The 288358-nt window shown below is 36.3% G+C and overlaps 2 protein-coding genes across 2 annotated transcripts; both read right to left on the minus strand.

Annotated features, from left to right (window-relative positions):
• Positions 1-59963: 59963 nt before the first annotated feature.
• LOC126001640 (apolipoprotein A-IV-like) lies at positions 59964-62522 on the minus strand. The gene is made up of 3 exons (XM_049768917.1): positions 62474-62522; positions 62103-62250; positions 59964-60954 (listed from the first exon to the last, which is right to left on the minus strand). Exons 1-3 carry the CDS (start codon positions 62520-62522, stop codon positions 59964-59966), a joined length of 1188 nt encoding a protein of 395 aa, XP_049624874.1.
• A 33367-nt stretch (positions 62523-95889) lies between these two features.
• LOC126001641 (scaffold attachment factor B2-like) lies at positions 95890-213263 on the minus strand. Its single transcript, XM_049768919.1, is given in 3 exon segments — positions 95890-96329; positions 96332-96421; positions 212957-213263. Coding segments are annotated over 3 exon segments (768 nt in total). The 3' UTR covers positions 95890-95958.
• Positions 213264-288358: the final 75095 nt, after the last annotated feature.

The following is a 288358-nucleotide window of genomic DNA, read 5'->3' on the forward strand; positions in this document are numbered from 1 at the left end:
TGGAAATTATTATGTACTTGTCCTCTTTGCTGTGCGGACTGTCCTTCGGGTAATCAGAATGAGAAAAAGTCTTGGTTATTAAAATTTCTCTTGCTAATAAATGCAGAAGTAATCATGGAAATAGAGTATAACCATTCTGTTCCCCCCTAAGGCAATGATGGATGTAGATAATGATCATGAATGGCTATCGAAACCATTAGTTTTGAAGTGGATGAAAATCTTTATAATGAAAGAATCAAACTGACAACACCTGAACCCACTAATCATTCTTAGCATTTAAAAATGGCTCAGCCTGGAGCAGACATTTTCAAACACCACGTATATTTATTCATTCATTAAAATTAAGATTATGGAAATTTTATGAAACAAAAAACTCTCCCAATGAAATCGAGGGGGAAACAAAATAATTTAAGGAATTTTTGAGTCATATCAATCAATGTCATGCTGGCATTTCTTGAATCTCAATTCAAGAATATAAACTTTGTAAACATATATAATCTATTTTGATGAATTATAAACATTTAGGGTTATTATAGATTCATTGACAGTAATTTTAGGTATCAAAATAATATTGTGGGGCTGGCTAGGTGGCGCTAGAGGTAAGGTGTCTGCCTTGCAAGCGCTTGCCAAGGAAAGATCGCGACCGCAGTTCGATCTCCCGGTGTCCCATATGGTCCTCCCAAGCCAGGGGCGATTTCTGAGCGCTTAGCCAGGTGTAATCCCTGAGCATCAAATGGGTGTGGCCCGAAAAACCAAAAAAAATAAAATAATAATATTGTGATTCTGTTAACAAATAGGGGCATGTTTATCTTTTAAAAGGCAGATTCCTATTTATAGATGAAATGAAATTTTATAGTATCTGAAAAAATGCTTCTAAATAATCTGGGGTAGTAGAGGACAAAATAGGGTATATGAGTAAAATAGAATCCACAATTTGTTGAAATGTACTAAAGTTGGAAAATTGAAATGGAAATTTGGAGGGTTTTTTGCCTACATGTGTCTTTATTACAAATATATACCATTGTATGACATCTTAAAAAAATCCTAAATTGTGACATTCTCTTTGACTAATGTCTGTACTGCAAACCCTTTAAAATTATTTGAATGATGATTAAGTGGACTGGTGATTTATCTTCCTTTGTTATTTAAGTGTTAATATTTTAACAGTTAAGTTTTAACTGTTTTAGTGGCAGTTTATCTATAATGGAAGTCTGTGGATCTACCTATCTATTTGCCTACAAATACATAATTTGTAATGTTATTTAGAATATCTAATTCGAAAAAAAGTCTAATGTCATTAATATTAACCACAATAACTTTAAGATTTTTTTCTCCATTCTGTATTAGACTATCTTTACCTTGTTAGATTTCTACTGTCTTATATGGTGTGAACATGTAAGACTAAGAGAGGATATTTACCATAAGTTTAGGTGTTTTCAGTGTAGATGTTAAAGTCCTTCAGTCAAATAGTAGTTTTAGTAAGTAGCTAAATTTGCTTTTTGCTCTGTAGTTCCCCTGACTGAACCTGAACGTCCACTATCCTGGTCAGCTTCACATCATATGAGACTTCTTGAGTCCCTCTGTGAACTAGGCTTCTGTCCTCAGTATACTAAATTTTATCTGAATTAACCAGAGAGTATCTTTTTAAATGAGACCTACTGGAATAAACTTGTCCAATCACCTATATGCATGCATGTGTGGTTTGTATTTTTACAAGTTGTCTCAGGAAGGGGAATAAGGATTGTTGGATTAAGTGTCTGACAATTTTTAGAGTTATTCCTGGGATATCAAATAGTAGGGTTTTGTACTTTGACATTCTCTCCCTTGTTAGCCACTGATGGCCCTTTATTTCTAAATTGGGTATTGACAAAACTGGGGCTGAAACTGAGAGATCTTTAAGAGTTTGAAATGTAAGTTGGCAACTCATTCCACACTAAGAGATCCAAATCAACACCCACTAGTCCCCAAAAAGAAGTTTTGCTATAAAGTCATAGTTGGGGGATCCATAGACTACAGTACCCTGTTAACGATCTTCCCAATATTCAGTTGTTTATAGTTGCGTACAGTTTCCTTATAGTCTTTTTTTAACCCTTGGTCTACTTTAAACTAAATTCATACAATTTGGGATGGTGACATTTATTTAGCACATTATAATTCAATTGAAGTATTTGAGTATTATGTCTTGCTTGATTATTTAGAGAAGCATCTAGGTTATTTTCTTTGAGATTTTGTACATAGTTCTAAAATAAAATAACAAAAGACATATATTTAGAAAGATGATAAAATGGAACTGATCTGATATTAGATCATCAATAATTTATTTGTGTGAATGAAATATAAACTGTGGGGGAATTTTAACTTGTTTGGATGAATTATAGCATGTGAAGAAAGCATAGCCACAACTGATTCCAATGTGCTGGTAACTGTTATCTTCATTTCCAAGAGGCTTATACTCTTATATTCTTAGCTCAGAAGCCAGACTAATTTTGCTCCCTGTGATTAAAAGATGACATTGGCTTTGTTTCCCCTAGACTTGATTCCAATTTGTCTGGAATATAAACATGAGATAAAGATTTTACTTTACCAATAAACTTATTCCTATCAGAATGACCAATTTACTTAAACATTTTATTATAAGATGGTTATGTTTTTAATTAAAGTTTGATTTGACAGTTCTTTTTGGTAGGTGAGTTCACATGCTGGGGCTTTCACAATAGATACCACTGACTGTGATTTCAACAACAAAAAGTTTTTTTCTCAGGGTGCTGGAGCCTGGAAGTCTAAGGTTGGGCTCTTGGCCGTTTCTGAGATCTCTCTTCTTGGCTTCTGGACAGCCGTCTCTTGAGTCCTCATATGTTTTAGCTTGTGTCTCACACTTGCTTGCTTTTAGCCTCTTAGAATGTTTTCTAACTTTTCTTTTTTTTGGAAAATGAAAATAAATATTGAGGTCCAATTGAAAGTCATCTGTTTCACTTAATTTCTCCTTTATTATTATTTTTTACATTTTAAGGTCACACACATCATTATTCAAGGCTTACTTCTGGATCTGTTGTAGTAATCACTTTTGGTGGTGCATAGGAAACCATAAGTGCTCACTGACATAGAATAGGGACTGCTTGCATGCTAAGATAAGCACATTAATTCTTGTACTGTCTCAGACACCTTAATTGTTTTAAAGACTTTTTTTTTCTTTTTTTTTTTGGTTTTTGGGCCACACCCGTTTGACGCTCAGGGGTTACTCCTGGCTATGTGCTCAGAAATCGCCCCTGGCTTGGGGGGACCATATGGGACGCCGGGGGATCGAACCGCGGTCCATTCCTTGGCTAGCGCTTGTAAGGCAGACACCTTACCTCTAGCGCCACCTTCCCGGCCCCAAGACTTTTTTTTTTCAAGTGAGTTACAGTTTCAGTTTGAAAACTTCAGCATAGGGATTTTAAAGGACTTCAGTTTGTAACAGTTGAAATGCTCACTCACTTTCCAGTTACAGTTCCTAGAACAAATAACTTAGCAATGTTTTGAGATATACTGCATTTCTATTAAAGTTTAGTGAGTAACAGTGTTCTCAGTATTTATCCTCATTTTCCAATAGTAATTAGCCATTCATTTTCTTATCTATTCTTAGTGTATTTGTTTTTCCAAAAGGCTTTTTAATCTTAGATCTATTTTCATGATAAATTCTTTCCTGTTGCACAGTTTTGTTAAGTCCCCATTATTTTAATTACACTTGTTGGACAATACCTATCTAGAATGGATCATGGTTCGATCCCCTGGTGTCCCAGATGGTCTCCCAAGCCAGGAGTAACCCCTGAGCATCACCGAGTGCGGCCCAAAAACCAAAATAAAATAAAAAAAATAAAAAATGGATGGTTAAATGGGATATGTAAATGAGAGTGCTTCATAGAACAGGAAAGATCGGCAGCCACAGGAATGAAAGGAGAGTATATCAGTTAGTGCTGTTTCATTGCATGTAGCCTACATACCCAGGTTCAATATGTGACACCCGAGCTAACCAGAAGTGTGAAGATCAGAGCTAGGAATAAACTCTGAGCACTCTTGTGTGTACCATTTCCCCACAATTCACCTGCAAAAAAATAAGTAAAAAGTTACTTTTTTAATATAATTACTTGATGTAAGTAGCATGGTTACAGAAATGTTCATAGTTGAGTTTCAGTCATAGAATGTACACCATACTTCAATATGCACTTTTTCTGCTACCAATATCCCTCATTTCTCTCACCCCCATATACCCACCGGTATCTGAGGCAGGCATTTTTGCATCTCTCATTTTCCATCTCTCTCACCATTTTTTGACACTGTTATTTGCATTATTGGTAATGAAGGGGTGCCATGTATGTTACTTTATCTCCTTTAAGCAATCAATTCTTGTCCAGAGTGATCAATTTCAGCTATCATCGTCATAGTAAAAGCTTCTCAACTCTAACCACAATTATCACTCTTTGTGGCAATCTTCCTACCATGGACTGGTCCACTTGACTCTCATCTTGATTGTTTCTAAATATTATTACCATAATGTCTTTTATTTTTCGTATATACCATGGAAGAGTGAGATTATTCTATGGCTATCCCTCACACCAACTCATTTCACTTAGCATAATAATCTCAATGTCCTTCCATGTATAAGAATATTACATTTTTCCTAACAGCTTCATAGTATTCCATTGTATAGATGTACCATGGTTTCTTTAGCCACTTATCTATTGTCAGGTATCTGGGTTGTTCCAGATTCTGGCTATTGTATCTAGTGCGACAATAAATTTAGGAGTACAGAGCATAGGAGTACAATTTTTGTATTGTGTTTTTGTGGCCCTAGGGTATATCTCTAGGTTTTGCTGGATCATTATGGTAGTTCAATTTAATTTTTTTCCAGAAAAACTGTACTAGTCAGCATTCCTAGTAGCAGTACATTAGTGTTCCTTTCTCCACACAGCTATGCCCACAGTTTTTGTTCTTGTTCTTTGATGTGTTAGTCCCTGTGGCATGAGATGATATTTCATTGTTGTTTTGATTTTCACCTTGATGATTATTGCTGTAGAGTATTTCTACTTATTTCAAAAATAACATGGATATTCTTTTGTATTAAATCTGTACAATGTTTTGGGAAGTACTCCCATTTTAATGATGTTGATCCTCCCAATCCATCTTTTCATTTTCTTGTGTCCACTTTTATTTCTTTAAAGCAGTGTTTTATAGGTTTTTTTGGTATAGTTTCTTCACCTCTTTAGTTAAGTTGACTCCAAAGTACTTGATTTTCTGTGGTTTAATTGTGATTATGATTGTTTTTTAATGTCTCTTTTTTTCTGTTTTATTATTTTATATAAAAAGCATGGATTGTGCATGTTAGTTTTGTAGTCTCCCACTTTACTATATAGATCCATTGTTTATAGAACGTTTTGCTAAAATCTTTAGAATATTCTAAATATCTGCAAACATTAAAAGCTTGACTTCTTCCTTTTCTTTTTTTCTTTTTTTTTTTTTTTTTGGGTGGGGCACACCCATTTGATGCTCAGGGATTACTCCTGGCTAAGCACTCAGAAATTGCACCTGGCTTGGGGGGACCATATGGGATGCTGGGGGATCAAACCGCGGTCCTTCCTTGGCTAGCGCTTGCAAGGCAGACACCTTACCTCTAGCGCCACCTCACCAGCCCTGACTTCTTCCTTTTCTATGTGAATGTCTTTGATATCTGTTTCTTGCCTGACTGCTATGGCAAGTAGTTTCAGTACTAAATTGAATAGAAATGGTGAGAGGGGCAAACTTGCTTTGTGCCAGATCTTAGAAGAAAGGTTTTCAGTTTTTTACATTGATATTAATAGTGCCATGGGCTTGTAGTAAATGGTCTGACTTATATTGGGAAAAGTCTCTTCCATTCCAATCTTATTGTGAGTCTTTTTATGAACAAGTTTTGGACCATCTTAAATGCTTTCTCTGGATCTATTGATATGATCATATTATTTTTATATTCTCTTTTGTTTATATTATTATAAAATATTTATACTGTATTAATTATATTAATTGAACAATATATATCATTATATTATACTATTATTATAATAATATATATTATAATAAATCATCCAACTATACAATATATGTTATAATATAATAATATAATAGGATAGGATATAATATGACATATGATATTATAGAATACCATATTTAGAATATGATCATAGTATTTTTATAATATGATAAATTATGTAATTATACTTATATTATAATTAATATTATATCATATTAATTATATTAATTAATATGAATTGTATTAAATTAATTGATTTGAATATGTTGAACCTTCTTTGCATCTCTGGAATGAATCCTACTTGGTCATGGTGAAAGACATTCTTGGTCAACTGCTGAATTCTATTTAATAGAATTTTGCTGAGGATTTTTGCATGTGTTCATAAATAATATTGGCCTGTGATTCTCTTTTTTTGGCATCTGTGTGTGTTTGTGGTATTAAAGTGATGTTGGCTGCCTCAAAACTATTTTGAAATGTTTCTGTTTCTTCAATTTTCTGAAAAAACTTGAAAACGATTGGGATAAGTGTCTCTTTAAACTTGCAGGGGTCCTCAAACTTCTTAAACAGGGGCCAGTTCGCTGTCCCTCAGACCATTAGAGGGTCTGACTATAGTAAAAACAAAACTTATGAATGAATTCTTATGCACACTGCATATATCTTATTTTGCAATGAAGAAACAAAACAGATACAAATACAATATGTGGCCCAGGCCATAGTTTGATGACCACTGCTTTAAAGGTTTGAAATAATTCACTAGTGAATTCATCTGGTCCTGGCCTTTTATTTTATCATTTCAACTTCCTTTAAAGTGAGTTCTTTACATATACAACAGATTCTTTTTTCAAACTTGGGGAACTATAGGAGTCCAAGAATTTATCCATTTCTTCTAGGTTTTCTTGCTTTGTGGTATTGTAATATCTGTAGTGACCTCCCTCTTTTCATTTTTAGTTTGGTTTATTAAGTTACTACCTCTCTCTTTCTTTGTGAGTCTTGCTAAGGACTTATTGATCTTGTTTATTTTTTTCAAAATACCTACTATTGCTTTTATTTATCCTATAGAATGTTTATTTGGATTTCCAGTTCACTAATTTCTGCTCTATGCTTTATTATTTTCTTTCATCTGTCTTTTTTTTGTTCGTTTTGTTGATCATTTCCCAAGTTTTAAGCCCTAACATTAAGTTATTTATGTAGGCCCTTTGTTCATTCCTGATGAATGCTTGAAAAGCTATAACGTTTACTCTTAAAAACACTTTTTCTGTGTATTATAAATTCAGATATTTTGTGTCTCCATTCTTATTTGTTTCCAAGAATCTTTTGATTTCCTCTTTGATCCACTGGTTGTTTAGTAGTGAGCTGTTTAATTTCTAGGTGTTAAAACTTTTTATCTGTGTCTGTAATTCACTTCTATTTTCAGTGAATAATGATCTGAGAAGATATTGATACAAATTTTATCCTCTTGATTTATGGAGGTATGACTTATGGCCCAACATCTGGTCTATCTTGGAGAATGTCCATGTACATTGTAGACAGTTGTATATCCAATTTTCTGGGGGTAGAGAGTCATATATATACATATATATACATATGCATATTTTTAATAAGCTAGTCTCCTTCATTTCTTCCTTTAGAGCCAGTATATCCTCTTTAAGTTTTAATGTTGACCTATCAAGGGGTGACTGGATACTGTTGAAGTTTCTCACTCTTATTGTATTGTTATTATTTCCTTCTTCAAATCTATCAATCAGCAATATTTTGGGGAGCCCACACCCAATGATGCTCAGGGGTTACTCCTGGCTATGTGCTCAGAAATTGCTCCTGGCTTGGGGGACCATATGGGACACTGGGGGATCAAACCAAGGTCCTTCCTAGATCAGCCACGTGCAAGGCAAAAGCCCTACTGCTGAGCCATGGCTCTGGCCCCTCTATCAGCAATTTTTTAAGTATTTTTCTGGCTTCCTATTGGGTGTATTTATGTTAGAAGTTGATTTCTTCCTGGTGTTCATATCCCTTGATTATTAAGAAATGTCCATCTCTATCTCATAATATTTTTAAGCCTAATGTCTGTGTAGTCTGATATTAGTATGGCCACCTAACGGTGGTCCGTCCTAGGCTAGCGCCTTACCACTCCTCGCCAACGTTCTGGACCCTGAGTTTTTCTTTTAAGGTTGGGTTTGAGTCTATAAAGTTTCTGAGCTATGTATCCTTCCTTCAACCTTGATTCTAAGTTTGGCCTGGTCAAATACTCTTGGTGATACATTTATTTCTTTGAGATTTTCATTATACCCCAACACTACATTCGGGCCTAGGGGGCTGCTTGTGATAAATTTGCTGTAATTTTAAGGATGTTTCTTTGTATGTAATTTCCCCCTTTCGACCTTATTACTTTCAATATTCTATTCCTAACTGTGTTTTGCATCATTGTGTCTGGATGCACCTGGAGTGCTTTTCTTTGGAACTCTTTTAGCTGGTACTGTAGCATTCAGGATGTGGCTGCATGCATGCTTTAACTCTGGAAACTTCTCAGCAATATTGTAAAGTCATGTTGATTTTTCATGGGAGGTTTTATTCTGATTCTTTGGTACTCCAATGTTTCTTATGTTTTTCTATTGCTTTTATCCCAGAATTTTATTGCTATCTCTTCATTTTCTTTGAGGGCTTTTTCCATTTTTGTTTTCATTAATTTTAAGTCTCTTTTTCAGCCTCTTTTGTTGTATGGACATATTATGCAGCTATTTTCCATCTCACTGATTCTGTCCACAGCAGCTGTTACTCTGCTGAGGAATTTCATTTTACCTACCAAGTTTTTCAGTCCTGTTATTTCAGTTTGAAATTTTCTCATTTCTTTTTTAATATATTGAGTTTAGTTTTCTTTAAAATTGGTTTGTTCCAAGCTTTCTTTCAGTTCTTTGAACATTCTCCACATTTCCTCTGTAAAGTCCTTATCAAAAGGCTCTATAGGTGGCAGAAATAGTTGGATCTTCAGAGTTATCATTTTCATTTTGGTGGGGTGCTGCATTGTTTCTTCATTATAATTTTTGCAATGTGTTTTGTTTTTTTCTGTGTTATGCTAGAGTTCATTGACGAGTGTTCTTCTAGTTATGCCGATCTCTGTCTCAATGCATTCCATTACAGGGCTGAGCCGCACAGATGAGGGGCAAGTTGCACAGATGAACCTGTCCGTGGTGAGGAATAAGCTCAAGGTTCACATGACGGTATGGGTCTCAATGTCACATTTTTATACTTGGTAACATTCCCTAGTCTTGTTACTGGCATGAGATAGGCAACGATCATTAGCAGAGATGTTTCAAGTAGAGAGAAGTAGACTAAAGATTGAATGTATTGATAACAGTCTTGAGAAAATATGCACAAAAACTAAAACTCTCTCGCTATAAATTCTTATGCTCTGGGTTTTTTTTTTTTGATGACGTTATAGTGGAGAAAAAAAGAGAAGTAGAAATAGGACTTGCATCACATAACAAATCAGAATTTAATCTAAGAAAGGACTGGAACTCACCTAGTTCCTAGTTTACATTCTGATATAATAAAATGATGCACAGCTGTAGGGCATTTGCCTTGCACATAGCCTATTCAGGACAGACAGTGGTCCGAATCCCAGCATCCCATGTGGTCCCCCGTGCCTGCCAGGAGCGATTTCTGAGCAGAGAGCCAGGAGTAACCCCTAAGGGCCACTGGTGTGACACAAAAACACAAACAAACAAAAAAGAAAGTGAGAAAGAAATTGGTTAGAAGACATAAAATCGCATAGGACTATATATAAATGGAAACAAAAATGTGGACCATGATAAAATAGAAATGATAAGTTCTTATTCTTGATGTCTGAAGTAAAAGTTAGAAGAGTTTCTGGGAAAACAATTTAAACAAAACCAAACCACATTTTTCAATACACTATATAAACATACATTTATATACAGTGATAATAACTCAGCCGTTAGTCAGAAAAATATGTATAAATTTAAATAATACTTTCAGCCAAAATGATCTTATTTGTTTTTAGAAGTTCTTTGTATAGTGTCTCACTTGTACATAAATATTCATTAAAGTAAAATCAGTGGTATCTTTTGAACAACTGGAATTTATTCTTTTACTATAGATGTGTTTGTTTATTTGTTTGAAAGTTTTTTGAAATACTTCTAAGTCTATCACTTTAAGTAGCAATATACACATAAACAATGATAGACCAGCTGAATAAGAGCAATCAATGTAAGAGGCCACTGGAAAAATTTTCACAATAATTTGAATTAATTATTATGTTGTCAATTATCAACTGGAAAAGAATGTGAAAGAAGCCATTGCTATAAAACTATTTACTCTAAAATAGAAAAAACAATTGTTATGGAAAATATAGTGAATATGTGACATCTTTATATTAAATTTTTTAATGTTTCTAAAATTTATGAAGAACAAAAAGATTGGCTTGAAAGAAACACCATTGGCATAGTCAATTTGTTTCAATATATAAAATAACTAATATTCTCTTTTAGAAATCTTTTAATCTTTATTTCTTTCATTAACCTGTGGAAGAAGACCCATTTTTTTTTACCTTCCCCAACCTCTTTATCACAGGTACACTTTTGTGAAATTTCCTGATAAAAATTCAACAAAAATGTGTTTTATTTATAGAAGTCTCCTAGAAGCCACCACTTGGTATTGAATGCACTATTTAAAATAGATATGTTCAGCATCCCTTCAGAGATAAGTTACTATGTTTCATGTTAATAGGTAATGTCATATGTCTCTTTAACAAGAAGTGAAGACAGATGTGAAGGGTGCTGAAGATAAGAAAGGGTAGTAAGATTTCCTGAAGAAAATCACACATTAGACCCAGATCAAATGTGAGGGCGGGGAAGTAGGTTGTTATTTTTGTCAGATAGTACTTGAAAATATTTGAAACTAAAAGTAATCCATACCTTATAGTGAATACTGAACTCATTATTAGAATTTTATTTTAGAAAAGTGTCTAACAGAATAAAAATTTATATTGGTCTCTCACTGTAGAACATTTCATTGGTAATGCTTTGCTATCTAATGCAATTTGTTGATGTTCTCACATGTTAGAGATCAACACCAACATTTTAAGTTCTGGTTTCTTACTATTTGTGTAATATTCTTATATGATAGTAATTGGTTTCTTGGTATTTTCTATCACCAATATTATATAGGAGCACAATACTTAATTACCTCAATCTTCCTTTGCTCCTACTTAAATTAGGCATAGAATATTCTCAAGCCTTTATATGAAAATATTACTCTACATTGTTTGATTAATTTATTGGACAGAATATTTACTTGGGTTATAAGCTATAATTATTTGTTTTATTAAAACTGTGAATGTTTGGCTTGCAGAGAAAATATCACCAGGATTAAAATATCATCTGGAGAGAGGTTATTGAGTAGACAGCAGGGTCACCAAACTCGGTTTCCTCATCAGTAAAATGACATATATAGTGGACTCAATTTTCTTATGTCTTGTAAGAATCCAATGATTTATTTCACATGGAATAAAAATTGGAATACTACAGTAAACACACAATGAAATTAACTGTTATTGAGAAAAATGAGCAAAATAAAGGCTCTAAGAGTTTACCTGAGCATGAAATCACCAATTGGGAGAACCAAGAGACTTTTTGATTTGAAGCTACAATTGTACCTACATTTCAAAAAAATTAAATTGATTTATGGCATTTTTAAAGTATTGAACAGCCCTTAAAATAGGTGAAAATAAATGGGTCAAATTAATACAAGGGCGAAGGGGCTATTTGGGTTTAAGTAAGATAACTTAGTATTGTTGACACACTAAATTGAGAGCTAAGACCTTAATCTGAGTGGTAAATAGACTTTAAGAGAAAATATGTTTTGTTCTTTAATTGTTTGGATAGAGGCTATAGTAATATTACAGTGGATTCAGTGCTTTTCTTGCATGCAGTCTACCAGGATTACTCACATTCCATATGGTTCCAGAGCCCACCAGGGTGACCTCTGAGCACAAAGCCAAAACTAAGCCCTAAGCACTCCTGCCTGTGGCCCCCAAACAAACAAAATTATTTGGATATTATGGCAGAATGGTAGGATGTTCTCCACTCAACCTGTACCCAACTCATGTAGTCTTACAGGCTTAGAAAGGAATAATAGATACAGAGCTACTTTACCAAGTCCAGAGAACTTCAGGAAGTTATATCTCAAAAATGTTAAGAGCCTGGCTAAAAGCCTAGATTATCCTTGACCATGGGTAATAGTAGAAGAATCCCATCACTGGATTTTGTGGTTCTCACCAAAGGCCATACACTGAAACTCTATCCCTGTACATAAATCAGCAGGACATGTCCACTGTAACCATGCCATCATTTATTCTGACAATTCACAGCATGCATAAGAAGATTAAGACCAAAAGTGGAATAAATGCATTAAAAATAAGGGAATGGAGAAAAGAGGTCTTTGTTGCCTCATGTATTTTCCTCATCATTTTTAGTCTTTCAAATTTAACTCCAGCACATAATAATGCATGCTTATTAAAGGGGTGAAGGAAGGAATAGACAAAAGGGAAGAAGGATTCTTGTGATTCCAATATATTAAGTAGACCTTCATGAATACAAACTATGGACAAGGTTAATAGGATACGCAGAGTTCTGGCCTTCAAAGGTCTTTCAGTTTGTTCTTAATTTGCTCTTGACCTTTATAAATAGAGGTTACCAACTTGCAATAAGCATTATTTCTATGGGGCTCAGCCTGGTGACCTTCCTATTAACCCTGTGAGGAGCTTCTCCTTGAGTTTGCCATTTTGAGTTGCTAGTCATTTTGAGAGTGTACTCTGCCTCCTGATTCACATCTATTTGATGACTTTAGGGGGGCATTTTAAAAATATCAATCTATGACCTTTTTTTCTTTACTCAACTACTGACTTTCAGTAATGAACATCTTATTGAACAGAGGAGCATATTAAAATATTATGAAAGATCACTTTTAGAGAACTCGGATAATGATGGAATTTGAAATATGAAGGTAAGCATTAATGGCTATAGTATATAGTTTGTAACTTGATTGATGAGAGAGCTTTTACATAAGGAAAAGTATTTTTGATATAAAAAGTATTTAGAAGTAAGAAGAGATGATAAGAAAGATTGAACAAGGACACAGCTAATAATCAAATGCAGGGAATAAATTATCTCTTCTCCTATGGTATTTTAGGCATTGTTTAACTATGCATTAACTCAATTTACAGTACTTGTGTGACTAAAGAAATTTCCTAAATATAAAAGCAGACCTTGGTGTTTTTTAAAAAAAAAAGAAGGTAAGTTTTCATTGTTTGCTGATGGCATGATAATATATTTAGAAAACCCTAAAAACTCTACCAAAAAGCTTCTAAAACTATAGATTAATGTAGCAAAATGGCAGGCTACAAAATTAACATAAAAACCAATGGTCTTCTTATACACAAATAATAATTGAGAAGAAATGGACCTTCAAGAAAACTCTCTTCTTAATTTTACAGACCACGAGTCATTAAATATGGTACCCAGTAAAAGTTAGATGTGAAAAGGCAGACAAACAAGTCAGGAAAAAGGCCCATTTCCACGGCTGTAGAAGATTTCCCTGTAGTCCTCCTATTGTTAAGATGCTAATAAGTATGACAAGTCTAAATCATAAGAATATCCATGAGAGGGGACATGACACTCCAAGGCAAAGGTAGGACTTAATATACAACAAACAAAAATTAAGAATTCTGTTTTAAACACTGGAATTTAATACCACTGATAAATTGGCCCTAAAATAAAAACAGCTGGAAACTATTGATATTTGGATTGTTTGGAATTCTTTTGTTTTTAATGTATCCTAAAAATATTTTTGAAAGTCTTCTTAATAATTCCAGAGACTGAAAATGTTTTCTGTGCAGTTCATGAATGTAGGTTATGTGATACACATCTGCAAGCTGCATGATGAAATGTTTTATATATTTGTCCCCATATTTATTATCCTATTGATCTCATGTTTTGAAAACAAGATCTATATATTGGGGTCTTCTGTGTTTACCCATGGTGTTTAGCTTGTTTAAATTATCAGATGTTTTTACTAAATTATAATTATCATCTATTAAAGCCAAAGCACAATTTGGCTTACAGCAAACCTCATCTGGCTGGTGAATCATGAGGACATGATTTTGATTTAACAGATTACAGAGAAGACATTTTTATAGGCATCACAACTAACTGACACTTTTAGTATTTTCTCATAGCACTAATAAATTAAAATTTGTGGCCACTTGGGACTGCAAAATTAGCACAGCAGTAGGGTGTTTGCCTTGTATGTGGACCTGGGATGGACCTTGGTTCGATACCTGGCATCCTATATGGTCCATTGAGCCAGGAACGATTTCTGAGCGCATAACCCGGAGTAATTTCTGAGCATCACTGGGTGTGGCCCACCAAAAAAAATTGTGGCCACAAAATACAGTGGTGATTTTTTAACCAAATGTTATGGTAAGACTTGCTTTAAATTCACCTTATACTTGTTTAAAACTACTGAAAATCTAATATTTCTTAGAGATTTAGGGGAATGAATCTACTCATGCTCTCAACTGACTTAATAGTTCTATAATTAATACGATGGCTATTTGTGTATGGGGGGAGTAGTAGCAACCTTTTGAGTCAGGTTTTGAGAAATATACTAAGAAAAAGATGTGAGATCTCTATGGTCAGTTTAACTAGCAGTTCTGGGAAGAAGGGAGACACAGATTTTAGCCTCTGAATTATTATACAAACATGTACACACAAAAATACTTTTGTTCCCAATATGTAGCTTTTAAGTCATGTGTTTAGTTCATTTGTCTTGAGAACAAACCATGTAGATAAGGTATTGAAGTAGAAATAATAATAAGTATCTGAAGTAGAAAAGGTATAAGGAATTGCCTGTTTACATGAGGTGAGAGGAAATGATTCAGCAGCCAGATAAAGATACTCTTTGAGAGGAAGGGAGGGAATGGAAGCATTGCATTAAGTCAAACTATTTAGCAGTAAGTTTGTTATTTTGCTCATGGGTCTCAATTCCATGACAAGGGCCTGTTATAGCTCAGCATTGAAAAACATTTAGAACACATAGAACATAATCTTGTTTGTTCTATATAAATTTTGGATTCCTCTTTTCTTTTTTTTTTTTTTTTTTTTTTTTTGGTTTTTGGGCCACACCCAGTAACGCTCAGGGGTTACTCCTGGCTATGTGCTCAGAAGTTGCTCCTGGCTTGGGGGACCATATGGGACACCGGGGGATCGAACCGCGGTCCGTCCAAGGTTAGCGCAGGCAAGGCAGGCACCTTACCTTTAGCGCCACCGCCCGGCCCCCGGATTCCTCTTTTCCAGGCTACTCCAGTTCACTCTTCAGTTCTGGGCTCTCTCACAATCATGCTCATGCTATGCAGATGCCAAAGTCCACGATAGTCAATTCTGTGTGGCCTTTGAGGCCTATTGAGTTGCATTCTATTGGGAGTCATTTTGACAGATCTTTTAGAATTTAGCCAAGCTTTTTAAGTGGGTAGCACCATAGAAGAAATATTGTTTCTGCTTCTCATCATTAGCAAGGTGTCCTTATCACAGCTTTTTTTTTTTTTTTTTTTTTTTGGTTTTTGGGCCACACCCGGTAACGCTCAGGGGTTACTCCTGGCTATGCGCTCAGAAGTCGCTCCTGGCTTGGGGGACCATATGGGACGCCGGGGGATCGAACCGCGGTCCGTCTCCTAGGCTAGCGCAGGTAAGGCAGGCACCTTACCTCCAGTGCCACTGCCCGGCCCCCAGCTTTTTAAAAACCTTTGAGCTAGTTCAGAAGTTTAGAGAATCCTGAGGTATTCTTTTCAACTAGAGAAATCTCTGAACTCAAAAACTTGATAAACACAACTTTATGGAAAAGAGGCAGGACACAGGCACTACCATATATTATATGACTCTTCCATTTCTCTGATATTTTCTCCAAATGCAAGGATCATTGATGTAGGCCAGTTTGAAGGTTTTATGATTAAGGTCATTTCTTTTTTTTTAATATAATTTTTATTTTGATCATAGTGGCTTACATATTGTTGTCAATAACATTTTAGGTACATATTTACATAAAATCAGGGGTGATTCCCATCACCAGATTGTCCTCCCTACACCTCTGTATTTGTCCTACCTCCCATTCCCTCTTCCCTCACCCCCAGGCAGGCCATAATATGTGATCCCCTCTGTATCCAACCCTCTACTTAGTAGTCTTGCACCTGTTTGGTCTTGATGCCTCCCGTATCTCCCCCTCTAACTGTAGGCAGGACTATCTAGTTCAAGTTGCGTGGTTTTGCCTGAGAAAGAGAAGATACATAAACTAGGGTAAGAGTCTAATACCCCAAAAATGGGTGGAATCCTTCTAGAGGCTCTCATCATCAATTTGGGAGATGAAGGGGAAAAAGAAGGTGAAACACTCCACCAGTACCAAAAATGGTGTCAAATATCCAGTGAGGACTCCAGCTATATCGATAAGCACCACAAAAAACAGACGAAAAACAAAACAAAACAAACAAAAAACAAACGAACAAAAAACACGCCATGTTCTTGAAATAAGAAACATGGCATAGCACATAGCAAAAGAAAAGAAAGGAAGATTAAAAAAAATAAGTATAATTGGGGACAACACTTTCAATAATCACCCCCAAACAGTGAAATCGATCAAAATAGATAGGTAAATAAAAATAATAATTACAATAATAAATGAAGGTAAAATATATATATAAAAATAACCAAGGTTTTGTGCTTTTTGTATTTTTGTTTTTTCCCTCCTGCCCTGGCACAGTAAATATTGGGGTCATTCGAAAAGGAATTCACTTGGCCTAAGAAATATGGGGTTTCTCCGTCCTTGGAGTATACTGTCATGGGATCAGCTCTAGACTTTGCTCAGGATCATTTACTCTCCAGGTGGGTTTTTTTTTTTTTTTTTTTTTTTTTTGGTGTATGGAAGACTTCTGCTCTTTCCAGGTTGATATAATCAGATCTCTGTGTTTAGAGGTCTCAGTATCTGTACAGATCCTGAGGTGGGACTTATGATGAAGTCAGTCTTTGTGGTTCTGGAGGTTCTGTTACCTCAGTGTCGTTTTAATCCATCTTCTGTGGTTGGTGATCTTGGTCTTTGCACTGAACATAGGTTGGCACCTAGGATAGCGTCTTTCTTTGTGCTTCCAGAAGCCCCATTCCATTACAATTGTCTCTGCCAGACCTTTAGGACTGGGGATCATGATTAAGGTCATTTCTATGGTCAAGGAAGTTTCTCTGAACCCTCACCATCACCTTAAAAGGAGGGACGCTAAACATGTTTTTCCTTCTGATTCTCTAATTCTATTGTACTCAAATTTTCAGAAGGAGAAAAAAATAATTATTTTTGCTGATTTTACACTTCCAGAGAGCTGTCTGTAAGATGTAGTAGTGTTCATTCTTAGATTTGAGCAATCCATACAAGTTTGTCTGCCAGAATTAAGGTGGAGGTGTTAGGGAAATTTGAATGAATGGTGGAAATAATGGACCAACCTATAGAACAATCACCTGATTGTATTATAATGTAATTTTCTTGCTGATCAGGAGTTTAATAGTGCTTTGGTTTCCTAGGGGTGATAGAGTTATACCATTTTCCCAATAATAAAATATTCCTCATTCACTGAGTGACTCAGTTTATAATTCACAAAACTCTGATTCTTTTTCAGGCTGACTGGAAGTATATTATGCTTATGTGGTCAATAATCTGTCGTAGGGGTAGGACATATTCATGTACCCATGAAATTATATGGTCTGGCACTAGTTCTTGTCAGAACAGAATCATATGCTTCTGACTTCCTGTTGACCTGTCATGACCTATCTACCTAGGGCCTGTGAATGATGCTGTAAATATACATACAGCCTATTGAAACATTTATAGAAATTTCTATATTTCTAAGAGAGGGATGGACAAAAGGCCCACTAGGAAGTCATATATTTAATGTGGATGGCTATTCAAATACCCCCAAGGAATTTTCACCAAAAGGCCTGCCGTGGAAGCCTCACCCCTGCATGTAAAGATATTATTAATATTCATGTTATGGTACTGACATTATATTTCCTTCACATATATTTGACCTAAAATTAATTCTCCCTTCTGCTGTGCCTATTTATAGGCCAAAATATAGCCTCTATTAAATTCCTTTTACCTGAATAATTTTCAGTACCAAGTTAAAGACAATCTCTCTCTCTTTCTCTCTCTCTCTCTCTCTCTCTCTCTCTCTCTCTCTCTCTCTCTCTCACTCTCTCTTCAAATTTCCCTTGCAGTTTCTGCTTCTGAGAATCAAGGGTTTGGCCAGGATACAGATTTTTGGGCTATTGACTTTTCCCAGAAATTGAAAATTGCATCTTTCTAGACTTAGCTCTTTCCTTCATTTTGATTTCTGAAATCTCCCCTTGAAGCCAGAATTCCTTCAGATATCCTTATTTTACATCTGAGACTAACTTGCCAGGACTGCTTTGAGATGTTAAACTTAATTCTCTCCTTTGTAACTCAGAACACTTACTGCTTATTCCTCTAGCCTGATGTATTGTTAAGCTTTTATTGTTTTAATTGTTAAGCTGTGCTTTGTAATAGAAAAACCCACCCCTAATTACAGATAGCCTAACATTAAATAATTAAAATATACACATGTGTCTATTCTGTTGTACATGTTTGTTCAATAAGCATGCATTATGGCTTTAGTATCTATTACCCAGTCTTCTTTATCATAGTTATCATCATATAACTTTCAGGGCTGTAGAATTTACTTTGTTATAAAAGTCTAGAAATCTAGGATTATTTTTCATTCAAGTATTCTCATGCCAAGATTTTCATTAAGATCTATCTATCTCTTTATCTTTTATATGTAACAAAAGCTTAAATTCTGTTGTATCTCCCATGAAGAAATCATCCAATTGACACTTCAAAAATCTCTATTTAGAAACTTGATAAAAAAAACCTTCAAATTGTTTTCTTTACTTGATACCTTTGAAGAAAATCAATAAAAGTTTATTTGTGATGTTAAATTACTATATGTTTTTAGCCTTTCTTTTTTTTTTTTGAGGGGGTTACACCTGGCTGTGCTCATGGGTTACTCGTGGCTATCTGCTCAGAAACAGCTCCTGGCAGGCACGGGAGACCATATGGAATGCCGGGATTCGAACCAACCACCTTAGGTCCTGGGTCAGCTGATTGTAAGGCAAACGCTGCTGTGCTATCTCTCTGGTCCCTGTTTTTAGCCTTTCTTAATCTAGTAAAGGCAATTCATTTGCACTGTTAGTGAGTGCTATATGCTAAGTGATGTTGTTAGAAAATTTGTCCTGTTTTTGTTTTTTTGTGTTTATTTGCTGTTATTGTCAAATATGTCAATGTTAGTGTTTATTGGTGTATTCAAAATTTTATTTTAATTTTTAATTTTTATATTTATTTACTTATTTATTTAAGCACCATGATTACAAGTATGTTTGTAGTTGGGTCAGTCGTAAACAGACTATTCCCTGTTCACCAGTGCAAAATTCACACTACCAATGCCCCCCTTCCTCCCCCACCCCTGTCTGTATTCGAGATAGGCATTCTACTTCTCTCATTTTTTAACATTGTCATGATAGTTGTTAGCGTAGTTATTTCCCTAATAGTATTCACTAATCTTTGTGGTGCACTTCAAATTGTGAATCGGTCCTTTCAGCCCTTCTAGCCCTAAACTCTATTCTCGGGGCCTTATTACAATACTGTCTTTAATTTTTCTTAAAACCCATAGATGAGTGAGGCTATTCTGTGTCTATCTCTCTCCCTCTGACTTATTTCACTCAACAGAATAGATTTCATGTACATCCACGTATACGAAAATTTCATGACTTCATCTCTCCTAATGGCTGCATAATATTCCATTGTGTATATGTACCACAGTTTCGTTAGCTATTCACCTGTTGAAGGGCATCTTGGTTGCTTCCAGAGTCTGGTTATTGTAAATCGTGCTGCAATAAATATGTGTGAGGAAGAGATTTTTGAATTGTATTTTTTGTGTGTTCCTAGGGTGTATCTTTAGGAGTGGTATAGCTGGATCAGATGGGTTCTCAATTTCCAGTTTTTTGAGCAATCTCCCTATTACTTTCCATAACAATGTGATTTACAAAGTTCTTCATAATATAATCACGTCAAGTATTTCATGTCCAAACACCAGTTCTATCATCAGTGTGACTGATTTCCCACCCCCCCCCTCTGGAATATTCACAAAGATAATATCCCTGGGAAAATTACAAGTTAGTCTTCTTATCAATGGAAATGAATTTGGGAGAGTAGCCTATGTTGCTATCTTGATTATGTTACCTTAATCTAGGTTCAGTCCATTTGAGTCTTTAGTCAAGGAATGAATTTTCAACAGTCAGTGAAGCAAACAACTAACCCTGGAATGAAGCTGTTGTAATGACATGAATAACTCAAAATCATATGAAGTAGTAGTGTTCAAGCAAAACCATGGCAAATGCCTTTAGCAGGCAAGAAGCAGGATGGCTGTGTGGTGTCAATGGAGCAAGTTTTGTTTACCTGCTTCTGCTTTTGATCATTTTCCAAGCCCACTTTTCTCTTTCATTCATTGATTCTCTTAAAGATGTGCATTCATTCACAGCTTTAAGTTATTCCTATTATTTGAAAATAAAAATCACAAGGCACATAGTTTATTTACCCACTTAATTTTACTTTATAAAACTATATTTGGTTTATTTGATAAATGAGTACTAAATGCCAACCATTAAAAAAAAGACCCAAGGGATCTATACCTGTGGTGTAACCCAAAACAACAACAAAGAACAAACCCAGGGGCAAGAGAGACCTAGTACATCAGTGTTTATTTTCCATGTTGTGATGCTCCCAATTGTGATACGCCCTTTTCTTCTCAGCACCACCAATAGACACATTTATAAGTTCTGACCATAAGCAGATGTGCCACCCAGAAAAAAAAAAAAGTACAGCAACAAATGTTAGGCATTGACCCAGATTCTTTTAATATTTTTACTATTTCCGCATATATTTCAAAGTCAGACTTAACGTGTTTGAAGTCCCAGAAGTACTTTTAAACTCATCTACTCTTGTTAGATTATTTCCGTTTCCACAGCTTTCTGAATCATGTTAATAACGCTTAGTAATAATTTTCCAGATAAATCTTAGCATGAAGTTAAATATCTGATAAGCTTAAGAGTTTTTAAAAAGTGAATTGCATTACTTCATAATTTAAAACAATGAGAGTTGAATCCTGATATCATTATAAATATTGAATCTTCATATTTAAGAGCAAGATTAGTTTTTCTATATTGTATATTAAGAAGGTAAGAATTTATATTTTTTCTGTTAAAATAAGCATTCTTCTCTTGTTCTTTCTATATTTAAAACTGTTTATATCAGCTGAATCATGGCTTCTTAAAATTTATATGTGTTATAATCCATCACTGTCATTCTGTTTGCTGCTCATATATTCTCCCATTTGGTCAGTGAAGCCCCTTTAAGCCAGTGCTTGTGTCCTTTTGACACAATGCCATTAATCTTTGAACACTAGCCCCATTAATCCTTTAGGGTGCATTTCTACTATGGGTGGGAAGTTGAATTATGTATGATTAAATTATAGAGCTGGATAAAATGAAATAGATTTCTTGGCCACCTTACTTTAAATAATAGTAATATAATAATAATGTCTCTCATGATTGTTTTATTCTATTTTATCTTAATAGGTTTAACATATTGTAGGCTTAAAATTACCTGTTAGTAATGTAATTCACTATATATAAAACCTTCCATAAATGATGACAAAGCATCAGAGATTGTTTCTGATTTTAGAACAACCAGTACTATCTGAGGGGTTTCAATGGTAATAAACTGAAAACCGCAAATTAAATTTTACATGGTATAAAGTATTTTTTACAAAAAACATTCCCTAATTACATAGAATTTTATCTAAATGTTGACCCAAACCATATATATATAATTTTGAGTTCATTCTAACTAGTCAAAGTAATACATATCATGATTAAAAAGTGTATTAATATAGGGAGGCTTTTAATGAAAAGAAACTATTCCCTATCCAATTCTCTTCTGCTCTTAGTCCTGTCTCTGGAGAAAACTAAATCTGTTTCTAATAACTGAGAAAGTTACTTCCATTTCTTTAAACATGTGTTTAATGTTGTTTCTTTATCTATTAATGCTGGATATTCTATCTTGGCTTTTGCTTTGATAGAAGGGATCAAGTGGATGTAAAATACTTCCTGTCTTCCTTCCTTTCCTCCATCTGGGGGATAAGTATTTCCAGGTTTTCTAGGGGATGTATCTTAACGTTAACCAACATGGTTCTATTAGTTAACAGACCTGCCAGAACAAAGGTTTTAAGACAACAAACAATTTTTTTCTCAGAGTTCTGAAATTTGAAGGTGTGAATAAAGTTGTTCCAAGTCCAAGTCTCAGTCCTAAGCCTTTCTGACATATAGATGGACACCTTATTTCTCTCTATGTCTTTTTTCTTCATCTTCCATCCATGTATGTCTCTTTTTTTTAGAGCTCCTCATTCGGGGTTAGGACTTGCCCTCTCATGGTCACATTTGTTTATCTCTGTAAAGACATTCCTGCCTCCCAATAAAGACACATTTTGAGGTGCTTGGGGTTAGGGTTGCAATATGGAATGGTGCTATTCGACCCTTAAAAATGTGGGGGGTTGGGGCCAGAGCTGTGGCGCTAGAGGTAAGGCATATGCCCTGCAAGCCTAGGATGGACCGCGGTTTAATCCCCTGGTGTCCTATATGGTCCCCCCAAGCCAGGAGCGATTTCTGAGCACATAGCCAGTAGTAATCCTTGAATGTCAACAGGTGTGGCCCAAAAAAAAACAAAAAAAATTTTTTTTAAAAATTGGGGGGTTATATTTGGTCTACACAGAGATATTCAGGTCTTGTTCCTGGAGGATACTCCGGGATCTCTCCTGGAAGTTCATAGTGAGATATATACAGTGCTAGAGATTGGACCAGAGTCTGTACATGCAAGGCTAGTACTTTAACCACAATTCTATCCTCTAGCACAACAATTCTTATTTTCAGTCTCACGGGGATAAAATATTTCCTAGGATTACTCAATTTTGTAAGATGACACTTTTAACATCCCCACACTATTTTTAAGTTCTCTATCTCTCAGATGTCTGCTAATTTTAATTTGCTAAATTTGAGCAAGTATACATCCCCCAGTATATACATCAGTGAGTCTTTCATGTTTAGCCTATAGAACTTACTGAAAAACAAATTTAGTTACACACATCAAAGAGTATTTTTGCAACTATAATAAAACAAATATTAGTAGCTCTAGAATCAGATAGTATACATGATTTACTTTCTACTTTTTCCTGATTTATCTTTGATTTGGTATTGTCATCCCTTATATTTCTCTTCTGTGTCCTAGAGATCTTTCCTAGAACATTATTTAGAGAATAGAACTATACTATAGTTTGATAGGCATAGAACTACCTACCTGAATTTAAATTCCCAATTTTTTCAGATAGTGGATTTGTGACCTTAGTGTACTTAATATAAATTTATCTTCTAAATTTAATAGTTGGTAAAATGGATAATATTAACTTATCTCATGATAATTGCTTTGAAAAGATTTGTCTATAGATATAAAAATATTGATTGGATGGAAGGTGGTTGTGAAGCAGGATGCTTATAGATTAAAAGTATCATCCTGAGGTATATTTCTTGTATATCAAGTAAGAAACACTTTCCCAATAGACAAATTCAGTGTTGAGTATCTTATGAAATAATCAGATTCAGTATTACCTACATGTGGAAAAATAACTAAAATTTCAAGTTCTTGATTGAATTTTTCTTTTGATTTAATATTTTAATGCTTATTTTAACTTTTTTGATTATTCTAAAATAAGTCTGGAATACAAAGTTTAATTAGTTAGAGCTTATGTCCATGAAAATAAATAGTTTCCAATAATTTTTATTATGCTGTAATAATCCATTTAAATTTTTCTTGTTCTTTTCTCTAAATGACTAGTATTTTAGGAAAATCTGAGTGAGGTAATAATTCACCATACATATTGCATGTAAATGTAGCTTCTTAGCCTAGTGAGTAAAAATGTACTGCAACTCCTGGGATGTGAAGTTTGTTGCTACATAGAATCTGAAATCTGGCATCTCTGGGTTTGTTTTCTCACAGTCTCTGCAAAGCAGGTTCCTTTCCAATCAAGTCATGCATCCCTGTATATCCAAACCATTTCGATCAATATTCCTCCTTTTGCCTTCTGATATTATGGATTTTTTTCTAGCCTCAAATGACTTCTTTCAAGTGCTCATGCTTTAGGTTTCTAGTTTATCTACACATTTATTGTTAAATTTGGTCAGCTTTGCTCCTATAACCATCAACCATATGACATGTGGTGTTGATTAATTTTTCATTAGGCACTTCTATTTACAAAATTGTTAATGATATGGCTTCATGCACCACCAAACCATGCATCAGAGTGACTGCTTCATTCCACCATTGTCACAATGTCATCAATCCCACCTCCCCCATTCCACCTGACACCATTATTTTCCTACACTGGTAAATTCTCAATAGTGAAGGAAGTTTCTGGGTCAGTTGCTATAATGCTGGATAATGCTGAAATGGCTGAGAGCCTCATAATTTCTCATTTGGAAGCCAGAATAAATGAATAGCCTGAATCTGAACATGTTCCTTTTATAGCAGAAAACACAAGAGAAATAATATCAAATTTTATAAGTCTACTTAAAGTGTTGTAAAACCTAACTTTAATGTAGCATTAAAGTTCCTACTAATTGGCCAAGATTCAAGTCAACAGGGCAGGTAAACACACCACCTAGATACATGACCTTTGTGAGTACAGAAATAAAGTATTATGAACTTATTAGCACATCTTGGGAATTAAGGAATAGAAATGATTTCTCAATGGTTCAAGTGTTGGTTAAGTTTCTTAATAACTCTTCACCTGTAGAGAGGAAAATGATATTCATAAAAAATGGAGAAGCTTAAAGAATAAATGTAGGTGAAAATTTATTACCTATTGCAGAGTAAGCAACAGGAGCTATTAATTTGATGATGGCTATTATTGTCATGAATAAATTTTTTTGGAAGTCTTTAAATATTTCTTTGTAAGAGATATTGCCCAAAGGAACATGAATACATTTAATAGTGGAAAACCATACCATTTGAAGCATATATAAAACATAAATGCTTTCCCCCACTTACAAAATATTCCTACTTTTCATCACCACTGGAATTACAGTGGGGAAACACACAAATGATCTGGGGGAATATAGAGATTTATGTCTGTTTTCAGAGCATACAATGATCAGTTAGAATGTTTCAAATTCAGAACCCCTAACACTAGCAATAATTCTGCTTTTCTTGCTTATGGAGAATGAAACTTAAATATTAAACAAAGCTCACAGTTTGGCAGGGAAACAAAGCCTCATTCTGCGTCTGGTTTCTCTGAACAAAGTATGTAAAGGAAAAGGAATGTGATTATTTTTGCTCCATTCTTCTTGGAAAGATAATATCAAGTAAATGTCTGAGAGTTTAGAATGTTTTCCCCCGGCTTGGGGATATATTTGTTTCTTTTATTTTTTTGCTTGTTTTTTTAAGCATAATGTATTTGTTGAATTTTAATTAGTTTACCACTTTTGGAGGCTTTGCTATATTCTCAGATTATATGACTTGGAATGTTATGTCTCGGAAAGGTTTATTTTTTTATTGATGCTGATTATAAAATACAAAGATACAATGTAGGGCAGAAACCCAAACTCTTTAGCTTCTGCTCCAAAGGAGAATTTACATATTAAGAACTTTATTGATATATAATTGGGATGCAATAATTTTTATGTAATATTAGAAATTTTAATAAAAAATTGCTTCAGATTTGCTTGACTCTGATAAGACTTTATGTTCCCTTGGAAAATAATGTTATAGTAGTTGTAAATTTTCTAAAATAATAATTAGTCAAAATATTATTAATTTTTTAAATATGGAGTCTTTAAAAAGAAGGCCAAAATGCACATTTCTATTGCTTTTAAACATCTATTAATTTTTTTTATCAGGTTTAAGGAAAAGGGTTAAATAAACATAGCATCTTCTAGCACAGAGGAGAGAGTATCTGACATATAGAGCATACATCATATTTTAATTTATGAATGTTTAAATACAGGTGTTTAAATACAAATGTTTAAATAATTTTATTTACAGTATCTCTTGGGAAGGTAGCTCTGGGATATTTAATAGCAGAAGCCACTGAAATACACATATCTATTAGGTTAAAAAGATATCTCTGAAAATGATTTAGGGACAGGAGTACATAAGCAGTGAATGACAATAATCTTATAAATGCCAAATAGAAAAGTTACTTCTGGGGAGGACAACCTATTCCTGTATTTATGTTGAACTCCCTTATGAAGGGAATCTCACAATATATACTACAGCACTTCTGTTACAAGTGACCATTGCTGATGTTCTAAATAATTACAATAGTATTTGCAATGGTTTCACATGTTGTGACACAATGTGCCATTGCAAATTGGAGATTTTAATTATAAAAAAATCCCCAAAACAAAAGAACCCATGATTTTCCTACTGAACAGGACTATCTAATACAAGTCATAGCAAACTCTATAGGGATATTTTCAGAATATATTTCCTGATATCAAAGCTGGCTTATGATATTGCTATCATCACATGTTTCGTAGGCACATATCCACTCATTCCCTCAAATGAAAAGGACTAAGTTGAAGTAACTATCATCAGGAAGAAACCACCCTGATCCTCAAATTTTACTTTCCCCCTCAGTTTACTGGGGCAGGAAAAGCACATTTAAGTCAGTTGTTGACATCTGGTAATTTGTAGGGTCTTGAAGCAATCACATTAGCTTTGTAGCAGCATAATTGAATGCAGACAGTGGTCTCTCATTGTATGACTTTGTGTCCCACAGTCAAGTGTGCTCTGCAGAAGGGGATTCTGGCAGCTTCTGCCCAGGATGAAGCTTTTAAGCTACACCTACTTGTCTCAATGTTTTGTTCACTGGAGTGAGAAAGAGAGGGGGTGGGGGAGAGGGAGAGAGAGAGAGACAGAGAATAGTTTTGATGGTGAGAGATATGGACACTAAAAGGAAATTTTAAAGAATATAGAACTCAGTGTGCTTCTCATAATGCAAGAAACGTTTTTAATTTAATTGGTGCCTTTTCTGAGCTACTCAAAAAATAATTCCTTAGCCCACTGCACAAATCACCCAGGTCAGAGAAAGCAACCATGTTCACTCCCAATGCCTAGCACTGCATGCTAGATCTACTTCTCATCATAAATGTTCCTTAAGATCACCTGTTTGCTGGTATGGTCTTTATCTCAGAAAGTTGTAATAAAATAATATTAAAATCAGAAGCATGAGACAAATAGTGAATACAGAAATCTTACTGTATAAAGATTAGAATGATTCTCTGGTGAGATAAAAAAAAAAGTGCATATATAGAAAGAACCAGATAATCTATTTTTTCAGAGTGAGAGTAATAATTGCACAAATGATGAAGGAAACATAAATAGGAATACTTATTTTTCCCTTTCACTTTCCTATGTTGTTTCGACTACAGCATAGAGCATATACTTACTTTGGTTGTGGTGCGTGTCAGGGATTGTAGTACTCAAACATTCAGCCACGGTGCTTGCCAGGATCACAGCTTTAGTTGTGGTGCTCGCACACTATTGGCATTGTACTGGAAATGTCACACTCTGTGGTGGTATACAGGATTCTAGAGCCACTGTATCTATGTTGCATGTATGTGGGTAGTCCCCAAAATCAAACTCATGTTTGCAACGTGTTTTTGTACTATACCATTTCTGGGCTCCCTGAATATGCATTTTGGCATTTTTCCTAAGTTGAGATGCTACATGACTTGCCACTAACATTGAAAGCAATTTTAATGTCCATCACTAAGAAGTGAAAAAATAAAACTTGACTAAATTTATAAAATTAATATGGCTGTCTCTTAAAAACAGAACTCCGAGATAAGTAAAAAACAAAGTAATATGTATGTGAGGCAACGCAAATACAAATTGTATATTTTTAACTTTTAAGGGATGATCTTATTCATTTTTATATTAATATCTTTATTTAAACACCTTGATTACAAATATGATTGTAGTTGGGTTTCAGTCATGTAAACAACATCCCTCTTTACCAGTTAAACATTCCCACCACCAATGTCCTAAATCTCCCTCTTCCCCACCCCATCCCTGCCTGTACTCTACACAGGCTTTCCACTTCCCTCATTCCTTCACATTGTTATACTAGTTCACAGTGTAGTTATTTCTCTAACTGCACTCACCACTCTTTGTGGTGAGTTTCATGTCATGAGCTGAACCTTCCAGCCCTCGTCTCTTTTGTCTCCGAGGACTATTGCAAAAAAGTCTTTTATTTTTCTTAAAACCCATAGATGAGTGAGACTATTCTGTGTCTTTCTCTCTCTGACTTATTTCACTCAATGTAATAGATTCCACTTACATCCATGTATAGGAAAATTTCATGACTTTTGTACACAGGAGTATTTATGGAAAAAATGAAAATGAAGGTATTTATGGAAAAAAATGAAAATGAAGTGCCCTCTGAACTATCTTTTCTGTCTCTACAATGATGTTAAATGTGATGCAATAGAAAATATTCGATTATTTGAAATAGTATAGTCACTTAAAAGATAAAGGAACATTAGTACTTGATAGTTCTGAGACATAATTCTCTGGCTGCTTCTTAGAGAGGCTTTGTGTTTTCTATGTTTCTCTGCTGGTCATATGTATTCATTGTCCATGCCTTCACAGTACTTAAATTTTAAACTGGAAAACACATCTAATATACATAAAACAATAGGAGAACAATAAAGCTCTATATGCTACTTTAGTTTTTCCTAACACAGGAGGATTTCAATAAAGGAAGACCCCAAGAGCCTTCAAAACATTAACCAGGAAGCAAAGACTCAAAATAATTTTCATAATAGCACTAAGATGGCATTTCCATATTTATGCTCATACCCTCACAAGTATTCTGGGTTTAGAAGATATATGATGTAGGATATTAACACAAACTGAATGCAGTATCAGATAAGAGACTCCAGCTGTCTTCTATTAAGTCTGACATTAAAGAGATTTACAAAAATGTAAAACACCACCATCTCAGTAAAATGTTTTTGATTTGCAAAAAACAATATATTTTCATCCAATAAGTTTGTTTACATTTACATCTAATAGATTTCTTATTGTTACTTTACAGAAAAAATAAATACATCTTTTTAAGTCTCATCTTTACTTTCTTATACAAGAAATACAACTTAATATAACTAAGTAAACAGAAGTTCTTCTGAATTTACAATAAATTTTTAGCATGAAAATTAGTTTAAAAACTGACTGACTAAGAAAGCTGTCTGAAAACGATTCTAGAGGCAATTGCACTAAGCTCATCAGAAAAAATACAGAGTGCAAATGGAAGAAAAAACATCAGCAAAGCTTTCAAGGCTGAGGACCCTTGAAATTGGATAAAATTAAGTTAGAAACAGAAGAAAGATAAAACCAATAGGTGGAATTTCTGTCTTAAAAGAATGGTCTAGAATAAGAAATTTTGTTAGTAATTATTCATTGAATCTGGGGTGTGGGGGGCACACTCAGCATTGCTCAAGGTTATTCCTGGCTCTGCACTCAGTAAATAACTGATTAGAAACTAAAAGAAAATTTGTAGTTTTATCAAATTCAAGGTGATCTCTCCAAATTAATTTCTTTAACCTTTCTTTATTAATTTCCCCTTTTACATATTCTACCTCCTTCCCTCCCTCCCTTCCTTCCTTCATTTGTGGGCCACACCTAGGAATGCTCAAGTACTACCTGTATCTATGTGTTTGGGATTACTCCTAGTGGTGCTCTAAAGACCATGTAGTAACAAATATCAAACCTACATCTCCTGCAAGCAAAGCATGTTTTCATCTTGTTGAGTTATCTCTCAAGCCCTCTGCCTTAATCTTTTTTGAGAAAGAAAAGGACAAGAAAATAAAATAAAATTTTCTTCTGTGCTGCTAAGCTACCATTTCAAAAAAAAAATAGGAGAAAGCATAACAATATACCCTGCTTAATTCCAAAAATATTTAAACATGACAGTGATTTTGCTGAAAATATATTTTGTCAAGAATGCATAACAATTTCAAATATATATATATATATATATATATATATATATATATATATATATATATATATATATATGCTTCAGAGTCCAGGTTAGTGTATAGATTTTCTGTGAATTATTATTGTCTTTCACATCTTATAAATTTCCTGTTAATTTGAAGTTACTTACAGTTTGCTTTTACAACTTACTCAAAAGTTTTTTTTCAACTACATAAGTGCTCAACTTTGAGTTGATGAATGAGTAAATGCATAAAATATTCTTCCTATAAAACTTAACAAATGGGTCCAAGTGTAGCAGGAAATTTTTTACCTTAGCAAATTCAGAACTTGGCTTTGGGGACCATATGCCCAGGAGACGAGCCCTTTTCAATAAAGTATGTGTGCAATATTCAAGAGCAATAGCTGATTCAATTTTCGGGTTTATTTCTCTCAGATGACATGCCCAACAAAACAAGCAGCCAATCAACCACTAGTCAACAACAGCAATAACAAAAACAGGCTTTTGACCAGAGGTGCTGTATGAATAATTCCATCAATGAACTCATGAAACAACTTTCCAGTGCTGCCAGTATATGACGATGACCTATTTATTTTCCTAGAGCTAAATTGATCTTTATCAAAGATATTTTAAAAAAGGGATAGAAATAGTGGAAATTGTTAACCTTGGCTTCCTGTGCCTGCTATAGTGTCATCTCCCCCTGCCTCTCCCCCACACAAAGGCTTAGAAATTAGATTGTTTTGGCTATATCTCCCCAGGAGAGCAACAACAGGTGTGGAAGGGACCCACAAAAGGAAAGAATGTAATACATGTCAACTTAGTTCTGTCATGCAAGGAAGGCTCTGGAATTCTCACTTCATTTCTTCTTGTTTTTATTACGTCAGATATTCCTTTTTTTTTCTTTTTCAAATCAAGTTTCTGCCATGAATTATAAATTCCTATGTGGTTGTATTAGGACAGGTTTAGATTTACACTCAATTCTGACCTCACACTTCAGTTCATCCAGCACAATATAAGCCTAGGGAAAGTCTATATTGTCCGAAGCTTTCCAAGCCTATGAATTAATTTCTAAGCAGAAACAGTCAGGAATTCCATTGTTCTGGAATAGCACTGTCATCAATAAGTATTGAAAGATCCAACTAACCTCCTTTAAAGGTGCTCTTTTTGCCTTTTTTTTTCCTGATTCAAGTTCAATAGCATCAAAATCCTAAGACTCTATGGTCTGAAAATATGCTAAGTGAATTAAAGCCTACAGCATTATAGTCGTTAGATATCTGACTAACAACCCTGTGCAAATAGAATATGGTTAGTAAAAGCTCTAATCAATAACAATAAAAAATTGCATTTGGTCACACATTTAAACAAAACTAAGAGGCATAGTATATTCTAGATGTACATGTAAATTAGTCTTTTCTATTATTTAAAAAAGCATGTTTTTACAATCAAAGTACTTAATCAAATTATACAATTACATTATTTTCTTGAGCTAATCATCTTTAAGTTATAACTATGCTCTTACTACTTTTACATTCTTCTCTTTCATTTTCATAGTCAGATCACTTTAAAATCCATCCTCTTCTCTATTTACTTCTGTTGTTTTATGGGTTTTAGAGACTTTTTATTATTTTCTTCCTTTTTCTATTGTGTTTACTGAAAGGATAATACTAGGCCCTCAAGATCCTTAGATCCCTTAGAGGAAAGAAAAACCTTTCAAGGGGAGAGATTTGTTTTTGTACAGACAAATTCCTTATCTTGCTGATGTCTTTGATTTCTAGTTTGTAATTAGACTAATAATAATCTCTTGCTCATGGACTTATGAAGCTAAGTAATTTGTATTAAGAGCTTTTTTCTGGTAACACAGTAAGCACAATGATATTATTCTTGTTGCTAATATTATGTTTGTATTTGTTACTCAATAGATTTTGTATAAAGCATTGAGCTAAGTGCCATTAAGGATATAAAAGATGAATAAGTCATGATTTCTGCTTTCGAAGAAAGTAACTTCCAGTGGTAAAGATGAAACCTGGAGGGAAATCATGGAGCGATTTAATAGAGTGGTTGAATTATGTGCCTGCTACTCGGGTTCAATTCTGAGCTCCATTACTGAGCATGCTCTGGCCATTACATGGAGCCAGGATACTCAGGGTTCTCCTGTCCATGACCTTGCTTTTTAGAGTGGGGGTGACTACAGGCACACCCCCTCCTCCCGAGGGTTTCCCTCCTGCCTTCCCTTCTAGATTGTTTACCTCCTAGAATATTTGGGCTTGAAGTAACATTACAGCTATTTGAAAGAAAGAGAACTCATTTCCAAGGATTTCCTTAATTTCTAATTCTGGTACCTTCTTTCTTGCACACTCCTCTCTCCTAGACAGAGTATTTAGCATTAACCAGAACGTTTCAGAGTCCTCAAGGCCCTCCCTTTAAGCTCCCTCTGAGTTCCTGCAGACAGAGGCTGCTTCTATTTGTTTTTTGCAGTGACCGCAGCTGACAGAAACTGTCCATCCCTATCCTGTGACCACAGCACTGTTTTACAAACGTCTGGCCAGTCCTTATCATTGGACTTGCCAGACAAGACAGCACCAGCATGTCCCAGAAACCTGCTTGTTAGGAGCCTTAAGTACCCTAGCTCTCTGCCCTCAGCTATGCTGTGTCTCCACTGACTCCAAAAGAATATTAGTTTGATGAGGCTTTAAATTTAGGATTTTTTGTTTTGGTGTTTGGGCCAAACCCGTCGACGCTCAGGGATTACTCCTGACTATGCACTCAGAAATGGCTCCTAGCTTGGGGGACCATATAGGACTTTTGGGGTATCCAACCTCCGTCTGTCCTAGGTTAGCACCTGCAAGGCAGACACCCTACCGCTGTGTCATTGCTCCTTCCCATATTTTTATATAAAATGAATTAAGAGTTTGGGAAACACTCTTCACCCGAAGACTCTGGGTGTGACTGACTCTTGCTCAGGTATCAGTTCAAGGAACAGCCAGTTGCTACTGGACCACTAGCCTCTTGCCCATCCACTCCAACTCTTCCTGTCACCTGACCATAACCGGAGTGCAGAGCCTTCAGTTCCAGTATCACAGGAGAAATTGGTCTCAAGACCAAACAATTAAGTCATTTCAAATTTAAACTCTAGACTCACAAAATTACAAGATAATGCTGTGCAACCTTCCCACCACCAATGCCCCACATCTCCTTCCTCCCACATCCCTTGCCTGTATTCAAGACAGCCATTCTATTTCTCACAGTCTCTACCACTGCCATGATAGTTGTAACTGTAGTTATTTCTCTAACTACACTCACCACTCTGCACTAGTGAAGAGGGATATTCTTTTTTATAATTGAAACCCAACTATAAACATGTATTTTAATTCATTAATGTTTAATTAAAATATTAATTTTAATCAATCAATATTTAATTTATTTTATTCAATCATGGTACTTTACTAAAATATTATTAAAAAATAATTCTGTGATGGCAAACAAAATGAAAATGTGTGAAACCTATTTTGATTTCCCTGTTGCACATTAAACCACTTGGGAATGAAAAAAAAAATCAAAAAGCCCAAGTCAAGCTTAGCCAATTTCAAGATGCATCTTTATTTATGAAAAATGTTGTTCTTTAAAAATTGATTGAGGTTCTGTGATTTTATAATTCAGTTAAATAATGTTTTCCCATGCTTGTAATTGCAACATGTTCAGCCATCACCAATGTACCTAATTTCCACCTTAAAGACCCCAATATTTCTCCTATAAGATATATGCTTTAGCTCCTGTTTTATTTCTCAGTCTTCTAAATATTTATCAAAGATTAAACTATGAAATTGAGGAACTGGAGAGATAGTACAGCCCATAAGGAATTTGCCTTACATACAGTTGATCCAGAATTGACCCTAATAGTCTGATCTACAGAGCCCAACACAAGTGATCACTGAGCACGGAGCCAAGAATTAACCCTGAGCACCATCTGATGTCATCCTAAAACAATACACACAAATGCCATCATATAACAAAGTAGTAATAATCTATATTATCTCTATTATTGTTGTTGGTTTAGAAGCAGCACATGGTTGAATTTACATGATCTTCATTTGTATTACTCTGTGTGTATCAACTGGCAGTTCATATTCCTAGTTTGTTAAGAGACTATGTGCATTTTCCTCACTGTTTTGGCAAAGAATTATACATTTTATGTTGAAAGATATAGTTATAATATTTAAAATATTGACCCATCTTGCATTTCTAAGTTTCATTTTATTGCTTTTGTCTCTATTCCTCTTGAATGCTATAGGGTTTTATTTTCTAGTGAGAGAAATGTTTAAATGCTCATGTCAGCATCTACCTCCACTCCCCACAAGCGATAAAAGATAATCAATTATGCAGAAGATTGGAGAGACAATACTGTGGGTGCTTGCTTTGTAGGCAGACAACCAAGTTTCTGAACATCACCAGGAGTGATCTCTGGGCTCCAAGATGGGAGGCAAGCACCCAAGAACCACCTGGTGTGGCTTCCAGGTAAAATAATAAAAAAAAAATACAAAAAAAAAAATAAAGAATAGTCATGTACTCCTGAACTTAAACATGCAGACAGGATTTGAAAATACAGTAGAAACTTGGTTTGCCTCTTCAACTTATGCCTGTTTTGAAGCTCCATGTTGCCCACGTAAATAAACTGCTTGGGTAGGAACCCAGACTCAAGCAACAGCCTGCCATCACCACTGAGCATAGAAGTGACTAATGGTAGATTCTAACCCTATTCTTTAAGTCTGGTTGAATCCTCATGAAGGAGACACCCATTATGATATTGTCTCAATTTCTTTTTTTTTTTTTTTTTTTTTTTTTTTTGGTTTTTGGGTTACACCTGGCAGTGCTCAGGGGTTATTCCTGGCTCCAGGCTCAGAAATTGCTCCTGGCAGGCACAGGGGACCATATGGGGCACCGGGATTCGAACCGATGACCTCCTGCATGAAAGGCAAACGCCTTACCTCCATGCTATCTCTCCGGCCCCGATATTGTCTCAATTTCTGGTTCAGAGATTCTTTGAGTATAAATCAATGTTGTCACAGTTCTGGAGACTCCAAGTCTGAAATCGGATGCCAGCTACCAATGTGGTATGTGTATATTGTTATGGAAAAGACCAGTTGTATCTTCCTGCTTTGCAAGTGATGCCTTTCCCTCATGGCCAACAGAAACAAAGTGGGCCCTGATGGTTCTTTTTTTCCTGTGATTTCTTCTTTTTTTAAAAAAAATATAAATCTTGATTTTAAATATAAACCATGATTACAAGCATGTTTGTAGTTGGGTTCAAGTCAAGGGTCTACACTCATCACCAGACCTAGCCCTAATGACCTTAACTTACACAAATGACATAATGATTGAAAAGCATATTGTATTCAGATATAAAAGTAATTTGGAAGCATTTTAATACAAAGGAATTGAGTAGTTGCATATTAATAAAAATGCCTAAGGAGTCACAGTTTCTTGAGATTGTCTTTACTTGCAGATAAATCATTGCTGGTTTACTGCTTTCTTTTTGTCTAAAAAATGCATTCTGCAATTGTGTCCCTATATCCTCTCTCACCATTATTGTGAGGACTTCATTATTTTGATGTAATTGTCCAGAATTTTAATATTTAATTTAAAATAAGTGAAGAATTATAATTTTGATTAATATGACATGTATTAAAATGCAAAGATGCAAATGATGCCATTTGCATGTTATAGTAATAAAATAGAAAAATCATCTCAAGTAGAATCTGTTTACCTGCATATTATAGTAATAAAATAGAAAAATCATTTCAAGTAGAATGTGTTTACCTTGATGGTGTCCTGGAACAGAGCTATTCCCTGTAGTCTTCTGTTTATTTATAGAACTCATTAATGTTGCCTTTGCTCTTTTTCTACTCAACATTTTTTGAATGAGAATTGTCTAAGAGGTAGACAAGAAAAACATGGCACTCTTATCAGATCTAACTTTTCACCTGAGACCAAGCAGCTGTATAAAATGTTTAGATGGAGGGACCATTTTATCAGACAATGTTGGCCTCCAATGAAATATGAAAGTAGATGTTACTATTCTTGCCATCCTAACTCTACTCTCTAAAATCCCAGATATTAAAAAAAAAATAACAGAACCTGGATTCCTGGAGAACATGAAAGAAGCTAGGTGTTGTCTTGATAGAAAAAACAGAGAGTTCAGAGCAATAGTACAATAGTACAATGGAAATGGTGTTTGCCTTGAAAGTAGCCAACTCTGGTTTGATCCCTGGCATCCCACATAACCCCCAGATCACAGAGCCAGGAATAATCCCTAAATAATCCCTAAAACCCTCTTGGTGTAGTTACCAAAGCATGCAAGCAAACAAACAATAACAAAAAAGAAAGAAAAAGTGAAAAAATTACTTATTTAATATATTGTATGATATATAGCAGTAAGCATTTATTTTTTATTTTTTTTAGCAGTCCTGTTTTACTTCATTTATTTGCATCTGAAAGTTCAATTTACAGAAATATGATTTTTTTTTGCTTGATCACACTTTGGATGTTGATGATAGATAATATGATGTTACCTTAAATCTTTAGATGTTGATGATAGATAATATGATGTTATCTTAAATAAAAAAGTGGTTGTGCCCAAATATCATCATTCTTTTACCATTCCAACACCAATTAACCAAATTAAGAATTGTTATTTAAAGCATGCATATATTTATTGTGTTTGCGTTTTTAACCAAGATAAATGGTGGTATATATTTTCCACAATGCAATTAAACACCTTATTATCTAGATTTATACATGGTCTCTCTCAGGTGTGTATTTGTCCTGCTAAATTTGCTGATAACCTAAATGCTTTGTAATTAATGTTACTATGCCATGGAGAAATAAGTTAAAGATAGAATAGCTATTTGTGTGGTGGGGGTGGGGGGAAGAGGTTACCTGCTGTACACAAAGCTTACTCATAACTCTGTGTTCAGGGACTCATGCAAAGCAAGCGCCTATTCATTGTACTACTACTTGGGCCCCAGTGTTATTATTTTTAAAATGGGCATTATTGTGCTTTGTATTCTGAATATGCCTTTCCAACATTTTGAGGCCATTACATTTTCTTTTCTTTATAAAGTAGTTAAAAATACCTTTTTTCCCTAAATATTTCTTTCCACTGATCATTCCAAATTTTCAACTTTGCTAAAACTTTAAACAAAGACAATCTCCTTAGCCAGGTAGCAATTGCATTATCATCTTTCTCAGTGGTCTTTACATTGCTTTCCTTTCCATCTACACCTGATTCAGATCCTTAGACAACATTCTTATCTCTTGGTACTCTATATTTCTCTTGGGAAGATAAGATTTCTCTTGGTAAAACATTTCTTTTCTTTTTCTGTGTTATCCTCTCTGCAGGAAGCTTAAACATCCTTGGTCTTCTAACTTCAGAAGAGCCCATGTGATTTACTTGGAAGTCTTGTCTGATTATAAGTTTCTTTTGGTTCATTTTTCTCTTTCTTGCTAAAATCTGGCTCATCATTTCTTTTATTTCCCAATAAAGGACTTTTGCCTCAGTAATAAAAGTATATATAATATTTTATTTTTCCTTTTAAAATCTTTAGGTACCTAGGTCTATGATAGAAATCAAACATTTTAATGTAACTTTAATTTAATGCTGCCTATATAAGATTGATTTTCATTCAAATTTGGCATATTTATTGCCTCAGTCAGATAAGTATAATATAAAAATCCTCTAATACACTAGAAGCTAGAGATATAGCATAGCAGGAAGATGCCTATCTTATATGTAGTAGATCTGTCAGCATGTATAATTACCCCATACATAGCTAGGACTGACCCATGAATGCAGAGCCAGGAGTCAACTCTGAGCATAGCCAGGTGTGGCCCAACCATTTTCTGCCCTGCCTCAAATAAGCTGCAAATAGTTAAAATATTATCAAACTTTGAAACATTATATAATTTATGATGAACTAATGATATACAATTTAGCATTGGGGGGGCCACACCTGATGACGCTCAGGGATTACTCCTGGCTGTGTGCTCAGATATCTCTCCTTGCAGGCTCCAGGGGCCATATGGAATGTCAGAAATATAACCCAGATCCTTTCTAGCTCAGCTGCGTGCAAAGCAAACACCCTTACTGTTGTGCTATTGTTCTGGCCCTTTAGCATTATTGGCTATATCTTCCATCTGATGTGACTCTTCAGGAAAAAGTGTTTCAAACTTATGCCTAAGTAAATAGATTAATTAATATTTGGAGGAAATAAAGAAAAGTTCACTTAGTCTAGAAGAAACAGAAATTATATAAGGAAATTGAAGTTAATAGCTCAGCTACTACAAGGTAAGTAGTGGATAATATTTAAAATGAATACATAAAAATAGTCCTATCATTGTATTGAACTTAAGTAGCAAAAATATATAGCTAATACTTTAAGTATTTTCCTAGGTTTAGTGTAATGAGAGAGTCTAGTCCTTTGTGATGAATACATGCACCTTTTACACAGATTTACAAGAATTTCCCCCTCTCAAAAAAAATTTGGAAGAATGCACCTAAGTTACTGGTGATGTGTCATAATAGTGGAACAGACTTATTAGAGACAATGAATTCAATCTGATATGCAAGCTTTCTGTCAACCCTGCATGCCTATGCTGAAGTCCTAATCCCATTAGGACTGTAGTCATAGGCAGGGGCTGTGAGGAAATGATAAAGTCGAAATGAGATTTTAAGAATTGGAGATATCCTGTATCTCGTAGGCCAAGGGAATTTATTTTCTAATTTCCCCAATACTTGATGTGCCTATGCAAAAAAAGACAAAACAAAAAAACTTGTCATTCCATTCTCCTCCCTTTTTTTTTTTGGGGTCACACCCAGCAGGGCTGAAGGGTTACTCCTGGCTCTGCGCTCAGAAATCCCTCCTGGCAGGATTAGGGGACCACATGGGATGCCAGGAATCAAACCCAGATCAGTCCTGGGTCAGCCTTGCACTGTAGCTCTGCCCCCACCCCTGAATTTTTTTTTGAAAAAAAAATGTTCATATTTATAGCTTCTAAACAGGAGTGTCCACCCGCTTTGCTTTTTTTTTTTTTTAAATTAGAACCATAGAACATGAATCATCTTGTTCTGCCTCTTATTTCTATGTCTTCCTACAAACCGAGAAAAAAAAAAGTGGAGGTCCGAGGGGCAAAGCAGTCTCATGAGCATTGAATAGAAATAAAAAATTAGGCCCGGAGAGATAGCACAGCGGGGTTGCCTTGCAAGCAGCCGATCCAGGACCAAAGGTGGTTGGTTCGAATCCCGGTGTCCTATATGGTCCCCCGTGGCTGCCAGGAGCTGTTTCTGAGCAGACAGCCAGGAGTAACCCCTGAGCACCACCGGGTGTGGCCCAAAAACCAAAAAAAAAAAAAAAAGAAATAAATAAATAAAAAATTATCAGACCTAAATACCCAACCCAAAGTTAATTCCAATACAATCGAGAGACACAGCATGGTCTACACAAAAAGGACCTGTTACAGTTAGCAGTACCCTGTTACCTGTTAGCAGTCCAGGAGGTTAAAGGTGGAGATATGGGATGCATGCTAAGAACATTGGCAGAGGGAGGTCAACACTAGTGGTGGGGATGCTCAAATTCACTGTTACTATGTACCTTAAATATAACTGTGAAAGATTTATTAAAAAACAAAACAAACAAACAAACAAACAAAAAGTACCAGGAACCAAACTCCTCTGGGAGAAACTCGGAATGCCGTCCCAGAACCAACTTGCACCAATTTTAACATGACATCATGACGTGAGAAAATGGCAACAACTTGAGCTAAGAGAGGGTTGCCCTATCTCAACACTTAATAGTATGATGCAACCAGGAGACATGTCATCCTTTGCCCTAAGCAAAAACCAAAATTACTATCTACAGAAGACTGACTTTGGCAAATAAATGCTGGACAGAACCTATCAAGGAGCCAATGAGGAAGTTCCTAACCTAGGCCTCGGCCTAGGATTTTTACAAAAACCAAGATCTGTAATTCCAGAGGTCTAACTTTGAAAACTGCAACTGAGCAGAACTTCTGCAACTATGTTGAAAGACTATACCCTAGGCTCTGTTCTAGGTTCTGAACAAAAACCAAGACCACTAATTACAGAAGACTGATTACAACAGAGATGGAACAGAACTCCTAGAAACATAATGAAAAACTCTCTTCTAGCCTTCACTCTATGATCTACACAAATAACAAGATCTCCAGCTACAAAGGTAGGATGCCATCACCTACATCTGACTAGAAATTTTTCTGGCACCATAAAAAGAGCTTGGGGGTGTGCAAGTGAGTGAGCCATGGAGCTGGTAGTTGTTCCCCTGGCAGTATGCTTCAAGGGCAGAGAAATCCTGTATCTCTTAGGCCAAGGTAATTCCCACTGTAATTTTTCCTATATTTAACGTACCTGTGCAAAAAATAAAATAAAATAAATAAATACAACCTTTTCTTTTTTTTAAGAAGTTGTTGGTCTGGTTTTTTGTTTGTTTGTTTGTTTGTTTGTTTTACTCACTTTTTTTTTTCTTTTTCCATAGCTGATGGTTTTGGTTTTTGGCTTATTATGTGTTTATTCTTTTTGCAATCTTGTTGATACTCCCTTATTGGTTTTTGTTTCTGGTTGGTCTTGTTTTACTACTTTTTTCTTCTTTTTTCTCTTTCTTCTTCTAATATTTATAACACTTAAACAGACTCCTTCTAGTTTTTCTCTTTTTTTTTGTTTGTCTTTTTTTTCTTTTATCTTTATTCCCCCAAATGGAACCAAGGCCAGACAATTGAATGTTCAATTGGTGGAAATCAAAACTGATCAGACATGAATACCAAATCTAAAGTCAACAACAACAGAATCGATACCCAATCTACAACAAGCTGTACAAGGGGGAACAGTTGCATTAGCATTATGAGAGTAAAGGAGGGAGATGTGGGATGCATGCTGGGAATAGGGGTAATGGGAGGACAACATTTGTGGTGGAAATATCCCTCACTTATTGTCACTATGTGCCTCAAATATTACTGTGAGAGAATTGTAATTCACTTTGAACACAATAAAATTAAAAAACAACAACAAACAAAAAAAGAAAGAAACTGACCTCTGTAGTGAGAAGGATATAATTGTAGGACAGAGAATAAGATCAGTAAAAAGGGGTTCACTGGGACAAAGTTGGAGGGAGACTAACAAACTGATGGAGGCTGTGTTGTATGAAAGTTTTGTGTGTGAAACATTGCCATTATCAATATTGTACATAAAAATGGTTTAAATTAAATAAATAATTGCCTTCCTCAAAAAAAAAACAAAACCTGAGACATTAATCCAAAGGATTGATGATTTCATATGGAGAGGAAATAATTCTAATGCTTTCTCTACATCAAGTGCAGATAATTTAAGGAAGAGTGAAAGAGTCCATTTCAAGGCAGTGGGAAGAGACCTTTGAGTAGTTCTCCATTCTGAACTTGGCCTAAGAATTCTACTCCCAATACTGAGAAAATGCATTTTTACTTTTTCAGTTACAAGATTATGACATTTTGTTTTGGAAGCCTTAGCTGATTAAGACATGCTTTTTATATTTTATTTTTCTGTAATGACAATATATTATTTTACAGTGGAAATCTATAACTGTAAGAGGAAGAATTGTGATGAAATAATAGTACCTCAATTTTATACAACTTAGAGATACAGTTTTATATCTTAACATTTTGTCATTTATTTTGTTGTCACTGTTCTTTTGGAGTCACACCCAGATGTTCTCAGAGCCTATTCTGCTTCTGAATTCAGGAATTCCTCTGGGGTTGCTCAAAAGAATCATATGGGTTTCAGGGAATTCAGTTACATTGAAATTAAAAAAAAAAAAAAACAACAACCTTACCTACTCTTCTATTTCTCTGATCCCTGTCTTTAAATTTTGTTTTGTTTGTTTTGCTTTAGGTCACACCTGATGGTATTCAAGTTTTACTCCTGGCTCTGCACTCATGTATTATTCCTGGTGGATTCAGGGGCCCATATGGCATGCCATAGATCAAATTGGGTTGGCTTCATGTAAAGCAATTGCCCTACCTCCTATACTATTGCACTCGCCTTAACTTTAAGTTTACATTTAATGTGTCTATAATTATATTAAGAATTTAATTTTATCTAATATTTTGTATCTCATATAACAAGGAAAGTATTACCATTATTAGTAATGTTTTTCACTATGATTTTTTTTTTTTTTTGGTTTTTGGCCACACCCGGTGGTGCTCAGGGGTTACTCCTAGCTATGAGTTCAGAAATCGTGCCTGGCTTTGGGGACCATATGGTATGCCGGGGAATCGAACCTAGGTCCGTCCTAGGCTAGTGCAGGCAAGGCAGGCACCTTACCTCTAGCACCACCATGCCGGCCCCATGATTTTAAACAGTTACACTATATTTGGTTGAGTTGAAATATTTATTATAATTTTTGCTAACCAATTTGTTTATAGATGAGCACTTTTGTTATTTATACTTTTTTGATATTATGAAAAAGTCTTCTAGATATAGCCAAACATATGGCTTTTAAAAGTTGGACTTAACTTTCTTAGGACAGATTCCCAGAAATGAAATTACTAAGTCAAGAAATACAAACATTTTTAATATTCTTGGTATATTTTTCCAGATTGAAAATTTGACAGTATTATCCAATTCACATTTATAAGAGCAATTTATGGGGAAGATTTGGACAGCACTTTAGACAGCACTGTGCCTTATTTAAATTAATTCTTCTTTGATGCATACATTCAGATTTTACCTTTAAAATGGGCACTTTTTGTCTATACTGTTAGTGGTGGAGTTCCTGAAAAGTCAGATTTTTTTTTGTAGTTTTCATTTTGTTCCGTGCAGAGTTATCTCAGGAATCTTTTGGAGTAATCAACTATACAGAATGCATTATAGGGGAGGAGAGACTAGATGGTTAATAACGAATGTGGACTGCTTGATTATGCTTCTAAATTAATTATCTAAATACTTCAAAATAGCTCCGAAGAGCAGGAATATCACTGTTCATTCTGGCATTCCTTTTCTACAAACTCTGGAGAACACTGATTCCAGGCAGAATCAGTTTTCCATATCATTTCCATCCTCACTCTCTGGGGTGGTAGAGCTGGAGCTAATCTAAATTAAAGTTGACTTGTGAAAACTGGCACTCCAAGATATCCTATACAGGAAATAAAACAAAGATGTTGGTCTTTGAAGCCAGAATGATAGTACTGAGCACTTGCCTGAATTTTATTTCAGCACTCCATCTGGTCTCCTGAGCACTTTCAGGAAGATCCTTGAGAGCATAGTCAGAAGTAAGTCCTGAACACTGCTGAAATAGACAAAAAAGAATTAGTGCTCAGGAAATTGGGATTTAGAGGGATTACGCTTTAGAAGGCTTCCACAGAACTCTTCAGCCTGCTGATGTGGATAATATACAGACCTTTTGTTATCCACTTGTCTGCCAGCTACTGCTAGAGGATAATAAAATTTCTTGCTTCTGCATAGAATTTGTACCAATATTTTATGAGTGAGAACTTTTGGGAAGTATTTGGGATTTTACCCTTTGAAATATAGGGGAACTATAAGGGACTGGGAGAGTGAAGAACTGAAAACCTATCAAGTGCAGTTCCCTGGTTCTCTATTTTCTTCTCTATAGCAGAATTCAAGTTCTAGGGTTGGACCTAGTGATGGTGCATAGTCAGGAATGACAGTGAAATGGGTGGTTTATGTATAGCTTGTGTTTAGGGAATTCTTACTTGGTGTCTATTATTTCCCTGTAGAGAGAAGAAGAGAACTTACATTTTTAAGACCAGTCATTTTGAATCTGTGAAAGGACCAAGATAAAGTGTATCTTAAGGGGAAAGGAGAATAAAAAAAGACAAAAGTATCCATTTTGAAAAATGACAAATTTACAACTCTCCAGTCATACCCACAAACTGCCCTATGTCTATGTATTTTTATATGCAACAAAGTATTATTATTGCTTAGAATACTTCATGTATTGGTGCTGTTACTATTTAAGGGATTCTAAGTTAATATCTGTGATTTGAAATTCTCACTCAGTACTCCAAGTGACAAAGTCATAGGGATTTCTCCACCATTATTTCTATGGTAGTAATACTGGGTACTACTGCATGCCAAAAGGATTGAACACCTCAATATCGGTTCTTTAGATTCTACCCTACAAGCCACACTGAGTGAATACAAAGTCACATTCCAACAAAACTTTTCTTTGTAGATGTCTCTGCTTTCAAATATTTTAAGTTCCTCTCAACTAGAAACTTTGAGACTACAGGGTGGCATGTTACAATGTAAATCACCCACAATGTCAAGAAAGTGAGTTGTTATAGAGAACCTTTGCAGATATCAAGTGCCACCAGAAAGTTGTGTCACTGTCAACACCTATTCATGCTATGTGGAAGAGAGTGGCTCTAAAAGTTAGAAATGAAATGACCTAATCCTAAAGTGTCCAGTGCACTTCTAGTATATGTAGATATTTCTTTTTCTTTTTTACTGCAATTCCCTCCTGAAAAGTCAATAACTCTATCCTTGGCAAATTGGGATGTTTGCTAAGTCACATCTTCACATTCACATCCACATTATGGATCCACGTTCTCTGTTTGGGTCTCGTCTCCCTTCCTCATATGTTAAATGAGCCGGTTTAAAAAGCTGATAATGCAGACTCAGTTTCAGCTCCAAGATGCTAAAAATTCTTTCAAGTCTTGCCCCATTCATTAGACATGACAGAGACAAATTCATCACAATCACTTCACACCAGTTTCATATTGGACAGACAGATACTTGGGAAATAAAGTGTGTGTCTCAAAGTAATCAAATTATTTATTTCTCCTATAGCATTGAGATGCCTCCCAGATGCCTCATTCTGACTTCAAATTCTCAGAAACCAAATGATTTTCTGGGGATGGGGATGGGATTGTTGACTTCCAAGAAGTGCTCAAGAGGTCCGAGATGTCTTACCCCCATTCAATTCTTACCAATCAGGCTGGCAGTTTAATTTAAGGATGTGAAGATGCCGGCTGCTTGCGAGCTGCAGTTCTGGGGATAAGTTGTGTCATGCCATGATGTTCATTGGGTGTCTAGGGCCACACTGGATGGTACCCAGAGACTCCAGATTTGTACTCGATTTTGATAATGGGAATATTTTGTGCCAGGGATCAAACTATTATCTTTAGCCCTGCAGTATTTCTCTGGCCTCCAGAACTGTTTTACAGCTGTGTTAAAACCCTCCATTTGTCTTAAATTGCTCAGTCAAACCTTTCTGGGACTTTCTTTTTTGCGTTTACCTTTACTATATAACAATCTTGACTCAATATGTGGGTAAGAGCCACTTAATTCAGTCCTGTACTTGTGCAAAGAATTAATTCTTTCTATTTTCAGGCTTCTCTGTTATTTGGGAAATAGCAGCGAAACCTACATGCTATTTTTTTTTACCATCTCTAAATTCTGAAGTGCAGAAATACTTCTACAAAATTTGATGCTATTTTTTATGATGCTTCATGATGTTCTATATTCTTTGATAAATATTATATACATGTTGCATTACATTTTTGGATTTTATCTTTACTACAGGGATGAAAAGTAAATCTCTCATTCTTAGTTTCACTCATTTGAACTTCATAGGAAACAATATATCTCTGTTTGTTCTTAAACCTTCTATGAATGTATTATTTACAGGATATTTATATTCCCAGATACTTCCTCCACTATTTCTCTGCTTTTTGTCCTTTAACATATGTGCCATAACTAGCTATTTCTACTGCAATGGCATCTGGTGTTGCAAAATTTTTAGCCTTTTATGTGAATATATCTGCCACACATAATCTTTTCTTTCTAAAAGAGAACTTTTATATTAAATATGAACTCACAGGGATTTTGAAGGTCTACTATCAACCACTGTAAACTTAAATTTGTAAGTATTATATATTTCATGATAAATTATATTTTACTTATTATTTGTCACAGTCTTACTAATGAGAGGTGAATTTTATTATTTGTCTTGGGAAATAAAATACTTTTGGAAGTGAATAAAATAATATCTGACTGCTCTAAAACTATTTCTGGAGAGATGAGCTAGTTCTACTTTGGGTTACTTGCATCCATGCCATGGGATACTTAGAGATTCTGTTTTACTATCTCAGGGGTTTATACTTCTGGACTGAAAGATGCTAATTATTACATTTCCAGAAGAGCATCCTTGGAAGGACAGAGGAGATAGCAATGTGACGACCTTTTTCTTCTTTTCTTTTGTTTCCAAAGAAAAACGATTTTCCAGAACCCTCAATCAATATTTTTATTTTTACATTTTTGCCATAATGTGATTCCCTGTCCAAACATAGTCTAAAGGGAAGTTAGCTTAATATTACATGGCTTGGACTATATCTGTTTCCTGACATAGTGAGCATTCCTATCAAGATTAAAGTGGGAAGAGTGGGAACTGATGAAAAACAGCATGACAACTAAATCCCTTTGGTTTTAGCTTTATAACCAGACATTGGTTTTTGTTCTCTAATATCTTTCTATGGCGTAAGCAAATACTGGTGTTTTTTTGTTGGCTATTCTGTGTGACAGAATCAATGCATTTTCTATACAAAAATGGGTTGGAGTTTGAGGATAGAAATTGTGTGTGAAGAAGTTAAGTGTTCCGATGTGAATGCTGTTGCTTACTTCAAAACCATTTCAGTTACCTAAAGTGTTAGTGCCTTTTTTTTTTAAAGTAGAAAAATAGGATTGGGGATTTTTTTGATCACCACACTCAACAGTAGTAAGGGACATAAGAGCTTTGCATTGTCATGTAAATACTAATAGGCTGAGGAATAAAAGAGGGTTTATGTTTCCTACTACTGGCAAATGTGAATTAAAAAGCAGGCGAGGGAATCAATATTTTAGGAGCTCAGTCATGTGTAGTCAGTGCTTCACAAGAATTACTTTCTCCTGCATTCTCCCTCCTCAAGTTGGCATGTCATCCAACTCATTTGCATTTTGAGCCCCATGGCCAGATGGATTTTCAATCCTACTTTCAGAATCATCCCTAGTTTATTGTTTGGGTTTTTTTTTTAAGTTACTCATACATGATCAATAAAAGCAGTAATGGAAAACACAGCAGGCTGTTCTTTTGGCCATCATTCCTTATAATTTCCGAATGAGTGTTCAGGCTCTTCAATTCAGCAAAAACACAACACAGGTAAAATATGATTTCAAAGGGAAGAATTGAGGCCTTTGAGTGTTCCTTAACTTAATAACTCCAAGCATGGACTCTTTAATTTCCCAAGTACCAAATTCACATCGATTTGTTGGAGAAGCAAGGAAAGCTAAATAATTTTCAAAAGGCATCCACTAGGAATTATAACTACATTAAGGATCTTCACTCTAATAGCCCTGCCTCTGGCAAGACATTTCTTCTGGAAATATTCTGCCAATTACTGAGTCTTAATACTGTATTTTCTTATGCAAACTCTTCCTCTTCCTTTATACATATTTATTAACTCCCAAGTCCCCAGAACAAAGGTAAATTAACCACCCATTCTATATCCCTTTGAGATGACATGCTTACTTGACAGCTCGCTCTAATTGGAAGATGGAAGTATTTCAGAATAACACAATAGCTTTTACCTCCAATATCCCTTATTTTCCAAACCTGTGATGTAAATACTCAGGGGATCTAATTCCTGGGTTCTGCCTTCAATATTCTGCTTTAGTAGCACAGAGTAAGTCCTAAAACTCTTGCTTTCCAGCATGTTCTTCAGTGATGTAAACATTAACTGTCTGTTAACTACAGCCTTGAAGTCACCAAATTGACTTTCAATTATGAACCCAAAGAGATATAAAAGAAATGACAGTTCCTTTGGGGTGAGAGAGGAAAAGGGAAATAAAAGCTGTTCCAAGCATGCACGATTCTATTCAGCACTGCATCTGTAACTTACCAACTGTAGGAGGAAAGGTCAGGTAATGTACATATATCTAATTCTCTATGATGCTAGTCAGTTCCCAAGGTGACTCAAACTAGAAATAAATATTGGTTAGGAAATTTAATAAATTGGTAAGTAATAAGCCATTAAGTGCAGAATTAAAGCAGTAGACTTCAGGTGAGTAGTTTGCAATCCAAAATTTGTTTGTTTGTTTCTATATCTATATGCCATCACATACATATGCAGATATGTGATACATATATGACATTTATAAGCATAATTAATAAGCCTCCATATGTCTGTATGTGATTATGCATAATGTAAATACATATGTATTCATAGATAAACCACCTATAATATATACATATGAAGTTGTTTGTACGGACATACACAGGTGTAGATAAAAGCGCACTAATGTGTTGACATATATTTTAGTGTCCACACACACTTTCTTTGGAAGAAGGCCACACTGGCAATGCTCAGGATTTACTTCTGGCTCTGAACTCAGGAATCTCTCCTGGAAGTGCTCAGGGGAATATGTGGGTTGCCCTGGAATTGAACCCAGGTCATTTGCATGTAGGGCAAGCTTCATACCGACTGTACTATCTTTACAGCTCCTATCTACGTACATTTTAATTGGATCCATTTTCTCTTTTGTTTTATACTTTTTTCAATATATTAATGTCATAGAAATTTGATTTTCTCTTTAAATTTACTTTAATATTGATTCTTTCATAATACTTTTTCAAGTATAAAGACTCTGAGGAGTGGGGGCTGGCAGACTCCTTGAAGATATGTTGGTGACTAAGTCCTCTTTGTTAGGACCTTTTACAATGTCAGGAGAACAGACATAATGTCCCTCTACAATAGAGTAAACCAAAAAGAAAAATCTGTTCTCTGAATTTTCAGTTATTGCTCTCTGCTCAAGATTGTAGAAAACATTTTTTCGTTTGGGGCTAGAATGATAGCATAAAGGTAACGCGTTTGCCTTGCACGCAGCTAACCTGGGACAGACCTGGGTTTGATCCCTGGCATCCATATGGTCCCCAGAGCCTGCCAGGAGAGATTTCTGAGCACAGATCCAGGAGTAATTCCTGAGCAATGCTGGGTGTAGACCAAAAATCAATCTCTCAATTATTAAAAAAAAAAAACGGCATTTTTCTTTTAAAGAGTGAATTCTGGTCTAAAATAGAGTGAATACTGATAGGAAAGAGAAGAGATGGACTTCTCTAAATATTCTATTCAAAATAGAATAAAGATCTCTTTATTTGACTGCTGTACAGAATCAGTCCAAGAGATGATTTTCCTGAAGTCCTATGAGAAATGACTGACCTCAACAGGATGATTTCAACACTCTTCTTAGCATGTACAAAGAATCATTTTCTTAGTTCTTGCTGTATGCAGATGACATTTATAGAGTAAAGAGTCCAACAAAGAATTTCAAAATCATTACTGTTTTGTTTCTTTCTTTTTTAAAATAAAATGTCCAATTATGCAAGACAGATAAAACCAAAGATAGGATAGCTTTCTCTCTCTCAATGCTTTGTTACCATTCCCAAAGTAGAGCTGCCTTTTGTGATTGGGTGACGGTTAAATGTCCTTCAGTTAGCTCTATGTTCTTGCTTTGGCTCTCAACTTTCATGAGTGGCAGACCATTAACGACTTAGATCTATTCTCCTTGAAGAATTTGTCAAGCCCTTATTCTCTAAACCTACCTTCTCTCATTGCCCAGGTTAGAGAACTTACTGGAAGAGTATCTTCAGAAGAATATTTTTATCTTGTTTATGATCTACCAAAATATATCATTGTTTAATAATACTGAGAGAATGGGGACTGGTGAGATGACATCTAAGCATCTAAGCATGTGGTTCAATCTCTGAGTTCAATCTCTGGCATTCCATATGACTCCCTACCAGGGGTCTCAAACTCAATATACCTGGGGGCCGCAGGAGGCAAAAGTCAGAGTGATCCTTGAGTGCAAAGTCAGTAGTAAGCCTTGAACATTGGGGGGTGTGACCCAAACAACTAAAACAAAACAAAACAAAAAAAGATTCCTCTAGGGCAGGGCCACAAAATGTTGTATGGAGGGCCGTTTGCGGCCTGCGGGCCTCGAGTTTGAGACCCCTTCATCCTCAGGGGTGATCCCTGACAAAGAGTCAGAAGCAAGGCCTAAGCACTGCTGGGTGTGGTTCAAAACAAAAACTAAAACAAAAACAAAACGCTACCACCACCACCACCAACAACAGCAACAGCAGCAATAACAACGAAACCTAAGTGAGAGCTATCAAGATGCTAGTAAACCTATTTTGCTCTAACAACACTGCATGATTTTACTTTGTGTTGCAATTTGGAGTAGATCTTTAAAAGCAAAATCACAGACACATATCTCAGTGATAGAATCAATATCAATATGAATAGAACCCATGAATCTCTGCACAGAATCAGAATTGTGTGCTTTTATGTGTCAACATTTGATTTAATGGGACTCGAGCTATGGCTTGACTTTCTAAATCCATCATGTGAACTTTGATAAAAACAAATAAATATAGTGTAGTAATGAGTGATATTATAAGGCAAATAGGATACTTTCCTTGATGTGATCAACCATTCATATGGTAATGAACTAGGATTTAATCAATAGCATTTAAAAGTAATATACATTATTAATGTCAAAAACTTTTCAGAGTTTATGCTATGTATATATGGTATCAAATATATTAATATCAATATATAATGTTATATACTATTTATAGCACATATGATATTAACATGTAATATGTTATGTAAATAATATAATATATAATTATAATAAATATATTATCTTATAAAATATATAAGTGTTTATAAAATAGTATATATGTAATGTTATATTAATATAATATCTACATGGTAGCTACGTGTTTAAAACACTTAACCTACTACTATTGAATATAATATGTATAAATGATCATTGTTATTTTGTTTTGAGATGACACCTGGTAGTACTCAGGACTTATTCCTGACTTTGTGTTCAGTAACCAACCTTGATGGTGCTTGGGGACTATAGGAGGTTCCAGGAACCAAACCTTAGTCAGCAAAATGCAAGTAAGTGTCCTACCAGCTGTGCTAATTCTCTAATCCAGCAGTCTCAAACTCGTGGCCCGCTGGACGTTTCGGCCCTCTGTACAACATTTTGTGGCCCTGCCCTAGATAAATCTTTTTTTTTTTGTTTCGTTTTGTTTTTAGTTGTTTGGGTCACACCCCCCCCAATGTTCAAGGCTTACTACTGACTTTGCACTCAAAGATTACCCCGACTTTGCCTCCTGCGGTGCCCAGGAAAATTGAGTTTGAGACTCCTGCAAGTTAACTGTATTTCATGTAAAAGAAAATGGTGGCAATGGATTTGTGTCATTTTTTGCCTTTAAGCAGACTGTTTTGTAAAATTTCACAATAGACTTTGGTTAGCGTGTAGACCAACTAACACTTTGAATCTGAATCAAGTCACAGACAAGATTTCCAAGTGCAGGACATTAAATTCCCACTACTAGTCAAAAAAAGAAAAAAAAAACTTGTCAGAATTATCATCAAAGGGAGATCCATGGACAAGTGTAAAGATGAAGAGGACACATTTCTTCAAGATGTCAAAGAAATATATATCACTTGACTCCTTGAAAACTCTCTGGGTCCTCAATATCTACAAGAAGTAAATGATTTTGAGACGATTATGACAAGAGATAACAATATAAGAACTATGGTGACTCCACTTTAAAAATTCTTGGCAACTTCTGTTTTAAATATGGAGAGATGCAGTTAATTTAAAGTAACCTTCCCAGGTGATTAAGTCCTCAAGGGAGGTAGATAGGTAAGGTAAAGTTGGTTCCCCATTCTAGCTAGAAATGGAAGGAAACAAACATAGTAGCTATATCTGAGGGAAGCTGATCCATAGTACCTGGGCAGGTTCATATTGGGTATATGTGCCCGAAATATAATAATATAAGAATAAAACTGCCTTGGTGTTTTCCCACACAATCATCTCAAATCTTGGTTTTACTACAAGGAAAGCACCAGATAAATTCCACAAGGTGAGTTCTACAAAACACTTGCCCAATACTCCAAACCTTTAATCAAAAATAAAGGCTATAAGATGCTATCACAGATAAGACGAATCTATGAGGCTAAATGTAATATAGTCCCTCGGATTAGATCCAAGGGGCAGAAAAAGAACACAAAATAAAAACTAATGACCGATTTAAACATTAATTATAACACATCACTATATGTTGATATTTGCGGCAAATAAATTGTATAGCGACTCTCTGCACTATCTCAACATTATTTTTCTATAAATCTAAAAATGATATTTTCAGCCATGTTTTTTTTTTCTGAATGACAAAGCTACTTAAAAGTAAAAAAATAATTACAAAAAAGAAAGCCAGGGCAGGAGAATTAAAGCATTTACAGGTAACAATGCCAGTTCAATTCTCAGAACCACATTGATGCTCTGAGCCCCATCAGAAGTGATCATGGTGTACAGAGTCATGAGTAAGCCCTAAGGTCTGCCAGGTGCGGTATTCAATTAAATAAACAAATAAAAAGAACCAAGGTGAAAGTCTTACTATATCCTTTTGGAGAGGACCCCTGATTGAGTTGTTTTGCTGGGAAACAGAAAGACACGCTTGGTGAATGTTCCATACTCAATTTAATGATGATTACCTTCCATAAAACTGAGTGGCCATGCTGTCCCATAATGAACCTGCTGCCTCTAGCATGTACTCACCCTAAATTAGAGGCAGGGTGCCATGGGCATTTGCAATGAGCAGATGGTGTCTGATGTCCAGACTGTGACTTTAGTTCCCTGGAGTGCCCAGCTACCTCTTAATTGTCTTCTTTTCCTGAAGCAGGAGCCAGGAGAGTTTAATTCAGTGTGTTCCGAATGAATTAGCTGGTGACAGATAATAGTGAGCATATTCAATCACATTAATTTTAATGCATTCTACATGTGTGATGTGAAAAGAATCAAACTGACTCCTTAATGTTCCTAATTAATGTTCCTGGTACAGTTTCTTTAACATTTCTTGGAAGAACATTATATTCCCACTATTTAGCAAGTATTACAATTTGTAATTTTGCATATAGGATTGGAAATCAGGACAAGGATGTAGCTATGTGTAATTATCATGTGTGAAATAGTCTACTGAGATAAAACAGAATTATAAAAGTTTTAAGTGACTTTTATGAAGACCTTGAACCACCATTTTTAATGAAAAACACAAACATTTAGATCTGACTTCTCAGTCGTAGTAAGATGTCTGCACAATGGAAATGGAGTTATTCAGGTTTTTAACATCAAATAGTTAAAAAAAACTTTGAATATTAACCAATAATCATAATTCTGAAAACAAGTTAAAGATTGCAATTTGTTGGAGTTATTTTCTAACCGGCATTTAGGAAGCGTGGGTACCCCACTAGTGTTTCTAACCAATTGAACTCATGATGGAATGCAAGAAACAGAGAAGCTTTTACTGCATGATCCCTTTGTGAAGCTGGGAATTATTTGGGTCATTCCAGTGATTGTAGAGGGTTTCAGGGGATGGATTTACCTGGGTATGCTTGAGGGACAATGAAGGGCCAAGTTCAAGCTTATACTGGATATGTGCCCTACTGACTACTGTCACCTGCTCAAAAGATTGCAGTTTTTTGTTTTCAGTTTAGGTTTTTTTGTTTTGTTTTCAGCCACACCTGGTGACACTAAGCAGTTTTTTTAATACTTTTATTGTGACCAATGTGAATTATAAGTCTTTCACAGTTATATTTAAAGTACATAGTGACAGTGAAATAGCGCCATTCCCACTTCTAGTGTTGTCTTCCCTCCACCCCGGTTCCCAGCATGCATCATATACCACCTCCCTTGTCTCCTGGACTGCTAATGTATTAGGTCCCCTCTGTGTATAGCTCGATGTAGATTGGGTTATCTTGATTATGTTGTCATTGACTTTGGGTTTGGTGTTTAGGTATGATCATTTTTTATTTCCACTCAATGTTCATACCAATGTATCATCCACTATTTTCCCCTCAATTTTTGAGGCAGAACAAATGGACTGTCTATTTTTTTGGAGGGGCAAGGCCACTCCTGGTGACACTTAGGGGTTACTCCTGGCTATGCGCTCAGAAATCACTCCTTGCTTGGGGGATCGTATGGGACACTGGGGGATCGAACTCTGGTCCATCCAAGGCTAGCTCGGGGAAGGCAGATCCTTTACCCCTTGCTCCAGTGCACCAGCCCCTAGAGACTTTCAGATCACAGATACTTAATTTCACTTTATTTTCACCCTGACATTTCCCAAAATCTAACAGTAAAACTGTGCTTTGTTTTGGTTTGTTTCTTGAAAAAAAAATTTTTTTTGAGCCACACCACGCGGCATTCCAGGGCCATTCTAGGCTGTGCTCAGGATTTGCTCCACAGGTACTTAGGTAGCCAACAGTATGGGAGATCAGGTCTCTGGCATGCCAAGCAAATCAATGTTCTTAGAGAAAACAGCTTCAGAGACTAGAAAAAGTGAAATGAAAGGCTACAACAAAATTTTCAAAGTTAGGATGCAGCATACCAGTGACAATTAGTAAGCCAATTGGGGGATTGAACCCAGTTGATACAAACCCTTTAGTGAGCCCAAGAAAGCTGGTATTCAACTTGGTACGGGGGTACAGTAAGCTCCTGTTTTGTTGCACTGAATGTGCACAAGGCCCAGGGAGCTGACTAAAGCAATAGTAGAGCAGGCAAGGCACTCGCCTTGCATATGGCCAACCCAAGTTTTGGTCCCTGGCATCCCATATGGTCCCCTGAGCATCAGGAGTAATTCCTCAGAGAAGAGTCAAAAGTAACCCCTGACTCTTGTCAGGTGTGGACCCCTGAGCACAGGGCAGGAATAGTCCCCTAAACATCAATAGGTATGGCCTAAAAACTACCCACAAATATTTCTTTTGTTTTGTTTGGAGGCCACACTAGGTGGTGCTCAGGGTTTACTCTTGCCTCTGCAATCAGGGATCACTGCTGGCAGGAATTGGTAAACCAAATGGGGTGCTGGGAATAGAACTGGATTGGTTTAATGCAATGCAATTAAAAATGGAGGGGCCAGAGCAATAGCACAGTGAGTAGGACATTTGCCTTGCCTGCTGCTAACCCTGATTTTGTGCTCATGAATCACTCATGGCAATAAGCAGGATATCATGTGATGCCAGAGACTAAATTGTGGTTGGCAGTGTGTCAGGCAAGAAAAGTATGCTGTACTACCTTTCCTACCCCAGGATCTGAGTCTTACCAGTATAGTATTTCTCCTGATATGGAATTGCAGAGTCTTACCCCTGTTTGATCTTTTCTGCTCTGGAATCTCACAGCCTTCTATCTATTAGTATCTCTACTACCTCAGGATCTCAGAGTATTTCTTCTGTACAGTCTATTTTGGGGGTGGAGTGGAGGACTATGAATCAGTTCTCAGAAGTCTGGGGACACTCCTGCTTTCCATTTAGGGTCTCCTTGATCCTCCAACTCAGTGCCAGGGTTCAAACAGGGGTCTGGGCCTTCAAGGCAAATACACTCATACCCTGAGCTGAGCCTCTCTCCAGAATTTTGTCTGACACACACAACTGCTGATGTTGGTGTGTGTGTGTAGGGGTCCTGTGTCCTCCTGACTCTCTCTTGTTGCTCCCCATGGAGTCCAGGATGTGTGAGAAAAGTGTAATGACTAAGTGAGCACCCTGGATTTCTTACTGGTCTACTACCCTCTGTCAAAATCAAGGGATAAGAGTGACCTCTGAGGCATGTCTCAGTCTAGGTGCACTGTGACATGGAAAAATATCACTAATAGAAAGACATATTCTGTTCCTCCCCTGGCAGTCTGTTACTGGTTCCTTCACCCATGTTCTCCCTCTCTGAGCCTTCTGCAGTGTCCCCTCCTTTGTGCCTGATTTCATTCTGGCCTGTCCTTCTCAAACATAACTCAGTTTATCTGTCCTCTTCCCACCCCAGAGCCTGAAGGTTGCCCCATGGCTCTATGTCCCACAGGTCAAAAACATTTGCCTGGGGCTAGAGAGATAGCATGGAGGTAAGGCATTTGCCTTTCATGCAGAAGGGCTGTGGTTTGAATCCAGGCATCCCATATGGTCCTCTTTGCCTGCCAGGGCAATTTCTGAGCATAGAGCCAGGAGTAACCCCTGAGCGCTGCCAGGTGCGACCCAAAAAACAAAAAAACAAAAAACAAAAACAGTTGCCTGAGATAGCCCTTATTGGCACAGTCAGTCCCCCTTGGAGTGTTCACAGTCTCCAGATGCATTGGTAATGGAGAATTTGGGTTCTGAGTTCAGCCATGTCAACACCTTTTCTGGTCCCCTAAAAATTGCTTCCCATTTATTGAGCTTCTGGGTCAGTTCAGCTCTCTGATCCATAGTGCATTGGCATCGCTGTTCAGCTGACTGAGATAATCCCACACCAGAGTGGCAACATCATGTCTGCTGAAACCTGACTGCCTGTGGATCATTTCCTTACCACCACCAGGAACACTCAGACCCGCCGGCAGGAGGGGTTGCAGGTGTGTGGCCCAGGCTGGCAGAGAAAGGCCTCACCATCCATCCATCTTTATCCACAACCATCCAGGACTCTTTAATTAATAAGCATATCAATGAGCTGCATCCAATATCTATAACTGCCCCTTTGCAAATGGCCTAGCTTCACCACTCATTAAAGGCTTTCTGTATAGATAGCAATCTGACCAAACTCCAGGTATGCCGGTATTTGGGTTGACATTACCAGGACATTTTTAGAATACCTGTAGGCACCCTCACCTACACTTTGCCTTCTCTGACTTCCAGGAAGCCTGGCAGCCAAAAACACACCCCAGAAAATCCACATTATCAGCAACTATGCTTGTAATTTCTGATCCATAGCCATATTTGCAGCTGTGACAATTCCAATAGTTTAAACTTTATTTACTAATTGATTAATTGGTATTTGGGCCACAGCCAGTGGTGCTCAGGGGTCATTCCTAGCTCTGAACTCAGAAATCCCCCTGGCAGGCTGGGAAACCATATAGGAAGCTGTAATCGAACTGGGTCGCTCCCATGTCGGCAGAATGCAAAGCAAATGCCTTAATGCTGCTGTGCTATGTCTCCGGTCCTACAATTCCAATGTTTTAAATATTGTCTTTCTAGTAGGAATACACCAATTTAGACATTAAGATGTATCTGATCTCACCTAGTTCTGAAACAAAAGATGTCATAGAATGATAACTAGCAATGAGAGCTTACTACATCTTCCTAATAGCCTCATTGTGAGATATAATTTTCACAGATTTTCTAAATACTGTACTCCTTTTTCCATCTTTTTTCTTTCCTTTTTTCCTGTTTTAATAATTCCTCTACCACTTACATGGAAACTAATATATGATACATGGCCTTGAAATAAAATAATTTCTTGCTTAAAAATTAATGGTTTTGGAGAGTAATATTAGCAAAATGAGTCAGAGGGAGAAAAATTGACACAGAATGGCTGTACTCATTTGTAGGTTGTAAAAAAATAATAATAGATAGGATGGTAATAGTATACAGCAAAATAAAGAGGAGTGCCAGACCACCAGTTTATGGCAGGAAGCTTGCCAGAAATAACAAGGGAGTACAGTTAGGCAGAGAAAGGTCCATGATAATAATAGTTGGGAATGATCACTTTGGACAAGAACAAGGTGTTGCCAGGAAATAAAGTGATAGGCATGGTTCCCTTTCAGCAACATTTTTGCAAACCACAATGTCAAAAAAGAGAAAAGGAGAGAGATATAGAGGCAGACAGACAGAGTGGGAGAAGAAAATGTCTGCCCCAGAAGCAGGCAGGTGGTAAGGGGTGAGGGAAACTGGGATATTGGTGATGGAAAATGTGCTCTAGTGCAAGGTGTTGTACATTGTATGACATTTATATGATGTATTACATTGTATGATGAACTAAATAATGTAATCAAAACCCTAATTGTATTATGAACAACCTTGTAACTACAGTGTTTAGATAACTTAAAAACACAACTTAAAGAAACCCTAAAAAATTAAGTAATATATATTTTAAAAAAACTCCAAATAAAATAGCGAACCAGAAAGAGTGCACAGAGGTGAATGTATTTTTCACATCTGATTCTGGACTGGGTCAATCCCCAATACACAAATAGTCCCTAAGCACTGCCAGGAGAGTCCCCTGAGCACAGAGCCAGAAATAGACCCCCAAGTAAACAAAATAAAATAAATAATTGTGATTAGTTTTTAGGTCAAATCCAGTTTGGGAATCTTGGTGTCACAGTGAGATGTCTGGTTTTAGGTTCCTCGCTATGGGGTTCCTGTAAGCAGTGTCAGACAGGGAGTGGCAAGTAACAGAACTCAAGTGAGTGAACCCTGAAATCAGTGATGCACCCAATCATGGCAACCACAGCAACAAGATAAGGAATGGTGGAGCATTGAACATACTCCAAGATGGGCAAAAGTGCTGTTAAAATAGGATCTCAGGGGACAGAGTGACAGTACAGTGGGTAAGACATTGCCTTGCACATGGCTGACCTGGATTTGATCACCAAGCAGGTACTGAAGTGATGGGACAGTGGATAGCTCCTTTGCCTTGCCCACAATGGATCAGGTTCCATCTCCCTTACCCTTTTATATATATATATATATATATATATATATATATATATATATATATATATATATATATATATATACATATATACATATATATGTACATATACACTATCTATACAGTTCCCGTTACTCTTCTCAAAATGATCCCTGTGTACAAAGCCATGAGTAAGCACTAGAATAGCTGGGGGTGGAAAAATAGAGACAGAGACAGAGAAAGAAAAAGAGAAGTGAAAAGACTAAGGATAAAGCTCAGAGTAAATACTTATCTAGCATAATCTACGTTTGGTGCTGGAGTGATAGTACAGCGGGGTGCACATTTGCCTTGCATGTGGGGACCTGAGTTCAATCTCCAGCAACACATATATTCCCTGGGGCCAATAGGAATGATTTCTTAAATACAGAGCCCAGACTAAAACCTGAGTCACAAAACAAAGAAACAAACAAAAACACCAACAAAACACAACCAAAACCACCAACAAAACACAACCACAAAACAAAAGCCTAGGTTTGATCTCTGGTCATCCGAGGAAAGAAATGAATAAAAAGAGGGGTGCAATTAATATTCCAAACTGCTGTCCATAGAGATCTACCCTGGAGATAGCAGCATATTATATATACTTGGAAATTCGGAGGAAAACAAATGTACTAGATTTGAATGTAGAGAAGAGTCCCTCAAGGGAAAATGGGTGGTGCCACAAAACTGGATCAGTGTCCATCCTTCCTGCAATGTCAAGTCCCAGGCCATGCTGATCCCCTGCCTCTACTGCTCAACTTTGCCCAGCAGCAGTCACTTCCCTACTCACTACCCTACCACGACCAAGACATGAGGAGTCTAACTGCATCCAGACTGGCTAAGTTTTCTACTGCTTTGTTTTGGATTGAAAGGTGACATTCCTGTCCACAGGGCAAGTCTCCTCAAGCTAGATAAATGTTTGGGGGGGCAGAGCAAGGAACTAGTTACTAACATGGGAGGAACAGGAAAACCAGGAAAAGCACAGCTTTCTAACGTGTGGAGATTTGGACCAAAAAGTGAGCCAAAGAGATAAAGTTTGGGGGCAAAGGGGCAGATTTATTAAACAAAAAGACTGAGTTCAATAGCAAGGGGGTGGAGCTCTATCCCAAATTTGCAGAATTCTGCTCGAAAGGACAGGGTTCTGTGCTTGTTCCTGGAGGGTGAGGTACATTCCCAGTCTTCATATTCTGAATATCCTCGAGACTGTTGAAGAAGGACTTAATCTTGTCCTTCAGGTCCCTCTCCAGGAAGATCAAGTGATCATCCATGTACCCTGCATGTGGGCTCAGCTTCTGCCCAAATTCTTCTACTTTCTGCCCCATCACTTTGTTGAAGGTTTCAATATAGGGAGACACCTTGCACTGGAATGTCTTCACCTGCTCTTCAACTACTCTATTCAGTTCAGGCAGAAACTTCTGCAGCTCATCCATGTTGACCCTGAGCATGGCCTCAGGCAGGGGATCTAGCAGCTTCCACAATTCATAGACCCTGGCAGAGAAGTTGTTCACCAATTCCAGTGTCTCATTCTTTAATTGAAAGAAGAGGCCCTCCAGCTGGTGGTCAAGTTTCTGAATGTTCTTCACGAAAGGGGCCAAGCTGCAGTTCAGCTCCTTCATGGACTGGCTGATTGTTTTTTTAACGTCCTGCTTGAGTGCTATCAGGATCGCCTGGAATTCCAATAGATTCATGGTAATGTTCTCCTTGATCTTGGAGGGCATGGAAGTCACCAAGGCCTGCATGCTCTCCGCATTGTCACTTTGTCCATTCTCCAATTCCTTCATGTATTTCATTACCTGAGCATTCAAAAACTTCATTCTGTCAACATGGTATTTTAACATGTTGGAGTAGGGTCCCAGGTGCTCCTGCAGCAGGTGTGCATTTTCTCCAATTTTCTGCTTCACTTCTTGGAAATGGGGCTCCATTTCTACCTGCAAGTCTTTCAGCTCCTTCTGGGTCTCACCCTTCTTTCTCTCTGAGTCCTTGGTGAGGCTCTTGTACAGGTCTAGTGCAAAGGGCACCAGCATCTCTTCTATCTCGTCAGGAAACACTTTGTCATGAAATCTTAACCACATATTTTCCTTGAAGATGTTTCTATAGGAGAAGAGCACAGGAGGCTCAAGTTACACTTGAGAATATGCAGCAGAACCTCCTTTTGGGAGGTGGAGGTGCTCATGGGATTTGGGGTACGTTGGATGTTCTCAGGGCTTAGCCCTAGTTCTGTGGGATCACTCATGACAGTGATTAGGGGAGTATATGTGATGCCAAGGACTAAATTTGGTTGGCAGTGTGCCAGGCAAGAATGGTACCCTGTGCTGCCTCTCCTACCCCAGGATTTCAGAATCTTACACCAGTATTATTTTTTCTCTCTGGAATTTGAAAGTCTTACCCACATACTGTATCGCCAGCTCTAGGATTTCAGAGCCATACCTGACACCCTCTTTGGGGGATGAGGTGGAGGATTCTGAATCAATACTCAGAAATCTAAGAACACTGCTGCTTTTCCCCTTTGGGGGGCTCCCTGGGACTCCAGCTCAGTGCCAGGGTTCAAACAGGGGGTTTAAGCATGCAAAGTATATGTTCCCAAATCCTGAGCTGTGCCCCTTTCTCTAGGATCATGTCTCTCACACCCACTGCCAATGTTGGAGTGAGAGCAATGATCTAGTGTCCTCCTGATTGTCTTCTGGTGTTCCTCATGGGGAATAGTATGTGAGAAAGGATGTAACAGACTAAGTGATCTTCTCTGGAACTCTGCCCTCAGTCAAAGTCACAGTGACCCCCTTGATATGACCTTGGGAAGTTTCCTCCCCTGATATGCAAGGGACAAGAGTGGCCTCTGAGGCATGTCCTGGTCTAGGTGCACTGTGACATGGGAGAATGTTACGAACAGAAAGTCATATTCTGTCCCTCCTCCTGACAGTCTTCACTGGCTTCCTCACCCAGGTACCCCCCTCTCTTTAGCCTTCTGCAGTGTCCCCTCCTTTGTGCTCTGATTTCACTCTGACCTGTCCTTCTCCAATACAGCTAATCAGTCCATCTCTCTTCCTCCCCCCACCCTGAAGCCTGAAGGCTTCTGTGGTTCTGTGTCCCAAAAACAGTTGCCTTAGTCAGCCTGTCTCCCTAATGAAATAGTCCATCCTTTTGGAGGGTTCAAAGTTCCCAGATAAGTTTTTGATGGAGCAGTTCAGAGTTCAGCCATGTCAATGCCTTTTCTGGTACCCAGCAAACTGCATATCACTTACTTGAGCTTCTGAATCAGTTCAGCTTTCTGGTCCACAGTGCCATTGGCATCGCTGTTCTGCTGGCTGAGATAGTCCCACACCACGGTGGCAACAATATCAGCACTAACCGATGTGTTGACATTGTCATTAATCATTTCCTGCAGAGCACCTGCCATAGGACAGTGGGTTAGATGGGGTTGGATGGAAGTTCACACAAGACCTGCTTCCTCCCTGATTTTGTGAAACTGTATCTGTCCCTACTACAAGCCTGGCACTGTTCTGTGATTATGGCAGACACAGGGCAGCCCCTACTTCCAGCTTCGGCTAGAGGTATGTTTAGATGCTTCCCCATATTCAGCCAGAGCCGCCCCACCTGAAGGTTCTCTACTCACTGGTGCCAGCCACCAGGGCCAGGGACATGATCACAGCCTTCAGGATCATCCTGGGATGCTCCAGCCAAGTCTCCTGCTGTTATAGCACTTTTAGGGTCCTGTGAAATCCAGACAACACACTTGAGGCAGCTGCAGGCTACTGAGCCTGGGCTCCCACATTTATATACCCATCCGCTACCCTTCCATCTCCTTCCTGGTGACTCCAAGCTGTAACATGCATTACTATTGACCCAAAACCATCATTAACAGAAAGCCATGTTCTGTTCATCCCCACCCCTGCCTGGCAAAGCTTTGTCACCATGTCCCTCTTCTCCAAAACTTCCCAAATGTCCCATCTTCCCTTTCTGGATACCACAGGTCCTGTCCCTCTTGAAGGCAGCAGGGTCCCTGCCACCCACCCTCCTGTGCCCTCAGAGGTGCTATGGGATGCTCAGTCCTGCTCTGAAAAATTGAAGCTGTTTTTTATGACATCATTGGATTATGTCATAAAAGGGGCCATTTCTCGGAATGTGTGATCCAAGACCACATGGTATCTGAGAGCAATTAGAGCCAAGTAAAAAGCTTCTGAGCTTTACTTACAGCACATCAGTGGTATAGCTATGCAGGAAACTAACTCCTCAAGCTCCCACTGACACCCCCACTCTATTCCTGACAAGAGTGGGGCAGTGACAAAGTTCATAGTTCCTGTCTCTGTTCCCCATGGATTCTTACCCTAACACCCACCCACCCAGCCTCACAGGCCATATACTAAATGCAAGACCCACAAATGATATTAGGGGCTGGGAGTTTGAGGTCCAGGGGATCCCAAGAAGGAAGGTAGCAGAGCTCTGGATTGGGAGTCCATGATCACTGACTTTCAAGGTCCTTTTTCACCCACCTCTGACTCAAGGCTCCACTTGAGCCCCACTTGAGCCCATTTCTCCATGAGAAAGCAAGATTCCTGGGATGTACCAAAAGTTAGATGTTTGTCTTTTATTCAGTTGCTCTGAGTTCAATCCCTGACACTCCAGCTGTTCCTCTGAGCAATCCTTGTAGTGATCCTGAAGCACTGAGTCAGGCAGGAAAAAGTAAGCCTGAGAGATGAGAGAGCAACACTAAACTCCAGGTAGGATAGGTTTATTAAATGAGCAGTAGAAAATGGCCATCTCAGGAGGAGAGGGTGGGTCAAGTCTACTGTGTGGAATCCACACCAGCTGCATCCAATATCTATAACTGTCACTTTGCCAATGGCTAGCTTTGCCACTCATCAATGGCTCTCTGCAGAGAAACCAATCTGACCAAACTACAGGTATGCCGGTATTTGGGTTGACATCACCAGGACAGTTTGGAATAAGTATAGGCACCTTCCCCTGCACCTTGCCTTCTCTGTCTTCCAGGAAGCCTGGCAGCCAAAAACATACCCCAGGAAAACCACATTATAAGCAACATTGCTTGTAATTTCTGAACCCATGGCCATATTTGCAGCTGTGTGACAATTCCAGTTTTTTAATATTGTCTTCGTAGTATAAATACACAAATTTAGACACTAACGTGTATCTCAAATCACCTAGTTCTGAAACAAAAGAAGTCACAAAATGATCAACTAGCAGTAAGAGCTTACTACATCTTATTAATGGCTTCATTGTGAGCTACAATAATTTTCACAAATTTTTCTCAATGCTGTACTATCATCTTTTTCTATCATCTTTTTCTTTCTTTTCTTTTTTTCCATTTTTAATAATTCCTCTACCACTTATCTGGAAACTAATGTATTAAGACCAACTTAATACGTGATACATGGTTCTGAAATAAAATAATTTCTTGCATAAAATGAATGGATTTAGGAGGAGAGATAGCATCGAGGTAGATCATTTGCCTTGCATGCAGAAGGATGGTGGTTCAAATCCCGGCATCCCATATGGGCCCCTGAGCCTGCCAGGAGTTATTTCTGAGCATAGAGTCAGGAGTAACCCCTGAGTGCTGCTGGGTGTGACTCAAAAAACAAAAACCAAAAAAGAAAAATAAATAAATGGATTTGTAGAGTATCGTACTTATCAGAATGAATCAGAGGGAGAAGAATTGACAAAGAATGACTGTACTCATTTTTGGATTATTGTCACTCCACCCCCATCTTCTGCATAACCTTACCTGATAGTAAGACCTGCTCATTTCTGGGAGGGGTCCTTGTAGGTTAAGAAAAGGATTGCCTCAGGGCAGTAAAAGGATTGATTCAGAGAGAAGCAGAGAGAGAGCTGGCAGGATGGAGGGAGAAGAAACATGTTAAGATGGCAGGGCAGCTGGAATAAGCTGCTTAAAAGGTTAGCCTAGGTGGCTAGAGCCTTGAATACAGCTTCATGGCTCCTGAAACCTGATAGCTGTGAGTCTTTTCCTCACAGCTACCCTGAACCCTCAGACCCACCAGCTGGAAGGAAGGGATTGGAGGTGCATGGCCCCTGGCTGGAGGAGAAAATCCCCTCCAACCATCTCACCATCATCCAACTCTATCCAGCACTCCATCATTAATCTGTTTTACTACAACAGAGGCCCTAATGTGGCTTTGAACCCTGCACTCAATAGGACAGCGATCACGGTGAGATGATTAGGTTTAAGTAAGCACAAAATATTGGGCCACATGGCACTTGATTCAAAGATAGCCGATTCCCCTTCTGGGGAAAGGGCGAGTGAAGGAGGGAAGGTGAAAGCTTGGATCACCCCCAACTGAGGCCCAGGACCACAATTTTTTTGCAATAAAAGCCTTTTTCCAAGAACCTCGACCTTCTCAGGGATTGATGAAGAGCCCTGATTGAAAAAGGAAGAGAAAAAAGATTTTATTGAGGGTGGACTAATTTCTGATTATTTCTGATTATGACCTTCAACCTGGACATGGATTTCGAATTTGAAACTTCGGACTTTGAACTCAGATGACCCTACTTGCTTTTAGCACCCGGATGCTGGTTGCAGTGACGGAGAGCTGCCCTATCAGCAGCAGCAGGTGGTGGATCATTTTCTCAGGGAAAAGACCAGACTGCTCCCTCCATCCTGAAGCAGGATGCTTTGACTCTGGTCCTACCACCTTTCGGGCAGAAAAGCAAGGGCTGAGATGCACATCTGAGCACCCTGACGAGCTGCAGCTGGGTAGATCCGAATTAGGCAAGTGAATTAGGCAAGTGGAACAGCACTCATGCCTATGGGCCTGGGTTTTATGGAGCTAAAGCCACATGGTGAGGGGCCTGGCAGAAACCCAGCATGTGGACAATTGGTTTTGGTGATGGGAAAAAATGGGGAAGTCCACATTCACGTTTGGACAATTTGGTGGTGGTATAAAAAATTAAAAAAGGAGACAAAAAAACTGCAAAGCCCAACTGAAAAATTTGAATTAAAACCACCTGAATCTAACTTTGCTTCAGATGTATCCCTTGATCTAAGTCTTTTTCTTGCTGATTTAAATGTGCTTCATAGTTTTCCACAGCTAAGATTTCCAATTGCATAATATTTTACTGTGTATTTTAATGTAGGAGCCCGTTTTCAAAATGTACGTTCTGTATAAATGTTCTTGTAATTTTTGTTTCGAGAACAGTTAATAGTAACAAGAAAGTTCCAAAGAAAATTGCTCGGTTAAATAGCATTAAGAAGAATAGGAACAAGGAAGTTCCAGGATTGTGCTTGGTAAATAAGCATTAAGAAAAATTTAAGTTACACTATATTTTGCAGAAAAGTTATATTTATGGAAAAGACTGATAATTTTATTTTATACTTTAAACTTTGTTGCTATGGGAATATTAGGTTCCTGCCTTTGGCTAAAGGCATAAGCCAGAAAAACAAAGGATAATCTATGCTCTTTTGTTTTTTTATTTGTTTTAAGAAAGGGCAGATGTAACCCCCATCCCCAATTCTTCTTGTGTAACCTTACCTGTGTTAAGACCTGCACATTTCTGGGAGGGGTTTTTGGAAGGTAAGAAAAGGATTGCCTTAGGGGACTGATTCAGGGATTCAGTGGGAGATGGAGAAAGAAGCACCAGGAGGAGAGTTGGTAGAAAGAGGTTGAGATGACAGGGCTGACTATGGAACCAGCGTAAAAGGTTTTAAAGCTTAGGAGCCACATGAGGTGGCTAGGGCCTGAATAAAGCTGATGTCTCCTAAAACCTGACTGTCTGTGGATCATTTCCTTGTGGCTATCCTGAATCTTCAGACCTGCAAGCCGGAGGGAGGGAGATGCAGCCGTGTGGTGCAAGCTGGAGAAGAAAGTCCTCACTCTCCATCCATCTCACCATCATCCACCTCCATCCAGCACTCCATAATTAATCTGTTTTACAGATTGTAAAAAATTATAGATAGTATGATAATAGTATCCAGCAAAATAGAGAGGCAGGTCAGGAAGACCAGTCTATGGCAGGAAGCTTGCCAGAAATAGCAGGGCAGTACAGTTAGGCAGAGAAGGGTCCATGATGATAATAGTTGGGAATGATCACTCTGGACAAGAACAGGGTGCTACAAGGAAATAAAGTAATAGACATGGTTCCCTTTCAGCAACATTATTGCAAACTACAATGTCTAAAAAGGAAAAGGGAGAGAGATATAGAGATAGAGACAGAGAGTGAGAGGAGAAAATGTCTGGCCAAGAAGCAGGCAGGTGGTAAGGGGTGAGGGAAACTGGGATATTGGTGATGGAAAATGTGCTCTAGTGAAGGGTGTTGTATGTTGTATGACATTTGTATGATATATGACAAACTAAATCATGAACATCTTTTTATTGTAAACAAAATACTAATTGTAGAATGAACAACTTTGTAGGTACAGTGTTTAAATAAATAATTAAAACAAACAAATTAAAGGAATCATACAAATTTAAGTAATTTATATTAAAAAAACAAAACAAAACAAAAAACACCCTCAGGAGCCAGAGCGATAACACAGCACTAGGGCATTTGCCTTGCACTCAGCCAATCTAGGATGGACCTTGATTCAATCCCAGGCATTTCATATGTCCCTTGAGCCAGGAGCAATTTCTGAGTGAATACTCAGGAATAAACCCTGAGCGTCACGGGTGTGGCCCAAAAACAAAAACAAAAGATTCTCTAAATGAAACTGGGAACCAGAGAGATAGCATAGAGGTGAAGGGACTTTTAATATCTGCATCTGAAATGGGTCAATCCCCAATACCACAAATATTTTCTAAGCACTGATAGGAGAGACCCCTGAGCTCAGAGCCAGAAGTAGACCCCCAACTAAACAAAATAAAATAAATAGTTGTGGTTAGTTTTTAGGCCAAATCTCTGTATTTGCTCTTTAGTCCATGTAGTGTCTTTTAATTTAACTCCTATCATCTGGACATAGAAGAAATCTCTTCATGGCTTATAAACTGCTATTAGGAGCACTATTATAAAGGAAAAAAGGTAAAGTAAGATAAATAATGAAAATCTGTATTAGAAAGAGTCTTCCTCATATTTTAATATGAGTTTTCTTCATTTTCCAGAAACATGAAGAAAAATAGCATTTTACTGTCTCAATATAATCATAGACAGCATGATTTATTAGTTGTTATTTTTAAGGAAATTTCAGAAACTCAATGATTCAGAAAAGTGATTATAATATAGCACCAGGATACAAAAAGCAAGCTGTCTGTGCCCAGAGAAGTCAAAAAGTACAAAGCAAAAATATTTGAGAAATGAAAATTTAACTAGAAGTTACAGAAAATAACATTAAAATTCAAATCTGCCAATGCAGACTCAAAGTAAGAAAAAACAGAGACATAAAAAATCATTAAAACATAAGGGTTTGATATATAAAGAAAACAGCAAGTCTTAAAAACCATGCAGGAAGAGAAAACTGGAGAAAACCTTCCTGAAGTAAATTGATTAAAAAGCAAATAAAAGGTGTATGGGAGAAAAATAATTAATATGGAATCATGAACAAGGAGTTATATACTGAAATTCTAGATTAAAGGACAGAAATATATAAGATGTAGGTTGAAAACAGAACAAATAAGACAGTGTGGGAGGGGAACCATATTTATTGGTAAAAGAAACAATGGTTAATCTTTATAACACAAAGTTATGAGTATTGACAGGGAGAAAGACAAAGTGAAAAAAATATAGTTAAGAGCTTTATGTCCAACCAAGCTTTTAATAAAAAGAAAGAAAATGGAAAAAGATTTAAAGATTCAAAAAAAGATAATAATAAAGCTCTCCTCAAAATGAATACTAGTGACATATAAATTCAAGTCAAAAGAGCTAAAATAATCAATTGAGAGCTAGAAATCATTCACCACTTTTTAATTTTTTGGTTGCCAGCACCTTTATTAATAAACCTGTCTTTCTTGGACCAACTCTTGTCTCTAGAGTATTGACAGTTTAGTTGCAAGCAACCTGGCTTTAGATTCTGAAATATCATGTTCTTCTGGGACACCAAGTGCCAGCTCTAATATGATATCCTGACAACGAGGAAAATGGGAACAACCTGACCTAAGAGCAGGTTATCCTACCCCACCAGCTGACGATAAGACAAAATGAGAAGACTTGTCACCCTTTGTTCTGTCCAAAAGCCAAGATCGCAATTTACAGATGACTGGCTGATAGAACCATGACCAGACTATATGTATCCTGAGACCAATAAAAAAGCTTTAGTCTAGGGTTCGATCTATGACCTGCACAACAATCATGATCTCCAGTTCCAAAGGACTGTCTGAGACAATTGCAATGGAATCGGCCTTCTGGAAACATGAAGAAAGACATTATCCTAGGCTCCATCCTAAAATCAGCGCAAAGACCAAGTCCACCAACCACAGAAGACAGATTAAAATGACACTGAGGGAACAGAACTTCTAAAACCACAAAGAAAGACTTCATCATAAATTCCACTCCTTGACCTGTGCAGACACCGAGATCTCTAGACAGAGGTCTGATTTTATCACCCAGGCTGGAGCAGAAATCTTCCAAACACCACGAAAGCACCAAGGGGAGAGTAAATGAACCTGAACAGAGTCTATAATTAATCCCATGACAATATATTCCAAGGGTGGAGAAACCCTGTATCTCTTAGGCCAAGGGAATTCCTTTTTGAATGACCCCAATATTTACTGTGCCTGTACAGGATGGAAAAAAAAGGCAAAAAAAAAAAACAACCCAATTTTTTTTTTATTATTTATCTATGTAGCTTTTGTCGATTTCTTTGTTTTGGTGAGGTTATTGAAGTTGTCTTCATTTATATTTATCTATTTCTTTTCTTTTCTATCTTTATGTGCTCTGCCATGTTTTTTATCCCAAGATCATAGCTTTTATGTGGTGCTTATCTTTATTGTTGGAGTGCTCACTGGATATTTTATTTGAAACTTCTTTTTGTACTGTTGGGGTGTTTCACATCTTTTTCCCCTTCGTCTCTCAAACCGATGATGAGAGTCTCTAGTCTAGAAGGACTCCGCCCATTTCTGGCGTATTTGATTTTTATCCCAGTTTATTACTTTTCTCTTCTTCAAACAAAACCACATAACTTGAACTATCTTGTCCTGACTCCCAGTTAGAGGGGGAAATAAGGGAGGTACCAAGATCAAACAGGTGTAAGACCACTAAATAGTAAGCTAGACACAGAGGGACCACGTATGCTAGCAGCCCCGGGGTTGAGGGAGGAGGATATTGAAGGTAGGACAGGATTGGAGGTATAGGGAGGACAAATCGGTAATTGGAATCCCCCTGATTTTATGTTAATATGTACCCAAAATATTATTGTCAACAATATGTAAGCCACTATGATCAAAATAAAAATTATATTAAAATTGTAATTTCTAATAACTGTAATTGTAAAAAAAAATATACTATAAAATTTTAATTCAAGTAGGTAAAATATAGTCATTTCATAAAATAAAAATTGTTAAGCTCTATGGTCTTCAAATTTACAGTAATATTTGAGGAAAATATGCATAATACAGGGAAAATATGAAAGTGGTTTTTGCATAATTGATAGAATTGATCAACATATAATTATGAACATTTATTAGCTAGGAATGTATTTTGGCCCACACACGAGAAAAATTCTCAAAGAAAATACTCAATAAAGAAAAGAAGAGCAATGACATTCATATGACTGTGTCCTTTAATGCAAAAATAAAAGGCACCAAATGGTGATTACAGATGAATTACTCCAAAGCTTAGGATTTTCAGGAGGAAATGTATTTCTAAATCTTGAGACATATCTGTTTCCATTATTAGGAAGAAATGAATCTCAGAATAAAACAATTTGTAACTTCAAAGGGAAAGAGCTAACAGCAAAACATTTGAATTAATTAAAGAATTACAAGGTTATTCATTGGTGGGTACTTTTTGTAGATCTATTCCAAAACATCTGTGCTTGTTTCCACGGAGATGTTGGCTGGTTTATGTTGTTAATGCACCATATGGACATGGAAGATATTAGAAGAAGCCACCTGATGAAAAACTAAATATAGGCATTTCCAGACAATATAAGCAAAGTTGCAACTGCCTTACCTAGATTGAGAATGGTTTAACTCCTTCATGAATGATACCAAGCTAAATGAACATTGGCTGCTTTCTGATTATTTGCAGCTTTCTTAGATACAACACCAAAACATATTAGACTTGATGCCCATAGGGTGGAGTATACCAGTTTGAGAAGTTCCAAAAGGTGACAATATTCTGATTCGTTAATGAATCAATACAATAAAACTAAAATTGACGTATACTTTATTAAGATCAAGTTTGTGATAGCAATCAGGAAATTTGGAGAGAGGGGAGGAAAATAGGAACATTGGGATCATTTTTGTGATTAAGAATATAGAATTGGACTTTTAGTAGTCAAGTTAGTGAGTTGTTTTATATGCAGTGATGTATAGCTAAAACTTACATAGTGATAAAATGTATAATGTTGTTTCAGTAAAATTAACAACATTTTTGGGGGGTCTCACTTGGCACAATTCAGGGCTTCTGGCTCTGTGCTCAGAAGTCATGATTGAAGAGTTTGGGGACCATACAAAGTGGCAGGAATTGAATCCAAATCAGCTGTGTGCAACGCCAATTGCCCTGCCCATTGTATAATCTCTCTGGGTCCAGATAATAAATGAACATATTAAGGAATAATAAAACCAGTTCAAGGCTAATCACCATATCTGAAAGACTCAAATGCCTATGTTTTTTTGTTTACTTTGCCATTATTTCCCTCCTTGCCACAATTCTGCATTTATTTCCCCACCCGCACATGTACCACCAACACAGAAAGAGATAAGTGTCATGATTTTCCTAGAATTTTTTTTAGTCAAACCAGGTTGGCTGCATGTAAGGCAAATACTTTACCCACTGTGTTCTCTATCACTCTGACCCCAAACTGATATGCAATTTTAATACCTTAATAATAATATCTTAATTAATAACTTTAATACCTTGAATTCACCCTGTCACAATTTCCCTATTCATTAACTGTGCCTCTTCCAATTTTCTTCATTAATTCAGTTGGACTGTATCAAACGTAGATTGTTTTACTTTATCCTGTTCAGGTGCAAAGGGGATGGAATATCATGATACATTAACTACCATTATTTATTCAAATTCTTATTTAACAAATTCTTTATCCCATTGTCATACTGATGAGCTAGTAAGATTACATCACCATGCAGCCTATTGATACAGTCATGCAGTCATGACATGCAATCAGACTTATTGGTCCCAGTTGAACCTGTGATTCTAAAAATGGTCCAAAAAACAGCATGTATCTGTTAAATTTGAATATTGTGAAAATGTTTTATATCTAATCAGCAACAGAATGATTGCACTAAATTAAGTACTGCTTCTGAAATGACAGATGTCCTAAAGGTTTAGTAATTTGATATTGTCCTGTTTAGAAAAACAGATAGAAACTTCTCAATAATAGAACTGATTTCAAAGTGGCATTTAATTAAAAAATACTTTAGCATTAATCAATAGACACAGAGCATATAGACCAGGAAATTTGGTTGTGTGCTAATTTTTTTCTCATCTGATTCAAAATATCATTTTGCTACTAATGTTATTTTCTAAATATGAATTATCTAAATAATAGAAAGATTAAAATAACACAGTGTTGCATTGAAAACTTAAAACTTAGTAGGCATTATTATGATCACACTTGGGATTTTTTATATTTTGAAAAATTCTATGGAATGAATAGTATCTTTGCCTTCATGTTTCTGGAAGATGAAAACCTAGAGGCAAAAGACACCACAACCATAGGTGGTAGATTCTTAATGTGAATCTTTCATTAGAGAATAGTCAGAATAATTGTATTGAGTTTACAGAAAAGAAAAATGAAGTTCAATAACAGTGAAGCTATTGTTAAAATGTAGGTATATTCCTCATCATGGGGCCGGGCGGTGGCGCTGGAGGTAAGGTGCCTGCCTTACAAGCGCTAGCCAAGGAACGGACAGCGGTTCGATCCCCCGGCGTCCCATATGGTTCCCCCAAGCCAGGGGCGATTTCTGAGCACATAGCCAGGAGTAACCCCTGAGCGTCAAACGGGTGTGGCCCAAAAACCAAAAAAAAAAAAAAAAAAAAAAAAAAAAGAGTTAATAGTAATTTCTAAAAGTGTCACTGAAATATAAATAAAAAGGAGTGTGTGATAGCATTGAAGTTGCCATAAGTTTATATCCCAATATATGCAACTAACTCTATTCTAAATAAAGAAAAAATAAATGTATGTGGATTCAACAACATTCATCCTGAATTTTATTCTACAGGCTTTGTTTTATTAATAGCACTTAAATTCTCTTTTATAATTTTAATTCTCAAAGGGATTTAAAATTCATGCAATATCACTACACAACCAGAACATACAATTTGTGCAGAAATTACAATAAATCATAAACACTGTACTCATGTCTATTTTAAAACTAAGAGCAAGAGAGATAGCCCAGCAGGTAAAGTGCTTGCAGTGTATATTCAATATCCCATACCAGACATAGTCTTCTAAGGGATTACTGATGGAGTAATCCCTGAGTTCAGAGCCCTGAATAAGCCCTGAACACAGCTACATGTGCCCCCATATAAAAATTTTAATTAAAAATAAGAATTATTGGTGCCAGAGCAATGGTGCAGTGGTAGGGCATTTGCCTTGCATGTGGCTGACCCAGGACGGACTGCGGTTTGAACCCCACGATCCCATATGGTTCCCCAAGCCAGGAGCGATTTCTGAGCGTAGAGCCAGGAGTAACCCCTGAGCATCACCGGGTGTGGCCCAAAAACTTCACCAAAAAAAAAAAAAAAGAATTGTCAATAAGTGAGGTGACCTCTTTCACATTTAGTCCATCAAATAAAACTATTTTAGTGGGAATGTAGCCTCATAATCATACTATTTTAATATAAAATTTATTGTATTTTTTAAAATTTGATAAAATTTACATGAATTTGAATGACCTTGAGAGCCACAGAAATCACATAAGTGGGAACTAAAGAGGATTATATAGAGTAGTGAAGTCACAAAGTTAAAGCTTTAGTGGTATTCTTTTTCCAGAAGAAAGGGTTTTGGAGCACTCAATAGGGTTATACAGGCAATCTTCAAAGGTGTTAAGAAGACCTAATGGTCTACCCTTAACCCCATAAAAATAAAACAAAGGAGACAAAACCATTACAGTATGTTCTCTGTGTCACTTATGTTGAGCTGTGAAAGGTATAATAAAACAAACAGAACATACAGAAGACACAATTTTAAACTTTGTGGTAGGATTAAGTCTAATTGAATCTAACTATATGAATCATACTCATAGTACTTTCATAGTACTTTCAAAGATATGTGTCAGCATTCACTGATTTTGACCATCAACAATGTTGAAGTGAGGTCAAGTAAGCTTACTACAGGGTAATCTATTGATTACATTATAATTAACATTTCAGAATTTAGTTTTATAATAAATAAATTAGTTTTAGAAACAAGTTCATTGTTCTTCAATTTGCAGCTCAATTTATCATTTCACTAAAAGAAATTTTATCTTTAGAATTATAGAAAGAAAGCTAAAACACTTGTATTGAACAAAATGCTTGTGTACATTTGTGAACTTTTGTTATTGTGCTTGGGTATAATACAAAACTTGGAGTCACTGGTATTTATAAAAGTTATGATATGCTGTATTCTTTATCAAAATTTGACTTAGCATTTTAGTACTGTCATAAAAGGAATCTACTGATTTGTCTCTGGAATATCTAGAGCTATAAGCCAAGCCTCTGGGATTAATTCTTAACACATTCATATAAACCTAAAGACTATTATACAACAACTTTACATTTATGCTCCAAATTTCTATATATACACTGCATAAAAAAGCAATTGAATCAGAACCTGGGAATGAAATAGGCAGATATAAGATTTTTCTTTTTTTTTTTATAATTTTTTTATTTTGAATTATGAGAACAAAGGATGCAAAGAAAGAGGATAAGGTAAAGTTACAGTGGAAGGACAATCACCCATAACATAATTATCAGAAGAAGTCCCCTTGCTGATATCTTAACTTTGAACTTTCACCAAAGAAAGTTAAGATAAATAAAACAGAATCCATGTGCAATTACTTTGTCCCTCAAGTCTCCAGATTGTAGCACATTATAATATTTCTTAACAGCACACAAGGCAATCTAAAGCCATCAAACTTACGTAACTCCTTAAACATTAGAGGCATAGTATTTTTTACATTTCCATGTACATGCATATTAGCTTAAGTTAACCTCAAATTTTAAGTGGGTGCGTTTTAAGGATTAGAGTCAAAGGAGCACAGTAAAAACGGTGTTAGAGTGGCAATTGTTGTTTGCATAGGCCCACCAAAATATGAGAGGCATGGAAAGGAATAACCTTGGCCTAAATACAAAGAGATCCTACCCCTGAAGTTTCCTGGCATAAGACCAGCTCTAGGCGTCAGGAAAGTTATCGTTCGATCCAAGACTTTGTCTGTAGTGCCAACACACTTTTCACTCTGTTGTTGGTCTCATGTTTCTGTATTAAAGATTCTGGAATCTGCATGTCCTACATTGAATTCATGATGTGGAGTGCCTTCTCGTTTCACCTCACCATGAAAGGGCAATGCAGGAAGCCCTTTCCTGTAAGCAGGTTGTTGTTGTTAAGTCTTCTCAGTGTTAAGGGAAGTCTCTTTTGAGCAGGACGATGTCTGAGCAGTGGTAGGGTCTTCCGTGGTAGAGGATTGCTTCCAGGTGATGTTATAGACAAACCTCACAATTAAGGGGCAATACAGCAAGCCCTGTCCAGTAAGCAGGTCTTTGTTCTTGTTGTCTTCTCAGTGTTAAGGGGTGTTTCTTTTGAGTAGATGTCAGAGCAGCTGTAGGGTCTTTCCTGGTACAGGAATGCCACCAGGTGATGTTATATACAACCTTGGATGTTTTGTAAATGTCTTCTGTAGATCAAGGGGTGAATGGAGAATGCCCATTCTTCTGAGGCCTGTGCCAGGTCTTTATGTCAATGTTCAGGGTGTAAGGTCTCATTGCACTACAAGATTTTTATTAGATAAGAACTTATTGGTATGTATAGTATTTTTCCATGTTAGTGTGCCTATGCAAACAAGATATAAAGCCACGTGGTGCTATCAGATATATGGGGGCATAAGAACATTTCCAACAAGACCCATGACTTGGTTCAAACATAAGTATTAAACTGAGGGATTCTTTCACACCAAATTCCATATTGAGCAGTTCACAAAGAGAAGATAAAAAACATGGGGGGGGGATCATCACTGTATAAGAAAGTATTTAGCAAAAGTTATAGCCGTCAAAGAAAACACCCATAAAATGTTGAAAAGATATGTGTCCTTTTTATGCCTTTTAAAATAGTTGGGTGGGTGTTAACTCTAGGGCACCACTTTGGTCTGTGACTTAGGACTCAACAGTACTTAAGTTAGAAAGGGTATAAAAGGAGTAATGATGATAGGAGTTAAAGAAGTTAAAGAGAAATATGAACTTATGTAGGGGTATGCAAAAGGGCAGAGTAAAAAATAGACATTCTGCATACATAAAAACATAATTCAATGATAGTGAGTACTATTAAAGTTTCTTGTGAGAGTACTATTAAAGTTTCTTGTGAGAGTACTATTACAGTTTCTTGTGAGAGTACTATTAATGTTTCTTGTGAGAGTACTATTAATGTTTCTTGTGAGAGTACTATTAATGTTTCTTGTGAGAGTACTATTAATGTTTTTGTGAGAGTACTATTACAGTTTCTTGTGAGAGTACTATTACAGTTTCTTGTGAGAGTACTATTAATGTTTCTTGTGAGAGTATTATTAATGTTTCTTGTGAGAGTACTATTACAGTTTCTTGTGAGAGTACTATTAATGTTTCTTGTGAGAGTACTATTAATGTTTCTTGTGAGAGTACTATTAATGTTTCTTGTGAGAGTACTATTAATGTTTTTGTGAGAGTACTATTACAGTTTCTTGTGAGAGTACTATTACAGTTTCTTGTGAGAGTACTATTAATGTTTCTTGTGAGAGTATTATTAATGTTTCTTGTGAGAGTACTATTAATGTTTCTTGTGAGAGTACTATTAATGTTTCTTGTGAGAGTACTATTAATGTTTCTTGTGAGAGTACTATTAATGTTTTTGTGAGAGTACTATTACAGTTTCTTGTGAGAGTACTATTACAGTTTCTTGTGAGAGTACTATTAATGTTTCTTGTGAGAGTATTATTAATGTTTCTTGTGAGAGTACTATTAATGTTTCTTGTGAGAGTACTATTAATGTTTCTTGTGAGAGTACTATTAATGTTTCTTGTGCGCGCGGGGGCAATAGCCCCCGCGCGATTTTGAAAATGTAGACTGGACAGAGATTACCAGTGCCAGCCAAACCTCCTCCTGCTAGACTCCCGGCTCCCAGGAAGGAGAGATCCTTCAAGAAGCTGGGAGACCAGAAGCTCAGAGCCCCACCCGGACCCTCCCTAAGGAGCCGCATGGATGGTGGGGGAAGGCCTAGGGTACCTTCAATCTCCACCAAGGGACCCAACTCACCGGCTTGCCCAGGCGTGTGGCCCGGGGAAGCCCTGGAGATCTGGAGCAAGGCGGCAGAGGGGTGCTGGGGTTACCCAAATCCCGCACCCCCCCTAGGCCTGGCCAAGCAGGCCTCCGGCATGGCGGGGGCCTGCCAAACCTCCTCCTGCTAGACTCCCGGCTCCCAGGAAGGAGAGATCCTTCAAGAAGCTGGGAGACCAGAAGCTCAGAGCCCCACCCGGACCCTCCCTAAGGAGCCGCATGGATGGTGGGGGAAGACCTAGGGTACCTTCAAGCTCCACCAAGGGACCCAACTCACCGGCTTGCCCAGGCGTGTGGCCCGGGGAAGCCCTGGAGATCTGGAGCAAGGCGGCAGAGGGGTGCTGGGGTTACCCAAGTCCCGCACCCCCCCTAGGCCTGGCCAAGCAGGCGTCTGGCATGGCGGGGGCCTGCCAAACCTCCTCCTGCTAGACTCCAGGCTCCCAGGAAGGAGAGATCCTTCAAGAAGCTGGGAGACCAGAAGCTCAGAGCCCCACCCGGACCCTCCCTAAGGAGCCGCATGGATGGTGGGGGAAGACCTAGGGTACCTTCAAGCTCCACCAAGGGACCCAACTCACCGGCTTGCCCAGGCGTGTGGCCCGGGGAAGCCCTGGAGATCTGGAGCAAGGCGGCAGAGGGGTGCTGGGGTTACCCAAGTCCCGCACCCCCCCTAGGCCTGGCCAAGCAGGCCTCCGGCATGGCGGGGGCCTGCCAAACCTCCTCCTGCTAGACTCCCGGCTCCCAGGAAGGATTTTTCAAAGAATTTATCTTTTTAGATTCTTTCTATTGACAGGGAAAAGTATGGAGGCCATGTTTATTTCTAAATGGATCTTTGAATGCTGAAGATAAAATTCATCACTAATAACTAGCATTATCTTATTCTACATAGTCACACAGTATTTGGGAATCACTATTCATGTTGGCTTTAGAGACTGAACAGAGGAGAAAAAAATTGATTATCATTAACTTAATGTCTGTCTGCATGGATGAAAAACTGTGCAGTCATGGACATAATGAAGGAATTTAATGAGGTAAAGTAACTGCAAAAATGATGTTCTTAGAGAAGAAAAATATCTAGTTTGGAAAGTATGGTGTTTTACAGTGGTGAGAGTGAGAGACCATCTATAACTCTTTTATCAAGGAACTAGGATCAAGAGAGTAGAATCCAGCAAAGAAAAGTGTGGCACAGAGTTGTACTGATAGAGGTAGGTATTATCAACCACACCAGAGAGAACATTAGGGATCTTTAGAAAAAGATTGAGGTCAACAAATATTCATAACGCCATCTGCAAAGAATGATTACTGCAATGGCCGTTGATTTTTCTCACTAATGGAAAAGTTGAGACATTCACAATTTTAAATGTCTAGGATATAGGAAAATCTGAGTCTTCCAGTTTAAATACATTTTCTTGTCCAGTTAGCTAACTACAGTATAAGATATTCTATTAAAGCCCATAACAATTGGGCCATGCTCCTTGCAACAGTGCCAAAACCTACATTGACCGCACATTGTTACCATGAGGGAAATCATAAAAGGCCTCACAGTTACCCAGAGAACACACATGATTCTTTGTCATATAATCTAGCTATTGCTCTCTGTAGACTTTGTCTCTTCCTGCTGACCTCATTCTGCTTCGGCTCTTCTTGCCTGCTTCCTTGGATGTCTCACAAAGAATCTTTTGAACTTAACTCTTTTGGTCTGAATTTCTCTGCCAGGTGTCTGCAAGCATTCACTATTTCTTATGTGTCTATATCTAAAGAATACATTTAACCTACCCTGGTGCTTTCAAGTTGTAGTCTTCATAACTCTTCTCCTTGCTGCCATTATCCTTCAGATATTATTCTATTTCTCAGATTCTAAAATATGATCGCATATTTTAATCTAATTTACATATAGTTGATCCTTGAACAATAGAGAGTTCAGATATACTGACCCCAATTGACATCTAGGCAGTTGAAAAATCTGTGTATAATTTTCAACTACTTCAACAGTAAACTACTAAGAGACTACTCTTGACCTGAAACCTTACTAACAGTCCATTGACAGAGTTTTTGTATAGTATATATATATATTTTTTGAGGGGGGTTTTGGGCCTGATGGTGCTCATGATTACTCCTGGCTCTGTGCTCAGAAATCTCTCCTGGAAGGCTTGGGAGATGATATTGGATGCTGGGAATCTAGCCCAGGTTAGATTCTGGTCTGTTTTGTGTAGGCAAATGTTCTACTGCTATGCTATTACTCTGGCCCTATACAATATTCTTATAATAAAGTAAGCAGGAAAAAGCTATTAAGGAAATCATAGGAAATATATTTATGGTTCTTAGTGTTTTTGAATAATATATTTATATTTTATTTTTATTTATTTATTCATTTATTTCTGTTTTTGTGCCACACCCAGTGAAACTCAGAAGTTACTCCTGGCTATGCGCTCAGAAATCACTTCTGGCTTGGGGAACCATATGGGATGCTGGGGATCAAACTGAGGTCCATCCTGGATTAACCACGTGAAAGACAAATGCCCTACAACTGCGCTCTCTCTAGCACCTAGATTTTATTTTTAAGAACCATACTTAGAGACTATAGAGATAGTATGAGGGTTAAGGTATATGTCCAATATGAAGCTGACCCTGGATTGACACCTAGTAAGGTCTCTAGAGAAGTGAAGTATGTTTCCATGGATGACTCCTGGGTGTATCAGGGAATGAGCAGAACTGTATCTGTAAACATTCACATTGAATCCATTTGGCTTAAGAATCTCCTGGAATGGTCACCTAATTCTCTGAACATAACTTGGGATTTTCTCACCCAAATACACACATAAGTGTATTTGCATGATTGAAATAAATAGTTTCAATGAAAGCCTCTTTCCCAGAAGGTAAGCTTTAAGAAGATAAAATTTCTCCCTAGCTTTATTCAGTAATGTATCTCAGATACCTAATAAACAGTATTTCAGAGCACCACAAAAATTGGCATAAAAGAAATGAATGAACACACCAGCTGATGATGGTACTACAGGTGATTAGAAGGGACAATGCTCATATTAAGGTTTTCCCCACCATTATTTCATTAAAGTGTCACCTACTGAGTACTGAGGAGCATAGAGAGTCACTGCCTGAGTTGCTTGTTGAATTTAAATATGGCATTGGCTACAAAACATCCTTGAATTGAAAGAATGAGACCTTCGTTCTTGTCCAAAAGAAGAGTTTGTCTTTCAGATGAACTACTCAGTCTTGTTCTTTTGTACTTTCTATGCTACTTAAAACACATCAGGCCAAGGCACTTCTGCCCTACAGTCCCATGAGTTAGTTGCTGGAGTACAAGATACAATAATAAAATCATCACCTCTTGAAAAAGAAAACTTAACTGCTCTTCTGTGAATGCATGTTTCCAGTATCTGGGCTGTACAGTGGGAATGGGGTGCAGGGTAGGTTGGGAAATTGACTTAATTAAATCGTTAACCTTCATCACCAGTCCCTTTACTAGGAGGGAAAAAAAAAGAAGACTAACTCAAGATGGAACATGGCATTAATATGAAATATAGGTCTTTTAAGACTTTCTGATAATCCATTTTTAGAAGCCAGACATAATTATCATGCCTAGCTGAGCACACTCTGGAAGGTGAACTAAATGATGACACTAAAAGGCATGCATAATTGGGATTAAGCCCTTGGAGAACATGAGGATAATTTTTCTCATTCTGTCCAAATGTGAGACTCTCTTTATGGAGCTATCCAGCCCAGCCTTGTTTGCTTGAATGAGCTAACTGGGTCATGAGAGACCAAGCTCCTGTATGAGTGACATTTAAGTCCCTTAAGTCATTTGGAGACATTTGAGTCAAGGTCATTGCTAGAGCTGGATGGTCCCCTAACAGGGAGATCTAGCGCTTGGGGAGAGGGTGGAAAACAAAATAAACAAATCCAAATCAAAGCATCCCTACTGAAATCAGTCTGCAGAACAAACAAGGGATCCCAGTCAGGCTAATTTACCCTGTTGACAAGGAGGGCCAAGTCAGTCATCTTCAGCTTTTCTCCTCCTTTCCAAGAATTAGATAGATTCGAGAATCTATCTGCAGTTAGTTCATTTTTAGGAGTGTTTTGTTCACTTCCTATTCCATACATAACTAGAAGAATATGCCCAATGGAAGACAAAAGATTTACTCTTATCTTTAAATGTTCCTCTAGCCACTATTATTAGTGTATGTCACAATACTTTGAGTGAGAAAGATTCTCACTTTGCTCTAAGGTTAGTGCTGGAAAAAAGGAAATCAAGTTGAATAGGACACACATAATTGCATTTCGTCCTAACAAGAACATAAAAAGACATGTATTGGTATCAATATGTGTACCAATATGTGTCAATGGGGAAAGTATTCAGAATGGAGTTTCGGACATTTGTTTTCGTACAGTTAGCAGAGATGAAAAGAGAGACTATTTTCCCTCAAAATTTTCTGAGGCAAGATGTAGAAATTTTTTAATCATATTGTCATTTTTATTCTGGTATGCTATTATATATTATGATCTAAGTCAGAGAAGAATGTAGAACCCAGTCTTAAGAGCAATGTCACACACTCACACTCACTCACACACACACACACACATCAAATTCTTTTCCTAGGAACAATTGTGCAGAAAATTTATTTATGCTTTTAATATATATAAGATCAGAGAAAAGGAAAATATTAATTTTAAAAGCAAATGAAAGGAAGGGCTGGTCAGCTTCTTCATCAAGTGTGCACTGAACCTCTCCCAATTCTTGACTGCACCCCCAACATAGAAAGTTCTCCCTAAACAGATGGATTTGTCAATGTTTCTAGCCTGTAATATTTTAAGAAGCTGAAATTTAGTTAGGATAATAAGACTATAAGGAGGAATTCAAGCTTCTCCAGGGGTTGACTGAACTGTGTCAGAAGACTATCTTTTTCAGGGTAGCTTCCATTGTCCTGTGTGAGTTAACTTAGGGGGCATACAGTCAGGTTGGGATGAAGAAAGATTTGGAAGCATGAAGTGCATGAAATTGAAGCAGAACTGAGGGAAACAAGTATTTCCAACCACAAGATCAGTGGTGTGTACAATGCCAGAGATCTGAGGTCAGAAGAGAGTCAATGCATATTTGGTCTAGCAATGGTGGATGCTTTGGCACAAGAACAAGGGGAATTGACTTTTTCCAAATAAGGCAAGAAGTCATGCTTTTGAAGTTGCTTGGAGCAATTTGGTTTTCATTTTGGGAAGGTGGTCTGGTACCTTCTGATTTTTGATACTGACCCAAATGCCCTTCGGCTTGGTCACTCAGTTTCCTGATTCTTTGTTGCAATGATCTTGATTGTGATTTCTCAGTAACCAAAGTCCCATGCCTACAGGCAAGTCTCCTTTCCAAGTTCACCAAAAATTTCTTTGGTTTTGAACCTTGATCTGCTCTTTTTTTCCTTTTATTTATCTGCCCTTTTAAGATATTTAATTTGCATTTATTTTTGGTTTCAATTATTCACAAGTCTAGGATTTTCTTTGCCTCATCATGTGCCATTACCATTTGCCCATACCTAAGATCTAGCCTTCTTATTAAAGGACATAAAGTCTCTGATCCTTCTGATCCCCACCATGTGCATTTTGACATGAATGTCATCTTGACCCACCACTGATGCTTCCAGCAATCACTCCTCCCAGAAAAGATCGCTGATGATACATCAACAGAGTTTAGCTGACACTCCCCAAAAAGGGCAGAGCCAGAGAATACCTGTAACTCTGCTTCACTCCGTGGTCTAGCATGTCTCCTAGTCAACGAATCTCAGCACAACACGTTGAAAACATCACACTACAAGCATGACAATGAGGAAACCATGTAGGTCTCCAATTTGCATAGAGAATGAAGATGGCACTCTGATTATCCAAATAGTGCTGATCACCTATTTAGTCTCTCCTATAAGGGGTTTAGAGAATCAACATGGAGGATCCTAATATAATTTAAAAAAGCCTGGAATGAACTAAATAAACCACAATAAGAATCAAGAGAGGAACCATAGTGATAGCACAGAGGAAGGACATTTGCTTTGCATGTGGCCACCCCAGGATGGACCCAGGTTCAATCCCTGGCATTTTATATGGTCCGCTGAGCCTGCCAGGAATGATTTCTGAGCGCAGAGCCAGAGGTGACCCCTGAGTATTGCCAGGTGTGGCCCCAAAACAAAAACAAACAAAAAATAATCAAGAGGATATGAAAATAGAAATGAGAAAACTTCACATTGAAATAACAGAATGAAAACCTTGGTAGGCAAAACGAAAATCTCACTGAAAAGGGTCTCCAACAAGCTAAAAGGTGCTGAGGAGAGAATCAGTAAGATAGAAGATGAGATGCATAACAACTCCATACAACAGACGAGAAATAAAGGAGCATTAAGAAAAAAAAGAAGCAGGGGTCAGAGCAGCGGTGAAAGCGGTAAAATGTTCGTCTTGCACATGCTAACCTAAAAAGGACCACAGTTCGATACCCTGGTGTCCCATATGGTCCCCCAAGCCAGGAGTGATTTCTGGGCACATAGCCAGGAGTGGCTTCTGGGCATCACCAGGTGTCGCCCCCCCCCACAAAAAATAAAACAAAAAGAATCAGAAAATAAAAAAAAATTCCTCAAAAAATTTGAACAGATAAAAATAGAAGTCTTTGATAAACTCAACAGAAACATCATAAGGATCATTAGTGTCCCAGAGACCCAGGAAGAAAATCCTCATTAAGAATCAACATGAGGGGCTAGAGTTGTGGTGCTAGAGGTAAAGCATCTGTCTTGCAAGTGCTAGCCTAGGACGAACCAAGGTTCGATCCCCCAGCATCCCATGTGGTCCGCAAAGCCAGGAACAATTTCTGAGCACATAGCCAGGAGTAACCCCTGAGCATCACCGAGTGTGACCAAAACAAAACAAAACAAAACAAAACAAAAACAAAGAATCAACAGTGAAGAAAAAAATTCCAGAGTTAAAAAATGCATGCAACCAAAATCCTGTAATCTTAGAATCTTTTATGGTTGAACCTGATGATTTAACATATCTAAACAGAGCCATCACTACTGAGGAAATTAAAAGTCTTTCAAAAATAAAATCCCTGGCCCAGATGGATTTACTAACAATTTCTTTCAAACATTTCAAGATGAAGCACTACCAATTCTTTTCAGGCTTTTCCAGGAAATTGAAGAAACAGAACACTCCCAAAATTTTATAAAACTAATCTCACAGAACACTCCCAAAATTTTATAAAACTAACATCACCCTGATACCTAAACCAGTAAGAGATAATGCACACAGAAAAAGGTACATTCTAATATCCATGTTGAACACAGATGGAAAGATGCTCAACAAAATGCTAGCAAATAGGATCCAATACCTTATTAAGAAGATCACCATTGACCAAATAGGTTTTATTCCAGAGATGCGAGAATTGTTTAACATATGTAAATAAATCAACATAATATACTATATCAAAACTAAAAATAAAAACCATATGGCCATATCAATAGATGCAGAAAGAGCATTTGATAAGGTCCAACACCCATTCATGATAAAAAAAAAACTGTCAGCAAAATGGGAATGTAAGGAACTATTATCAATACAGTTAAAGCCATCTACCATAAAACCCCAGCAAGTATTATACTCAAGACAAATTAAATGCTTCTCCTCAAAATCTGGTACAAGACAAGGCTGCATCCTCTCACCATTCCTATTTTACATAGTATTGGAAGTACTTGCCATAGCAATCAGGCAAGAAAATTATATCAAGGGCTTTTAGATAGAAAAGGAAGAAGTCAGGCTCTCACTATTTGCAGATGACATACTATATTTAGAAAATTTTAAAACCTCTACCAAAGGCTCCTAGAAACAAATGATTCATATAGCAAAGTAGCAGCCTACAAAATTAATGCACAAAAATCAATGGCCTTCTAATACACAAATAATGATAAAGAAGAAATGGACATTAAAATATTAATCCCATTCACAACAGTGCCACAGAAAATTAACAACTTGAAGTAAACTAACTAAAGATATGAAGGAACTATACAATTAAACTATACAATAAAAACTAAACAATAAAACTGCTTCAAGAAATAAAAGAGGACGCAAAGAAATGGAGATACATCCCCTGTTTTTGGATTGGAAGGATTAACATCATTTAAATGGCAATACTCCCCAAAGCCTTGTACAGATTTAAGGCAATTTTTCTATGTATACTCGTGACATTCTTCAAAGAAGTAGACCAAACACTCCTGAAATTCATCTGAAACAGTAAATGCTCACGAATAGCTGAAGCAACCCTTAGGAAAACAAAGACGGGAGGCATAACTTTCCCCAACTCTAAATTGTATTAAAGCAATTTTTATTAAAACATTGTATTGGAAAAAAGGCAGACCCTCAGATCAATGGAATAGACTTTAGTATTTATAGAAGGTTCCCAGACATACAATCAACTAATTTTTAATAAAGGGGCAAGAAACTCAAAATGGAGAAAGGAAAGCCTCTTCAACAAGTGGCATTGAGACTAAAGGCATCTTCAAAGAGGAAACACCATTGTCCAAACAAGTGGAAGCAGAGATAAACAAATTAGATTACATTAAACTAAGAAGCTTCTGCACCTCAAAGGAAACAGTGACTAGAATACAAAGGCTAACTATGAAATGGGAAAAACTATTAACCCAATACTCAATATATATAACCCATTATATAAGGTTAATATCTAAGTTATAAAAGGTACTGATAGAACTTAACAAGAAAACAACATCTTATCCCGTCAAAAAATTGGGAGAAGAAATGAACAGACACTTCAAGAGGAAATACAGATGGCTAAAATGCACATGAAAAATTTCTCCAAACACATCTAATTGTCAGTGAGATGTAAATCAAAACAATAATGAGATACTATCTCACACTATAGAGACTACCACACATCATAACGAACAAGAACAATCAGTGCTGGCATGGATGTGAGGAGCAAGGAACTCTCATTGACTGCTGGTGGGAATGCTGGCTAATCCTGTCCTGGCAAACTATGGATATTCCTTAAAAAGCTGAAAACTGAACTCCCATATGATCCAGCATATACTTTACGAACACAAAAACACAATACAAAAATGCCCTCTGTGTCTTATGTTTATTGCAGCGCTATTTACATTAGCCAGAATGTGGAAACAAGCCAGATGACAACAGATGGTTGGCTAACAACACTGTAGTACTTATACACAATGGAATACTATGCAGTTTTCTGGAAAAATTAAGTCATAAAATTTTCTTATACATGGATGTATATTACTCAGAGTGAAATGAGTTAGAAGGAGAGAGTTAGACACAGAATAGTCTCTAATCTGTGAGATTTAATTAAAATAAAAAGATAGTATGGTAATAATACCCAGAGACAATCAGCCGATGATATGAAGCTTACCACAAAGCGTATTAAGTGCAGGTAGAGAAATATCTACATTAACAACTATCATGGCAATGGTAGTGAGTAAGAGAAATAGAATGTCTCATAGACAGGCATGGATGAGTAGAGAGAGATTTGGGGTATTGGTAGCAGGAAAGTTGCACTGGTGAAAATGCATATACTTTTTATGACTGAAATCCAGCTTAAAACATGTTTGTAATCATGGTGCGTACATAAAGATATTAAATAAACTATGATCCTGACTTGCATGCCTCTTTGACTTCATTGCCTTGTCACATAGATCTGGTTTAAAGTCATTGAAATTTAAATAGACTTGACAACCAGGTGTCTGTGAATGGGATTTTCTATGGAAAAAGTGTTCTTTGACGAAATAGTTGATAGAAGTAAATTTTTTTTAACACAGTTCATTTTAACTTAAAGGTTATATCTTATTAGATCCTCAGATTGGTAATGTGATGTCACCCACTAAGTGGTTTAAACAACCAAAATTCATTTTATTTTGCTTCTTAGGGAAGGTCTGGTAGAGCTGCACTTTTCCTCCTATGGTATAAATGGGTAATATGTTCCCTGGAGTTGGATGTGTTTACTTTATTGTCCACATATATTTTCTCATATATCTGTAGCCCCATCTAAATGTTCTCTTTCTGTTTTGTTTTGTTTTGTTTTGGGGGCCACACCCATTGACCCTCAGGGATTACTCCTGGCTACGTGTTCAGAAATCACTCCTGGCTTGAGGGGACCATATGGGATGTCAGAGGATCGAACAGTGATCCGTCCTTGGCTAGCAGCTAGCACTTACTTCTAGTGTCCTAGGCTAGCACCTTACTTCTAGCACCATTGCTCTGGCCCCTAAATTTTTTTCTTTTTGGAATAGATACTAGATGTCTTGGATTAAGATCTTCCCAAATGTCTTCTCCTTATTATTTCTAAAAAGTCCTTATCTCAAAATAAGTTTACACTCTAAATTTAGAAGTCCAGCATATTAATGATAGAATACCCTTATTCAACTTAAAACATGATCTATTGATAATACAGATGTTATCACTAAAAATCTATGATTTATGAAATGGAAGCATGACAGAAAATTGACAGCTATAAAAACACATTGACAATAAATGGGCAATTTAACCCATAAGAATGAATCTTATACTTACAGGTAAGCATCGGGTGGGCCCTGAATTTTTTTGAATTGAAGATTATGTAATCACAATAAAGAAAATGGCAGCAGAGATTAATCAAAGGACTTGAACATGTCTTGAATGTTGGCTTGGGGGTTAGTTCCCAGTACCCTGCAGTGTAGGTCCTAAACTCTCTTGGGCCTGAATAACAAAACAATTTATTTATATTACTTGATATTCTCTTATTTGGATGTACTTTTGAAATATTTTCCAAATAACTAAGAAAAATATCTTTTTAACTTGATATTTTCAACATAGTTGCATATCAATTATCTAAAAAAGTTTCTGTTAAGATTTTTATTACTAATGTTATTATTCTACTCTAGGTAATATGCTAGATATTAATAGTTATGGATTTGATGTAAAAATCAACTGCACCTTTATCATCACCAATGTGTCTAAGATGCCTCACCACGATCTTTTTAAAAAAATATTTTAATACCTTTAGTGCAGTAGTCTTACAGAATGCCAGGATCCCTCCACCATTAGTCCAAAGTTCCTTTCCTACCATGTTACTATTAATCTCAGATCACAGTTCTATTGAATACCCTAAAATTATAATGTAATGGTATGTGATAGTACTCAGATTAAAAAATAAAAGTTCCCAATGCAGAGTATGCAATTTAAGTAGAAACTGGGGTTCAACACAGGCCCTGCATATTTGAACCTAAACACTGATGGATGTGGCCTCCCAATGCCATCACATCAAAATCATTAGCAGCAGAACATCTCTCCATGTAATTGGATTGTGTCTTTGTTCCAGCATAAAATAATAAAATATGAAGTATGAGCTATTGAGTAGAGAATTAGAGTGTTTTTAGTCTACTTGCAGCTTGTAAAAATTAAAAAAAAAAATAAAGAAGATATCTACTACCTTGTCCAAGGGAAGAAATATCACTGTCTCTATCACTTAGATAGGAGGAAAGGGTCTGTGCTTTCAGAATTCAAGAGGTGGTGCCCAGCACTAACAAATTATAACAGAAGATGCCAGGGCAGATGTGATTTTGATTGGACTGCATTTTCTAATCATAGGGGGGAAAATTGTGTTCAACAGACTGTGTCTGACAATATCAGAGGATAGAGCAATGCGTGGGATGAATATGTGAGAAACCTGCCTCTGGGAAAGCCAGAAAAGCAAGAGTTCACTTCAACACCTGGGAAAAATGTGAATAGTTTGTCAGACAACAAAGCAAAGCACATCATAGCTCCAAGGGGATTGATATGGACTGAACAAAGCCATGAACCCTGGGGATATCCAAATGACAGGGGCACAGGCTCTCTTGTCAGTGAGCCCACCCATTACTTATGTTATAATTACCTAGAAGAACATAAGGTAGAAGGAAACTATCATCTGGCGACAGCTGAAAAGAGGTAAAGAAATGATTAGACTGCTAAAAGAGAAAACAGACTGCTAAAAGAGAAAACATTACAAAGAATAGGTTTCAGAGACAGATGTACTCATATTTTTATCTTGCCAGTTGCAGACACCTGGTATATGTATGGCCATAATTAAGGCAATTAACCTATACCTGAACCTCAGTTTTAACACAAGTATAAGGACACTGAGCTTACTGTACTATGATAAATATTACCAGTTATTGATTTGATATGACTGCTAACAGACATTCAGAAGATGCCAGAATTTGGATGCAATGGAAAAGAGGAGTATTGAACTTAGTGTGACCATATTCTTGATCTTTTAAATTATGACTTTTTTAAGCACAAAAAGGGTTATATGCTTTAATACCTATGTCACAATAACCAACTAAATTTTGGAAGTTTGGGCTAACCAGCAAATCACAACTTCTGTAAGCAATGCTGACAAAGGTTATTGTTCAGAAGCATCCAAAAGAAATTAAGGACAAAGAATTTGAATCAAACAACTTAGATTCTAATCTTACGTATATAGCTTAATAGTGTGGATTTTTTGCATATTATTCCATGAGTATTAATCTCATTGCTCACAAATATAAAATGTAGATAATAATAGGATCTTCACCATAAGTAAGTATGCATCTTTGATTCTTAGTGTTTACAATGTACTTATAAATATTTGGGAAATTTACTCAGTTATTATTATGGGAAATAATAAAACATTTATTATCAGGAAAAGGGGGTGCAGGGGAAAAATGAAAACTAATTCGTAGAGAAAAAGCAGAGGAGACACACACCACTTGCATTATAATTTCTGGGTGTCCGATAGAACTGGAATCTGAGATTAATATTAAATAGTAGGGAATGACTCAACAGATATAGACACTAGAAGATTTTGAAAATTATATTGGTGTCATTGAATCAAAGGCTTATTATAAACTATCTCAAGATGAAATATCTCAAGATGAAATCTTTTATCTGTAAACTTGTACATATATATGAAATTCCACATTAATCAATGAGTTTTGATCATTTTCTGCTCTCCTGACATTGGAGAGGTGATATTCCTACATAACCCCTTAAACTAACTTTTTTCTCCCTATAAATACTCAAATTTGTAATACTCTAATTTTCTATCTCTTTAAGTAAATACATAGATACATGTTTCAAAAGAAACAAATTCCTTTGATTTATATAACTCTTAGTTGTCATTTAATTACATTCCTCTTTTTTATCCAAGAAAATATATCTAAATTTGAATTACTACTTGGACACTTTCCATTTATTTCTGAATTTATTACCATCTAGTATTCATTTACTTTCCCAAGTCCTGGATCATTACTTTTTTGTGTGAGGTTGACTTTCACCTTGAGAAATAAATAGAGATATTTTAGTAGACTTACCAGCAAGATTGATTCTCAAACTTATACTTCAGATTCAACAGAATACTCTCCTGTGACTTCTTCAACTATCTTCTTTCTGTTCATTGGCTTTCTTGTTTTAGGGGATTGGATGTTTGGGGCCATCCTATTCCCAACAGTATTCAGGGAACTATATGTGTTGCTCAGAATCAAACTGGAGTCTGCTATATGTGAAAAAGTTCCTTAGAATTTATACTATCTCTCTGCCCCCTTAACATTCTTTTTTTAACCAGTTTTCAATGGTGTCTCAGAGCAACTATTCCTAATTTAATTCTAACACAGTCTGTTCTAATCTTTACTCTAAGGAGTGGCCCCAGTGATTCTAATCAGTTCTAACATAGAAAATTCAGTTTTTCACCTTTTAAATGAATAGTTCTCAAATCTGTAAGTATAACCAGATTTTGAATTGTTAATATCATGTCTTACTTAAGTAAGACTGGGATTTTTTTCTTCTTTTTTTCTTCTTCTTTTTTTTTTTTTTTTAGTTTTTGGGTCATACCTGGTGACACTCAGGGGTTACTCCTGGCTATGTGCTCAGAAATTGCTCTGGGCTTGGGGGACCATATGGGGATGCCGGAGATAGAATCCAGGTCCTCCCTGGGTCAGCCACATGTAAGGCAAATGCCCTACTGCTGCATATTGTGCTGGCCCAAGACTAGAATTTCTTATGGGTATGTGAAGTCTAACATCTATAATTGAAAACACATCAAATGGCTCCTTACTTTTCTATGTCCCCATAACCCTGTTTAATAAAACTCTGAGTAGCTTTTAAAGTCACAGTGCCCATTATAAATTTCAGTTCCCTCATTCTTCATCTGCATGATCTTTTGGAAGCTTTCAAACATTTTTATACAACTCACTTTTTCTCTAAAAATTAAAAAAGAACACATATTTTTCTATTTGTGAGGATATGATTTATGTTATAGAATGTATACTATAAGAAAGTTGAATTGATTGTGACTATCATTGGAGTTGTAGCCTTAATACTCTTTTTTTGTGGCAATATTACTGTCTGTTAACTAACTCAAGATTGGAGAACTGATTCTGCTTTTCTCATTCTCTCTATCACTATAAAACCCACTAACTTTACTATTTAAGCATATCTTAAAATTATCCTTTTAAGAATGGGGACAGGGGCCAAGTAGTCTCAGATCCATTGGTGGAGATAAAGGACAGAAATAAAAGCTAGAGCGTGGCTGACCTAGGATTGACTGCAGTTTGATTCCCAGAATCCCATCTGGCTCCCTGATCCAGGAGTGATTTCTGAGCACATAACCAGGAGTAACCCATGAGAGTCAGTAGGTGTGGCCCAAAAAACAAAACAAAATAAAAAAAAAAGAAGAAGAAAAAGAAAAAAACTAAGAAAAAAAGGGCAGAAATAAATATACGAGCCAAATTCAACATAAATGGAATCAAAAGACCCATACTCTAACAATCCAATCTATACGTGGGTCTTTTATACTGGTAGGCTGGGGTCTATGTATGGGGTTCATTCTGGGAATATGGTGGAGGGAGATTGATAATGATAATTGGATTAGCCTTAATTCATTGTATATCTAAAATCCAACTATGGATAACTCTATAAATCATAATAATTTCAATAAAGTAAAATTAAAAAATTACCCTTTTTGAATTTTGACATTATTCCCTTAAATTTAAATTTTTCTCTTTATATTTTAATGGATTACTGTAGAGTAGAGTAATACAAATTTGTCTGGATTACTTTACTGGGACCTAGATTTGTTTCCTACAAATATGGGCTCATTTGTTTCCTGTAAATCTGCGTTTCATTAAGTCTCCAATGTGCCAATTCAAAAGTCAAATATGATAGCCACACTCAATTATAAATTCCATAGATAGCTCCCTTACTCCTCCAACTTCCCATGTAAATGAGACCATTAGCATCATGTATGTATTTTGAATTTGAGGCAAACCCCTTAAGAGCATTTAGGAATAACATGTAGTCCAGGACACCAATAAAACATAATAACATTAAAGAAATAAAATTAATGGATCTTTCAAGAAAATGTTTGACGATTGATGTAGAGAGTTTAAAGAGGAACAAACCATTTGTTCTCCACTTGATTCCACAAAATGTCGCCTTACGTTACTCACTTATGTAAGTAACAGTGTACATAAAAATTTACATGTTATTATGTAAATGGTAATAAGATGTAACCGCATGGTGGAATTTGAGATAAGGACAAATAGAAAAACTAATGGAGAATTTAGATGTCTAGGCACTGAGGGCCATGCAGGGTGAGATTGGCTGTAACTACAATTAAGCAGAGCTTTGCTTGTGACTCATGAGCAGGAGTTTAATAGTTTCTATGGAACAATGGAGTGAATATAATTCTAGTTCTAACACAGTGGTACTTGGCTATTTCTCCTACTAATATCCTCCTTAAAGCTCCATGGAATGAACCTGAAGGGCTTCCCTTTAGCTAGAAAATAATCAAATGCTGCCAAGAAATCCTGCCTGATGACAACAAATAGTTAATATTACCTCAAATAAACTTAGGGAAATAAGAGTGGCTGAACCTGTTTAAAAGGCAAAAAAAGCTACAGGAGGCAGACTCTGGGGCTTTTGGACCCGGAGGTTTTTGGAACCATAAGTGAGTTCAATAGCGCCCAGATGAGAAAGAGAATCCAAATCAAAAACAAAGAGCAAATAGAGCTCTTATTTTTTTCTGCTAGTCAAGGAAAACTTGCATGGGGCATTGAAAACATAACACTATAACCAGAACTATGGGGGAAACAATACAGGACCCCACTATTCTTAGAGAAAAAAGATAGTAGCTCTGATGACCAAATATGGAAGATGTTCATAGAACTCAAAGAAAGCATGGAATAAATGGAATATGCCACAAATAAGAATCAAGAGTACCAGAAAGTAGAAATAAAATATTGAACTGAAATAACAACAAATACTACAGAAATTCAAAGAGTAATCAGAGACAATTTGAGAAATGTTATGCCACAAAAGATGAGAGCCTGAAAGAAATAGATTCTTGGACTCATTACTTCCCAGCATTGAACCACAAAGATATAGCATATCTCAACAGACCCATCATTATTGATGAAATTAAAATGGTAATCAAAAGTGTTTTCAAAACCAAAAACCTAGGCCCTGAAAGATTCACTAACGAATTCTTTCAAATCTTCCAAGAGGATTTATTGTTTGTACTTTTCAGGCTTTTCCAGACAATTGAACAAAAACAAACCCATATAGTTTTTATGAAGCTAACATCACCCTGATACCATAAAAAGAGAGAGATGCCACCAAAAAACAAAACTATAGACCAATATTTCTGATGAACATAAATGCAAAGATCCTCAACAAAATCCTAGTGAATAGGATCTAATACCTCATCAGGTAAGTTATACACAATAACCAGTGAGATTCATTCCAGAGACACGAGAATAGTCCAACACACACAAGTCAATCAACGATACGATACATCAACAGAAGGAAAATTGAAAATCATATGACCATAACAATAGATGCATAGAAATAGATGCATAGAAAGCATTTGATAAAGTCCAACATCCATTCATGATAAAAATTCTCAACAAGATGAAAATGGAAAAAACTTTTCTCAATAGAGTCAAGTCACAAGCCCATATTATACAAGAAAATATAATCAACAGGGAAAAAATGAAAGCATTTTCCCTAAGATCTGGCATAAGGCAAGGCTTCCTCCTCTCCCCACTCCTATTCAATATAGTACTAAAAGTACTTGCCTTAACAATCAGGCAAGAAAAAGATAACAATGGCTTCCAGATAGAAAAGGAAGAATTCAAGCTCTCGCTGCTTGTAGAAGACATAATACTATACTTAGATAATCCTAAAGACTACCAGAAAGCTCCTTGAAACAATAAATTCATATAGAAATATGGCTGGTTATAAAATTAATGCACAAAAATCAGTGGCTTTTAGATATTCTGTTCAGTCACGATTGTCCAAGTCAGGCCCCTGGAATTAGAGATCTTGGTTTTTGTACAAATCCTAAGCCGCAGCCTTGACTAGGGTTTCATTTATTGGTCTCAGGAAGAGTTCTGCTCATTTATGGTTGTCAAAGGCAGTCTTAATTAGTGAACTTGGTTTCTTTTACAGATCAAAGGATAGAGTGTCTTCTGATTTCATGTTATTGTTAGGTGATGAGGTTGGGCAACCTGCTCTTAGATCAAATAGTTATTGCTGTTTCCTCGTAGTCAGGATATCATATCAATCTAACGCACGTTGGTGCCAGTGTGGTATTAGGAACTCCCCAGGGTGAGTTTGATTCTTGGTGTTATTGCAGGGAACTGTGTTGGTTCTATTGTTGCAAAATGGGGTTTGAAGTTGGATGGTCGCTGTCCAATCACATGGAGTCTAAGACCTGTCCCCATGACAAGTGTTCAGGGTGGGAAACAACCCTGTATTATAAAATTTATGGGTTTTTATCCCTAGTAAATAAGAGCTTGTTAATATACATAACATTTCCCCTTCTTTAGTATACCTATGCAAAAGGGAATGGTGTCATATTATATTGCTGGTGCTTTTCGGGGTAAGAATGATAGGCTATACCTTTTCTCTGCCCTGGTTTTGAACTGAGCTTTTATCCCAAGCTAGACTTTTTCTCTTAGAATTTTGTACCAAGCAGAACTAAAACAAGCAAGATTAAAAAATAATAATGAAAAATAGATAAAAATAATAATAAAAAATAGAACTTCTGGATCCATAAGGAAAGACTCTATACTAGGCTTCATTCTAGGTTCTTTGCAAAATCCAAGATCACTAATTACAAAAGACTAACTAAAACAATCGTGACAGAGCAGAACTTATAGAGCCATAAAAGACCCTAGCCTAGACTTTGTCTTAGGAACTGTGAAAATACCAAGATCTCTAATGACAGAGGTCTGATTTAGTCAGCTAAAATTGAACAGAACATTTCTTGGCACCATGAATAGACCTTGGGTTTGATAGTAAGCATGTCCAAAGCCTGTAGTTGTTACCATGACAGTATGCTTCAGGGTGGAGAAACCCTGAATCTCTTAGGCCAAGAGAATTACCTTTCTTTTTTTTTTTTTTTTTTTTCAGCTGGACTCTGTGGCTTTATTCCAGAAAGCCAAGATTGCAGACTTAGGAATTGGCATTGGGCCCCTTCTTCTTGCCAAAAGTGGGCACCACATTGACAAAGTGCCGGTTGTACTGCATCCGTGGCTTGGCCCAGTGGCAGCGGCGGTGGTTGTCTCCCTCCTCCTCCTCCTCCTCCTCCTCCTCCTCCTCCTCCTCCTTCTCTTCCTCCTCCTCCTCCTCCTCCTCCTCCTGCTTGCCCACCTTGGGAGTCTGGCCTCTCACTTTCCCTGCACGGGCCAGAGAGCCATGGACTTTCCCTCCCAGCATTCGGCCTGCGACTTTCAGAGTTGTCAGTGCCTCCACCCCACACTGGCTGAGGATGGCCTCATCTTCCAGGGGTGTACCGGCCAGAAGGAGGACTTGATCTTCTGGGTGATGCCCTCCAGCAAAGTCACATGACCCTTGATCTGGGCGACAGTCTCCTCGCTAGTCACCTCGAGGGTGTTGAGCTCCTGAGCGCAAAGAGCTGCATGTCAGCGACTGGACAGCGGGGACTGCTGCTGCTACTGTGAAGATGGAGTCGAGAATTACCTTTCTATATCCTTTAATACTTACTGTGCCTATGCAAACAAAACAAAACAATAAACAAAAAACAGAAATAAACAAACAAAAAAAAACAAAAACCTTGGGGCTGGAGTAGTGGCGCTAGAGGTAAGGTGTCTGCCTTGCAAGCACTAACCTAGGACAGACCACAGTTTTATCCCCCAGCATCCCATATGGTCCCCCCAAGCCAGGAGTGATTTCTGAGTGCATAGCCAGGAGTAATCCCTGAGAGTCAAATGGGTGTGGCTTCAAACAACAACAACAAAAAATTGTTACACTAGCCCTCCCCCTATTTCTTCTTCTTTTTTCTCTTTTTTTTTCTTTCTTATTATTGTTGTTTTGTTGTTCTCTTGTTACTATTCTGCCTTTTGCCATTGCTGGTTGTTTTGTTTTGTTTTGTTTTTATATTTTCCCCTAACAGAAGAACCACAGAACCTGAATCTTGTTTTGCCTCATAAATTGGAGGAAAAAATAAGTGGATGAAACCAAAAGCAGTCGCTTAAAATTTGAGTGAAAATAAAAATAATCAGACCTAAACACCAAACCCAAAGTCAACACAATGGAATCAAGACCCACAATCTATAACAAGCTATACACAAAAGGAACCTGTTACACTAGCAGTCCAAGGGGCAAAGGGGGAGATATTGGATGCATGCTGGGAACAGAAGTAGAGGGAGGACAAATCTGTTGGTGGGAATAGCCCTGATTCGCTGTCATTATGTACCTTAAATACAGTGTGAAAGACTAATTCACAAAAAATAAAAATTACAAAAAAATATATACTACTATAATTATACTCATATAATTATAGAGAAGAGAAAGAAATTAAAAACCAATCCCATTCACAATGATACCACAGACATTCAAATACCTTGAAGTAAGCTTAACTAAAGAAGTGAAGGACCTATACAAAGAAAATTGTAAAACACTGCTTCAAGAAATAAAAGGGGACACAAGGAAATGAAGACATATACCCTGCTCATGGATTGGGAGAATTAACATTAATAAAATAGCAATACTCCCTTATATCAGTGTACAATTTTAATGAAATTTCCCTAATGATATCCATGAATTCAAAAAAGAGGATTAGACACTCCTGAAATCCATCTGAAACAATAAATGGTCAATAATAGCTAAAGAACCCCTAAAGGAAAAAGAAGGTGTGAGGTATCACTTTCCAAAATTTTAAATTGTAATACAAAGCAATAATAATTAAAACAGTGTGATACTGGAATAAAGACAGACCTTCAGACCACTAGAATAGACTTGAATATTCATAGAATGCCTCTCAGACTTACAATTAATCATTGATAAAGGTGCATGAAACACAAAACGGAGCAAGGAAAGCCTCTTCAACAAGTGATATTGGGAAAAGACATGCAAAAAAGCGAACTTGAACCTCTATCTAACACAACGCAGAAAGGTCAAATCAAAATGGATTAAAGACATTGATATCTGAAGACCTGAAACTATAAGATATATAGAAGAAAACGTTGGTAAAATACTCCATGATATTGAAAATAAAGGCATTTTCAAGTAAGAAACATCACTATCCAATCTAGTGGAAGCAGAGATAAAAAATAGAGTTACATTAAACTGAGAAGCTGCTGTACCTCAAAGAAAATAGTGACTAAGGTAAAACAGTCACCCACAAAGTGGGAGAAACTATTCACATAACACCAATCTCGTAAGGGGCTAATATCTAAGATATAAAAGGTATTGACAGAACTTAATAAAAAAATATAACCCCATCCAAAAATTGGACAGAAAAATGAACAGACATTTTCTTAAAGAAGTAATAAAGGTGTCCAAGAGGCAAGTGAAAAAATGCTCCACATCACTAATCACCTGGGAGAACCAAATCAAAACAATGAGATAACATCTCATGCCGCAGAGACTGGCACACATCACAGAGAACAAGAACAACCACTGCAGGTATGGATTGGGGGGAGAAAGGAACTCTCATTGATGGTGGGAATGCTGTCTGTCAAAACTTTTTGAAAAACAATATGGATATTCTTTAAAAACACTGGTTATTGAGTTCCCATATGATCTAGCAATACCACTCCTAGGGAAATATTCTAAGAACACAAAAACACAATACAGTACAATAATTCCCTCTCCAGTCCTATGTTTATAGCAGCACTATTTACAATAGACAAAATCTGGAAACTACCCAGATGCCCAACAACAGATGAGTAGCTGAAAAATTCATGGTAGATCTATGCAATTGAATACTATGCATCTGTTAGAAGAAATGAAGTCATGAAATCTGCTTATTCATGGATGGATTTGGAGTTTATTATGTTGAGTGAAATAAGTCAAAGGGAGAGATATAAGCACAGAATAGACTCACTCATTTTTGGTATCTAAGAAAAATAAAAAATAACAGTAAAATAATAATGCCCAGAAAAAATAGACATGAGGCTGGAAGAACCAGCCTATGATAACAAGCTTATCAGAAAGAGTAGTAAGTGAAGTTAGATAAATAACTACACTAACAGCTACCATAACAATGATAGAGAGATACAATGCCTGTTTTGAGGATAGGCAGGTGGTGGGGTGGTTGGAAATGGGGAGATAATGGTCGTGGGAAAGTTTCACTAGAGAGTTGGGTTTGCATTTTATGGCTGAAACCCAATTATGAATGGACATGTTTTAATCATTGTACATAAATAAAGAAATTATTTTAAAAAACTAAAAAATGTGTTGGGCTATAAATAGATATGAGCTTTTCAAAGAAAATTAAGCAGATGTTCACTTACATCTTATTGCAGACTTTTATTTGTTTGCTGTTTTAAGTGTTGTTGATCCACATCTAGAGGTGTTTATGGGCTATTCCTGGCTTTGAGCTAAGTAGTGGTGACTCCTTGTAGTGATCAAGTGACCATATACATGAATCATATGTATTGCCAAAAATTGAAATAGGGTAAGTTGCATGAAAGGCATGGTCTTTATTTCTTGTACTAACTCTCTAGATCCCGCCTTTTTCTTTTCTTTCTTTCTTTCTTTTTTTTTTTTTTTTGATGGAGGATTCTCAGCTGTTCTCAGGACTACCTCGTGACAGGGCTTGGGGACCATATGAGGTATAGAGAATTGAACCCTGGTATTCTGAAAAACAAGTACCCTACTTGCTGTTCTGCCTTCCCCTCCAGCCACTATAGTGGAATAAATCCTGTTCTTTAGAACATGAAAGAAAAAAAAGGACAATACATAAGAAGAGATTAACATTTAAATTGAACTTGTCTTTAGAATATTTCACTGTAACTTTAAATTATTAGGGAAGAGTCTATGTCATCTATGTCAAAGTTTTAAAGAAAATACATCTCTTGTTATTGTAAGGTTTAACATGCACATTAAATGATATTTTATTCAGGCTGATATTGGGATAATTTTTTGTCCTACTGTGCCATTCCTGTCAACTTTTTAAACAAATAATATTGGGAAATATTATAGGACAATTGCAAAAATATGCCACAAGACTTTTTCTATATTACAAAAATAGAAGTTCAGAGTGAGTGCCTGTCTAGACCAATCTCTGCAAATCAAGGCTGGAATTTTGCTCATTTATAATTATCTGATGAGTTAATTTTAAAGAAAAGAAATCCTGGGCAGGATAAAGTAATTAAAAATGGGTTGCAAAATGTTTATAATCTTTCATTATTTACATAAAGAATTTTAAGTTATAAGTTTAAATGTGTCAAATTTCTAATCATGACCTCAAGTAAAATTTTAACTTTTGAACCACTTGAACACTGATATTTCAGCTTTAGTCACCTCAGAAGTAATGAGAAAAAATTATAATTTGGCTAGAAACTTCTAGTTTGTCTTGTTAACTGTATTGCAATGGGAATTATTAATCTCAACATGATATTAAGTTTGCCACATATAATTTTCAGATGTTCTTGATATTAGTATTAAGATGATTTTACCTGCCCAGAACATATCCTAGGACTTTTGTGGAGGGTAAAGAAGGGTAAAGAGTGACTTTCTCCTAAATATATAAAATGCCCACATAATATACATATAATACATTATTTACATACAATAAATATATATACTCCTAAATATATAAAAAAATCAAATGTATAACTCTCTCACATACATAGCCTCTAATTGAATGACTAATGTGTACTGGGTTGAATTTCTATTTTTATTAAATGTGAGTGTAGATTGCTTTTTCAGTTTTATTTTCCACGTGTGACTGTACTTTCCTACTTCCAAATAAGCTCTTTTTCGTGAGACAATATAGATCTCGTGGCATCCAGAGATGGTCCAGGTACTTCTTTTGGTTTTATAATTACATTTGAATAATACTGATCTAAATCCCACATAAACTGGGCATATTTCTCAGAGTATATAACTTTGTTCATAAACAACAACAACAACAAAAAAAACAGAGCCTGGGGTTTAAGTAATTTTCCTAAACCACACAATTACTAAGTGGTAAAGGATAATTTCAGTAAGCCGAGGTATCTCATCTCTTAATAAATTATCTATATTCCTTGTAAAAATGTAAATATATATTGTTCAAGATAATTTTATATATAAAGTTGAAATCACCATAACTACTCTTACACAGTAATAACATGTGCTTTATTTCTTTATCAAAAAGAAGGGTGATAATTGTTTGTTTAGGCTCATTAAGATAAAATTCAATTAATAATATTCCACCAAATTTGCTTTCAATTTCTGGCAGTCAACATAGTTTCAATTAAGGAATCAAAAAAAAAAAACTAAAAATAAGAAATTTGAGGAATCTTTAACATAGCTTTTCAAAGAAAATCACTCAATAGAAACACCCAATATATCTATATGTTTTCTCCCATTTGGTAATGCTTCTTCTTTTCCTTTTCCTTTTTTTTTTTTTTTTTTTGGTTTTTGGGTCACACTCGGCAATGCTCAGGGGTTCCTCCTGGCTGTCTGCTCAGAAATAGCTCCTGGCAGGCACGGGGGACCATATGGGACATCGGGATTTGAACCAACCACCTTTGGTCCTGGATTGGCTGCTTACAAGGCAAACACCGCTGTGCTATCTCTCCAGGTCCCTTTTCCTTATTTTTAATGCAAAAGGCTAAAAGCTTCATTTTATTTTCTGATGCTTATCCTTCTGTTTCCAATTTTATATCATCTTGTGTATGCATTCTGAGAAACATCATTGTAATCATTTTTCCAATTTCTAATAGTTTTTTCTCTCTGAATGTTGCATAGAGTCATTACAAACACCTCTTTCTTCATACCCTTATTTCTTTGTCAAATCAAAAACACCCTAAGTTAACACATTTGGACTTTAATTTCTAAAATTTGATTATCAGCTTACTGACAATTAGGTTTAGTCTTCTTCATTCAATCCCCTAAAACTAGTTGTAACATGTATCATTCTCAAAGGAATACTTTGGAAAGGAAGATTCGTGATACTCATGATAGTACCCATATGGAATCCATCAGGACTTTCTCTGAATTAAAAGAACTCACAGGAAACCTACAAATATCTACTAACCAGCTCTTATCTGAGCTGCGCTCACTTAAATCTCCTTTTCCTTAAAGCATTCTCTTTCTGACTACCTACCAAAATCCACTCCAGGTTTTTCTCTATGTTAACTTATCTTTATTATTTAGGTGACTCATACTCTTATAAACTAGTAAGTGGTTCCCCCCCCCCCCCCAGTTTTCCTCCTTAAATTCTCCTTGTGCTTATAAATGCTATCCCTTATCATAATTTATTAAGTAAAATATCCTATTGGTACTATATTGACCTTGCCATAAAACTGATAAATAAAGCGATTCTATATTTTCACCCCCAAATCTTTTATTTCCAATGTTTTATCTATGACACTGCTGATTAATCTAGTGCCTAATTTACAATATTGGAAATTGTTCTTCATCTATTTCTTTTAAACCTGTTATTTCTATTTCATCTACAAATACTGTATTCTACAACTAAATGTCTCAAATCTTCTCAGTCTATTTGTTTTAATCTCCACTGTTTCTTCAGTTCAGGCAAATTTTATTTTGCATTGCGACTTCTACAAGAACATCTTATTCCTGATTTTCCCTTCCCTCTAAGCAGATTTCGTAAAGGAGAGAAAACTATATTTTGCAACTGAAAATGTGATCTGGTCCATTTTCTGGTTAAAATAGCTCAAGCTTTCCTCTTTTGTTCTTATTTTTGTTTTTCAAGAGAGAATTCCTGCATGTTGTGTTTGTAGCTTAATTTCTAAGCCTCAACTTTTACATGCACTCTTATAAACTACTTTTGTAATAATAAAAATTAAATGGGAAAATATAGTACTAAAAAAACACCTTCTGTAAGGCCAAATTTGGCACTATACCTAGCAACAGAGGATTCTCCCAACTACTACTAATAATAACCAATGACAAAATGGACTGATCATTTTATGTGGTTCTATTCTGTCTGACAGCTTGACATGCAGTTAGAAATTGAAGAAGGATAAGCTCCCATTAGTTGCCAAGTATCCAGCAATTATTGATGTCTATTCTTTCAATTGGCAAAAGGCTATAAGTAATTTTTGTTTTCTAAATGGGAAATAGAAATGTGTGGACAGGTGTCTCTAGTTGATAGTTTCTACATTTTGAAAGCTGTGTGCAAAGATTTTAATATAAATTAAGATGTTGTGTTTTTTCACCTGACCAGCCATCTTTCTTCTTAAAATATCAAATTTTGAAACTTAGAATTATTTGAAGTTTATTAGAAGTAAAAATATTCTGATAAAAGAATAATCTTTCATATTTGCATTTATTATTCAATTCACTTAAAGTAATTCTGACAATATTCTCTTTAAGATAAAGTGGCGTTATTAGAGGGGCCAGAGTAATAAAACATAGTAGGGAAGACATTTGCCTTGCATGCAGAGAGAGACCCAGGACTGACTTTGATTCAGTCCCTGGCATCCCATATGGTCCCTTGAGCATGCCAGGAGAGATTTCTCAGGGCAGAGCAAGGAGTAACCCCTGAACACTGCCAGGTGTGGGACCAAAACACACAAGAAAGTGGCTTAGGCAAAATAAGTCATTAAAAATAGAAAATATAAGATAAAATCCCTTCTTAAAAGAAATTATATGTGAGATCAATAAGATATATCAAAGAGAAAATTCAAGTGCTCTACATCTATGAGACCCTAAATTTGATCCCATCCAGCAACCTCATGGCTCCCTGAGCACCACCAAATATAGCTAAGATGGTTACTGAGCACTGAACCATCAGGCAACATGGCCAACCAAAGTATCTTCAGGAGGGGTCTCTTCTCTTACCACTGGGAAGACCTCTATCAAACAGAGCTTTCAATATTCAAAACCCTTGCTGCCCAGAATTAAAGTAGAGGTGTTGATGATGGTTCTGCAAATGGAAAGTATTTGGATTTGTTTGTGTCTTGTTATTTGTTGACATTCTCTGGCATTTATGGAAAATGGATACCAGATCAATCATCACAACCACTGCTAAAAATGCTGAAACTTTATTTTCAAGGAAGAAGGAAAAGCAGAAGACCAACTCAGCATAATGCTCAGACAGAACAGTGTGTCATTACCATGTATATAAAAGAGAAAATAGAGGAAAAGGGAATGCAAATTTACATATTGTATTTTGTTTAAGTTATGAGTGTCTGTTGCTCTCTCTGTGGGTATGTTTCCTCATGAAGGCACACACACAAGCATTTTACAGGTCTATGATGAAAAATACAGAGTTTAATACATTTCCTTCATGGTCATCACCATTGGGAAGATCTTTCCATTCCCAGGCAGCAACTTTCTTTTGCTTCAAAAGCTGTGCATGTTGCTTCCAGCAGTGCATATTACTACCAAAAATTTCTACCTCCATGGAAATGCTCCTGTCTGGCTCATCCTTCATTTAGCACCAGAGAGAAAAACTGGCTTGCTTTTGAGCTGGTCTATCTTTGTATTAATGAACTGGCTGAATTAAGCAGTTTTTCTATATCATTGCTCCCCCACCACCACCACTACATGGTCTAGTTCAATAATCTTCAGGTTTTGAAGAATTTTATTGAAAATATACCAGAGTCCTTATTCTCATGATATGGTAGAAACTTGCATTAAAGTAATTTTACAGATAATTTTTGTCTTGTTTAGCTTGGGGGGCTGGCCACACACAATAAGATTTAGGGATAACTCTTGAATGCACTAAGGGATCACTCCTTGAAGGAATCAGGAGGGACATATACAGCGTAATGAGCCTGAATATGCAAAGCAAATTCCCTGACTGACAAACCCCAAATGCTTTTTAATTCATAAAAATGATTTATTTGAAAATTTTTCTAAACTTTATATATTTCTATTTACTGTCTTCCCATTCTTATTTCCATTATTAATTTTTTTAGATAGTGCAGTCTAGTTTTGTTTTAGTTTCTTTTGTTTGGGGGCCACACTTGGTGATGCTCAGGGAGTATTCCTAAATCTGCACTCAGGAATTACTCCTGGTGGTGCTCAGTGGACCATATGCGATGCTAGGGATTGAACCTGTACCTGCCACATGCAAGTCCTATCCACTGGTACAATTACTCTGGAAATTTGTTTTGGTTTTTGAATATAATTTAGCCATAAAAGTTGTGTTGGTACAACTGCCTACATATTTAAGATCACAAGAGAGAAAATATACAAATTAATAAATGATATGGCATTTAAAATTCTTAAGAATTTGAAATTGCTCAATGGGTGGTGCAAGGAACTCAAGGTCCAGCTGTCCTGGGTCTTTAATAAACGTCCTAATTAACCAATATTTGTGTTTGTTTGTTTTTGGGCCACATCCGGTGGCACTCAGGGGTTATTTCTAGCTCTGAATTCAGAAATTGCTCCTGGAAGGCTAAGGGGACCATGTGGGATGATAGGATCTAACCACTATCTGTCCTGGATCGGCTGCATGCAAGGCAAATGCCTTACCACTGTGCTATATCTCTAGCCCTAAACCAAGAATTTTATCTATTGGTAGGTAATTTAGTTTTGAGCTTTTGGGCCATCTTTACTTGTTTCTTCTATATATATATATATATATATATCTATGAAAAAATTTTATTTTATTTTTTAAATATTATTTTATTTAAGCACCATGATTACAAACATGTTCGCAGTTAGCTTTCTGTCATAAAAAGAAAACCACCTCACCAGTGCAACATTTCCACCACCAATGCCCTCTCTCTACCTATGGGATGGGGGATAAAAAATACTTTAAATAGCAATAGCCTAAGAACAGTAGTAGACAGTATTTGGCATTTTGGTACAGGAAGTACAATAGCATTTTATACCAAATACATAAATATTAATTTTGTAGCCATGTTACCTCAATTAGAATGTAAACAAAATACCATAAACTAAATAAAAGTTTAGTTTTTCAGTTCTTCCAGAATTGTATTCAGGAGCCAGCATGGCTCTCTTCTTCAAGATCATAGACTTCTTGTCTCATAAACATGTAAGAGGGAACATCAACCTCTCTTATTAAGGATATTCATCCCATTGGGTCAGTGGCCTGAGTGGTCTAATAACAACTCATCATATATAACATATCATAACTTTGAATGTCAAAGGTCAACAAATAAATAGTCACATTCAGACCAGAGCAACTTTTATCATAGATTCTCTATAAAGGGCTTAGCTTCCAAAGAACTACAATGGTGAAAATAAAGTTGGAATCTTTCCCTCAGTCTATTCACTCTACAGATCAGTTTACTAGTGGAAATAACACTAACACAGCTTGCAAATAGATCAGAAAAATATTTGGAATATGAAACTATAGCTTTTTATAAAAGAGCTTTATAAAAAGCCATAGGAGCTTTCTTGCCCAAAACCCAAATAACTAAGCAATACTCAAATTTTGTTTTTTAACACATAATAAAAATACAACCATCTCTCTGGGTTCTCTTTTTAGTGTTGTTTCATTCATTTTATGAATTCATGTGATGCTCATGGATTTTTCCTGGTTTTTCCCTCCAGAATAATTCCTGGTGGGCTTGGGAGACCATATGGGATGTCAGGATCAATCCTGGGTCAGTTGTGTGCAAGGCAAGTGTGCTACCAGCTGTACTATTGCTCTTTACCCCCAACTCCTGGATTTTTATGGTAACACATTAATCTAGTGCCTCATAGTTTCCAAATAATGTTTACACATTAAATTTTTTTCTATGTGAAGCTGAGAGAAAGGCTACTTTATTTAGAACATACAGACTAGAGAATAGCTATTATAGAGTAGACAGATATGTGAAAGGTTGAATGGTTTATCCTACCTCTAAAATACACTCATATCAGAACTGCAAAAGCAATGGGAATCATTATAAAGTGAGATACCTTTCAATATAATTAGGGAGGCAGGAAGCATGGGTGGATGTAACTTTGGTCTATAAATACTATGAATGTCTCATAGGTAGGGGATTGATTAAAAGCTAAAAATAGTGGAATAAATTTTTTCCACAACTTTTCACTACAGTGGAAAGGGAGAAAATATAATTAGGGATACAGGGAAGAGAAGACTTAAGAACAAGGTCGGCATTTTAAGAGAGTACAGAAAAAGACAAATGAGTCATATCTTGAGTCTAGGTATTCCTAGCATGTTATGAATAGCTCTGATAGTAGTACACTTCAAACATTCAATGCCACTTTGGATTTCATCTTGGTTTTTCACTGCAACCAAGAGTCACCTTTCAAATTAATCCATTACTCCTATGCAGTGGGCTACTACAGGTGATGGCGACCCTTCTATTCTTTCTGAGTACTCAGTGAACCCATGAGCAAAAGCTGTAGCAGAGTATTTGGTGCAGCTCCAGGTTAAAGCTGTCCTAATGAAAGTTTGTCGGTGCCCATAAGGGCCAAGAGTGCCAACTGGGTGATCTGCAGCTACAATTTTAACTTCTTGGCCAGGTCTCCATTGCATTTGCAAATACTCCTTTCCAGAGATGTCAAGTAATGGCTACGTAAGTTCATTACTTCTGAATTTAATAGAAGCAAAGCTGAAGTCTCTCTCTGTGTGTGTGTGTGTGTGTGTGTGTGTGTGTGTGTGTGTGTGTGTGTGTGTGTGAATGAAAAGAACTGGGAGTGATTGATTAAGTAAAAACACTTCTGTGGGGCAGCATGCTTGTAGGTGTGAGTTTCAAGCTATAGCGGCATTATTAAACTCCCTGTAGACCTTACTGAGAAAAGTGGAATATGGAGTTTAGAAAATAGAACTCATCCTGAATAATTTCTTCTCAATGAGAACCGAGGAAAATTCATGATTATCATAGAATAGTAATCCAAAACTCTTCTGAAATTTTATTTTATGCTTAGAATAAGACCCTTGATGAGCTGAATTTGAATATACTTGAAAGAGGTAATGATAATGCTGGAAGGTGATCTTTATTTAAAAGAGCTCAGGCCTTCCCATAAAGAAGTCTAAAACCTTTCTAGAATGACCTGGAAGGAAACCAACAATAGTGTGGAGAAGCATTTCAGGGATTGGTTGACAATAAGGGTATGAAGTCAGCTGTCAATTATTGGGATCTTGGTTTACAGCCAATTTTCTAAAAAATGGATGCTGGGGAGATAGTATACTATAAGTTACTGTCTTTGCACCCAGCTGACCTGGGCTCAATTTTCAGTGTCCCATATGATTCACTGAACACTCTCAGTTATACATGGTCCCCTGAGCTTGCTCAGGAGTAATTCCTACATGCAGAGCCAAGAATAACCCCTAAGAACTGCTGATTGTGATTTCCCAAATAAAATAAATAAAATTAAATATGGGAAGCACATATGAGATTCATTGTATCTTGTTGATACTTTGATTTTGGTCACAAGAGACCCTAAATAGTGAACTCAGCTCTATGACCTGCTTGGAGTCTGAACCCACTGAAATAGCAAGAATAGAAATGGTGGCTGATTTAAACTACTCAATTTATTTTTGTTTCTTTATTTATTTTGGTTTGGGGGCCATACAAGGCATTGCTCAAGGATTACTCTTGGCTCTGAACACAGGAATCACTGCTGGCAGCCTCAGAACACCATATAGGATGACAGGGGATGAAATTCTGGTTGGTTCCATGCAAGGCAAACACCCTATCCACTGTGTTATCACTTTAACCCCAAATGCTCAGTTTATGATAATTGATTATAAGATGGCAGAAAATTTACACGGGGTTATAGTGACAGGAATTGATTCAAAAGCAAGCTCCCTACCCAATCAACTTGCTAATGTTCCTCTTCAAATCCTAGTCTTCAGCTTTCAGATTTTTACTTTTTATTTTATTATACTTTTGTAATATTTTCCATTATCTTCCCTTTTGGCTATTGGTGTTATTAGATTGATTGGAGGTAATTCATATTTGGTTGTGATGTTTGCACACTTGGCTCTAAGTGCTTGCATTTATTGTTTGGGTTGCTATCCTCTTTAGTTATGTTTAGATACCTTTTGGGGTCAAGCTTGCCAGATATTACATACTTTATTTCTATGATCATGCACTTTCAACGTAGTGCTTGTACACACCTAGCAGTAATGGAGGAGACAAGGAACAATTAGTTGTGGTTCTGGAGATATTAAATAGCAGCAAATGTTTTTGGGTGCTGGGCATGGACCTGGGAGCTGTATATTCATAAAATGGCTGTCCTACTAATGAACTGAACTCCAACCTCTAAGAATTTTACTTGAGGGAACAGGCAGAAAAATAGAAGTAGCCAGAAACATGCAGGAACTCTTTCTCTAAATACACCAGTGAATCCCTGGCTGCCTGCATGGTTCTTCATGAGCACAGTACCCTTGGTTTGCTCAACAAGCTGTCTCAGGGACAGGCCTTTTCATTAAGCATGTTAAATTCAAAAAGGCCACATAGAGACCAAGTTCTGAGTTGGACAGGTGAGGAGGCATCATTTTTCCACAAAGCTTCTCAGTATAATAATAATTTATGGTTCTTTTTGACAGCCCATTACCCCCCAAAAAGAAGAAGCCAGCATAAAATGAATATTTTATACACTTCCTTGCAATGGGCATAGCCTGAAGTAAAAATATATGCTCTATGGGATTCATCTTTATAAAATGTATTCTCCCTTATCATAAAAGATGAATATGTAATTTATCTTTTTTGCATATCTTTCAGCAGTAATGATAATAAATAATTGTAGTCATAGGCTCATATGGTCCATGTGCCAGAAGATGTTGTTCAGGTACTGACAAGTTTCTCCTATAAAAGGAATATTTCAAACACACATGCTAAAATTTTGTATTATTTTAATACTGCTATTGTATTTTTTCTCAGACAATGAATTTTTTTGGATGGGATAAACTAGGATTTTCTTTAAAATAAGTGACTTTTAGAAGCTCAATAGCTCTGAAAAGAATATAAAGTAATAAGTTAAAAGTCTCCAACATTAAAATTTAATTTTTCTGTAAGATACCTACAAATGACATTGAAAAGCATGATGACTTTGTAGGGGAACACTAACTTTCAGGCAATTTCCATGAGAGATCTCATAAGAAAGATGCTAAAATAGAGATACAGATTTCAGAGAAAAGATACAAAATAATACCTAAAATCATTTTTATTTCAGGATAAGCTGAATGTTTCATGAAACAGGTTTTGATTTATATTCAATGGTCATATTTATACTGTTTATAATTTTAAATTGGCACTCCAAATACCACATATTAGAAATATTATTGCAACAAAATTATAGCATTTCCATATATATCCTGTCTGTCCAGGTAGGAATAAAGAAAAGTGCAAGTGGACAAGAGTGCAGCAAGTACCAAGAAAGTATTCAATATCTTCAAATAGAAACACTTGAATACCTCAGAATGAATATAGATATATTTTGTGTTCAACATTGTCTTCTATTTTTCTATGCAAACACAAGACTCATAATTTATTTACATAAAATCAAAACTAATATATTGCTTTTACCTCTCTGAACTATTCTCTTTAGACTGAAATTACCAAGTCACTTCTCACCATTATTACATTTTCTTACACCTAACCAGCACCTCCCTCAATTTAGTCTGTCATCCTCCTTTGCTTAAAATATTCCTGATAACATTTAAAGTAATCTCTTTCCATTATTTTCATCTGCAACTAATTTGTAATACTCTTACACCGAGCCACTTAAAAAAGTGTTAATCCAATATTAGTCCTTCTTTGACTAATGTCAATTGGTAGCTTCCAAAACCCCAATAGCACTTATTTATTTATTTATTTATTTATTTATTTATTTATTTATTTATTTATTTATTATTTTTGGCTTTTGGACAACATCCTGAGGAAATCAGGGTTTACTCCTTTCCTGGCAGGTTTGGGAGACCATACGAGATGCTGGAATCAAACATGGGTCAGTCACGTGCAAGTGCCTTACCACTGTGCTATTATAACTTCAGCCTTAGGACTTACATTCTTTTTGGTTGGGATGGGGGTCACACCCAGAGGCTCTCAGTGGTTACTCCTGGCTCTGCGCTCCTGGTTTGAGGGACCCTATGGGATGCCAGGAATTGAACCAGCGTCCATCCTGGGTCAGCCACGTGCAAGGCAAACTTCTTACCGGTGTGTGCCAATTTGGCCCTAGAACTTACGTTCTTAACCTAGTTTGACCTTTCTTTTCTTTATGGAGTCTATGACACCTTAACTTACTTCACTGTTCTAACTATATGAACAATTCCTTAATTTGTTTGAATATAGCATATGGAGTTTCTTACCAAATAGTTATTCTAAAATTAAGCATATGCATTTTTATGTCCAACAGCTCTATTTGTGACTTTTGAGATCTTACATTTCTGGTGTTTACTTGAATTTGTGACTGTCCTTTTACTGGAAGGCTTTTAGTTGAAAGGCATCACACATTGTTGGATATGACAAGATTTCATACTTTGTCGTCATATCTACTTCTGCATCTCCACTGCAACAGCACAAATGCACACACATGATTATGCTTCTTAATGTATTAGTGAGTAGTATATATATATAACTCTATATGTAAATTCATAACTATTTTATAAGGAAAAATGTCAAAGGATTTACATTGACTACCACACCGGAAACTGCCTAAGACATAATCTCCTCTGTGGACCTTTAGGAAATGTATCCTCTGCCCTTCAGATATCTCATCAGCAAGGATGATACTTCCTTGACTGTCTCTTACTGCTTCCTTGATTGCTTATGGGGCCAGGTTTAGGCTTATTACCACCTCTGCATATTGCATCTTGTTTCATCATGTTCATAGTCTGATTCCACAGGTTTTACTACTTAAGGTTTACAATTAATGTCAAAGATACTGTGGCTTAAACCCAAACTATGAGAGTTAAGTCTTTCTTAATACTTCCTCTATGCTCTATGTGCACTGCCATGGATCTCACTTTTTTCACTGGAGGATTTGATGGGTGGGTACCTGGGTTTTTTATCTTTAGCATTAACTATGAATTCTGTAATAAGACATTTACTATTTTTATATTAAATAATCCTGAGGTTTATAGAATGCTCTTCCAATGCAGTATATTATTCAATATTTTTCATCAATTCCTCTCACTTGGAAATTTATTACATAGTATCTGTTATAAATCAAATGGTAATTAACATTAAATTTAAAAAGTCACCACTTCTGACAATAAAATAAGCCAGTGACTTTTTCTAAGGGCAATATTCTATTTAATAGAATTCTTATCTAATCTACACAAGTTAAAAGAATTACTGACTTATTATTTTTATCTTAGATAGGCAAAACAAGTTTAAATTACCTTTTTGAAATATGGAGGAAGGAAAGGAGTAGTAGTACCTGCTAACATTAAGCAAAGGTGAAGTTTGGAGACATTTAACTTGCAGTAAATTTTAACTTGAAGCTAGGAGTTTGAAGGGAGTTGATAAAGAACCATTTATGGATAAGAAAGCTAGGGATTCAATTATAGATTACAGAGTGGCATCAAAGGTATCATCAAGCAATGTTTAGAGCAGAGAAACTACATAAAGAATATGCTTCAAAACATTAATACTGGAATCAATGAGGTTCTGCAATGTATTTTAGATGAGTAGTCTTGTGATGTATGTTCTATGGCTGAAGTGGCTGCTCTTAGAAATCATAGGAGTTTGAAAAGAGAGACTATTTGTAGATCAGCAGGACATATACATGGCTTACACTTTGGAATACAGAACCTAAGACCCATAGGACGGTATGCCATCCAATGACCGAGTCAGCTATCTTCATCTGGAGCTGAATTTCTACTGGGGACTGAGAGAGAGGGAGTATCTTATCATCTTCCCTCCAATAATTTTCATTGCTAAGTATGCTGTGCATTTCCCCCACTTTCCAGTTTCTCAATCAGATTCTTCAGACAGTCAAAGAAATATTTTTAAATTATGTTTTCTCCATCTCTAGCATAGTTAAAACTGAGATCTTAATATTTGCAATTCACCTTTTTTGCACTTACCCAGATCTTGTTTTCACTGATAATGCAAACAATGGTTTTGTTGCTTTGCTTATCAATATATCAAGTTTATATATTAAAATTAAAACCTTTCCCTAAACTAAAAATGTCATGTTTCATAACTAAGTATTTTTAGTGTTTCCTTTTCCTTTCTCATCCACTGGCATGGTCCAGAAGCTATCTTCTTTTGTTGACTGTTGGTATAAATTCCATGTTGAGTTTCTGACTTTGTCTCCATAGAGCATTCAAGTAATGCTTCAAAAAAAAAAGTTCTATTGATTATCCCTCTATTCAAATTTCTGTTTTTGAGTTCTAGAGTACAGTGGATAGGGTGTGTGCCTATGGAAGAATCCCTGAACACCATTGAGATGGGCCAAAAACAAAACAAAAAAAAGAAAAGAAAGAAAAGTTTTACAATTAATTTTATACCTCTATATTTGCTAAGCTTGGCACAAGCAATTTTGCTAGGTTAGTTAAAACAAAGCGAAATGGTTGACCATTTCGAACCACAGCATCCTCTATGTTCCTCTGTTCACTGCCAGGAGTGATTTCTGAACACACAGCCAGGAATAATGTATGAATATCAATAAGTGTGACCCCGAAACAAACAACAAACATCTCTCTTAAATTTTCTCCTCATCTCTAGCAAACAAAAGCTTCAGTTTTACCTAACTTATGTCAAAGATATTCTTAGATTCATTTCTAACCCTCTCCCTCTTTTAGAGACTTCAACCACAGTGGGCTCATGTGTTAGGTTTGTTTCTCCAATAATCAGAAACTAAGACTAAGATGGGTAAGATACTTTGTGATGGAAACTGTCAATGACAAACCTGGTCAGACATGAGTTTTTAAGTGGTGAAGATAGGGAGTTGGAGTGATAGGTCAACTGATTCTGCATTAGGTGGCCCATATTTTATCTCTGGCATTGCACGATCCCTCTGAGTACTGCTGAGATTATCTCTTGAGAAGCAACTCAGGAGTAGTCTTTGAGTATCACTCAATTAGTGTCCAAAATAAATTAATCAAAAATTAATTCACCTCCAGGTAAAAAAGATATTCATAGGCTAAGGCACTTGCCTTGTATGGAGCTGACTCCAGTTTAATATTGATGGTTCCCCAATTACTACCAGGAGCAACTCATGAGCACTGAACCTGGAGTAGCCCCTGTGTATGAAACAACTTCTGCTGTCAACTCCAGAACTCCAATGCAGTGAATATAGATTTGACTCAGTTATTACCAAAAGGAGAGGAGGAGGCTGAACCCCATTCTAGTTTGTGCAAAGATTAGTCTCTACTTAGATAAGTGGATGGAGTAAGTAATTTTCCTGTTCAAATTTACAATTATTAGGGCTACTCTAATTGGGGATAATTATTGGTAGAACAATTGGATTGCATATTCCAAACCCAGGTTTGATCTGTGGCATCTCCTATGGTTCCCCTGAGCATAACAAGGAGGGATTCCAGAGTGCAAAGAGAGGAATAATCCGTGAACACTCTTGAGATGGGCCAAAAACAAAACAAAAAAAAGAAAAGAAAGTTTTACAATTAATTTTATACCTCTATATTTGCTATATTAGGCTTGGCACAAGCAATTTTGCTAGGTAGTTAAAGCAAAGCAAAAGAAATCCAGAGAGACCAGTGAAATTATTTCATAGAGTAATGTTTTATGTCCATTGTTACTTCAGGACCTGCTGACACACATGGCATAAATTGTACATTTGAAATTCACAGAATACCCTCCTAGATGGCTTGCCAGAATAATTTATGAGAATATATTAATAGCCAAGGCACATTTGAAAAATTATTTTTCATTTTCTAATTTTGAGAAAAAACATGGAAAGAAAATTTCCTTTATTCAGATGAAATAAGATTAAACAATGACCTATGAAGGAAAATATTTCTTTAAGATTTTATTTTTAACTTGCAAAGCAGAACCAAACTAAGATAATAAAGAACATTTGACATTTATACTGCCAGGCTGTTTATGAATCCCCCTTTTATCACAACACAAATAGATAAATAATAGAAACCCATAATGCTTGTCTCTGAAATAGTAGTTAAACTGAAACTGAGTATGCAAGAAACAAAAGATGAATGGTCTTTCATAAACATGTTTTCATAACATGATCTGCTCATATAAACAACTAGAAGTACATCCTTTTGGGATTCTTTTTAGTCAGGATTTTCAGTGTTACAATGAATGAATTGAATTTCAGTATTATTTCCCAATTTTGTGCAGTTGGGAGAAAACTGTTTACTGTATGTAAATTAACAAGACTTTCTTTTCTTTCAGAGACCCTACAAAGAGACCTTAAAGTAGGTCAGTTTGGGAATAAAGGATAGACTCTTCAAAAGATGTCTAGGAAGAGATATTATAAAGAAAGGAGCTGGTTATTTTTTTTCTTTTAAAATATCTATATTTGGATTTAGCAAGAAATAGACTTTTTTGTTTGACTAAAAACCAGTCTAAAATGCTTTTTACTCTCTTCTTTCCTGGTTATCATACAGACTGAAGTTAGGAAACAGATTTGCCTCATGGAAGAAGTGTGCTGCAGAAACTAAGAGCGAGTTAGCAGTAAATCTTTGTTCAGTTATGATTTCCACATGTCTGGCAGACACTTTTGGAAGGTTCGCGGTCCAGACACTTGGAAACAGGTGCCATGGCATGTGTCTTCTTTCATAGCCCATCCATCCTCTTTGCACCAAATGGATTTGCTCATCTTGTACATGCTAATTTTGCATGTGCTGAACTTGGCTTCAGGGTTAGGAGTGGTCCTTATGTGCTCTTGGCTGGAGAGAGATTTCATACCATGTGAGTCCATTGGATACCACTACTGCACAAAGATGAATAGAGAAAAATTCACCATACCCAGACTTTCAAATGTGGTTTTGTAACATAGAGGGAATTAGTTTCTTTGTTATATTCTAGCTCTTAGGGAAAAGCTGAAAATTGTTATCATGAGTACTGAGAAAATTGGTCTCAATTCATTAACTATCTTAATTACACATTCATATTTAGTGGATTAATACTTTGCATAATAAAAATATAGTCAATAACTGTTGAATACATGTAGAGTGCATAAGAAAGAGAAAGAATTCTATTATTAATATCTAATTGAGACTCCTTTAGATTTTTTTCATTTAAGACTTGTCAGCTTTACCATGTTTCAGAATAAGATTTTATTCTTGCTTGAAGTTTCAACTGGAGGTGATACATGTCATTGGTATACTGATTTTTTTCATGTCTCTGATAAATAAATATTTAGTTCTCTTCCTGTTTTTTGTTGTTTCCCTAAAGCTCAGCAATAATTTAGAGATGATTAGATAGCCAGCTTCATAGCTCCTGAATACACATCATTTTTCTGTGATTTTTTGTAACTTATGAATAATGAAAAAAATCACCAAATTAGTTTTAAATACTGATTAACTCAGAATTCTCTGAGGGTTTTTTTGTTGTTGTTGCCAGACACCAGGAAACTTAAACTCCATCCTGATCTTGTTCTTGATAGATTTTGCTTCTCATTCTGGTTCTGTTCTTAACAGTTAAGCTACAATGGCATGCCAACCCAAAGAGAGCTTGTGTATATGATATGTAGTATACATGTTTTCCTCCATGTTGTAAATAAAAGAAGCAAAAGAGAAAAGGTGGAATGAATGATGTCCAACTCTTTGTAAGACTACACATACTTTTCTTTAAATTTCTACAATGACTACTGGCTGCCTAAAATAAAAATTGTCACAAGTATAAAAATCATCCTTCTCTGCCTTCAGGAAAATATATGTGAATCTATTAACAAATAACAAGAGCAGCCTTTTTACCTACAAGGGCATTTAGTTATCCAAGCTCATCCAGGCTTGTTATTCATATCTCTCTCTATAGTCTTCCTGTTCCTGTCCATGTAAGTTAGTTCTGTCTAATGCCTGAATGTAGACCCAGAAAGCTTTTAGGTATCTCTTGGGGTGGGATGAGAGTTAATGGTATCCCAAATAATGTTCTGGGGGGAAAAGAGAACAATTCCTAGTGATGCTTTTTCAATTGGGATAGAAGTTCAACAGAACCACATATCATTATGAAGAATTAAAATGCATGTTTTTTTCACTTTTTTTTAACCAGATTTTAGAAGTTGTATTTTGATACCTTATTTAAGAATGTGTCAACTTTCTGGTACCACCTTTTTTTTAAATAGTAGCAAAATTTTAATGCCAGTTTATTTATATAGTATTTTATTTTCTGCTTAAAGCACTATATAACTAATTTATTTTTGAATTTTATGAATATACCCTTCAATCAGTAAATTGACCTACTAGCTAAAATATTTTGCTTGAAATCATCTTTTTGTGTTATTCTCAACAGTGTTATATATCTTTCTGAACTGTTTTGTAAGGCAGCACAGATAAGAAGAGGATATTCTATGAACTGGAAAAATATCAAATCAACTTTAGAATAATGTTATGCAAAAGAATAGTAATAGATATGATCAGTACAATGATTTTAACCAAATTAGGGAAAGTCCTCAGTGCCAGATCAAGAAATCAAAAATTTTAGCCTGAAGGAAATGAAAATTACAACACAACACCAAAGTTTATGGGAATTGACTTATCTCATATAAAAGCAAGATAGCACATCAGGAAAATAAGAATAAACGCCAGATTATGTGAACACTAGTACATGTTCCATAATGTGATTTGGGGGAGACCCAGCAGCTGTTTTGTTGTTCAACTCTCTAAAATTCGGCATGTGAGTTAGATATGTTTCTAAACTCCAGCTGGAAAGTGTTTGTATAAGTAAATAAAATGACTGGAAAAGGAAAGAAGAGGGGGTGTCTTTATAACAAGTAGAGACTAATTTAAAACACATTATATTCAACATTGTGTTGATGAGTTCACCTGATGTTCTAATTTCTGCATCCAAAAACATCACCTCTGAGTTGATTTAATTTCAAGAACATTTTGTAAGCAGTGTATTATTATAGGAACAGTGACTCCTCAAAAGTGACTTTTTCAGAGTTGAGTCACAGTAATTAGAGGTCCTGTGAGCAATAAACTGAATTTAAATGGTGTACAAAAGAAGTTTTGTCAAAGTTGGATTTTGATGATCATTGAGTCCCATAAAATTTCTGTATTAAATGTTTTGTTTGCCACCATCAAGAGAGGTGTTTGTAGTTGTTTTTGGGAGGAGCCACACCAGTGACACTCAAGGGTTACTCCTGGCTATGCCCTCAGAAATTGATCCTGGCCTGGGGGCCATATGGGACGTGGGGGAATTGAACCACGGTCCATTCTAAGCTAGCATGCACAAAGCAGATGCCTTACCACTTGCAGCACCACTCCAGCCAAGAGGTTTTGTTAACAAATATTTAGCTATCCAATCCTGATTCCATAACCTAAGCTACTTATTTATTGTTGATAAGAATGTCTTATATTAAGCAAATTTTTATAGCATTATTATAAAGTCTAAAGTTTTATGGTTTTGGATGTCACAAGTATGAAACTTTTTTATGAATCATTTAATATGTAATGTTGAAGAGTAAATTCCTACTCATATAATTAACAGATGTAATGAGAACTTGCTTATTGTTTTAGAAGGATCCATTACTTATAACCAAAGATATAACTGCCTTCTTCTCATTCTAAGTGAATAATTTACTTTATATGAATCAACTTTTAGTGCATGAATGCAGCAACATTCTTTTTAGGAGGCAAATTCCATTAGTTAATTGCATAAAGATAGGATTTAAGAAGAATTATCTGTGGCATTTCCTCTCCCACATAATGGGGGTTATCTTCTAATGAGTACCTTACAAACTTCAAATGATTACTTTAATAACCCTAAATTACCTAAATACATATTTTATAAATGGAGTTATAAACAGTAATTCTTATATACCCAAATATTTTGAGAACCATTGTGCTAAATTAAAAGACAAGGGGAAAACAAAAATAGATAAGGGACATAGAAACAGAAATAGATAAAGGTGGTAAATTATAAATACATAAAGGTACAGTAGATAATAATATATATAAATGAGAGTTTTACGTTGCAATAAGATATACATAAAAATTTTGCTCATATTTAGAGGCTGATATGGTCCATATGTTTACAGGTGACCTAGGAAAGCAGATAGTAGAATTACTTCTCATATAAGCCAAAGGTGTGACTCACAGTTTGAAGCAAAGGCATAAGATATAGAGGAAGATTTATTAGAGCACTATTCTATAGTACAAATGCCTAAGAATTTGGATTCTCAGTTAGACCATCTCTGTTAAATCAGCCAGACATTTTTGAATCCAAAGAGTGGGGTACTGGGGTTATAGGTGGTGGGAAGGTTGCACTGGTGAAAAGGGGTGTACTTTTTATGACTGAAACCAACTACAAACATGTTTGTAATCGTGGTGCTTAAATATATTGATAAAAATTAAATAAATGAAAATAAAAAATCTCTGAGAGAATCATTTTTATTCAAGCCTGGAGCTAATCTGTGTAAATTATTTTTTTTCTAATACTCAGATACATCGAAGTTCTAGGTAAAGGAGTTGCTTTTCATTGATACCTGGTCTAAACCTATGTTGTTTGATGTCAAAAATTTTTATAAGTCTTTAAAAATATTTAAACTTGCACTGTATAGAAATTACATAGAATCATCTCTAACAGCTGAATAGGAGAGAAACTTGGGAGAGTTTCCCTGAAATTCAACAGCAATACTGAACATTTCATCACATTACTAAGAATGAGTTGTGAAGTGAAAAAACATGTCTTCTAAATTTCCTATAATAAAAAACAAATTTTAAACAATAATAGTGGATGGATTAATTTTCTTGGGCTGCTAGAACAAAACTAGGTAACTTAAATTAACATACATTTATCTGATAGTTCTGGAGATAGTCCCAAAGCCTAAAATCAAAGGCCATTTTCTTTCCAAACTTTCAACGATGAGATGCATTTTTTTCTTCTAGCATCTGGTGCCAGAGATGTTCTTCAGCTTATAGCAATATCATTCTAGTCTTTACATTCGATCTTCACCTGTTGTATGTTTTGTGTATCTCATCATCAGCCATTTTGTATTGCATGTATACCCTTTTCTGATATATAATGGTTTACATCTACAACAATTTCTTATTTACTAGAAATTACATTTTGAGAGACTGGATGGATTAGTAATTCAATATATATTATTTCCTATGGTGCTGAGGTTTGAGGGCTTTAGACCTGACAGTGCTTAGAAACAAAGCAGCATCCAGAATCTCACTGAGGCTATAGGCATATCAGACATGTTCTCAGCCCTTTGAACTATTTTCTCAGCATTTCTATATCTCTTTTTAGAAAGACAATGATCTAATCCTAGAAATTATTTTATTATGTAAGTAACCTCCATAAAATAATTGTTTCTAAATAATATATATAAATATATATTTATATATTATATATATTTAGATATATAAAGATATAATGCAATGCTCTGAGTTAAATATTGCCCTTCTCCCAAAGTGAAAAAAAGAAGAATGTAATAGAATTATGTCGGACAACTGAGAAAATTATGGGATTTTAAAATATTGCAATTTTTGGAGATACAATAAAGGGCTTCTCAAGTGATTCACAGTGATTAAAACTTATATTGTTTATTTAATATATTTTAGGTCACACCCGGCAGCGTTCAGTGGTTACTCCTGGCTCTACAGTCATAAATCCCTTCTGGCAGGCTCAGGGGACCATATGGGACGTTGGGGATTGAACGTGGTTCTATCCCACGTTGGCCACCTTCAAGGCAAATCCCCTCCTGCTCTGCTATCACTCCAGCCCCCTATTTATTTGATTTTCAAGTGTTTAGAGTAGATTAAACCCAGGTTTTGTGGATGCAAGACATGCACTTAGCCATTGAAGCATCACTAGATCTTTTTTGGAATCTTGTTTTGATTTTTGTTGTCTTTGTATGCTGTGCCACACCTGGTGGTTCTCAAGGGCTGCTTCTACCTTTGCTCACAAGTCCTAATGATGCTAGGGGTCAAATGTGGACCTCCATGTGCAAAGCATGTGCTCTACAGTATGTTGAGCCCTCTCCAATCATAATTCATCTTTATTCTTGAAATGTATTTTTCTTCTGTAAACATCAACTGTAGGCAAAATTCTTATTCATAATTACTTCACTAATTCTCTTATAGGAATTGCTTATAAGTAAAAACTGTACTTATGCAAACAAAAATATGCCATCTCTATTCCTTCCTATCCTTGTCTTTTTTCTCTATTTCAAAACTTCTCTGATCCTTGCCCATCATGCTCTCGACAGGCCACACACTTGCAGTCTAGACAGCCTGACACTCCTCTTCAAATCCCATATTCCTGTCCACCTTTTCCTGAATTCCTTGTCTCCTTATTATCTGAGAAATGGTTTCTTTATTTCCTTTATAAATTAACTCGTTTCCATTCATCTAATGATGACCTTAAAGCAATACAAAGACTAAATCCTAGAAACCCTACAACTAGTCTTAACCAATGTACTTATCAATTAATACAATACATTCACAATTGCAACTAAAAAGTTTTCATTATTTCTATTGTAACTGCCACAGAGTGTGTTTTGGTTAGTTCTATATTGTCTTCCAAAACCCAGAACTGTGTTATGTATATTAAGCATCAATAAACAATCGTTCACAACTGAATCCTAGATTTTGTGGTATTAGGAAGAAGGATAAGTTTCTCATGGTAGGCAAACATTGGAACATAAATTCAACCAGGATGCTATCTAGATAATGCAACATCGTTATCCTGTTCATACTAAACATCATAATGGGTATTGTGGTATCATTGATTTTAATTGCTATTGTTTTTCTTTTTAGTACGATTTCATAATATTATTACCCTTATTATTTGCATATATGTGCTGTCTTGAGAGTCAGAAAGAGAATAAATTACTTGTCCTTACTGAGAGGCAGAAGTTAATTACTAGAATGAGTAATTGTCACCATTTGACCTCCAATCTCATACAGAGAGCAGGGTTATAGCTTGTCTCTGCTGTTCGCATCCCCCAGGGGATCCCTTGTCCGGATTTGTGGTCCTGCAGTTTCAGCACACACTCATATGAAACAGCAGGGGCTTCTCTGGGTGTGGTGCTTGTTATTGTCTGACCGGCTGGAATAAGCATTAATTGCTTGGAAAATGAGGGTTTAGCTTGAAGAGACACCTGCAGGGTTTCCAGTGTTCTTTTTGGTACAGATTCAAGCTGTTTTCATCCACAGTTTCCAGAGAATAGTTAGACTTCCCTGCAGGTCAGTTTCACCATTATTCATAATGCCAGCAAAGAGACACAGCATCTATTTTTGCAAACACTTTCATCCTGGTGGAAAGTTATCCATCTTCTAAGCACTGACATAGAACTGAAATAAATTTTTTTTCTATAACAAACATCCAGTCTCCTGTGATTATCCCAATTTTGCTTTTCTGTTAAGATAGCTTTGTACCATAACCATGGATCATTACTGCCTGTGAGATAAAATAGGTTTTATTCTTATTTATGTATCTAGTTATCTGTCACCATTATCTATCTATCTATCTGTCTGCCTGTCTATCTAAATATCTATCTCTTTCTATATTTATTTTTTTATTTTTTGTTCAGGTTGAGTTACTCTATTTTCACTTCTGCTGACCGAGTTTATTTGTATCAGGTTGTTTGAAGTCAGTGCTCTTGTTTGTAATCCCACTGACTCCAGTTCTAAATTTTAATTACCATTTTTGAGTATATTATTTTTGAGTGAGCTAGATTGAGATAGAAGCATAAAAGATTAGAAATGCACTATAATTGAGCTTTTCAAGAAAAGGATCTGCTCATGCTGAGGATGGGAAAGAGGCAGATGATATCAGCATACAATTATCTGAGAGAATAGAAAGAAGACATTAAATGCATCCTAGAGTACAGATAGGGTATTTTGCATTGTTTAAATTTTGCTTGTTTTGATTATCTTCTAAAATATCCAAAAATAAAATTAATATTTTTCTTTTTAAGAATGATCCATCTTAAAGCATGAAAAAAAAATAAAGGCTTATGAGGATTGCTAAAACTGGGAAAGAAACACCCTTTTATGTTGAAATAGAAATCACTATATTTCAGGGTGAACAGACCAATTATGAAGCTCTAGAAGCATATTAATTTATTTTCTTATAAAAGGACAGGAAATGTTTACCAGAATTGTGAAAGTCCATGTCTCAACTTATATGTAGTTTTTGGTTTCTTTCTTTTTCCTATAAGGAAAGGGGGAAAGAAATAGAAATAATGATTTTAAGGGATGAATTTATAAACACTTGTTACAGATTTTTTAATTTACCTGTTCCCTGTTAGGTGAAATTTCCTAATCAAATTAGAGAGAACTGAATAGTCACCAAATCATAAATAATCAAAAATGCAGATAATACAAGAAAATAAAGAGTTGACAACTCTTACCTATGAGTATCCGAGCTGAATGAGAAGTGTTATGAAGTAAGCCTGTGCTATTGGCAAAGGGTATATTTGAATGACCTCAAGGTATCTCAACAGCTGTTGAGGTGTTCTCTGGAGCAAACCACTTCTAAGAAATAATGTTTAAGTGTCAGATTGTACCCAAGCCAAGCATGTCAGTAGTTTCAGGACTGAAACAAACAAAATGAATAGTTTCAAGTGGAGAGATTTGGAATAAATTCCATCAACACATCATGCTGTTTGCAGGCCTGCGCATATATTGCACCTAAGCACATAAAACCAACACTCCAGAAAGAAAATGAAGTTCAGCCGCTTTTACAGGTGACAATGAGAGTTCATGAAGAACCTACATTACATCATCTCTTTCTCAATGTCCTAAGAATGTTTTAGAACAACAATCCTCCAAATGTTCAATGATCTGAAATATTTATTTGAACAGATAAATCAAAACACTTGAAGGAAATTACCTGATAAAAATAAAAGAACTTATTCAAACAGAAATAAAGAAGCCATCCACTAAAACTCCAGGTCTCATCAGCAGAATGATAGAGACTGAAAATGAAAGTGGCAAAAGACAAAGTATATGACAGCATCCATAAGTAAAGAAGAGAGTCAAGAACTTTAATTTTACACACCTACCTGTGCCTGTGTCAGTGTAGGGCACTCTGTTTAAACTCAGAACACATCATCAGTATATGGTTTCCACACTAGAAGCTTATATCAGTTGCTTGGTCAAATCCCATATGTTTAATTTAATATTTATTTGTTTAAATTTGAGATTTTGTTTAGTTTTTGTCTCTTTCCAGATATGAGGTGTTAAGCAATGTATTTTATTTCTTTGTTATCAGGAAAATTAGGAGATGGATATACTTCCCAAAACACAGTTGGGAATTTAAAAAAAAAAAAGTAATCTATGTAGCATTTAGCACAATGCTGAGTATGGCTAAGTGGTCAATTAAGTAGTCAATAGCAAAAACAGTAAGCAAAACTATACCTATACACATACACACATACATAAACACACAGAAAACTTGTGTGTATTCCTATATAAAATCTATATTTTAGCACCTCAAAATCACCATCCACTAATCAATCAGAGGAAGTCTTGAAAGACATGCAATTTTACACTTACTCATATCTTACCCAATGTTCCTAGAAGATACTCTGGAAGTCTGCAAAGTTTTACTAATATTCTTTTGGTCTGTCCCTCTGTTGATCTATACAGTAATACCTTGCAATGACTCATACAACTCCAAATGTTTCTGCAGAATTAATATGGTTCCCACTCAGAGAAAGATCATAAATACAGATAGCTTTCCTATAAACACCAGCATATTATTTGTAAGCCAGTATCATTTTATAATTATAGAAACACTTGCTGAAAATGGTGCTCATACAATGTAATTTAGGTAATCAGAAGTTATAATAAAAACATACATTTAAGGAAAATGTTTATATAATAAGACCATGTATTAACGTCATTGCTTAACTCAGTGTCTAATTTTCAGTGCAACAAAATTTCTTTGCAGTAGTGAATGAATAAGCTGTATCAACAAAGTGTCATGAGATCCAGTTATATTTACTGTGTACTTGTGCCTGCCCTTTCCAGGTTATAGTCCTTAATGTTTTCTTCAGACAATTAAGGCTTGGGATCTTTTCTGTGGGTAGGTATGCCTTATCCATCCTTGTCTACATACTTTTGGAAAATAATCTTGTCACTGTCATCATCAAACTGAGACTAAATCCAACCCCTATTTTACGCATTTCCATAAGTTTCACCAGCACTAAGTAAATCATCACCTCTAGGATGGGATGGGAATGCAACTTCTAAACAATGAGCTTCTAAACAAGTAAAATCTTTTTTAAACTCTATCTTAAAGTCTATGAAAGTGATCTTAGGAAGACATGGACACTATCTGGAAACTTCAAGAGGAAAAGAGGTAAAAAAAATGGGACTATGAATTAATTAATATATGTATCAATAGTAGTTCATTAAGCATGACCATGTGGTTCAACTTTGGGAGACGATAACAATCAGAATGCTTGTATGAATACATAGAACCTTATATTTTCTGTACAGATTTTTGTTGTAAGTTCTGTATTCTTCTAAAATTAAAAAAATCAATACAGAGGCTTTAAACATGACTAAATTTGTATTTTAGAGAGGAATTTTAAACTGACTTTTTAACAAATTCCAAATGCTGAAAGATCAATATGCAGATTAATTGTGATGCAATGTGTACTCACTGTCCCATTGAGACGTCTGGACAGGTGAATACAGGATCAACTTTGGACTAACCTTTCCTGCACAGGGTCTGTATCCAGGTTCCAGGCAATAGAAGAAAGTATCTCATTAAAGTACCTCATATCTACCACCCTCCAGGACCATGACAAGTTCCCTGCCCAGGATGCCTTTAGTGCTCCCCTGCATGTTTCTTGGACTTGCTTTCCTTTCATATCTATTACCAGGAAATTACCAAACATCACACTATTATGAATTTGTACAATATGATAATCGTTGGTGATCCGCTTGTTTATTCTCCTGACTCCATATCAAAAGAAGCAGATGCCAAGAACACAGCAGGAGTACAGGTTACTGCCACTCAGTCCCAGGGCCCACAATCCCAAAAGTGAGGGAAAGCTTCACTTTAAAGCAGAAATGTAAGCTGAATAGTGATAAAAAAATATAGGCTCATTTTCTCCTTTTAGATTATCAAATCAATCAGTCTCCTGGATGCCTTATTAAATGGATATTGATTAGAATTTCCTTAAGTGCATAACCGTTTCTGAGAAAAAGGATTGCTAGTCTTTCTTCTAATGTTATTTTTTTCACTTTATTGATCTGTCTGAAATTATAAACTTGGAAATAGAGCTCTACACTTTATATAATTCATGAGTGAAATGGAAATTATCACTGAAATAAAAGTTCTAATCTAAATGATAAGTGCATTACATATTAAAACTCAGAGAGTGTAGCTAGAGAAGTACTTAGTGTCTTGTACAGCTAAAATATTTAGACAATATTTTAGTATCTTTATTTTTCTAAAATATTTGACAGTGTTATTTCTCATATTTTGATATCAATACCTCTGTGAATATATCTCTTTTTCTCTTAAGGGTTGGCTCAATATATGAAATATAAAGTAAAATATAAGTATTTAGTTTTGTATAATGTTTATATATTTAAATGGGTTTTATAATTAAAATTTATGAGTGATATTTTAAAAGTGAACAAAAACATCTTTTACTCTAAAATTCATATATTATTAAAAGACTGTGAATTTGCTTTGTTATAATGTAAAATAGTATATGATTATGTCAAATAATGCGCTTAAATTTGATTAATCAGCATTTTAAGTTTTGTCTAGTTATTAATATTTAACTTTAAATTTATTTATTATGATTTATAATACTGTCCATGGTAGAGTTTTATACACACAGTGCTTCAAAACCACCACTACCCCACCAGTGCCCATTTATCTCCACCATTGTCTCAGGTCCTTCCAATCTACTTCTCCATTTTAATTAGTAACAAAACATTAAGAAAAAAACTTTCACTATGTTAAAGCATAGAGATAACTTAAAATGTCAAAATGAAGGAATTAATTAGTTTATAACCTTAAAAGAATATATTTTATAATTTACCATGCCAACTTAAAGTTAAGAAGTAATATCTTTAAAATTAACATTAATTTCATGAAAGTGAATATGTGTTTTTAAATATGCCTATTAATTTTGTAGGTAATGTGTCTATTATTTTAATATTGTTTTCAAAGGCAAATACTTAACATCATTTACTATAAACATAAAGCCTTTAAATAGTATAAATCAATCCAATTTGTGAAATTTTATTTAAGAAAATAGGAAAGTTCGTGCAAATATAAAGTAATCTATAATTCAAAAACATAAAAATAATCACTGTCAGTAATTTCATATATGTATTCTTTATGTCCTATAGTAGAAAGACATGCATTAATATGGTATATGGCTATTAGAAGCAATTGATAGAGAAAATGACTTGAAAGATGACCAGGAATCAAAGGAATGACAGCAAGGCCATATCATGGAGGAGCACCAGTGTGAATGTCAGAGCCATCAACATTATGTATAAGATAAGCACAGTCAAGCATGGACCACACACCAGATATCAGAGTCTGCCAGTCTGGACCATAAGACTGTTATCAAAGTAAAAACTTATATCACAGAAATGCTTCAGAGGAATCAACTGAGGTGGCTTTACTATGTTCTTAGAATTGCCAGAAAAATATTTCAATATATAAGAATCAAAGGGATGCAAACGATACCCATTAAACAAGGTTAGATATTGTCTTAGCTTAGCTTCCAGACTTTCACTGCTAGACAAAGAATGAAGTAATTCTAAGATTTTTATGAAACTTATTTTCTTTTTATTGAGTCACCATGAATTACACCTATTTATAAATGAGCTTTAAGTATTCAATGTTCCAGCAACATTCCCTTTACCAATTCTCTCCACCAATAGCCCAAGTTTCCCTTCCATGACATGACCTGCCCTGTGGTCAAAACTTTTTCTAGCCTTTTTCTCTTTAGGCTTTGTTTTTTACAATATTATTACTGTTAGGGTATCATGCTTATTGTGTTAGTGTTCTCTTCCTTGTTCTTTCTGCACCTCAACCCAATACCAGTGGCAAGTTTCCTTCTGAAGATCTGTTATCATGTTCATTTTAATTGTATTTTACAATTGGGGCCATAGAATGGATGCTCTAGGATAGTAGCCCACCCCATATGTGAACATTGTGCCTCTAGAAAAGAGGTTCAGCAAATATTCTTTTCTCACCTCAGACACCATTGTGAATGCTCAGCAATAAATAACCTCAGGTAGCAAGATGGGTGTCAGTCAATTTGAGTTTGAGGGAAGAGCTGCTTTTTTATGGAGAAATTTTGCAGAATTAAATGGGCTGTATTCACATTTTTGTATTATTAAGGATTCTGTGCAATTTAGCACGTTAAAATATTTTTAAGTCAAAGATAATATTCAATGACAGGATAATTCAAACTTGAACATCTTTAATTGCGGTGACTTATTTGACTGAAATATTCAGTATACATTTACTATGATTATAGAACATGCATATTAATTTAAGATTTGTCACTTAAAAATTAGAATTGTCCTCATTCTCGGTGACTAAAGGACCCTACCTTGTAGTATCATGAGATTAGGAAGGGCCTCTTGAGGGACAATTAGTAAGTACATGAAAACAATGCTTGAACAGTTTTCTGATAGACATTAATTAGCTTAAGAACCTCTTCTAACATAGCTGTATCTGACTTTCTACCTTGCAAAATGCCTTAGGACCTTTATTCACTGCTTATCCAGTATTTCAATGTGTACTAAGCAAGAATTTTTAAATTCCAGTCTAAAATTAATCTCTATTTTTTTCTTTCTGCAAACTCCAAGTTGAAGTCCTTGAAAAGTTATGAAAGCTTTCATCAAAATGCTGACTCTGGCTCCAATTCAAGCTATTGAAGAAGTCATGTTAATAATATTATTATAAAATTTGTCATTTATTTAAAATGTTTTTCTCAGAAAATGAAACTTGAAAAGAGATCAATTCTGAGTCTATGGAATTAAAATTGTTTAAAGATATATAATTGATCAAAGTTATAAGTATGACTGAAGAGGACTAAAGTTTTCTTTTAAAAAATTTACCAAAATTTGCTGATATATAAATAGAATAATGAAGTTTATCCATTAAAATTTAGGGGTAAATTTTATTTTTGCATTTGGAATTTCAGTTCTTACATATTCATTCTTTTTCAAGTTTGTCTTTGAATATCCTTTTATGTACACAAAGACTTCCTTCAAATGTTTGAAAAATGTTCTATTGATCTCACCAAAAGTTGAGAAATGAAAGATTTTACCAATATAGGAAGAAACTTCAATACTGAGATGCCAAAATAATAAATAATAACTGTTTGGTTATAGTTGACTTTTTGGTTTTGCTTTTTTATTTTATTTATTAAGACATCTGCTGGATACATGGTTTTTAAAATATGCAATGAAAGCTTGCTCATTCCTTTAGTCTTTTTCATCTGTTACCCAGAATGGAATAGTTAGGCATATCCTTCCTACAAATCAGTAGTTAAATCTCTGCAAGCTCTGTTCTCCAAAGATAAATTAACATAATCAGCTGTTTGTCTCAGCCATGTGGTTTGTTCTATTTTGGTTTGGCGTGGTTTGGTTTTATTTCTTGTGTTCACTCTGTTTCTCTCTTGTATTGAGTAGAAACATAAGTTTTGAAAATGAAGGCATGAAATATATTTTGTATTCCATTAGAATACTGTTTCAGTATTTATTGGTAAAATCTACAGACAAGTTTTATTTCCTCCATATTGCTTTATTCAGATTAAAGGCATTGTCATCACACAATGAACATTTGAGTGGCTTAATAATGTAAGTGATAAATTATTTGCTCTATTTTATGTACACTCTCACTTGGTTGAATACATAAATTACTTGTCTGCGACACATATTACAGACTCCTAATGTCTAAATTCTCTGTCAGGATATGAATTGTCCTATCGTGTTTTATTATTTTATTCAGTACTAAGGGAAAAACTGACATTCAAAACTGGAAATGTCCTAAGCAAGGTTAAACCTTTTAATAAGAGGGCCAAGACTGACCTTTAGAGGGATTCAGATCCAGAAGAGGTTCAACTTTCTTGAGTAGGAGCACGTTTTGAGTTTGCACATTGAAAGATGTTGTGTGGCTTTGGCTTGGGATTACTTAAATTCAAACAGGAAAGGAGAAGCAATACACCTCAGCTTCAACCAGATTTTGGAATCTGGAAATGATTGTGAATCCATATAAATAAAATACATCACTCAGGCATCATGCTCAGTAAGCACTGATACTTGTGATATCTGCTCTGGTGTTACACAGGCATCCTGCCAGCTGAGGGCATCTAGTGAGCATATTTAGGTGTTGTAATCCCAAATTTACTCCCCTCTTCTTCCAAACTTGCTGCTCAAGCTTACTTCTTTTACTGTACGTAGGAAGGCAGCCTTCTGTGGCTCAGTTCATTCATAGATCCCAAGCAGTTTTCTTGCTCTATAACAAGAGAAGGGAATGTGGCTATGTATTTGTGTGTGTGTGTGTGTGTGTGTGTGTGTGAATGTGTGTGTGTACACATGGCTATTTGGAGCCACACCTAAGTTGTAGACTTCGGTCTACTCCTGGTGGAGTTCCAAAGACCAGTTAGGGTGCCAGGAATTGAATTTTGATCAGCTATGTACAATGTACTATCTTTCTAGCCACAAGATGCAATACATTTTGATAACTGGTAGGCTTTAACATTATATAGCAGGACTTGTGTTGTCAATGCAGGTTTTTATTTTGAGAGAAAATCAAATCAGTATACCACAAAGGTGAGAAGTACCATACAAATTGAATTAAAGAAGACAATTACAGCCTTTCAGCTGAAAGTCTCTCTTGAATTTTTATTGCTTGGAAGCAATGTAGAAGCAACTTTTGAAAATTTTATATTATTAATAATCTAGAATATAATAAAATAGAGCTGCCGCTTTAACTGAATTAGCCTGAATTCAGTCTAAAATTCAGTCTAAGCTGAATTTAACTGAATTAGAATTAGAATTAAATAGAATTGGGTACATAATTGAAGGATCCAGTGTACAATAAAATTCATGGAGCTTTTTGTTCCCCAAACAGTGAAAAGTGTTTTTAAGATACTAAGGAATCAGGATTTTTTTCTTCCCTTTTCCCCTTGATTTCACAAAGCATTTCACTGATTATTTTACATCATTCAAAATAAGCATAAAAATCCAACTTTATTGTATGTTTTAGTTTAATCTTCACATTTCTTAAGGCCAATTTATTTTTAATAAAAATATATTTAAGCACCCTGATTACAAACATGTTTGTACCGGGGCTTCAATTATTAAAAAAAATATCAATCCCCTTCACCAGTGCAACATTCCCACCAACAATGCCCCCCATATCTTTCCTCCCCCACCCCTTTCCTGTATCCCAGAAAAGCATTCTAATTCTCTCACTCACTTCCATTGTTATGATAGTTATCAGTGTAGTTATTTCTCTTACCACTCTTTGTGGTAAGCTTCATACCATGGGCTGAACCTTCCAGTCCTCATCTCTATTGTATTTGTGTATTATTATAATAATGTATTTTATTTTTTAAAAAATCCATATATTAGTGAAACTATCCTGTGTCTATCTCTCTCCCTCTTACTTATTTCACTCAGCAAAATAGTTTTCATGTCCATCCATGTATAGGAAAATTTTATGACTTCATTTTTCCTGACAGCTACATAGTATTCCATTGTGTATATGTACCACAGTTTCTTTAGCCACTCATCTGTGTTGCAAATCAGCCCCTGATGAGGTTGACTGATGGAAGGATGGAGGATGAGGCCTTTCTCCTCCAGCTCGGACCACGCCTCTGTTACCTTGTTCAGCCTGCGGTTCTGAGGTGAATGTGGAGGGAAAAAAGCCAACAGGCAGTCAGGCTTCCGAAGAAAACAGACCAAAATCAAAAGGCCTAAGAATAGGCCCCAGGAAAAAAAGCCCCTCACCTTCCACAGACCCTTGCTTTTATGCCCCAGAATCAGGTACCACCCAATGGTGGGATCAGATACCACCCAATGGTGGGAGCAGAATCAGGTACCACTCTAGGGTGGGAGCAGAATGCCAGGTCACACCCTAGGGTAGGGCACAATCACCGATCAGGGTAGGTTCAGTAACATAATAATCCCATAAAAATGTTTACATACACAACAATCTGTTGTTGGACATCTGGGTTGTTTCCAAATTCTGTCTATTGTAAATAGTGCTGCAATGAATAGAGGTATATAGAAGGCATTTAGATGCATATTACAGTATATTTAATTTGCATGAGGAGTCCCCTAATCACATATTTCCTAGTTTGAAGAATATCCATGCATGTATAAGTTTCTTCCTAGACAATTAGAATTACTAGGCAGGGTTTATTCTAGTGATAATGTTGCTCAAAATTAACTCTCCTGCTTTTGTAGCAATGTAGAATGCAGACATTATACCAACATTCTTTCCCTTGATTTTCTAATAGAATGGTCATGAGCATGTAGTTTCCAGATAGGAGAATGGATCATAAATGTGTTTAGAGGAGATCCTGTTACCATTGAGTAAGAAATAGCACAGAGAAAAACAATTGTGGTTTGTTTATCATCCCATCTCCATGTATGCTGTAACTTTCATCAAAGACAGTTAACAAACATGGGCAAGTATAGAAGCAATGGGAAAAAGAATAAACATGATAGAGTTTCTTGCCTCTTAAATTTCTTAAAAATCACTGTTTTCCTTGCTGACTGGATATAAATTGATTTGAACAGCATGTCTGGTCTTTAACACACAAAATTCAGTGACTTCTTTTGGGGGTCACATTGACTGCCACTAGACATGTGTGTGCTAAGAATTTAATGTGGGGCATCATAGACCCACACTAAATAACTCTATGTCACTCTAAATAATTCTTCTGTGACAACAGGCATGTTCCATTCTCTGATTATGCAACTCAAGTTACATGAGTATTAATACCCTTCCATTAGAGATGGAAGATAATGAAAATTGTATTTGAAAAAGAAGAAATGGTAACAGACCAACACTGGGTATGTTTAGGTCTTCAAGACATTGATTTCTATTATAGAAATAGTTATACTCAAAAGTAGAGAGGAAAAATAAGCTTCTTCCATGAACAGAAGAAGCTTCCTTTTTTTTTTTCTTGGTTTCAATGGTTTTATTCTTTTCCTAAGATTAAAAAAATGCAATTTTCATCACTCAGGTACAGTACATTCTTCCTAAAATCAAGTAAGTTCTCCTCAAGATGAACCCAGGTATCCCTGGAAAACTCAAATTGATATGCATAATCATGTCACAGCATCCCACATCACCAATAGTATTTCTATGAGATATTCAGTAAAGATTCAATTGCTTTGAATTATAGCAAGTTTGCTTGCAGATATTTATTTAAACCAGCTGAGCTCTGGTAACTTGTGAGGAAAAAGATATATCCATCAATGTGTTATCAGCACCCAGCAAAGTACACCTAGAACATATACGGACTCAAAATCTCTAAATTTGAGAGCCATCCTACAAAGATCACTAAGGAGATGAACAGCACATAGTAAGTCATGGGAGTTTATTTATCAGCATGCTGTAGTCATCCCTTTAAGGAAATGATGCCTTATTGTGCTCTTAAGGTTGTTTAATAGGATTACAGAGACTTGAAGTCATATAGTTAAACTTTAAGTTGATTGGCTGTTGTGTAGGGTGTTTCCTTTTATGGCTAAATATCTAGAGTGAATACCGGTGATTTTTAGCGTATTAGGGTCTATGTCAGCTGAAGTATTATAGAAGGGGCTCAGGCACCTACAAGGGGCCCATGACTTTGTCCACCTACAAGCCTCTGGGTGTTGCTAATTTATCTAACTGTTGTGGTACATGCCCTCAAAGTTCTTGAAACTGGCTGTTCTTTCCTAGCCTTTGTTCCTTAAAACTTGAGTCTGGGGGTCGGAGAGATAGCATGGAGGTAAGGCATTTACCTTTCATGCAGAAGGTCATCGGTTCGAATCCCGGCGTCCCATATGGTCCCCCGTGCATGCCAGGAGCAATTTCTGAGCATGGAGCCAGGAAAAACCCCTGAGCACTGCCGGGTGTGACCCAAAAACCACAAACAAACAAACAAACAAACAAACAAAAAAAACAACTTGAGTCTGAGGGCCGGAGAGATAGCATGGAGGTAAGGAGTTTGCCTTTCATGCAGGAGGTCATCGGTTCGACTCCTGGCGTCCCATATGGTCCCCCATGCCTCCCAGGAGCAATTTCTGAGCTTGGAGCCAGAAATAACCTCTGAGCACTGCCGGGTGTGACCCAAAAACCACCAAAAAACAAAACAAAACAAACAAACAAAAAAAAAACTTGAGTCTGTCATGACTATACTTAGGTTCAAAGCAAAGCTAGGTTACAGTTAATTCTTTTTTTCTTTTTTACATTTTTTAATAAGGAAGTATTACCATTCTAAACTCAAACATATTCAATGCTTAGTATAGTACATCAAAGGTATATCTTGTTCTTTACAGTAAGTTCTCCGAAAACATTATAACATAATTACAGGATACACACAAAATTAAATATATCAGCATGATGCAACTATTCAGTACTGCATACAGTGCATTATTTATAAGACACCACAAGGACACAATGCTTATAAAATTAACATGGATTATTGTTCTGAGGTTTGTGCTATTTATACCTGTTAGTGATACTGACCATCAACTTTTTTTAAGGTTTGGAGTGAAAGAAGCACTGTAAAAAAATGTTAGTGTGGCAATTATCGTTTTCATAGGCCCACCAAAGTATGGGGGTCATGGAAAGGAAAAACTTTGGCCTAAATACAAGGAGACCCTACCCCTGAAGTTTCCTGACAGAAGACCATTTCTAGGCTCCAGGCAAACCAGTTTGTCCAATTCCGCTCATTGTCTGCAGTGCCCATACAATTATATCTTTCACAGTTTCTGTTGTTGATCTCACACCTCTGCATTAAAGGTCCTGAAATCTGTACATCCCGCACTGATCTGGCACAGGATTCATGATAAACTAGCACAGGATTCAGAGGTTCGGGCATTACCCAGTCACCCCTGAACCAGGGAAGCCATCTATGAAATATTCAACGTTGTTTATGACTTCACCTGGAAGCAATCCTCTGCCGGGGAAGACCCTACTGCTGCTCTGACATAGATTTACTCAAAAGAGTCTTCCCTTAACACTGAGAAAATTTAAACAACAACAACAATGACTTGCGTACTGAACAGGGCTTTCTGGATTGCTCGTTAATTGTGAGCTGAAATTAGATGCCGCTCTGCACCATCCTGAAACTTCCTTTTTAATTAACATCCTAGAGGAAAAATGAATAATATTTCCTCATAATACTAGTGCATTATAAATCAAATTTCTAGAAAAGCAACTTTATTTTAATTTAGAGAGTCTCAAAGGTAGTGTCATATATTTCAAAATGTGATTTTGAAATATGTAATTAAAAAGATAAGACATGTATAAGAAGAAACTTCTTAATTTTTTTTCTTTAAGGGACTCTATGAAGAGGAACTTAATTTTCCTGAGTAATGATGGAATAAATGATGATTAAGATTATAAATCATGGGACTAGAGAGATAGCATAGTGGTAGGGTGTTTGCTTTGCATGCAGCTAATCCAGGATCGATGGTGGTTTGAATCCTGACATCCCATATAATGCCCCATGCCTGCCAGGAGTGATTTCTGAGCACAGAGCCAAAAGTAACTCCTGAATGCCTCCAGGTGTGATCCCCCTCATAGAAGATAATAAGTCAATTTAAAATAACTATCTTAGGCGATTTGCTTGGAACATAATATTGATGATAACAAAAAATTCATTTGCAATATGTTTCTTTTAAAGAAAGCACATTTGAGAGAACTTGGTAACAAATTCCACTTGACTTTCTTGTAACCATAGAGATATCCTTGAATCTAAAAGGTTACTTCAGTTCGGAAAAGTTGCAGTTATGGAAGGCCTGGACCCAGTGGAATGGTAGAAAGCCAGCATAATCTTTCATTACTTGCTAATGCTCTTCATGTATGGAAGAGAAAGGTATGGAGAATGAAGAAAAGGCTTGTCTACAGATGTATAAAAGAACTTATCTTTAGAATTAGTTTGTAGGATATTAGATGATTATCCCTTTAGCCTGTATCCTAAGATGATTTACTTTACTGTCTGTACTTCTCTCTAAATATAAAAAAAGCATTAAGTTGTTCATGCTATTCTGAAAAATAAGTTTATATAAATTTAAAAAGTGTTCCTCTGTTGTTGTTGGAGAAATATATTGTACTTTCTGAATAAATTCTTCATTTTTGTCTTGGCTATCACCCTGGAAATATATTTTCAAAAGGCCATACCAATAATTTAATTTCCAACAAAGAGCATATAAAAATAAGAAATTATAAAGTTATAGATCAATGAATCTGTATATCAATATACAGAACATAATTTGAAAAATTTTATGAACCCCTTGTTCAAAGCAGCACTATTTGTAATGGACAACATTCAGAAATAATCCAAATGTTCAATGACAGATGGGTAGAGAGAGAAGCTTTAGCTTACATACATAATGGAGAACTGCTCAACTATCAGAAAATTTAAAGTCTAACTTTCTATAGCAACATGGATAGAATTGGAGGGGTCCATGCTAAGCAAAATACAAACAAGCAAACAACAAAGAACCCTGTCAGACAGAGGAGTTAGGTCAAAGAGTCTAGAATCAAATCACTTGTCTTGCATCTGTTCAGCTCTACTTTGACCTCTAGAACCATCACATATAGACCCTAAGACTTGCCAAGGACTATTTATAAGCATTGAGCCAGCAGTATCTCTTAGAATGTCTGGTGTGACCCAACTCCCTAGCCCCTAAAAAAAAAGTTAGGAGACAATGAAAATGTATGAGGGAAATAGAAAGCCTGTCTAGAGTACAGGTGGGGGTTGGGTGTGGAGGAGGGAGATTTGGAACATTGGTGATGGGAATGTTGTACTGGTGATGAGTGGTGTTCTTTACATGACTGAAACCCAAATACAATCATGTATGTAATCAAGGTGTTTAAAAAAAAAGTTAGGAGAAAGATAAATATCAGATAATCTTACTGGTAGATAAAAAAAATAGCAAGAAAATAGACCCTCATCAATAGTCAGTGATGACAGAACTGAATTTAGCAAGAAAATAAAGTTGGAAATGAAAGATCCTGGGGGAGGGATAGGCATGACACAGTACATTATTTCTAAAACATATAAACATTCATGCACTTGTATATTCATGGCACCTAATACAATATAAAATAAAAAATACAAAATCAATGGTTTGTTGAAGGGAAAAACAGCCAAATTAATTGAAGGGAATCAAGTAATTAATTGGTCAAGAGTAGAATTAGATTTTGAGTCTATATAATGTAGTCCATGCTGATGGGGATTTATAATGATGCACACAAAAAGTTATGGCAGAAACCAATGTTGCTTCACTTTGTGGTTGACATTTTGTTTGTTTGTTTGTTTTTGGGCTACACCCAGTGATGCTCAATTAATTCTGGCTATGCACTGAGAAAACAATCCTGGCTTGGAAAACCATGTAGGACACCTGGGATTGAACCTAGGTTTGTCCTGGATCAGCCACATGCAAGGCAAGTGCCCTACAACTGTGCTCTCACTCCAGCACCTAATTTAATAATTTTTGAATTAAAAGACCTAATAACTAACCTTTCAGATTTATGTCATTCACACAGAGACATTAATTTACATTTTACATAATAAGTATATTTTGCTTTAGGGCAGCTTATTCTAACATTAAACTATGATTATTTGATTATGACAGTTTTTTAATGGGACAAAAATTCAGAATTAGATCGTGAGAAATTGTGAGTGCTGCCTGTGTGTGTCTTTCTCCTGTCCTGTCACCTGAACCTCTTGGGAGTGGGCTGAAAAGAGGCTCCAGAAAACTCACTCTCCCAGAGGTTCATTCAAGGGCAGGAACACCATAACGTGAAAACCGGATATAAGCAATGGGGAAACAATGCAGGCCAGCATCATATAGAGAATAAAGATGACAGTTCTGATGACCAGAAAACTACCAAAATCTCTCAGATAAGGAGTTTAGACAAGCAATATTGAAGATGCTCAACGAACTCAAAGAAACCATGGATCGAGTTGAACACAACACTAATAAAAACCAAGAAAATATAAAGATAGATCACAAAAATCCAAACTGAAATAACAGGTCAATAACAGGCCTGAAAAAATTAGTAAACAAATTAAATGACAAAATAGATAAGCTCTACACCAGGGTTACAGAAGCTGAGAATAGAAGTGGTGCTGTGGAAGATGAGATAAATAACAACTCCATACAGCAGGAGAGATTGGGAAAATAAACTTAAAGCAAATAAACAGGCAATGGAAAAATTAGTCAAAGAATGGGAACAGATGAAAATAGAAGTCTATGATAAGATCAACAGAAACAACTTAAGAATCATTGGAGTCCCAGGAACCCAGGAGGAAAATTTCCAGGAAGAATCAACCGTCAAGAACATCATTAAAGGAAAATTTCAGAGCTAAAGAATATATGAGATCAAATCCTGCATGCCCAAAGAGTACCAACCAAAAGAGACCCCAGAAAAAATACCTCAAGACACATCCTAGTCACAATGACGAATACCGCAGATAGAGACAAAATTCTGAAAATAGCAAGATCAAAAAGGAAAATTAAATTCAAGTGAGCATCCTTGAGATTTACAGCAGACCTGTCACAAGAAACAATCAAGGCCAGAAAGCAGTGGTGGGACATAGTGACAAAACTCAATGAAATGAATTCTTCACCTAGAATATTGTACCCAGCAAAACTCACTTTCCAGTTTGATGGAAGAATACATGGTTTCACAGACAAAAAACAGTTCAGAAAATTTACAGACTAAAACCAGTCTTAAGAGAAAAACTGAAAGACCTAATTTAAGACAAGACGAACCAAAAGTCACACCAAATTTCGATATAAAGATGGCATTAAATCCGAGGATAATTCTTTCTCTCAATGTCAATGGACTAAATACACCAGTTAAGAGACACAGAGTGGCTAAATGGATCAAAAAACTCAATCCAACCTTGTGCTGCCTATAAGAAATGCAACTGAATAATCAGAACAAACATAGACTCAAAATAAAAGGCTGGAGAAAAATTATCCAAGCAAAAAACACCCATAAAAAAGCTGGAGTGGCCATACTAATATCAGATAATGCAAACTTTATACTCAGGAAGGTTGTAAGGGACAAAGATGGACATTTTATATTAATCAAGGGGTATGTAGAGCAGGAAGAAATCACTTTCCTAAACATATATATGCACCGAATGAGGGGCCAGCAAAATATTTAATACAAATGTTGACAAATCTGAAAAATAATATCAATAACAACACAATAATTGTGGGGGACCTCAACACGGCTTTGTCAACACTGGATAGATCAACCAGACTGAAACCAACAAGAATATACGATTCCTGAAAAGAGAAATGGAAGAAAGAGGCCTAGTGGATAAATATAGGACACTCCATCCCCAGAAACCTGGATACATATTCTTCTCCAATGTACATGGGACATTCTCCAGGATAGACTACATCCTGGCGCATAAAACATACCTCCATAATATCAAGAGGATAGAAAATTTTCAGGCTACGTTCGCTGACCACAGGCTCTGAAATTATATGTGAAATCCAAAGGGACACAGAAGAAAAACTTTAACACCTGGAAGTTAAACAGCCTCATACTGAATAACAGGTGCATCCAAGATGAAATCAAGGAGGAAATCAAATGGTTCCTGGAAACAAATGACAATAACGACACAAACTATCAGAACTTATGGACCACAGCAAAAGCAGTACTGAGAGGAAAATTTATAGCTTTGCAAGCACACATCAGGAAGGAAGAAGGGGCTTACCTGAGTAGCTTAATGACACAGCTAATAGAACTAGAAAGTGCTCAACAGAAGGACCCAAAAATAGGGAGACAGAAGGAAATAACAAAGCTGAGAGCAGATATCAATGAAGTGGAAACCCAAAAAACAATCCGAAAGATCAACGAAAGCAGAAGTTGGTTCTTTGAAAAAATAAACAAGATTGATAGACCACTGGCAAAACTAACAAAGAAAGAGAGAGAAACTTGATAACTCATATTAGGAAGGAAAAAGGAGAGATCACTATTCATATGGCAGAGATTCAAAGGGTAATCAGAAACTACTTTGAGAAACTCTACGCCACTAAAAATGAGAACCTGGGAGAAATGGATAAATTCTTGGATTCTGGTAATCTTCCATGGTTGAAGGAAGAGGATGTAGCATATCTAAACACCCCCATCACTATTGATGAACTTAAAATGGTAATCAAATGTCTGCCCAAAAACAAAAGCCCAGGCCCAGATGGATTCACTAATGAATTCTTTCAAACTTTCCAAGAGGAACTACTACAAATCCTGGCAAGACTCTTTCATGAAATTGAACAAACGGAAACATTTCCAAATAGCTTTTATGAAGCCAACATCACCTTGATACCTAAACAGACAGAGATGCTATGAAAAAAAGAAAATTACTGACCAATATCGCTGATGAATGCAGATGCAAAGATCCTCAACAAAATCCTGGCAAATAGGATTCAGTGCCTCATTAGGAAGATTATCCACTACGATCAAGTAGGTTTCATCGCAGGAATGCAAGAATGGCTTAACGTCCGTAAATCTATCAACATAATACACAACATCAACAACAACAAAAATAAACACATGATCATATCAATAGATGTAGAGAAAGCATTTGATAAGTTCCAACACCCATTCTTAATCAAAACTCTCAGCAAGATGGGAATGAAAGGAACCTTTCTCAATATAGTTAAGGCCATCTACCACAAGCCAGTGGCAAATATTATACTCAATGGAGAAAAGTAAAGCCTTCCCTCTAAATTCTGGCACAAGCAAGATTGTCCTCTCTCACCACTAATATTCAACATAACACTGGAAGTACTTGCTATAGCGATTAGGCAAGAAAAAGATATCAAGGGAATCCAGATAGGAAAGGAAGAAGTCAAGCTCTCACTGTTTGAAAATGACATGATTCTCTACTTAGAAAACCCTAAAGACTCTACCAAAAAGCTTCTAGAAACAATAGACTCATATAGCAACGTGGCAGGCTACAAAATTAACACAAAAAATCAATGGCCTTTCTATACACCAATAGTAATAAGGAAGAAATAGATATTTAAAAAACAGCCCCATTAACAATAATGCCACACAAACTCAAATATCTTGGAATCAACTTGACTAAAAATGTGAAGGACCTATACAAATAAAACTATAAAACTCTGCTCCAAGAAATAAGAGAGGACACACGGAAATGGAAACACGTATCCTGCTCATGGATTGGCAGGTTTAACATCATCAAAATTGCAATACTCCTTAAGACATCATAAAGATTTAATGTGATCCCTCTAAAGATACCCATTACATTCTTCAAAGAAGTGCATCAGGCACTTTTGAAATTAGTTTGGAGCAATAAACGTCCAAGAATAGGTAAAGCAATCATTGGAAAAAAGAATATGGGAGGAATTACTTTCCCCAACTTTAAACTTTACTACAAAGGAATAGTTATCAAAACAGCATGGTATTGGAATAAAGACAGGCCCTTAGATCATGGAATAGGCTTGAATACTCAGAGAATGTTCCCCAGACATACAATCACCTAATTTTTGATAAAGGAACAAGAAATCCTAAATGGAGCAAAGAAAGCCTCTTCAACAAGTGGTGTTGACACAACTGGCTAGCCACTTGCAAAAAATTGAACTTAGACCCCCAAGTAACATCATGTACATGGGTAAAATCCAAATGGATTAAAGACCTCGATATCAGACCCGAATCAATAAGATATATAGAACAACATGTAGGCAAAACATTCCCAGACATTGAGACTACAGGCATATTCAAGGAGGAAACTGCACTCTCCAAGCAAGTGAAAGCAGAGATTAACAGATGGGAATATATTAAGCTGAGAAGCTTCTGCACCTCAAAGGAAATAGCGCCCAGGATACAAGAGCCACTCACTGAGTGGGAGAAACTATTCACCCAATACCCATCAGATAAGGTGCTAATCTCCAAAATATAAAAGGCACTGACAGAAATTTAGAAAAAAAATCATCTAATCCCATCAAAAAATGGGGAGAAGAAATGGACAGACATTTTGACAAAGAAGAAATACAAATGGCCAAAAGACACATGAAAAATTGCTCCACATCACTAATCATCAGGAAGATGCAAATCAAAACAACTATGAGGTACCACCTCACACCACAGAGATTGACACACATCACAAAGAATGAGAACAAACAGTGTTGGTGGGGATGTGGAGAGAAAGGAACTCTTATCCACTGCTGGTGGGAATACTGCCTAGTTCAACCTTTATGGAAAGTGATATGGAGATTCCTCAAAAAACTGGAAATCGAGCTCCCATAGGATCCAGCTATACCACTGCTAGGAATATACCCTAGAAACATAAAAATACAATACAAAAACCCCTTCCTTACACCTATATTCATTGCAGCACTATTTACCAGAGCAAGACTCTGAAAACAACCAAGATGCCCTTCAACAGACGAATGGCTAAAGAAACTGTGTACATATATACAATGGAATATTATGCAGCTGTCAGGAGAGATGAAGTCATAAAATTTTCCTATACATGGATGTACATGAAATCTATTATGCTGAGTGAAATAAGTCAGAGAGAGAGACAAAAACGCAGAATTGTCTCACTCATCTATGGGTTTTAAGAAAAATGAAAGACATTCTTGCAATAATAACTTTCAGACACAAAAGAGAAAAGAGCTGGAAGTTCCAGCTCACCTCAGGAAGCTCACAACAAACAGGGATGAGTTTAGTTAGAGAAATGACTACGTTTTGAACTATCCTAATAATGAGAATGTACGAGGGAAATAGAAAACTGGAGTACAGGCCGGGGTTTGGTGGGGAGGAGGGAGATTTGGGACATTGGTGATGGGAATGTTGCACTGGTGATGGGTGGTGTTCTTTACATGACTGAAACCCAAACACAATCATATATGTAATAATCGTGTTTAAATAAAATAAAATATATTTTTAAAAAGTTCAGAATTGATACTTAATTGTATATTCAATATAAAATCACGTTTTAATTCTGAATTTAAGTATGACACAGAAACATTGACTAACTTATTTTAGAAAGTATGATACTCAATAAAAATATAGTAGACTTAAAGATATTTGTTCACAGTAAAATTTAGTTTGATATTAAATAAAAGATTATGATTTATAATACTCTTCATCTCAGATTAAAAAAGTAATTTAACTTTTATCTTCCATTTTAAAGTTTTAGACATTAAATAAAGCATTATAACATTAAAAATTTTAGTTCCACTATATCTCATATCACCCAGAGGGTAAAAGAATTTCTCAAAAGCCATGCAAAATTTCATTTTTTCTTTATTTTCAAAGAGTTTTTAAACTCTATGTCTTAAACTCTGTTTCTCACATCTATGCATCCATAGCTCCAAGCAAATGTTTTGATTTACAAAATCTTGCTAAAAGATAGTTTATGCATTAAATCAATTAATCATTGACTACTAATTTCGATGAATAATATTTGTAAGAAAAGAATACAGTGAAATTTACATTACTTTAATACTTGTGGTAAAGTAAAAGGGAAATAAAAATATATCAACTTTATTTCAGAAAGAATTTGAAATTAAGAAAGTGCCATATGAGCTGCAAGCCACATAAAAGTGACTGTTTGAAAGAATTAAGACTTAAAAACATAGAGATGCAAGAATATATAATGAAATGGAAATGAGTTCCCCTCAGTTGTAATGGATAGTGTGGGAATATGTGTTGAGATTTAGAGACACTTAATCCAAAGTAAATATAGTGTGCAGTTGTTTTACTAAGGAAAATGAAAGACTCCAAATAAAAGACTCTTTTTACAATTGTGGTAGTAAACCCTAAAAGAAAATAAGGATATAGCACTGACATTTGTGGAAGTTTAATAAACAGTTTTCTTGTTAAGGCCAAAGATGGCTGGCTATTCTCTCTATAACTAAGTCAAGATATTCACTGGCAGGGAAAGAATTGATGTATTTATTTAATGCCACTTACAGTATATATATTTTAATTATTTTATTTTCTGATATTGAAAATGAACATAATGAATATAGGTTTTATTATATAATTTTGGATATTAAAATGTTATCACTTTAAAATAATATTTAAATTAAAAAGACAACAAAACACATTTTAATATTGAAATCATAGTTATTTTGAAATTTTATCAGATACAAGTAATGAACAAATATATTTACCAGTAGCCCATTTTACTATAACAAATATTCATTTCATCAACAAAAGTAATTTTGTCTTATTTGTTATGATTATTCATTGTATTATTTTATAATTTATATAGTGTATACTATTATTATTCGTAACAGTAATATTTTATTTATTGCATTTTGTGAAATGACATTTTTGAAAATATTAAGGGAAAAAGTTCTAGTTTAAAAATTTGCACATTGTCTTTTCTTTATGGATTTTCATATTATGATCATACTGGGCTTTTGCTCTCATATTCTTTTTTTGTTGTTGTTGTTGTTTTGGTTTTTTGGGCTATACCCGGTGACACTCAGGGGTTATTCCTGGCTATGCTCTAAGAAATCGCACCTGGCTTTGGGGACCATATGGGATGCCGGGGGATCGAACCACCGTCCTTCCTAGGTTAGGGCATGCAAGACAAATGCCCTACCGCTTGTGCCACCACTCCAGCTCTTGCTCTCATATACTAAACTCTATTTCACAAAAACAAAATTTCCTGCAAAACCTGAAAGCTTTGAGTTAAAAAAAAAAAAAGATATCCTGTCTACCTCCCTCAAGTATATGAAAAAAATATCCTCTTAGAGCGCCTGGCGGTAGTGTACATACATTGTTTTCTAGGAAAGAAATTTCCTTTGGGTTCTAGAGTTTTATTTCAATTTAGTAGTTAAATTGATATCCTAAAGAAAAGGGAAAATTATTCTTAAAATCTCAATCTAAACAACCACTGAAACAAAACACGGTAAATTTTTATGTCAAATAACTCATTCATGTCCAAGAATGCAATTTGAGAGTGAAAACATATTGCTCTGTCGATGGAGGAGGTACATAGAATTACAGCTAATTTAGAATGCTTCAAAACTATGAAATATGAGAATTGAAGTATAAAATAGGGCAAACAGAGAAGGACAGAGAAGGAAATAAATTGCAGGAGAAAGGAAGAAGATGAGACAATGAAATAATGAGGGAACAGAGGTTAGGGGCCCTGGGCATACTGCTAATGTGGAAGAGTGGCATAGTTACATATCCAAACCATAAAGTTAATAGCACTGAAAACACAAGATAAAAACATCATAATTTATCTGTCAAGGTGAATGGCTGGTAGGGGGTGTCTGAAGGGAACCCAGGGACACTGGTGGAAGTTAGTTAATACTTGTTATGCGATTGGGGCTAGAACACTCTAAAACTTAACTAACATTTGTAAATTACAACTCTGTAAGTAAAAATATTTTAAAATAATCATAGTACTACCAGTGGTGTGAAATTGATGAAGAACTACTAGTCAAAAATATCTTATGAATTTCCTAGAATTGTTGAATGCACACACCCAGATTTAAGAGACTTAACATATTCCAGGTGAAATAAACCTAAATGTAAACACTTTAAAAAACATGGTAATCAAAATGATAAAGCAAAAGATAGAAACAGGACACTGTAGCAAGATCAAAGAAGAAGCTTACATACAAAGGATATACTATAAATTCAAAGTAGTCCTTTCAAATGCGATTCTACGTGTTAGAGAGAATGATGGTACAAAAAAAAAAAACAAAAAACAAAAAAAAACAAAAACAAAAACAGCTACAACAAAACTAAGTAGAAACCTAAAGACCCTAACCAGCTAGAATATCATTCATGTTGAATGAATGATAACGAAATGTTATGGACAAGAAACAGCTTGAGAAGTTTAGAGTTTCAAACCAGTTTAAAAAAAATGTAAGTATTTTTATAAAAAGCAAAACAAACTTCTTTTATGCTCATGATTTTCTCAAAATAGCAGCAAATGGCCCAAGAACTATGATACTAACCTATGATACCAAGGTGAGGTGGGATTGTGGAAGGAAATAACTTTGGGGCAATAGCAGAGAGAAGCAGGATTTTGGTTTGGTATTAGAATGTTATATACACAAAACACTATCACAAATAGTATTATAAATCAGAAGACCTTAAATAAAATGATTTAAAAAAAATCCATAAGCTTTAGGCTAGTGAATACTTCCATACAACTTAATGGTATTGCAACCCACCACCACAGGACCAAAAGATTCTGTGCCCAGGATATTTTCAGGCCTAGCATTTCGGCATATATTGTTTGATTTGGGTCATCATGTGACTCTTTGAGCCCTTAATTTAACTCTTATGAGAATTGTAGACAGATACTGTGTTAAAACAACTAAATTCTTGATAGTCTAGCTGGTGTTAGGGCATAGGTTCTGAAGAAATAGTTAATGAAAGTGAGTAAAGGATTAACTGCATTTTTTTATTTTTTATTTTTTTGGCCTTTCGGCCACAACCAGTGACGCTCAGGGGTCACTCCTAGCTATGCACTCAGAAATTGCTCCTGGCCTTGGGACCATATGGGACACTGGTGAATTGAACTGCGGTTCTCCTAGGCTAGCACGCCCAAGGCAGATGCCATATGGCTTGCGCCACCGCTCCAGACTCTCATTGCATTTCTTAACGACAGTGAATCCCAGAGTTCTTCAAAGACAAAATTGTAAATTCCATAAGGAAATACATAGTGAAAATGTCAACATGTGCTAGAGTTCAGTGAAATGCTATCATAGGGATGGGGTGACAAGATCATGTAAATTCATGAGGACCCAGACTGCAGACCCAGTCTGAAGAAAAAACTTTTTCTACTGGAGGATGAGGGAGAAGTTAAATCCATAAGTACTCTGTTCAAAGATTGCCTTTAAGAATAGAAGAAAGTAGAGGTATGCTCATTCAAGCCTGTGTTTCTCTCTTAAACATATATATCTCTCTCTGCTTTTTTCACCATGGAGAAGTCTGTGTTTTCTCTTGATCCTATATTCCTCTCTTTCTCCCCTCTTACATCTTTCTAGGTAAATTATTTTTGGTAAAAACTACCTTGCTTCACAAGAAAAAAAGAAAACAAAAAGTAAAAATAGAGAAAAAAATGTCAAAGACCCATAGAAAATGCATATTACTTTACTTCAGTTGATCATGGGTAAAGAACAGTGTTGTAAGGGAATGCTTCTTATATTTATTGCAAATTAAACAAAATCTCTTCCATTTTCACATACATTTAAGGGTATACAAATTTTGGTTCATAAACAACTTGAAATTTTCATCTTTAATACTGAGTATTTTCATCTATGTTAAGTAAATATGTTTGCATGCATATAGTTACATAAATATATAGAAATGTATATATAAAGTGACAACATATGTATAGATCTATAGAGACATGCTTAATCTCATAGTTACATATAGATCATTTATTTTAGGAACTAATTCTAAATCTATGATTAAGCTTGATATTACTTTTGTTTGTTTGTTTTTCTGCTTTTTTGGGGTCATATCCATTGACACCCCAGGGGTTACTCCTGGCTATGCTCTCAGAAATAGCTCTAAGCAAAATGCAACACTGGGGATCAACCCAGGTCCATCCCGGATCTGCCGTGTGCAAGGCAAACACAATCCTGCTACTCTATCACTCCAGCCCTTTAATCTTGATATTACTTTCAAAGTAATACATTAAACCAGTGTGCTAGTTCTGGATATAAGATGATTGTCTTACACATAACTAACTCTGGTCAGAGACTTAATCCCAATGGTCTCATACACACCGCCAGGAATGATTTTTGAGCACAGATCCCTAAGAACTGCCCTATGTCATAAAAAGTGGCTTATTATTTTAAATAATTTTCATTTTTACAGTAGTTTTATCAGGAGGTGGGAATACAGTGCTTATATACAATCAGAAAATGAGTAGCTAATGAAGATGTGATATATGTACACAAAGAATATTGGTTAGCCACAAGAAATAAAGAAACCATACAGTTTTCTGTAACATGCATGGAACTGGAAGACCTTATTTTATGTGAAAGTAAGTCAGTAGGACAAGCTCATATACCAGATGCTCTCACCAAACTATGATATATAGTAATATATCTAGGTAGCAAAGGAAGCAAAACACTAGCTCTAGATTACAGACAAATGCTAAAGATTGAAAAAAATCAAGATAGTGGCTCTCTGGGTCAGGAACCTTATGCCCCTCAATATTACAGAGATAGAATATTATGTGTATTCACATATATACATATATATAAAACCAAAAGATACAAAACTACTATCTTCATAGTGCCCAAACTACAACAATTATCAAAATGTAATTCTTAAAGAGTCAGGTTTGAGGGTGGGAAGGAATCTGGTCTAAACATGTGAAGATGGGGACACAAGATGTGGGACTGGAGATGGAACACTTCGTGTCCGATTGTAGACAGCTATGTACATTATGGTGACTAAGTTTAAAAAAGAAGCTATGTAGATGTAAAAAGAATGGAAAATAATGCTTCATAACATAAATTATTAGGAAAATACAAATTAAATAACACTGAGTATATCATAAAGATCATTGTTTTCTTTTTGTTATTTTCTTTTTTTATTTGTGTCTAAATGAGCAGACATTAACTGATTTTATTGTGGTAATAGTTTTATCGTACAAGATTCTTTTAGCTTCCAGAAGTAAAAATGTCCTTATTTGGTATGATGAGAGCATTTTGTAAGGTCTCAGAATGATAAGATTTCCCTATATTTTCTTTTAGTAATGGCCTTCCTGTATCTTCCAAAGACCCTATGTGCACATATTGTATATAAGTGCATCTGTTTGCATACATAAATGTGAGTTTATATATATATATATATGTTATATAATCATGCAGCTTGACTTAAACTTATAGAGATGAGTGTCAAATAATTCTTAAACTGGAAGAAAAGAAATGTAATATAAATGTGTTAAATTAAAGCAAGTGTCATTAAGAGGAGAGTACACTAATAAATTATATTGCATAAATTTGCAAAGCAACTTAGAGAATTTCATCTCAATGGTTGATTAATACAAAATAAAACAGTTTAAATATATAATTATTTTTAAAAATAAGATACAGATACATACTTCCAATTACACATCTGTAGGTTTACTGGATTTTTACTATTAAGCAATATCAAGCACTGAGATGAAAACAAACAGATATAAGAAGTAGCAGAAGAGGAAGAACTGGGACTACAATTAATTATCCACAATTGTGTAGTTTCATACCAATAAATCGAATGATCTGAAAGAAAAAATAGACTACTTGAAAAACTGAACCAAAGTGAAATAAAATTAATAATTATCTCTTTCTATACTATCAGTAAATTTTAAGGTGAAATAATCAATTGTTTTCCAAAGAGATTTTTTTTGGCACAAATAGCATAACTATCGAATTTTTCATAGCATTTAAGGAAGGGATAACAAAAATGTAAAAGCAAATTTTCTAGTAAGTCGAATAAGATTTAAAACTTCTAAGTTCATTTTCAAGCTTTGCATGTCCTGGTAGTAAAACTGACAAGGTTTTAGAAGAAAAACTGCAGGTGGTATATCTCATGAATATAGAAATAACTTCTAAACAAAATTAGAATATATCAAATTCAATATTATGCATAAGGGATAATATATCAAGACAAATTGCTTTATATCAGGAAACTTTCCACCAATCTGTTTAATGTTCAAATATCAATAAAAGTTGGATACAATAACAGGATAAAGAAAAACACCAGGGTTCTCAATAGGAATTTTTTGTGAAAAATAAGCAACTTGGAATAAAAGAGAGCTTCTTTAATCTAATAAAGGACATTTATCAAATCCTTCAACTGACATCACAATTCGATCTGGAAATACTAAATTCTTGCCCCATGAATTTGCAACCAAGTTGAAACTCATTTGCACTTCTATTCTGCATTGTCCTGAAGGCCCTTGGCGGTATAATAAAAAAGGAAAAGAAACATTTCAAAGTCTAGATAAAAATAAATAAAATCACTGATATTCACCAATAACTTTAGAATCAGAATTACTTTAAAGTGCAAATTTAATGCGATCCAAATGATAATTATTTTTTATGTGTGGAAACTAGACTTGCCAAAATAGGAATAAAATCTAACTTAGAAAAAAATAGTTAAGTATCTACTGGAGATTTCCAGGAACCATTGGTGAAGGACAAAAGAAAAATTAGTGTGGATCAGGGCTGACATAAAAATCTTTTAAAAAAATAAAAACTTAAATGAAACTTTACCATTTCCAACATGAAAAGTCTTACAAAATAGTAATTAAAAACTTAAGTGATGTTTGGGTTTTTTAGTAAGACATGAAATTTGGAGTCTAGAAAGAGAAGACAAGGGTTAAGATTCTTCCCTTGTATTCAGGTGATGCAGCTTCAATCCCTGGCACTACATGGCTCTCTGAGCATCATCATATCTCACCAAAGGGTCTCCCAAATACCACCTAACAGTCTCTGTACTGAATCTTTAGATACTAGCATTAAACCACAGGCCTGGTTGGCCCAGAATCATCTGAAGAGGATTAAAGTCTCTAGATACTGTTTGAGAGATTCCCCCAAAATAAAAACATAAAAACAAAAATAATGCATATTTTCCATCAACAAACACATATATAGATGATAGATACGACAAATATATCTGAACCTTATATATGAATCATGCAGGCAAAGGCTGGAGATGTACCACTTAGTAATTTATAACTCCATCTCTATTGTTTTTGATTGTAAAAAAGTTGCTTTTATAGCATATGACCATTCCTAGGTCCATCTATAGTACCATATGGTCCCTCAAGCACTGCAGGGCACAGTCCAGTCAACCTTCATGAAACACTGAAGTGGCCTTAGTGATCCCTGATGCCACAAAACTTAAGCAACACCATTCCCTCATGCCTCCCAATAAACTACTAGCCTGGCTGTTGTGGAGTCATTGGTAGGGCCCCTGAACACTTTTAGAACAATCCCCAGCCCCATTAAAAAGCTTTTAGCATTACTTTTGAGAAACATAAATAAAAATAGGATGCATTCATTTTTAAAATATTGCACCTTCTAGTTAATGCATTATATATATTTTAATGCATTATATTTTTAGCACAGGGTTTCTGTTACTTTAATTTTATTATTATTAAGAAAGGTTCTTGTATGGTGAAATTATAAAGTATTTTTTCTGTTTGTTATTTGGTTTGGGTCAGGCTTGGTGCTGTTCACAGGCTTCAAGTTTTAATAAGCTCAGGGGTTGTTCTTGGTGATGTTCAATGAACAGTGTCATGCTATTATCTCCCTTGCTCTGCACTTCATATAAATCACCTGCGGAATTTTGAGTTTTAGTTTTCATAAAAGAAATTTGTCCAGAGGCTCTTTTTTCCTACTCCTTTGAAAGCTCTTTAGAACTTTGTATTTGGCTGACATCTGCAACCCAGAGCTGAGAGTTCTTCATAACCAGGCTGTTTTTATTTTAATAACTTGTGTGTAGCAGGAAAAAAATGGACATTTTAAACTAAAATATTCAATTACTTAATTATTGGAATGATTCTGTGTATTTCAGCAAATAGTTTGGTGTCCTTACAGGAGCACAAATTGAATGTAAATTTTAAAATGTCATCAACATTTCACATGGTTTTTCATTTTGGGGCTCAACTTGTGGTCATATGACACCCTGGCAGCTCATGTTAGAAGTTACATGATTCTACCAACCTATTGGCTCCCTTATAAGAAGATTGCTGGTAGGAGAGACTTCATCAATTTCAAAACAGGAGTCTTTGCTGATGGGATACCAGAGAATGTTGGGAAATGATCAAAGAGTGCAGTTCTTTGCTCCATTATCTCAGTGGGTATTACTCAGCCAGGAGCTCCAGCCCATTTGAAATGTGTGCTTCATCTGTGAGGAAATGAGCAGTTTTAAAAATACACAGGCTGAACATGCTTTTAATTTTGCAAGTTTATCGTAAAGTATGGGCTGGAGAGATATTACAGCATAGAAAGCACTCGTCTTTCACAAAGCTGTCCTGGGTTTGATTCTCGGCATGACATATGGTCCCTTGAGCACCAGCAGGAGTGATATCTGGTGTCCATTGGGTGTACTACACACACACACACACACACACACACACACACACAGAGAGAGAGAAAAAAGACTTTTTAACTCTCAATTAACTGGTTTTTAGAAAACTCCATTTGAGTTACAGGGAATGTGATTCTATCCAAAATATATTGCCAAATGGAGGCATATGTATTAGTCCTATTTCTTATGTCATATGTAAAGTTAAAAAGGTATTGGAAATTGTTTAAAAAGGAAAGCCTAGATTGTAAAATCAGAACAGTTGGTCCTACTGTTTCAAAGGCAATTTCTTCTGAACACATGAGAAAGTATTTAAAACTGAATTGGTGTCATTCATAGAATGTAGAATTGAGAAAAAGTTAACAAAAGTAAAAGTGGTGTGCTTGCTATAGACATATTTTACATTTTAACGTTTAGGATTATGTATTCTGAGAATTCTAGTCAAGATGCTTATGTACATGTAACAAACATTAGCATGTGAGGTGATAGTGAAGGGGAAAATTCTGAAAAGAAAACAGTTATATTCAAGATCACTTTTATGCCTAGTGGCTGTAGGGAGACTAAAACAAGATATTGACTTTTTTATAACTACACCTGTCTCTTCTGTCTTGTGAACCAGCATTCTGGCTTGAGTTTACCCCTGTATAAATGGGTGGAGATGTGCGACCTTCCTACACTAACCCGGCTCATCTGTACACTTTGAAGTGTCCATATCTGATTGACCAGGTTAGGCTTTTATTAAATGAGCCTTGTTTGTGTCAGGGATTCACTAAAAGTTCACTTAGCTGCCACAATATCAGTCATGGCCTGGAAGCAAAGATATGGTTCTTCAAAATGGAAGAAGATCTTGATGGTGCAGAATTCTAAAAGTTATTTCAACTCCTATCACTTGAAAGTAATGAATCTGTGCAAGGGGATTCCAAAGTTATAGAGGGTGTTGGGATTGGTTACTTTCCGCTCAGATTAGGAATGTTCCATCAACTCTTCCCATTGGTGGCACAAGAGAAGTCTTAATGGTAGTTCAAGTGTCTTGAAGAATAAAGGCGAGTGATCGAGTAAAGGAAATTAGAGTTTGGATAAAGATTACAAGCTTTCGGTTATATGAGGTAAAAATATCCAGTGGGTGTCAGGTATATAGCAAAGTGTCTATAGGGAAAAACAATGTATTGGTACTTAAAACTTGCACGGAGACTAGACTTTATAGTTGTATTCACTATAAAAAGAAAATGACAGCTCTAGCTGTCCTCTCCTTTGAAGTTATCACCTCATGGCTAATGATAATTAGTGTGATTTTATACTTATTTCATAATTTCTATTAAACTATTACATAAGACAGTAAATATATACTTTTTAATGATCAATTATACCTTACAAAGCTGGAATTAAAGGAATAAAAACAAGGCTGCAGTGATAGCACAGGGGTAGGACCTTTGCCTTGCACATGGCTGACCTGGGAACGACCTAAGTTTGATTCCCAGCATTCCCTGTGGTCCCTCAAATCTTTCAGGAGTGATTTCTGAGCACAGAGCCAGGAATAAACATTGATTGTCGCTGGGTGTGGCCCAAACCCCACCCTCAAAAAGAATAAAAACATTTGCAACTCCTACCTCTCCTGACATGCAAGAATTAAAATTATTTCATGGCTCTTGTTTATATAAAAGATAGATGTATCCTTTTGTAAGTGAATCTTCCAGTTGTTTCGTGAATTCTTTTATATACTTTCAATCTTTATTTCAATGCATAACTTATTTGACCCTTATATAACTTGTAATGTCAGCAATTTTTTTTCTTCTATGTGTTCGGGGTTAACAACTATATCAAAACCAACATGCTGAGACTGAGAAATTCTGAGAATAAACTCATAAAGGTTTATGTAATTTCTGGGAAATCTGTGGACTCTAAACTAGTATTTACTTTGATGTGATGATTGTTCTTGAAAAGAGCAAATGGATATGAGATATGAGCAAAAGGATATGAGAAAAATAGTTGTGATAATTTTAATATAATTTTAATTTTAATAATATAATTATAATTTTAATATAAAACATTTACAAAATGAAGTAAGGAAGCAGCTATACTTAAGGAGGCACTAAATAGGAAAAAATATCAGCAAGTAAAGTCTGTCAGTTCAGTCCTTAACAAAAGTTCATCTTAGAACTTCAAGTGGGAACACTTTATTGTATTGCTTAGTACATGCATGGCCATTAAAAATGCTATTTTATATCCAATATGTATTACAACAAAGTCCCTACTTGACTATCATTTTATCCAGTATACAGTTCACTCTTTCTTATTTTGTATTCTTTTGCAGAAATTTCTTGAGCTTCAGATATGATCAATGTGTTCAGTGTTCATTTCTGGTGAGCTTGGGGGAGCTTATAGACTGCCATGGATTAAACCAGGATGAGCTGCAAACAAGGTAAGCGCCATTGATCTCTGTGTTATCACTCTAATCCCTCAACTTTTAGTTTTCTTAATGGAGTTTTGGATTACGAGATATTAATATGGAGCTGGAGAGATAGTATAGCAGTAGGGCATTTACCTTGCATGCAGTTGATCCAGGATGGTGGATCAAATCTCAGCATCCCATAGAACCCACCCATGCCTGCCAAAAGCGATTTCTGAGCACAGAGCCAGGAGTAACCCCTGAGCGCTGCCAGATGTGATCCAAAAACCAAAAATAAATAAATGAGATATTAATAGTTTTATTAATCAATCTTTTGCTTAATGAGTTATACTTTTTGAGTCCTATGATTTAATTGACAGCATTAAGATCAACAAAGTGCCTATCTTTATTGCTGTAGTGCTCACTGGATATTTTATTCGATACTTCTTTTTATACTGTTATGGTGTTTCACCTTTCCCCCCCTCGTCTCTCAAACCGAGGATGAGAGCCTCTAGGACTCGGCCCATTTTTGGTGTTTTTGATTTTTACCCCATTTTATTACTTTTCTTCAAACAAAACCACATAACTTTAACTATCTAGTCCCGCCTCCCAATTAGAGGGGGATATAATGGAGGTACCATGACCAAACAGTTGTAAGATCACTAAGTAGTAAGCTAGGCACAGAGGGGACCACTCATCCTAGCAGCCCCGGGGGTGAGGGTGGAGGATATGGGAGGCGGGACGGGAACGGAGGTGGAGGGAGGACAATTCGGTGGTGGGAATTCCCCTGATTCAATGTTAATATGTACCTAAAATATTACTGTGAATGATATGTAAGCCACTATGCTTAAAATAAAAATTATTAAAAAAAAAGATCAACAAAGTATCTTGTTTTTCCTATAGAAACTGCATTGCTTTACCTCCTTCAGGTCTATAATTTATATGAAAGGTAGGGTTCAGATGGATATCTTGTAGATAAATTATCAGGAAACTTGAGTAGGGAGTTATGTGTACTCAGATTCTTAGCCAGGCTGATGGGAATTTAAAGTAAAGACAGCTTGCAAAGTGATCCTCTATTAATGAGGAACAGTTTACCAATATGCTGGGTATTACTCTCTGGTCATTAAGGGACTCAAAATTCTCAGTTTATTAGTGTATTTTCTATTGAATTGACCACTTTAATCATCCATCTTTATTTTCTATTTGGAGGTTTTGCCTGCTAAATCAAAGTAGTACATTATTAAAAAAAATGAAAATTCCTGCATAATTTGCAGGCAACTGCAGGTGAGAAGCACTGGTGAAGAAGCTAGACTTGATTCACTTCATCTTTATTTCATGAGAGCCCATCTTGGTGCTATCTGAATCCTCTCATCTCCTCAACTGAGGCACTTCAACTGGAGTGCCTGTGAGCATCATGACAGAAAATTGCATACACTCTTGCTTCATTCTATAATTCAAAGACTAGTCAATAAGATTTAAGGATGCTGGTTCATATGTATAGTTCATTTCTTAAAGTTCTTTATGCATTTACATCTGTAAGGAAACCAGAACCCTACCAAACTGCTTAGCATATATCAACTTTATTTTCAGAAAGTCTTATTTTGATAAGGAATATTATGGAACCCATTTCTTCTATTGACTGCAAATGCTCCCCAAGCCCACAGAAATGTGAACCATGCAAGAAAATGAAAGGTGGATTTGAAGATTAAATGTCCTTTGAAGGTTTCTCCTCTGAACTTCATCTTAGGTCCTTTTCATGACTAAATAAGGCCCTGAAGCTTTCTAAATTCCTCTTCTCCACTTCTGGCATTATACCACTGAGCCAATAAATTTTTTTAGAAAGAAACATTCTTTACTTGAGAAACTTGATCTAATATCTTCATTATATTCATAAAATATATCAATAGTAACTGATATATTCTAAATCAGAAGTATTAAGGACAAACAGCTCTTGTGATCTTTTGTTCTATTTCCTAGGAGACTATCTCACTCCATAGCTATCTGGATGACTGGTTTTGTAATGTGCCAATGATAGGGAACAACGCATAAAAAGATAACCGTGATTTATTGCCATTTATGCCTTTAAAATATTCTGACAGAGCATTTAGGGGTGCTGAAGCAGAATAAAACTGTAAATTGACTCTAGTGAAGGATTTATAAAATGTCTAACTTAGAGGTCATAGTGGGTTAGGGCACATGAATGTAGACATCCTGGTGGGTTCCATTTCCTGTTTCCTGCTTCAATTGTGGAATTATTTATAGTATGAAACAGGTGACTTTATATTCATTTATTATAATCAATATATCTATGGTGTAAGACATATGGTATGAAACACTTAAATTCTATGTATACATAGCCTACATTAAAAATAAGATTAAGGGGGATGTTAGAGAGATATAGTACTAGAGTTAAGGCCTTACACATGGCCTACCCCGATTCAACACTAGGCATCTTATATGGTCTCTTGAGTACTAACATAATTGATCCTTGAACACAAAGTAAGCAGTAAGCCCTGAGCACAATTGTTTATGCCCCATGCAAAATAAATTTAAATCAAAATATAACATTGAAGAGCTGTAAAGGTATCTCAAGGGTTTACTAACATGATGATATCTGAGGTTTTAAGACTAATAACCTGATTATTTGTTAAAATTGATCAAATAGAAGCCTTGTTGTAGCTCTCCCTGACTTCAACTTCTTCCTTCACCTAGGATATTCTTCCCCTCAGTTTGATATTCACTCTCCCATTCAAGGTTAGTTTACACAAGTATCTTATGTGGGAAAAAATATATTCATATGTATATAATACTGCTTGAGATTTTAAAAATGTTTTTTTTTTGTTTTTGTTTTTTGTTTTTTGTTTTTGGGTCACACCTGGCAGTGCTCAGGGGTTATTCCTGGCTCCAGGCTCAGAAATTGCTCCTGGCAGGCACAGGGGACCATATGGGGCGCCGGGATTCGAACCGATGACCTCCTGCATGAAAGGCAAACGCCTTACCTCCATGCTATCTCTCCGGCCCCGAGATTTTAAAAATGTATATGAATTGCATCATGTTTTTGCACATTTTCCCCCACACAATTAAATCAGAAAGGTTTATCTGTGTGAGTTTTGTAGCTTTATTGGAAACCACTTTATATATTACAATACATGAAGATACCACACATAATTTATTCTATCTTATTAATGGATATTTAAAATTTACCATGGGCTGTCACAGACCACACTGCTGGAAATTTTCAGGTATGTTTCCTTTGGGGGTTTTCTGTAAGAAAGCTCTGGGATGAAAGTACAAGTATGATGAAAGTCATATTAAAAAGCTTTATCCATAGTTGCTAGATTACAACAGGATTTATTATGAACTCAATGAATTATTGTTATCATTTCACTAGGGCTATGTAAGTAGATATATCCCTGAGTCCATATTTTTCAAGTAAGTCCTCATTTCCGACATTTAAAAATATATAAACATTTTTTGTGTTTTTTTTTTGTTGTTGTTGTTGTTTTGGGGCCATATTAGGCGGTGCTCAGGGGTTATGCGACGCTCAGGGGTTATTCCTGGCTTTGTGCTCAGAAATTGCTCCTGGCAGGCTTGGGGAACCATACGGGATGCAGGGAGTCGAACCAGGGTCCATCCTGTGTCGGCAGCATACAAGGCAAATGCTCTACCACTGTGCTGCCACTCCAGCCCCATAAAATATATATAAACTTCTTATTGTTAAAGATATAGAATTATCACACACTTTGAATTTTAATAATTCCAATTAATGTTGAAAATCTTTTCATATAAAAGCACTTATGTTTATCACCTCAAATTGCCTAATTATATTTTCCATATTCTGTGGAATTGCTTCTTTTATACTTATTAGTTTATAGGGTTTTCTTACAAATTAAAAAGACTTTTTGTCAGAGTTGAATTTATGTTTTTAATTTTAAATTAATGTAATTTGAAAGGCTTTAAACACTATCTAAAATTAGACAACCATACATAAAGGCAAACAGTTATTGACTTATCCATGAATATTTTGAATACAGTATTTTCTTAGAAAAATATTTAGTGTCATCCAAGTGTAGAATCTCTATGCATTACACTTTAGTCCAGACTTAATTCAATGCGTCAAATAGTAATCAAGTCATTATTTTGAGTGGCCAGGAATATAGTGTGGAATTTCACAGTGATCCTTCATCTGATGACATCTTTCCTTCCCCGTTGGACAGAGATGGCAGCTGCTCAAAATGCTAAAGCACACTGTGTGTTCCATGCCCTTGACATGGGTCATATGATTGAAATAAAAGATTTTGATATTTTACTTTTCTGCCACATTTATTACTTTTTCATTAACTGTGAAATGATTGACATATAACGTTGTATTAGTTTCAGGATTCACATTAATTCCTACTTCTCTTTGCAAATCCAATCTAATCATGTCATCGTTTGTAAGGTACTTTTTTTTGTTTGTTTGTTTTTTGGGTCACACCCGGCAGCGCTCAGTTGTTACTTCTGACTCCATGCTTAGAAATCACTCCTGGCAGGCTCGGGGGACCATATGGGATTCCGGGATTCGAACCAATGACCTTCTGCATGAAAGGCAAATGCCTTACCTCCATACTTTCTCTCCAGCCCCCATGTCCTCGTTTGTAAATTTTTGCTTTTAACTCTCTTTGGTGCTGTTTGCTTTTCCTCCAACATTGTATTCTTTATTCTTTAATTTTCTTTCAAATTCTGAGGTACTGGACTACAGAGTTCAGGTATATTTTTCTTCCCAAGACCAATGTTGGTAACAAGTATTTTGTCAAGAAATGGATGAATAATATGAATGGTCGCAGAAAATTTGAAGTTAGAGTAGGGTCCAGACTCTACTCAACCAACCACATACTTTGAAATGAAATAAGAAATGGTTGCCCTTTAGATTACAATATTCACTGTCTTCTGTGAGCAAGTTAAGAGAATAATTTACTGCAATTTCAGAGCATTTTTTCCCTTGCCTTTTGAGTCACAGTGTCAATGCTTAGTGCCACTACTTGCTCTATGCTCAGTAATTACTCTTAGTGGTGCTCAGAGAACCAAATGGGGTAACAGGTATTGAACTCAGGTCTGCCACATTTAAGTCAAACTCCTTATATGCAGTAAAATCTTTCTAGCTCAGCAACTTCAGAGCCTTTCAAATCACATCCCTCTACCTTGCCTCCAAGTCTGTCACCTTTTAATATTTGAGACAGATCTTAATGCTTGTGACTTATGGCTGTGAAATTTATCAAAAACCCTGTGACTGATAGGCTCAACTATAATTGGGATATGGTCTGCTCTCAAAAGCAAGCAATTAGTTAAAATGTACTTTAATTTTAGGAGTTGGTCTAATTTGATCAGAGGTTCTTCTGTCTGCTCAGCACATTGTTGAATACAGCCTTCACTCCAGTGAAATCCATTCCCTGCTGAAATGCATCTGCCAGCTGTCTACAATGGTAAGGATTCAATGAAATTCATCACCTACTTTTTATAGCTCCACTAGGTGAGAAAGTGACAAATAGACATCTTCCCAAGACAGACACACTCAATATGAATATAAACATTTTCAGATTGCTTTCCTGCTTGAGAGTCGGCAAGAACATTCTCCTTTAATTTATTGGGAAATCAAGAGTCACTCAATACTTCAAGGCCCAATTTAATTCATTTCTTGCTTTTTGCATGCTCTCAAGCATTTTAAGGAGTTTTCGATTTACAAGTATTTTCTACCAGAATATATTAAGTACAAGCAATTCATCGTAAAACTCTTCCTTCTCTCATAGATATCACATAAACACCCTACTCAAATGAAAACATTTGACTCAGATGTGGTGCAGCAGAAAACCCTGGTTGGGGCTAGAATGATAGCACAATGGTAAGGCGTTTGCCTTGCATGCGGCCAATACAGAACAGACCCCATATGGTCCAAGCCTGCCAGGTGCAACTTCTGAGTGCAGAGCCAGGAGTAACACCTGAGTGCTACTGGGTGTGACACACCCCTCTCCCCAAAAAAGAAAAAAAAAGAAAATCCTGGTTATAAATTGCTTTCTGCTGGCAAATCAAGCCTCCTTTGGTGAGCAAAACTTAAATTCTGTGATCAGTTACATGTTGTCATATATTTTTCTCCTTATAACCTAGAACAGTGTCTGTAACTCATATTATTTCATGAGATAAGGGATATGAGAAAATACAAAAAAATAAAGACTGAATCTTAAAGAATCATTTTCAATTTCAAGGCCCAAAAGACAACCTAGAAGCATAGTAGATGAATTATTAATGAGTTTGTTCTTCACAAGTAACAAGTTTTGCTTTCTGTAGCCAAAGCTTATATCTGGCATCCCTATAGCTCTCATATCCCTTCCATGGTGTCTCCAGAAAATGGGTTGATACTAATTTCTCACAGAATCTTTTTATTATTTTTTTTTGAAGACTGGGAGTTACTCACTGCTCTATTTTCAGGGTTATTCCCCAGAAGTCTCAGAGGACCGTAGGGTGCCAAGGACCACGCCCAGGCCTCCTGCATGCAAAGCATGTACTTAGCTTGTTGAGTAAAGGAACATCTTCCCCGTGTTTCCTGGGTTATCTCATTCACATATTAGTTTCAGGCACCAGATCTGTACCAGGCATCCAGGTTTGAAATTCAGTCAGCCAGGAAGTGCAGTGAATCATGGGTATGTCTAAATAGTCTTTACTCCAGCTGACATTATATAGGGGAGTGAACAAAGCCTGTCCAGGGTCAGGGAACCTACCGTATTTTTCGTACCATAAGACGCACTCCACTCCAAAAAAGATGAGAGAAAATAAATGTCTTATGGAGCAAATGCCACCTGTAGCTGAAACCTGAGTGCAGGGGAGGAGAGCATATACTAACCACTTGACATCTGCAGTGTGATGCCCCCTTTATTCTGCAGATATACTACATCAGCAATCAGGTTAATGTACTTTCACCATCACATATAGAACTTTTGCTTAAGACTTAATTGATTGCTGCTGTGACTTACATTTTTTATATTAATGAAAAAGTATTTAAAATGTATTTTTATTTTCTGATGTAGAAAAAAAAGTTAGGTAAATGTCTTTAACCAGCTGTAGAATGTCTATTGTAAATATACTTAGGCCTCGCAGACTGGTTTTTCCCAGCCACTTCTCCTGACGGTGTCTCACGTTGCACCATTTGCTTTAGAATTTTTCTTCTTTTTTCTCATCTAAAAATTGTGTGTCTTATGGTCAAATGCGTCTTTTTTTGTTTGTTTTTTGTTTTGTTTTGGGGCTACACCTGGTGATGCTTAGGGGTTTCTCCTATCTATGCGCTCAGAAATCACTCCTGGCTTGGGGAACCATATGGAATACCAGGGGAATCGAAGCTCGGTCTGTCGTAGGTCAGCGAATGTAAGGCAAATACCCTACTGCTTGCGCCAGTGCTTGGGCCCCAGGTGCATCTTATCGAGCGAAAAATACGGCACTTGATTCCCCCAGACTTACACGTGTGCACCTTAAGTTACATACAGGTAGTTATATAAGTATATAAGTTATATACAGGTCTATATACTCTCTACTGAATTACTCCTGCTAGGTTTTGTGCTAGCAGCCCAGTGATAAGACAAAAAGACTACCTAGCAATTCAAGTCACAAAGAGGGTTTTATTTTCTTAGCTAGCTAAGGGTCCAAGACTTCCACTTGGAAACAGGCATCCAGTCAAGGATGCCGAGTCTGGGGAAGTAAGGATATATTTAAGCCATGGTCAAGCATGCCCATGAGTCAGAGCTGAATGTACAGCCTCTGGAAGCAGATAAAAGGGATACACCATTCAAATGCCACAAGATACATAATTCAGTTATTACAAGACTGATCTTCTAAGGCCTATCCTGAAAGCACGGATCTGTGTTCGAGTCTTTTGTCTCCAACTCTTATCTGAAGGCCACATTCCCACAAGCTAACAAGTTAACAAAGGGTTCATACAGAAGCAGTTTTAGCAAAAGCAGACACTTTTGTGAAGAAAGAGGAAACATCAGGGTCCTATCTCCCTGTTGTAAAACAGAACTAATGAAAGGCTAAGCCTGATTGTGAATAGGTACTAATGAGTATTTGTCTCATGTGAAATGTCAGTGAGTTGGTTGGTTTCATGGCAATAGCTATAAAATTTCTGAACAAATGATCAAATCAAACACTGTCTAGAAATATAACACCAATAGAGTTAGGTCTAGTTAGGAAGGCAGGCATAATAGTTTAATTTAAAAAAAAAATGTAAAAATTTCTGTTTACCACATTCACAAAACAAAGGACAAAACTCTCTATTTACATGTAAATAGCTGCAGAAGAAAGCATAAGATTAAAAATCAGCATAAACACTTGTCAAAATTTCTCACTAAATGATAAAAATGATTTTCCTTTGATAAAGGTGCTGTCCTTAATACCTTCCAGAAGAAGCATTCTAACTGGAGACTCGTTAAAAGTGTTACTTTCAAAATCAATACCATGAAATTGTCTTGAACCAAGGCTTTCTACACCTGAGGCAGAGCAAAAACAATTTACCAAAGGATATTTTCAAGTGTTGACAACTTTGAGAGCACCTGATGGTTGCTTGAAAGCCCGAGCAGGGTTGGAAATTGAAAACATCTGATGCCAATGTGTAACAAACTAAATTAGCTTGTTTTTCATATGGTAAAAAAAAAACCTTCATATTGCCACTGCAATTCTAAGGTAATAGTTTAAATCCACTCAATGCAAATAGATTTTCAACCCAAAGCAGTGATTTAAATTGGAGTTTGTCTTTCGGTGTTTTATAATTTTACAAATTTATAGTCCAATTCCAAATATTAGTGAGTAGAATTAATGGGCAAAGGAATGAGTCTTGTTTTCTTATGCTAAACCAGGCTTCATACATACACAATATCTGCTGATCACCAAGTTATACTTTGACTCTGAAATTAATTTTATATGTTAAAATTTCTTTTAGTTTCCTTTCTGATCACTCCCAAAAAGAAAATAGGGGCTGGAGAGTTGGTATTTTAATATACTATCGTATCGTATAGTATTTTATCATATTGTATTGAGGTAGTATAAGGGTTAAGAGAATTTCCCTAAATGCAGCCAAACCCAAGTACAAAGTTGTGAGCATTGCTGGTTCTGTGCCACTTTCCTACAATCAATCCTCCCAAACTAGTGGAAAGTAAAAATGTAATAATGGTTAACTGTATTAAAATTAGCAAGTTATCTTTTTTAATGATCTACCCAGCCTCTTCTGCCTCACCTAGAGACCCATGATGGTTCCATCCTAATGATGCAGATCTCAGGCTTTGAAATCATAAAGCCTTGGATTCAATCCTCACTCTATTAACAATTATTGGCCTACTAACAAGTTTTGGTGATTAGTTTCCCATAATAGTAGTAATCACAAACTATTGGCTTTAGACAGTGAAATTTATGCTTTGGCAGTTCTGAGTCGGAATCCAGGGTCTTAGTAGGATTGAATTCCTTCAATAGCTCCAGGAAAGAGACTGTTCTTCGACTGCAGTCACTGGTGACTGCTAGCATCCCTTTGGCTTGTGCAGTAATACTTCTATATTAGCATCATCAAATATTTTTCTGGAAACTCTTTGGTACACAATGGTAATCATTTCATATCCTGCTGTGTTCTTCCCAGGGACAATGGGTAAGGCGCTTGTCTTGCACACAACTGAATGGGATTCAATTCTCAGAATCCACTTCCCTGTAAGTCTGCCTTTTTTTTTTTTTCATGTTCTTTCTCTCTAAAACTGCTTCTTGTGACCATAAGGAAAATTGGTCGATTTGAGGCATAGAATCTGCCTTTTTTGCAATCTGACAGCTGATTGCCAATCAAGCTCTTTCTCTCAGCCCTTCACTTTATCTCTTGTTTGATTGGTCCTCAAGCAGCAGTGGAACCAAACAATCAGAATTAGGATTTTATCAACTCAGCATTACTTAATCATTATTTTGACCTTAAAACTATCACCGCACCACCACATCTTCCACATCTATTAAACAGCGTTTATTGACCCAAGTTAATTCAGTTTATATCTGCCCTTCATCTCTAATTTTTCTCCACTTTCAATCACAAAAAAAAAAAAAGACATCAGTGCAATCTTTGTCCATGGCCTTTCAACAAATGACTAAATCTAATTTTCTATTTCTTCTACTGTACAGAGTTAAAAGCAAATATCTTTCTAACTCATATACATAGGGTATACATTATTTTCAGTGATGCTTCATTATTACTCACTATCAAATATACTTTGAAAAGGTTAAGTCAATTGAAAAATGCTACACCTCTAGTAAGTAACACGACCAGCATGGGAGCTCTAAGTTGGATAGCTCGATTTTTCATAAAAGAAAATAGTATTTTCTAGTGGTATTCTAAAGTTGCAATCTTGCTTTTCTATGTTCCATTGTTAGGGTCTGGGAAAAATCTCCATCCTCAGGGCACCCCGAGAGTTCCAAGGATTGACTTAGAGATCATGCAAGAGCACAGGTAAGATTTTATTCTGGATCCAGGGTCAGTGCCCTGGGACAGATCCCAAAGCAAAGACTTCAAGCATTGTTTGAGCAAGGTTTATATAGATAATTTCTTAAAGGAACTGTGTCATCATTTCTTACAGGCGCAAGCGCAGTTTGTGCAGTTTTACATCATAACTTAGAAGAAAGAAACGTATTCAGTGAACAGAGATGGTTATTAAAACTTCAACCCCAGTGTTACATATTGCAGGTGTTAGTTTATCACAGTGAACCAGGATGGGAACAACCTGGCCTTGTTAGTTACAGAGAAGAAAGGGGATCACTAAAACTCAAGATTCAAATGTACCTAATTGTTAGATTCCTTTGCACAGAGTGGCACATACGTCAGCCTCAGAGGCATGGGAGTTGGGTTTTCTGGCGCCTAGTGCCCCCTCTGTTTGGTATTGCTGAAATCACTCTAGGCTTATAATTATTAGCAATAATATAAGACTACTTAACGGCTGACTTAACTTATTGATATACATATATATCCTATAAAACTTAAAACTTACTTAAAGTGGCAGCTATAACATAATAGTAAGTATAAACGGGCCTTGATCCCACATGCCCAAGTCTTTATCTCCCAGGCTTACTGTCCTTGGGAGCTGTGAGAGCAGAACTTGCTTATCTTAATTCGAGCTAACTGTCTGAGGCTTCTTTTTAACTGTCTGAGGCCTCTTGTCTCTGTGGCTTCCTGCTCTTCTGGCAAGTTTCTGTTTGCAGGCTAGAATTCAAAATGGGGCAGCCTTTTGGAAAAGAAAAGGTTAAAATATATATGACCTAAAAACATTCAAGAAATTTTTCCTCATCACCATCAGAATATTCTAGCAATGATATGTCCTTGTAAAGGCAAATGATATCTTGAGCCTTTATTTAAATTTTTCCTGGATGTAGTCATTTCCATGTGAAATGTTCCTATCTTTAATCCCAGGTGAATAGACAAGTGCTCCACTGTCCTTTCTCACCAGAAGAGCTGCTTCCTGTTGAATATCTATGGCTCTGTGTTTACTCCACATTCCAGAAAACAAGACCCAGGACACGTACCAGAGTTATTTGGGTTTGTAACTGCATTCCTCTTATAGTGTTTCAGTTCAAATCTTGGATCTCTTCATTTCCCACACACACACACACACACAAACACACAAAAAGGTCTATTACAGAAACTTAGCCACAGCAGGTGCGTGATAAATCTTCACAGAGTAATCAATCTTTGAGGGGAATTTGGATTGCCTGTCTACATTTTTAAGAAATATTTGAGGTATACAAAAAGCAGACAATTTGAAAAGTGCATAATCATGAACACACCATCCGTTTTAGAAAATGAACATTACAGATCAGAGTTCTTGATGCATCTTTTACTTTTCTGCCAACCTCCCAGTTTGGAAGTTGATGTGTCTCAGTTTTTGCTTTTTCTATTTATATGCAGTTGAATAATATTAGACATAATATTCAAACAAAGTTCAAACAAATTCACGAGAAAACAGATAAAATGGATGTTGTACTTCCCCAAGTTTCACTGAATCTCTTAGATCAGTAATTGTATTTCTCCCGGAATATGCTCATATTCAATTAAAATATAAGACTAGATTTTTTAGTCTAGAAAAATATATATATGGTGGAATGTCAGTTCCCTTGAGATTAAACAGGAAAGTTTCTGTGTCACCAGCTGCTTCATTGCCCCCATGAGAAGGCTTCTTTAGTTTGTCCCCTTTGTTCTGTTCTTCACTAAAACATTTTTATGCAAAAATAAACATTTTTCTCTGTGGTCTTAGAGAGAAAACTCAGAGCTTCATACATATGAACCCAGAGTTCATACATACATACAAAGCAGTTCTCTACTATAGAGTCTCATGACCAGGTCTCTAGAAATAAAATATATTTAAAAATGTATTTTATGTAAAGTCAGACATGTGCTACAATAAAACACCTACCAATTTTTAATTCTCTTTTATTTTCAAGATGTTTCATTAGTGTGGAGAGATTTTTTTCCCTAGAATTTAAGACACTATTTACAAATTCATTGTGCTAACATTATGGGTTGACAATATTTCAAATATAATTCAATGTGAGCTATATTTTTTATTTTGTTTGATTTGTGTAAACTTTTGTGGATGCACCTCTAACTTAAATATCTATGTTCGTTTTAAGAATATTTTTGTTTTTTTTTTTTTTTTTTTTTTTTGTGGTTTTTGGGTCACACCCGGCTGTGCTCAGGGGTTTTTCCTGGCTCTGTGCTCAGAAACTGCTCCTGACAGGCACGGGGGACCATATGGGACGCCGGGATTCGAACCGATGACCTTCTGCATGAAAGGTAAACGCCTTACCTCCATGCCATCTCTCCGGCAAGAATATTTTTGAATAAAGAATAAAATGACTTTCATAACTTACTAGTAAATTTGGAATTCAGTTTCTACTAATATGTCAACTTATAAGCAACTTCCATATCTTCTCGTCTTTTAATTTTTGATGGATATTTTCATTTTCATAGTTTAACTAGATTTATAAATAGACATAATAACGTGTTGTGAGTTTTTTGGAGGGGAGGTCTCCCAAAGGGGACTCTGATGTCCCCCAGGGCTGCTTCTGGTTGTTTTGTTGCAGACATTCTCATCAAAAGCCAGCAAAATAAAACCAAAAGGAAAAAAGAAAAGAAAAAATACAAGCAAAATGCTTCTGAGAAATGGGAGACTGTTTATTTCACTAGCAGACTTAGAGAAGCTCATGCTCCAGAACAAAAATGAGAACGTCTTTTAATAGAATAACTGATGGGGATTGGACCACTTGCAGGCAGCTGGCAGAAGAGTACAGAAACAGAAATTTCCAAGCCTGTTATTTCACAAAGGAGGGTCTAGACCACCACAAGGACATGATCACATTGGGAGGGCATTCCCACGTTACCAAAGTTACAGGGAGAGATTATGATCATCTTAAGGACATCCCAAATTCATTCATTGCATGGTTATGTCTGTCATGTTGCCCAGAATCAGCTGCTTCTTGGCAACTCCTGATCTCTGTTGTGAGCCTGCCTGAAGTGAACCAGTTTGAAATGTGGACAATGAGTCTATTTTCCTCATTGATTCTTGGTCCATCTGCCCAATGATTTAGTACTAGGGTCGGAAAGGCTGTAGCATCCCATGTCCTATATTATCAGTGAACACTTTGGTTATTTCAGCAGTGCTCAAGGGAATCCAGGGTACCACCAGCAATGTTCAGTAGTATCAAGGCAGGTGCCCAACCTATGAACTCTGTCTGTGGCCTTTGTTTTGTTTCAAGTTCAGTAGAAAGGTTATCCTACTAAAATTAGACAATTACTAATTTCTTATCACAAAACTGTCATGTCTTGTGTATTTTATTCATAGTTCAGATGTCATATCTTTTTTACTACCTCAATTTACATGGTAATTGACATATTGATTCACCTACAGATGTATTTTAATATTTCCCATCCTAATACTGTAATTGGTAATCTTTGAAAATTTCTTACAGGGCTAGATAGTTAATATAGCTAATAGGATTTTTGCCTATCATGGTGCCAGCAGAAGTTTGATCCTCAGAAACCAATGTGGTCACCTTAATCCTGCCACACATAATCTTTGAGCATAGAGCCAGAAATAAATGCTGAGCACTGCCAGGTGTGGCCCCAAACAAAACAAAAAATTATTTCACATATCTCCATGTGCATGCATTTAATGTCTCTAGAATTTATAATAGAAATAGGTTATGGGGTTTTAAGATACACTAATATATGCATTTAAACAAAATTATCCTGTGTCACAAAGTAGTACCTTTTATAATTTCAATTGAAGTTGAACTGTTTAATTTATGAATACTCATATATACATGATATTTTTCAAGATTTATAAAAAATAAATTTCTTTGAACTAAACTTATTAATCACATAAAGTCATAGCTTTGTAATATTGAAAGTTAAGTCATAATCTAATATAAATCCATTGTTCTAAAATCAAGGCTAAAATGATACCCCAAATTGATAGTTTTTAAATTCCTAATGTGATAGAGAACTAAGGTAAACTCATGTTTTTATTATGTGAAATATATGTTCCAATGATTGGTTTATTTTTTTAGGGAATTACGTTTTTTTAGAATTTATGAAATTCATTTTCTATCTTGGTTCTATGTTTTAGTTTTAGGTATGAAAGTAGCCTCTTTTACATTGTTTTTGTTTTGTTGTTTTATCCAGTAGTACTCAGAGGTTAGTCCTACCTCAGGGAACACTCCTGGTGTTGCTCAAAGCATCAAATGTGATACTAGGATTCAACTTTTGATTGGCCTTGTGCAAGGCTAGCACACTATCTGCTGAACTCTCTTTGTTCCTACAAATTATCTTTTAACGTTTATGATATTGTTGAATAAAATTTTTTAAATTTTAATATAATCACATTTCTAATAATTTCATGCTTCAAAGATGAGTACTTTTTCTATTTTTCTTTAGAATCTTGAAGCTTCTCTTTACTTCGTAGTACTTATTGAAACCACAAATGAGTATCATCTACATGTAAGAATATAACTTCAAGGGCTGGAGCAGTGGCGCAAGTGGTAAGGCACTGTCTTGCCCACGCTAGCTTAGGATGGACCACGGTCCAACCCCCCGGCATCCCATATGGTCCCCCAAGCCAGGAGAGATCTCTGAGCACATAGACAGGAGTAACATCTATGGGTCACTGGGTGTGACCAAGAAAACAAAGAATATAACTTCATATTTTCTGAATAATATTAATCAATTTTTACACAGAGTCATTAAAGTATTATTTATATCATTACTCTCTAGTTCCTCTTTGAGAAAATGACTTGTAATTTCTAGTGATTTTTCTAGTCACTGGTCCCTTGGGCTTCTTGCCTACTATTCTGAGGCATCCAAGACATAATTTCTTATCTATCAGTCACATTCTATTACATACTTGGTTCCCTAATTCATGGACTTCTTTTTATTTAATATAAATTTAATTTTATTTAAAATGAATAAAATAAATATAAAATTAAAATATATAATTATCAGCATTTGATTGTTTTAAATTCACCAACATGATCATTTCATAAGGTTGAAAATATAATAACATTCTTTCAAATATCTTCAACTCAAAAATCTTCTTATAGAGTCACAAATTCATAAGTTTCCTCTAATTTTATTTCTGGTCTTTAAACCTAAGTTTTCATCTTTTTGTTATACATTATTGTACATGTGCCTATTGCCATCACAATGCATACTTATATATTAACCCATTTTTAATCTTTTCTCTGAGACTTAGCCAATTGTTTTCTTTCAAACATCTTCAGAAGTGTTTATATATTCACTTAAATTTCTTCCTAAACAAAGTACTAGCTTGCAGATTTTAACTCTTAACTCATTCAAAGTTTGACCTGTTGTTACTAAATATTGTCCAGTTATTTCTTTTTGTCATCTTGCAAATTTTTCCTTTGTATTTCTTTTGAAATATTTCCAGTTCAATCAGTCTCTTATTTCTTTTATGATTATTGCAAGGACTTAATGTCTGGATCCAATTCTGTGCAACTCAAACTGTAGAGACAGGAATGAAGCAGATGAAGATCAAAATATATGTTTTACAAGGATCTTGGTTTTAATGTAGCCAAGTTATTCTATCACAAATAATAATCACAAATGCTAGAACAAATAAAGAAGGGGGAAAGCACTCTGAAAAAAACTAGAGTTCATAAAATAAAATGTAAACAAATTCTAGAATATGTCAATACTTGAAAGAAGGGAACAAAAGGGAATATTTTACCATGCTGTTGCTTTATTTGCTGTGTGTGAGTGGGTTGGGAAGCATTAAACCACTCTCAGAGACTAACAAAGGGATAAAAACCATTTCTTTGGAAGTTTAATAATTTTATCTTGTAAAGCAAACAAACAAACAAAATATAGATTTCAGTACAACAATAGTTACTGGTAAGATTTATTAGTGCAGAGCAATCAAGAAAGTAGGAACCCAAAACTATGCTTCTAAACTTAAAGACAAATTTATGGAGAAATCTGAATATGCATACATAAAGCAGATTCAAAAAGGTCTTAAAAATATTAAAAAATGGAATAGAACTGAGATTCAATTCAAACTGTTGCTTTGCTAAATGACATAATTTGCATTTTAATATAGCAAATGAAATTCCTGCTAAAACAAATAAAATAAAAAGTGACATTCTTGAATGCCACAACAGAACTCAATTTCTAGATGTGATCCAAAAATTATTTGACATACTAAAAACTAAGACAATGTGAACAATTTTCAAGGAGAAAGAAAATAAACAGAAACAATTGAAAAAGTTCCAGATGTTGGAATGAGCATTCAAATGTTTTATAGAAGCTATTAAAATTATACTTATTGAGCTAAAATATAACAGGGCTACAATGATAAACAGAACAATCTCAGAAAAGAAACAAAACTATCAAAGAGAAATATAAAGATTCTAAATGAAAAAATGTGAGACTACAATGTCAAATATTTGCTTATTTGCAGAATGGGATCTTAGTAGAAAAGATGAAGTGAACTGGAATATGAGTTAATAGGAGTGATTAAATTTGAAGATGCTGGTGGAAAAATAGAAAAGAGTTGACAGATTTTACAAACATATGGCAAAATTAAGACTTACCATGCAACTTTATTTACAAATCTAGGAGACATAATGGTGCAGATTATTTTAAAATATAAAGGCCAAAATTAACTGTGTTTGCTTAAAGTTATAAATCTACATATTTATTAATTTCATGAAATGATAATTTAAAACCCTTTTAGCCTAGAAAACTAGTGCAGTTATTTTATAGTAAAATTGCTAAAAATACAATGAAGTAATATCTTGAACGAAGTCAAAGGAGGCTGACAAGGTAATAGAGAGGGTAAGATACTTGCCTTTCCTATGGCAAACACAGATTTGATATATGGCATGACATATGGTCACTTGCTCAGTCCCAGGAGTAATCTGAGCACCATTGGGTATGACCTCAAACCAGGACAAAACAAATTAAAAACAAACAAAATCATTATGTGAAGAAACAGAAAATAATCAATAAAATAGATAAGATTATATTATATGGTTAGGCTCCTGCTATCAGGCCAGTGATAAGACAAAGAGACCACCTGATAATGCAAGTCACAAAGCAGGATTTTCTTTTTTTTTTTTTTTTTTGGTTTTTGGGCCACACCCTGTGACGCTCAGGGGTTACTCCTGGCTATGCGCTCAGAAGTTGCTCCTGGCTTCTTGGGGGACCATATGGGACACCGGGGGATCGAACCACGGTCCGTCCTAGGCTAGAGCAGGCAAGGCAGGCACCTTACCTCCAGCGCCACCGCCCGGCCCCAAAGCAGGATTTTCTTTGCTTAGCTAGCTGAGGGTCCAAGACTTCTACCTGGTAACAGGCTTCTAGTCAAGGACTCTGAGCCATTAATTCACTCATATTATATACAGCATCAAGCTAGACCCTCCCAGTTACTTTCCCTATTGGCTCCTGCTATGTTTCATTAAAATACATCTTTAGGTGCCACTTAATGTTACAATTCAGACAACCTTCTTCCATGGTAACAGATACGTCCATATTACCTATCTCCAATCCTTATCCCCACACAGAAAATCCCAGCCATCTGGACCTGACTGCTGGGTCTCCCTTTGTCTCCAATTCTTTTCTGAAGGCCACATTCCAACAAGCTAAAGAGCAGTTTTAGCAAAAGCAGAAACTTTCATGGGGAAAGAGGACACCTCAGGGTCCTACAATATATAATGTTGTGAAAAATGTATTACTATGGTCAAAGAACTTAAATTAAAAAAACAGAAATTTCATAAATTCTAAGCTCTCAACAAAAATGAACTTTAATTATAGATAAACAAAGGAAATAAATTAGAAAGATGTAGCATATTGATATTAGTAAGATATGTAAAAACAGCATTGCCAGAGGTAAGAGAGAATATTTCAGAGTGACCAGTGTGGGCAACCCCTCTCTCAGCTTTTTGATTTTCCCATCTGCATGATCAGAACCACCCACACCTGAATAGGTGGATAGAAGAGTCACCCTGTGGAAAGAGGGGATTAAAAAAAAAAAAGGGAGATAACAAGAGCAAGAGGCAGCCAGGAAGAAGGAAGCTGAAAGGAAGACAGAGAACTCCTGAGAAAAAGAGCCAGAGAGCCAGAGGTGAAGTACCATATTTTCCGGTGTATAAGAGGACTGGATGTATAAAATGTATACTAGTTTTCCTGTTAAAATATAGGGCATGGCCTATATTTGCTATATAAAGTCTTTTAATGCCCACCAAATGGAAATTTAAAAAATGTAAGAGAAAAAGAGTAGAACCCTCGAAGGTTAACAGGATATGTTTAATAAAGCTAGACTTTGGAGTGCCAACAATTATTTTACATTTGTCATTTGTAGTGAGTGACTCTTATTTTTTAATTGTGCTCTACATTGAGAGCAGGGAAAGGGGGCTCCTCCAAGAGCAACTGACTGGGGAGCAGTTATTAATAAGACAATTAGAGGGAGACAGAGCGCCTACTCTGTGTCCCATAAAAGCTGAACAGAGGACAAAGCACCAGAAAGCCACATACTAGTGATGACACCCGGCAGCTAAATGGAATGCAGCAGTCGGTAACCCAGCTCCTCTGTGTGCCCTTTAAGATTAATTAGGACAAGCAGAGAGGACTGAGTGATGATGCCTGGCAGCTGGATGGGTTGCGGGGGTAAGAGGGGGGCTAATCACTAGCCCTGAAACTGGAGTTAGTTTCAGCATGCTTTATACTAGTGTATAAGATGACACCCGACTTTTAAGAAGTTTTCGATGGGTTAAAAAGTCATCTTATACTCCAGAAAATACGGTAGCTTAGGAAAAGTTACTTGAAAAAGACTGAGCTTAGAAGCCATGTGAGGAAATGCATATGACAAATAATAGGACCATAGAATAAACCGAGCTGTCGCTGATGAAACTTTGACTTCCTGTGAAATTATTTCACCACTACTACCCTTCTCCAGACCGGCTGGGAGAGGGACTACAGATGGCCTGCCAAAAAAGGCCTCACCCCCAACACTAGGAATTAAGACTTTATATCTTAATTTAAAACAATAGACCAGAGCAGTTTATTCTTCAGGAACATATGATAATTATAAAATTTGTAATTTGGTCACTGTAAATGAGGCTAATGAAGTCAGATCCTGGGTGAGTTGAGAGCTTACAGATTAAAAAAACCATCCACTATCCACTTGGGGGCAGGATAACTCCAACAACTCTTTGTTTTATGTAGGGAAGGAATATTTATAATAGGCTTCAGCCAATCAGATTAGGAGAAAATAAAAAGTAGAAAAAAAGGATCTAATTAGTTAAGGAGGAAAAAACAGAATAAGTGCTCTGGCTAAGGAAAAAACAAAATGCTTAAAGAAAAAATAGATTATGGCTCTATTTATGGAGAAAAACAGGATGTTTGTTCTGTCTAGGGAGATAAAAAAAAGGTATTTGCTCTTTCTGGGGAGTAAAACCGGATGTGTGCTTGTTTGGTTCCTTGTGTTTAGCTACAGCTCCCCTTTTCTGTTTGCCAAACACAAAAAATTCAGATGGACTAGATAGGCCGTACTCTCAGTAGGTATTACTGTACTTGGCAAGAGGCAGGATCCCAGAATTAGTAGTACCAGAGCAGAGAGTTTTGCATTTTTCAAAACTATAAAAAAATTATTTTTCAAAAATGTTTGATAAAAGTGGCTGTTATTTTGCATAGGTAAAGTCAAGATAAAAATTCTTAACATAAATTTAGATTAGAGCAGGGTAGCCTTTCTCAGAAAATATTGGTTATATCTTTCAATATCAGGCTTCAGTCCAGTCTTTAGTTTGCCTAACCCGTCTTAGTCTTTGGGAAAGTGAAGGCTCCCTTTCACTCATCGTTTGCTTTTTAGTGGCTGTCATTGTAAGACCACACTTGAGCTTTTGGGTTCTCTCATGTCCCATGTTGTTGATAGGGTGGCATGAAGCCTGTGTTGGAATACAATCACACTTGAGTGCTTGGGCTCTCTCATTGAGGATGGAACATTCAAGCTGAATTCTCTTTTCTAAGTTCTTGTTTGATCTCTGTAATAACTGCCCGGTTTCCAGAACTCTGTACCACATCAAAGTTTTAGTTTGACTCTTACATTTTTCAGGGTGATCCTCTTAAATTATTAAATCTTAATGGATTTTTTGCATCTAATCCAATTCTAAAGTAATTATGACACATTTTTTTCTGAATAACCGTCTATCGAATCTGGAGCTGGATCAATAAAAGATTTTGCACCAAATGGGTCAATATTTGATAGTAACATTTTGTTGACAAAGAACTTCTAGCAATTGAGGAAGCTAGTCCTATTCATAAGCCTGGGCCTAGTATTAAACAGAGAGAAGGTTTCTTTGTCCTCTAACACAACTGGTCCAGGTCTAGAGTTAGTTTGGGAATGACGGAACTGTTTCTCTGGAGATTAAGGTGCAGCTTTAACAGTTAGTGATTCTTTTGCATCATCATCTTTCAGTTTGTCCCTAGAGTCATCTGTTTCTGTATTATCCTGTTCAATTTATGAAATAAAAAGTTGGACTGTCTGGTAATCTACTATTTCTCTAGATTCTTCAATGACTTGCTGTACTGCTTTCTTAAATTGTTTGCTCGCAGGATTATCTCCTTGGTTAGGTCACTTTCTGGGAGATTGTTCTGTAACATCATATATGGAGTTGTTCCTTGCTTTCACACAAAATTTTTTCACTTGAATATTCCACAGGTACTTTTTTCTATGATGACAGGGTGGTCCCAGGTAAAACTGGGCAGCCTGGGGAGTAGTGTGTCAAGACTGGAGCAGTTGTTCAAGCTTTCTGGTAATAATGTTCCAAAAGGACATGAAGCAAAAATTGACAGTGTTTTACAGAGAAATAGATAATATCATTTAAGATTTTAATGCCTCAGTTTTGGCAATTGATAAAACAAAATACCACCAAAATATGTTAATAATTATTAGTGCTTCTCAAACTTTTTCTTACCCTGGAACCCTTCAGAAATTGTTTTTACCCCACCCCACACCCCATGGCTTCCTAGTCTTCTGTATTGGTCTGTCATTTATGTGATTTTTTTTTTTTTTTTGCCTGTGGTGAATTGAAACTTTCCAGGGCCTATGGTCCCTGTTTAAGAAAGGTTTTCTGGATGGTTCTAGTGCTACTTTACCTTTCGTACTTATAAAATAGTTTACCAACAATTGCAGAATTTAAATATTTTGAAAATATTTTGAAAAAATTCACCAGAGGAGTCGCTATATATACTCATCATATACATACATGTTTCATCAATTTACAGTAAATGAAATTACACATCATATAATCTCTTGTCAAAATGGAATTATATTAGAAACATATAAGAAATTTAGGAACATCATATTTGTAAATTAGGCAATATAAATAGGTAACTTAAGAAATCATAAAGGATAGAATGAAATAGGTCATACTAAATGATCATGCACATATTTTTCAACACTTTGATACAGTGAGGCATCGAGAAGATGTTACAATTCTATATGCTTTTATCTGAAAAAGGAAAAACTCTTTGATCAAACATTCAGCTATAAGAGGCCAATAAAACATGCACATAAATGAAAATGAAAAATGAGAAATAATAGAAATAACAATGGCCATGATTTGTGAAATAGAAAAAAAGACAAATGTGAATGCAATAACATAAAAATTGCTTTTATAAAAATGCATAAAATTGGTCAATCTCTAACAAAAGGGTAAATGACAAAGAACACAAACAAGAATGTAAGATTAATTAATAGTTATATTTCTAAAGATATTAAAATAATTATAAAACAAATAATTTCATGTCAAATATTTGACAACTTAGAAAAACGTAACTTCTCAGATGAATATCAACCACATAAGCAATTTCTCTGATGAATAAAGGAGAAAATCTAAAAACCTGTTTGATATATAAATTTAAGTTACTATTATAAATTTTTAATAGACTTTCAGACAGATGATACTGTAAGTGAATTCTATCAAACAGTTGACGTGTTAGAGTTTTTAGGAAGAGGCATTAAATACTTTGCAAATTAATTTATGAAATTATAGTAATATCAACACCAAAACTCAAGAGATTAAATACTTCTTTAAAATATTAATAAACATTGGTGTATGTATTTTGTACGTAAAATATAATTTATTTCTTAGCCAAGTAGATTTCTTTTGATATTTCAAGTCAGGCATCAATCAGTGTAAGCGGGCCAAGTCAAAATATAAAACCATATGATTTTGTCAATCAGTGCATTGAAATCATATGACAAAATTCAACACAACTATAGTAAATATTCCTTACACTTAAAAATAACTATGAAGGGCCTGGAGAGATAGCACAGTGGTGTTTGCCTTGCAAGCAGCCGATCCAGGACCTAAGGTGGTTGGTTCGAATCCCGGTGTCCCACATGGTCCCCCATGCCTGCCAGGAGCTATTTCTGAGCAGACAGTCAGGAGTAACCCCTGAGCACCGCTGGGTGTGGCCCAAAAAACCAACAAATAAATAAATAACTATGAAAAAATAGCTATGAAAAACTAGCATAGCTAGATTAAGACCTGATATGAATTATAGAGAATTTTTCTTTTTAAAGTATAAAATGGATCAAGATGAGCACTCCAAAAATACCATTATTTAAAATGAAATAAATACCTAGCCACAAAATTAAGTAAAAGAAAGTCAGAAGGATAGTACTAGATAAGGCTCTTACCTTACATAAGGGCAGGTTCCATATAGTTGTCAGTAGTTAACCTGAAGCACAGTCAGGAGTAAGTTCTGATTATGAAAGAATATGACTCAGTCACACCCGCCCTCCAAAGCAAGTTAAGAGAAGGAAGGGAATGGGGGAAGCAATGAAAAAAGAGAAAAGAAGGAAGTGAGAAAATAAATGAGAAATATTAAAAAGCAAAATCAAAATCATGTCTATAATGTATATGACTTGTTAATGTATAAAATGCTTAGATATAAATGGAGCAATTTTTTTTTCTATGTGTTTTTTGAGACCAGTAGTCTGGCTTATTCCTTTTGTTCTTGTTGTTTTGGGGCCACATCCAGTGATGCTCAGGGACCGTAGGGACTCCCTTTGGGATCGAACCGCGGTCTGTCCTAGGTCAGCAGGCCGCATGCAAGGGCAAGTGCCCCTTCTACTGCGCTACTGCTTCGTGGGCCCCTTTTTCCTAACTCTGTGCTTGGGGATCACACCTGACTGTGCTTGGAGACCATATGTAGTACTTGGGAATTTCAACCTGGGACAGCTACATGCAAGGCTAGCGGCCTATCCACTGTTCTATATCTCCAAGCATGATTTTGAAATAATATACAAATTTACTATGATTTTGAGCTTCCTGAATGAGCCTTGAGACTCTATAAGAGCAGCTCTTTTGGTGGAGCATGAGCCAGATTGTCAGAGGACACTGGCAGTCCCAACAGCCTACAATTGCCTGGTTCCTGACTGACTGGCCCAGTGGGAGAAACCACCTCAAAAAAAATGAAAAAGCAGACTAGGATTAGTTAACCCAGCCACAAATGTGGCCAACGAGCAAAGTTCTGCAGCTGTGCATTCTTCTGCTCAAGGAGCCCATAGAATGACACCTAGAAATTTGCTATGATTGTTATGATATAATGTCCATATCAGTAAATGTAAAATAGAAATATAAGATGGCTTCAAGGATATAAAGAAAATGAATCATAATATACAAATTAAAAAGTCAACCATAATTTGTGTATTTGCAGAAAATTGTAAATATAATAATCTAAAATTTATAGTAAACACCAAATATTATTCTTAATATAATTAACTGAGGTCACATAACACCTACTACATTAAAAGGTAGAAAAAACTTGTAGAAACAAACTAGGGACAATGATAGAGGAAGGTCACACTGGTGATGGCATTGAAACCATTGAATACCCAGTGCCTAACTGTGATAAAACTGTGTAATAACTATGCTACAACAACAACAACAACTTTGAAAACCATAGTATTTAAATAAAGTGAGGAAAAAAAACCCTAAATGGGCTTTGTGGGGTGGAGCTCAGAGGCATACAATTGATAGGGGAGCACCTCTTAGTTTGATTTCTGGCATCAAAAAAGAAAACGAGACAACAAAAAACAACCTACCTAAATAAGTATAGATATATACCACATTCACCTATTGGACCTGATCATTTCTAAGATATTACTTCTTTCTGCAAATCAATCAGCCAATTCTATTATTTTTAGTAGATAATATTTTGGGTTTAATCTGAATAATGTGTGTGAATCTTAAAATATATATACAAAGGTAAAAGACATTGATATCATAACCTTAGAATAAATCTGAATATTTAGACTCCCTAAATTTTTTTTTTTTTTTTTTTGGTTTTGGGGGCCACACCCGGTAATGCTCAGGGGTTACTCCTGGCTATGTGCTCAGAAGTTGCTCCTGGGCTTGGGGGACCATATGGGACACCGGGGGATCGAACCTCGGTCCGTCCAAGGCTAGCTCAGGCAAGGCAGGCACCTTACCTTTAGCACCCACCGCCCGGCCCCTAGACTCCCTAAATTTAATATTTCAAATGATACTAATCGAAAAAAATTATTGATAAGAGGATCAATAGATTCAACATAAAAGGTCAAAAGAGGAACCATATAGTCATTTTATTTTCAATTAAGTAGGAAGAAACTACTTTTTAACAAGTGATAGTAATTGCTAAGCATATGGAAACCCTATGACCTACTTTTATTACCTACAAAACTAATTAAAATGGAATATTGACATTAATAGAAATATAAATTTCCATAGTTTTATAAGAAAATATAGTATTTTTAACGACTTCACTGTGCTAATATATTCTTTGTATCACAAAACGTCATAAAATAAACATTTGGCCAATTAGATTGGTATTAAATATTAAAAAATCTTCATAGCAAAAAGAAATTAATTAAAATACAATTAATAAGAAAATCAAAGATTAAGAAAAATAATAAAGATAAAGTTATTCTGGAAAGTACTGACATTCACAATGTGTACAAATGTATAAAATAACATAATAAAATATAAATAAAGTTTCTGTGAATGATTACAAAAAAAATGTTTAAGGGCCAAAGAAATGGTACAGTAGGTAAGACATTTTGCCTTGCATGCAGTTAGCCTGGGTTCAATCTCTAGCACTGTAAATGATGATCCCCAAGCAGAAGTAGAAATGATCCCTGTTGCTACCGAGTCAGATGTAAGCTCTGAGAATAGCCAGTTGTGCTTCCAAACCAAACCAAAACAACAATAAATATGTAAATGACTAGTAAGTCCATATAAAATGTTCAGTGCTTAGGTTATTTATATTCATGTAATAATAAGCATTACCTATAGTCAAACAAAAGCCAGAAAGCGAGTATCTCTAATTAGAATAGTTAAACTTACAAAGATGGATAATAAAATCATAGATATGTAGCAACTGGAATTTACAAATAAAATTTTTTCTGGGAAAGCAAAAAGATATGGCTAGTTTGAGTAAATATTTGAGGTAAATATTTGGCATGTTCTTATAAAAAATAATGCAGTTTTTTTTTATACTCAGCAATTACAATTCAATTTTCTTCTTCAAAATAAATAAATGAGTTTTTAATGGTGTTACAAATTTAATCAGCATATTTATACTAATAGGCCTGAACTTAAAACAGCCTATATAAACAACAATAGGATACTTAAAAAAAAACTGTGGTGCCATCATACAATGAAATTATACCCCAACCAAAAAAGAATTAAATTCAAACTCTTGGAAAGATGAATGAGTTCCCAATATTATCATGCTGGGTGAAAGGATCTTTACTCCAAATATTCTATACCAATGTAATAATCCTATTACTCTAAAATCTCAGCACAGGCAAAATGAATCTATGGCATGAAAATCTGATGCCAGAAATTTCTAGAAAGTGGCATAAGATAACTTTCTGGGGACATGAAGGAGTTTTGGTTAACACCATGTAAAGATTAATTATTTCAGAATCCTGCCCTGTTAATTTATTGCAAGTCAAAGCCTAAACTTTAATGATATGCACCACAGAACACTTTGGCACGTGTTTAATGTTATCCTTTAAGGACTTTACATTAAAGTGCCTAAAAATTTGATAGATCAGTTAACCTGTTCACTGAGGGATTGATAAATGTATAATTAAATGTTGAATTATGTCTAACAAAATGTTAATGGCATATGGATATTCACCCAAACACTTAAAACATTTGTTGTAGATTTGATTGCTTTTTTAATAGGAGTCACACTCACAGTGCTCCGTAGGAACATGATGTGCCTGGGATCCAACTTGGATCTCTAGGAGAATGCTTCTTACCTCCATAAGGCTATCTCTACAGCTCGTATACTAGAATTTTATTTAATAAAAATGTTGAAAAGTGAAATTTAAAACAATAATATCTAAAACTAAAATGATTAATAATAAACCCAAATGATACTGATAATTTCAGGTATTTTTCAGTGTGACCTGCTATTAAGGGATCAGAAGGTACACATTGGTTTAATCAAGCTTCTCAGAATCATCAAGTTTCCTGGAAGTTTACTGTATGAGTAGGAGGGAATCAAGTTTCCTAAATAAGGAATAGATGGAAGTTGAATTTTTTAAATTCATTACATTCCAACAAAATTCAGGCATTCTTTGCTCCCTGGCAAGGGTGGGGTGCAGTGAAAGATTGAAAAGAGGTCAAGAAGTTGTTCAAATTAATCTTTTCTCCCAATCAGCAGAAATAGCAGGAGCGAGAATCATAGTCTTCTGGGTCTTTAAGTCTCTTACCTTATTAAGGAAAGTAGAACTTTAAAGGACTCGCTTCCTGTTGCATTTAAGAGTGCCTTTTGTTCACTCCAAGCTAACCATTCCTTCTGAATTGAAATGACATATTGCATAAAAAGCATAAAAAGCATTATGTAATATAGGATTTATATTCAGACATTTGGCAGATGTTTTTCAATTTGGAAGCCATGAGAATAAATTTCTGATACCTAGAAACATTACCCCTGGTAAAGACATAGGGGATATCTAATTATAGATGTAGATGGTTTGGACAGATACAAAAAATAGAAACACCCAAAGAAGAATGCTAAACCAAGGAATGAGAGGAAGATTTAGAAACATTATTGAGAGATTGACAGAAAAGAGTTCCAGCAAACTTGGCTGTGATTCAGTTGTTGGTTGATGACTTAGAGCCCTGAATCTAGAGGGGATGGGTATGGGAAAATGTAATTGATTACACCTTTATCCTTCCATGCAATAGACATTTAATTGTCACCATTCGAAGGCTGAAAGAGCAAGATACAGGCATCAGGAGGTTGGTGAGTAGCCCTATCATGACACCTTGAAATATGTACCTTCTCTCTATGGTCCTTGTCAGTGGAAGTGTCTACAAGGCTCTCTGTAGGTTTCTTCATAGAGAGACATTAATCTCATTTCCCAGGGACCCCTATTTGTAATACCACTTCCCTCAAGCTTGCAACCTACAACCAATCTATGAGGTTTAAGAATTATTTACAGGAATTTGGTGGTGGCACAGTATGGTGGTTATTCATATGTTAGAAGACAGGGCATGCAGGAGACAGGTGTTTGTTGCCTATATATTTACTCAGACAAAAGGATGAATGAGATCAACTACCCAAATCCGAACTGAAACAGCCTCCCTACTTTTAATTGCCAGGGAAACACAGCTTTTGCAAAAAAAAAAAAAAAAAAAAAAAAAAGAAATAACTTCCTATCAAGGAGAAGAAGTCTTCTACTTCTCATGCTGCTCCCAATACACCTAATGTAGGCAGCCTACCCAAAACAACTTGTTGTTGTGTGAATAGAAACTCAAACACTCTGTCTTGACTTCATTAGACTCCTGGGCCCCTGAATGAGAGGAGCAGTGTCCTTTACTATTTGAGCAAGTTGCATTCAAAGAGAGAACAGCCTACACATAATCTCTTTGGCAGTGGTGACTGCCAAAACATATTACAACATAAAAAAGGAGTTAGTCTGCTGAATTCTAAGTGAATCCCTTTCTTGGAAAATGACATCTCTACAGATTTTGCCAAAATAAAGACTGAGATACTCGTGCCAAGGAAGGCAGGTGGGAGAATGGAGGGCCATATTTGGAGTTCCCTGTGGAGTAAGAGAATTTCATCAGTTAAGCAACTCACAGGAACTTTCCTGAGAATGTTGAATTAGCACAATCAAGCCTGAACAATTAAAAAATAAGTAGACCTTTGGGCTGAGATAGAAATATATACTGTTGGAGGTAGGATGAAGGCTAAGTACAAAGAGAAGAATGAAGCTAAAATGAATTGTATAAAATTGCATTCCATGAAGCTTTATGGGAATATTCAAACACTCAGGTTCCGGGTGTAATAAGTATAGCTTGTAGCCACAGTAAGTTTTGGATCATGTTACAGTATCCAACATGGAGGTCACTTTTCTCACTTGGGTAGATGGTAGATAGATGAGAGGCAAATGGACACTGAGGCAGAGTAAGGGAAGGGAAAGAGTTTTTGAAGGAAAAAAAACACATATGAAAGAAGGGGATCAATGTGAGTGAGGTCGAAAAGAGTCACCTCATTATAGATACAATAACAACAGAAGCCAGTCCAGGGGTGCTACAGAACACAGCGTTCCCATTGTTTCTGAATAGAAATGGTTGGATAGTTTCTCAGAAAACTTCTAGAAGACCTCCATTTCCCTACAATTCTCACAGGAGACAGCCTGAGATGCCCATCTGTGTGCATTTGCAATCTCGGAACAAGTTAGAAGCAGCTGTGTGATCTCCAGCAGCTGGAAGAGCAAGAGTAGGCTGCCACTTGACTGATGTTGCTATTCCTCAGAAACAATAGAAGCCAACAGCCAGTCCTCTGTTATCACAAAATACCATTATGGGAGGACTCAGTCAATTACAACAGAGAACATGCGGTGTCACCACCTCTGAGAAGGAGCCTGAGTTAAGACAGTGACATCTTCCTGCTGGAGAAAGGAGAACTGGGCCGTGTGTCCTAAGAGTAACAGGGCTACATCGATTCAGAGAAAAAAATACTAGGCACAGGATTTCTGTGGGAAGCACTGTTAGTCTTACTCTTGTCTGCCGTGTAAACTCTTGCATTGGTGTCTGTCTCTTCCTGACAGAAGAGAAATCTGACAGTCTAAAAATGTGAATTGTTTATGGACTCCAAAATGCTAGACTATAGACACCATACAATTTTCAATCCCCCCCCCCAAAAGGGTGCCAATGAACAATCACCACTTGGTGGGTTTGAACCCAGTTATGCAGTGAAGGAAGAGCACTTTTTATGGCTTCTGAACAATCAACAATGTTTTCCAGTATCTGCCAGGTTTCAACAAATTCTCTCAGGTATCTTTCTACTAAACAGATTCTCACTTATACCCCCAGTTTCTTAGAAAGCCTAATGTCTTTAGATTATATTGTGTGCTGCTAAGAAATAGTATGTACTACAACTGGGGATTTGAGGGACAAAGTAATTGTATTGTACATGGGTTCAGTTTTGTTTTTCTTAATGTTCTTTGGCTGAAAGTTCAAGGCTGAAAGTTCAATGGGACTACCGAGAATTCTGTTTATGGGTGATTGGGCTTCCACTGTAACTTTACCCTGTCCTCTTTCTTTGCATCTTTGTTGTCATAATTAAAATAAAAAAAATAAAAATTGAAAAAAAAAAAGAAAAAAGAAAGCCTAGTAATAATTCAAGATCATTGCCAGAGAAGAGCTCAATAGACTGGAGAATCTATTTTGTAAAGAGGAGGACAACTTGTCCCAGACTACCAGTATGTCCTCAAAACAATAGCAACAAAAAAAGAATTCAAAGTACATTGTCTATCTATAAGATTAACCTTAACCTTATTAATAAGATGAATGGTAACACTTGGAAGTATAAACTCCAGGACTGAGGGAAAATGAGAAAAATGGGAGCTCTGGGTTAAAATGCCCCCAAAGAATATAGTTGTGTTTAAACACAATTTTTATTTTAAAATGAGTAGACTAAATCTTGCCCATACACTTTATATATAGGATTAGTGGGAAATTAAGTAGGTGTTAAATATCTTACTATTTCAGTTTTTGGTGGAAAATATCTCCTTCCCTTCCCTCCTCCTTCAACCTCCAGAAACCACCCGCCCAGCTAAAAAAAAAATCACTGAGATTATAGCACGTCTTCTAAAAAGTCCATTTTGTTTCTCTCTTGAGCTAAGGATCTGTTGATGTATGGTAGTTAGATTTTGACATGCCCCCTGACATGCCCCTCATCATGCTGGGTATAAAAGGAAAAACTTGGATCTTTGTGGGTGGGTCTGGATAGTGAGCAGTGTAGCACCTATCCGCTAACAGAATTGGGGGTGGTGGAGATAAAGCATTGGCAAGATGTTACCTGCTTTACATCCTTTTTCTTTCTTGTACCAAGGCCTCCCCAGGCTACCTCTGCTTGGTGAATTTCCATCTATCTCTCTCTCTCTCAGAAACTCTGGGCAGTGGTGGCAGGCCTCAGAAGGATAAAAAAGTGTAATTGAACTTTTCTTCTTCTCTCTCCTTCAATCACTGGCGGGGCGGTCGATATATGTTGTTGTCCTGGGTAGCAGGGGTCCCATCTGGCCCCTGGATCATGGGGGCCCTACTAGCCTTGCAGCACTGGGCTCTGGTATCCTTAAGCCTATTACTGAAAATTACAAAAAGTTTTCAAAACAACTATCTTTTGTTAGGAGCACAACAAGTTTCCTTCTCCCACTCCTGCTCCTTTTCTCCTCATGCTGAAACTTTCTTCCTACTTCTGTATTTCTAACCTGATCTATTCACTGCTTTTATGAATTCTTTTTCTTATGGAGAAAGAACTTAACATGCAGCATCACTACACATTTTTTTTCATGTCAAAAAATTGAATTCCCAGAATATCAAGAATGTATACCTACATTTCAATCACATTATAACTCCACTTTATTTACCTTTATAAAGAATTTATCTTCATTTTCATTTAGGTATTTTAAGATTTAATGTTTTCCTTAAAAATTACGTTAGTCATAGTATTTGGGGTAGAGGAAGCACCATTGGAAACTCAGACAGTTCCTTATTCCTTGCATGAAGGTTCTCTATTGGTGGTGCTCAGGAATTTGTTCAGTAACACATTTCCTACATGCAAAGCATGGACTTTAGTTCACTGACTTAGCCATCTCCCTGGTCTATATCATGTTACTAAAAGTAGAACTACTAAGTAACCTTCAAAGAACCAGCATGGCAATTTATTTCAATTTTTTCTGACATAATTTTATTGCTCTTAAGCTGGTTGCATGACTGGTGAAGAATAAAAGCAATCAAATTTTAAAGAGCGAGAAGCAGAAGAAAAGAGGATGAATTGGTCTGGAATCAGGGATGTGAACAATGCAATTAACAGCTGGAACATACAAATTGCTAAGTGAAAGAAACTAGTCTAAAAAGAATCCGTAGATTGTGATTCTAATAATATAACATTCTGGGAAAAAGAAAAACTAACAACTATAAAGATAGTAGAAATGATCAGTGGTTGCTAAGGGTGGGGGCAGCATGCTAAACTGGAGGAGAATGTGTTTTGATTTTCTGTTTGTTTAAAGGTTGGGTACTTCCAGATTTGCTGGAGGATCAAGCAATGCTAGAGCTAAAATTGGGGCTCCCATAGGGCTGAAGTGGTGGCACAGGTGGTAGGGCCTTTGCCTTGCACGCACTAACATAGGACAAACTGCAATTTGATCCCTTGGTCTTCCATATGGTCCCTCAAGTCAGGGGTGATTTCTGAACTCAGAGCAAGGAGTGGGCCCTGAGTGTCACTGGATGTGGCCCCAAAACAAAACAACAGACAAAAAAACTGGCGCTCCCACATGCAATGCATGAGGTTCAGTGCTGAAAGTCTTTACCAACTCTGGAACAGAGAGTGCTTGTACAGTAAAACAAAAAAAAACAAACAAAAAACATAGTATCATACAAAACAGTTTTATTGGTGACATTATACATTTTGGAAAAGCCATACTATGTAAAACAAAGAACAAAGTCTAGTTCAAACTGTCTATAATCTAATAATAAACAACATACCAATAGTGGTTCAATTCTAACACAACTCACCAGTGCAAGATGTTAAAATTGGGGTGCACATATATAGGAAGAGGATAAGGTGATATTACACCTTTTCTATAAATAAAATTGTTAACTTAAAAATATTTCCTTAAAAATAGGGGTACAGAACAAAGATTGGCCAATATTTAGATGTGAAAATATATCCCTAATTTTAGAGCATAGTTTTATTTTAATATGTTGCCTGCTAAATGTCTAAGTTCCTGTGAATAATGCTGAATTGCCTTAACTCATGACAAAGAACAAAGAAACGATTCTAATATAAATTTCCATTTTTCTCTATTCACTGCAGACAGCATGCTCATGCTTTTAAGTCCTGGACAGATGGCTCAGTGACAGGCGGTAGAAATTCATATGTGCAGGACTGAATCTCATTACAATCTAACAAGAAGATCATAATGGAGACAATCAAAACCAAGGCTTTTTAATCATATGCAAGAGGCAATGGTATTTTAAACTAAGGACAGAGCCATCCTCATGCAATCTTGAGAAATCTGATGATGGATGTTGCTTACATTATCTTCTATTTCCTTTGTCCCCTGAAAATCTAAATAAGCCAATGCAATTTAAGAACTAATTTCCAATTATGTTCTAGTTGCTTTTATTATTGTGTTTTCTCTCAATATTATATAGACATGAATATCTCTTTTTTCTTGCTTATTATTATTATCAGGCTAGAAGTCCGTTAACATGTCTCTTGTAAAACGACTTTCCACCCCTTAATATATGGTGCAATGAATAAAGCAAATAGATTCTGCATAATCCACTAGTACCATCATCAACAAACTTGCCAACTTTCAATATAGAGCAAATTACACAAACTGTTATTCTAGTGTACAATGCAAAGTACATGATATGGATCTGAGTTACCAAAAATGCAAGGAAATGCCAGCAATGTCATATCGTTTTTTTGAAACCTATTTCATTAAGCACATGCATTCATGCAATAGTATTTGGGGAATAGAGGCAGTAAAAATGCTTGTTGTTGGTGTTGTTGTTACTTTTTCAAAATTATTAACAAGTAAAAATGTGTTTTGACTATAAAATGAATAAAGCATCTCGGAAGAGGTGGGATTTAAGAAAACTCTTTCATCTGTAAAAGAGAATATAAACTCTGTAACCTGAAAATGCTAATACTCCAAGGACCGTGATTCCAGGCGAAGGAAATTGAGTTAATAAACCACAGGGGAGGCAAAGAGAATTTGGATGTTTCTCTGTGTAACTGGAGCAGGCTCCCCCCTTGGCCTGAGTAAGGACAAGGGCTTCTGTGGACACAGAAATCACAAAACGCTGTTGAGTTTTTGCTTTACATGATGGGGTGAGATGGGCTTGGGGAAGGGGAGTCTGATGGGAGGACATTAACACAAAAAGACAGTCTGCTTTGAAAAGTCTCTAGGACTTTTATCAAAGACATGCCAGGCAAAATGACAGCTGCATTCTGATCAATAGTATTTCTAGTCCTAGCAACAGAAAGGAAAATCATCAGGGAGGCAGAGATGATGTGCAAAAGAAAGAGGATGAGGGGGCTTAGCTTTATGGATGGGTATCAGGTATCTGCGCATAGAAGACTGACTGGAGTATCCTTTGTGAAAACAAGAATAGAAGCATCCAGCTCTCAGAGAGCTCCTTTTTATTAATAAGAGCAGTTAATAAAAAGGTTTCAGTTCATCTGCTCTTCTTTCTATTGCTTTGGGGGCTTTGTTTCCTCAGGAAGTTTCTTTACATCCTACATATGAGAGAGATCATCCTGAGTCTGTCCCTCTCTCTCTGACTAACTTTACTCAACATGATATTCTTCTGAGTCTTCCACAGAGTAGCAAATTGGATGTCTATGGTTGCACATAAGAGAAAAATGACAGTATAACAAAAAAAATCATTGAAAAAAAGGTGATGTTCTAGACGTTAAAAGAAAGGATGGCTAATCAAATTGAATCCTCGGTGAATGAGTAAAATTGGATATCAGATAGTGAGGAAGAAAGGATTAATAAAAAAGGAAGATTAAGCAGATGTTAGTTTATAGTAGACAATAAAATTTCCTGAAATTTAAAATATCTAACATTCAGATCATATTTGTGGTAATTTGATAAACATATTTTTCTTTTTTTCTTTGTCACCGTGTTTCCTCTTATCTTCTTTCACTCTCTCTGTCTTCCATTCCTCCCCAACCCCCACACCCCCTAAATTGGCCATATTTTAAAATGTCATAGTCAAGTTTAGGTTATTTGAACTAACAGCAAGGTCTTTTTCTTCTTTTCCAATGACAAGTTTGTTCAGTCACAGATGATCTGACAGCAGGGATACAACAGAAAACAAAATGAATTTAAGACTCTTTTGAGTAGAAGGAGGTGTGGTACTTCTCCATTTCTGTTCTGTCATTCTCAGCTTCCTGTAGTCTTATCTTCTCTGCTTGGATTCCTTTCCATTAGCTTCAGCTTCATCTTTTTCTTGATTTCATTATTTCCTCTCAATATCTTTTTTGATTTTCCACCCTGGCCATCCCCTCAGGGATAAATATTTCAAATATGGAAATATTTATCTGTATACTTTCCAGTTACTTTAACATGCTTCTGCAAATGGTTATTTTTCATGTTGGTGTAGTTGTACAGTGATTCTCTATGAAGAGGCATCATAGCCCTATGCTTTGTCAGAGATGAGGATTTCTGCAAGTGATCATATAACATGTACTCAGATCTATGTAGGATTTTCTTTTTCCTTCCTTCCTTCCTTCCTTCTTCCTTCTTCCTTCCTTCCTTTCCTTCTCTTCCTTCTTCTTCCTCCCCCCTTCCTTCTCTCCCTCTCCTCCCTTCCTTCCTTCCTTCCTCTTCTTCCTTCTTCCTTCCTCTCTCTTCCTCCTCCTTCTCTCCCTCTCTCTTCCTCTTCTCCCTCCTCCCTCCCTTCTCTCTCCTCTCCCTCTCCCTCCCTCCTTCCTTCCTTCCTTCTTCCTTCCTTCCTTCCTTCCTTCCTTCCGTATTTCTCTATTTCTTTGTATCTCTCTCCATCTCTTTTCTCTCTCTTCTCTCCTTTCTTTTTTCTTTCTTCTTTTCTTTTTTCTTTCTTTTTTCTTTTCTTTCTTTCTTCTTTCTTTCTTTTTTCTTTCTTTCTTTCTTTCTTTCTTTCTTTCTTTTCTCTTTCTTTCTTTCTTTTTCTCCTTCCTTCTATATTTCTTTTTATTTCTTTGTATCTCTCCATCTCTTTTTCTTTGTCCTTCTTCTTCTTTTTCTTTCTTTCTTTCTTCCTTCTTTTCCTTCCTTCCTTCCTTCCTTCTTCCTTCCTTCCTTCTTCCTTTCCTTCCTTTTTCTTTCTTTTTTCTTTCTTTCTTTCTTTCTTTCTTTCTTTCTTTCTTTCTTTCTTTCTTCTTTCTTTCTTCTTTTTCCCATCATTTCTTCTATTACAGATTACAGCACTTCCATCTATTGTTTAATACTTGCAGGCTTACTTCACTCCTTCCAACAGCAGTGTCACTAATCTTTTACCACTATCCCAAGGGCTTTCACCCTTTTCTCCCAAATTTCTAAAGAAAAATTCTAAGCATTACTATTCTTAAAAGTTTACTAGATGATTCTGATATTACATTGTTTTCTCAAAAACTGCCTTAGAAATAGTACATAAAAACATCTTGTAGTAGAAGCAGCATGATCAGAATCCTCTCCTCTCCTCCCTCCCCTCCTCTACTCTCCTATAATCTCTTCTCTTTCTTCCCCTCCTCTCCTCTTCTTTCCTCTCTTCTTTATTTTATCATTGGCCACACCTGGCAGTGATCAGTATTGCTCCTTGTTCCATCCTCAAGGATCATTCCTGAAAGTGCTCAGGGGACCATATATGGTGTTAAGAATCAAACACAGACTGGCTCCTTGCAAGTCAAACATGTAACCTGTGTGTTATTGCTCAGACTATTTATTTAATCAGATGTCATTTTTGTGCAAGGCAACAAGAAAAAAAAAACAAATGAAACACAAACATTAAGAACTTTAAGGTGAGGCTTTAAGCATAGTTACCACAAAATTTCAATCTCTAGTGGAGCTGCTTTTCATTGGAAGTTACAAAGCAGCTGCATGAAGCTGTAGCATGAAGAAAAAAATATCACTATAAAAGTTTTTATAAGGCTAAAGAGAGGCACCAGAGGTAAATAGTTTGGATTGCATATGGTTGTCTTCAAGCTCTCTCTTCATATATACAAAAACCTCCATTAGTTGAGGTATACAAGTAGAAGTCTTAAGTTATTTCCCCTACCACTTCCCTTGATAGTATTTAATCTGATTGGGCTGCAGTTAACCATCATTGATCCTTCTGTGGTGGGTATCCCAGCAGCATTTGAGTAACACTCTACCTACCCAAACCCCACAACACCCGTCTGTGGCAAGGTTTTCCAAGCCTCAGAATTGAGATGCATTTTTCTGTTGCCTGGCAGGAAACTCATCCCATATTTTCATTGATAAAGAAGGGGATGGCCTAACCAACTTTGTCACATTTGCCTCCGCCCCATTATGGGAGAAAATCTGAGATGGTAGTTAGGATTGAAGTGAGTGATTCTGTGGAAAGTAGTTGGGCTAATGGAAGACTATGTCCATGACATAGCAAAGTGTCATCTTTGCAGTATTTTACTGTGTCAGTGGGGACCATTGTAAACAACTCACTCATACCACCTCATTATACAATGATGCAATCAATCACCTCTTAAGACTTGAAGTAAATAAAAATGAGCAGACTGTGCTAGTGAAAAGATAGTATAATGGGCCCGGAGAGATAGCACAGCGGCGTTTGCCTTGCAAGCAGCCGATCCAGGACCAAAGGTGGTTGGTTCGAATCCGGTGTCCCATATGTTCCCCGTGCCTGCCAGGAGCTATTTCTGAGCAGACAGCCAGGAGTAACCCCTGAGCACCGCTGGGTGTGGCCCAAAAACCAAAAAAAAAAAAAAAAAGAAAAGAAAAGATAGTATAATGTGTAAGGCACTGTCTTGCATGCGACAGACCTAGGCTTGATCCCAGCATCCCAGATAGTGCCTCAAGTCTTCCAGGAATGATTCCTGAATTTCTAGGACTATACCATAAATGTGGAACCAGAATAAGTCCAGAGCCTTGCCAAGAATGATTTCAAAAGAAAAAAAAATTAATGGGCTTTTTCCTTATCATATCATCTCTTTCCTCTATGATTAAGAATTTGTAGCTCCTATTTTGTTTTTATTTGTAGTTTCTTTTCTGTATTAGCGAAGTTGGCAGTGCTCAAGATTTACCCTACTTCTTGTATTCTTGGATTACTCTTGGAAGTACCTTCAGGGAACTATATGCACTGCTAGCAATAGAACCTGGGTCTGACGTATGCAAGACAAGTAATTTAACCCCTGTATGATCTCTCTGTCCCATTACTCATAAGAGAAAGCATTATACAGGCTCTCCAATAATCTTGATGAAACTGTTCCAATACTCATCTTGTTAAATTCTTGAAATCTTGAAAACGACCAGCCATTCAGAACTATTTCTAGGAATACAGTTTAGTGCAAAATTGAAAATGACTTGGCTTTACCAAAAAAATTAGAAAGTATATTGATATGTTCCATATCTATTGTTTACATTGATGAACTAATTCTCTTAAAAGGGGAGGGAAAATCACTTGTCAGGTAAACAGGAGGAGCCCTGATTCCTGTCATTTAGTGCATTCTACTGCCATCGAGTGGTTCATTAAGGTACATTGGCCAAAACAATCGCTGCTTTTGCAAATCTGCTATTAAAAGAGGACTGTCACAAAGAGGGAGAAGTGCAGTTAGGGCAGAAAAGGATCACTGTGATAATGATTGTTGGGCACTATCACTGAACAAGAACTGGGTGCTGAAAGGAGGTAAAGCAATATGCAAAATACCCCTTCAATAACAATAATTGCAAACCACAATTTTTGAAAGAAAAACAGGAAGAGTGGGGGATGGAAGCGTGAGGAAACTATGGATTTTGATGGTGGGAAAATTGCACTCGTGAAAGGATGAGTATGAGGACATCGTATGACTGAAACTCAGTCATCAACAACTTTGTAACTGAGCATTTTATTTTAAAAATATTAATTAAAATAAATAACAATTAAAGGCCACCCAGACATTAACAGGCAAACAACACTATCTAGCCTACTATCCATTTGACAAGAAGGGTTCATGGAATTGTTTAAAGTTGAATTATGAGAAAATCCTTATTGTTTCATTCACTTGGTGAAATTTTCTCTCTTAACCCCAAACAACAATATTATATTTTTATAATTATAAGATTAGAAAGGAGAAATAAGTCCTAGAAGTAATTTTTAAATTTCCCATTATTATGACAAAAGATAAATTAATGAAAATGAATAGACTGATATTTATCAAAGGCCTCAGAACTAGTTGGTAAATTCAAAGGAAAACCCTGGGAATTGGTGAGTGGTAGCCAAACATGATTTTGTACTTTGGCTTTTTTTTTCCCACTAAGCAAACTGTCTCATTTATTAGTAGGTGAGAGCCTTTGGAAGCCTGCTAAAGAGATAGAAGATGAGAGAAGTTCGGGTTTTATTCTATGAAATATGATGGAAGGCTACGCAGAAAGCTCTATGTACTCAAGGGGAAGTGTGTTACATACGAGGTAATAGGAGGTTTAGACTGCAGCAAGTTCGAAAACAGCTGTCACAGAACTAATTTGCATCTAGACAGAACACATGCATAATGTTTCTGTGTATTGCACTTAAATAAGAAAAATAATATATATAGATGAGTGGAAATGTAGAAAATAGATAAATAGCTAACTAGCTAGCTAGATAGATGCATATATAGATCATAAGAAGGATGGATTGAAAGATAGATGAGTGGATGAATAGTCAGAAAGCTAAATATAAAGAAAGATAAGTAAATTGGTGGATAGACAGATACATATATCAATAGATGGATACTAGATAAATAGATGGATAAAAAAGATGGATGAATGGAGAGATGGATGGAGAGCTGATTGATAGATAGATAGATAGATTGATTGATCTAATCAATCAGTGGATAGATAGATACTCCACAAACTCCAGGTTTTATGGAGAAAGAAGTGCTTGATTGAATTACCTTTGGTCTTTCATTTAAAGAAAAAGAAAAGTCTGTAAAGCGTAATTTATTCTACTTTAAAATAATGTTTTTTTTTCTGTCATTCTGTGCCACAGTCTCTCAGTGTCAAACTTGTCTAATTGGGGCTGAAAATAAAGTAGGAGGGTTAAGGACATTTAAAATGCAGACATCTGACCCCAGTTTCCTAGCACTACATGGACCCCTGGGCATGGCTGATCTGGCCTAGAAACTCATGAGCAACATCTGCAGCACCGCACTGCTGATTCTCACATTGATCCCCTAACCCAGGTAGCCAATATTTTAGGTGGGGTCCCAGGCCTTCTGAAAACACTTTTCTGACTCTTTCCCCTCTGACCAGAACTTCCATACTTGCATCTATTGTGCTGATGGCTAATATCACTCACCCATCTTCTCCAATTCACTACATTGGCCACAATCAGCAGCTCCCCCGGTCAGCTGGCTCTAGCTGAGTGGCACAGGGTACAGCCATATGAAGTTTTCTCTGCCTGGCTCAATGATGCTCCTCCAGCCCAGGTTGGGCAACTGGTCCCCAGATAACTGCTTCACTATGGTGTGAGCATCATCCTGCAGAGTTCATGGACCTGCCTCAAGGAGGCAAGCTACTTCAAGCTCCTTCAGAGCTCTGTATGGACTAAGCTGAGGCCCTGGATTCCTGCATCCTACTTCTTCCCTTTCTCATTTTATTCTCCCCATTATTTCTTTCCTGCTCTATCCTTCTCCCTTTGCTAAATATTGATTCCTTAGCTCTCTCATTCCTCTTTCTGGTTGTTGATCTCTTCCTTCGGATCATCATATATATGTTCCATGCTTATCATGCTGCACAGCTGGTTTTCGAATGCTCAACCATAGCACTCACTAGGAGTCATGCTCTTTAATTGTGCTGCTCTCTGAGAGATGCTGTGGGGTTCAAGTAGGTGCTGGCCAGTGGTCACACTTCCCAGCTGTTTTGTTCATGCAAGCCTCATTCTGATGTAGCTTGAAATTACTTGTGGCGATAGGGTGTTGCAGAGATCAGGGTTGTAAGGTTGGGACAATAGATCTTAATGCAGGTTATGCTTAATGCAGTTGGTGGCACTGGGGTCAAACCCGAGACCTGATGCTTACAAGGTAAAAGGTTTGAGTCACTTAGGTTTCTTCTGGACCACTCCACCTTAGTTTATATATTATTATTGGGGTGGTGGTAGTAGTGTTGATGTTTGTGTATGTTGTATGTATGTGAGGTTGGCAGTGCTCAGGGATTACTCCTAGATCTCTGCTTAGAGATCACTTATAGTTATGCTCATGGGACCATATATGCAACACCTATTTTTGAACCACAGTTGGGTCTATGCGAGGGAAGCTCCTTACCTCCTGTACTATATTTTGGACACCATTCCACTTGTCCCAACCACTTTCTCTGCATAATAGCATCATATTTTCAAATTACAGTGTAAATTTTAGCCTCTATGTTCTTCTGATGATGCATTTTGTTTTCATGTTGAATCATTCTAGTTGTAAAATTAATGTGCATGTTCTATCAATTTGCCAGTCTTAGTGATACTGAACAGGTCTAAATCACACCATTAAGTAGATAGGTAATCTCATTTTTATGGAAAGAAAATTGCTAAGATTGTGAATCTAAAGTCACATCTGATCTCTACCTGCATATTGTAATATATTTTAGATTAAAAAAAAAAACCTTTTTTTAATTTAAACACCATTGTTACAAGGTTCATACTACAGTCTTTTTTCACAGATAAAGGTTTTCTTTATTGAGTTACAGTCAGACAATGTACAACAGCCTTCACCAGTGGACATTTCCTGCCACCAATGTCAACAGTTTTCCTCTCTCCCTCCCTGATGCCCTCTTCCCTCCTAACTACCCCCCTCTTCTGTTTCTGGAAAAGACATTTTACCTCTTTCTCTTTCTCTCTCTCCTTTTGTTTTATTGACACTGTAGTTGGCATTACTGTTAATGAGGGAGTGCCAGACCTGTCCCTTTCATAGCAGACCCTCTACTCTAACTGTGTTCCCTGCTCTTTATGACAAACTTTCTACCTGCATATTAAAATTTAATGCATTATAAATATCTAGTGATAATGCTTTTCAACAGGATTTTTTTTTCCAATTTATGATGTGACTTTTGCTTGAGAGTGAGTGCAGAGAATATTTCAGGTGGTATCTGGATTAATTTAAGACCTGGAAAGATAGGTCAATATTTCTCGAATGCAGGACCTGATGATAGCACAGGGGTAAGATGTTGCCTTCACATGGCCACCCTAGGTTTGATCACCAGCGTCTCATATGATCACCAAGCCAGCTAGGAATAATAATACCTGAGCATAGAGCCAGGAATGAGCCCTGAATACCTCTGGTATGCCCCCCCCCCACACACACACACCTAAAATTCTACAATACTGTAAATGTATGCAAGGCAATCTCTTAGAGAAGCTATACTGTGCAGTCCTGTAATTTGACTCCCAAAGCAGACTCCCCCAAGAGGATGATTAGTGAATGAGTGTGTGGCAGGTACAGACTATAAAGAAAGAGAGTAAATGATAAATGGGCGCATATTGCCCTCTAGTGGCTACCTTGGGAAAGTGCTGTAGAAAGAACCTTTGTTCAACCAACTCTTGCCCAGACTAAAATTCGCCTATGGATTATGTCATAGGACACTCTTCGTGCCAGCAAAAGATCGCCAACCACTACCCCTTTCCCTCACATTGTCTGACCTGCATCATTTCTCTATATTAAGGCAGGAGTCTTCCATCTTCCCTTCTCAAGAACTGGTTTGGGTGTGGCCCCCACAAACTAATGTCCTGCAAACTAAACCAAACCTAAATTCTAAACCTCTGCTGACTGAGGCACATCCTATCTGCTTCCTCAGACCCCAGGACTCAATCATAGAGGTTCTCCCATGTTCTCAGAACCCACTTAACACACCAGGTTCTGGTCACAGTCTTGGAGGCATAAATTAAACTCAGTGGAAGAGACATGTATAGACACAGCCCAGAGTTCAGATGGGGGAAGTTCGAGAAGCCAGAGAAGCCAACAAAGGCCCCAGCATGGATGCTTCAGTCATGGAGGTTAATTGGTCTTCTGAGAGCAGTGAGGAGTGTTTCAGAGATGATTGATCTGTCGAAAGGAAAGGGTTCGTTATATACCCAGTGGGCCATAGAGATAGTAGGTGTGAGAAGTGCTTGATTTTAATATGGAAGGTTCTAGTTTGATTCACAGCTTTGCGATAGTGGAACACAGTCAAGGAATGAGCTCTGGACACTGCTGAGTATGGCTCCAAGACTAAAAGCAAAAGTTCACAGTGTATTTAGATATAGAGATTAAAGGAGAATCTGATGTGCCCAAGAGAGACATTTGAGACAAATGAGTCCTTGCTTCACAAATGCTCCAAATCCAAGAAAATATGGTGTCAGTGTCTGGACTCTCACTCAAGATCTTTCCCTCAGAGCTGACTTTCTTCTGAAAGAACTTTTGAGTCCTCTGTCATTCTCTGTACTCCCTCCTTCCTTTCATTCTTCCTTTTTTCTTTCCTTCTTTATTTTCCTTCATTTCATCCTTCCTCCTCTTCCTAGCTTCCTTCCTCCCCTTCCCCCACTTCTGCTTCCCCCACCTTCTTCTTTCCCTCCCTTCCACCATCCTTCCCTCCCTCTCTCACTTCCTTCCTTCCTTTTTTCCTTCCTTCCTTTTTTCCTTCCTTCCTTCCTTCCTTCTTTCCTTCTTCCTTCCTTTTTTCTTCTTCCTTCCTTTCTTTTCCCCAGAGGTAGCTATGTGGAGACTTGAGAGCATAACCCAGAAGAAAGGGAAAGTAGGACTAAATGTCCACGGTAGGATCATTCTCAACTAGCTGGAGGAACTAACCCAGAGTACTGGTAGAAGATGAGAGCTTGTCCATCTGTCAAACATGTTCCTGTTTGCTCTCTATAAACTCACCCCATTGCCCTTTCCAGGAGATCCATCACATCACTAAGAGGCAACAAGCTGTCTGACTTAGAGGAACAAGACAGCAGAAGCCTCATCCCATGGTCACTATGAGGTTGGAACTAGAACTGAGAGCATTTGTAAGGGAGGGTGTTTATTTCTGAATTTGTTTTTCCTTATTTTCATGATGAAAATCCTTTTCTGGATTTGTCAGATTCTGGAGATTTTGATGATCTCTGAGGCACACTTGAGTGCTTGGTTGCACTGAGGGAATATGTGATTGCATTGGCTGAAACAGAGAGAAGCTGGTACATTCTCATGGCACTGCAGTCCAACTCCAGGGGACCTGGTTCAGATTTTATGATCTCAAGGTCCTCTTTGCCTACAAAGTCCATACCCACAGGCCCACAGAGTCTGGCTTCCCTGACTGCAGGTGGGAATATGGGTGGTTTCTGCCTCCTTTCCAGGTGCTCAACAAGGCAGCTGCAGGCTTGTGATGCAGATATGTGATGGATGTCCTTTCTAGCTGTGCGGCTGACTCTGGGGATTTGAATGCCTGCATCTCACATTCATAGACTCAAAGCCCCCACCACACATACCCCCATGGGGTTCCTGGCCCCACAAAACCACCAGCAGATGGATGGCCAGGTTTGGTGGCTACTAAGTCTGATTTCAGAGCTTTTCACTTTCCTGGCTCTATGTGCTTCTCCAAGGAAACAGCACCCCAAGAGGCTCTGATTGCATAATCATTGGGGGCTCCTGCACACACTGGACCACCCAGAAGAGCTACAGACATAGACTTTCCCAGTGCAGCTAAGGGCACCTGAGGCACACTCTTGCATCAGCTCTGGAAGGCCTGACATCACCACATAGAAGGATAGTGATTTCATGGCATATTTTCCATTTGAGTGTTGCATCTGGAGATGGAGCTTCAAGGGGCTCTGGCCAGCACTTCCCTGGAGAGGGAGAAAGGATGCTGGGATTTGAACCATCATACTTCCTGGATCAGCTGAGTGCAAGGCAAATGCCCTACCACTGTGCTATCTCTCAGCCTGACTCCTAAGGTTTCTAAAGAGAAGAATCACCTTATAGATCACTCTTCTCTCTCTCTCTCTCTCTCTCTCTCTCTCTCTCTCTCTCTCTCTCTCTCTCTCTCTCTCTCTCTCCTCTCTCTCTCTCTCTATCTCACACAAACATAACCACACACTCACTCTACTCTCTCTGTGTCTGGCTTCTGTCTGTCTCTCTTGTGCTTACTTTCTCACACACTAACAAACCTCCTGCTTTTCTTTTGTCTTTGTTCTTCTTTCCTCTAGCGCTGGAAATCTGTTATTGCACCTCAGCACAAAGAACTGTGCAACTGGTAAAAACAAATGCAACCTCTGGTATAGTTTGGTTACATTTCCTCATTGAGGATAGATGAAAAATTCTTAAGAAGGTAGATATAACAGGGTTGGACTGAAAATTAGTGCCTTTATAAAGGTTCCCATCTTATTGCCTCGTCTGATGTCACAGATATGGCTGATGCTTTAAAAATCTTTCTAGTAGATTTTACAGAGGCTTAGTGGTATTTTCTCTCCCAAGCTAGCTCTTAATGTTCTCTGTCAACATTACTTCTCCATATTTATTGATGCATTCATTCAAAATTATCTTTGAATATTTTATTAGAGACTGAGATTTTCACTATTTGAAGCCTGAGATTTAATTGACTTTAGTTTTATTTAAATAAAGAAACTGTGCTGATAATTTATCTTTGAATTCAACTTAAGTGACAGACAGTCTTTGATTCTTGATGAAAACAAAATGAGTCCACTGAGCAGTTACTTAGAATTCTTTTTTATATAGTTCATGATAATTTTTAACTCACATATTCACTAGGATTAAAAAATGTCCTCTTTACTCTGGGTAAGTGTGTAATGTAAACTTTTGAACAATCTGGAACTTTTCCAGTTTTACAACTGGTCTCATGCCATCTATGAAATAACAGAACGTTGCTTTTAAAAATGAATGATAATGGGGCCAGAGAGATAGCACAGCGGTAGGGTGTTTACTTTGCATGCAGCCGACCCAGGATTGACAGTGGTTGATTCCCAGCATCCCATATGGTCCTCTGAGCTTGCCAGGGGCGATTTCTGAGCACAGATCCAGGAGTAACCCCTGAGCTTCACTTGGTGTGACCCCCCCAAAAAAAAACCCAAACAATAAGAGGTTTATATTTTCATAGACTTTATATTACACATGCAAATTTATGTCCTTGATTATTTTAGATTCAATCTGTTCACTCTGAAATCATTTTAAACAGTGTTTACTTAGGTACTGGGTTTTACGATTTTGTCCTCACACATTTCTCCTGCATCCACACATCATTTTACCACCACAATCACCTCCACAGACCTCATGGTCCTTCATACAAAATACTAAATCAATGATAAATTTGACCACGTAAAATTTTTATAAAAATGTACTTATTTTTACAGGTATATAAATTGAAATGTAAGATTATGAATATTATGTGCTGATACATTTTTAAGGTTTATATAAAATTGATAAATGATACAAATGTTAATTTAATAAAGAGTGAAGAGAAATTTAAAAAATAAACAAAAGAGAGATAGAGGGAGATTATTGAACAGGTCTGATCTGAAGTATAAAAGAGTCTTTTATCTCAAGAAAAGGAACTAAATTGGCTTTATATTAGAAAAAATTATAGTAGGGGCCAGAAAGATAGCACAGTGGTAAGGTGTTTGCATTGCTTGCTGCCAGGACAGAATCTGGTTCGATCCCCCACATGATCCCCAGAACCTGCCAGAGGCGATTTCTGAGCACAGAGCCAGGAGTAACCCCCGAGTGCCACTGGGTATGACCCCAAAACAAACAAAAAACAAAACAAAACAAAACAAAAAAGATTATAGATATTAGCTATGTGTTCTTATTAATAAGTAAAGGATTATAATAAAAATCCTTATAGATGTAAAATAAAAATTGTTCACATAACATTCAATATAATTGAAAATATTAAGTATTGTAAACGCATAAATTTCATTGGCAGCATAGAAGTAAACATACAGTTCTTACTTTAGTCAAAGACAACTAGTGTCTAAAAGAGAAAAACGATAGAGAGAGAGAGAGTGAGAGAAAGAAGTAAAATGTCTGCCCTAGAGGTAGGTAGTGAGGAGGATGGGAGGGAAACCGGGACTTTGATGGTAGGAAATGGACACTGGTGAAGAAGTGTACGTTATATGACTGAAAATCAATCATGAACAGCTTTGTAATTTCAGTGTTTAAATAATGTAATTAATGAAAAACACAGGAATGAATATCATAATAGATTTTTATTTTTATATGTATAGATATATATTATTTTCGGTTTTATTTTTTTAAATTACTTTATTTAAGCACTGTGGTTACAAAGTTATTAATGATTGAGTTTCAGTCATACAATGTACTCCACCTTTTACAGTAGCCAATCTGGAAACAACATAGAAACCCGACAATAGAGTTGCTAAAGAAACAGTGGTATATCTATACAATGAAAAACTATGCAGCTGTTAGGAAAAATGTAATCAATAGTTTTAAGAAGACTTTTAGAATACTTTCATTCAAATGTTTACTTTTAAAGAATTCACCATTAAAGAGTTAGCATTGTGCCCACAAACTAATGTCTCATGAATAGAATAGTTTTAAAAATAAAATTCAACATAAATTTGTATATTAGGCCAGGCACAATTTTTCTGTTCTGAAAAATGTTGTCTTTAAGGACAAGCTTTTCTTTTATTCACTCTGTGTCTGCAGTGATTTGAAAAATAATGATTGCATAAAGGAGAAAATTATGCAATCCTAACTCACTCCTTCTACAAATGTAACTTTTCTCCTTCAGCCAACACTCCAAGGTTGCAACATGTTTATGACTAATCTTCCTAATGTTTTTGTATTTAGATTTTTTTATTTTAATAATATATTTAAGCACCATGATTATAAACATGTTTTTAGTTGGATTTCATTCATAATAAGTACACATACTTCTTTTTTTTATATTATTATTTATCACTTTATCTTCTGAATGAAACAGACATGTAGATGGAAGAAAGTGCATGGTTTTGGAGCAATGTAAAATTACACTACAATAGCTTGTGGCCAGATATGACCTGACATATGCTTTGGGGATAATTTACTAAAATAAAGTCTTTTTTTAAGTACCTTTCTGGAATTGTTTCAGAGTTTGATAAATCCACTGTTATTCAAAAGCATTTTTTTTGTATAGAACTGCATCTATTGATGCAGAAATTAGCAGGAATTCCCTCTGGTTTTCAGTCTATAGATTTTTCTTATCTTTATAATATTGTTAATATTTTTGTCAAAATGAGATAAGAGGATGGGCTGAGAGACATAAATCACCCACATGTAGTTTACTATATTCCAAATCCCAGACTTAGGGTCACATGGAAAGAGATTGGACATATTTTCAATACAACCTAAGGAAGGATTTATCCATCAAACGTTAATTGTTCCTTAGAGTGAAACTGAACAATGAGATGACAAGTTTCACTGCCCATGATTACTGGCCAGTTACACAGATCAGAACTCACTTTCCTTAGTGAAGGTCAGAATATAGATGGAATATGCATACAGCTGCAGATAAGGGACCATAGGCCAGTTGGCTCGTCACAATAACTCAGAAAGAGGTCAATTGCATTCCTCATCATGGAATTTTTTTTTTTATATTTGGAGCTCAATTTGGGGTTTTCTTAGAAAAATTGTGCTAGATAGAGAAGCATAGAGTGTTAGATCTCAATGAGGGATAACTAGAATTACACCAAAGGAAAGCCTGGACACTGTGTCTAGACCCCAGAGCCCAAGAGACATTGAGGCAGAAAGAACAGATGTGAAAACAAAAGGCATTCACCTAGGCAAACTTAAGTTTTAGTGATGTGTTGAGTGAAAATCAATAGATTCCTTTCCAAATGGCAGGGCCCATAGAATAAGTAGATCATGGACTTGCTTGTGTGACTTAATGTGGGACAATGTGCTATGTTACAAAGACTGGGACATATGAGCAACACTTTTTGTAATTTCCAAGAAATACTTCAATACAGCTAGAAAAGTCTTATGGAATAATTTCAAAAAGGAAAGGGAGAGGCAAAATATCTCATTAGCGTCTATTTTACTAGAAAATTTTCTGATAATTTTCTGGCACTCAAGATAATGTAAAATAGTCTATCTGTGATAATTTAAAACATAAAAGTAAATTGTTCAAGCTGTCTGCTTAAAGTTCAAGTAAGAATACATATAAAATTTGGGGGTTTCTTTAAGACTAATTAATCAGAACTTTCTGGCCCATGGTCTTATTATATATAGACTCTTAAAAGACTCCTCTCTTCTTTATAGTTTAGCATGGGTGGGTGCTGAATAAAATACAATGAAATCTCATCTTCCTGAATCATTATAAATAGAATAATATATGTAATAGGATATATAACACATATAATTGAAGAATATATATGTATATGTATATATATGTACATGTGTGTATATATATTTGGGGGGCTCAGGATTTATTCAGAGCTTACTTCTGGCTTTGTCCTCAGAAACTACTACTCTTGAAGGACTATGTGGGTGATCATCTTAGATTAAATCAGGCTGGTCATCTGCAAGGAAGGTAAAAAAATGGTAGGACAATAAATAAATTATTAAGTTAGAATATTATAATTGAGTTAGAATATTATAAATATTTTATGATTAAAGTTATTAGAGAGCTCAATTCTAATGGTATTTCTTATTTTCTCTTATCTTTAAACCATATTTTATAGATATGTATGCAAACCTTTAAAATTTTTTACTATCATCAGTTCTGGTTTTGCTGATATTAAATCCAGAAATACATCTACTTATGTGGTTTCTTGTTAGTTTTTTCAACAGAAAAAGTAATTTTTTTTCTTGACAAAACATTTATTTCATTCTGGCCTTTGTGTTCTTCTAATACAGAAAGCATATAGAAACTTATTTATCTGGAAATGTTATATTTTTCAAGAATTGGTGTAGGATATTGGTTTAGTCACTGAATTTTGATGGCACATCGCCGGTATCAACTATTATTTTCAAAACAAATTCCTGCTAGATGTAATAAACATTCATATTTGAAAAATTATTTTAAGAATAGTTCAGACTATCCTCCTGTTTTTGGAAGAGCCTTATGATTTATGAATAATCAAAGCATGGTGCTTTGTTAGTTGGCATAAGTGAGTCATCCTTGGCTCAGCTGCTGGTGGAGTTCAGGAGACAGGAAAAGGAAAACATGGATGGAGTTAGTATCTGGGAGCACTTCTGTGGAAAAAGCTCGCCAGGTGTTTGGAAGCTGTTGTACCTTGCAAATTCTCTTGGAAAGGCTGGCTGCCAGATAAAAAATGGAATTAAACCCTTTTAAGGAGGCGGAGACAGCTAGGATTTATTTATGTCTCAGGTTTGCCAATTTATAAATGGTGTCCTGGCCAAGTCACTCTTCTACTAGCTGGGTAAAAGGATTCTGCATATTTTACTTCTGTAGTGAAGGATTGTAATGTGATTATTATTGATGATGCATTAAGTGTTTTAACATGAAGTTCATAAATCACAAGCTATGATCTCAAGTTGGAATTTTCCATTAAGAATGGCATGTGGGAATCTGTAGAAAGCATCTGGATTCAGAACAGAGATACTGGATTTGGAAGATATTTGGAAGATATCTTATAGCTAGTGTCCTGAGCTCTGTTTGCCAAGTCTAGATCTTCCTACGTTTCAGTTTTCTTATCTCTAAAATGAAAAATATCCTTTGATGGATTGATTGCCTTACTACTTTGCAAATGTATCACAAATATTAGCTAATAGAAACAAAATATGTTCACTCTTTTTTTTTTTACTTCTCTCTGTGGTGGTGTGAGAATTCAAACCCTAAAACTTCCTTTGTATTTTTCTGTTTTATCATTTTTTTACTGCCTATTTTTTATCTTTAAATCATTCTCTAGGTAAGATATAGCTTTCCTTGTTCATTTCCCTGTATTCCCTTCTGTCTATGGTATATCTCTTTTGCAAGGTCCTGGCCTTGAAGAAGTGCTGGTTGTATTTATACCTGAAATCTCTGGAAACTTTGGTGAAGGATCTTTCAAATATTAGGCAGATGACTCAAGATAGACACTTAACTGTCTCATCTTATTTCTTTATAAAAATAATTTATCATAATGCCATGATTTACCAAATTGTTCATAATACATTTGTTTCAGGCATTAAATGTCAGAAAACAATCCCACCACTAGTGTGGCCTTCCCTTCAGCAGTGCACCCAATTTTCCACCCACCACCCTAGTTTGCCTCTTTTCAGGCACCTACAAATATATTTCATAGTATTTGTTACAACACAAAGCCAACATTTAGTTATCAAGGATCAATTTAAGGTATTTTTTTTATCTCTCTATGTTGTTGCTAAAATCAGTGTCTAAGGGTTTACTAGGCTGTGGTTGATACTAGTTGAATTTCAGTATTACTGTTTAAGCTTATTGAGTTTGGTAGATTTCTATGTAACTTTCACATTAGATTTTCGGTATCCTACTGGGCTGACACTACCATAAAGGTTTGAGGTGTCACACAGCCACTTACAGTCACACATTGCAGGATCTATAGATCTAAAAACATTTGCTGGCTTGGCAGTGTGATAAAATTAAATATTGGAGCTGAGAATTACTGTCAGTGTGTTGTTCTGGCTGTGGGTTGTTATAGCTTCAGGCAGAAAGGGAATCTGCCCCTCCTTTTCTGAGAAAGCTGGAAAAATATCATTCTGAACCAAATACCTGGGAAGAGTTGGTGACTATCATTTTCTTTTGGATCTTAAAGTGAAGCTGAAAAGTTTTTTCTGCAGGGAAGATGAAGGGTATAGGTGGAGGCATGCATTTTCCTGTGGCAGTGGGATGGGAAATAAGAATGTCACTTGGCGTATCCCCAATTTGAAAATAATCCAGAGTTAGTACACCACATTTCTTTATTTTTAGATTAATACCTTTATTTAAGCAACATGATTACAAACATATTTTTAATTGAGTTTTAGTTATAAAAAAAGTACACTCCTCTTCACCAGGGCAACATTCCCACCACCAATGTCCCCCATCTCCCTCCTCCCCAACATTCTATTTCTCTCACTCACTACCATTGTCATGATAGTTGTCAGTGTAGTTATTTCTCTAACTAAATTCACCACTCTTTGTGGTAAGTTTCATATCGTGGTCTGGTCCTTCCAGCCCTCATCTCTATTATCTCTGGGCATTATTACAATAATGCCTTTTATTTTTCTTAAATCATATAGATGAGTGAGACTATTCTGGGCCTATCTCTTTTCCTCTGACTTATTTCTTCAGCATAATAGTTTCCATGTTCATACACGTATAGAAAAATTTCAGGACTTCATTTTTCCTGACAGCCTCATAGTACCCCATTGTGCATATGTACCACAATTTCTTTAGCCACTCTTCTGTTTGGCATCTGGGTTGCTTTCAGATTCTGGCTATTGTAAATAGAGCTGAAATAAATATAGGTGTGCAGAAGGCATTTTTTTTCTGATTTGGATGAAACTTTTTATTAATATATTAAAGGACTATGATTACAAATACATTTGTATTTAGGTTTCAGTCATAAACAAGCACTTCTCTTCACCAATGCAACATTCCCACCACCAAAGCCCCCAATTCCCACCTTCCCCTGTCTTGTAGATATTACTCTCACTCACTACCATTATCATGATATTTGTTGGTGTAGTTATTTCTCTAAGTGAGCTCACTAATCCTTGTGGTAAGCATTATATCATGGGTTTGTCCTTTCAAATATCATATCTATTGTCTATGAGTTTTATTGCCATACTGTCTTTTATTGTGAGACTATTCTGTATTACCTCTCTCCCTCTGCCTCATTTCACTCAGCATAATAGTTTCTATGTCCTTTCATGCATAGGAAAATTTTATGACTTCATTTTTCATGACAGCTATATAGTATTTCATTACCACAGTTTCTATAGCCACTTATCTGTTGTTGGGCATTTGGGTTGTTTCCAGATTCTGGCTATTGTAATATAGCTACAATAAACATAGGCATGTTGAGAGCATTTTTGTATTGTGTTTTTGTGTTCCTAAGGTATATCCCTAGGAATGGTTTAACTAGATCATATGGGAGCAAATTTTCAATTTTTTGAGGACTGTTCATATTGTTTTCCATAAGGCTGGACTAGACAGAATTTTTGTACTGTGTTTTGGGGTACACCACATTTCTACCAGCCATCTTTTTTTATAATTCTTTAAAATACATTTTTGTTGGATTTGTATTTACATGCAACTCATTGCATGAGTTGTCACTTGTAAATTTAGCTTATACAACAATGAAGTCAAGAAAACATCATACAAATACCAGGAAGATAGTATGAAGGGCCAGACAACATATCATGCATGTTCAAGACCCTGGTCTCTTGCATCCTCTTGTTTTTCCAAGGTTCCTAGGTAATGTTGACTGTAACCTCTGAACACTAGAAAGGCCTAAGCAGCACTGCATTGCAAGCTGTTAGTTCATTCAACTGAGTATGGATATAATGTCTCTGCCATAGTTACCTTGAGTATTGCTTGGAAATCCTATCTCCACTACCACCATCTAAAAATAATTTCATTAATTTGCCTATAGTCCCATGTTTTTAATCAAACCAACAATATCCCCATATTGCTTTTCTAGTTAATACAGCTGTCCTAATAGACATTTTGATCTTTCTATATCAAACATTATTTTTACTTAACTACTATGGAAAAATTTTATTCATGTAACATATAAATAAAGTAAAATAGCATCAAACTTTAAAATATTCTGAGTCATTTCTATGCTCTATTATACCCAGATGCTATTTTCCCACCAAACACAGTTCCTTTGTTTTGGACTTTAACTAATTGAATTTTTATAAAATGTGACAAAGCTAGGCGTTTAAGTGTTTTCTTACATCAGATAGCAATGATCCAACTAAAAGTTTAGCTTAAAATGTTGAAACTAGGACCCAGAGAGATAGCACAGCGGCATTTGCCTTGCAAGCAGCCGATCCAGGACCAAAGGTGGTTGGTTCAAATCCCGGTGTCCCATATGGTCCCCCATGCCTGCCAGGAGCTATTTCTGAGCAGACAGCCAGGAGTAATCCCTGAGCAACGCCGGATGTGGCCCCCCAAAATATCTTGAAACTATAAAATGTTCTTTTTAAATTAACTTGGGATAATGATTTCTATGCTTCAAGTCTCCTGTAATGGAGAGATTTGGTGAATACTATTTTCACTACCTTGAAGCCAATTTCATCTTACCATAGTATTCTGGAAGACCTTGACCTGCCAATTGCATATTGAAACAAGAGTTAGTCTTGCTACTTATACTGTGATCCAAGACTCCTAAACTTTAGTATCAGCTTGGAGCTTTCCAGAAATGCAGGTGCCAGAACACCTACTGGATCAGAATCTACATTTCTAGTGAGATCTCAAATACATTCAAATCTTTTTTTTTTTTTTGATGGGAGGAGATATTTTCAAGAAGAAATGTAGAGATAGAAAAAAGACACTTTTGCAGAATGAAAAATTTTGAGGTAGCAAGGAATATAAAAGTGGTTGAATACATGTCTTTATCTTTAATGGGATTTCATTTTATCCAGAAATTGATATTTCTGCTTTCAAATATCAAGAATTTATGATACCAGGGCTTTTAGATAAGTTTTAGATAAGTTAATAAGTTTTCCTAACTTATTAGTGAAAAAAAGAGTGAGTGATAAAGTTGTAATTGAAACATTGTGTAAGTAGAATTTGTTCATTTACTAATTAAGTGTATTAATTTCTTGTGAGTCATATATGGTTTCAGATAGGGAAAATAAAATTTAAATAGAATGTTTTCTGAAAATTATAGTTTACTTAGAAATAAAAATATATTATCATAATTGCTCTTTCAGAAAGAATCACAGAGTACTTAAAATGGAGCTATGTAGGAGGACACATGGAATATTTTGGAAATCCACATGCATTGGAGAAATTGTCAATATTTACACTGACAATAAAGACTGGGAGATGATTTAGAAAAACGATAATTGTATTAAAAGAAACAGTATATATATGTTGTCAGCAATCATTTTATATCTAGAAGTAGAGCAGGGGTCTCAAACTCAATTTACCTGGGGACCACAGGAGGCAAAGTCGGGGGTGAGGCAGAGCTGCATAAGGATTTCGCTTACTGAATATTCGCAATAAAAAATCGCATTAGTAAGAAAAAAATCGCAAAATAATCGCATTAAACATTTGCATATCTGAATGGAACTGCTGGGGTATGCGAATGTTTAATGTGATTTTTTTTACTAATGCGATTTTTATTGCAATTATTCGGTAAGCAAAGAATCGCAAATACTGCGATATTTGAAAGCCGGCCACAGGCCACAAAATGTTCTACGGAGGGCCGCAAACGGCTGAGACCCCTGAAGTAGAGGAAGTATTAAAAATTGTGCAGGTACTAGAGAGATAATACTGCTGTTTGGGAACTTGCTTTCTTGTGGATAACCCAGGGTCGATACCCCACAAATATATGGTCCCCTGGGTTCACCAAGATGAGCCAGAGTTCATCACCAGAAGTAAGTTCCAGTCAGAGTCGGGGGGCCCTGCAAACAAACTAAAAACATTGCCCCAGAATTCCAAAGCATTTTTTTACTTATTTAACACATAAGTATATATTGAATTTATTCCATATATTGAATTTATTCCAGTTACAGAAAAGTTTTATGAGTCTTCTATAAAATTGGAAAGAGACATGATAAGTTTTCTATGCAAAGAGAACATGGTAGATAAAGGAACAAATTTGTAAGTGGACTTGTTTATTTATTCATTTTTTCATTTAATAAATATAAAACTTAGTAGGTGAACTCTGACTGCACTTTAGGAACTGTCAGAAGTTATTAAAATAGTGTTTGGGGTGGAATAATCTTATGGTAATAGAAATCGGTAACAATTAGTAAGTTCATATTCAGTCATGGGAACAAAGTTATGGAGGAACCACTGCTATTTCTGAATGGAAGTTCAAAAAAGGTTCCTAAACAGAAAATGACTTTTGAACTGAAAAGGAAGTGACAGCATTAAACATAAGGTGGTCCAGAAGAGTATCACACAATTGTAAAAGTGTCCTTCATATATTTAATGTATTATAAATATTTGAACTTGGAACCAAATCCCTCCTTGTTCTTGTGAGAATATTGTTAGTGTTTTCTTAAAAAGTTAATAATACTAACTATATAATTCAAATTTCAATTCTGTGTATGCACCTGTGCAAGATAAAAATACTATTATAGCTTTCTTGATCTGGAGGCTAGCTCTAGTCGGCATGGGGGTCTGGGGAGACCCCAGTTCGAAGGCCTTGTCCCTAGCTTGGGGGTGCAGGGAGCCTTGGTAGGCCCCCAGCTGTCCCCTCTCCTACCCTCCAGCCTCCAGGCCTTCCCTGGGACCCAGCCCAGGCAGCCAGAAAAGTTGGGTCCAAATTGGGGGGTGCTGAAAGCTACTCATTTTTATTAAGGCAGTCTCTGGCAATTTCTTACCAGTCTACATTTTCAAAACCACACGGGGGCAATAGCCTCCGTGCGCAAAGTAAATATTAATCCTATCATTCAGTTATGTTTTGTGTATGTAGAATGTCCATCTTGTATTCTGTCCTTTCGCACACCCCTGTAAAGCTCATTTTCACTCCTTAACTCTATCACCCCAAGCACCCCCCATTTACCCTGTTTAACTTCAGTACTTCACAGTCCCAATCACACAACAAAGTGGTGCACTGGATTTAACAACCCCCAACTATTTCAAAAGACATAAAATGGACACGTATGGCTTTTGAATATTTTATGTCTATTTTCTTTGACAGCTGTAACTGTTACTAAATATTCTCTTATACAGTGAAGATTTTCCCACTTTTATCTTTTCTTCTCTCTGTGAGCTGTTAAATACAGAATTTTTGATGAAAGAGTCCCTCAGATTAATGCTTATGTTTAACCATGTCATGGGGATTTTTGGACTTGTTCTTGAAGCCCCCATATGGGCCTATAACGCCATGTGGCATTGTTCCTTGTTTGCATAGGCACATTAAAATGGGAAAACTCTATACATACAAATAAGTTCCTATCTAATAGAGGTAGGAACATAGAAATCTTATAGAGTAATGGGTCCTTACATCCTGAACATTGACATAATGACCTGGCACAGGCCTCTGAAAAATGGGCATTCTTTATTCACCCCTGAACCAGGGAAGCTAACTATGAAACATCAAAGATCATTTATAACATCATCTGGAAGCAATCTTCTACCAGGGAAGACCCTACCGCTGCTCTGACATTGATCTGCTCAAAAGAGACTTCCCTCAACACTAAGAAGACTTGACAATAACAAGGACCTGCTTACAGGACAGGGCTCTCTGCATTGCCCTTTTATTGTGAGGTGAAACTAAAGGATGCTCTATACCATCCTGACTTCAATTTAGGATATGCAGATTCCAGGATCTTTAATACAGAAACATGATACCAACAACAGAGACTGTAAAAAATAAAAGTGTATTGGCAGTACAATGACTTGGATTGGACAAACTTGTTTTCCTGGAGCCTAGAGTTAGTCTTCTGCCAGGAAACTTCAGGGGTAGGGTCTCTGTGTAATTAGGCCAAGGCTTTTCCTTTCCATGTCCCTCATATTTTGGTGGGCCTATGCAAACAATAGCTGCAACTCTAACACCATTTATACAGTGCTCCTTTGACTCTAATTCTTAAAATAAAAAAACCCACTTAAACTTTTGTGATTAACTTAAACTGATATTCATGGGCAAGGAAATGTAAGGAAATACTATACCTTCACTGTTTAAGGAGTTACATAAGTTTTATGGCCTTAGATTGCTTTGTGTACTGCTAAGAAATGTTAATAATGTACTACAATCTGGGGACTTGAGGGACAAAGTAATTGTACATAGGTTCTATTTTATTTTTCTTAATGTTCTTTGGCTGAAGGTTCAAAAATTAAGGTATCAGCAAGGGGTTTTCTTCTAAGAATTTTGTTTATGGCTGATTGTCCTTCCACTGTAACTTTACCTTTTCCTCTTTCTTTGCATCTTTGTTCTCATAATTAAAAATAAATTTATAAAAAAAGAAAAAAATATTATTATACAAATTGGGAATATCCAAATAGTCATAAAAAAAGAATGAACAAGAAAACACTCAGAAATTGTTTGCTGATCTTTAATAAATGAGAATGAATTGCAATAAATGAGTCACAAATGAATGAATTCATGGAACTACAGAATTGAGGCAGTAAGTAAGCAGACAATTTGTCTTTGGTGACATAGACAGTCATAACTCTTGGTAGGCAGGTATTCTTTGAAATAGGATAAAGAAGTCTGGCCTATAGAAATGTCCTTTCTATTGTTTTGGTTGATGATCACATGATTTAACACCATTTACTAAAAATATAAGGAAAACTTGTTTCAAAATGCAAAGTTCTGTAATAAAAATAAAGATTTCTCTTTGTCATGAAAGGGATTTATCTTTCCTTCAATAGCTCATTTCTTTATATCCACTATTACAATGCTGTGTGTAATTATACACATAAATATTTTATATATATGTTGTGGATATAGATAGTAGGTCCTGATAATATATTTTGGGGCTGTAATCTCCAAAACCTGTACTAACCTGCAGAGTGCACGGAGGTCATGGACACAAAGGAACCCATCTCAAGAGCCAGAAAAGTCTTTGAGCTGTAGAATCTCAGGTCAAGTGCAAGAGGCATCCTGAAAAGAAAGACAACTGGCCCCCCTTGGAGAAGAGGATCAAAAGTTGGAACAAAGGCCACAAAGACCATTAGGGGCTCCAAACTCTCCCTTGGCAACCACTCTAGCAACAGAGTGAAGAGGTGTAGTATGGGTAAAGTATATTCAAAATAACTTGACCAGAAGACAAGCATACATGTGTTGTCAACATGCATGTCACGGACATCCATACTGCTGAAAACACATTGCCTGTGCACTCCCACCTCCCACCCCCATCTACCCTCTCAATGTGTTTGTTTTCATGCTTTCATGCTAGATATGTACCAATTCTCTTCACTTTGGAGAATCCAATGCTCTCTCTTAGACATGTCTCTACCAACCTTTCCTTACCTTCTTTTACTTCTCTAAAAAACATATCAGATTTTGTACCCTTCTGTAACTTGTCTTTGAGGGAAAGGCCACTATTCCAATGAGTCTGGGTAAGGTCTAGGACTATCTTTTCCTGAAAAGAGAAATTACTTCCTTTAGTGAGTAAACAGCTCTTAGAGCTCCCAAGCAATGGAATGATAAGGCCATCTTCTATGAATTTTGTGCAGCATAAGTGGAGAAATCAGGTTCTGCTTGACGGCTACTTTGTAGGATTGTGGGGTGAGAACATCCAAGCCATGGAGGGGCTCATCGCTGACTTTTTTTATTTTTGGTTTTTGGCAGTGGTCAAAGTTACTCTTGGAACTGGACTCAGAAATTACTCCTGGTGGTGCTTGGAGGACCATATGTGATGGACCAAGTGGAAAAGGCAAGAGAAAAAAAAAAAGCCTTATCTAGTGCACTATCGCTCTGGCAACTTTATAGCTGACTTTTTATCAGTCCTAAACATTTCATGTGCTCCCCCCATGACAGAGGCACCACTTCATATAGGCCACCTGAGGCCACCTGAGGAATCTCCAGTTCCATATAAATACATGAACATATTAGGTTGTATTAAGAATTACCAAAAAATTCTCATAGACTAACTATAAAAAATTATCGTCAGAATATCTAGAGGTAATTTTTTTTCACGACAAACCTGAGGGAATTGGGACACGTGTCTGGAAACAAGGCCACTGCAGGAAATAATCCAAACCAAGCTGAAGAGGTGAAATGAGTCTGGGGATCTTTCCACCACGTGGAGTGTGAGATCTGCTAGAGCCAGGGTATTTTGGGAAGAATAGAATCATCCCAGTGTTGAAGAACATGTTGGGGGTAGACTGCCTATCCAGAGGCTCTTCTTGCCCAGGTGGGATAAATTATATGTACAGAAGAAGCCATAGTTGATTAGGGTGAAGACCGGTTATCCAACAGGGGTTGTCATAATCCATTCATTATTTGATGGGGGCTTCTAGGTTTTGAAAATATATTTAAGACATAAATTACATATCCTCTCCAATTAGTGGACACTTTTGCAAGATGTCTTAAAGGGCCTGTGAGATAAAGTTTAGAACGATTCTTTGTCACTCTCAGGAATGTCTCTGAGAACTGAACCAGAACCCAGGCTTCTTTCTGTACACAGACAGGGCTTTTTTAGAATCTGCATCCGAAGTGGACAATTGATGTTATGGATGTTATGTTCTGTATCCTTTAAAAGAGAATTATAAGAAGAAAGAGAAATAATTATGTATAAACATTATGAAGAAATGAATTTCTTTTCATTTATTGTGCTTCCTTTGTTTTCTACCTAATCTGCAATAATATGTTCACACCTCAGGAGGGCGCTATCATCATACTGTTTCCAGAAAGCATTTCTGTCTAGCAACAAAAATATAGGAGTTTTTTGACATGTCTCACATCCTCCCTCTCCACCCCCCAGATTATGCTTTTTATTTCACCACTCCCTATTGAGAAGTGGTCAGAAAAATCCCCCAAAGCATTCTCTACTCTGACTCAGTACTTATTTTCTCGTCGTTAGAAAGTATGTTAAGTGAATCAACATTCATTTAAAAGAAGAAAACAGAGTGACTCATTTAAGGATAAACATATTTTAAAAGTATACTAAAAATACCCAAAGACAAAAGAGACAAGAGCCAGGAGGATCAGTCTATCATAGGAGATTTGACACAAAGAACAGGTAGGAGATTTAGGGCAAAGAAGAGGCCACTGTGACTAGAGTTGTGGGTGCTGAAAGAATGGAAAGTGATATGAATAATGCTCTAAGGCTGTATTAAGCCATGAGATATTCAGAATCCAAACATAACTGCTTGCACTAAATGAGTTAAGATGGAATAAAATTTTAAAAATTCCATTCTGTAGCTGTGATGAGGACACCCAAAGTCTCAATAGTTACATCTGGCAAGTGGTTTCTCTTGCTAGTCTGGCCAAGTACCCTACAGTCCCATCATCCCAGAAACTCCCAGCAACTAAGGTAGTACTCATTTGTTTGAAGGGGAAGAAAATATAGTCAGAGAATCATTGTTTACTTTGAAGAAATGGGAACACTAAACAATTTTACTGACTTCCAAGATCGCATCTGCACATACAGTCTTCCTCATTGCTATAAAGATATAAATATATAAAAGTAATAAACTTAACTTTCTAGGCATTGAAATTCAGCTTCCCCTGTTAAATAAACATCTGTGAATCCCTGGGCTCCTATCGTCATATATGTTATGTTATGTTATGTTATGCTATGCTATGCTATGCTATGTTAAGTTATGTTATGTTATGTTATGTTATGTTATGTTATGTTATGTTATGTTATGTTATGTTATGTTATGTTATGTTATGTTATTTATACCAATACCCATCAGTGTTTGGGTTTTTCCCCCTGGCTTTATGCTCAGGGATTACTCCTGGTCAGGGAACCATAAGTGGTCGTGGTATTGAAGAGGGCTCAGTCATATACAAAGCAAAGGCCTTAATTTCTTTACTCTCCCCAAATCTGGTTTAAATAAACCATATTGAAATGTAGGTATTAAAAATATTGTAGGGCTTGGTGCATAAAAATAATTTGTATAGGGTCCAGACGATTCTTATCAACATATAGTTAATTTTTTGTTGTTGTTTGTTTTGGGGCCACACCCAGCGGTGCTCAGAATTTTTTCTTGGCAAGCTCGGGGGACCATATGGGATGCCGGGAATCAAACCCAGGTTGGCCAGGTGCAAAGCAAATGCCCTACCTGCTGTGCTATCACTCCAGTCTTTAGATTTCTAGGAAATGTTTATGTCAGAGGATATGGAAGTGATTTTTAAACTAAAAAGAGATAGCTTGCCTCCAATTCCACACATCTTAAAGACAAAAATTTTCTATCTCTTTGATTTTCATGCTAGAATGATGAGCAACAGTTTTGTTCATTTCTTCCTGGGAGAGAAAGACATTTTTGATTTGTCTATTCAGAGAAAAAAAATGTAGTTTCATCTTCTTTAAGATTTTCAGGCACTGGAGAGAGGCTGGTTAGTAAAGACTTCTACACAGATCTTTGCTGATTAATGGTGCGATTATATCAGAACCTGTCAGGCAATCTAAATGGACCCAATAATCCACAATCCACATCTTGCAATCCAATCTTATAAGAAAAAGGGTGGTTACAGTTGGTTACTAAATTCTCTCCTCAGTAGCAGGTGGTAGAATGACAGGGATCAACACCAGGGCACCCACATGGAGGCTCTGTGCTGGGCACACTGTTTCTGTCTTCCCTTGCTTTCACCAACACAGACATACCAAAGCTTCCACACATGACATTTCCCTTTCTCCTTTTCTCCTTGAAGAAAGGAGCCTGAGTTTGAAAGTGTGTTCCCTGCAGTAAAGGACATGACTAAGAGGTGAAACAGCTACTCTTGGGGCCTAAAAAAGTATCCTCCAGATGATACATTCTAGGACAGACACTCAGGACAATCAAGGAGAGCTATTTGTCACTTAGCTGTGACATAATGATTTTGTCATGTTGCTAGACAGTTTTCCTAATGCCTTTATTGGAAAAAAGAGCAAGAGAATAAAAAATATGAACATCAAGCTTTCTATGTCCAAATAAATACATGTGCATACATAAGTATATACATGTTGACAGAGATGCTCTGTGAGTAAAAGGCATTGAAAGACAGTTTTATGTTTAAACATACCTGTCTCTAAATGGTATGCACATTAAAAATACTCAAATATATGTTGGCCTTAGTAAGATATGTGGTTATTTTTATGTGTGGGAAAATATAAGTATAGAGAAAGAAGGTGCAACTAAGTCACTTTGAATTTTAAAAAAGTCATCATAATAGAAAGAACAATTTTTTGAGATAATAGATGAGTATTGTCAAGATAATAATCCACTCACCTTTCTTTCTTTCTTTCTTTCTTTCTTTCTTTTTCTTTCTTTCTTTCTTTCTTTCTTTCTTTCTTTCTTTCTTTCTTTCTTTCTTTCTTTCTTTCTTTCTTTCTTTCTTTCTTTCTTTCTTTCTTTCTTTCTTTCTTTCTTTTCTTCTTCTTTCTTCTTCTTTCCTTTCTTTTTCTTTCTTTCTTTCTTTCTTCTTTTCTTTCTTCTTTCCTTCTTTCTTCCTTCCTTCCACCTTCCTTCCTCCTTCCTTCCTCCTTCCTCCTTCCTTCCTTCCTTCCTTCCTTCCTTCCTTCCTTTCGTTTTTGGGCCACAACCTGGCAGTGCTCAGAGGTTCCTCCTGACCCCAAACTCTGGAATTACTCGTGACTATTTTTAGGGAACCATACAGTATGTAAAGGATGGGAATCTGGTCAGCCGTTTGTAAGGCAAATGCCCTACCTGCTGTACTAACTCTTCAGCGCCTCAACTCAATCTTCAAATCTTAGAAGGTAAAATAATAATTATACGGGGGTGTTCTCTGATCACAATAAGATAGGTTAAGGAGGGAGACATTCGTGTGTCATGATCTATTGGAAGAGGAAGCAGAGATACGGAAGTCAGTGAGGAGAGAGTCCAGGAAGCAGGGAGGCAAAGATGCACTTGCGTATTGTTACTATGGGGATTTAGCTTTGCTTTTCTTGCAGCTATGCAGCAGCTGAAAATCCAAAGCACTTTAGTGCAACTGTAAGAGTTAGTGAGCAGAAACTTGTGTGCAGTATTTTCAGGACACCTTCGACATGCTACAAATTATTTCTACTTAATGGTAGTACTTTTAGGAGTGAATTTAACTTCTAGAGTAATAAAATTTTTAATTCCAAGTAGTATGAAATAGATCTCTATTTCAAAATAGTACCAGGAACACTAGAATTTAATTCAATGCCCAGATCAAAGAGAGTTATTAGTGGTTCTGATGTTAATAAAATTCTTAACCACTTTCTTTCCAAAACCTTTCCTCAATAGATTGCTCAACCTCCATTTTTCCAAGTTTTTCTCAAGATATTAATGCTCCAATAATTCATTGCATTGCTCCCAAAGTACAATATTCCAAGAAACCGTCTTAAAATACTTAATAACTGTCCAGCTTGTGTGATTCTGTAGATGAGCTAATGTATTCGATACAATTTATGAAAAATGGGAATTTCAGCTAAGTATCATGAGGAATGGTCTGAAAAATGGCTTGGTAGTTGTAAATTGGGACTGCACGGTGAACCTTAATGCATATTATTTTTCTAAATCCATTCTTTAGTTCTTTCTAAAGACTTTATGTGTTTGTTAGCCCCTACAATCAATAACCTATCTGAGCATCATTCATTTTTAATTTCTACCACTTTATACTTCAAGTTTTAGGCACTCACTGAGGTGGGCAGATAGAAATCTGACACCTTATCATTATTAAAAAAATTACCAAGACAGGAGTCTGATTTAAGTCAATACATTAATAGAATACAGCTGAAAAGGGCATAAATTTAAAAATTATTAAAAGATCTTAATTTGGACTTCTTTCTGAAATAAATTCTTTGTAGTTAGACCAAAGGCATAAATAATTTTTAAGTTTAATAAAAAATTAAATTCAGGACAGCATTCTAATTAAAGGTTAATATTAAGCAATTGTTAAAACCACATGTATTAAAGTTCTTTCTGAGGGAGAACAATATTTTCAAATGTTAATTAATTCTGCTTCCTAGGAAAAAGAAAAAGAACCATCTGCTCTATTTTTTTAGCCCCACTTCAGACATAATTTACCTCTAGAAGGGTTTATTTTCCAATCACTCATCACCAGTCATTTAGGTAGAGCTGTTTGGGTGTGAAATTTGAATTTTGTATGTCTTTATCAGCAACACAAAACAAAGAATCCAATAGCTACAAGACTGTACTGATTAGATATGCCATGAAGGTGAACCCAGCACTTATCATCTGCTATGCCCTCTGTAGAAGTTTTATCAGAATGAGGAGCTGATGACCTTCTAAAAAGTCCTTATGTCTGTGTGTGTTTTCCTCTCATTTTCAGTAATGAAAACATAGTCCACCAGGGCAAAAGTTTTAACAAAGCTTATCTGATGCTGGTTCAGAGGCTCATTGCATAAAGGACATCATTGTTCTATTTAAGAATATGATCTGTACAGAACACTAACAAGGGATTTGGGTACAGAGATTAGATAAAAAAATTCATCAAATGCTTCTTCTAGGGAAATCACAGAAAATACATACATGTATGGTTAGAATACATAACACAGTTCACACTTTTTATGCAATTGCTATATAACTACATATATACATGGCATCTTACAAATATATTTGACAAATCTTTTGAACCAAACAAAAAAGTAATTACAGAACTTTGAGGATTTTTCTTTTCTACTTCATATTTACTTAAAATGCTTTCCATCATTTTCCCATACCAGAATCTCACACAATATTGAATTAGATACATATATTTTTAAATTTTAGCTTTTTTTAGTTTGGGAGTATGATTTTTGTGCGTTAATTTTGTAAATACCTGGATATAATCAGGGCTTATCCCTGGTTCTATGCTCAGGGATCACTTCTGACAAAAGTCAGTGAACCATAAGATACCAGAGATTGAAATGGGTTGGCTATGTACAAAGCAAGATACTTAGCCATTGGAGAGAAAATTCTCTGCAATCTGAATATTTTAATAGGGAATTACTGAGATAAAAATTAAAAACAAAGTCAAATTGTACTAGCCCCTAACAAGAGTAGCCATGCAATAATTGTACTTTTTTTTTTTTTTTTTTTTTTTTTGTCATTAAGAAGTATTCAACGCTAGGGGGCAGGGAAAGAGGTGTTCATCTCATGAAAACACAAGGGTCAGTTTGGTGCTTGGACTGGTTGGTTTCCCAGAATCACCAAATGTAGTCCTGGAAATCCTTGACTTGCTGAGATGACCTTAGTGGACCTAGTGAACCCCAGAACAACTGATTTCAGACAGAAGCTTAAAATTGAGGCCCCTAGAGCATTGAAATGTGCTGCTGGGCAGAGGAAGAATTACCTGAGCTGGCTCCTGAGGCTCCTGAAACATTGTGTATCCCAGGCTAATAAGAAACCTAAAGTAGTTTATCAAAAAATTTTTGTTGTTATTTCTGGGTCAGATCTTACTTTATTCTGGATCTCTGCTCAGGATAACTCCTGGTAAGGTCCAGGGAGCAATATGGGATGCCTGGAATTGGTGACAAGCAAGGTAAGTTCCCTATACACTTCACTCTCTTCAGCACCTAAAACATACATTTTTATTTAAATATGTCTTTGTAGTTTGGGTTCTAAAAATTTGTGAAAGGTTTGTGTTTCCACTTGTAAGCCCACATTTTCTGCAGTTTTGTAGTTTATGATAATTTTTATTATACTACATGACAGTGTTCTAATATCATAATTTAAGATAAAATTTAAAAACACCAGTTGAAACATTGAGTGTGAACATGAGAAATAGTTAGATTTGAATGTAGGTGGGCTCAATTTTTCTTCTAGATAAACTTATTATTTATTTTTTAATCTTTTTTATTCAGAATTTAGGTATTTATGTATTTAAAAGAAAGATTTCTTATCCTTTATTACTACCAGTTCACATCAATCGCACTTAAATAAACGTCTAAAAGACAATTATTGGCTTACTAATGGAAAGTCAAGGGAGAGTTTTATTTTCATGTAGAGCTGATAACTAATACGCTAACTATATCTGTAGAGCTAGATTTTCTCACTGTGGTCTGATCTATGTTAAAATCTCAATTTTATTTATTTTATTTTTTAATATATTTTTTATTTAAAAACCTTGATTATATACATGATTGTGTTGTTTGGGTTTCAGTCATGTAAAGAACACCACCCATCACCAATGCAACATTCCCATTACCAATGTCCCAAATCTCCCTCCTGCCCACCCAACCCCTGCCTGTACTCTAGACAGGCTTTCTATTTCCTTCATACATTCTCATTATTAGGATAGTTCTAAATTTAGTTATTTCTCTAACAAAACTCATCCCTGTTTGTGGTGAGCTTCATGAGGTGAGCTGTAACTTCCAGCCCTTCTCTATTTTGTGTCTGAAAATTATTACTGCAAGAATGTTTCATTTTTCTTAAAACCCATAGATGAATGAGACCATTCTGTGTTTTTCTCTCTCTCTCTGAATTATTTCACTCAGCATAATAGATTCCATGTACTTCCATGTATAGAAAAATTTCATGACTTCATCTCTCCTGACAGCTGCATAATACTCCATTGTGTATATATACCAGTTTCTTTAGCCATTTGTCGGTTGAAGGGTATCTTGGTTGTTTCCAGAGTCTTGCTCTGGTAAATAGTGCGGCAATGAACATAGGTGTAAGGAAGGGATTTTTGTATTGAATTTTTGTGTTCCTAGGGTATATTCCTAGGAGTAGTATAGCTGAATCGTATGGGAGCTCGATTTCCAGTTTTTGGAGGAATCTCCATATAGCTTTCCATAAAGGTTGAACTAGAAGGCACTCCCACCAGCAGTGGATAAGAGTTCCTTTCTCTCCACATCCCCGCTACACTGCGTGTTCTCATTCTTTGTGATGTGTGCCAATCTCTGGGGTGTGAGGTGGTACCTCATAGTTGTTTTGAATTGCATCTCCATGATGATTAGTGATGTGGAGCATTTTTTCATGTGTCTTTTGGCCATTTGTATTTCTTCTTTGTCAAAGTGTCTGTCCATTTCTTCTCCCCATTTTTTGATGGAACTAGTTGTTTTTTTCTTGTAAATTTCTGTCAGTGCCTTGTATATTTTGGAGATTAGCCCCTTATCTGATGGGTATTGGGTGAATAGTTTCTCCCACTCAGTGGGTGGCTCTTGTATCCTGGGTGCTATTTCCTTTGAGGAGCAGAAGCTTCTCAGTTTAATATATTCCCATCTGTTAATCTCTGCTTTCACTTGCTTGGAGAGTTCAGTTTCCTCCTTGAAGATGCCTGTAGTCTCAATGTCCTGGAGTGTTTTGCCTATGTGTTGTTCTATATATCTTATGGTTTTGGGTCTGATATCAAGGTCTTAATCTATTTGGATTTTACCTTCGTACATGAGATTCACTGGGGGTCTAAGTTCAATTTTTTCAAGTGGCTAGCCAGTTATGCCAACAGCACTTGTTGAAGGGGCTGTTTTGCTCCATTTAGGATTTTCTGCTCCTTTATCAAACATTAGGTGATTGTATGTCTGGGGATCAATGTCTGAGTATTCAAGCCTATTCCACTGATCTGAGGACCTGTCTTTATTCTAATACTATGCTGCTTTGATAACTATTGCTTTGTAGTACAGTTTAAAGTTGGGGAAAGTGATTTCTCCCATATTCTTTTTCCCAATGATTGCTTTAGCTATTCTAGGGTGTTTATTGTTCCAAATGAATTTCAAAAGTGCCTGATCCACTTCTTTGAAGAATGTCATGGGTATCTTTAGAGGGATCACATTAAATCTGTACAATGCTTTGGGGAGTATTGCCATTTTGATGATGTTAATCCTGCCAATCCATGAGCAGGGTATGTATTTCCATTTCTGCATGTCCTCTCTTATTTCCTGGAGCAGAGTTTTATAGTTTTCTTTGTATAGGTCCTTCACATTTTTAGTCAAGTTGATTCCAAGATATTTGAGTTTGTGTGGCACTATTGTGAATGGGGTTGTTTTCTTAATGCCCATTTCTTTCTTATTACTATTGGTGTATAGAAAGGTCATTGATGGGCCCGGATAGATAGCACAGCGGCGTTTGCCCTGCAAGCAGCCGATTCAGGACCAAAGGTTGTTGGTTCAAATCCCGGTGTCCCATATGGTCCCCTGTGCCTGCCAGGAGCTATTTCTGAGCAGACAGCCAGGAGTGACCCCTGAGCAATGCCGGGTGTGGCCTAAAAACTGAAAAAAAAAAAAGAAAGAAAGGCCATTGATATTTGTGTGTTAATTTTGTAGCCTGCCACCTTGATATATGAGTCTATTGTTTCTAGAAGCTTTTTGGTAGAGTCTTTAGGGTTTTCTAAGTAGAGTATCATGTCATCTTCTAACAGCGAGAGCTTGACTTCTTCCTTTCCTATCTGGATTCCCTTGATATCTTTTTCTTGCCTAATCGCTATAGCAAGTACTTCCAGTGCTATGTTGAATAGGAGTGGTGAGAGAGGACAGCCTTGTCTTGTGTCAGAATTTAGAAGGAAAGCTTTTAGTTTTTTTCTCCATTGTGGATAATATTTGCACTAGCTTGTCGTAGATGGCCTTGACTATATTCAGAAAGGTACCTTTCATTCCTATCTTGCTGAGAGTTTTGATCAAGAATGGTTGGACCTTATCAAATGTTTTCTCTGCATCTATTGATATAATCATGTGATTTTTATTTTTCTTGTTGTTGATGTTGTGTATTATGTTGATAGATTTATGGATGTTAATCCATCTTTGCATTCCTGAAATGAAACCTACTTGGTCATAGTGGATGATCTTCTTAATGAGGTATTAAATCCTATTTGCCAGGATTTTATTGAGGATCTTTGCATCTGTGTTCATCAGCAATATTGGTCTGTAATTTTCTTTTTTGGTAGATTCTCTGTCTGGTTTAGGTATCAAGGTGATGTTGGCTTCACAAAAGCTATTTGGAAGTATTTCTGTTTGTTCAATTTCATGAAAGAGTCTTGCCAGGATTGATAGTAGTTCCTCTTGAAAGGTTTGAAAGAATTCATTAGTGAATCCATCTGGGCCTGGGCTTTTTGTTTTGGGCAGACATTTGATTACTGTCTTAATTTCCTCAGTAGTGATGGGATTGTTTAGATATGCTACATCCTCTTCATTCAACCATGGAAGATTATAAGAGTCCAAGAATTTATCCATTTCTTCCAGGTTCTCATTTTTAGTGGCATAGAGTTTCTCAGAGTAGTTTCTGATTACTCTTTGAATCTCTGCCATATCAGTAGTGATCTATCCTTTTTCATTTCTAATATGAGTTATCAAGTTTCTATCTCTCTCTCTGTTAGTTTTGCCAGTGGCCTATCAATCTGGCTTATTTTTTTTTTCAAAGAACCAACTTCTGCTTTCATTGATTTTTTGGATTGTTTTTTGGGTTTCCACTTCATTGATTTCTGCTCTCAGTTTTGTTATTTCCTTCTGTCTCCCTAGTTTTGGTTCCTTTTGTTGAGCACTTTCTAATTCTATGAGCTGCTTCATTAAGCTATGCAGTTATGCCCCTTCTTCTTTCTTGACGTGTGCTTGCAAAGCTATAAATTTTCCTCTCAGCACCACTTTTGCTGTGTCCCATAAGTTCTGATAGTTTGTGTCTCTATTGTCATTTGTTTCCAGGAAGGTTTTGATTTCCTCTTTGATTTCATCTCGGACTCACTGGATATTTAGTATTAGGCTGTTTAACTTCCAGTATTAAAGTTTTTCTTCTGTGTCCCTTTGTAGTTCACATATAATTTCAGGGCCTTGTGGTCAGCAAAGGTAGCCTGCAAAATTTCTATCCTCTTGATATTATGGAGGTATGTTTTATGTGCTAGCATGTAGTCTATCCTGGAGAATGTTCCATGTACATTAGAGAAGAATGTGTATCCATGCTTCTGGGGGTGGAGTGTCCTGTATATATCTACTAGGCCTCTTTCTTCCATTTCTCTTTTCAGGTCTATTCCATTCTTGTTGGGTTTCTGTCTGGTTGACCTATCAAGTGTTGACAATGCCATGTTGAGGTCTCCCATAACTATTTTGTTGTTATTGATACTATTTTTCAAATTTGTCAACAATTGTATTAAATAGTTTTCTGGCCCCACATTTGGTGCATGTATGTTTAGGAGAGTGAGTTCTTCCTGTTGTATAAATCCCTTGATTAATACAAAATGTCCATCTTTGTCCCTTATAACTTTCATGAGTATAAAGTTTGCATCATCTGATATTAGTGTGGCCACTCCAGCTTTTTTATGGGTGTTGTTTGCTTGGATAATTTTCCTCCAGCCTTTTATTTTGAGTCTATACTGGTTCTGACTATTCATGTGCGTTTCTTATAGGCAGCAGAAAGTTGGGTTGAGTTTATGATCCATTTAGCCACTCTGTGTCTCTCTTTTTTTTTTTTTTGGTTTTGGGCCACACCCAGTGACGCTCAGGGGTTACTCCTGGCTATGCGCTCAGAAGTTGCTCCTGGCTTCTTGGGGGACCATAGGGGACGCCGGGGGATCGAACCGTGGTCCATCCTAGGCTAGCGCAGGCAAGGCAGGCACCTTACCTCCAGCGCCACTGCCCGGCCCATAAATTTTTTTTTTTTTTTTTTTTTGGTTTTGGGTAACACCTGGCGGTGCTCAGGGGCTACTCCTGGCTGTCTGCTCAGAAATAGCTCCTGGCAGGCACGGGGGACCATATGGGACACCGGGATTCGAACCAACCACCTTAGGTTCTGGATCGGCTGCTTGCAAGGGCAAGCACCACTGTGCTATCTCTCCGGGCCCACACTCTGTGTCTCTTAACTGGTGCATTTAGAGAGAAATAATTGTCCTGGAATTTAGTGCCATTTTTTCTATCAAATTTTGATGTGTCTATTGGTCAGTCTTGTCTTAAAGAAGGTCTTTCAGGTTTTTTTTAAAGACTGGTTTTGAGTCTGTAAAGTGTCTGAGCTGTGACTTTCGTTTTCAGTCTAGCTGGCTGTTCCTGGAGCCCCGCAGCTCTGGAATCAACCCACTTTGCATTTGCATTCTCTGAAGCATCTCCAGACAAGTGATTAACAACTCAAGTATTGGCGAAAGTACACCGGCCCAGTGGGGCCCAACTGTGAAAAACTGTGAGTGTGACCTGTCTATGTCTGTCTACTGTCCTCTTGCATGAAACTCTTGCGAGTGGGGCAAAAAGAGGCTCCAGAAACCTCGCTCGCCCAGACGCCATTTTCCGGAAGGGACTACAGAGCATGAAAACCGGCTAAGCTTTGCAAAAGCCGGCTCCCTGTGTGCGACACCAGGCGGGGAAAAGCTGCAAAAGTACACCGGCCCAGTGAGGCCCAACTGTGAAAAACTGTGAGTGTGACCTGTTTATGTCTGTCTACTGTCCTCTTGTGTGAAACTCTTGCGAGTGGGGCAAAAAGAGGCTCCAGAAACCTCGCTTGCCCAGACGCCATTTTCAGGAAGGGACTACAGAGCATGAAAACCGGCTAAGCTTTGCAAAAGCCGGCTCCATGTGTGCGACACCAGGCGGGGAAAATCCGCGAAAGTACACCGGCCCAGTGGGGCCCAACTGTGAAAAACTGTGAGTGTGACCTGTCTATGTCTGTCTACTGTCCTCTTGCGTGAAACTCTTGTGAGTGGGGCAAAAAGAGGCTCCAGAAACCTCGCTCGCCCAGACGCCATTTTCAGGAAGGGACTACAGAGCATGAAAACCGGCTAAGCTTTGCAAAAGCCGGCTCCCTGTGTGCGACACCAGGCGGGGAAAAGCTGCGAAAGTACACCGGCCCAGTGGGGCCCAACTGTGAAAAACTGTGAGTGTGACCTGTTTATGTCTGTCTACTGTCCTCTTGCGTGAAACTCTTGCGAGTGGGGCAAAAAGAGGCTCCAGAAACCTCGCTCGCCCAGACGCCATTTTCAGGGAGGGACTACAGAGCATGAAAACCGGCTAAGCTTTGCAAAAGCCGGCTCCATGTGTGCGACACCAGGCGGGGAAAATCCGTGAAAGTACTCCGGCCCAGTGGGGCCCAACTGTGAAAAACTGTGAGTGTGACCTGTCTATGTCTGTCTACTGTCCTCTTGCGTGAAACTCTTGTGAGTGGGGCAAAAAGAGGCTCCAGAAACCTCGCTCGCCTAGACGCCATTTTCAGGAAGGGACTACAGAGCATGAAAACCGGCTAAGCTTTGCAAAAGCCGGCTCCCTGTGTGCGACACCAGGCGGGGAAAAGCTGCGAAAGTACACCGGCCCAGTGGGGCCGAACTGTGAAAAACTGTGAGTGTGACCTGTTTATGTCTGTCTACTGTCCTCTTGCGTGAAACTCTTGCGAGTGGGGCAAAAAGAGGCTCCAGAAACCTCGCTCGTCCAGACGCCATTTTCAGGGAGGGACTACAGAGCATGAAAACCGGCTAAGCTTTGCAAAAGCCGGCTCCATGTGTGCGACACCAGGCGGGGAAAATCCGTGAAAGTACTCCGGCCCAGTGGGGCCCAACTGTGAAAAACTGTGAGTGTGACCTGTCTATGTCTGTCTACTGTCCTCTTGCGTGAAACTCTTGTGAGTGGGGCAAAAAGAGGCTCCAGAAACCTCGCTCGCCTAGACGCCATTTTCAGTAAGGGACTACAGAGCATGAAAACCGGCTAAGCTTTGCAAAAGCCGGCTCCATGTGTGCGACACCAGGCGGGGAAAAGCTGCGAAAGTACACCGGCCCAGTGGGGCCCAACTGTGAAAAACTGTGAGTGTGACCTGTTTATGTCTGTCTACTGTCCTCTTGCGTGAAACTCTTGTGAGTGGGGCAAAAAGAGGCTCCAGAAACCTCGCTCGCCCAGACGCCATTTTCAGGGAGGGACTACAGAGCATGAAAACCGGCTAAGCTTTGCAAAAGCCGGCTCCATGTGTGCGACACCAGGCGGGGAAAATCCGCGAAAGTACACCAGCCCAGTGGGGCCCAACTGTGAAAAACTGTGAGTGTGACCTGTCTATGTCTGTCTACTGTCCTCTTGCGTGAAACTCTTGCGAGTGGGGCAAAAAGAGGCTCCAGCAGAGCACGGCCGCTCCACTTCGCTACGCGGCCGTGCACTCTTTCTAAGGAAAGAACACCATTGCAACAAGAAGGAAAAATTACACTAAGAACGGTGCTGTATCACAGAAGCAAACATTTCTCTCTGGCTGTCTTCTCTGTTGCATGCTCGGGCCTAAGATTTGACCCAGTGTGAGGCTTCATCCATGGAGGACTCCCCTCCCTTAGAGGCAAGTCAGCCCATCCTAAAAGAAAGGAGCCAGAGGAGTGTGCTGCCTGCATCATATGGACAATGAATACCACCACAACACGTAGAAAAACCCACAATACAAGTGTGACAATGGGGAAACAACGCAGGCCAGCATCAGACATAGAGAATGAAGATGACAATTCTGAGGACCAGATAATGACCAACCAACTAATCAACCTCTCAGATAAGGACTTTAGACTAGCAATATGGAAGATGCTCACCGGACTCCAAGAAACCATGGATCGAGTTGAACAGAACACTAATAAGAACCAAGAAAATATGAAGACAGAAATCACAAAACTCCAAACTGAAATAACATGTCAACTAACAGGACTGAAAAAGTCAGTAAACGAAGTGAATGACAAAATGGATAAGCTCTGGGACAGGGTATCAGAAGCTGAGAATAGACTTGGTGTTGTGGAAGATGAGATACATAACAATTCCATACAGCAGGAGAGATTGGACAAAAACTTAAAGCAAATGAGCAGACAATGGAAAAATTAGTCAAAGAATGGGAACAGATGAAAATAGAAGTCTATGATAAGATCAACAGAAACAACTTAAGAATCATTGGAGTCCCAGAGATCCAGGAAGAAAATTTCCAGGAAGAATCAACAGTCAAGAACATCATTAAAGAGAAACTTCCAGAGCTAAAGAATATATGTGATCAAATCCTGCATGCCCGAAGAGTACCAACCAAAAGAGACCCCAGAAAAACCACCCCAAGACACATCCTAGTCAAAACGACAAATCCCACAGATAGAGACAGAATTCTGAAAACAACAAGATCAAAAGGGGACATCACGTTCAAGCAAGCTTCCCTGAGATTTACAGCAGACCTGTCACCAGAAACACTCAATGCCAGAAAGCAGTGGTGGGATATTGTGACAAGACTGAATGAAATGAATGCTTCACCCAGAATACTATACCCAGCAAAACTCACTTTCCGGTTTGACGGAAGAATACATGGCTTCACAGACAAAAAACAGCTCAGAAACTTCACAGACACAAAACCAGTCTTAAGAGAAAAACTGAAAGACCTAATCTAAGACAAGACTACCCAAAAGACACACCAAATTTTGAAATAAAGATGGCATTAAATCCCAGGACAATTCTTTCTCTCAACGTCAATGGACTAAATGCACCAGTTAAGAGACACAGAGTGGATAAATGGATCAAAAAACTCAATCCAACCTTCTGCTGCCTACAAGAAATGCACCTGAATAGTCAGAACAAACATAGACTCAAAATAAAAGGCTGGAGAAAAATTATCCAAGCAAACAACACCCATAAAAAAGCTGGAGTGGCCATACTAATATCAGATAATGCAAACTTTATACTCAGGAAGGTTGTAAGGGACAAAGATGGACATTTTATATTAATCAAGGGGTACGTAGAGAAGGAAGAATTCACTCTCCTAAACATATATGCACCGAATGAGGGGCCAGCAAAATATTTAATACAACTGTTGACAAATCTGAAAAATAATATCATCAACAACACAATAATTGTGGGGGACCTTAACACGGCTTTGTCAACACTGGATAGGACAACCAGACTGAAACCCAACAAGAATATACTAGACCTGAGGAGAGAAATGGAAGAAAGAGGCCTAGTGGATATATATAGGACACTCCATCCCCAGAAACCTGGATACACATTCTTCTCCAATGTACATGGGACATTCTCCAGGATAGACTACATGCTGGCACATAAAACATACCTCCATAAGATCAAGAGGATAGAAATTTTGCAGACTACCTTCGCTGACCACAAGGCTCTGAAATTATTTGTGAACTCCAAAGGGACTCAGAAGAAACACTTTAACACCTGGAAGTTAAACAGCCTCATGCTCAATAACCAGTGGGTCCGAGATGAAATCAAGGAGGAAATCAAAAGGTTCCTGGAAACAAATGACAATAAAGACACAAACTATCAGAACTTATGGGACACAGCAAAAGCAGTACTGAGAGGAAAATTTATAGCTTTGCAAGCACACATCAGGAAGGAAGAAGGAGCTTACCTGAGTAGCTTAATGACACAGCTAATTGAACTAGAAAATGCTCAACAAAAGGACCCAAGAATAGGAAGACAGAAGGAAATAACAAAGCTGAGAGCAGAAATCAACGAAGTGGAAACTCAAAAAACAATCCGAAAGATCAACGAAAGCAGAAGTTGGTTCTTTGAAAAAATAAACAAGATTGATAGACCACTGGCAAACCTAACAAAGAAAGAGAGAGAGAGAGAAACTTGATAACTTGTATCAGGAATGAAAAAGGAGAGATCACTACTGATATGACAGAGATTCAAAGGGTAATCAGAAACTACTTTGAAAAACTCTACGCCACTAAAAATGAGAACCTGGAAGAAATGGATAAATTCTTGGACTCTTATAATCTTCCACGGTTGAAGGAAGAGGATGTAGCATATCTAAACAGCCCCATCACCATTGATGAAATTAAAACAGTAATCAAATGTCTGCCCAAAAACAAAAGCCCAGGTCCAGATGGATTCACTAATGAATTCTATCAAACTTTCCAAGAGGAAATACTGCCAATCCTGGCAAGACTCTTTCATGAAATTGAACAAGTGGAAACACTCCCAAATAGCTTTTATGAAGCCAACATCACCTTGATACCTAAACCAGACAGAGACGCTACTAAAAAAGAAAATTACAGACCAATATCACTGATGAATGCAGATGCAAAGATCCTCAACAAAATCCTGGCAAATAGGTTTCAATGCCTCGTTAAAAAGTTCATCCACTACGATCAAGTAGGTTTCATCCCAGTAATGCAAGGATGGTTTAACATCCATAAATCTATCAACATAATACACAACATCAATAACAAGAAAAATAAAAACCACATAATCATATCAATAGATGCAGAGAAAGCATTTGATAAGGTCCAACACCCATTCTTGATCAAAACTCTCAGCAAGATGGGAATGGAAGGAACCTTTCTCAATATAGTTAAGGCCATCTTCCATAAGCCAGTGGCAAACATTATCCTCAATGGAGAAAAACTAAAAGCCTTCCCTCTAAATTCTGGCACAAGACAAGGCCGTCCTCTCTCACCACTCCTATTCAACATAGCATTGGAAGTACTTGCTATAGCGATTAGGCAAGAAAAAGATATCAAGGGAATCCAGATAGAAAAGGAAGAAGTCAAGCTCTCACTGTTTGCAGATGACATGATACTCTACTTAGAAAACCCTAAAGACTCGACCAAAAAGCTTCTAGAAACAATAGACTCATATAGCAAAGTGGCAGGCTACAAAATTAACACACAAAAATCAATGGCCTTTCTATACACCAATAGTAATAAGGATGAAATGGACATTAAGAAAACAACCCCATTCACAATAGTGCCACACAAACTCAAATATCTTGGAATCAACTTGACTAAATATGTGAAGGACCTATACAAAGAAAACTATAAAACTCTGCTCCAAGAAATATGAGAGGACACACGGAAATGGAAACACATACCCTGCTCATGGATTGGCAGGATTAACATCATCAAAATGGCAATACTCCCCAAGGCATTATACAGATTTAATGCCATCCCTCTAAATATACCCATGACATTCTTCAAAGAAGTGGATCAGACACTTTTGAAATTCATTTGGAACAATAAACACCCTCGAATAGCTAAAGCAATCATTGGGAAAAAGAATATGGGAGGAATTACTTTCCCCAACTTTAAACTGTACTACAAAGCAACAGTTATCAAAACAGCATGGTATTGGAATAAGGACAGGTCCTCAGATCAGTGGAATAGGCTTGAATACTCAGAAAATGTTCCCCAGACATACAACCACCTAATTTTTGATAAAGGAGCAGGAAATCCTAAATGGAGCAAGGAAAGCCTCTTCAACAAGTGGTGTTGGCACAATTGGATAGCCACTTCAAAAAATTGAACTTAGACCCCCAGCTAACGTCATGTATGAAGGTAAAATCCGAATGGATTAAAGACCTCGATATCAGCCCCAAAACCATAAGATATATAGAACAGCACATAGGCAAAACACTCCAGGACATTACAAGCATCTTCAAGGAGGAAACTGCACTCTCCAAACAAGTGAAAGCAGAGATTAACAGATGGGAATATATTAAGCTGAGAAGCTTCTGCACCTCAAAGGAAATAGTGCCCAGGATACAAGAGCCACCCACTGAGTGGGAGAAACTATTCACCCAATACCCATCAGATAAGGGGCTAATCTCCAAAATATACAAGGCACTGACAGAACTTTACAAGAAAAAAATATCTAACCCTATCAAAAAATGGGGAGAAGAAATGAACAGACACTTTGACAAAGAAGAAATACAGATGGCCAAAAGACACATGAAAAAATGTTCCACATCACTAATCATCAGGGAGATGCAAATCAAAACAACGATGAGATACCACCTCACACCCCAGAGAATGGCACACATCACAAAGAATGAGAATAAACAGTGTTGGCAGGGATGGGGAGAGAAAGGAATTCTTATCCACTGCTAGTGGGACTGTTCAACCTTTATGGAAAGCGATATGGAGATTCCTCCAAAAACTGGAAATCGAGCTCCCATACGATCCAGCTATACCACTCTTAGGAATATACCCTAGGAACACAAAAATACAATACAAAAACCCCTTCCTATATTCATTGCAGCTCTATTTACCATAGCAAGACTCTAGAAACAACCAAGATGCCCTTCAACAGACGAATGGCTAAAGAAACTGTGGTACATATACACAATGGAATATTATGCAGCTGTCAGGAGAAATGAAGTCATGAAATTTTCCTATACATGGATGTACACGGTATCTATTATGCTGAGTGAAATAAGTCAGAGAGAGAGAGAAAAACGCAGAATGGTCTCACTCATCTATGGGTTTTAAGAAAAATGAAAGACACCCTTGTAATAATAATTTTCAGACACAAAAGAGAAAAGAGCTGGAAGTTCCAACTCACCTCAGGAAGCTCACCACAAAGAGTGATGAGTTTAGTTAGGGAAATTACTACATTTTGAACTGTCCTAATAATGAGAATGTATGAGGAATATGGAGAGCCTGTCTAGAGTACAGGCGGGGGTCGGGTGGGGCGAAGGGAGACTTGCGACATTGGTGATGGGAATGTTGCACTGGTGATGGGTGGTGTTCTTTACATGACTGAAACCCAAACACAATCATGTATGTAATTAAGGTGTTTAAATAAATTAAAAAAAAGTGTCTGAGCTGTTGTTTATCTGTGAAACCATGTATTCTTCCTTCAAACCTGAAAGTGTGTTTTGCTGGGTGCACTATTCTAGGCAAAGCATTTATTTCATTGAGTTTTGTTATTATGACCCACCACTGCCTTCTGGCCTTGAGTGTTTCTTGTGACAGGTCTGCAGTAAATCTCAAGGATGTTCTCTTGAATGTAATTGTTTTTTTGATCTTGCTGCATTCAGAATTCTGTCTCTATCTATGGGGTTCGTCATTGTGACTAGGATGTGTCTTGGGGTGTTTTTTCTGGGTCTCTTTTATTTGGTACTCTTCGGGCATGCATGATTTGATCACATGTATTCTTTAGTTCTGGTAGTTTTACTTTAATGATGTTCTTGACCGTTGATTCTTCCTGGAGATTTTCTTTTTGGTCTCTGGGACTTCCTGTTGATCTTATCATAGACTTCTATTTTCATCTGTTCCCATTCTTTGAGTAATTTTTCCATTATTTGTCCATTTGCTTTAGGGCTTTTTTTCCAGTCTCTTCTGCTGTATGGAGTTGTTATTCATCTCATCTTCCACTGTACTAATTCTATCCTCAGCTGCTGTTAACCCGTGCGAAAGCTCATCTATGTTTTTCTTCAAGTCATCTACTGAGTTTTTCAGACCTGTTACTTGACCTGAAATTTCAGTTTGGAGTTTTCTAATTTCTATCTTCATATTCTCTTGGTTCTTATTAGTGTCCTCTTCTATACTTTCTTTGAGTTCTTTGAACATCTTCCATATTTCGACTCTAAACTCCTTATCTTAGTGTCTGAGTAGTTGGTTGGCCATGTTCTGGTCATCTGAGTTGCTGTCTTCATTCTCTATGTCTGGCACTGGCCTGCGTTGTTTCACCATTGTCACACTTGTATTGTGGGATTTTCTACGTGTTGTGGTTGTATTCATTGGCTAAATAAATACGCGACTGCGCTCCTCTAGCTCCTCCCTTTTTGGGCGTGTAAACTCACCTCTAGGGAAGGCTAGCCATCTGCAGATGAGCCACACACAGTATGAAATCAGGTCGAGAATGCAGCACAGCACAGAAGATAGGCAGATAGGGGTGCTGGCATCTGAGTTCCAGCAGACTTCAGCGGCTTCCCCTTTCTGGGCATGTAAACTCACCTCCAGGGAAGGCGAGCCATCCGCAGATCAGCCACACACAGGATGAAATCAGGCTGAGAATGCAGCACAGCACAGAAGCTAAAATCAACAAGTGATTTCACCCATGTTTTCTCAATTTCTCTATCTGTGAAACTTGAGTTCAGATTGAAGAAATATTTTCTGAATTGGTAAGTTAGATCAGTCTGGGGTCCTTTGTGACTCTACTGATGACTCCGTGGAGCACAGCATCGGACCCTGCTCCTCTGTCCTGGACGTGGGTGGGGCAGTGACAGCTGTCAGTGTGTGCCCAGTGCTGAACTCTGCTCAACGATATATTGTTGCCATAGGATTAGAATGTGGAAGGATTTGTTTGTATAATTGGAAAAAGACTGATCAAGTTCCAGAAATAAATGATTGGATTTGCTGCATAGAAACAACTCTAAGCCAAGGTCATACACTTGCTATCAAAAAGTTGTGTTGGAAGAATTGTACTAGAAAAGCTGAACAGAATGAAGCAGAAGATGCTGAATGGTTACACTTTGCAAGTTGTGGTGAAGATCATACTGTGAAGATATACAGAGTTAACAGATGTGCGCTGTAATGGACTTATTCCCATCATGTGATCATTAATAGCTTCACATATTTATCATGTAAATAGATTATTTTACCTCATTTTCTTGACTTACGTTGGGTCCTGTAGCAGTAGGACTTATGTAAATCACAAAACCTTTGAAATATGATCACACACCCTCTTTTCTGTTATCTCAGATCCTTAGAACCTTGGCCTTTTCATTAGGGATTCAGACCTGCACCCATGGGTCCTAAATTAAAATCTGTTCCTTCTTCAGAACTGAATTTGCCTCATTTCATACTACTGTGGACCTTCTTTCTGTTTGCTCCTCTGTGGGACATTGTGGAACATGCCCTCTTCTGAGAGAGGACTTGAAAAATAAAAAGGTAAATGAGAGAAAAAAAAAAAAAAGTAGGTTCAGCAGAACTGGCTTATTTCCAAGCCCAGGTGATCAATCTAGACCAGGCTGAGGGTGAAACATTGTAGTCTGGCAATCTTCTACCTAGTGTAGAGCCTCATTTTTTAATCTTTATTTAAGCACCATGATTATAAGCATGTTTGTAGTTGGGTTTCAGTTATAAAAAAGAATGCCACCCTTCACCAGTGCAACATTCCCACCCCAATGCCTCTCCTCTCCCTCCTCCCACACCCCATGCCTGTAGTCAAGACAGGAATTCTATTTCTCTCACTTACTACCATTTTCATAATAATTGTCAGTGTAGTTATTTCTCGAACTGAACTCACCCTCTCTGTGGTAAGCTTCATATCATGAGTTGGTTCTTCTAGCCCTTATTTCTATTCTCTCTTGGCATTATCACAATAATGTCTTGTATTTTTCTTGTCATATAGGTGAGTGAGATTATCTGTGCCTATCTCTCTCCCTCTGACTTATTCTACATAGCATAATAGTTTCCATGCCTATCCATGTATTTTCCTGACAGCTGCATATTCCATTGTGTATATGTATTATAGTTTCTTTAAGCCACACATTTGTTGTCAGATATTTGGGTTGTTCCTAGATTCTGGCTATTGTAAATAGTGATGCAATGCATCTAGGTGTAAGGAAGGCATTTTGTATTTTGTTTTTGTGTTCCTAGGGTATATCTCTAGGAGTGATATAGCTGGATTATATGGGAGCTCAATTTCCAGTTTTTTTAGGAATTGTTTTCCATAAGGTCTGGACTAGATGGCATTCCCACCAGCAGTGAATGAGAGTTCCTTTCTCTCCATATTCCCACCAGCACTGATTGTTCTTATTCTCTGTGATGTGTGCCTTCTCTGTGGTGTGTTTTGATTTGCATCTCCCTGATGATTAGTGAGATTGAGCACTATTTCATGTGCCTTTTGACCATTTGTATTTTTTTTGAGAAATTGTCTATTCATTTTTTCTCCCCATTTTTGATGGGGTTAAATGTATTCTTTTTTTGTTAAGTTCTATTAGTACCTTGTATATCTTATCTGATGGGTATTGGGTGAATAGTTTCTCTCATTCTGTGGGTGGCCTTTATATCCTTGTCACTATTTCCTTTGAGATGAAGAAGCTTCTCAATTTAATATTGTCCTATCTGTTTATCTCCACTTTCACTTGTTTGGACAATGCTCTTTCCTCCTTGAAGATGCTTTTAGTCTTATTGTCATGAAGTATTTTACCTATGTTGAAGAGACTTTTCTTGTTGAAGAGGCTTTTCATGCTCCATTTTGTGTTTCAAAGATTAATTGATTGTATGTGACTGTATGACTGGGAACAGTCTGAATACTTGACTATTCCACTGATCTGAGTGTTGGTCTTTATTCCACGATCATGGTATTTTAATGATTATTGCTTTGTAGTACAATTTAAAGTTGGGTAAGGTGATGCTTCCCATCTTCTTTTTCCTAAGGATCCTTTAGCTATTTGTGGGTGTTATTACTCCAAATGAATTTCAGAAGTGTTTGATCCACTCATTTGAAGAATGTCATGGGTATCCTTAATGAATTGCATTAAATCCATAAAATGCTTTGGGGACTATTGTTATTTTAATGATGTTAATCCTCCCAATCCATGAACAGTGTATGTGTCACTATTTTCTTGTGCCTTCTTTTATTTCTTGAAGCAGTGTTTTGTAGATTTTTTTTAATAAATCTTCCACCTCTTTAGTTAAGTTGACTCCAAGTTATTTATTTGAGATTGTGTGCCCTAATGTGAATAGGATTGATTTTTTAATGTCCATTTCTTCTCTATCATTATTTGTATATAAGAAGGCCATTGATTTTTGTGTGTTAATTTTGTAGCCTGCCACTTCGCTATATGAATTGAATTTTCTAGAAGCTTTTTAGTAAAGTCTTTAGGGTTTTCTAAATATAGTACCATGCCATCTGCATAAATGGATTAGATTATACCTTATTTTGCCCCCCAAAAAGATCATACATGATTGCTTTGTATCTCTTTGTTTACAACTTGGTTTTACTCAAAAACAAAGATTGTCTTACATGTAAAGCTGGGCAGGACAGGTTCAGGATACCCTGAGACATCTGCCCTACTCTGTCCTTACTCCCCCCACCTAGGGGTAGTCTCTGTACTCAATAAAAAAGACAGTTCCAGGGGCCCGAGAAATAGCACAGTGGTAGTGCGTTTGCCTTGCATGTGGCTGACCTGGGAAGGACCAGGTTTGATTCCTAGCATCCCATATGGTCCCTCGAGCCTGCCAGAGATGATTTCTGAGCACAGAGCAAGGTGTAACCTCTGAGTGCCATTGGATATGACCAAGAAACTAATCAATCAATCAATAAAAGTTTATATTACATTAGATTGTCAGTGCATTTGGGGGTGGACAGAGGGAAAAACAGAAACAGGTCACATACCCAAAAAAGATTAAAAAAAAAGGAATAAAAATATATGTGCTCACATATGTATATGTAGGACAGACTTTTTTTTAAAAAAAGATAAAAAATGAATTAACGAAGTGTTTAAAGGACCAAAGTGATGCAAAAGACTACCTGACATTTGGGAAAAAGCAGGTAAAGAAGTGGTGTAATACAGGTCTTATGCTTATGTTGGAAGTACAGGTTTTCCCATTGTCTTTTGGATTTTTCTTGTGGTGTGTGGGTTCCCAGGCACCTTTCCATCACAACCCCTGACCTTCTTCAGATTGGCAAAAGATTGCGGCAGGGAGGTCTTGGAAGAGTTCTTGCATTGGGGATACTTTTGGACCTAAGTCCGGTTTCAAGTAACAGTCCACGTTAGGGGGAGTTGGTAGGGAGGGCCGCGCAGCATGAGTCCACAGGGGAGTTGGCTGCCTTTTCTTGCAGGAGATGAAGTGTGGGTTTGACTGGGTGTCCCTTCGCTTGGGTGCTGGGTACTGGTTCGTTGGGGGTAGGAGGTCAATCTTGATGCCTATTAGATTAAGGACTGAGGGTGAAGAGTTTTAATATGGTGGGAGGTCTGGATGGGATTGAGGGGTGAAGGGATAGCTGGATTTCCTGAGGGGGGAATGGGGAAGGTATATGGAAGGGGTAGGAAGGGAGAAAAGAGAAAATACATTAGAAAGAAAGGGAGAAGAGAAAAGGAAAAAAGTAAAGAGAAGAATAGAAAAGAAAAAAATAAAAAAGAAAGTAGTGAGAAGAGAAGAGAGAATAGCAAGGAAATGCTAGTTTGCTTGAATGTGTTCGATGAATAGAGTCTGTATGTCGCAGTTACTGCTTCGGTGGTCTGACTGGTCACGTGCTTCAATTCCTAAAAGAAGGTATAACCTAGAGATAAAGTGTATGTTAAAGAGTTTTCTTGGGGCCATCTCGTAGTGCAAGCTAGGTATGGAATCCCGTGTGGTATCCCAAGCTGCCATCTTACTTTGTCCAACCTTTGTATCCAAGAACGCCTGTAGACAGAAAAGCTGGGAGGTTATTTTAAATATAGTAAGATAAAGGCATTAAAACATAGTGTTATGGGATGTTTCCATTGGAGTCAGTGATTTCCCGTGGAATTCTTTACCTGTGTTCCTGTATACGCTCTCTAAGGGATTATTGTGGGCCTTTGTTGTAGAAGGCTGATTACATACCTGTTCTCTCTGTGCTGTTGTTTCTGGTGTTGCTGTTTTTTGTGTGGTATAATGTGTAGTCAAGAGTTTGCGTTGTTCCTTTTTCATGTATTTTGGGCACTGCTCCCAAGTATATGTTGACTATTACAGTGTTTGGAGTTTCTACCCTGTTAAACCCTGTTATTTGATTGTTAAGTATTACTTGTGTATGAGATGTATGTTCTAGGTGCTTCAGAATAGTGCTACCATTCTGTGTTTATCTTTTGTCTTCTTGTTTATTTTTTATATATTATTTTTTATCTTCATTTATTATCATCATTATTTTTATTTACCTATCTATTTTTGGTTGATTTCTCTGTTTGGGTATGGTTATTGAACTTGTTTTTTTTTTTTTTTTTTTTTTTTTTTTTTTTTTTTTTTTTGGTTTTTTGGGCCACACCCGGTAACGCTCAGGGGTTACTCCTGGCTATGCGCTCAGAAGTTGCTCCTGGCTCGGGGGACCATATGGGACACCGGGGGATCGAACCGCGGTCCGTCCAAGGCTAGCGCAGGCAAGGCAGGCACCTTACCTTTAGCGCCACCGCCCGGCCCCTATTGAACTTGTTGTCCCCAGTTATACCTATTTTTTTCTCTGCTTTCCTTTTCTTTCTTTATGTGCTATGTCATGTTTCTTATCTCAAGACCATGGCGTTTTTTTTTGTTTGTTTGTTTGTTTTTGTTTTGTTTTGTTTTGTTTTTGGGGTGCTTATCGTTATTGTTGGAGTCCTCACTGGATATTTGACACTTCTTTTTCTCCTTCATCTCTCAAATCGATGATGAGAGCCTCTAGAAGGATTCCACCCATTTTCAGAGTATTAGACTTTTACCCCAGTTTATTACTTTTCTCTTTAAACAAAACCATGCAACTTGAACTAGCTAAACCTGCCTCCCAATTAGAGGGGGAAATAAGGAAGGCACCAAGACCAAACAGACGCAAGACTACTATGTAGTAGGATAGGTACATAGGGGACCACATATTCTAGCAGCCCTGGGGGTGAGGGAAGAGGATATGGGAAGTAGGACAAAAATGGAAGTGTAGGGAGGACAAATTGGTGATGGGAATCCCCGCTGATTTTATGTAAATATTTACCTAAAATATTATTGTCAACAATATGTAAGCCACTATGATCAAAATAAAAATTATTTTAAAAAAGTTTATAAAACTTTTTTTTTTTTTTTTTTTGTTTTTTAGAAAAGACAGTTCTGACAGACAGCTCTATAAATGAAGTAGGAGACAGCCAGACTGCATGAGTGTCACCCTCAGCCTGGTCTGGATTACTTTGTGCAGTGTTTCTGCTTTAAACTGGTTCACCTAGGGTTGCAGATACATATGTGGAGTGACTTTACATAGACTCAAAATATTTTGTCCTGAGACTTGTTGGAATTTAATAGTAAAATCATATCTTCTTATTTCCACTAGCACTGTACTGTGAGAAGGTGTTGAGAAAGGCTTTTCATGAATTTAAAATCAATAATATTCATGAATACCAAATAAGAGCCACAGTCCAAATGAAATCTAATGAAACTAGGTAAGGACATTCAATCTGAAGACATGAAAACTAGACTGTGACAACTGAACAAATTATATAAGATCATGATTCAGCCAGAATCTGAACAAATGGCTGCTCCAAGGAAAGCCCTGGAATACAAAGTTACAACAGGCTTAGTTTTTATTCCTGCAATTTCTAATTGCTACTTGCAATTACTTTGTTCATATTCAAATTGCTTGTACATCTTCAACTTATTATTATTATTATGTGTTTTGGGGGGCCACACTCAACAGTGCTCAGGGGTTACTCCTGATCTGCACTCAGAAATTGGCCCTGGCAGGCTCGGGGGATCACATGGGATGCTGGCAATCAAACCAAGATCCATCCTGGGTCAGCAGCATCAAAGCAAATGCCCTACAGCTGTGATATCGCTCCAGCCCCTACATCTTCAAATTATTGAAAAGAGATACAAAACTTCCCCAAGTTTATTCATACAGAGCTATAAGATCTAGTCTAATCTTAGATTTTATTCTTCTTCTTTTATGTGTGGTGCTCTGGGGATTCTCATGGCTCTGCTCTCAGAAATTGCTCCTGACAGTCTCAGGGGACCTTATGGGATGCCGGGTTCAAATCTGGGTCAGTTCTGGATTGACTGCGTGCAAGAAAAATGCCCTACTGCTGTGCTAGCTCTGGCCCCTAATATGCTGTTTATCATTACAAAACCCCTGCTTCCTCAAGTGTTGTAACTAAGTGCTTTATAGACTATATGGAAATTGTGTGTGTGTGTGTGTGTGTGTGTGTGTGTGTGTGTGTGTGTGTGCACATCACAGTACATGGTGTTTTGTGGCCCATTATCGGGTCACATCATTATGGATATGGGCTTCAGGAAACACAAAATACAACCATAAATTTGCTTCAATGTTGTTTTCTATGTTCTTCAGGAAATTAAAAACCAAAAAATATTTATCTCATTAACCTCCCCTGACATATGGCTCATACAATTTATTTGTCCCTTACTAGAATATGTCTTTTAGGATTATTGTCAACAGTAACCCTCAGTCTCTGGATTTCCTCCTCCATAAGTTACAAATAATACATAGTATTCTGTTGTGCATATATATCACAAAATCACAATCCATTTATCAAACTTCAACACCTAAATTAATTCCATATCTCAGTTACTGCACTAAGTGGAACAATGAATAATGGTGTGAATATGTCCTTTTGAATAAGTGTTTTTATGTTTTGGAGTTGCCCAGAAATGAAATTCTAAGTTTACTGAGAACTCTCTATTACTGAATTTTCCCTCATATGAGAGAGATTCTTCTGTATCTATCCCTCTTCTTTTGCTTTTCTTTATTCAGAATAAGTTCATCCAGTTCTATCCACATACTGAGAAAATGTCATGATTGCAAATAGTTTTTACATCTGAATCAGATTCTATTGTAATATCCCATGGTTTCTTTATCTGTTTTTGGACATTTAAGTTGTTTCCCAATTTTGTTTGTTTGGTTTTGGCTCACACCTGGTGACACTCAAGGGTTACTTCTGGATATGCTCTCAGAAATCGCTCCTGGTTTGGGGGACCATATGGGATACTGGGGATCGAACCGCAGTTCATCCTAGGCTAGTGCGGGCAAGGCAGATGCCTTACTGCTTGATCAACCACTCCAGCCCATTTTCTGATTTTGATTATTGTGAATAGTGTTTTAATAACATTGAAGAACAGGAGTCTTTTCTGAATTGAGTTCTTTCATCTTTAGGGTAGATGCTTAAATACTGAATTATTAGGTTATAGGGAAGTTCAATTCTTATTTTTTGAGGTCATATCCATATTTTCCAAAAGGTTGATCCAGTCAACTCTTCCATCATTAGTGGATGAACTTTTTTTTCTACATATCCCAGAAAACTTTTGTTTGTTTGCTTTGATTGTTTTTTGTATTGTTTTGTTTTGTTTTGTTTTGTTTTTTTGTGCCACACAGCAGCCTTCAAGGGTTACTTCTGTTCTGTGTTCAGAAATGATTCCTGGCAGGCTTGAGTGTTCATATGTGATTCTAGGGATTGAATTCAGGTCAACCATGTTCTCTGTACTAAACACTTTTTTTGGTTTTTCTTTTGGGTCAAACCTTGGAGTGTTCAGGATGATCTTCTGGATCTGTGATCAGGAATCACTCCAGGCAGGGATAGGGAGACCATATGGGGATCCACAGATTTAATCTGCCTTAGTTACCTGTAGGGCAAAAAAAAAAAAAAAAAGGCAAAAGTCCTACTTCATATACTATTGCTTCAGCCCCAAACACTTGTTTTTGTTTCTGTTTTTATTTTGATGTGGCAGCTACTCTTTTTTTTGTTTGTTTGTTTTGCTTTGTTTTGGGGCCACACCCAGTGATGCTCAGAAATCACTCCTGGCTTGGGGAACCAAATGGGATTCAAACCACCATCTGTCCTGGGTCCACTGTGTGCAAGGCAAATGCCCTTCCTGTGCTATTGCTCTGGCCCTATAATGTGGCAGCTACTCTTAATAAGAGCATTAAGTGGAGAAGAGCTTTGCAATGTAGCTTAGCGATGTAGAGGGGAAAACACATATTTAAAAAAAATCAGTTCTGCTATCTCATACCATACACAAAAGCCAATTCAAAAAATATTAAAGATCTTTCAATTAACCCTGAATCCATAAATTATATTGAGGAAGATAAAAACAGTATCCTTTGAGGCATAGTATCTATAGGGATCCTCAATAATTCAATGCACTTGACCAAGTAAAGTTAAACTAACAGGACTACCTCAACTTAAAAAGCTTCTGCACTGCAAGAGAAGTAATTATCAGAATACAAAGACAACTCAGAGATTGTGAGAAATATAAAATTTGATATATTTTCCATTCTACTTTATACAACTGGTCTTATATTTTTCCCAAAATAAGAATGGTAAGGGAATAATTAGCTAAATAGATTACCAAGTAGCAATATCTCTTAAGTTTGTTGCATGAATTAAGTTGTCAACCTCTGCCTGAAGACACACTTTATTATAGTTTTATTTGTGGGGGGGATTATGGAAGCCACACCTTGTGACTCTCAGAGGTTACTCCTGGCTATGTGCTCAGAAATAGCTCCTGATTTAGGGGACCATATGGGACACCGGGGGATTGAACTGCAGTCTGTCCTATGTCAGCCGTGTGCAAGGCAAACACCTTATTACTGTGCCACTACTTTGGCCCCAATTATAGTATTTTTTAATCTACTATTAATCATCAAGGTGACTTTTTAACCTGTGGGTCATGAAATCTGTAAGCATGAATTTATCTAACTTGCAATTCAAACTAAAATTTTCTAATTTCCCAGGTTTCAAATGAACTTGTGAATTTACTTAGATATATCATTCATCTCGTTACTAACACAAAGTAAGCACTGTAATGCAACACTCACAAATCACTTCTTTCATAAACTCTCATTTACAGCTGCAATTTTGCTATAAGTACTTTGAGTCCTATCACTCTCTAGTTTAATCATAAAGTTTTAAATTTTTATAGGGACATTATTAAAGCTGGCACATTGTGCGCAGTGGTCTAGCAAATGCCATAAAGTTTACCACTGTCTGGCAAATACCATAAAACTTAGTACTTTCTGTCAAAAACCTAAGTTTCTTGATCTACTCAGACCATTGAATTCACACTGAAGTGAAGGACTCTCATCCCTGGTGGAAAGTTGTATTAGATGCCATGGTCAACGCCTCTCAAAATTGAGGCACAAATCTTATTTAATACTATCTAGATTGACAATAATTATGAATTAATTGTCATATAGTATTCATATTCATTCAATTATCTCTGACCAGAGAAATCTCTTTGCTCTTATAGTTTCACACATTTCTGGGTTGTTTATCCAGTCTTTACTACAGGTCTATCTATCATTAGTGACAAGTAGTGACAGGAAGACATATACAGAACTTGACAGACATCTTGCCAATGCTCCCCTTTACATTTCATGTTAATTTACTATTTAAAGTTTTTTTTAATTCACCTAAAGCATTAATGCTTCTTTAAAAATTGGTTATTTCTACTGTTCTTCATAATGAGTCTTTTGCAAATCAGTCAATTTCTTTTGGCAAATGAACTAAGAAACCATGACAATTTTCTTTAGTTAATTGTTTGTAAACTCACACCAGAGGCATTCTCTTGATTGCTTTATCATTACAGATGGAGCCAAGGTCTATAAGAAACTGACATTTTGAAGCTGGAGTGATAACACACAGTAGGGCATTTGCCTTGCAGGAAGCCAACCTGAGATGGACCTAGGTTTGATCCTTAGCATCCCATATGGTCCCCTAATCTTCCCTGGAGCAATTTCTGAGTAAAGATCCAGGAGTATAACCACTGAGTGCCCCGCAGTGTGGCCCCAAAACAAAAACAAACAACAAAAGACAGTGATATTTTACAGTAGTGAATCCAATTCAATGTGATTTCTTTTTGTGTGTGGGTGTGGATATATGTGGGGGTTTGGGGCCACAACCTTTGCTGTTCAATTCTTATTCTGGCTCTGTACTCAAAGGTCATCCTTGTGATACTTGGGAAACCATATGTGGTATTAGATTTCTAATCCAGATCAGCTGCATTGAAGGCTTTATCTACTATACCTACCTTATCTATTTACCTTTCCAGTCCCCAATGTGGTTTGTATTCACAGTATACAGGAATCCCTATTAATATATTACATTTTCTGCTAAAAGTTCTTTGAATATTTATTTTAATTCAAGTCAAATAAAGTAGGAGTAAAGAACATGGAATATTTTTACCATATTCAAATGTATAATGGTCAAATGCAAAATGAAAAACATACACATTATGTGGGAGGACTTTGAAATTTAAATTGCACTTAGAGATTCAATTTTCAAATTTTTTCAAATTTTTTAAAAATTTCTCAAGGCTCAGAAATAAGGATGTGAACATACTCTTCTATCTGTCAAATTTTCTCAGACAATAAATAACAAAATACATAAGTAAATATTAATACTGTTAAGAAATTTTGGTTGTTGGGACCGGAGAGATAGCATGGAGGTAAGGCATTTGCCTTACATCCAGAAGGATGGTGGATCAAATCCCGGCATCCCATATGGTCCCCTGTGCCTGCCAGGGGAGCTTGGAGCCAGGAAGCCAGGAGCAACCTCTGAACGCTCCCAGGTGTGACCCAAAAACAAACAAACAAACAAACAAAAAATAAAAAAAAAGAAAGAAGAAAGAAAATGAAAAGAAATTTTGGTTGTTGCCTGCTTCTGTACATATAACTTGCAGATTTCTACATAAAGAATCTTCTGATTCAATAGTCTTTTTCTTAGAACTTTCCCCTTTTAATATTGCTTCAGTAATACATTTTCAAGGTTTTATTTATTTATTTATTTGTTTATTTATTTATTTGATTTTGGGCCACACCAGGCAGCACTCAAGGGTTACTCCTGGCTCTGTGCTCAGAGATTGCTCCTGGCAGGCTCAGAACCACATAGGATGCTGAGGATCAAACTCAAGTCAGTTCTGGGTTGGCTGCATGCAAGGCAAAATCCTACTGCTGTGCTAACTCTGGACCCTCAGTCATATGATGTTAAGTAAAGTTTACTAACATTGGCCAATGACATTTTTCAACCTCTTATCAGAAAAACTTATAGATTCTTAACTCAGGCAACAACCTGGAATTTCCCTGGAACAATTTTGCTAATCATCCTGGTCATCCTAAATTTATGTCTTGTTTCTTATCCATTTTGTTTTTCTGGTTATATTACCTATAACTTTCATTGAGAAGCCTTTTAGGCAATTATCTCAGTGCTTATTGGGCTTTTAAATAGGATTTTTTTCAGTATTCAAGATTATACCAAATATTTTTTATGTTGCCCTCATTTTCCTTCCTTCAGGACAAAGCTTTAGACATTTTGAATGAGTATGGCATCATATAAATAATCCTGCAACGCTAACTGTGTAAATTATCTATTTTTATTATTGCTGTCAGCTTTTATAAAATTTTACAAAATACACTCACACAAGACTTTAACAGAAGAAAAAAGTGATCGATAGAAAAGCATTGTGAGCACAGAGCATATAAACAGTGATTTCTCTGGAAGGTTCAAAGCTTTAACACACAGTCTTGATCTCCACAAAAAAAAAAACGAATCATTTCATACAAGGACAATAGTGTTTTGTATATTTGCTTTTTTACTTTTTTTTTTTTTGTCTTTTGGGCCACACCCAGTAACTCTGGCTATGTGCTCAGAAATCACTCCTGGCTTCAGGGACCATATGGAATGCTGGGGATAGAACCATGGTCCATCCGAGCTAGCGTGGGCAAGGCAGATGCCTTACCCCTGTGCCACTGCTCCAGACTCTGCTTTTAAAATTGCTTAATCCTCTGACTGTGTAACCAATAGTTGTCTACATGGTCAATAACAGAAATTCTGATAACATAACAAAAATCAGGCACATTTGTAGACAAATCTACACATTTTATATAAGTAAAACTGACCAGCTTCTCTGCTGCCTTATTTTTATCTTTCAGAATCTTAGCTTGGAAACACATTAATCACTAGTTTAGTAGGTAATCGGTAGTAATCACTAGTTCAGTCTGGTTGTCTAGGGTTAGCACATTGGTTCCAGACATTAGCCAGAGATAGGCATACGTTAGAAAGTCTAGCTGAGATTAACTGTTTTATTACACACTATCTTATGACCTCTGGAAAATTCCCAGGTTTGTTTTTTTTTTATGACTCCAGTTCCTTACACACAAAGTAGTAAAAATTGTATCCAAAGATAACAGGATCAAATCACACTTCAGTGCCATGAGGCATGTAGTTTTGTATCTTGCAAATGACAGAAAAAGTATTTGAAAAATTAAAATCGTTGCTACTGTACAACCGAAGTGTGAAATTTGCAGAGAGCTCTATGATCAAGTGTGTAAGCACTAAAACGGGATGTGAGACCACTATGAGCATCATAGTGAATGAATGTCAACCCCAGTCATACAAAAACTAAGGTAAAGAAAGTGGTAGGAATGCTAAAGTGAAGTCCTACACACACAAAATAAAATGATAGAGGTACAAAATATTGAAAGAAAAATTAATTTAGATAAAAATTAATTATTAAAATAAAAGAATTTAACAAATGAACTTGTTTTTAAATAGTGGTGCTAGTGGTAGAAATGTAAGTTTGCAAAAATGGTATAGAGAGTTCTTAAAAAATAAAAAAATGGAAATTTCATATGAGCCAACAGTTCTCCTCCACACTATCATAAGGTATAAAAACATGAATTTTTAGAAAAGGAGGCGAGGTGATAAGGCGATGCTGTTGATAAGTATGATGTTGGAATTATGTGCACCCCCCAAAATAAGACTACTAATTGTATTGTAAACCATATAATTTCAATCATAAAAAGGTTTTTAAAAATAAAAAATGTAGAGTACTGAGAGATAGCACAGTGGTAGGGCTCTGTTTTGTATGTGGCTGATCCGGGTCAGACTTGGATTGAATTTCCAGCATCCCATATGATCTCCTGAGCCTGTCAGAAGTGATTTCTAAGTTCAGAGCCAGGAGTAACCCCTGAGCACCACTGGGCATGACCCCATACCAAAATATAAATAAATTAATAGATACAAATAAAATAATATAATATAAATAAAAATGAAAATGTATTTAAAAGATATTTTTAGTTTGCTGTTCATAGTAGTTCTCTGTAAAAGCCAAATTTCACTCAAGGATTACTCTAAATGTATATTGACAGATTGTATAAAAAAGACACAATATATATAGTTGATTGAATACTATTTTATCACTTAATATAGATGAAAACATACTTTTAAGACAAAATAAAAATATATGAGATAATTATATAAATTAAGAAAGTAAGTTGAATAAAATAATAGAATTATTTTACTCATGTGTAATATAAGTAACTAAAGAAGATATACTAGTTAAAAATACTTCCAAAATTAGAAATCTATCATGGAAAACTAGCATAAGAAAAGCTGGAAAAAAGGTCAAGGGTTCTTTTTGATGGAAGAAAATTGGAATGTAGGGAGTGGGAGTGAAAGTGATTTTAGAAGTATATGGTAAAACCCATGAAATTTCATAATTTCATATAATTTCATAATGGAATTCTAACAATAAATTAATAAAGAATGAGAAAATGAGACAAAATATTTTTGAATAAGTGTGTGCTGCAGTATGTACTATCTGTTTGCCAAGATTTATGTTCTACTATCTTAGTCTGTGGATATCACTCTGACACTTAATTTGGCACTGTATTTATCACAGCTCATAGTGAAAATCAACTTGTGAGCAAAAGTAGAGGGACACATGCATAAAGTCTAGCATCATGAGATTTTCCTGTCTGTAAACTCCAGCTTATTTTCTCCTTCCTTTATTTCCCAAAACTTTGATTTTATGTCTTTTGCTGTTTAATTCTCCAATGTAGGGAGGGAGGGAGGGAAAAAAAGAAAAAAAAATTCTCCAATGTGCATATAGATGAAGATCTGTGGAGAGAAAAATATGTAGATATAAAGATACTTGCTAAAAAGAAGACATCCTGATAAAAATAATGGAGTGGTTATATTTAGTATATATTAGGAAGTCAGAGACACTATCTAAGACCCACTTTCAAAAAAATAGTAGAATTAGAGTTTTTATGAGATACTGGGTAATTAGGAGTAGCCATCCATTTATTGGCATTTCCATCAGAATTCCTATTAAATTCTAGAAATATATTACTCTTTTCTTGTTTCTTAGGTGGGGATCATAGTTGATTTCCCCCCTTTCCCCCTTCTGTTTTTTTTTTTTTGCTTGTTTTTCTTTTTGGGTTACCAGTGCTCAGGAGTTACTTCTGTCTCTACACTCAGAATTTACTTCTAGAAGTTTTGGGGGACCATATTGGATGCTGGGGATCAAACCCGAAAAAGCCTCATGCAAGGCAAATGCCCTATTCACTGTGCTATCGCTCCAGTCCCAACCACTTTTCTTCTTATAGAGAGAGGAGATATTGCCCAGAGAGCAATTATATTAGCTTCTGAGCATAGTTAAAGTCTCTGGGTGAAATAAAAAGGATGTCTGGGTTTTTTTTCATATTAAACCCATATGTGTGCCAAGTATAGATCTTCCAATACATGATAATAGAATATGGGACCACTGGTAATGGAGGTTGATATAGATGGATGGTAGAACTGATTTTGAAATATTATATATCCCCAAAACTCAGCTATCAAAAACTTTGTGACTCACAGGTCTTTAACTAATTTTTTTTAAATTAGGTTTAAAATAACTGTACTGAAATAAAACATCTGGGACTACTATTTATAGAATTGCTGTTGCTCTGAAGCCCTTTACACGAATAAAATATTTCATGGAACATCAATGTGTAGCATCCATACAGATGAAACATCTTTGTTAGTGCAGAATGAAGAGGCTCAAAGGACAGATGACACAAAATCCACCATACCAATATTGGAGTTTCTGAAAGGCTAGATAGAATGAGAGCTTCTTTATGAGATGCACTTCTGAGAGAAAAGGAAAATAACAATAATGGAGATAATAATAGTAATAGTCATGACAGATTATATTATTCCTATGCACAGTCACAAATTAGGACACAACTATCAGAGTCTGAAGGCCACATATGGATACACTTGTAGCCTCTTTGGTTTAATCAAATACATCCCATTTTGAAGAGTTCCAATGAGAAAACATGTCCTGAATAACATCATCCATAACCCTCTGAATATATGAACAAAATCTCCACTATTCTAATTAAATAACTTGTTTAATCTACTAATGCTAGCACTGCAATTTATGTTCATTAAGCTACATGCAAGTGTGAACCACTGGTGGTACATACCTGGTATAACTTGTTCACACCTCATTTGAATTTACCAATTTCCTGAAACCTGAAGAGATGAAGTAATACAGTTAAAATTTATATAAAAAAAAACATTTGCTTCATATGCAAATTTAAATGTACAAAAATTTAGAATGAGTTTAAAGAAAATATATGCATGATACCTCCTCAAAAATGACTAATTTTTAAGACCTCTTCCAATTCCTTTATCTTATGAGGAGAGTAAAATATCTCTAATTTTGCATCAAAAACACTTAAAACATCATTTTCAAGCTGTAAGAGACTCAGAAGATGTAAAATAATGAATGACTTAAAAATAAAGCAATAGAAACATGGAACACAACATGGAATGCTTAACTTTTAAAAATTATTCAGGTCAAAGTATATAATACCATGGTTCTAAATTGCTTTGGAAGTACCTAATGCTGTCTTTTAATCTGTAGCTATCTCTATTTTATCAGCTAATCTGTGTCTTTGAACTGGTCTGTGGATGACACACTGAGTATAACTGTTCTAAAGCAGTTTCTAGACCTTGCTGGGCCTCAGGTTATTCTGAGTTATAGGTAAGAACCATATCAATGAAAGCCTATGGGGAAGCACAGTTGAATGAAGAATGAGAATATAGTCCTCTGAATAAATTGTGTTTAAAATTAATGTAACTAATTAACTTTGGGGTTTGGAGTCATATCTTCATTTTGCTCCTGGCTCTGCTTGGGGAACCATATTGTATCAGGAAAGCAGGTGCTTAAGCTCATTGAAGTATATCACCAGCCCCAGACTTTAGGGGAAATATAATCAATTAAATGATGATGCTGTTTTCAATGTCATGACATATATTTTTAAAACTTATTTTGAACTTGTACTGTTAAATATATACAGTTATATAATCAAATTGTACCTCAATTTAAACAATAGCATTCGTACACATGCATTTTATTAGGTTCATCTATTAGAACTCAATTATCTCCTTTGAACAAACAATATAATCTTATTTTGAAACTATGGCTATCTTATGGAGATATTTTGTAAGAATGTCAGTCACAGATTCCTAGTTTTAAGTTGTTATAAATAGACAACAGGTATAAGGCAACCTGTGTTTTGTCCTGTTCTTTAAAAGTAATTACACAGATTAGAATTCAGAAAAATTCCACTGGAGCTTTTCTTCTTCTTCTCTTTTCTTTATTTATTGAAAGAACTATGGTTGGAGCAAAGGTCCCTGCTTAATTAATTGTTGTACAGAACAAAATAGAATAATAACTCAAGAGAGATTTTGCAAAGCAAAGGTCACAGAATTGGAAACTTGTAATTGAAAAAAAATATTAGTGCCTATTCTTAAAATCTGAGCTAATTTGAGTTCACTCTTCAATGTTACCTTGAAGTGACTATATAAAACGAAGCAAATTATACCCCCCACATTTTAGAACATTATTCTGATTTAAAATCAACCATTTTAAAGTTTAGTTTTCATATAGTAATAAAAAAATGAATCATGGAGAGATGTATGTTTGAAAGTAGTGAATTTCAGAAAAGAAGACAAAAGGATTTAAATATTTTGTTTGGCAATTGCTTATCTCTTATTTTATTTGAGTAAGAGCATATTAATTTGGCTTCTTCTTAAGAGATACTGTGGAATCATTCCAAATCCTTTGAAGAACTAAGAGTTTACCATAATTTTTATACCACATGGTTAGATCCAAATTGCTTGACAAATGTCTTAATTACAAACTAAATCATTAGGGACCTGGAGAGATAGTATGGAGGTAAGGCATTTGACTTGCATGCAGAATGACAACAGTTCGAATCCCGGCATCCCAGCCAGCCAGGAGTGATTTCTGAGCATAGAGTCAGGAGTAACCCCTGAGCGTGGCCGGGTGTGACCCCCCCAAAAAAAAAACCAAAGAAAAAACCAAAATAAGTCATTATCATTCATCATTATACCCCTGGATATGTACCCCTGGATATGATTCTTTTTTTCTTCTTTTGGTTTTTGGGTCACATCCGGCAATGCTCAGGGGCTACTCCTGGCTCTCTGCTCAGAAATCACTCCTGGCAGGCTCAAGTGACCCTACGGGATGCCGGGATTTAAACCACCAACCTTCTGCATGCAACGCAAACACCTTACCTCCATGCTATCTCTCCGGCCCCACATTTTCTAAGTACAGAAATAAGCAACCGTCTAAAATTATACTTTTGAATGAATACTTTTGTGTTTTGGAGGTAGATACTGGGTATGGAATTGCTGATCCTGTGGAAGGTCCATTCTGGCTTTCTTGAAAAATATCAATACTATATTCCAGTGAATGAGAACTCCTTTTTCACTACAACCCCACCAACACTATTCCAGATGTAATCTCTGAGCTATGCTTGTCTGGCCCTATGTCAATGAAAAAAACAAGCAAAAAAAGTCAAAGATTTAAATCTGAGACTTTTTTCTATTATTTAGGTGTTTTTTGGTACTTGGTGTGTTAATAAACCTCCATAAGTCATTGTTCTCCACTATCCAATGAAAAAATTAAAATACTCAGGAGACATACTGATGAGAAGAACACATTATTAAATTCAGGTAAAGCAGCTAATGAAAGACCTAGCCAATAAATTTTAACTGTCAATAAAAACCATCAAACTAATTATTACCATCAGATGCTTAGTCTCAGGAGTGAAGCTACAATCCTGACTGTTGAGCATCCTATTAATGTTGTCATTAAGCTTTCTGTTAGCTGGCATATTCAGGCAGCTGTTACATTTGCTACAGTAAATAAATGATAAATGTGCAGATATTAATCTGAATACCATACACACTAAAATAACACTTGCCCAGATATGCAATTAATTTATTTTTTATAACTTGAAGAGGTAAACTAAGTTTTTCTTTCTTTTCCTCAAGTATTGTCTCCAAAAACAAATTGACAAAAATGAATAATCTTAAAGAATAAAACACAGAAAAATAAAAAATAAAACATAGAGGTGTTTTTAATTTATTTTTTATTTTTAGGTCACACTGGCCATGCTCAGAAGTCACTCCTGATTCGACACTCAGAAATCACTACTGGTGGGCTCAGGGGTGGTGTTGGGGCCATAGAGGATTCTGGGAATTGAAGTCAGGTTGGCCATTTACAAGGCAATTACCCTATTCTACCTGCTGTACTATTTATTGCTCTGGTCCCAACATACAAGCTTTTCACTCTCTCTCTCTCTCTCTCTCTCTCTCTCTCTCTCTCTCTCTCTCTCTCTCTCTCTCTATCTCTCTCTCTTTCTCTCTCTCTCTCTCTTGACTTATAAGTCTATACTTATAGAAGCTCAGTATATAATTCTGTATTTTAGAGAATACACAAAAATAATTTTGTATTTTCTTGATCTAAGATAGTACTTTTTCTATATAATTATATATAATGGGTATTTTTGCTGTGTTATATTCTTTACACTATAAGATATTATTTAAAAAAGTTAGCAATAATTGCAGAGATTTATTACTTTAGATAAGCTTGATATATATTTTTTGAGCTGATTTTCTTTTCATTTTTAGGCCACACCCAGTGACGCTCAGGGGCTATGCCTGGCTATGTGCTCAGAAATTGCTCCTGGCTTGGGGGACCATATGGGATGCGGGGGATCAAACCGTTGTCTGTCCTAGGCTAGCGCAGGCAAGGCAGATGCCTTACCCTTTGCACCACTTCTCCGCCCCAATATCTACTTTTTTTTAAGTAAACCTACTTTTGTGTTTCTATGTGATATTTGAACTGCTGGTAATCTATCCAACTCTAAATATTAAATACATCACTTCATACTTTTGGGAAAAAGAAGACATTTGTTCCTACCATTCTGTATTCATCCTAGGATGGTAGTGCAATCAAGCTATATAAAACTGGTAAATTGGGGGCCCGGAGAGATAGCACAGCAGTGTTTTCCTGCAAGCAGCTGATCCAGGACCGAAGGTGGTTGGTTCGAAACCCGGTGTCCCATATGGTCCTCCGTGCCTGCCAGCAGCTATTTCTGAGCAGACAGCCAGGAGTAACCCCTGAGCACCGCCGGGTGTGGCCCAAAAACAAACAAACAAAAAAGAAACTGGTAAATTGAAAGAAAAAAATCTGAACTAAGTATGTATGCAGAATCTACATAGAAATGAATATCCCAAGATGAATGATGAAATATTTATTCCATTTCCTGAATTAAGGAATTGGAGAGGGGCTTTATAACTTCAAGGTCAAAGAACACACAATATGAAGAGAGAATGACTGATTAATAAAACAAAATTACAGATGATATGTTTAAATTTTTGTTCTGCCATTTAGATTGGTTTTTAAAACATTTTGAATTTGTTTTCTTTTGGAGCCATACCCCTACTTCTTACAAATTATTCCTTGTTATGTGCTTAGTAATCGCTTCACATGGTACTTGGGAGATCAAATACAAAACAGGGATATATCCAGTGTCACCACGTGCAAGACATCACCTTAAGCATTGCACTATCTCTCTGGTCCAATATAAGTAGTTTTATCTGATAAAAAAGGTTGTGGTTGTTCCTTATAATAATTCTAATTAGGAGTCAGACCTCAATTTTCAGTCCATTAGATAAGGGTTAAGAAATATCTGGATTTTAGGGTGTATAAGATCCCCAAATTATGTGTTCTGGTAGTTGAGTATTTTGGGACAGTCACATGACCTTCGTCTGCAGCCTAGTCTGTCTGCCTTATTGTGTGGTTCCACAAATTTTGTAGTAAAGATCCAATGGTCCTTGACAAAAAACAAAGATTTATCACTGCTGTTTTTGATAAGATAATAGTAAAAATTTCTTCTGAGCCTACTGGGTCCTAATTGACTTCATTTCAGACTGATTCCCTTAGGAAAATCAGAGCTAAGTCATTGGGGAGGCCATCTTTGGTGCAATTGCTAGTTTATTACTTAATGTTTGTTCTCTTTGAATTTGGGGTCATCTCCTGCTGTTTTCTGTGCTGAGGATCTTAACTCAGGGAACTTTTAAAAAGTGGAAGACTAGCCAGATGAATACAGAAAGTAAGGCTTTTTCATTGCATGCAACCAACCCAGGTTTGGGTTTTGATCCCAGGCACCATGATTGTACCGAGTACTGAGAGGAGTAATTACTTACTGCAGAGTCAGGATGAGTCCCTGAAAACAATTGGGTATAGCCTTAAAACAAATAAGTCAAAACCTTTATAAAATATGATAAATAAACTAATAGAACAGTAAATTTCTTCATAATAAAAATGTATTTCCTTTTTCTTCAACCACATAAGGAGCTCTGCTTAGACTATTTACTACTAAGGAGACCAGTGAATAGATATAGGTGGTGGGAGGTTGCAATGGTAAAGAGCTGCGTTCTTTTTTATAACTGAAACCCAACTACAAACATGTTTGTAATCATGGTGCTTAAATAAAGATATTATTTTTAAATGATATTTTTCTATAATTTCTTGAGGTTGAGTTGCTGGTTTCAAAGCCTATTAGTGAAATTTAGGTTTAATTTCTAATTTTATATGTCCTAAATGTCATGCTTTCCATGCCATTTCTTAGGTCAGTATTGAGAAGATGTCAGCTTTCTAAGCTTTATATAGGATAGGGAAAGGAAAAGAGAGTAAAAAAACCTATTAGTTAACTCAAATTAGATCAGTGCTTCTCAAATAGTGGGATACCCCCCCCCCGAGGGGGGCCGTGAGGCTCCATAAGGGAGGCCACATTTGACCTCGGCAAACATGTCATAACAAGCTAAGCCCCGTGTTTATGTCTCTGTATGTCTCTGGAGCTGGGTTGATGTGTCCTGCTTCAAACCCCACTTTGAAAAGCTATGCATTGCAAAACGTGCTCATGTAGCCATTAATCCAGACATCACCTCTGATAAAAAAAAATCAGCTCAAATTATTTAATATATTTTTGTTTTGCCAGTTAAAGTTTTTTTTAATAAAGATACTATTTACATTTGCATGGTGTGGCGCGAAAAATGTTTTCTTCTTCCTAGGGGGGCATGACAGAAAATAATTGAGAAGCACCGAATTAGATGATTAATCATTCATTATTAGAAATATGCTATTTGAGTGTGGTTAAATATAGCTAAGATGACTTAGATTTGAATAAAATAAAAAGTGTTGATTAGATGTATCTTTAGCTGTTCAAGGGAGCTTGATAATAGAATTTGCTTTTAAGAAATAATATTCTACACTTTTTGTATAGGTTTAAATTGCATTTCAACTTTCCAGCTCCAAAAGTAAAAAACTCACTGACATGAAAACTGCTATATTTTCTCTGAAATCTACACTTCTTAGGAAACCCCAAGATAATTCTACTGCATAAATAACTATAAGCAAAAGATAATCTGTATACTGACTAGTTTAACATATAGAAAATAATTATAGATTGCTATCATGTTCACAAGGCAAAGCATTAATGATGGAATCGTAAATGGCTTTTCTATTCTCAATACAATCCCTATTATTGTTAAGATATAATAAATTAAGATTATAAATTTTGCATTAAAATATTGTAACATGATCATATTTTCATAAAACTTTCTTTCTTTGTGATATTGAAGGTCAAAAGGCAATACTTTTTTATTGCTTTTTATGTCTATCTACAATTAGAACCCATATTTATTTACCTATTTTGATAAGTTGAAAAGTAAAAAAATATCTTGAATTTAATAGTTGTAGCATACTCTAATATTTACATAAAGATAAGATTAATTAACTTTAATAAAGTTAATTGGAAATTAAAATAATTCTACAACATTTTTCATAGAATAATATACTTTATAAAATACGTTCTAGCTTTTGTTCACTCTGAGGATTTCAAAAAAAACTTCTCCTGCATGTGCCTGTCTGCCTGTGTTTCTGAATCCCTGAAGGTCTCCTCAGAGGCCTAGGGAGCACATCCCCCAAAAAATACATTTTGAAGCTGCCCAGTGAGTACATTCTGGCTGTGAGGGTCGCTGTCCAATTAGCTGAACTCTCTGGCATGCGGAGGCTCTGCCCTGCTGTGCCTTTGTTCACTCTGAGGAATTCAAGGGAAACTTCTCCTGCCTGTGCCTGTCTGCCTGTGTTTCTGAATCCCTGAAGGTCTCCTCAGAGGCCTAGGGAGCACACCCCCAAAAATTGTCAACTAGAGGCAGCAGAAGAGCGCTTCGCTTCACTTCCCAGCCGCGCACTCTTTCTAACCAATGATCCCCACCACAACACACAGCAAAAACCACTACAAGCGTGACAATGGGGAAACCTCGCAGGCAAATACCATGCACAGAGAATGAAGACGAAAGCTCGAATGACCTAATAAATTCCAACCACCTGATTAACCTCTCAGATAAGGAACTTAAAATAGCAATATGGAAAATGTTTGTAGAACTCAAAGAAAGCATAGATCGATCTGAACAGAACACAAAGACAGAAATCAGAAAACTCCAAACAGAAATAGCAGACCTGAAAAACACGGTAGCTCAACTGAAAACCTCAGAGGATGGCCTTGACAGCAGGGTATCAGCAGCTGAGGAGAGAATCGGAGTACTGGAAGATGTGATGCAGAAAAACTCAACACAACAGAAAAAAATGGAAAAGAACCTTAAGACAAACAAACAGGCAATGGAAAAAGTACTCAAGGAATGCGAACAGATGAAAATAGAAATCTTTGATAAACTCAACAGAAACAACATAAGAATAATTGGAGTCCCAGAGACCCAGGTAGGAGATCTCCAGGAAGAATCAACTGTCAAAGACATCATCAAAGAGATACTACCAGAGTTAAAGACTACATACAATCAAATACTGCATGCCCGAAGAGTACCAGCTAACAGAGACCCAAAGAAAAACACCCCAAGATACATCCTCGTTACAATGACAAATTCCACAGATAGAGATAGAATACTGAAAGCAGCAAGATCAAAAAGGGAAATTACATTCAAAGTAGCATCCCTAAGACTTACCGCAGACATGTCACAAGAAATTCTCAAGGCCAGAAGACAGTGGTGGGATATTGTGACAAGACTGAATGAAATAAATGCCTCACCGAGAATACTGCACCCAGCCCAACTCACGTTCAGGTTTGAAGGAAGAATACATAGCTTCATGGATAAACACAGCTCAGAAACTTCACAGGTGATAAACTAGCCTTAAAGAAAAACTGACAGGTCTACTCTAAGACAAGAGAGACCAACAAACACAGCAAACTTATCTACAAAGATGACATTAAATCCTATGACAATCATTTCCCTGTCCATGTCAGTGGACTAAATTCACCAAGTAAAAGATACAGAGTGACAAAATGGGTCAAAAAGATGAATCCAAACTTCTGCTGCCTACAAGAAAGACATCTGAATAGTCAGAACAAACATAGACTCAAAATCAAAGGCTGGAGGAAAATCATCCAAGCAAACAACACCTCAAAAAAGCTGGGGTGGCCATATTAATATCTGATGACACCAACTTTATACTCAGAAAAGTGGTAAGGGACAAAGATGGACACTATGTACTAATCAAGGGATATGTGCAACAGGAAGAAATCAGACTATTAAACATATATGCACCCAATGAGAGACCAGCAAATTATTTAATACAATTACTGACAAATCTGAAAGAAGAAATCAATAATAACACAATAATTGTGGGCGAACTCAACACGGCCCTATAAACACTTGATAGGTCAACCAGACTGAAACCCAACAAAAACATACTAGCCCTGAAAAGAGTAATGGAAGAAAGAGGACTAGTAGATATATATAGGACACCCCATCCCAAAAAACCTGGATACACATTCTTCTCCAATGTACATGGGTCATTCTCCAGGATTGACTACATGCTAATATATAAAACATACCGCCATAAAATCAAGAGGATAGATATCTTGCAGGCTACCTTTGCTGACCACAAGGCTTTAAAATTAGATGTGAACTACAAAGCCACACGGAAGAAAAACTTTAACAATTGGAAATTAGACACCCTGCTACTGAACAACCAGTGGGTCTGAGATGAAATAAAAAAGGAAATCAAAACTTTCCTGGAAACAAATGATAATGAAGACACAAACTGCCAGAATCTATGGGACAAAGCAAAAGATGTAGAAAATTTATAACACTACAAGCACACATCAGGAAGGAAGAAGGGGCATACCTGAATAACTTAATGACGTGGCTCAAAACATTAGAAAATGACCAACAAAAGGAACCAAAAATAGGGAGACGGCTGGAAATAACAAAGCTGAAAGCAGAACTTAATGAAGTGGAAAACCAAAAAAAAAAAAAAATCTGAAAGATCAACAAAAGCAGAAGCTGGTTCTTTGAAAAAATAAACAAGATTGATAGACCATTGGCAAAACTCACAAAAAGAGAGAGAGAGAGAGAGAGAGAGAGAGAGAAATCTGATAACCCATATTAGAAATGAAAAGGGGGAAATCACGACAGATATTGCAGAGATCCAAAGGGTAATCAGAGACTACTTTGAGAAACTTTATGCTACTAAACATGAGAACCTAGGAGAAATGGAAAAATTCTTGGACACTTATAACCTTCCACATTTAAGTAGGGAGGATGTAGCATATCTAAACACCCCCATCACTACTGAGGAAATTGAAACTGTAATCAAACATCTGCCCAAAAAGAAAAGCCCAGGCCAAATGGATTCACTAATGAATTTTTTCAAATCTTTCAAGAGGAGCTACTACCAATCCTAGCCAGGCTCTCCCATGAAATTTAAAAAACAGGAACACTCCCAAACAGCTTTTATGAAGCCAACATGACCTTGATACCAAAACCAGACAGAGATGCTGCCAAAAAAGAAAATTATAGACCAATATCCCTGATTAATGATGATGCAAAGATTTTAAACAAAATCCTGGCAAATAGGACACAATGCATCATCAAGAAGATCATAAACTACGACCAAGTATGTTTCATCCCAGGGATGCAAGGACGGTTTAACATTCGTAAATCTATCAACATCATATACAACATCAACAAGAAGAAAAATAAAAATCACATGATCATATTAATAGACGCAGAGAAAGCATTTGATAAGGTCCAACACCCATTCTTGATCAAAACTTTCAGCAAGATGGGAATGGAAAGAACCTTTGTCAATCTAATTGAAGCCATCTACCACAAGCCAATGGCAAATATTTTCCTCAATGGGGAAAAACTAAAAGCCTTTCCTCTAAATTTTGGTACAAGACAAGGCTGTCTGTTCTCATCACTCCTCTTCAACATAGTACTGGAAGTTCTTGCTATAGTGATCAGGCAAGAAAAATATATCAAGGGAATCCAGATAGGAAAGGAAGAAGTCAAGCTCTCATTGTTTGCAGATGACATGATACTCTACTTAGAAAACCCTAAAGACTCTACCAAAAAGCTTCTAGAAACAATAGACTCATATAACAAGGTGACAGGCTACAAAATTAACACACAGAAATCAATGGCCTTTTTATACACCAATAATGATAAGGAAGAGAAGGAAGTCAAGAAGGCAACCCCATTCACAATCATGCCACACAAATTCAAATATCTTGGAGTGAACTTGACCAAAGACATGAAGGACCTATACAAAGAAAACTATAAAGCCCTTTTCCAAGAAATAAGAGAGGACACACAGAAATGGAAACACATACCTTGCTCATGGATTGGCAGGATTAACTTCATTAAAATGGCAATACTCCCCAAAGCATTATACAGATTTAATGCGATCCCCTTAAAAATACCCATGACATTCTTCAAAGAAGTGGATCAAACACTTATGAAGTTCATCTGGATCAATAAACACCTTTGAATAGCTAAAGTACTCCTAGGAAAAAAGAAAATGGGAGGCATTAATTTCCCCAAATTTAAACTGTACTACAAAGCAATAGTTATCAAAACAGCATGGTATTGGAATAAAGACAGACCCTCAGATCAGTGGAATAGGCTTGAGTTCTCAGACATTGTCCCCCAGACATACAATTACCTAATTTTACACAAAGGAGCAAGAAATCCTAAATGGAGCAAAGAAAGCCTCTTCAACAAGTGGTGCTGTCAGAACTGGTTAGCCACTTACAAAAAAGCGAACATAGACCCCCAGTTAACATCAAGTATGAAGGTAAAATCCAAATGGATTAAAGACCTTGATATCAGACCTGATACCATAAGGTATATAGAACAACATGTCAGTAAAACACTCCATGACATTGAGACTAAAAGCATCTCCAAGGGGGAAACTGCCCTTTCCAAACAAGTGAAAGCAGAGATCAACAGATGGGAATACACTAAACTGAGAAGCTTCTGCACCTCAAAAGAAATTGTGCCCAGGATACAAGAGTCACCCACCAAGTGGGAGAAACTATTCACCCAACACCCATCAGATAAGGGGCTAATCTTCAAAATATACAGGGCACTGACACAACTTTACAAGATAAAAACATCTAATTCAATCAAAAAATGGGGAGAAGAAATGAACAGACACTTTGATAAAAAAAAAAAAAGAAGAAATACAAATGGCCAAAAGGCACATGAAAAAAATGCTCCTCTTCACTAATCATCAGGGATATGCAAATCAAAACAATGATGAGATATCACCTCACACCACAGAGATTGGTGCACATCACAAAGAATGAGAACAATCAGTGCTGGGGGGATGTGGAAAGAAAGGAACTCTTATCCACTGCTGGTGGGAATGCCGTCTAGTCCAACCTGTATGGAAAGCGATAAGGAGATTCCTCCAAAATCTGGAAATTGAGCTCCCATTCGACCCATCATTTCCACTCCTAGGGATATACCCTAAGAACACAAGAATACAATACAAAAACCCCTCCTCACACCTATATTTATTGCAGCACTATTCACAATAGCCAGGCTCTGGAAACAACCAAGATGCCCTTCAACAGACGATTGGCTAAAGAAACGGTGGTACCTATACACAATGGAATATTATGCAGCCGTCAGGAGAGATGAAGTCATGAAATTTTCCTATACATGGATGTACATGGAATCTATCATGCTGAGTGAAATAAGTCAGAGGGAGAGAGACAGAGACGCAGAATAGTCTCACTTATCTATGGATTTTAAGAAAAATAAAAGTCACTTTTGCAACAATCCTCAGAGACAATGAGAGGAGGGCTGGAACTTCCAGCACACTTCATGAAGCTCACCACAAAGAGTGGTGAATGCTGTTATAGAAATAACTACACAGAGAACTACCATAATCATGTGAATGTATGAGTTAACTGGAAAGCCTGTCTGGAGTACAGGTTGGGGTGCGGTGGGATGGAGGGAGATTTGGGACATTGGTGGTGGGAATGTTGCACTGGTGAAGTTGGGTGTTCTTTACATGACTGAAACCTAATCTAATCATATATATAATCAAGATGTTTAAATAAAGAAAAAAGACGTTCTAGCATGCTCTCTTTAAATAGCTCTTTATATAAAGTTCTGAGTTGTTAAAACTTACACTCAAAAATTTTATACATGCAAGTTATGAATATGTTTACAATCCCTGGGATATGTAATTATTCAGCTACAGGCATCAGTTTCAGATGGTAATGGGCATTCAGTTTCAGGTTGATTTTGACTTTCTAACCTTCAAGTTGTTTGACCTTAAACAAGTTATTCCATCTCATCATCTCCATTATTACAATTTAAATAGGAATATGTTAGTCTCTTATGACCTTATACAATTCTTGTGAGGACTAAAAGCTCAACAAATCATTTGGGGTTATTATCATCATCACACATAAAAGTGCATGTAGTTATAGAACCTTATAGGTACTGTATCAAGATTACTGGAATTAAAGAAAAGGAATATTTATTCTTAGGATTGACATTGAAGAAGAGAGAGATGATTTAATGTCTTCACCTTTCATGGGTAATTCTCAATTTCCAGTTAAACAGGTCAAAAGAAATGAGCCACTATAACCTCATAAGATAATTTTTTAGCTTTTTTTTTCTCCACAGAATTGCTTTGACTATAGCTTTCATTATTTGTTTTGGGAGAGGTACAACTCGCAGTACATAGGGATTATGAGTACTATCACTTTACTCAGGGATCACTCCTAGCAGGGCTCAGGGAATGAGTTTTTAGTCCTAGGGATTGAATCAGGATCTACAGCATACTAGGAATTTGGCCTTAATCTGTGTACTATCTCTTTGGTCCTTATTATAGCTTTGTAAATAAGCTAAACATGCAGTTTATGAAGCACCTCTGTAAATATATTAATATTTATTTTTAATTCATATTAAGTTATCATGGAAAGGAAAGAAGCTATCTACATTTGTGTGTTCAGTATGGAAATAATTATCTGTCACAAAATATATCTTTGTTGTCTTGTCAGAAACAGAGTGTGAGACTGGAGTCCATCCAAAATGGCAAATCATGTTTGTCTTACTATCAGCTATTCATTTCCTTTGAAATAAGTTAATAATCTGTTTGCATTGTACAATTTAACTATAACTTAAAAATGTAAAAATGTTTTTTAAAAAAATATTTATCATTAAAAAACCAAAATAATAGAAGAATTGTGCTTTTCATGCCATTGCTTTGGTATTGTGAGGATCCAGACAAACTCCTTGTTTGAGGATATAACTTTAACAAAAGAATGTATTTCAGGAAATTGAGAGATATTAGATGCTAGATTTAATCTCAATGGAATAGGTCATGTCATTGAATATAATGAAAATAGAAGAGGGAGTTTGTTCTATTTTTCAGTCTCTAAAATAAAAATAGTTCCTATAATATTTCCCATTAAAAGCTAAAATTGCCTCTATTATATTGAATTTTATTTATAAACTTTCCTCCCATGTCTGAAAATGAATTCCCTCAGATAAAGATCATGTCCTACCAATTTTGATTTGCAATCAGTTGTACCTGAATAACACTATGCCCTCTTGAACAAACCCAGCAAGACAGTTTATTTAGTGAAAAAACACATTGTCAAGTGATGTAATTAAGACAAGGAACTTTTCCACTCTTTATTCTTTATGCAATGTCATCTCCATTCTTTCATGAGAAAAATTAAATGGGAAAATATGACAACCATAGCTGTTTAACAGAGCTCATTGACTTCATTACAAGTGAAAAATGTTTAAAATCCATATGGTGTAAAACCCGAATGTGTCTAACAGAGGCTCAGCACATATATGGATGATGTTTGAGATGCAATACCTCATGCTTTACTGAGCTCTTACATGCTTTGAGACAAAGTCAGTTTTCTGGGTAGATTGTAATTCGACAAATATTGAAAGGAAGCTATTTCAGCAGGATTAGTTTGCATGGGAAATAAGAAAACCCTGCTCATTTTTTTAAACGAAACCACCATTCCATCACCAAGTTACCTCTAACATGTTTCAGATTGGTAGAATATTGTTTCCTCTTTTTTCTTATTAAACTTTTTATAACAATACCTCAGGTTTTCTTAGTACAGTGCTTCTCAATTATTTTCTGTCGTGCCCCCCTAGGAAGAAGAAAACATTTTTCACGCCCCCATATGCAACAGTAAATAGTATCTTTATTAAAAAAAACTTTAACCTACGAAACAAAAATATATAAAATAATTTGAGCTGATTTTTAAATCAGAGGTGATATCTGGATTAATGGCTACGAAGAGCACGTCTTGCAATGCATAGCTTTTCGAAGCGGGGTTTGAAGCAGAACACAGCAACTCTCAGCTCCAGAGACATACAGAGACATAAACACGGAGCTTAGTTTGTTATGACAGTGTTTGCCTTTGTCAATCGCGCCCTCCTTTACAGAGCTTCCCGCCCCGTTATTTGAGAAGCGCACCCCACTATTTGAGAAGCAGTGTCTTAGGAGAACATTATGAATGCATGGGTAGATGCATTTTGTTTACATAAATCTAAAGTATTTTATTGTTAGCATCCCAAATACCATTGGCAACTGAATATTGATTCAGATAAGTTAAAACTTACTAGTGTAGGGCCCGGAGAGATAGCACACCGGCGTTTGTCTTGCAACAAGCTGATCCAGAACCAAAGGTGGTTGGTTCGAATCCCGGTGTCCCATATATAGTCCCCCGTGCCTGCCAGGAGCTATTTCTGAGCAGACAGCCAGGTGTGGCCCAAACCACCCCCCACAAAAAAAACTTACTAGTGTAAACATAAAAATTATTCTTGTCATAATGAAATCAATTGTATAAGAGTAGAATGAGGAATTGACTTAAAAACTATCTCAGAATACTTGGTTTTATCTCATACATTCTAATTTAATCTACAGTGGGGAAATATGACAACACAGAAAGATATGGTCAGGAGTTACACTAGCAGAAGTATATTATTTGCAAAAAAAAACTGTTACAGTTTACAATTGAAAACTGATCATCCACGAATAAAAAAAACTTAAAAATTATTTTAGTCACAGTGACTTGTAATTTCATAATACTCTTAATATTAGAGGTCTATGAATTTAATATTACAATACCAGTCCTGCCATCATAGTGCCAATATTCTTCAACCCTTCCTCATCATCCCCACCCGACTTTGCATTTCTTATTGCTCTGGCCAATTCTATTCTGTAGAGATGTTCTTTGATTCTGTTTCTTTAATCCGTTTGTTGTTCCCTTACTGTGGGTTTTTATAGCCCACATAAAAGAGAGAGAGATCATTCTGTCTTTCTCTCTCTTGGATGACTTTATTCATCACAATATTCTCCAGATAGTAAATTCTCCCTAGTAATAAATAGCATGATTTCATCTTTTCTTAAAGTTGAGTAGTACTTTATGTATATATATATATATATATACATATGTATGTATATAATATATATGCTATATAATTGTTTCTTAATCCAGTAATCTGTTCTTGGACAGTTGGGTAGTTTGCAAATTTCTGCTATTACAAATAGTATTGCAGCTAACATAGGAGAGCAAATGTCTTTATGACTAGATTTGATCTTTGGAAGAGAATCCCAGAAGTGGAATTGTGTCACTTGGAAACTGATTTCTTAGTGTTTTGAGAAGTATACATGTTATTCATAAAAAAAAAAAAGGTTGTAAACAATTTACATTCCCAAGAACAGTGGATGAGGGTTTATTTTTTGCCACACCCATGCTAACACTGATTGCTTTCATTCTTTGTGATATGTGCCCATCTCAATGCCCAGCACCACTCTGTGCTGTTTTGATTGATGTTTTCCTGATGATAAATCCGTGATGCAGAGCACTTTCATTTACTTCTTGGTAATTTTTATGTCTTCTTTAAGCAAGTTTCTGTTCATCTCTTTTTCCTAAAGGTAGGGATATATTTTCTTCAAGTATGTAGCTTGTTTTATATTCTTCTCATCGTTTCTTTTGTGGTACAGAAGCTTCTTAATTTGTTGTATTTCATTTGTTTAAGCTTCTTAATGTGTTGTATTTCATTTGTTTATCGTAGTTCCTGTTTGTTGGACAAATGACTTTGAGTCCTTAATGATACCTATAAAACCAATGTCACAGAGTGTTCTAACTTTGTTTTTTCAACACAATGGATTGAGGATTAATGCTGAGTTCTTGAATACATTTTGATTTTAGTTTTGTGCATAGTATGAGATAAAATTCTGAGTTTTTTTTATGTGAGCCACCAGTTTTTCCAACACCATGCATCTTTCTTGGATCCATTTTGGGTGCTTGGTTCCTATTTTAACTGCTTCTCTGACTATTATGTATATCTGATGATTTGTCTCTGAATTCTCAATTCTATTCCATTGGTCTCTCTTTTTTTCCAGTGCCATCTTTTTGATGACTATAACTTCGTAATATAAATAATACTGAAAATAGGAAAGCTTCTCTTATTTCCCCTTTAAAATTGTTTTGGTTATTTGTGTGATTTTATCATTTCACATAAATTTCAACAGTGTTTTATCTATGTCTTTAGAAAATATCTTGGGTAGATTTTATAGAGGGACTACATATTATCTGTACAGATCTTTGAATAGGATTATTATTTTGAAAATGTTAATTCTTCTGATACATGAACAAGGGAGTCTGTTTTTAGTTACTTGTATCTTTTTTACTTCTTTCAAAAATAATATATGTAGTTTGATGATATACCTCTTTAATTGATTCCAGGAACTTGTTTTTTCTTTCTTTTATTAGGTTGTTTGCATATAGAAATGTCATTATGGTTATTTATTTTGTAACTTTCTACTTTACAAATTTATTGCTTTTAGGGATCTTTCCTTAGAGTCTTTACAGGTTTTCTAAGTATTATGAGTTTAGTTGGTCTATCCAGAAGTTTAGTAACTTTTTGATATGATAAATATGAAAGGCTGTAACTGTGTATGATCCCTATAGTGCTGATTAGCAGTGCTCTTTCAACTAGTCAAGGATTATTTCACTTAAAATACTGTTATTTACTAACACAATTCAAAAATTAGTAATGAGAAATCATATTCATCATCCAGGATAGAGAAGCTAATTGGGAGTAGGAAGGTACCATATTGAACCATAGACATTCAGTACCAAACATGTGAGTCAGTGAATTGCTGGAACTCAACCCTAAGAGATAGGAACTCTGGACTGAATTCAACACACACCAGATTACAGAGCATAGCATAGAAGCAAACTGTGTAAGAATCCATTCACTTTAGCCACTAAAGTTAGACTATTACATAGGAATGCAGTCATAAGTAAAGAAAGAGTTAAGTAAACAGAATTATATTTTAAATTATACAAAATTACAATGAGAAAAATAACAATGCTAAGACAAAGCTTGCCTAAGAATCCTTATGCTAGGAAAAGTCATGCCTCTCTTCCTTGGGGTCACTTCTTTTTTCGAGATAAGAGACAAGACTACTGTTGGAGTTCATATTTCAGCTACTATAATGGAGCAATGAAAAACATGGGTGAGGCATCTACATGAAATACTTTCTTCCTTCTGAACTTTATATTTATTCCCTGGTGTTTGGAACTTGTAAAGCTGTTCACAATTTTCAGAAAAGATTGCTTAATATTAGTATTGCTATATGGGTTGAGACTTTTTTGTCCTTGCTTTGAGGCCCAATCTGGTCATGCTCATGATCTGTGCTCTGTACATTGTGCTCAAGGATACTCCTGATGGTGTAAAGAATTCAAGAAGAATCAATTGCATGCAAGGAAAGTGGTTTAAACCCCAAATTATTTTTTGGACCCATTCATAATATTAAGCTAATCATCCAAATATTTAAATACCTGAAAGAAGGACCTACTTAAAATGGCTTATATACATGTATATATACATATATAAATAATATATATTTTATTATATATTAATATATAATTATAATATATTTAAATATATATTAATATATAATATAATATAATATATAAAAATAAAATAATATATAAATATATATATAAACCCACGTGAATGTGTATGAAACAAGGCATTGAGAGGATTATGAAAACAAGACAGCCATAGAGAAAAAAACATGGGGTTATGGTCTCCCAGCCTCAAAACTGAAAAACCTGACTATCCTCCATGTATAATATTTATTTACAACATGGGAGAAAGGGCAGATAACAGGCAAATACTTATCTAATACTAATCAATTGTAAGTAGCTTTACATTTCAAAAAGGGAGTGTGAAGGGAAGAGGAAACTAATACAAATTCTCTGTGGATTACACCCTCTGGGAAAAGTGGCAGAACAAAAGAGTGAATACAGACATTCTGATAATTTAGAAATTAAGAGCCCTTAGATTATCTTTTTCTACCCCTGTCCTCAGACTATCAACTCTCTAACTAAACATTTATTTCTTGAATGTCTTCATATCTGATATATATTTATATATGCATATATATTATATATATTGCCCTTGCCTGTCAGTAGTATGAACATTGCATAAAACTGGTCATAAAGTGGCATATGGGGGTAGTTTTCAGCTGAAGTTTTGAATCTTGCAGTTTGCTGCAATCTTGGCTTGCTTCCTTCTGCTTCAGCTGAGATTTCACAAAATCATCTACAGCTTCTACCACTCCTTCATGCCAAACAACAGACTTGCCTTTTTCTGTCTGACAAGGACTCCTCCAAGGAATCCACAGTAGATGATGATACTTTATTCTTTTATTCTTTTGGAAGTTCATGGCATTCTGATTGGCTCTATGAAAGCAGAGCCCTGAACCGCTTTGCTTCCTGAAATTTTCTTTGAATGAAATCTCACCTTTTGGTTATAGAAACCTCATGGGAATGCCAAGTTTTCTCACTAAGAGACTGGTAATGATGGTAACTGCTGGATAGTATTTATTATGCTGATCCTTTGACAAATCAGATCATCTTTTATAATCTTTTCAACTGCCTTATATCACCTTAAAACCAAAACAGCACCAGTAATTGAGCCACATCCCATTGCTGGTTTGTATATAATTTAGCACTTTTCTCCTAGTCTGGTTAGACTCCTTTGCAGACTTCAAAGTCACTGTTGTTGGGCTTTTTTTCCCTAATACTGCTACAGAAATGTGTGACTAAAGTAGCACAGATTCCTTACTTAACAGATTTGGAATAAAACATATTATTGTGCTAAAATCAAGTGTTTGTAAGACCTTTTGCCCTAAGAATTCCCAAAGGGAGATTCTGTTATCTGCCCTTTCTGGTTTCTGGACACTGAGTAATCCTGCATTGGTGGCTACCAAAAAGCACTCTCTGTCTTTGTCATTTCACTTTTATTTGTCTTTCTCTCTTTGCCTCACTCTTGTTGGGAAACTGTTTCTTAGTTTAGAGGACCTTTGAATAACCCAGGTTAATAAAATATACAGTATGTAGAAATATTCAGCATTATAAAATCCTCCACTCAAACTTCTGGTTTAAGGACTGATTGCAAAGCATTTATTGACATTTATTTTAGTAATCACAGATTTCATGCATTAGGAGTTTAAGGGCATCAGTGAACTCATGTTGGCATATCTGTAGTATGATTAAATATATTCATGTTTTTCTTTCCTGCCATCTCTGTCTTACAAATGTAACTGAGGTATGGACTACCAAGTGTAATTTTCTGCTCATGTTTCTATTGCCCCCGACCCTTAACTTCAGCATCTAGTCCTCTGTTATAGGAATGATAGAATTCTTGCAAGTGTCAAGACATTTTGGGGGCCTCCTTGGTGACTCCTCATTCTTCTTCAGGATCAGTGGGCACTGGATAACATTTCCTCTCTTGGATTCATTATGCTCCTGTGGATGATAGCTTGTAAGAAATGTAAGAGACTGCAAAAGTTTTCCCTCTCCCAATAAATTTCTCAGGTTTTCTGCCTTGAATTTTAAATCCCCCATGAAAGTGACACATTGCATATTGCCAAACTCAAAAATGAGAAGTTTCCAGGCACTGGGACTGTTGCTGGCATCCAGAATACTGTTTTTAAAAAGGCATTGGCAATGAGAAATTGCAGTGATTTAAACCAGGAAATTGAGGTGTCTGTCTACGAGGTTTTCTGCAAACCATGATTGGAAACTTCAAGCTACAAATGTGAGCCTATGTATGAGTATGAGTGTGTGTGTGTGTGTGTGTGTGTATGTGTGTGTGTGTGTGTGTGTGCATTTTATCAGACACTGGCAAAGGTACTGTTCCCAGTCTGCCTTTTTGCCTTGGATTCTGTGTTGTTGCTAACATTTTGAGACTAGGCACTTTCACAGACATTAAATGAAAACCATGGTAATATGTTCTAGGAGTCTTGAACATCTAGCAGATTGACTACATGCTCTGGTAAAATTGAACATGAGTTCTGGATTCATTGACATGGTGGGACAGATTCAGAGGAAATAGACTAGTAGAGGACATAAGAGATTAGTAATAAATCAGGGTAGACCTAAACTTTATACACTGGATCAAAGACTAAAGCCAACAATAGAAACATGCTTAATACATGCTGCAAAATAAAGAGACTAATACCAGAGCCTCCTTATATAATTACACATAATACTTCAGGACCCACATACTCAGAAGCAAACTTAGATTTGCTACAACAGGCTAATTTATTCTTTACCAATTTAATTTTTTTACTGTCTCTTCCTAAAGGGACAAATATTTCCTTCTAATTTTATAAACGTGATTTCTTTGGGAGATGGTCAAACAGAAAATAAAATTTACATATTGCCGAAAGATTCTGGCTTTATGAAACTGATTTATTGCATCAAAAATAGACAGATTTTTCATCAAAATAGATTCACCATTTTCTCTGGGCTGTTTCTGGACAAAAACAATCACTTTCTCACTATAGGCTTAGGTGAACTCAGTTTGGGATCTACCTTTATCATTAAGCAAATATTATAACCTGCAAACTTGATCATGAAATTAGAATCATGGCCTATTGAAGGGTCATACTCAAATTAGCTTCACTGCTTTCCTGAATCTTTACTGGCCAATATTATCTTCAGCTTTTTTCCTATGGATCTATTGATATAGATTCATATCCATATAGATATATATCCATATCTAGAATATAGAATTTTTTCTTCTAGAGTTCTGTGAACACTGATATTACTATGTAATAATAAATCACCACGGCATATGCTAATGATGCTAATCACTTTCCTGATCCAAGTTCTCTTATCCTTCCAAAATTCCATATCTGGAAAAGGTCATTAACACAGCTACACAGAAGTGTCCAATAAATAGAACCTATTATTCTCATCCATTTCCATTGTTATTTAGATGCAAGTGTTAGTCATTGCTTTATTTGGATTGCACCCATTGGTGCCTAGGGTTTAGCTGCCATTCTTGAATGTAATCTGGCAATATAGGCTTGATGGCTCAGTGCATGCTCTAATCTACAATTCTGGCTCTTGGCAGAGCTGAGGATCTTCAAGGTCACACTTAGTGCTAATCAAAGGTCTCTAGAGTAGCTTGTAGAGGTGCTTAGGGAAGGATGTGGTGCTGGGCTTCAAAGTTAGAGCCTCACATATCTAGACATATGATCTACCACTTTGAGTCCTTATATTACTGGCCCAGCTAGTTATTTCATATTAAATCTTGATCCAAAATTTAATGCTTATTTTACCTCTTCATGATTTGAGACTTGGGGCTTCCCTTCCACTTACATTCAAGTGATAAGAATGTGGCTTGTAAGATGCAAATATTATGTATTTGATGTAAGTTAGAATCAAAATGCAGGCAATAATAAGCATTGTGAGTTGCATGAGATAGCAGGAATTTCACGTTTATAATTTTAAATAATTACTTTCATTGTAGTTTCCCATTTTTGCTTCAGCTTATGTCAAATACCTGGTTAAGTCTTAATAGTTAAGCATTAGTTAACTAATGCTATCCATCATTTTTAGAAAAGACAAACAAAAGGCAGTATCATTTGAATGACTAAAATAACTGGAATATTTTTCAAGTTGAAGTTTCCTTAGGAAAAAAACTGGTTAAAATATTTCAAAGCAACATGTAATGAAATAAAAAAAATATGTATTGATGTGTTATTGTGCTCCAATCTCAAGGGAGCTGTTGAAAACGCATCTAAATTGAACAATGATTTTACAATGCTTTAAAAATCCCTCTGAGGAAAAATGTAGAGAAATGCCTCTCAACAAATAATAAGAGTGGACTTCAGGAAACAAAACTGCACTAAGCAATGTTTCATTGTAAGAACAATTTTTTCAAAGCAATTTAATCTATTCAAGATCTATGGTGCAGAAATTCCTTTGCCTTCATAAAGAATAAAATTTAACCACCACCAACTGATGACTTGTTCCTAAAAAATTACCGGAAGAAAAAAATAATAAAGCTTTGTTCAAAAAACAATTTGAGGAAAAAAGAGAATGTGTTAATGTCTCCAAACATTTCCAGAAGTTAAAATTGTATACCTTACTTGCTCCACTTAAGAAAATAGCTGTGAGATATATAATTTGAATTTCTCTCCCCTGATAGGCAATACCTGCCCTGTGATGCTGAATGATCATGAGCAGATATATATACATATATAAATATATACAAATATATACATATATACATGTATATATATACCTTCACCTCTGCCTCTTCACATTACTAAACACCTGAGTTTACCATTTTTAGGAATATACTTACCCACCCAGGATAATTCCACAGTCATCCATTTGTCACATTGAGCAATCAAATGTAAGCGATTTTCTGGTCAATATTGGTCAGTGAAACGAATTTCCAGATTCACCTTCCCAATTTTCCTTATTTTTTTTATTATCTTTGAGCCACATCCAGCAGCGCTCAGGAGTTACTTCTGACTCTCTGCTCAGAAATCACTCCTGGCAGGCATAAGGGACCATATGGGATGCCGTGATTCGAACCAACATAGGTCCTGGTTGGCCGCTTGCAAGGCAAAAGCCCTACCACTGTGCTATCTCTCCTGCCCCCCAAGATTCCTTATTTATCAACTTTACTATAATTTCAAATTGTAATGAAGTTGTAAAACTATTACAGAGACAGACACAGAGAAATAGTAATGGGTAAGAAATGTGCCTTGCATGCAGTTGACCAAAATTTGATCCCTGGCATTCCAGATTGTTTTCTGAGACTACTAGCAGTGATCCCCGAGCACAGAAGCAGGAGTAAGCCCTAAATACAGCCAAACAGCATTTTTAAAAAGTAGAGAAAAATACAAAGGAATATAGAATATTCTTTCTTTTTTTTTGGTGTTTTATTTTATTTTATTTTTATTAATATCTTTATTTAAACACCTTAATTACAAATACGATTGTAGTTGGGTTTCAGTCATGTAAAGAACACCCCCCTTCACCAGTGCAACATTCCCATTACCAATGTCCCAAATATCCCTTCTCGCCACCCAATATTCACCCAGTTTCACCTAGCAAGATCTTGCCAAACTATAGTGTAATGTAAGAAATTGGCGGGGCTGGAGCGGTGGCTCAAGTGGTAGGGCATTTACCTTGCACGCACTAACCTAGGACAGACCAAGGTTCCATCTGCTGTCAAGCCATATGGTCCCTTGAGCCAGGAGCTATTTCTGAGTGCATTGCCAGGAGTAATCCCTGAGCATCACCGGGTGTGGCCCAAAAAAGAAAAAAAAAAAAACACAAAAAGAAATTGGCATTGATATCATCCATAGATTTCATTGTGATTTTACTAATTTTATAAAATTTTCCTGGTGCTGTTGTTACTTCCTTGCAATTTCATATCAAATCAACCATGTTTGCAAGTCAATCATAATTACAACTGAAGACAGAAGTCTACATCCTAGATTTCTTGTAACCTCTTTCCTATTTAAAGTCACCTCCCCTCCTCCATGACACCCTAACTCTGACTTTATAATTTTTGTTATTTTATGATCTTGTTATTTTGCCTGTTATATGTGCCTTTTTTTAAATTTCTACTATTCTCTTCCCAGCATCACACCACAGCTATCCTAACCTCTTAACTTCATTTTGATTAAAATTATTAGCAGTGTTAATGATGTCAGAATTAGAGAGCGGGTCAAGCAATTTGTTTTACTGGTGAAAACAGCAGAGAAAATGGAGGAATATAAGGCATTTCAATTAATTCAAATATATTATTCAAAGGCTATAAGAAACAGAAGTCTAAGATGGTAATGTTTACATGTACTCAAACAAAATTTTACAGAATTTTGTTGCATTCTGAAACTGGAAAAAAAATCCATTTATGTTTGCATCTCTGGGATATGTATTTCAATGTCACCTTTCTGACCATGGGGGCTCACCCAAACTCCCTTTGTGTTGTATGATTTTCTTTCTTCTGGAACAATAAAGACATATATCATTTTATTGTAGCTTTATTCCCAGATAATTAACTGCTTCCTATGTTTTTGCCCCTGCATGCAAATATTGAAGCTCTTTATTTAGATTTTTTTTCAGCAAAAAAGAATAATTGCCGCAGTAACTTCCAGAGGGACATTTTTCCCCTGACAAGTTTTTGATTTACAAGGTAAATATTGCACTTTCTGAATGTCCTCATTTATTTTATCGGGGCTATGGGATAATGATGTGATAGTATACAGGAGGAAACTGTCATTTGCCATAAGATTTCTGAAGTCTATGTTTTCAGAAATTCCTTACAAGAGGTGTTATCTAAGAACACACGGTGGTTATAGGTCTCTGGGTTATAAGTATTTTTCAGAGCACAATGTTGCCCACATATGAGATTTACAGGCACAAACATTTATTTCTAAGAAATAAAGGAGTCTCTCCAGGATATGTTCTCCATTAAATTAAGAATGAGCAGCATCTCACAGCTGACTTTCTACTTTTCTTTTGCAAACTTTAGCAAATATTGGATTCAAATATGGAGAAAAATCTGAAGGATTTTTCTCAAGACTCTTATTGCCTTGTCAACTATATAATATGAATTACTTTTAAACAAAATCTAAGTCTCGAAGTGTACAAAGAAGTTAATAAATAGAAACTTTTTATATAGTTAAAGAACTATGTTTTACAAAGTTATTGGTAGTTGAATTTTAGGCACATAATATTTCAACATGAATCTTACCACCAGTGCCAACTCCTATCATCAGTGCTCTTATATTCCATCATCCCTCTTTCTTCCAATTTCTGCATGTCCTCTTGACGGCACATTACCAAGTTTTGTGGATACAGCTGAGATGTCACATTTTCAGTGAATCACACCCAGGTGTTCTTTCTCAGGTCTCTGGTCTTTTTGTTTGTTTGTTAGTTTATGGGTCATACCAGTGATGCTCAGGATTTGCTCTTGGCTCTATGCTCCAATTGTTTTCTTATCTTTTAATGGGAAAATATTAAAGATAAAATTAATAACACAAATGAGATGAGGAGGACTAAAAAAATATCTATAGTGGTTGATAGACTATTCAACAGTATAGTGTTCTGTTGTGATTAATAATAATTCACTTATTTAAGAAAAAATACTCTGATAATTTTCATTATGCACTGGCTCTGCAGCAAGTGCCTCTATGTTTTCTATGTTAATGTAAAGTAGATTATTTTTGTTACTGCTTATGTCAGTTAGGGTTTTTACTGAAATTAGAAAGAATAATGTATACTCATATAGGTTGCAGCTGTCACTTAAGGAATTCTCTGATGTTATCCTGAAGTCTGATGAGTCCAAAATTTCATGAGGATCCTAGCAGGCTGGAAACTCAAAAGCCAATTGCATTTCAAATTCAAATGCAATTTAGGGTAGAAGGGAGAAAATCTGGTGTTCCAAAGGAAGGCCGAGGGAGGACATCATGCTAGCAGGGTTCCTTCCTCTTCAGATGGTCAGCCTGATGCCCTTTTAAAATGGTCAGCTCATTGATAACAACTCCTCAATTTTGAAATACAGCATGTCTTATTTGAAGTTTACTTATTTAATATAAATGCCATATATTAAAACAAATCCTTCATAAAGGCATTGATGTGCCATGACCAAACCAGGCTGATTTCTGAAATTATTTGTGACACTGTTTTTAAATTTTCCTTAATGATAAAATATTCCGTACTCACAGGATCATGAGATGGAAAGAGAAAACAATAAAAAGTATAATGCATTAAGATACTGTACTGGGCTCTTGTGCCCGTTGGTAGCATGATCCCAACAAAGATACCTCTGTATCTTGTAACTATATTGTAGAGTTTACAAAATCATTTGGCCAATTTCCCCATTTTAGGGAATAAAATCACTAGTTCTACAGAAATCTATCTTTTAAAAAAAGTAGAAAGTTCACACTAATTACTCTCCCACAAGTGCTCCATAAAACTCCAGTGTCCACAGGTGTCATATTGACCATTTTGAGAGCCTCTGCTACTCTGTGACTGATGTCCCATTAAATTCAGACTCACAAATATCATAGGGGAAGCATTAATTTCCTATTAACCAACTGTGCTTATTCTAGGTTATGTGAAGCTATATTGTTTCTTACTGGCAGAACAGAGCTGACACAAGATATAAGGGTGAGATTCCCCCATATGAACTAGTTCTCTGAAACCAACTAATTCTTGGGATTAGTATTAAATTATGCAAGGCGAGCAGTTTAACTCCACCAAATTGACCTCATTTCAGATGCCAATCACAAATCCTGAATCAGCTACTAATCAAAGGTTACCATAAACCCATCATAGATTTGATAAATTGATTAAACTCACAAAACTCAGCAATGATGTTTATTTACTATAACCAAATCCTATCATCATCCTACTTGTATTTTAGATTTCAATGTTGGGCAGGCTTAAATAATTGACTTCATTAGCATTTAACTTCTGCTTCTCTCTGCTTTTAAAAAGCTTGGACAAGGGTAGGGTTGGTGACCATATGGGGTGCTAAGAATCAGACCTGGTTTAGAAGACATGCAAGGCAAACACCCTATGCACTGTATTTATCTCCAGCTACCTATATCCTCATTGTTTAAGATGAATTTATTAAAGCTCAGGGTAACAAGGTAAAAATATTAGAGGAGTCATTGAAAAATAGAGACAGTCTTAGTCTACTATTACAATCAATTAGCATCCTTAATTGTATCATATTAACACATTGATTTCAGAGTTCTGTCTTTCACTGCATCAAGAAAGCTCAAGTTACACTTGATTACAATTTGTTCTCCTGGAAAAAATTCTTTTGCCAGGAGTGATCCCTGAGAATGTTTGGGTGTGGCACCAAAGGGGGGGAGAGAGAGAGAGAGAGAGAGAGAGAGAGAGAGAGAGAGAGAGAGAGAGAGAGAGAGAGAGAGAGAGATTCGTAGGACTGCAGTGCAGTGTAAGACCTGAGCACTGCTGGGTGTGGCCTTAAAGTAGAACAAAACATACATAAAAATAAAAAAATAAGTAAAGCAAACATAAATATTTCAAAGGTTTCACTTCCTTTTTTGGTGTCTCAATAAAAGTAAGGAAACTACTTAAAATTTTTTTATCTGGTTGGTAAAAAATAGAATTCAAGTATTCTTCCAATGTTGCCTAAATGAGTGTTTTTCTTCTTACTGATAAACATTCAAGTAACAATTAGTTGTGATGAAGCATAACATTTCCCTATGAAAATTGCTTCTCATTTGCATGGGACATTTCTTCATTTATATTTTATTTCAAATTGAGGCTATATTATGATTCTGATGATCTATTTTTGAATTACTTCTTTTCTTCACACTCTAAATAATATGATGGTATAGAATCTAAACATGTCAGTAGATGCTATTATAAAAAAATAAGCATTTCCCAGGGCACCATGGAAGCTGACCTGGATTGCAGAAATGAAAAGCAAACACCTGGATTTTGTTTTTGGAAACGTACGCTGCCATGTCAGTGAAGAGCTGTCCGTTTTTTTTTTATTTTCCTCCATTTTCTTTTCTCTTATTTTTATTTCTTCATGATTCCATTCCATTCCTTCCCCCTTCCTTCCCTCCCTCCTTCCTCTCTGCCTTCCCTCCCTCCTTCCTCTCTGCCTTCCTTCCCTCTTGCCTTTCTTCTTTCTTTCTTTCTTTCTTTCTTTCTTTCTTTCTTTCTTTTCTCTTTCTTTCTTTCTTTCTTCTTTCTTTCTTTCTTCTTTTCTTTCTTTCTTTCTTTCTTTCTTTCTTCTTTCTTCTCTTCTTTCTTTTCTTCTTTCTTCTTTCTTTCTTTCTTTCTTTCTTTCTTTCCTTCCTTTCTCTTCCTTTCTTCCTTCTTCCTTTTTTTTTTATTCCTTCCTTCTTCCTTTCCTTTTCTTTCCTTTTCCTTTCTTTCTTTCTTTCTTTCTTTCTTTTTCTTTTCTTCTTTCTTTCTTTTTTTCTTCTTTCTTCTTTTTCTTTCTTTCTTTCTTCTTCTTTCTTTCTCTTTCTCTTTTTTCTTTCTTTCTTTTTCTTTCTTTCTTTCTTTCTTTCTTTTTCTTTCTTTTCTTTCTTTCTTTCTTTCTTTCTTTCTTTCTCTCTCTCTCTCTCTTTTCCTTCCTTCCTTCCTTCCTTCCTTCCTTCCTCTCCTTCCTTCCTTCCTTCCTTCCTTCCTTCCTTCTTCCTTCCTTCCTTCCTTCCTTCCTTCCTTCCTTCTTCTTTCTTCCTTCCTTTCTTCTTCTCTTTTCTTTCTTTCTTTCTTTCTTTCTTTCTTTTCTTTCTTCTTCTGTCTTTCTTTCTTTCTTTCTTCTTTCTTTCTTTTCTTTCTTTCTTTCTTTCTTTCTTTCTTTCTTTCTTCTTCTTTCTTTCTTTCTTTTCTTTCTTTCTTTCTTTCTTTCTTTCTTTCTTTCTTTCTTTCTTTCTTTCTTTCTTTCTTTCTTCTCTTTCTTTCTTTCTTTCTTCTTTCTTTCTTCCTGTGATTTACAATTTATTGTTAGTTGAATTTTAGATACACTATATATAATGATCCAAACTAAGTGCTAAGTGGTAGAACCCAGGTTTTGCAAATACTCTTCAAAACAAAGGCTAAGGATAAAACCTTACTCAATAAATTAATGCCAATTAACATTATTACATGATGAAGGCCATAAAATAAATATCTAGACAGGGGCCAGAAACCTAAAAATTAGAAAGAAAAAAGTTGAATATAAATATCTCATATTTAAAATTAATTGGAATATCTGACCTAAATCAATACTTGATCAATAGATCAATCAACCAAAATGAGTTATATCTACATCCCTGGTGGTGTTGGAATAATCCTCAGTGGGTGTAGCAACCTCAGAAACACTTGGAGGCTTTTTTTTTTTTCTATATTTCTTACTTAAAGAATGTAGATATGTGGTGGGAGGGCATGGGAGAAGAGGACTTCATTTCTGATTTTTCTAAAAAAAGAATAAGGCCAAATATGTTTGGGAACCTCTCATATTAAAAAAAAATTACATTTGTGTCAGGATAACTGGTAAGATCACCGTAAAAATCTGCATTAAAATAGCAAATATTCATAGTGATTTGGGGATTAATCTTAACAGCTGGAGCATTAGTGAAGCAGCCATGTTTTTTGGCATAAATTTTGTTATTCACTTAACTATGTCCTTTAAAAGCTTCTTAATTGGTTAGTAATGCTGTATCTGCTCATTGCATAAAAACATTATAATGTGTTTTTGTTGCTTACTAAATATAACATGTGGCATAATGATTATTTCCAGATATAAGAGGGAGCCTGCTTCTTAATTTGGATCAAAAATATAATGGAGTCATCATAGAATGTTAGATTTAGACGTGAATTTATCAAAAATTCTTTTTAAGCTTTGAAAATTGAGATCCAAGGTAGATAAATAAACCTCTTTGATGATTTAACTTGGAATATACTACAATTCTATATTCCAAAACACTTTGTTTTTTTTTAATTATTAGAAATATAATCTCACTTTCCACTTATTAATTTCCACTTATTGTATTATTCTTTAAAAGAACATTTGAAGATCAGATCAATAGAACAAAGAGTTTGGCACTGGCCTTGCATGCTGCTAACTGGGTTCATTTACTGGCACCCTTTATGGTTTCCAGAACCCTCTGAAGAGTGACCTCTGAGTGTCAATCCAATATTTAGCTCTGAGAACAGCCAGGTGTGTCCCCAAAACAAAAATAAAATAAAGATATAATATTTCAAAACATTTTTTTCATCAACTATCCACCTTAATTGATGCAGAAAACAACACTGAACATTTCTGATGCTAAAATTCCTTCACCCACAATTTTGCTTTCAAAGCAAAAAAATATAACCTACAACATCAAACAGATAGAAGTTATTTTAAGTTTATTACTATGGGGGGGGGAGTTCAGAAACTTACTCTAACTTTTAATTTTATTGAATCAAAAGAAAACGAATTTTTTGGTTATGTATCACATTCTGCTGTTCTCAGTACTTCCAGTGGTCCTCAAACTATGGCCCCGTGAGCCACATATTATATTTGTATCTGTTTTGTTTCTTCATTGCAGAATAAGCTATATGCAGTGTGCATAAGAATTCGTTCATAAGTTTAGTTTTTACTATAGTCAGACCCTCTTAATGGTCTGAGGGACAGTGAACCTGGCCCCTGTTTAAAAAGTTTGAGGACCCCTGGTAAACCCTGTGCTCAGGATTGTAGGCAATCTGAGCGTGCTTATTAGGTTTGGCAAAAGGAAATGTGAGTGTTCTATCTGTCTGATGGGAAGCAGCTTTACAAATTGAACTAGTTGTACTTGGAAGCTAGGATGCCCACAATCCACAAGGACTGAAGATATAGGTAGTGTTTTCTTTGATTACTGCATATCAAGTAGATAATTCTAGCCCTAGATCATATAAACTGAAATTATACTTCTGCATATGCTTTCATCTCAAAGAGAGAATTTTTAAGATTACTTTTGAAAACTAGAAAGTGAAGGTGGTTGTTTTATGATAACCTCCTGAATTATATCTTGTAAGAGTTGGGACTGAGAGGGAAGTCATAGGCATAGTAAGAAGCTTTAAAAAGCTTTTTTCAAAGTTATAGGCTAGATTCAACTTGTCTTGGTAATCTACAAGAATGATGGTCGAAGTAAATTGATGCAAATTTTATAATAGTATTTTGTAAGAATTGTTCAAAATCAGCCAAAGGTACTTGAAATACTGGACCAGAATTATAATATCTGATGATGACTTTAGAATAAAGGTAATGGATTTTGACTTTTCATTTGGAATATTTTGTTTTCTTCTCACAGGAAAACTTAGCCACCCACTATCTGTGGAATAAAAATGACAAATGATGAATGAATGTGGTGTACTCTCTTTTTATCCCCATCTCACTAAATCTGTCTCTGAACTCACATACCAACTCTTCTAATCATTTTTTCCCTTTATTTGCTATTCCAGTCTGTCTCATCAAACACAATTTTATCTTTAAAGATCAAACTATTAGAACAAAGATTAAAGACAATTATGATCATCTTTGATGAATGTGATTCTAATCTTTTCTGTCTATATTTTTTGATACAATGTATTTATAGATTTGCAAAACTCAAGTTTAATGGCATGGATACTCTGTGTGGAAGAGACAGAGGAATGGTTAAAGTTAAAGTAGAGAGAAATAGGATAATGAGGCCAAATTTTTTATTGGCCCTAAAAATCTATGATCAGAGCGCTGCCCTGTGGATTGAGCTGACAGAACTAGTGGGGTTTCAAGGTAGAATAGCTATGCTTAAGCCCTTATCTATACCACTTTGCAAAGTGAAAATTTTGTAAAAATAATGCGAAAGCTGAATAAGGCAATAAAGTTTGGGCACAGGGGAGTCTTGGTCAAAAATCAATCATCATTCGGAGCTCTGATCTCCAAGACATGTGTGACTGTGCTATTAAAGTAAACATTTACCAAGGCCTAACAGAAGCAGAAGAAAAACCATGAGGTGCTATTGCAATTGGAGGTGTGAAACTCGGATGGTTTCATAAATTCCTGAAATTTCCATACTGATCACTGTAGATAACATTAAAGTATAACGTTTTTCTAGAGTTGAAAGGTGTCTGGGATAACAGAGTGAGATGTAATGGGAAAAGTGAAGGGAAAACTGTAGTGATCCAGGTCTGCATCGTTATGTTTAAGTTCTTAGAGTTAGTCAAAGGTTATTTCTTAATGTCCATTTCTCCTTATTACTAATGGTGTATAGAAGGCTATTAATTTTTGTGTGTTAATTTTGTAGCTGCCACCTTGCTATATGAGTCTATTGTTTCTAGAAGCTTTTTGGTAGAGTTTTTAAGGTTTTCTAAGTAGAGTATCATGTCATCTGCAAAACAGTGAGAGCTTGACTTCTTCCTTTCCTATCTGGATTCCCTTGATATCTTTTTCTTGCCTAATCACTATAACACGAACTTCCAGTGCTATGTGAGAGAGGGCAGCTTGTCTTGGGCCAGAATTTAGAGGGAAGGCTCTTTGTTTTTCTCCATTGAGGATAATATTTGCCCTGGCTTGTGGTAGTTGGCCTTAACTATATTGATAAAGGTTCCTTTCATTCCCATCTTGCTGAGAGTTTTGATCAAGTTTTGATCTGGGCATTGGACCTCATCAATGCATTTCTCTTGCACTCCATTGATATTATCATGAGATTTTTATTTCTTCTTGTTGTTGATGTTGTGTTTTATGTTGATAGATTTATGGATGTTAAACATTCTTGCATTCCTGGGACTGAAACCTACTTGATTGTTTTGGATGATCTTCTTAATAAGGCATGGAATCATATTTGCATGATTTTGTTGAGGATCTTTGCATCATGTGGTCATCAGCTATACTGGTCTGGTAAATTTTCTTTTATTTTAGCATCTCTGTCTGGTTTAGGTATCAAGGTGATGTTGGCTTCACAAAAGCTATTTTGGAAGTGTTCCTGTTTTTTCGATTTCATGAAAGAGACTTGCCAGGATTGGTAGTAGTTCCTCTTGAAAGGTTTGAAAGAATTCATTAGTGATCCATCTGGGCACCTGAGCTATTTGTTTTGGGGGCAGACATTTGATTACCATCTTAATTTCCTCAATGTAATGGGGTTGTTTAGATATGCTACATCAACAATGAAAGATCATAAAAGTCCAAGAATTTATTTATTTCTTCCAGGTTCTCATTTTTAGTGGCATAGAGTTTCTCAAAGTAGTTTCTGGATTACCATTTGTATCTCTGCCATATCAGTAGTAATCTCTCCTTTTTCGTTCTAATACAAGGTTATAAAGTTTCTCTCTCTTTCTTTGTTAGTTTTGCCAAGTGGTCTATCAATCTTGTTTATTTTTTCAAAGAACCAACTTCTGCTTTCCTTGATCCTTAGTATTGTTTTTTGGTTTCCCACTTCATTGATTTCTGCTCTCAGCTTTGGTTATTTCCTTTTGTTTCCCTATTTTTAGTTTCTTCTTGTTGAGCACTTTCTAATTCTATGAGCTGCGTCTATTAAGCTATTCAGGTATGCTTCTTATTCTTTTCTGATGTGTGCTTGCAAAGCTATAAATTTTCCTCTCAGTACCTCTTTTGCTATGTCCCATAAGTTCTGATAGTTTGTGTCTCTATTGTCATTTGTTTCCAGGAAGTTTTGATTTCCTCTTTGATTTCATCTCAGACCCACTGGTTATTCAGTATTAGGCTCGTTTAACTTCCAGGTATTTAAAGTTTTTCTTCTATGTCCCCTTTGTAGTTCAATATAATTTTAGGGCCTTGTGGTCAGCGAAGGTAGCCTGCAAAATTTCTATCCTCTTGATACTATGGAGATATGTTTTATGTGCTAGCATGTGGTCTAACCTGGAGAATGTCCCTGTACAATTAGAGAAGAATGTGTATCCATGTCTGGGGGTGGCGTGTTCCCTATATATATCTACTAGGACTCTTTCTTCCATTTCTCTTTTCAAGGTCTAAGTATATTATTGTTGGGTTTTTGTCTGGTTGAGCCTATCAAGTGTTGACGATACTGTGTTGAGGTCTCCCACAATTATTGTGTTGTTATTGATTATTATTTTTCAGATTTGTCAACAATTGTATTAAATATTTTTGCTGGCCATCATTCAGTGCATTATATGTTTAGGAGAGTGATTTCTTCTACTGTATCTATATTTTGATTAATACAAAATGTCCATCTTTGTCCCTTACTACTTTCCTGAGTATAAGTTTGCATCATCTGAATTAGTATGGCCAACTGCAGCTTTTTTATGGGTGTTGTCTGCTTGGATAATTTTCTTCCAGCCTTTTATTTTGAGTCTATGTTTGTTCTGACTATTCAGGTGCGTTTTCTTGTAGGAAGCAGTAGGTTGGACTGAGTTTTTTTGATCCCATATAGCCACTCTGTGTCTCTTAACTGGTGCATTTAGTCCATTGACATAGAGAGAAGAAGTGTCTAGGATTTAGTGTATCTTTATATCGACATTTGGTGTGTCTGTTGATCAGTCTTGTCTTAAAGTAGGTCTTTCATTTTTTCTATTAAGACTGGTTTTGAGTCTGTAAAGTTTCTGAGCTGTTTTTTTGTCTGTGAAACCATGTATTTTTCCTTCAAACCTGAAAGTGAGTTTTGCTTGGTGCAGTATCATAGGCAAAGCATTTATTTCATTGAGTTTTGTCACTATGTCCCCACCATGACCTTCTGGCCTTGAGTGTTTCTGGTGACAGCTCTGCAATAAGTCTCAAGGATGTTCCCTTGAATGTAGTTTCATTTTTTATCTTGCTGCATTCAGAATTCTGTCTTCTTCTGTGGGATTCATCATTGTGACTAGGATGTGTCTTGGGATATTTTTTCTGTGGTCTCTTTTGATTGGTACTCTATCGGGCATGAAGGGTTTGATCGCATGTATTCTTTAGCTCTGGTAGTTTCTCTTTAATGTTGTTCTTGACCATTGATTCTTCCTGGAGATTTTCTTCTGGGTCAATGGGAATCAAATGATTCTTAAATTGTTTCTGTTGAGTTTATCATAGACTTCTATTTTCATCCTGTTCCCAATCTTTGAGTAATTTTTCCATTGTTTGATCATTTGCATTAAGGCTTTTTTTCAATCTCTTCTGCTGTATGGAGTTGTTGTTTATCTCATTTTCCAGTGTCTATTATTTCTTTTTTTTTTTTTTTTTTTTTGGTTTTTTGGGCCACACCCTTTTGACGCTCAGGGGTTACTCCTGGCTATGTGCTCAGAAATCGCCCCTGGCTTGGGGGGACCATATGGGACGCCGGAGGGGATCGAACCGCGGTTCCGTTCCCTTGGCTAGCGCTTGTAAGGCAGACACCTATAGCTCTAGCGCCACCATCTCAGGCTGCTGTTTACCTGTGGGAAAGCTCATCCATATTTTTCTTCAATTAATCTACTGAGTTTTTCAGACCTGTTATTTGACTTGAAATTCAGTTTGTAGTTTTCTAATTTTTATCTTCATATTCTCTTGATTCTTATTAGTGTTCTCTTCTATACTTTCTTTGAGTTCTGTGAAACATCTTCCATTATTTTGACTCTAAACTCCTTATTCTGAGAGACTGACTAGTTGGTTGGCCATGTTCATGTCATCAAGAGTGCCCATCTTCATTCTCTATGTCTGCGCTGGCCTACGTTGTTTCCCCCATTGTCACACTTGTATTGTGGGGTTTCTCTAAGTGTTGTGATTGTATTCATTGGCTATATGATGTGGGCTGGCTGCGGCCCTGCTCCTCTGGCTCCTTCCTTTCTGGGCATATCAACTCACCTCCAGGGAAGGTAGCCAATGAGCAGATGAAGCCACACACAGAATGAAATCAGGCTCCTAGAATGAAGCCACAGCATGACAGTCAGAGATAGGTGCTGGCATCAGAGTTCCATCAGAGTTCAGCGGCTTCCCTCTTTCTGGTTAGTCAGAGGTTATACCTTCGTGTCTAAACATACGATGACCAGAAAGAGCTGAGGTGAACTTTTATGCAAAATGAGGAAGTGGGTCAAAAAGAATGGTTAGAATCACTATCTGTCTTTTGATATGACAGTAAGCTTTTTCCGATCTCTGACCACTTATAAATAATGTTGCATTTATTTGTGTGGAACATAACTTTTTCAAATTAGATTTTTTTTTTCCTTGGAACTTACATACTGATGGAAGATGATTCTTGAAAATATAAGTTTAGTCAGAGCTGGGAATGAGTCAGTGAATCTGGGAAGTCAAGATAGAGGGCAGTTAATTATAAAATGTGAGCTTTAGTCAAATCCTCAATATCAATGAAAACTTTTTTTTTTACTCATATGGTCCCCAAGCCAGGAACTATTTCTTTTTTTTAATTTTTTTTATATTAAAACAACTTTATTACATATATGATTGTGTTTGGTTTTCAGTCATGTAAAAACACCACCCATCACCCAGTGCAACATTCCCAATCAACCAATGTCACAATGTCCCTCCTCCCCCTCAACCCCCGCCTGTACGCTAGACAGGCTTTTCTATTTCCCTCGTACATTATCATTATTAGAATAGCTCAAAACGTAGTTATTCTCCTAACTAAACTCATCTCTGTTTGTGGGTGAGCTGCATGAGGTGAGCTTGTAACTTCCAGCTCTTTTCATCTTTGTAGTGTCTGAAAGTTATTATTGCAAGAATGTCTTTCATTTTTCTTAAACCTAATAAATGAGTGAGACCATTCTGTGTTCTTTCTCTCTCTCTCTGACTTATTTCACTCAGCATAATAGATTCCATGTACAATTCCATGTATAGGAAAATTTCATGACTTCATCTCTCCTGATAGCTGCATAATATTCCATTGTGTATTATGTACCACAGTTTCTTTAGCCATTCATCTGTTGAAGGGGTATCTTGGCTGTTCCAAAGTCTTGCTATGGTATATAGTGCTGCAATGAATATAGGTGTAAGGAAGGCACTGACAGAAATTTACAAGAAAAAAACATCTAATCCCATCAAAAAATGGGGAGAAGAAATGGACAGACACTTTGACAAAGAAGAAATACCAAATGGCCAAAAGACACATGAAAAAATGCTCCACATCACTAATCATCAGGGAGATGCAAATTAAAAAAACAACTATGATGGTACCACCTCACACCCCAGAGATTGGCACACATCACAAGGAATGAGAACAAGCAGTGTTGGCGGGTATTTGGAGAGAAAGGAATTCTTATCCCACTGCTGGTGGGAATGCCGTCTAGTTCAACCTTTATGGAAAGCGATATAGAGATTCCTCCAAAAACTGGAAATTGAGCTCCCATCTGACCCAGCTATACCACTCCTAGGAATATACCCTAGGAACACAAAAAATACAATACAATGAAAACTTCTAGATGATTTAATGGCTGTGTTCTTGGAAAGGCAAGGAATCTGAGTTATAGATCTACCAGCTTCTATTTATTATTTGTTTAGGGTTGCTCACAGACATTTACTCCCACCCTCTATTTTTGTGTTCCCCCCAAATCTTCACTAATTAAAGAATGTTTCAGCTTGCTTTTGCTGTGTAAGGTCGGGAAAGGGCAAAATCCATTAAAATAGTAAAACTAAAAATAAAATAACACAATTATGGAGGACTAAAAATAGTTCTGTTCAATCATCCAATTTATAAATTTAATGAATTGGAAATTAATACCCAGAGCACCGACATAATGCAGATATATATTTATATTATAATATATATATATATA

This window comes from Suncus etruscus, chromosome 2, assembly GCF_024139225.1.
Source record: "Suncus etruscus isolate mSunEtr1 chromosome 2, mSunEtr1.pri.cur, whole genome shotgun sequence".
NCBI lineage: Eukaryota > Metazoa > Chordata > Mammalia > Eulipotyphla > Soricidae > Suncus > Suncus etruscus.

What these genes read in the sequence shown, in the direction of transcription:
- LOC126001640 (XM_049768917.1), bottom strand. Translation starts at nt 62,522, where the DNA reads ATGATCCTGAAGGCTGTGATCATGTCCCTGGCCCTGGTGGCTGGCACC. An exon ending in GGCCCTGGTGGCTGGCACCA is followed by an intron (nt 62,251 to 62,473) that starts GTGAGTAGAGAA and finishes GTCCTATGGCAG; the next exon opens with GTGCTCTGCAGGAAATGATT. An exon ending in GAACTGATTCAGAAGCTCAA is followed by an intron (nt 60,955 to 62,102) that starts GTAAGTGATATG and finishes CTTCTCCTATAG; the next exon opens with AAACATCTTCAAGGAAAATA.